Genomic DNA, 202,500 nt, shown 5'->3' with positions numbered 1-202,500 from the left:
CATTTCCTGCCAGCCAAATTCAATAAAAACAGGATAGAGGACATGTCGCTGTGATGAAAGACCCAGTGCAGGCAAAACAGGATAGAGGACATGTCGCTGTGATGAAAGACCCAGTGCAGGCAAAACAGGTTGAAATAATACTATGAAATTATGATAATGTCCTTTTAGAGCTGTTTGAAAAGACCGCCTGAAATTCCAGCCTGTTTTAGTAGGGTTGAGTTTTGGCCTGCCTGGTGACGTCTATTTACTATTGAGTTAACAGACCAATAAGAAAGAGTTCCAAACCTCTCTGCCAGTAACAGCTAGTTGGTCCAGCGTTGTCCGGGTTAGGGGAGGGTTTGGCCGGGGGGGCTTTACTTGCCTCATTTCGCTCTAGTTTTACACAAATAATTCTGCATTTTCAGTTCTAAAACTACCGATTTAGTTTAATTTTGATCAAAAGTATTGATGATGGGTTCATGTTGCTGTTGCTTCATGTGTTGTATGCGCGAGCTTACTGTGACAGTCACCCTGGTATTGGCTTCTAGGTAGCTACTTCCCACGCTGTGGTCAAGCGAGAGCGAAGGACACTGTTGTTGCCGTTCATGTCCTCCTCATTAAGTAGTAGACCACTGAATCTACTATATACAGTTGAAGTCGGAAGTTTACATACACTTAGGTTGGAGTCATTAAAACTCGTTTTTCAACCACTCCACAAATGTCTTGTTAACAAACTATAGTTTTGGCAAGTCGGTTAGGACATCTACTTTGTGCATGACACAAGTAATTTTTCAAACAATTGTTTACAGACAGATTATTTCATTTATAATTCACTGTATCACAATTCCAGTGGGTCAGATGTTTACATAAACTAAGTTGACTGTGCCTTTAAACAGCTTGGAAAATTCCAGAAAATGATGTCAGGGCTTTAGAAGCTTCTGATAGGCTAATTGACATCATTTGAGTCAATTGGAGGTGTACCTGTGGATGTATTTCAAGGCCTACCTTCAAACTCAGTGCCTCTTTGCTTGACATCATGGGAAAATCAAAAGAAATCAGCCAAGACCTCAGAAAAAAAATTGTAGACCTCCACAAGTTTGGTTCATCCTTGGGAGCAATTTCCAAATGCCTGAAGGTACCACGTTCATCTGTACAAACAATAGTACGCAAGTATAAACACCATGGGACCACACAGCCGTCATACCGCTCAGGAAGGAGACACGTTCTGTCTCCTAGAGATGAACGTACTTTGGTGCGAAAAGTGCAAATCAATCCCAGAACAACAGCAAAGGACCTTGTGAAGATGCCGGAGAAAACAGGTACAAAAGTTTCTATATCCACAGTAAAACGAGTCCTAAATCGACATAAACTGAAAAGCCGCTCAGCAAGGAAGAAGCCACTGCTCCAAAACCACCATAAAAAAGCCAGACTACGGTTTGCAACTGCACATGGGGACAAAGATCATACTTTTTGGAGAAATGTCCTCTGGTCTGATGAAACAAAAATAGAACTGTTTGGCCATAATGACCATCGTTATGTTTGGAGGAAAAAGGGGAAGGCTTGCAAGCCGAAGAACACCATCCCAACCGTGAAGCACGGGGGTGGCAGCATCATGCTGTGGGGGTGCTTTGCTGCAGGAGGGACTGGTGCACTTCACAAAATAGATGGCATCATGAGGAAGGAAAATTATGTGAATATATTGAAGCAACGTCTCAAGACATCAGTCAGGAAGTTAAAGCTTGGTCACAAATGGGTCTTCCAAATGGACAATGACCCCAAGCATACTTCCAAAGTTGTGGAAAAATGGCTTAAGGACAACAAAGTCAAGGTATTGGAGTGGCCATCACAAAGCCCTGACCTCAATCCTATAGAACATTTGTGGGCAGAACTGAAAAAGCGTGTGCGAGCAAGGAGGCCTACAAACCTGACTCAGTTACACCAGCTCTGTCAGGAGGAATGGGCCAAAATTCACCCAACTTATTGTGGGAAGCTTGTGGAAGGCTACCTGAAACGTTTGACCCAAGTTAAACAATTTAAAGGCAATGCTACCAAATACTAATTGAGTGTATGTAAACTTCTGACCCACTGGGAATGTGATGAAAGAAATAAAAGCTGAAATAAATCATTCTCTCTACTATTATTCTGTCATTTCACATTCTTAAAATAAAGTGGTGATCCTAACTGACCTAAAACAGGGAATTTTTACTAGGATTAAATGTCAGGAATTGTGAAAAACTGAGTTTAAATGTATTTGGCTAAGGTGTATGTAAACTTCCGACTTCAACTGTATGTATCAAGGTGACATCTAGATGGTTATCAATATTAGTTATTTCTTGAGTAGGCTGCTATCCTACTTGAAATAAAATCATGGGAGGGAAAACATTTGCCACGTTAGCTAGCGCCGGCGACATGCAGTGATACAGGTGCCCAGTTGGGAGCACGTTGATACAACCCCGGTGCCCTGGTAGCCGGCTTATCGACTCGTCGTGCGACCCAATCAGCCACGCAAAATGGTCTCGAGTGGCATCAAATCTGCCCAATTAGCTGATTCGCTTTCCATACACCCATTCCTTTCGACACACCCACTCGCCCATACTCCAGTCGCCATATTGGGCTGCAGCTACCCATTCCTTTCGACACACCCACTCGCCCATACTCCAGTCGCCATATTGGGCTGCAGCTACCCATTCCTTTCGACACACCCACTCGCCCATACTCCAGTCGCCATATTGGGCTGCAGCTACCCATTACTCGACTACAGTAGTGTTTGTTGTGAAGCTCACTCCTCTCTCCCTCCCTCCCTCTAGTGTCATGTCCCTACGTGGCTCCAGAACACTCACGTCTACAGCTGGCCTAGGGACAGAGATGACGTCCTGCGCCGCCTGATGAGAGTAGAGAAATACAACCCTCCTCCTATCGGGAAGCTACCCACCATCGTCTCTATCCCCATCTAACAGCACAGCGCCCCCACTGGACTGGAGGACAGACAGCAGATATAAACCATAAGGCTTCAGCCACACAAAGACCCATAAATATGGATTCAATCGTAATATCTGTTTTTGTCTGTCGTAAATTAAACTCAAGTCAACTATTTTCGGACGAGTTGCATCCATAAAAAGACAGACAAGTTGTGCATTTTCTGTCAGACTCTGTGGTCCTTCAGTCATTTTCTGTCAGACTCTGTGGTCCTTCAGTCATTTTCTGTCAGACTCTGTGGTCCTTCAGTCAAAGGATGACTCCTATTGTTGTTATTATTATCATTGTCTCCATCTGTGGCCTAACAGTCAGAATGGACCTCTGCTCTGAAGACATCCTCACCCTCCAGATTAGAACCTGTCGCTGATCTCGGACCAGTGAAATACTTTACCTGGATCTTTATAGGATCCAACCGGAAACAGATCTGTTGTTACCAACTGTTTTATCTGCTGTGTTGATCTACAGTCCTACTGTTTTATGTGCTGTGTTGATCTACAGTCCTACTGTTTTATGTGCTGTGTTGATCTACAGTCCTACTGTTTTATGTGCTGTGTTGATCTACAGTCCTACTGTTTTATGTGCTGTGTTGATCTACAGTCCTACTGTTTTATGTGCTGTGTTGATCTACAGTCCTACTGTTTTATCTGCTGTGTTGATCTACAGTCCTACTGTTTTATGTGCTGTGTTGATCTACAGTCCTACTGTTTTATGTGCTGTGTTGATCTACAGTCCTACTGTTTTATGTGCTGTGTTGATCTACAGTCCTACTGTTTTATGTGCTGTGTTGATCTACAGTCCTACTGTTTTATCTGCTGTGTTGATCTACAGTCCAACTGTTTTATGTGCTGTGTTGATCTACAGTCCTACTGTTTTATGTGCTGTGTTGATCTACAGTCCTACTGTTTTATGTGCTGTGTTGATCTACAGTCCTACTGTTTTATGTGCTGTGTTGATCTACAGTCCTACTGTTTTATCTGCTGTGTTGATCTACAGTCCTACTGTTTTATGTGCTGTGTTGATCTACAGTCCTACTGTTTTATGTGCTGTGTTGATCTACAGTCCTACTGTTTTATGTGCTGTGTTGATCTACAGTCCTACTGTTTTATGTGCTGTGTTGATCTACAGTCCTACTGTTTTATCTGCTGTGTTGATCTACAGTCCAACTGTTTTATGTGCTGTGTTGATCTACAGTCCTACTGTTTTATGTGCTGTGTTGATCTACAGTCCTACTGTTTTATGTGCTGTGTTGATCTACAGTCCTACTGTTTTATGTGCTGTGTTGATCTACAGTCCTACTGTTTTATGTGCTGTGTTGATCTACAGTCCTACTGTTTTATCTGCTGTGTTGATCTACAGTCCTACTGTTTTATGTGCTGTGTTGATCTACAGTCCTACTGTTTTATGTGCTGTGTTGATCTACAGTCCTACTGTTTTATGTGCTGTGTTGATCTACAGTCCTACTGTTTTATGTGCTGTGTTGATCTACAGTCCTACTGTTTTATGTGCTGTGTTGATCTACAGTCCTACTGTTTTATGTGCTGTGTTGATCTACAGTCCTACTGTTTTATGTGCTGTGTTGATCTACAGTCGTACTGTTTTATGTGCTGTGTTGATCTACAGTCCTACTGTTTTATCTGCTGTGTTGATCTACAGTCGTAGAGTACACAGAAGGACTGAACATGTGAGGCACAGACCTCAATCCTCTCTGCTTGTGACTGATCTGCCTGTTCAGCTGGATGTGGTTTAACTGTAGTCCAGGAGACTGCTCTGCCTGTTCAGCTGGATGTGGTTTAACTGTAGTCCAGGAGACTGCTCTGCCTGTTCAGCTGGATGTGGTTTAACTGTAGTCCAGGAGACTGCTCTGCCTGTTCAGCTGGATGTGGTTTAACTGTAGTCCAGGAGACTGCTCTGCCTGTTCAGCTGGATGTGGTTTAACTGTAGTCCTGGAGACTGCTCTGCCTGTTCAGCTGGATGTGGTTTAACTGTAGTCCTGGAGACTGCTCTGCCTGTTCAGCTGGATGTGGTTTAACTGTAGTCCAGGAGACTGCTCTGCCTGTTCAGCTGGATGTGGTTTAACTGTAGTCCTGGAGACTGCTCTGCCTGTTCAGCTGGATGTGGTTTAACTGTAGTCCAGGAGACTGCTCTGCCTGTTCAGATGGATGTGGTTTAACTGTAGTCCAGGAGACTGCTCTGCCTGTTCAGCTGGATGTGGTTTAACTGTAGTCCAGGAGACTGCTCTGCCTGTTCAGATGGATGTGGTTTAACTGTAGTCCTGGAGACTGCTCTGCCTGTTCAGCTGGATGTGGTTTAACTGTAGTCCAGGAGACTGCTCTGCCTGTTCAGCTGGATGTGGTTTAACTGTAGTCCTGGAGACTGCTCTGCCTGTTCAGCTGGATGTGGTTTAACTGTAGTCCAGGAGACTGCTCTGCCTGTTCAGCTGGATGTGGTTTAACTGTAGTCCAGGAGACTGCTCTGCCTGTTCAGATGGATGTGGTTTAACTGTAGTCCAGTGTGATAACTCATATCTGTCCCTCGCAGCACTGGACACAAACAAAGGGCCTTGTGGTGACATGTTTATACCTCCCTATACGTACTGTCTAAGGAGGACAGACACGTTCATTAATTGAGTCTTGGGTTAAGTCCCAAATGGCACCCTATTCCTTATATAGCGAATAGGTATTCTGCTATTTTAGTTATTTTTTATCGTTGTGAGAGGACACATGCCAGAGGCTTCTTCCCTCCATGATTCTAAAGCAGGGTTCCCCAACTGGCAGGCCGCGGGTCATTTTATTTGGGTCCTAGTGCACTATAAACAGAGTAGGGTGCCATTTGGGACGTAGCCAGAGTTATCCTGTACTCACCTGTACTGTGTGTTAAACAAGTTCAGGTGGATGTTGTACTGTGTGTTAAACAAGTTCAGGTGGATGTTGTACTGTGTGTTAAACAAGTTCAGGTGGATGTTGAACTGTGTGTTAAACAAGTTCAGGTGGATGTTGTACTGTGTGTTAAACAAGTTCAGGTGGATGTTGTACTATGTGTTAAACAAGTTCAGGTGGATGTTGAACTATGTGTTAAACAAGTTCAGGTGGATGTTGTACTATGTGTTAAACAAGTTCAGGTGGATGTTGTACTATGTGTTAAACAAGTTCAGGTGGATGTTGAACTGTGTGTTAAACAAGTTCAGGTGGATGTTGAACTGTGTGTTAAACAAGTTCAGGTGGATGTTGAACTGTGTGTTAAACAAGTTCAGGTGGATGTTGTACTATGTGTTAAACAAGTTCAGGTGGATGTTGAACTGTGTGTTAAACAAGTTCAGGTGGATGTTGTACTGTGTGTTAAACAAGTTCAGGTGGATGTTGAACTGTGTGTTAAACAAGTTCAGGTGGATGTTGAACTGTGTGTTAAACAAGTTCAGGTGGATGTTGTACTGTGTGTTAAACAAGTTCAGGTGGATGTTGAACTGTGTGTTAAACAAGTTCAGGTGGATGTTGTACTGTGTGTTAAACAAGTTCAGGTGGATGTTGTACTGTGTGTTAAACAAGTTCAGGTGGATGTTGAACTATGTGTTAAACAAGTTCAGGTGGATGTTGTACTGTGTGTTAAACAAGTTCAGGTGGATGTTGTACTGTGTGTTAAACAAGTTCAGGTGGATGTTGTACTGTGTGTTAAACAAGTTCAGGTGGATGTTGAACTATGTGTTAAACAAGTTCAGGTGGATGTTGTACTGTGTGTTAAACAAGTTCAGGTGGATGTTGAACTGTGTGTTAAACAAGTTCAGGTGGATGTTGTACTGTGTGTTAAACAAGTTCAGGTGGATGTTGTACTGTGTGTTAAACAAGTTCAGGTGGATGTTGAACTGTGTGTTAAACAAGTTCAGGTGGATGTTGTACTGTGTGTTAAACAAGTTCAGGTGGATGTTGTACTGTGTGTTAAACAAGTTCAGGTGGATGTTGTACTGTGTGTTAAACAAGTTCAGGTGGATGTTGAACTGTGTGTTAAACAAGTTCAGGTGGATGTTGTACTGTGTGTTAAACAAGTTCAGGTGGATGTTGTACTGTGTGTTAAACAAGTTCAGGTGGATGTTGTACTGTGTGTTAAACAAGTTCAGGTGGATGTTGTACTGTGTGTTAAACAAGTTCAGGTGGATGTTGTACTGTGTGTTAAACAAGTTCAGGTGGATGTTGTACTGTGTGTTAAACAAGTTCAGGTGGATGTTGAACTGTGTGTTAAACAAGTTCAGGTGGATGTTGAACTGTGTGTTAAACAAGTTCAGGTGGATGTTGTACTGTGTGTTAAACAAGTTCAGGTGGATGTTGTACTGTGTGTTAAACAAGTTCAGGTGGATGTTGTACTGTGTGTTAAACAAGTTCAGGTGGATGTTGTACTGTGTGTTAAACAAGTTCAGGTGGATGTTGTACTGTGTGTTAAACAAGTTCAGGTGGATGTTGTACTGTGTGTTAAACAAGTTCAGGTGGATGTTGTACTGTGTGTTAAACAAGTTCAGGTGGATGTTGAACTGTGTGTTAAACAAGTTCAGGTGGATGTTGTACTGTGTGTTAAACAAGTTCAGGTGGATGTTGTACTGTGTGTTAAACAAGTTCAGGTGGATGTTGTACTGTGTGTTAAACAAGTTCAGGTGGATGTTGAACTGTGTGTTAAACAAGTTCAGGTGGATGTTGTACTGTGTGTTAAACAAGTTCAGGTGGATGTTGTACTGTGTGTTAAACAAGTTCAGGTGGATGTTGTACTGTGTGTTAAACAAGTTCAGGTGGATGTTGTACTGTGTGTTAAACAAGTTCAGGTGGATGTTGTACTGTGTGTTAAACAAGTTCAGGTGGATGTTGAACTGTGTGTTAAACAAGTTCAGGTGGATGTTGAACTGTGTGTTAAACAAGTTCAGGTGGATGTTGAACTGTGTGTTAAACAAGTTCAGGTGGATGTTGTACTGTGTGTTAAACAAGTTCAGGTGGATGTTGTACTGTGTGTTAAACAAGTTCAGGTGGATGTTGTACTGTGTGTTAAACAAGTTCAGGTGGATGTTGAACTGTGTGTTAAACAAGTTCAGGTGGATGTTGTACTGTGTGTTAAACAAGTTCAGGTGGATGTTGTACTGTGTGTTAAACAAGTTCAGGTGGATGTTGTACTATGTGTTAAACAAGTTCAGGTGGATGTTGTACTGTGTGTTAAACAAGTTCAGGTGGATGTTGAACTATGTGTTAAACAAGTTCAGGTGGATGTTGTACTGTGTGTTAAACAAGTTCAGGTGGATGTTGTACTGTGTGTTAAACAAGTTCAGGTGGATGTTGTACTGTGTGTTAAACAAGTTCAGGTGGATGTTGTACTGTGTGTTAAACAAGTTCAGGTGGATGTTGTACTGTGTGTTAAACAAGTTCAGGTGGATGTTGTACTGTGTGTTAAACAAGTTCAGGTGGATGTTGAACTGTGTGTTAAACAAGTTCAGGTGGATGTTGTACTGTGTGTTAAACAAGTTCAGGTGGATGTTGAACTGTGTGTTAAACAAGTTCAGGTGGATGTTGTACTGTGTGTTAAACAAGTTCAGGTGGATGTTGTACTGTGTGTTAAACAAGTTCAGGTGGATGTTGTACTGTGTGTTAAACAAGTTCAGGTGGATGTTGTACTGTGTGTTAAACAAGTTCAGGTGGATGTTGAACTGTGTGTTAAACAAGTTCAGGTGGATGTTGTACTGTGTGTTAAACAAGTTCAGGTGGATGTTGAACTGTGTGTTAAACAAGTTCAGGTGGATGTTGTACTGTGTGTTAAACAAGTTCAGGTGGATGTTGTACTGTGTGTTAAACAAGTTCAGGTGGATGTTGTACTGTGTGTTAAACAAGTTCAGGTGGATGTTGTACTGTGTGTTAAACAAGTTCAGGTGGATGTTGTACTGTGTGTTAAACAAGTTCAGGTGGATGTTGTACTGTGTGTTAAACAAGTTCAGGTGGATGTTGTACTGTGTGTTAAACAAGTTCAGGTGGATGTTGTACTGTGTGTTAAACAAGTTCAGGTGGATGTTGTACTGTGTGTTAAACAAGTTCAGGTGGATGTTGTACTGTGTGTTAAACAAGTTCAGGTGGATGTTGTACTGTGTGTTAAACAAGTTCAGGTGGATGTTGTACTGTGTGTTAAACAAGTTCAGGTGGATGTTGTACTGTGTGTTAAACAAGTTCAGGTGGATGTTGAACTGTGTGTTAAACAAGTTCAGGTGGATGTTGAACTGTGTGTTAAACAAGTTCAGGTGGATGTTGTACTGTGTGTTAAACAAGTTCAGGTGGATGTTGAACTGTGTGTTAAACAAGTTCAGGTGGATGTTGTACTGTGTGTTAAACAAGTTCAGGTGGATGTTGTACTGTGTGTTAAACAAGTTCAGGTGGATGTTGTACTGTGTGTTAAACAAGTTCAGGTGGATGTTGTACTGTGTGTTAAACAAGTTCAGGTGGATGTTGTACTGTGTGTTAAACAAGTTCAGGTGGATGTTGTACTATGTGTTAAACAAGTTCAGGTGGATGTTGAACTGTGTGTTAAACAAGTTCAGGTGGATGTTGAACTGTGTGTTAAACAAGTTCAGGTGGATGTTGTACTGTGTGTTAAACAAGTTCAGGTGGATGTTGAACTGTGTGTTAAACAAGTTCAGGTGGATGTTGTACTATGTGTTAAACAAGTTCAGGTGGATGTTGAACTGTGTGTTAAACAAGTTCAGGTGGATGTTGAACTGTGTGTTAAACAAGTTCAGGTGGATGTTGAACTATGTGTTAAACAAGTTCAGGTGGATGTTGTACTATGTGTTAAACAAGTTCAGGTGGATGTTGAACTGTGTGTTAAACAAGTTCAGGTGGATGTTGTACTGTGTGTTAAACAAGTTCAGGTGGATGTTGAACTGTGTGTTAAACAAGTTCAGGTGGATGTTGTACTGTGTGTTAAACAAGTTCAGGTGGATGTTGTACTGTGTGTTAAACAAGTTCAGGTGGATGTTGTACTGTGTGTTAAACAAGTTCAGGTGGATGTTGAACTGTGTGATGACAGACTGAACCAGAAAATCCATCCTCAGGTAAAGAACAACGTTACTGACATCCGAATGTTTAACCTCAGGGGTTTACCTTCCCTTCAATGAAGTGTTCCAGTTTCAAAGGAAACGGTGTACACACCTCTTAATAACTATGTTTTGTAGGTACCAATAGTAGCTACCTTAATAATGTGTTTTCCCGAGTTGTCTTTCAGGACTGCCCTGCACTTGTGTGATCCAACCATAGAAATAAAACAAAAACACACATTTTAATCGTGTGTTAGATGTTTCATTTACATTTTTATTTTTGCCCACTGTCTTGCTTTGTAATTAATAATGTGAATATGTCAACGATGCATTGGGGAGCTTGGAAAATGTTTATGATGGATTCTATTGTATGTCAAACACCACATCTTCTCCAATAATCACAGTTATATCGTTATTAATTCATGTGCCTGTTTACTGTCGGTCATCATGGAATGTTATTGAATTTTATTTTGATGACAGAGTGTTTGTAATATTAGCTATCAGCTCAGAACTGTCGAATTCAGCATAAGCTTTAATAAAATTATACTTACTACAATCATTTCCATGTAGATTCCATTGCTTATTGTCAAGCCAAACAATTTGTCATAACAATGAGTGACAAGGAGTTGGCAAGAGAGCACAAACAGGCTGGCCCTCAGGCTATATGAGATGGCTAGAGAGCACAAACAGGCTGGCCCTCAGGCTATATGAGATGGCTAGAGAGCACAAACAGGCTGGCCCTCAGGCTATATGAGATGGCTAGAGAGCACAAACAGACTGGCCCTCAGGCTATATGAGATGGCAAGAGAGCACAAACAGACTGGCCCTCAGGCTATATGAGATGGCAAGAGAGCACAAACAGACTGGCCCTCAGGCTATATGAGATGGCAAGAGAGCACAAACAGACTGGCCCTCAGGCTATATGAGATGGCAAGAGAGCACAAACAGACTGGCCCTCAGGCTATATGAGATGGCAAGAGAGCACAAACAGACTGGCCCTCAGGCTATATGAGATGGCAAGAGAGCACAAACAGACTGGCCCTCAGGCTATATGAGATGGCAAGAGAGCACAAACAGACTGGCCCTCAGGCTATATGAGATGGCAAGAGAGCACAAACAGACTGGCCCTCAGGCTATATGAGATGGCAAGAGAGCACAAACAGACTGGCCCTCAGGCTATATGAGATGGCAAGAGAGCACAAACAGGCTGGCCCTCAGGCTATATGAGATGGCAAGAGAGCACAAACAGGCTGGCCCTCAGGCTATATGAGATGGCAAGAGAGCACAAACAGGCTGCCCCCAGCGACAACAGGGATTTTGGCCCACTCCTCCATACAGACCTTCTCCAGATCCTTCAGGTTTCGGGGCTGTCGCTGGGCAATACGGACTTTCAGCTCCCTCCAAAGATGTTCTATTGGGTTCAGGTCTGGAGACTGGCTAGGCCACTCCAGGACCTTGAGATGCTTCTTACGGAGCCACTCCTTAGTTGCCCTGGCTGTGTGTTTCGGGTCGTTGATGCATGCTTCACGGTTGGGATGGTGTTCTTGGGGTTGTACTCATCCTTCTTCTTCCTCTAAACACGGCGAGTGGAGTTTAGACCAAAAAGCTCTATTTTTGTCTCATCAGACCACATGACCTTCTCCCATTCCTCCTCTGGATCATCCAGATGGTCATTGGCAAACTTCAGACGGGCCTGGACATGTGCTGGCTTGAGCAGGGGGACCTTGCGTGCGCTGCAGGATTTTTAATCCATGACGGCGTAGTGTGTTACTAATGGTTTTCTTTGAGACTGTGGTCCCAGCTCTCTTCAGGTCATTGAACAGGTCCTGCCGTGTAGTTCTGGGCTGATCCCTCACCTTCCTCATGATCATTGATGCCCCACAAGTTGAGATCTTGCATGGAGCCCCAGACCGAGGGTGATTGACCATCATCTTGAACTTCTTCCATTTTCTAATAATTGCGCCAACAGTTGTTACCTTCTCTCCAAGCTGCTTGCCTATTGTCCTGTAGCCCATCTCAGCCTTGTGCAGGTCTACAATTTTATCCCTGATGTCCTTACACAGCTCTCTGGTCTTGGCCATTGTGGAGAGGTTGGAGTCTGTTTGATTGAGTGTGTGGACAGGTGTCTTTTATACAGGTAACGAGTTCAAACAGGTGCAGTTAATACAGGTAATGAGTGGAGAACAGGAGGGCTTCTTAAAGAAAAACTAACAGGTCTGTGAGAGCCGGAATTCTTACTGGTTGGTAGGTGATCAAATACTTATGTCATGCAATAAAATGCAAATTAATTACTTAAAAATAATACAATGTGATTTTCTGGATTTTTGTTTTAGATTCCGTCTCTCACAGTTGAAGTGTACCTATGATAAAAATTACAGACCTCTACATGTTTTGTAAGTAGGAAAACCTGCAAAATCGTCAGTGTATCAAATACTTGTTCTCCCCACTGTATATACATACACATACCCACATACATATCCTTTAAAAATATATATATATTCCCCTTTACTACTTTCCAACCCCACCACCCTTTCAGCACTTGGAGTAAACTAGTGAACAACAACGCCTAGGCCTCTACTTCCAGCCCATACCCACTATCTACATTTTATGGACACAGTCAATTTTACAATAATTACATTTTGTTTGTTCTTTCTCCTGAACTTCTTCTACTCTCAACCTCTCCGATCATTTTCATGATGTCCATCTGGTTTGCTTCTACAGTGGGGGAAAAAAGTATTTAGTCAGCCACCAATTGTGCAAGTTCTCCCACTTAAAAAGATGAGAGAGGCCTGTAATTTTCATCATAGGTACACGTCAACTATGACAGACAAATTGAGAAAAAAAATCCAGAAAATCACATTGTAGGATTTTTAATGAATTTATTTGCAAATTATGGTGGAAAATAAGTATTTGGTCACCTACAAACAAGCAAGATTTCTGGCTCTCACAGACCTGTAACAACTTCTTTAAGAGGCTCCTCTGTCCTCCACTCGTTACCTGTATTAATGGCACCTGTTTGAACTTGTTATCAGTATAAAAGACACCTGTCCACAACCTCAAACAGTCACACTCCAAACTCCACTATGGCCAAGACCAAAGAGCTGTCAAAGGACACCAGAAACAAAATTGTAGACCTGCACCAGGCTGGGAAGACTGAATCTGCAATAGGTAAGCAGCTTGGTTTGAAGAAATCAACTGTGGGAGCAATTATTAGGAAATGGAAGACATACAAGACCACTGATAATCTCCCTCGATCTGGGGCTCCACGCAAGATCTCACCCCGTGGGGTCAAAATGATCACAAGAACGGTGAGCAAAAATCCCAGAACCACACGGGGGGGACCTAGTGAATGACCTGCAGAGAGCTGGGACCAAAGTAACAAAGCCTACCATCAGTAACACACTACGCCGCCAGGGACTCAAATCCTGCAGTGCCAGACGTGTCCCCCTGCTTAAGCCAGTACATGTCCAGGCCCGTCTGAAGTTTGCTAGAGTGCATTTGGATGATCCAGAAGAGGATTGGGAGAATGTCATATGGTCAGATGAAACCAAAATATAACTTTTTGGTAAAAACTCAACTCGTCGTGTTTGGAGGACAAAGAATGCTGAGTTGCATCCAAAGAACACCATACCTACTGTGAAGCATGGGGGTGGAAACATCATGCTTTGGGGCTGTTTTTTTGCAAAGGGACCAGGACGACTGATCCGTGTAAAGGAAAGAATGAATGGGGCCATGTATCGTGAGATTTTGAATGAAAACCTCCTTCCATCAGCAAGGGCATTGAAGATGAAACGTGGCTGGGTCTTTCAGCATGACAATGATCCCAAACACACCGCCCGGGCAACAAAGGAGTGGCTTCGTAAGAAGCATTTCAAGGTCCTGGAGTGGCCTAGCCAGTCTCCAGATCTCAACCCCATAGAAAATCTTTGGAGGGAGTTGAAAGTCTGTGTTGCCCAGCGACAGCCCCAAAACATCACTGCTCTAGAGGAGATCTGCATGGAGCAATGGGCCAAAATACCAGCAACAGTGTGTGAAAACCTTGTGAAGACTTACAGAAAACGTTTGACCTGTGTCATTGCCAACAAAGGGTATATAACAAAGTATTGAGAAACTTTTGTTATTGACCAAATACTTATTTTCCACCATAATTTGCAAATAAATTCATAAAAAATCCTACAATGTGATTTTCTGGATTTTCTTTTCTCATTTTGTCTGTCATAGTTGACGTGTACCTATGATGAAAATTACAGGCCTCTCTCATCTTTTTAAGTGGGAGAACTTGCACAATTGGTGGCTGAATTAATACTTTTTTCCCCCACTGTATATGCCATATCTTTCTAACTGTGCTCCTTCACAAAAGCTCCCAACCTACAACCCATACACTTATTATGGACACAGCGTGCCTACATTATTAGTTATCTTGTCATTGTTAGTTGTTATTAGTCCCATCCTTCAGCTCCATTCAACACCTCCCATCTATCTTTTAACACCATCCATATAGGATTTCTATTTGCCATATATATTTCAACTGTACTGTGGTGTCTTACAAAAGTTCTGAATCTTTCTATTCTCATTGTTTCTACAGATTGTGAATTTAAAATAAAAAATTTTGCTAATAGTATTATTATGTTATTGATCGATTGACTATGACTTTTCAGATCACCCAGTAATGCTATCTGCAGGGTTAGTTCCAGGTAAATATTGCAATCCTTTACCCATTCCTGGACCTGTGTCCAAAAACAAGCTACAAATGGACAGTACCAAAACAAATGATCTAATGATTCTGTCTCTTCGCAGCAAAATCTGCAGAGCTGTGAAGATTGTATCCCCCATATAAATAACATTCTATTGGTAGCAAGAATTTTATATAATAATTTAAATTGAAAGATTCTAAGTTTTGAATCCGGTGTCGTTTTGCGTGTCAGTTCATAAACACTATGCCATGGGATCGGTACGTCAAAGATCTCTTCCCAACTATTTTGCAATCTATATGGGACGGCTGTCAATCCTTTGGTCCTTAAATGAAACTGATATACTTTTTTATTTATCACAGTTTTCCTTAACCAATGATGTTCTTTAATGCAAGGCCGACAGACAAGTTCCTTACTTTCTCCCCCTTCCACTTTCCTCTTCCATTTTTGCGGTAAGGCTGCAATTATTTGGTTGTAATTTTGGGTAGAGCAGACATTTTTGTTAGTTGCATGTGCGACATAACTCCACCAGTCCTACCGATGATATCATTTACAAAGATTATACCTTTTTTATACATTTTGTCAAAAAAAATAGTTTTTTTTGTCAATTAGTATATTTGAGTTTAACCACAATATTTGTTGCATTATTTGTTCTGTCGTTTCTGGAGGATTAAATTTAAATTGCAACCAACTTTCTATGGCTTGTTTTAGAAATAGTGATATCTGGGAGATGATTTCCTTTTCAAATAACTGAAAGTGAGAGGTTGTAATCTGAATAAAGGGAAAAAGGCCTTTCTTGAACATTGGGTGAGACAATCTTACTAATTTGCTTGAGAACCAGTTCGGATTTAAGTATAACTTTTGTATGACTGAAGCTTTTAGTGATAGGTCTAATGCTTTAATATTTAATTGTTTCTGTCCTCCGAATTCATATTCATTATATAAATAGGCCCGTTTAATTTTGTCTGGCTTGCCGTTCCAAATAAAATGGAATATTTTTTTCTCATATAATTTAAAAAACTGTTGCTAGGCGTAGGCAAGACCATAAGCAAATAGGTAAACTGGGATAATACTAAAGAGTTAATCAGGGTGATTTTTCTACAAATTGACAGGCACCCACCTTTCATTTACATTTACATTTACATTTTAGTCATTTAGCAGACGCTCTTATCCAGAGCGACTTACAGGAGCAATTAGGGTTAAGTGCCTTGCTCAAGGGCACATCGACAGATTTTTCACCTAGTCAACTTGGGGATTAGAACCAGCGACCTTTCGGTTACTGGCACAACGCTCTTAACCACTAAGCTACCTGCCGCCACATGGTAGCAAGATCTTATCTATTTTTGCTAACTTTCTATTATAATTTATTGAAGTGAGATCATTTATTTCCTTTGGATATGTATTCCGAGTGTATCCACATCACCATCAGACCATTTTATTGGTAAACTACATGGTAATGTAAAAATTGTATTTTTTATTGATCCAATACGTAATATAGTACATTTGTCATAATTTGGTTGTAATCCAGAGAGGTTAGAAAATGTATCTAGATCCTCTATGAGGCTGTGGAGGGATTCTAGTTGTGGATTTAAAAGAAAACATGAATCATCAGCGTACAATGACACCTTTATTTTTAAGCCCTGGATTTCTAATCCCCTGATATTATTGTTGGATCTGATTTTAATAGCTAACATCTCGATGGCCACAATAAATAGATATGCCGATAGTGGACAACCTTGTTTCACTCCTCTTGACAGTTTAAAACTTTCTGAGAAATAGCCATTATTTACTATTTTACACCTAGGGTTACTATACATGATTTTGACCCATTTTATAAGAGATTCACCAAAATTGAAATGCTCCAGGCATTTATATATAAACCCCAGTTATACTTTATCAAACGCCTTTTCAAAGTCTGCTATGAATAGCAGGCCTGGTTTCCCAGATTTTTCATAGTGTTCTATTGTTTCCAGTACTTGCCTTATATTATCTCCAATGTATCTTCCATGTAAAAAACCTGTCTGATTAGGATGAATAATATCCGACAATACCTTTTTAATTCTATGCACTATACATTTTGCTAGAATTACAGCCATACAGTTTATTGATCTGTAGCATTGAGTTCAGTCAGGCAGACAGACAGTTTATTGATCTGTAGCACTGAGTTCAGTCAGGCAGACTATTGATCTTTAGTATTGAGTTCAGTCAGCCATAGTTTATTGATCTGTAGCATTGAGTTCAGCCAGACAGACAGTGTATTGCTCTACATCATTGAGTTCAGTCCGACAGACAGACAGTCTATTGATCTGTAGTATTGAGTTCAGACAGACAGAGAGACAGTCTATTGATCTTTAGTATTGAGTTCAGTCAGACATACATCCTATTGCTATATACAGTGAGGGGAAAAAGTATTTGATCCCCTGCTGATTTTGTACGTTTTCCCACAAAGACATGATCAGTCTATAATTTTAATGGTAGGTTTATTTGAACAGTGAGAGACAGAATAACAACAACAAAATCCAGAAAAACGCATGTCAAAAATGTTATAAATTGATTTGCATTTTAATGAGGGAAATAAGTATTTGACCCCTCTGCAAAACATGACTTAGTACTTGGTGGCAAAACCCTTGTTGGCAATCACAGAGGTCAGACGTTTCTTGTAGTTGGCCACCAGGTTTGCACACATCTCAGGAGGGATTTTGTCCCACTCCTCTTTGCAGATCTTCTCCAAGTCATTAAGGTTTCGAGGCTGACGTTTGGCAACTCGAACCTTCAGCTCCCTCCACAGATGTTCTATGGGATTAAGGTATGGAGACTGGCTAGGCCACTCCAGGACCTTAATGTGCTTCTTCTTGAGCCACTCCTTTGTTGCCTTGGCCGTGTGTTTTGGGTCATTGTCATGCTGGAATACCCATCCATGACCCATTTTCAATGCCCTGGCTGAGGGAATGAGGTTCTCACCCAAGATTTGACGGTACATGGCCCCGTCCATCGTCCCTTTGATGCGGTGAAGTTGTCCTGTCCCCTTAGCAGAAAAACACCCCCAAAGCATAATGTTTCCACCTCCATGTTTGACGGTGGGGATGGTGTTCTTGGGGTCATAGGCAGCATTCCTCCTCCTCCAAACACGGCGAGTTGAGTTGATGCCAAAGAGCTCGATTTTGGTCTCATCTGACCACAACACTTTCACCCAGTTCTCCTCTGAATCATTCAGACGTTCATTGGCAAACTTCAGACGGGCCTGTATATGTGCTTTCTTGAGCAGGGGGACCTTGCAGGCGCTGCAGGATTTCAGTCCTTCACGGCGTAGTGTGTTACCAATTGTTTTCTTGGTGACTATGGTCCCAGCTGCCTTGAGATCATTGACAAGATCCTCCTGTGTAGTTCTGGGCTGATTCCTCACCGTTCTCATGATCATTGCAACTCCACGAGGTGAGATCTTGCATGGAGCCCCAGGCCGAGGGAGATTGACAGTTATTTTGTGTTTCTTCCATTTGCGAATAATCGCACCAACTGTTGTCACCTTCTCACCAAGCTGCTTGCCGATGGTCTTGTAGCCCATTCCAGCCTTGTGTAGGTCTACAATCTTGCCCCTGACATCCTTGGAGAGCTCTTTGGTCTTGGCCATGGTGGAGAGTTTGGAATCTGATTGATTGATTGCTTCTGTGGACAGGTGTCTTTTACACAGGTAACAAGCTGAGATTAGGAGCACTCCCTTTAAGAGTGTGCTTCTAATCTCAGCTCGTTACCTGTATAAAAGACACCTGGGAGCCAGAAATCTTTCTGATTAAGAGGGGGTCAAATACTTATTTCCCTCATTAAAATGCAAATCAATTTATAACATTTTTGACATGCGTTTTTCTGGATTTTTTTGTTGTTATTCTGTCTCTCACTGTTCAAATAAACCTACCATTAAAATTATAGACTGATAATTTCTTTGTCAGTGGGCAAATGTACAAAATCAGCAGGGGATCAAATACTTTTTTCCCTCATTGTATGTAGCATTGAGTTCAGTCAGACAGACAGACAGTCTATTGATCTGTAGCATTACATTTACATTTACGTCATTTAGCAGACACTCTTATCCAGAGCGACTTATTTTGTAGAAGGATTACTTTATCCTATCCCAGGTATTCCTTAAAGAGGTGGGGTTTCAAATGTCTCCGGAAGGTGGTGAGTGACTCCACTGTCCTGGCGTCGCGAGGGAGCCCGTTCCACCATTGGGGTGCCAGAGCAGCGAACAGTTTTGACTGGGCTGAGCGGGAACTATGCTTCCGCAGAGGAAGGGGAGCCAGCAGGCCAGAGGTGGATGAACGCAATGCCCTCGTTTGGGTGTAGGGACTGATCAGAGCCTGAAGGTACGGAGGTGCCGTTCCCCTCACAGCTCCATAGGCAAGCACCATGGTCTTGTAACAGATGCGAGCTTCAACTGGAAGCCAGTGGAGTGTGCGGAGGAGCGGGGTGACGTGAGAGAACTTGGGAAGGTTGAACACCAGACGGGCTGCGGCATTCTGGATGAGTTGTAGGGGTTTTAATGGCACAGGCAGGGAGCCCAGCCAACAGCGAGTTGCAGTAATCCAGACGGGAGATGACAAGTGCCTGGATTAGGACCTGTGCCGCTTCCTGTGTAAGGCAGGGTCGTACTCTCCGAATGTTGTAGAGCATGAACCTACAGGATCGGGTCACCGCCTTGATGTTAGCGGAGAACGACAGGGTGTTGTCCAGGTTCACGCCAAGGCTCTTCGCACTCTGGGAGGAGGACACAACGGAGTTGTCAACCGTGATGGCGAGATCATGGAACGGGCAGTCCTTCCCCGGGAGGAAGAGCAGCTCCGTCTTGCCAAGGTTCAGCTTGAGGTGGTGATCCGTCATCCATACTGATATGTCTGCCAGACATGCAGAGATGCGATTCGCCACCTGGTTATCAGAAGGGGGAAAGGAGAAGATTAGTTGTGTATCGTCAGCATAGCAATGATAGGAGAGGCCATGTGAGGATATGACAGAGCCAAGTGACTTGGTGTATAGCGAGAATAGGAGAGGGCCTAGAACTGAGCCCTGGGGGACACCAGTGGTGAGAGCACGTGGTGCGGAGACAGCTTCTCGCCACGCCACTTGGTAGGAGCGACCGGTCAGGTAGGACGCAATCCAAGAGTGAGCCGCGCCGGAGATGCCCAGCTCGGAGAGGGTGGAGAGGAGGATCTGATGGTTCACAGTATCAAAGGCAGCAGACAGGTCTAGAAGGACAAGAGCAGAGGAGAGAGAGTTAGCTTTAGAAGTGCGGAGAGCCTCCGTGACACAGAGAAGATAAGTCTCAGTTGAATGACCAGTCTTGAAACCTGACTGGTTTGGATCAAGAAGGTCATTCTGAGAGAGATAGCAAGAGAGTTGGCTAAAGACGGCACGCTCAATAGTTTTGGAAAGAAAAGAAAGAAGGGATACTGGTCTGTAGTTGTTGACATCAGAGGGATCGAGTGTTGGTTTTTTGAGAAGGGGTGCAACTCTCGCTCTCTTGAATTGGAAGGGACATAGCCAGCGGTCAAGGATGAGTTGATCAGCGAGGTGAGGTAGGGGAGAAGGTCTCCGGAGATGGTCTGGAGAAGAGAGGAGGGGATAGGGTCAAGCGGGCAGGTTGTTGGGCGGCCTGCAGTCACAAGTCGCAAGATTTTATCTGGAGAGAGAGGGGAGAAAGAAGTCAAAGCATAGGGTAGGGCAGTGTGAGCAGGACCAGCAGTGTCATTTGACTTAACAAACGAGGATCGGATGTCGTCAACCTTCTTTTCAAAGTGGTTGGACGAAGTCATCCACAGAGAGGGAGGGGGGAGGAGGAGGAGGATTCAGCAGGGAGGAGAATGTGGCAAAGAGCTTCCTAGGGTTAGAGGCAGATGCTTGGAATTTAGAGTGGTAGAAAGTGGCCTTAGCAGCAGAAACAGATGAAGAAAATGTAGAGAGGAGGGAGTGAAAAGATGCCAGGTCCGCAGGGAGTCTAGTTTTCTTCCATTTCCGCTCAGCTGCCCGGAGCTCTGTTCTGTGAGCTCGCAATGAGTCATCAAGCCACGGAGCTGGAGGGGAGGACCGAGCCGGCCGGGAGGATAGGGGACATAGAGAGTCAAAGGATGCAGAAAGGGAGGAGAGGAGGGTTGAGGAGGCAGAATCAGGAGATTGGAGGGAGAAGGATTGAGCAGAGGGAAGAGATGATAGGATGGAAGAGGAGAGAGTAGCGGGAGAGAGAGAGCGAAGGTTGCGGCGGCGCATTACCATCTGTGTAGGGGCAGAGTGAGTAGTGTTGGAGGAGAGCGAGAGAGAAAAGGATACAAAGTAGTGGTCGGAGACATGGAGGGGAGTTGCAGTGAGATTAGTAGAAGAACAGCATCTAGTAAAGATGAGGTCAAGCGTATTGCCTGCCTTGTGAGTAGGGGGGACGGTGAGAGGGTGAGGTCAAAAGAGGAGAGGAGTGGAAAGAAGGAGGCAGAGAGAAATGAGTCAAATGTAGACGTAGGGAGGTTGAAATCCCCCAGAACTGTGAGGGGTGAGCCATCCTCAGGAAAGGAACTTATCAAGGCGTCAAGCTCATTGATGAACTCTCCAAGGGAACCTGGAGGGCGATAGATGACAAGGATATTAAGCTTAAATGGGCTAGTGACTGTGACAGCATGGAATTCAAATGAGGAGATAGACAGATGGGTTAGGGGAAAAATTTAGAATGTCCACTTGGGAGAGATGAGGATTCCTGTGCCACCACCCCGCTGACCAGATGCTCTCGGGGTATGCGAGAACACATGGTCAGACGAGGAGAGAGCAGCAGGAGTAGCAGTGTTTTCAGTGGTAATCCATGTTTCCGTCAGCGCCAAGAAGTCGAGGGACTGGAGGGTAGCATAGGCTGGAATGAACTCTGCCTTGTTGGCAGCAGAACGGCAGTTCCAGAGGCTGCCTGAGACCTGGAACTCCAGGTGGGTGGTGCGTGCAGGGACCACCAGGTTAGAGAGGCAGCAGCCACGCGGTGTGAGGCGTTTGTGTAGCCTGTGCGGAGAGGAGAGAACAGGGATAGGCAGAGGCATAGTTGACAGGCTGCAGCAAATGGCTACAATAATGCAGAGGAGATCGGAATGAAATGAACTAAACATCTGGGAAAGGAGAGAGCGGGGCCTCCCTCACCACAACTCCCAAATATAACTCTCCCAACTTCCACCTCAGAAACTATAATTGTTTCACTGAAACACCCGAATATAACTCTCCCAACTTCCACTTTAGAAATTATAATTGTTGTAAACTACAGCGGTTCAATGTTTCTAGGAATAGACTCTAACTTACTTTATTCATTGAGTTCTGTCAGACATACAGACAGTCTATTGATCTGTAGCATTGTGTTCGGTCAGAGAGATAGATAGTCTATTGATCTGTATTATTGAGTTCAGTCTGACAGACAGATATTGTATTGATCTGTAGCATTACAGTTTTTTTCAATTGTTTAAGCACAATTTTGAAAACAGGGTCCGGTTTGTCAAAACACTACACCAAAGTAGCACAACACTTCAGATAATTTGCAAAATGGAACACTTTTGTCAAAATGTTAAGTGAATTATTTAACAAACTATTTCAGTGTCACTGTGCGTCTCCCAAAAGGTTGTAAGTATTTTGGGATTTAAGTAACGGACAGAGTCCCGGTCTGCATGGTCAGAGATTTATTCATTGAGAATTCTAAAACAAAATGGTGGTACAATCCTTTTATACACATAAGTCATACGAAAAATCCTGCCCCCCCCTCCCCCTCCCCCCCAGGCGGCCTGTATTTTTCCACTATACACACCTTGTAAGGACACACACACTTCGGTTCAGCTCATGTTTTCCTGACCATTAGGTCACACACTGTTGTTATCCTTTCCTACTCCTTGCTCGGCCAGGTGGCAAACTTCAGTAATCACCGTCCTCACAATATCCTGCACCATATTTCATACTCCTCAAAAAGCCTAACAGTTTCTCTCCTCCCTAAATTGGGAGGCCTCTTTATCTTGGTTTAGACAGTTCTCCTTTGTTGTCTGGTCGAACTCTTACTCCCATTGCTAAATAGTAGCTCAATGTCATAGTCTTTACTGGTCCTACACTCACACATTCTAACACATTTCACACAGTTTCAGGGTGTAATAATTAGTCATTAATAATGAATCTATCACAAAACTATACACGACTTCATAAAAACAATATTTTGTTACCATACGAAACACACACATTTCATATGACTTCAATCTTTTTGAACCAGTTACACACTGCTGTTGCTAACCTAAAACACTTTTAGCAAGTCTAATTCTCAGTGATTAGAGTACTGTAAATGAAGTACACAGAGAAAGTGCAACTATACAAACACTACACAAGACCAATGCTGCAGACTGAGGAAAATATCATTTATTTCTCTCCATATACCCAAATCAGTCAACATGTCAACATGGAGAATCACAACAAAACATGTCCCAGTTTTCATGCTACTACAGTAGTGTGCATAACACTGTTAGCTCAGCAAACAACAGACAAACGTAACATACTGTATCCAGTACAGGTTACAATTACAGTAAATAACAACAACAACAAACATAAAAAATTATCTGAAAAAAACTGACAATATTGTGCAGAAAATACTACAGTAAACATACTATACATTATCTCTTGGCCTAGCTGGATCTGGCCAGAGAATTTCATCAACATCACAAGCAATATCCTCATTAGCAAGACAACACGGGAAGAACCGTCTTGAATGTCGAATCCATCCTTGCACAGCTGCGGCGTCGACTTGGTCACAGGCGTCCTCCATGGCCTGAATGAGGGGTACCTGAGCCTGGGGCTGGAGATCGTAAACCTTCCACCGCCATGCAGAGAAAAACTCTTCGATAGGGTTTAGAAACTGAGAGTATGGTGGAAGGTATAGTACTGTCAACTATGGATGGTGTTGAAACCAGTTCTGGACCAAAGCAGAGCGGTGGAATGACACATTGTCCCAGATGACAGTGTATTGCATCTGGTGCATTTCATTACCTGCTGTGACGATGTGGTGCAATCAGTCCAAAAATGCGAGAATGTGAAGTGTGTTGTAAGGGCCCATTTTGGCATGACGGAGGAGAACCCCATGCTGTGAAATGGCAGCGCAAAGGGTGATGTTACCCCCACGTTGCCCTGGGACATTGATTATAGCCCTGTGGCCAATTATATTTCTGCCTCTCCTTCTTGCTTTTGTGAGGTTGAACCCTGCCTCATCAATATATATGAATTCATGCAGGATTTCCTCAGCATCCATCTGCAAAACTCTCTGGAATACAGTGAAAGACAAGATTGTGTGGTTCAGGATAGGTCTAGTATACAGTCAATGTAAAATAGTCATGTGTGCAACATCACAGTGCTAAAGTGAACAATACATACCTCCACATACTCGTGCCGCAGCCGTTTGACCCTCTCTGAATTCCGCTCAAAAGGCACTCGATAAAGTTGTTTCATTTGAACCTGATGTCTTTTCAGGATGCGTGCCAGTGTTGACTGAGAGACCTGATGGACATTATTGAAAATGGCATGGTCACCGATAATGTTGGCTTGTAGTTCTCTGAGCCTGATAGCATTATTGGCCAAAACCATGTTGATTATCTCTCTCTCTGGTTCTTGCGTGAATATGGATCCCCTTCCTCCTTGTCGTTCCCGACCCTCAATCCTATGTAGAGAATAATACATGTAACTTACTGTACAATGTTACAGGAAGGGGTATCACAAGTGCTGATATGGTGCATACAATAAGCGGCTGATTACTGTAACTGTAGACAGATCTTCTTTTACCTGTTTTCCTGTCGAAAAGTCCTTATGACAGATGCCACTGTATATCTGCTAAGATTTGGCTGAACTCTCAGTCCAGCCTTCCTCAGCGTCAATCCGTGGTTCACAACATGGTCCACTAGTGTTGCACCAATGTCATTTGATAAGTTTGGTCCTCTTCTTCTTTGTGCACGTTCTCTTCCTGCTTCAGGTCTTCCTCGACCTCTGGCTCGGCCTCTGCCTCTTCCTCTACCTCCTTCTCCTCCTCTGTGTACTCCTCCTCTCACCCTCACTCTTCTTCTGACTCCTTCCATTTTGGTTGAAGGCAGGTGAACCTACCTGCTGCATTTTTATAGTGCTTAAACCTGATTGGTGTGTCTACAATTTAGCAATCATGTGTTTGTGCACCTGATGGCTGTGTTTAACAGATTGGCTCATAGGTGTGGTAATTTGACAGTCAGTGCTTTGGAATTGCAAGGAAGTGACATCATGATATACTTCTGTGTCTGATGTATACAAGTGTGTTTAGTGTTTTGCAAATCACTGTGTGAAGCTGACAATGTGCTTACAGTTGTGCAAATCTAGCCTTGTGTTTTGCTCCTTGAGTGTAAGGTTTTGCTAATTGTGGGAAAAGTTTAATTTTAGTGTGTAAGCAATCGTAAAAAACTAAGTTAATCAGACAGACAGTCTATTGATCTGTAGCAGTGAGTTCAGACAGACAGACATACAGTGGGGGGAAAAAAGTATTTAGTCAGCCACCAATTGTGCAAGTTCTCCCACTTAAAAAGATGAGAGAGGCCTGTAATTTTCATCATAGGTACACGTCAACTATGACAGACAAAATGAGAAAAAAAAATCCAGAAAATCACATTGTAGGATTTTTAATGAATTTATTTGTAAATTATGGTGGAAAATAAGGATTTGGTCACCTACAAACAAGCAAGATTTCTGGCTCTCACAGACCTGTAACAACTTCTTTAGACATACAGTATATTGATCTGTAGCATTGAGTTCAGTCAGACAGAGAATTGATCGGTAGCAGTGTTCAGACAGACAGTCTATTGATCGGTAGGCGTGAGTTCAGGCAGACCTACAGTCTATTGATATGTACAGTGGCTTGCGAAAGTATTCACCCCATTTGCATTTGTCCTATTTTGTTGCCTTACAACCTGGAATTAAAATGGATTTTTTGGGATTTACACAACATGCCTACCACTTTGAAGATGCAAAATATATTTTTGTGAAACAAACAAGAAATTAAACAAAAAACAAAAGAAACTATGTATGTCCATTACATGAAATACAAATAAAAATCAATTTAAATTACAGGTTGTAATGCAACAAAATAGGAAAAACGCCAAGGGGGATGAATACTTTTGCAAGGCACTGTAGTCTTCCTGGGGTCCAGCAAAATTAAGGCAGTTATACAATTTTAAAAACATTACAATGCATTCATTACAGAGTTCGCAACACACTAAGCGTATGCCCTCAGGCCCATAATCCACTACCATATATCTACAACACAACATCCATGTGTACATGTGTGTATAGTGCGTATGTGATCGTGTGTGTGTGTGTGAATGTGGCTGTGTTTGTCTCTTCATAGTCCCTGCTGTTCCATAAGGTGTTCTGTTAGACAGGTAACTCTTTATCCACAATATAGCAGGGGGTGTAAAGCCATAACACATACATTTTTCCAGCAGCAGACTATGACCGATAATGTCAAAAGCCGCACTGAAGTCTAACAAAACAGCCCCCACAATCTTTTTATCATCAATTTCTCTCAGCCAATCATCAGTCATTTGTGTAAGTGCTGTGCTTGTTGAATGTCTTACATAAGGGGCATCTGTGGCATCGGCATATGACCGATGGAAAAGTTAATATGGCAAATGGACGGTTTCGGAGATCTACAGGATTTCTGTGATTTTCTGTATGAAGTTTGTCCATCGGCAATAAGTTAGGTGCATTGTCATTTTGGAAATGGACAATGTTTTTCCAAGACTTTACTAACAGGCTGATTGGTCGGCTGTTTGAGCCAGTAAAGGGGGCTTTACTATTCTTAGGTAGCGGAATTACTATTGCTTCCCTCCAGGCCTGAGGGCCCACACTTTCTAGTAGGCTTAAATTGAAGATATGGCAAATAGGAGTGGCAATATTGTCTGCTATTATCCTCAGTCATTTTCCATCCAAGATATCAGACCCCGGTGGCTTGTCATTGTTGATAGACAACAATCATTGTTTCACAACTTCCACACTCACTTTACGGAATTCAAAATTAAAATGCTTGTTATTCATAATTTGGTCAGATATACTTGGATGTATAGTGTCAGCGTTTGTTTCTGGCATATCATGCCTAAATTTGCTAATCTTGCCAATGAAAATATCATTAAAGTAGTTGGCAATATCAGTGGGTTTTGTGATGAATGAACCATCTGATTCAATGAATGGAGCTGAGTTTGCCTTTTTGCCCAAAATATAATTGAAGGTGATCCAAAGCTTTTTACTATCATTCTTTGTCATTTATCTTTGTTTCATAGTGTAGTTTCTTCTTCTTTTTATTCAGTTTAGTCACATGATTTCTCAATTTGCAGTATGTTTCCCAATCGGTTGTGCAGCCAGACTTATTTGCCATTCCTTTTGTCTCATCCCTCTCAACCATACCATTTTTTAATTCCTCATCAACCCAAAGGGATTCAACAGTTTTTACAGTCATTTTCTTGATGGGTGCATGCTTATTAGTAACTGGGATAAGCAATTTCATAAGTGTCAAGTGCAGCGTCTGTTTGCTCCTCATTACACACCACGGACCAACAAATTATTATTTACATCAACAACATAGGAATCACTACAAAACTTATTGTATGACCTCTTATACACTATATTAGGCCCAGCCTTTGGAACATTGGTTTTCCTAGATATGACTACTACATTATGATCACTACATCCGATGGATCTGGATACTGCTTTCAAACAAATCTCTGCAGCATTAGTAAAGATGTGATCAATACATGTTGATGATTTCATTCCTGTACTGTTTGTAACTATCCTGGTAGGTTGACTGATAACCTGAATCAGGTTGCAGGCAGTGGTTACAGTTTGAAGCTTTCTCTTGAGTGGGCAGCTTGATGAAAGCCAGTCAATATTTAAATCACCCAGAAAGTATACTGCTCTATTGATATCACATACATTATCAAGCATTTCACACATGTTATCCAGATACTGACTGTTAGCACTTGGTGGTCTATAGCAGCTTCCCACCAGAATGGGCTTTAGGTGAGGCAGATGAACCTGTAGCCATATTACTAAAACAGTATTTAACATGAGATCCTCTCTAAGCTTTACAGGAATGTGGTTCATATTATACAGTGCCTTCGGAAAGTATTCAGACACCTTGACATTTTCCACATGTTACGTTACAGCCTTATTCTAAAATGGATTAAATTGGGTTTTTTCCTCATCATTCTACACACAATACCCCATAATGACAAACCAAAAACTGGAAATATCAAAAGGAAATATCACATTTACATAAGTATTCAGACCCTTTACTCAGTACTTTGTTGAAGCACCTTTGGCAGCGATTACAGCCTCTAGTCTTCTTGGGTATGACGCTACAAGCTTGGCACACCTGTATTTGGGGAGTTTCTCCCATTCTTCTCTGCAGATCCTCTCGAGCTCTGTCAGGTTGGATGGGGAGCGTCGCTGCACAGCTATTTTCAGGTCTCTCCAGAGATGTTTGATCGGGTTCAAGTCCAGGCTGTGATTTATTTACTACACAACAAACATCAGAGGATTAAAAACAAATGTCTGAAATGTGCTATATAAATAAAGCTTGATTTGATGTCTTCCTCCTGTTATTAATATTATCAGTGGAAGGTTAAATATTACCCTTTGGGAAATGCCCTGAACCCTGATCGTGGCTATGCTGTCCTTTATATCACACTCCTTCCAACCTTGCGAGGTAGAAGCAGGAAGTAATGGTCACCTAATAAACAGCAGCCCCTGATCAACTACTACAGATGAGTAAAGGAAGTCTCAGGCACATCAGATGTGGACTAGTCCTAAACCAATTTATAACTGGACCGGAGAGGCCAACCCACCTCTCCAGTCTGTCCAGAAGGAAATCAAATCAAATTACATTTTATTGGTCACATGCGCCGAATACAACAGGTGCAGACATTACAGTGAAATGCTTACTTACAGCCCTTAACCAACAGTGCATTTATTTTTTAATAAAAAAGTAAAAATAAAACAACAACAAAAAAAGTGTTGAGAAAAAAAGAGCAGAAGTAAAATAAAATAACAGTAGGGAGGCTATATATACAGGGGGGTACCGTTGCAGAGTCAATGTGCGGGGGGGCACCGGCTAGTTGAGGTAATATGTACATGTGGGTAGAGTTAAAGTGACTATGCATAAATAATTAACAGAGTAGCAGCAGCGTAAAAAGGATGGGGTGGGGTGGGGGCAGTGCAAATAGTCCGGGTAGCCATGATTAGCTGTTCAGGAGTCTTATGGCTTGGGGGTAGAAGCTGTTGAGAAGCCTTTTGGACCTAGACTTGGCGCTCCGGTACCGCTTGCCGTGCGGTAGCAGAGAGAACAGTCTATGACTAGGGTGGCTGGAGTCTTTGACATTTTTGAGGGCCTTCCTCTGACACAGCCTGGTATAGAGGTCCTGGATGGCAGGAAGCTTGGCCCCAGTGATGTACTGGGCCGTACGCACTACCCTCTGTAGTGCCTTGCGGTCGGAGGCCGAGCAGTTGCCATACCAGGCGGTGATGCAACCAGTCGGGATGCTCTCGATGGTGCAGCTGTATAACTTTTTGAGGAGCTGAGGACCCATGCCAAATATGTTCAGTCTCAGCCTAATGTTGGTTATATTATCTCTGAAATATGCTGCAAACTCATCACATTTAGATGTGGAGGAAAGTTCACATAGGTTTGCGGGGGTAGGATTTATCAAGCCATCAATGGTCGAGACGAGCCCTCTTGTTATTAGTGATCAAGTTAGAAAGATTTGCCCGTCTGGCATTTCTAATTGCCTTGTTATATATATGTTATATGTAGGTGACCAAATACTTATTTTCCACCATAATTTGCAAATACATTCATTACAAATCCTACAATGTGATTTTCTGGATTTTTTTTCCTCAATTTGTCTGTCATAGTTGACGTGTACCTATGATGAAAATTACAGGCCTCTCATCTTTTTAAGTGGGAGAACTTGCACAATTGGTGGAACAGCGCCGGAGAAGATGGCTGCCGTTTTACAGCCCTCTAACCAATTGTACTATTATGTGTGTTTTTCCGCGTTATTTGTAATTTATTTTGTACATAATGTTTCTGCCATCGTCTCTTATAACCAAAAAGAGCTTCTGGATATCAGGACAGCGATTACTCACCTCGCATTGGACGAAGATTTTTTCTTCAACGAGGCGGTCGCGATGGATATCCTACAGACACCCGACAAGGCCCAGATCCCCGTCATTCGCGTGAGGAAGAGACGGAGATATCGCGGACGCAGATCCGGGTGCCTTGTAAGGATCCGACGGCGAGCGAGTAAACTGCCGCTCCCATCAATCCTATTAGCCAACGTTCAAGCTTTTGAGAATAAAATGGACGATTTAAGATTACGGTTATCCTACCAACGGGACATTAAAAACTGTAATATCTTATGTTTCACGGAGTCGTGGCTGAACGACAACAATGATAACATTCAGCTAGCAGGCTATACGCTACATCGGCAGGACAGAACGTCTGACTCTGGTAAGACAAGGGGTGGCGGTCTCTGTATATTTGTAAACAACAGCTGGTGCACAAAATCAAATACTAAGGAAGTCTCGAGGTTTTGCTCGCCTGAGGTAGAGTATCTTATGATAAGCTGTAGACCACACTATTTACCAAGAGAGTTTTCATCTATATTTTTCATAGCTGTCTATTTACCACCACAAACCAATGCTGGCATTAAGATTGCACTGAATGAGTTGTACAAGGCCATTAATCAACAGGAAAACGCTCATCCAGATGCAGCGCTCCTAGTGGCCGGGGACTTTAATGCAGGGAAACTTAAATCCGTTCTACCTAATTTCTACCAGCATGTTAAATGTGCAACCAGAGGGAAAAAAACTCTAGACCACCTTTACTCCACACACAGAGACGCATACAAAGCTCTCCCTCGCCCTCCATTTGGCAAATCTGACCATAACTCTATCCTCCTGATTCCTGCTTATAAGCAAAAACTGAAGCAGGAAGCACCAGTGATTCGGTTAATAAAAAAGTGGTCAGATGACGCAGATGCTAAGCTACAGGACTGTTTTGCTAGCACAGACTGGAACATGTTCCGGGATTCTTCAGACAGCATTGAGGAGTACACCACATCAGTCACTGGCTTCATCAATAAGTGCATCGATGATGTCGTCCCCACAGTGACCGTACGTACATACCCCAACCAGAAGCCATGGATTACAGGAAACATCCGCACTGAGCTAAAGGGTAGAGCTGCCGCTTTCAAGGAACGGGACTCTAACCCGGACGCTTATAAGAAATCCCGCTATGACCTCCGACGAACCATCAAACAGGCAAAGTGTCAATACAGGTCTAAGATTGAATCATACTACACTGGCTCTGACGCTCGTCGGATGTGGCATGGCTTGAAAACTATTACAGACTACAAAGGGAAGCACAGCCGCGAGCTGCCCAGTGACACAAGCCTACCAGACGAGCTAAACCACTTCTATGCTCGCTTCGAGGCAAGCAACACTGAAGCATGCATGAGAGCACCAGCTGTTCCGGATGACTATGTGATCACGCTCTCCGTAGCCGATGTGAGTAAGACTTTTAAGCAGGTCAACATTCACAAGGCCGCAGGGCCAGACGGATTACCAGGACGTGTACTCCGAGCATGTGCTGACCAACTGGCAAGTGTCTTCACTGACATTTTCAACATGTCCCTGACTGAGTCTGTAATACCAACATGTTTCAAGCAGACCACCATAGTCCCCGTGCCCAAGAACTCTAAGATAACCTGCCTAAATGACTACCGACCCGTAGCACTGACGTCTGTAGCCATGAAGTGCTTTGAAAGACTGGTCATGGCTCACATCAACAGCATAATCCCAGAAACCCTAGACCCACTCCAATTTGCATACCGCCCCAACAGATCCACAGATGATGCAATCTCTATCGCACTCCACACTGCCCTTTCCCACCTGGACAAGAGGAACGCCTACGTGAGAATGCTATTCATTGACTACAGCTCAGCATTCAACACCATAGTGCCCTCTAAGCTCATCACTAAGCTAAGGATCCTGGGACTAAACACCTCCCTCTGCAACTGGATCCTGGACTTCCTGACGGGCCGCCCCCAGGTGGTAAGGGTAGGTAACAACACATCTGCCACACTGATCCTCAACACGGGGGCCCCTCAGGGGTGCGTGCTCAGTCCCCTCCTGTACGCTCTGTTCACCCACGACTGCATGGCCAGGCACGACTCCAACACCATCATTAAGTTTGCCGACGACACAACAGTGGTAGGCCTGATCACCGACAACGATGAGACAGCCTATAGGGAGGAGGTCAGAGATCTGGCCGTGTGGTGCCAGGACAACAACCTCTCCCTCAACGTGACCAAGACAAAGGAGATGATTGTGGACTACAGGAAAAAAAAGAGGACTGAGCACGCCCCCATTCTCATCGACGGGGCTGTAGTGGAACAAGTTGAGAGCTTCAAGTTCCTTGGTGTCCACATCACCAACGAACTATCATGGTCCAAACACACCAAGACAGTCGTGAAGAGGGCACGACAAAGCCTATTCCCCCTCAGGAGACTAAAAAGATTTGGCATGGGTCCTCAGATCCTCAAAAATTCTACAGCTGCACCATCGAGAGCATCCTGACTGGTTGCATCACCGCCTGGTATGGCAACTGCTTGGCCTCTGACCGCAAGGCACTACAGAGGGTAGTGCGTACGGCCCAGTACATCACTGGGGCAAAGCTCCCTGCCATCCAGGACCTCTATACCAGGCGGTGTCAGAGGAAGGCCCTCAAAATTGTCAAAGACTCCAGCCACCCTAGTCATAGACTGTTCTCTCTGCTACCGCACGGCAAGCGGTACCGGAGTGTCAAGTCTAGGTCCAAAAGACTTCTCAACAGCTTCTACCCCCAAGCCATAAGACTCCTGAACAGCTAATCATGGCTACCCGGACTATTTGCACTGCCCCCACCCCATCCTTTTTACGCTGCTGCTACTCTGTTAAGTATTTATGCATAGTCACTTTAACTCTACCCACATGTACATATTACCTCAACTACCTCAACTAGCCGGTGCCCCCGCACATTGACTCTGCAACGGTACCCCCCTGTATATATAGCCTCCCTACTGTCACTTTATTTTACTTCTGCTCTTTTTTTCTCAACACTTTTTTTGTTGTTGTTTTATTCTTACTTTTTTTGTTTAAAATAAATGCACTGTTGGTTAAGGGCTGTAAGTAAGCATTTCACTGTAATGTCTGCACCTGTTGTATTCGGCGCATGTGACCAATAAAATTTGATTTGATTTGATTTGACTAAATACTTTTTTCCCCCACTGTATATGCCAAGTTGCTCTCTCAGAATATCATAATGGACCTGCAACTTTGACTTTCTCCACTTCTGCTCTGTCTTTCTCCAATTTCTCTTTAATTGATTAGTTTCCTCACTCATCCAAGGGGCTCTCTGTCTGGATGTGGCCTTTTTCAACCTAACTGGAGCTATGGCATCAGTGGTTGCCCTTAATTTGCTATGAAAGTTATCAACTAAATCATCACAAGAGGAAGGCAGAATAGGTGGTGGAGTATAGTTCATACACTCAATAAAATCTGTAGCAACTTCAGAGGTAAGACAGCGTTTCTTAATGCGTTCAGTGTTACCCTGTGTTGCTATGGGCAACAAGGTACTAAAACATCCACAGTGGTGATCAGATAAAGCAACATCAACAATAGAGGATATGTCAATAGAAAGCCCCTTGGTAATAACCAGGTCCAGAGTATGGCCGTAGAGGATATGTCAATAGAAAGCCCCTTGGTAATAACCAGGTCCAGAGTATGGCCGTAGAGGATATGTCAATAGAAAGCCCCTTGGTAATAACCAGGTCCAGAGTATGGCCGTAGAGGATATGTCAATAGAAAGCCCCTTGGTAATAACCAGGTCCAGAGTATGGCCGTAGAGGATATGTCAATAGAAAGCCCCTTGGTAATAACCAGGTCCAGAGTATGGCCGTAGAGGATATGTCAATAGAAAGCCCCTTGGTAATAACCAGGTCCAGAGTATGGCCGTAGAGGATATGTCAATAGAAAGCCCCTTGGTAATAACCAGGTCCAGAGTATGGCCGTAGAGGATATGTCAACAGAAAGCCCCTTGGTAATAACCAGGTCCAGAGTATGGCTGTGGTTATGGGTGGGCCCAGTAACATGTTGGATAAAGTCCATAGAGCTCAACAGATTCAGAAATTCAATGGCCTTGGAGTCAGTCTCTTTGTCAACATGAATATTAAAATCACCCAACATAATGATTTTATCATAGTTCTCAAGGACAATAGACAATAGTTCAGAGAAATCAGTAAAGAAAGTGGGGCAGAGCTTTGGTGGCCTATACAGGGTTATGACCAGCACTGGTGGCTGACATTTAAACAGTATAGCATGATGCTCAAAAGACACAAAGTCACCAAATGAAATGTCTTTACAGCTGAGGGCATTAGTAAAAATTGGGGCCCATTTTCCTTCCCTTTTCTGATAGAGTATGAAAAGCTGTGTTTCAGTGAGAAACATGCAATCAACTTTGCGCTCAGTAATGAGGTAAGGAGGGTTAAGAAAGGATAAGAATAAGAAAGGTTTTAAGAAAGGTTTTACTAGTGATTGCTCTAACATTTAGAAGCGCCATATTCAATGAGTCTGGGGCATCTGCCTAGAGGTAACCAATGGAATACCAACCAAATGATTAACGTTACAACCACGTTTTCTGACGGTCTCCCATCTTGTAGGAGATGACCCTTTGTATAAACTCACCAGAAGGCGAGTTAGAGGAACATAAATTAGGTTACACACAATGGCCATTTCTACGGGAGTTTACTTTTCAAGTTGTTGCTTATTCTGACAGGGAGAACTGGAGCATCAGTCTCATGAATGACTGATATCATGGATTTAAAGAAACGTCTGCCAGACAGTACAGACTCTTTCTCACATGACTACTAGGACTGAATGATGACGAATACCTTCAATCAATATCATCAACAGGTGGAACTACAGCAGGTAATTAACAAACACAGACTTTATTGACGGCTCGGCCCTTCCCAGTTGAGTTGAATGATTATGGCTGATCAATCATTTACCAGAACTGTATTTAGAAGGTATTTAGTCTGACTGGGGTTGGCAATGATTGAACCGCAGCAGTGAAGAGTTCTCATCTTTGCTCATTTGATTCAGGAGGACATAAAGGTCTGATAACTTCTACTGTTTCTTACTGTGGACTTACAGTATGTGGACACCCCATCAAATTAGTGGATTCGGCTATTTCAGCCACACCCGTTGCTGACAGGTGTATAAAATCGAGCACACAGCCATGCAATCTCCACAGACAAACAGTGGCAGTAGAATGGCCGTACTGAAGAACTCAGTGACTTTCAACGTGGCACCGTCATAGGATGCCACCTTTCCAACAAGTCAGTTCGTCAAATTTCTGCCCTGCTAGAGTTGCCCCGGTCAACTGTAAGTGCTGTTATTGTGAAGTGGAAACGTCTAGGAGCAACAATGGCTCACCCGCGAAGTGGTAGACCACACAAGCTAACAGAACGGGACCGCTGACGTGCGTAGCGCGTAAAAATCGTCTGTCCTCGGTTGCAACACTCACTACCGAGTTCCAAACTGTCTCTAGAAGCAACGCCAGCACAATAACTGTTCGTCGGGAGTTCATGAAATGGGTTTCCATAGCCGAGCAGCCGCACACAAGCCTAAGATCACCATGCGCAATGCCAAGCGTCGGCTGGAGTGATGTAAAACTCGCCACCATTGGACTCTGGAGCAGTGGAAACGTGTTCTCTGGAGTGATGAATCACGCTTCACCAGCTGGCAGTCCGATGGACACATCTGGGTTTGGCGGATGCCAGGAGAACGCTACCTGCCCAATGCATAGTGCCAACTGTAAAGATGGTGGAGGAGGAATAATGGTTCAGGCTCCTTAATTCCAGTGAAGGTAAATATTAACGCTACAGCATACAATGACATTGTAGACAATTCTGTGCTTCCAACTTTGTGGCAACAGTTTGGGGAAGGCCCTTTCCTGTTTCAGCATGACAATGCCCACGTGCACAAAGCGAGGTCCATACAGAAATGGTTTGTTGAGATCGGTGTGGAAGAACTTGACTGGCCTGCACAGAGCCCTGACACATGCATACACACGATAACATGGATTTTGTGTTGTAGATATGTGTTGTAGATAACACGATACACACACGTACACATGGATTTTGTGTTGTAGATATGTGGTAGTGGAGTAGGGGCCTGAGGGCAAACACTTAGTGTGTTGTGAAATCTGTTATAAATTTATTGACCCCAGGAAGAGTGGCTACTGCCTTGGCAGCAACTAATGGGATCCATAATAAATACAAATTCAAATACCTTTGGGATGAATTGGAACGCCGACTGCGAGCCAGGCCTAATCGCCCAACATCAGCGACGACCTCACTAATGCTCTTGTGGCTGAATGGAAGCAAGTCCCCGCAGCAATGTTCCAACATCTAGTGGAAAGCCTTCCCAGAAGAGTGGAGGCTGTTATAGCAGCAAAGGGGGGACCAACTCCATATTAATGCCCATGATGTTGGAATAAGATGTTGGACGAGCAGGTGTCCACATACTGTTGGTCATGTAGTGTATATCAGAGGTCAATCAGCTGTGTTGTTTACATGTCAGATACAATACAGTATACATGCTATCGAATGTGTCTCAATATTTAGATGTTTATCTCAATACTTAAACAGTGAGTCATATTTAGAGGCAGACTATGAGTGAATCTATGCTACTGGCAGCAACTGCTGTAGTTTATGTTTTCTACTCTTGTTTTAATGTGTTGTGAAATCAGCTGGATGCTGTTGACAGATTCATGTTATCCTTTAAAGAGCAGGGATCTCTAATAAAAGTACAGTGTTTTGCTTTGCTGGCAGAACTGTGTAATCTCTAGTTTCTAGTCTCACGTTGTTGTTGGAGCCTGCAGTTTTATCCTGACTCAACTTCCTCTAGAATCTACACTGAACAAAAATATAAATGCAACATGCAACAGACGCCCTCCCCCCCCCAGACGATCCTGTAGGTGTAGAAGCCTGATGTGGAGGTCCTGGGCTGGCGTGGTTACACGTGGTCTGGGGAGGTCCTGGGCTGGCGTGGTTACACGTGGTCTGGGGAGGTCCTGGGCTGGCGTGGTTACACGTGGTCTGGGGAGGTCCTGGGCTGGCGTGGTTACACGTGGTCTGGGAGGTCCTGGGCTGGCGTGGTTACACGTGGTCTGGGGAGGTCCTGGGCTGGCGTGGTTACACGTGGTCTGGGAGGTCCTGGGCTGGCGTGGTTACACGTGGTCTGGGGAGGTCCTGGGCTGGCGTGGTTACACGTGGTCTGGGGAGGTCCTGGGCTGGCGTGGTTACACGTGGTCTGGGGAGGTCCTGGGCTGGCGTGGTTACACGTGGTCTGGGGAGGTCCTGGGCTGGCGTGGTTACACGTGGTCTGGGGAGGTCCTGGGCTGGCGTGGTTACACGTGGTCTGGGGAGGTCCTGGGCTGGCGTGGTTACACGTGGTCTGGGGAGGTCCTGGGCTGGCGTGGTTACACGTGGTCTGGGGAGGTCCTGGGCTGGGCGTGGTTACACGTGGTCTGGGGAGGTCCTGGGCTGGCGTGGTTACACATGGTCTGGGGAGGTCCTGGGCTGGCGTGGTTACACGTGGTCTGGGGAGGTCCTGGGCTGGCGTGGTTACACGTGGTCTGGAGAGGTCCTGGGCTGGCGTGGTTACACGTGGTCTGGGGAGGTCCTGGGCTGGCGTGGTTACACGTGGTCTGGGGAGGTCCTGGGCTGGCGTGGTTACACGTGGTCTGGGGAGGTCCTGGGCTGGCGTGGTTACACGTGGTCTGGGGAGGTCCTGGGCTGGGCGTGGTTACACGTGGTCTGGGGAGGTCCTGGGCTGGCGTGGTTACACGTGGTCTGGGGAGGTCCTGGGCTGGCGTGGTTACACGTGGTCTGGGGAGGTCCTGGGCTGGCGTGGTTACACGTGGTCTGGGGAGGTCCTGGGCTGGCGTGGTTACACGTGGTCTGGGGAGGTCCTGGGCTGGCGTGGTTACACGTGGTCTGGGGAGGTCCTGGGCTGGCGTGGTTACACGTGGTCTGGGGAGGTCCTGGGCTGGCGTGGTTACACGTGGTCTGGGGAGGTCCTGGGCTGGCGTGGTTACACGTGGTCTGGGGAGGTCCTGGGCTGGCGTGGTTACACGTGGTCTGGGGAGGTCCTGGGCTGGCGTGGTTACACGTGGTCTGGGGAGGTCCTGGGCTGGCGTGGTTACACGTGGTCTGGGAGGTCCTGGGCTGGCGTGGTTACACGTGGTCTGGGGAGGTCCTGGGCTGGCGTGGTTACACGTGGTCTGGGGAGGTCCTGGGCTGGCGTGGTTACACGTGGTCTGGGGAGGTCCTGGGCTGGGCGTGGGTTACACGTGGTCTGGGGAGGTCCTGGGCTGGCGTGGTTACACGTGGTCTGGGGAGGTCCTGGGCTGGCGTGGTTACACGTGGTCTGGGAGGTCCTGGGCTGGCGTGGTTACACGTGGTCTGGGGAGGTCCTGGGCTGGCGTGGTTACACGTGGTCTGGGGAGGTCCTGGGCTGGCGTGGTTACACGTGGTCAGGGGAGGTCCTGGGCTGGCGTGGTTACACGTGGTCTGGGGAGGTCCTGGGCTGGCGTGGTTACACGTGGTCTGGGGAGGTCCTGGGCTGGCGTGGTTACACATGGTCTGGGGAGGTCCTGGGCTGGCGTGGTTACACGTGGTCTGGGGAGGTCCTGGGCTGGCGTGGTTACACGTGGTCTGGGGAGGTCCTGGGCTGGCGTGGTTACACGTGGTCTGGGGAGGTCCTGGGCTGGCGTGGTTACACGTGGTCTGGGGAGGTCCTGGGCTGGGCGTGGTTACACGTGGTCTGGGGAGGTCCTGGGCTGGCGTGGTTACACGTGGTCTGTGGAGGTCCTGGGCTGGCGTGGTTACACGTGGTCTGGGGAGGTCCTGGGCTGGCGTGGTTACACGTGGTCTGGGGAGGTCCTGGGCTGGCGTGGTTACACGTGGTCTGGGGAGGTCCTGGGCTGGGCGTGGTTACACGTGGTCTGGGGATGTCCTGGGCTGGCGTGGTTACACGTGGTCTGGGGAGGTCCTGGGCTGGCGTGGTTACACGTGGTCTGGGGAGGTCCTGGGCTGGCGTGGTTACACGTGGTCTGGGAGGTCCTGGGCTGGCGTGGTTACACGTGGTCTGGGGAGGTCCTGGGCTGGCGTGGTTACACGTGGTCTGGGGAGGTCCTGGGCTGGCGTGGTTACACGTGGTCTGGGGAGGTCCTGGGCTGGCGTGGTTACACGTGGTCTGCGGTTGTGAGGCCGGTTGGACGTACCTGTAATTATGCCAGCTAACTACCTACCATTCAGCTGTTTTTCTAACCTCATTATCTTAAGCGTTAACGTTAGGTAGTTAGTAGCTACTGTACTCGAAATTTAGCTAGCTTGTTGCTACCTGGATAGCTAACTAGACAATAGCTGGAAAGACCTAGCGAACAGACGCGAACTGGCTGAATCGATTCAGTGGCTAGCTTTGCACTTGGCTAGCTAACAGTAGCTACTAAGGGTAAGTTATAACCTACATTTATTTTTGTTTTGACATACTGGTAACCAGAGTCGTTCAAGGGAATTCGGGACATGGGTGACTAGTTAACGTTAGCTTGGCTCTCTGTGTGTTCGTGCCGTGGGAGGAGGGGTTAGCTCGTTGGCAGAGAGCAATGGCTAGCTAGTATGCTAACTATTCTAGCTAACTAACTGGCTGAATAAGTTGACGACGTACTCACTCAAACTGTCAAAACTAACCCAAAACTTTACACAACGTTAGACACGGACACAAATGATCTGCCCGGCATGTTAACACACTGGTGGTTTGTTGTAACTGAGTATTGGTGGTAAACCGTGTTATTGGAGGCTGGCATGCTAGTTGGCTTTGGTGTCATAGGATTCGGTGCCCTGGACGGTTTTCAAGGAAGAATACTGTACCAAGTTAGCTAGCTGAATAAACTAAGTTAGTCTATTCCTAGAAACATTGAATCGCTGTAGTTTACAACAATTATAATTTCTAAAGTGGAAGTTGGGAGAGTTATATTTGAGTGTTTCAGTGAAACGTAAGTGAGGGAGGCCCCGCTCTCTCGCTTTCCCAGACGTTTAGTTCATTTGATTCCGATCTCATTCGCATTATTGTAGCCTTTTAACTATGTGTCGGTCTATCCCTGTTCTCTCCTCTCTGCACAGGCCATACAAACGCCTCACACCGCATGGCTGCTGCCTCTCTAACCTGGTGGTCCCTGCACGCACGACACACGTGGAGTTCCAGGTCTCTGGCAGCCTCTGGAACTGCCGTTCTGCGGCTAACAAGGCAGAGTTCATCTCAGCCTATGCTACCCTCCAGTCCCTCGACTTCTTGGCGCTGACGGAAACATGGATTACCACAGAAAACACTGCTACTCCTACTGCTCTTTCCTCGTCTGACCATGTGTTCTCGCATACCCCGAGAGCATCTGGTCAGCGTGGCGGGGGCACAGGAATCCTCATCTCTCCCAAGTGGACATTCTCTCTTTATCCCCTGACCCATCTGTCTATCTCCTCATTTGAATTCCATGCTGTCACAGTCACTAGCCCATTCAAGCTTAACATCCTTGTCATTTAATCGCCCTCCAGGTTCCCTTGGAGAGTTCATCAATGAGCTTGACACCTTGATAAGTTCCTTTCCTGAGGATGGCTCACCCCTCACAGTTCTGGGTGACTTTAACCTCCCTACGTCTGCCTTTGACTCATTTCTCTCTGCCTCCTTCTTTCCACTCCTTTCCTCTTTTGACCTCACCCTCTCACCATCCCCCCCTACTCACAAGGCAGGCAATACGCTTGACCTCATCTTTACTAGATGCTGTTCTTCTACTAATCTCACTGCAACTCCCCTCCAAGTCTCCGACCACTACTTTGTATCCTTTTCTCTCTCGCTCTCCTCCAACACTACTCACTCTGCCCCTACTCAGATGGTAATGTGCCGTCGCAACCTTCGCTCTCTCTCTCCCGCTACTCTCTCCTCTTCCATCCTATCATCTCTTCCCTCTGCTAAATCCTTCTCCCTCCGATCTCCTGATTCTGCCTCCTCAACCCTCCTCTCCTCCCTTTCTGCATCTTTTGACTCTCTATGTCCCCTATCCTCCCGGCCGGCTCGGTCCTCCCCTCCTGCGCCGTGGCTTGACGACTCATTGCGAGCTCACAGAAGAGGGCTCCGGAAATGGAGGAAAACTAGACTCCCTGCCGACCTGTTCACTCCCTCCTCTCTACATTCTCTTCCTCTGTTTCCGCTGCTAAAGCCACTTTCTACCACTCTAAATTTCAAGCCTCTGAATCTAACCCTAGGAAGCTCTTTGCCACCTTCTCCTCCCTGCTGATTCCTACTCCTCCCCCTCCCTCTCTGTGGATGACTTCGTCAACCATTTTGAAAAGAAGGTTGACGACATCCGATCCTCATTTATTAAGTCAAATGACACCGCTGGTCCTGCTCACACTGCCCTACCCTATGCTTTGACTTCTTTCTCCCCTCTCTCTCCAGATGAAATCTTGCGACTTGTGACGGCCGGCCGCCCAACAACCTGCCCGCTTGACCCTATCCCCTCCTCTCTTCTCCAGACCATTTCCGGAGACCTTCTCCCTTACCTCACCTTGCTCATCAACTCATCCTTGACCGCTGGCCACGTCCCTTCCGTCTTCAAGAGAGCGAGAGTTGCACCCCTCCTCAAAAAACCTACACTCGATCCCTCCGATGTCAACAACTACAGACCAGTATCCCTTCTTTCTTTTCTCTCCAAAACTCTTGAGCGTGCCGTCTCTAGCCAACTCTCCTGCTATCTCTCTCAGAATTATCTTCTTGATCCAAACCAGTCAGGTTTCAAGACTGGTCATTCAACTGAGACTGCTCTTCTCTGTGTCACGGAGGCTCTCCGCACTGCTAAAGCTAACTCTCTCTCCTCTGCTCTTATCCTTCTAGACCTATCCGCTGCCTTTGATACTGTGAACCATCAGATCCTCCTCTCCACCCTCTCCGAGTTGGGCATCTCCGGCGCTGCTCACTCTTGGATTGCGTCCTACCTGACAGGTCGCTCCTACCAGGTGGCGTGGCGAGAATCCATGTGCTCTCACCACTGGTGTCCCCCAGGGCTCAGTTCTAGGCCCCCTCCTATTCTCTCTATACACCAAGTCACTTGGCTCTGTCATATCCTCACATGGTCTCTCCTATCATTGCTACGCTGACGACACACAATTTTCTCCTTTCCCCCTTCTGATAACCAGGTGGCGAATCGCATCTCTGCATGTCTGGCAGACATATCAGTTTGGATGTCGGATCACCACCTCAAGCTGAACCTCGGCAAGACGGAGCTGCTCTTCCTCCCGGGGAAGGACTGCCCGCTCCATGATCTCGCCATCACGGTTGACAACTCCATTGTGTCCTCCTCCCAGAGTGCAAAGAACATTGGCGTGACCCTGGACAACACCCTGTCGTTCTCCGCTAACATCAAAGCGGTGACCCGATCCTGCAGGTTCATGCTCTACAACATTTGCAGAGTACGACCCTACCTTACACAGAAAGCAGCACAGGTCCTAATCCAGGCACTTGTCATCTCCCGTCTGGATTACTGCAACTCGCTGTTGGCTGGGCTCCCTGCCTGTGCCATTAAACACCTACAACTTATCCAGAACGCCGCAGCCCGTCTGGTGTTCGACCTTCCCAAGTTCTTTCATGTCACCCCGCTCCTCCGCATACTCCACTGGCTTCCAGTTGAGGCTCGCATCTACTACAAGACCATGGTGCTTGCCTACGGAGCTGTGAGGGGAACGGCACCTCCTTCAGGCTCTGATCAGACCCTACACCCAAACGAGGGCACTGCGTTCATCCACCTCTGGCCTGCTAGCTCCCCTACCTCTACAGAAGCACAGTTCCCGCTCAGCCTAGTCAAAGCTATTTGCTGCTCTGGCACCCCAATGGTGGAACAAGCTCCCCCACGACGTCAGGACAGTGGAGTCACTGACCACCTTCCGGAGACACTTGAAACCCTACCTCTTTAAGGAATACCTGGAATAGTATAAAGTAATCCTTCTAGCAGCGAGGTCATCATGATGCTTTGACAGGGAGTGTATGTTAGTTAGGAGGATAATTGGGAGATGTTGGTGGCTTTTCCTGCCTTCCTCGTTTGCGTTTCCTTTTAATATAATCCGGTATGTCTGGAAAACACTCCCTCTCCCCGTTCGCAGGAGTAGCTCCTCCCTGTTGTAGTGGAGTACGTTTACGTTCCTCAGAGAGCTCCTGCACGCACCTGTCAATAAACCTCCAGGTGATCCCGACAGTGCACATTTGATAAGGAAGAAGGATGTTGCGATTGCCAGAAGTTTGATTCTGTTGTTTCTGAACATACTGTGATCATAGGAAGTAATAGGAAGTCAGAATTTCTTGGTGTTGATTTCAGCCTTCCCATTTTGTGATGGTAAATCCCTATTCAAACATATTGGCAATGGACTGTGTCTAATTGCAGTAAAACATGTTGAGATTGGCAAAATATTATATGTGTGATGGACACTGTCCATTAGCAATATATTACAATGGGCATTTACCATCACCTAATTGGACATACAGTTAAAGGGCTTAAACTAATAAAGTCCACTACTGGGACACTCTACTGTACAAAGACAATTCAAATGTGCTGTCCTTTGACTGTTCATGATGATTTTAAGCAATGAGATGGCTGACTTGATTGCTGTCCAATTGCAATATGTTACAATGGCATTGGCCATATGATATATTGTAAGTTCATACTTCCCTTTTAGGATATGAAGGGCACCTCGTACTCTCATCATATCGATATCTGGAGGGTACCGGTGGCCCTGAACACAAGGCAAAAGGAATTTTGCAAATCACGGAAGCAGAGTTAGAGCATAACCTGCAAACCAAAGTTATCCTATAGGATGTGTCAAACTACATGAACCGCCGAGTGCAGCTAGAATAACTGTTGCTTGTCCACCCCACCCTCCCCCCAATGACCCCAGTCAAAAACGGCGCATCTCTGTGTGACCCAGAGGCAGCAATATGTCAAAACCATGTTGAAATCACTAGTAGTCAGGATTCATTCCGGGCCAAATCTTTTGCACTATCGCTTCGGTCAGACCGAGCAAGCTACGGCCAAGTTGGGCACCTCGATGCACTCGGAACGGGCTAGAGACTATAGCGATGCCGTTTGTTTGCCATTCAGTGATGATTTCAGCCTGTCCATTTGGTGATGGTAACTCCCTGTTTAAACATACAGTGGGGAAAAAAAGTATTTCGTCAGCCACCAATTGTGCAAGTTCTTCCACTTAAAAAGATGAGAGAGGCCTGTAATTTTCATCATAGGTACACGTCAACTATGACAGACAAAATGAGAAAAGAAATTCTAGAAAATCACATTGTAGGATTTTTTATGAATTTATTTGCAAATTATGGTGGAAAATAAGTATTTGGTCAATAACAAAAGTTTCTCAATACTTTGTTATATACCCATTTGTTGGCAATGACACAGGTCAAACGTTTTCTGTAAGTCTTCACAAGGTTTTCACACACTGTTGCTGGTATTTTGGCCCATTCCTCCATGCAGATCTCCTCTAGAGCAGTGATGTTTTGGGGCTGTCGCTGGGCAACACAGACTTTCAACTCCCTCCAAAGATTTTCTATGGGGTTGAGATCTGGAGACTGGCTAGGCCACTCCAGGACCTTGAAATGCTTCTTACGAAGCCACTCCTTCGTTGCCCGGGCGGTGTGTTTGGGATCATTGTCATGCTGAAAGACCCAGCCACGTTTCATCTTCAATGCCCTTGCTGATGGAAGGAGGTTTTCACTCAAATTCTCACGATACATGGCCCCATTCATTCTTTCCTTTACACGGATCAGTCGTCCTGGTCCCTTTGCAGAAAACCCCCAAAGCATGATGTTTCCACCCCCATGCTTCACAGTAGGTATGGTATTCTTTGGATGCAACTCAGCATTCTTTGTCCTCCAAACACGACGAGTTGAGTTTTTACCAAAAAGTTCTATTTTGGTTTCATCTGACCATATGGCATTCTCCCAATCCTCTTCTGGATCATCCAAATGCACTCTAGCAAACTTCAGACAGGCCTGGACATGTACTGGCTTAAGCAGGGGGACACGTCTGGCACTGCAGAATTTGAGTCCCTGGCGGCGTAGTGTGTTAGTGATGGTAGGCTTTGTTACTTTGGTCCCAGCTCTCTGCAGGTCATTCACTAGGTCCCCCCGTGTGGTTCTGGGATTTTTGCTCACCGTTCTTGTGATCATTTTGACCCCACGGGGTGAGATCTTGCGTGGAGCCCCAGATCGAGGGAGATGATCAGTGGTCTTGTATGTCTTCCATTTCCTAATAATTGCTCCCACAGTTGATTTCTTCAAACCAAGCTGCTTACCTATTGCAGATTCAGTCTTCCCAGCCTGGTGCAGGTCTACAATTTAGTTTCTGGTGTCCTTTGACAGCTCTTTGGTCTTGGCCATAATGGAGTTTGGAGTGTGACTGTTTGAGGTTGTGGACAGGTGTCTTTTATACTGATAACAAGTTCAAACAGGTGCCATTAATACAGGTAACGAGTGGAGGACAGAGGAGCCTCTTAAAGAAGAAGTTACAGGTCTGTAAGAGCCAGAAATCTTGCTTGTTTGTAGGTGACCAAATACTTATTTTCCACCATAATTTGCAAATAAATTCATTAAAAATCCTACAATGTGATTTTCTGGAAAAAAAATTCTCAATTTATCTGTCATAGTTAACGTGTACCTATGATGAAAATTACAGGCCTCTCTCATCTTTTTAAGTGGGAGAACATGCACAATTGGTGGCTGACTAAATACTTTTTTCCCCCCACTGTATTGGCAATGTCCATTTCCAAAATGACAATGCACCTAACTTATTGCAGATGGACAATCTTCATACAGAAAATCACAGAAATCACGTAGAGCTCCGAAACCCGTCCATTTGCCATATTAACTTTTCCATCGGTCATATGCCGATGCCACAGATGCCACTTATGTAGGACATTCAACAAGCACAGCACTTACATAAATGACTGATGATTGGCTGAGAGAAATTGATGATAAAAAGATTGTGGGGGCTGTTTTGTCAGACTTCAGTGCAGCTTTTGACATTATCGATCATAGTCTGCTGCTGGAAAAATGTATGTGTTATGGCTTTACACCCCCTGCTATATTGTGGATAAAGAGTTACCTGTCTAACAGAACACCTTATGGAACAGCAGGGACTATGAAGAGACAAACACAGCCACATTCACACACACACACGATCACATACGCACTATACACACATGTACACATGGATGTTGTGTTGTAGATATATGGTAGTGGAGTATGGGCCTGAGGGCATACGCTTAGTGTGTTGCGAACTCTGTAATGAATGTATTGTAATGTTTTTAAAATTGTATAACTGCCTTAATATTGCTGGACCCCAGGAAGAGTAGCTGCTGCCTTGCCATAATAAATACAGTGCCTTGCAAAAGTATTCAGCCCCCTTGGCGTTTTTCCTATTTTGTTGCATTACAACCTGTAATTTAAATTGATTTTTATTTGTATTTCATGTAATGGACATACACAAAATAGTCCAAATTGGTGAAGTGAAAATAAATAAATAACGGAAAAGTGGTGCGTGCATATGTATTCACCCCCTTTGTTATGAAGCCCCTAAATAAGATATGGTGCAACCAATTACCTTCAGAAGTCACATAATTAGTTAAATAAAGTCCACCTGTGTGCAATCTAAGTGTCACATGATCTGTCACGTGATCTCAGTATATATACACCTGTTCTGAAAGGCCCCAGAGTCTGCAACACCACTGAGCAAGGGGCACCACCAAGCAAGCGGCACCATGAAGACCAAGGAGATCTCCAAAACAGGTCAGGGACAAAGTTGTGGAGAAGTACAGATCAGGGTTGGGTTATAAAAAAATATCAGAAACTTTGAACATCCCACGGAGCACCATTAAATCCATTATTAAAAAATTGAAAGAATATGGCACCACAACAAACCCACCAAAACTCACGGACCAGGCAAGGAGGGCATTAATCAGAGAGGCAACAAAGAGACCAAAGATAACCCTGAAGGAGCTGCAAAGCTCCACAGCGGAGATTAGAGTATCTGTCCATAGGACCACTTTAAGCCGTACACTCCACAGAGCTGGGCTTTACGGAAGAGTGGCCAGAAAAAAGCCATTGCTTAAAGAAAAAAATAAGCAAACACGTTTGGTGTTTGCCAAAAGGCATGTGGGAGACTCCCCAAACATATGGAAGAAGGTACTCTGGTCAGATGAGAATAAAATTGAGCTTTTTGGCCATCAAGGAAAACGCTATGTCTGGCGCAAACCCAACACCTCTCATCACCCTGAGAACACCATCCCCACAGTGAAGCATGGTGGTGGCAGCATCATGCTGTGGGGATGTTTTTCCATCGGCAGGGACTGGGAAACTGGCCAGAATTGAAGGAATGATGGATGGGGCTAAATACAGGGAAATTCTTGAGGGAAACCTGTTTCAGTCTTCCAGAGATTTGAGACTGGGACGGATGTTCACCTTCCAGCAGGACAATGACCCTAAGCATACTGCTAAAGCAACACTCGAGTGGTTTAAGGGGAAACATTTAAATGTCTTAGAATGGCCTAGTCAAAGCCCATACTTCAATCCAATTGAGAATCTGTGGTATGACAAAGATTGATGTACACCAGCGGAACCCATCCAATTTGAAGGAGCTGGAGCAGTTTTGCCTTGAAGAATGGCAGTGCGGTCGTGTTCTTTGTTGCGTGTCTGTGTAAATAGCCTGTTTTTTTGTATTTTTCGTACATATTTCCCTATCACACTTTTCATCCTTCTACAAAATATACTTTCCTGCAACCCGCCTCACTCAATGTGGAACGGATTCTATTATTGACTTACCTTTTATCTAGAATCTCCAGTTGAAACTAGCTAGCCAGCTAACTAGCTACTTGCTATTAGCTAGCCACCGTTAGCGGTTTTCACCCAGAACATCGGATTTTACAGCCGGAATAACTGAATCACTGGACATTAACACCGGATCGCAACTAGCTAGCCGCAACCGAATGGATGTTGCTGTTTGGCTGATCACCACTGCCCCCGAAGCAAGCACCAGTTAGCCTTGAGCTAGCCTCGAGCCAGGCCCATATCCCAGCTATCTACCTCTCTGTCTACTGGACGGGAGTAGCCAGCTAACTAGCTACTTGCTATTTGCCACCATTAGCGGTTTTTCACCATTGTCCGTGGCCTGCACTACCTACCAGCCAGCTCTAGCCTGGACTATTATTCGGCCAGTCTGCACTGTCTGTACAGCGCGTGACCCAGAACCTATCATTTTTTCTGCCGGAATCACTGAATCACTGGACCTTTAACACCGGATCATCACAGCTAGCTAGCTGCAACCAAATGGACGTTGTTGTGGCTAATCAGCCTTGAGCTAGCCTCGAGCCAGGCCCATCTCCCGGCTATGTGGGTCATTCTACAGATTCGGTGACATTTCAGTATTGTCAGTGTCCCAAGATGTACTAGTGTTATAACTTGTCAGAACCTTTATCAAACTACACTTAAATTACAACATTTCAAAGTTTTACATGTTTTTAATATGGAGTAGAGAATATGATTTTAAACAGAGATGAATTTCAATACTTATATGTTTGCTTTTCTTAGGAGTATTAAGAATTTCGCCTGTCCCTATTGACCATCATGCAAATGGCGTGACTCATTTTGAGTACACAGTGTTAAATAATAATGCTTTTTTTTTGTTAAATTAATTGTATATGCCCCCTTATTATGCATAATCCATTTTCTCAGCATAAGACATTTTATTTTCTGAGAAATTCAGGCTTTTACCCCTGTCCTTGTATTTCTTTCAACCCCGTAACGCAACAATACCCCCACTCACAATTAAATAATGGTTTGATCCTGTGGACATCATTTATGAGGAAGTGACATCATACAAGTCTTCAGAGAAGCCTGGTGTGACAAGTGGTAAGCTGCTCTCTCACTTTTTATAAATATTTCATGTTTTTTTAAGCACATATGGGCTTTGTCAATCTCAGGTATTCAACTCTGTTGGGGGGAATTCATAGTTAAGATTTTACCAATAATTGTTTTTATAGCTATGAAGTATAACAATGTCTTTTGTTGAATAAGGCCATGTGGCACACTGCTAGCTGCTAGCATCCCGAATTAGCAACAGATTAGCACAAACTCTTCAACCCTGTCACATTCAACCCCATCACATTTTTCAATGTTACGGGGTTGAATGGCTATTACAGGGTTGAATAGCTGTTAAATCTTAGCAATATTTAATGTATATTGCTTAATACCGATCATATTTTCTTGTTGAATGTTTGTTGTTTACGGTTTTACAGTATCAACTAAAAGTACGAGGAATTTTTGAAAATAATAACTTTAAAAAAGTGACAATTAATTTGTTCTCTCTCCTATATACATTGACATATTTAGGAGTATTATCTGCAAGTTCATGTTCATTTTACTACATAGTGATTAAAAGGATACAATATTTAGTCTTGAAGAGTAAGCAGGTCATCGACTTGACCTTGACCTACAATTTCAGATTCAACAATGGAAAAAACAGCAGCAGAAAGGAAACACACATAGAGAGGAAGGTGAGGGACACCCGCGCGCCGGTGGTCAGGTAATTCTCCTGGACATGGGAAGGGAGCACCAGATGGTGTTGGTGCAACCCTAAAAAGAACCGCAGACAGGCTGATAAGTCAAGGATGTGACATCCCAAATGCTCATACTCTGTACAGGGTCTTAGAGGAGAACAACACTGCCATCAAGCTTTACTTCATTGAAGACGAGGCCATCGAGAAAGCCGTCCAAGGTATGCCAGCCAATTTGCCAGTAGTTCCATCCACAATGCGGATCCACCAAGTTGTTTGTGTGGCTGCAAGGCAAATTGCCTACCGTGATGTAAGCTGTATGTGCACAGTCCACAACAAGAAACTGGAATGCCAGTGTTTCAATACACAACATTTCACATTTACCCCTAAAGTTACATCAGTCGTGTCACAGAGGGAGGTTGATTGGGCAAATCCAGACATATGCGGGAAATGGTGCGTGGCCAAATATGATGACGATTTCTATCCCGGAATAATTCTAGCCACAGATGAATCCCATGTGCAGGTCAAATGCATGTGCTGTGCTGGACCAAATAGGTACTTCTGGCCACTTCTTGATGATATCCTGTGGTATCCATTTGAGGACATCTTGGAACACATTGATCCCCCTAAACCGGTGACTTCTAGGCACATGGAAATACAGAAGGAAGTGTGGGCTAGGCTCTCTCAGTAAAAATGGTGAACATTCTGTAGGCTTACCTATAGGTTATTAATGTTAAGATGTTTGCTTAATGTTCAAACATTCAAACAACACAGACATTCCTGCCATTACTCTGGATATTTCTATGAAATCAATGAAAATGTTGTAACTGTTGTTAGTTTATTAATGTGTTTTAATCTGTCTAGATTTCATTTTGATTGTTTAAACGTTAAAAGCTATGTTGACAGTAGGTTTAAAAATGTTTAAAATGTTAAAAAAATGGCAACATGTTAGTGATCTCAAAAGATAAAACATATGACACGTGATGCTTTTCACTCAACCCTGTTACATGATTTTCAACCCTGTTGCGGTGCATTCATCCCTGTTACGAGATTATTTTTTTCCATTTTTGTATTAAATACACAAAATATAACATCAATAGTGTTTTTATTGTGTGTATTAAATCAGGGTAAATAAGGCTATTTCAATTTTGTCAGGAATTACGCAGCATTCTTGCGAAAATGTGGAGTTAGATTAGAAATTTCTTCATCGTAAACTGGAAAGGATGGTGCTGGTCAGTTTTTCTTGATTTTCTCTTTAATTACAATATGCCATTATTTACAAGGGACATCTAAACTGTGAGATTATGCCAGAAGCTGATCTCAAGCTTATTGGAAAAATGAATAGTTGAATAACAAAATGACTGTGACGGGGTTGAATTAAATTGGGACTTGTTTGAGAAAATAATACAGAATAATAACTTAATACTCTACATTGAGATGGGAAAAGGTATTTTCTATCAAGTACACACATTACTTTGTCACATCAAATAAAAAAAAGCTTAAGATTTTAATGTTCATTGTTTCATCCTCCTCAATCACAAAAGGCACCGAATCTGTAGAATGACCCATCTACCTCTCTGTCAACCGGATGGGACCTCCTAGTGTTGACACGGAGCCCTGCCGATCCAACACGACTGGTCTGCCGACGAAATCGTCTGATGTGGTTACAACAGGCTTCCTGTTACGACGTCGACCACGAAGATCCATCTGCTAGCCCTGGCCCGCTAGCACACGCTAGCCGTGGCCTCTTGCTCGCCAGTGCTGTAGCAACCCCCGAACTACCTCCTCCGAACTATCCTATTGCTGTTCACCGGACCTTATGATAACTCAGCTATACAGCTGATGCCTGCTGGACTGTTCCTTTATACGGTACCGCATCCTGTTTTTTTTAGCCTCAGCCCAAACTGTGTCGCCATTACCAGCTGTTGTCTTAGCTCTCTCAAATTACACCTGTGATTCCTTTATGCCGCTCTCCCATGTCAATATGCCTTGCTTATTGCTGTTTCGGTTATTTCTTATTGTACTATTTCACTGTAGATCCCCCAGCCCAGCTAAACCTGCCTTAGATAGCTCCTTTGTCCCACCCCCCATACACACGGAGACCGAATCAATCGGTGCCTCCAGTGATGCTCTCTCTTTCATCGTTACCCAACGCTTAGGTTTACCTCCACTGTACTCATATCCTTCCATATCCTTGTCTGTACATAATGCCCTGAATCTATTCTACAACGCACAGAAATCTGCCCCTTTTTTTCCTCTGTACCCAATGCACTAGAAGACCAGTTCTTAAAGCCTTTAGCCGTATCCTTATTCTACTCCTCCTCTGTTCCTCTGGTGATGTAGAGGTTAACCCAGGCCCTGTAGCCCCCAGTATCATTCCAACTCCCCAGGCGTTATCATTTGTTGACTTCTGTAACCGTAAAAGCCTTGGCTTCTTGCACGTTAACATCCGATGCCTCCTCCCTAAGTTTGAGTTATTCACTGCGTTAGCACACTCCGCCAACCCTGATGTTCTAGCAGTGTCTGAATCCTGGCTTAGGAAGGCCACCAAAAATTTAGAAATGTCCATCCCCAACTACAACATTTTCCGTCTAGATAGAACTACCAAAGGGGGTGGGGTTGCAATCTACTGTAGAGATAGCCTGCAGAGCTCTATCATACTATCCAGGTCTGTGCCCAAACAGTTTGAGCTTCTACTTCTAAAAATCCACCTTTCCAGAAATAAGTCTCTCACTGTTGCCACTTGCTACAGACCCCCCTCAGCCCCCAGCTGTGCCCTGAACACCATATGTAAACTGATCGCCCCCCATCTATCCTCAGAGTTCGTACTGCTTGGTGACCTAAACTGGGATATGCTTAACACCCCGGCCAACCTACAACTAAACTAGATGCCCTCAATTTCACACAAATTATCAACGAACCTACCAGGTACAACCCTAAATCTGTAAACATGGGCACCATCATAGATATAATCCTGACAAATTTACCCTCTAAATACACCTCCGCTGTCTTCAACCAGGATCTCAGCGATCACTGCCTTATTACCTGCGTCCGTAATGGGTCCGCGGTCAAACGACCACCCCTCATCACTGTCAAACGCTCCCTAAAACACTTTAGCGAGCAGGCCTTTCTAATTGACCTGGCCCGGGTATCCTGGATATTGACCTCATTCCATCAGTAGAGGACGCCTGGTTGTTCTTTAAAAGTGCTTTCCTCTCAATCTTAAATAAGCATGCCCCATTCAAAAAATTCAGAACTAAGAACAGATATAGCCCTGGTTCTCCTCTTGACTGCCCTTGTCCAGCACAAAAACATCCTGTGGCGTACTGCATTAGCATCGAACAGCCCCCGCGATATGCAACTTTTTAGGGAAGTCAGGAACCAATATACACAATCAGTTAGGAAAGCAAAGGCTAGCTTTTTCAAACAGAAATGTGCATCCTGTAGCACTAACTCCAAAAAGTTTTGGGACACTGTAAAGTCCATGGAGAATAAGAGCACCTCCTCCCAACTGCCCACTGCACTGAGGCTAGGAAACACTATCACCACTGATAAATCTACAATAATCGAGAATTTCAACAAGCATTTTGCTACGGCTGGCCCTGCTTTCCACCTGGCTACCACTACCCCGGCCACCAGCTCTGCACCCTCCGCTGCAACTTGCCCATGCCCCCCCCCGCGTCTCCTTCACACAAATTCAGACAGCTGATGTTCTGAAAGAGCTGAAATATCTGGACCCCTACAAATCAGCTGGGCTAGACAATCTGGACCCTTTCTTTCTAAAATTAGCAGCCGAAATTGTCGCAACCCCTATTACTAGTCTGTTCAACCTCTCTTTCGTAACGTCTGAGATCCCGAGATTGGAAAGCTGCCGCGGTCATCCCCCTATTCAAAGGGGGTGACACTCTAGATCCAAACTGTTACAGACCTATATCCATCCTGCCCTGCCTTTCGAAAGTATTTGAAAGCCAAGTTAACCCACTGGCTCCAGGTCATCTATAAATCACTGCTAGGCAAATCCCCATCTTATCTTAGCTCACTGGTCACCATTGCAACACCCACCCGTAGCCTGCGCTCCAGCAGGTATATCTCACTGGTCATCCCCAAAGCCAACACCTCCTTTGGCCGCCATTCCTTCCAGTTCTCTGCTGCCAATGACTGGAACGAACTGCAAAACATCTCGGAAGCTGGAGACTCTTATCTCCCTCACTAACTTTAAGCGTCAGTTGTCAGAGCAGCTTACCGATCACTGCACACTGCACCTGTACACAGCCCATCTGTAATTAGCCCACCAAACTACCTCATCCCCATATTGTTATTTATTTTGCACCCCAGTATCTCTATTTGCACATCATCTTTTGCACATCTATCATTCCAGTGTTAATACGAAATTGTAACTATTTTGCACTATGGCCTATTTATTGCCTTACCTCCATAACTTACTACATTTGCACACACTGTATATATATTTTCTATTGTGTTATTGACTGTACGTTTTGTTTATTCCATATGTAACTCTGTGTTGTTGTTTTTATTGCACTGCTTTGCTTTATCTTGGCCAGGTTGCAGTTGTAAATGAGAACTTGTTCTCAACTGGCTTACCTGGTTAAATAAAGGTGAAATAAAAATAAATAAATAAAAATAAAAAAACTTATAGAGACATACTGAGGAATGGCTTCCGTCTGGCCACTCTACCATAAAGGCCTGATTGGTGGAGTGCTGCAGAGATGGTTGTCCTTCTGGAAGGTTCTCCCATCTCCACAGAGAAACTCTGGAGCTCTGTCAGAGTGACTATTGGGTTCTTGGTCACCTCCCTGACCAAGGCCCTTCTCCCCCGATTGCTCAGTTTGGCCGGGCGGCCAGCTCTAAGAAGAGTCTTGGTGGTTCCAAACCTCTTCCACTGTGTTCTTGGGGACCTTCAATGCTGCAGAAATGTTTTGGTACCCTTCTCCAGATCTTATATAGACAGGTGTGTGCCTTTCCAAATCAATTGATGAGGGGGAAAAATAAGGCTGCAACGCAACAAAATGTGCAAAAAGTGAAGGGGTCTGAATACTTTCTGAATGCACTATAAATATAAATAAAGCTTGATTTGATCTTTCCTGTTATTAACATTATCAGTGGAGGGTTATATATACACAATATATAATATAATATTACCCTGTTGATGACACCCCCCACACACCCACGTTGTGTTCAGCAGCCTGTTTATTTGATATAAAGCATCTGATAGACAGACCATGTTCAGGTGTTGCAGTGTAGCAGTGTGTATAGAGCGATGTAACACTCCTTCAACAGTTTTGTTTACCTTTGGGAAATGCCCTGGACCCTGATCGTGGCTATGCTGTCCTTTATATCACACTCCTTCAAACCTTGCGAGGTAGAAGCAGGAAGTAATGGTCACCTAATAAACAGCAGCCCCTGATCAACTACTACAGATGAGTAAAGGAAGTCTCAGGCACATCAGATGTGGACTAGTCCTTTGAGGATTCTGGGATTTGAAGTGCTAAATCTGTCTTTATCATTGTTGAGCAAAGTGCTCCTTTATTATACCAGTAACCATTTAACCATTGCTTCCTTATACAGTGATGAAGCACTGTAGTGTTCTTCTGCCACTAAGCATACTGCTTCTCAATAGAAAAAGAAAGTCCGGCTACAGGACAGAGAATCTAGATGAGGAAACAGCACAACAAAAGGCTGCTAGTTTTAGAAAACAACATCACAACAAAAGGCTGCTAGTTTTAGAAAACAACATCACAACAAAAGGCTGCTAGTTTTAGAAAACAACATCACAACAAAAGGCTGCTAGTTTTAGAAAACAACATCACAACAAAAGGCTGCTAGTTTTAGAAAACAACATCACAACAAAAGGCTGCTAGTTTTAGAAAACAACATCACATCAAAAGGCTGCTAGTTTTAGAAAACAACATCACAACAAAAGGCTGCTAGTTTTAGAAAACAACATCACAACAAAAGGCTGCTAGTTTTAGAAAACAACATCACATCAAAAGGCTGCTAGTTTTAGAAAACAACATCACAACAAAAGGCTGCTAGTTTTAGAAAACAACATCACATCAAAAGGCTGCTAGTTTTAGAAAACAACATCACATCAAAAGGCTGCTAGTTTAAGGAAAGAGCAACACCCTTTTTTCACTGAAATATCAGGCCAGTCTTATTGACATGAATAGGATAAAATAATTACTGTTAATTAAATATTGCGCTTTGCAACGTGGAGATAAAAAGTGTAGTTGATAAATGCATTAGACTAAAGACAGTTAAACTTGGCTAAAATCAGTTGAGAATAAAACACTGTTCTACGCTACTCCTCTGTACATAATCAAAATGCTACAATAAATTACTAAATAAAACAGTAAATTATTCTTGAACATAATACACAGTGGTAGGTTGACGGTGCCATGGGAACAGAGCACCAGCCTCTCAGTACAGTCTACAGGTGGTTTATCCCAGACTGTGACATCATGGTTCATGGCAGTACAGTCCTGTGTAAAATACATGTGTTCACACACACACAAACACACATATATACAGTATGTATATATATATACACTACACTACCAGTCAAAAGTTTGGACACACCTACTCATTCAAGGGTTTTTCTTTATTTTTTACAGTTTTTGACATTGTGGAATAATAGTGAAGACATCAAAACTATGAAATAACACATATGGAATCATGTAGTAAACAAAAAAGTGTTAAACAAATCAAAATATATTTTATATATTTGAGATTCTTCAAAGTAGCCACCCTTTGCACACTCTTGGCATTCTCTCAACCAGCTTCACCTGGAATGATTTTCCAACAGCATTCCAGGTTGAAGGAGTTCCCACATATGCTGAGCACTTGTTGGCTGCTTTTCCTTCACGCTGTGGTCCGACTCATCCCAAACCATCTCAATTTGGTAGAGGTCGGGGGATTGTGGAGGCCAGGTCATCTGATGCAGCACTCCATCACTCTCCTTCTTGGTAAAATAGCCCTTACACAGCCTGGAGGTGTGTTGGGTCATTGTCCTGTTGAAAAACAAATTATAGTCCCACTAAGCCCAAACCAGATGGGATGGCGTATCTCTGCAGAATGCTGTGGTAGCCATGCTGGTTAAGTGTGCCTTCAATTCCAAATAAATCACAGCAAAGCACCCCCACACCATCACACCTCCTCCTCCATGTTTCACGGTGGGAACCACACATGCAGAGATCATCCGTTCACCTACTCTGCGTCTCACAAAGACACGGAGGTTGGAACCAAAAATCTCAAATTTGGACTCCTGACCAAAGGACACATTTCCACCGGTCTAATGTCCATTGCTTGTGTTTCTTGGCCCAAGCAGGTCTCTTCTTCTTATTGGTGTCCTTTAGTAGTGGTTTCTTTGCAGCAATTCGACCATGAAGGCCTGATTCACAGTCTCCTCTGAACAGTTGATGTTGAGATGTGTCTGTTACTTCAACTCTGTGAAGCATTTATTTGGCCTGCAATTTCTGAGGCTGGTAACTCTAATGAACTTATCCTCTGCAGCAGAGGTAACTCTGGGTCTTCCATTCCTGTGGCGGTCCTCGTGAGAGCCAGTTTCATCATAGCGCTTTATGGTTTTTGCGACTGCAGTTGAAGAAACGTTCAAAGTTCTTGAAATGTTCCGTATTGACTGACCTTCATGTCTTAAAGTAATGATGGACTGTCGTTTCTCTTTGCTTATTTGAGCTGTTCTTGCCATAATATGGACTTGGTCTTTTACCAAATAGGGCTATCTTCTGTATACCACCACTACCTTGTCACAACTCAACTGATTGGATCAAACGCATTAAGAAGGAAAGAAATACCACATATTAACTTTTAAGAAGGCACACCTGTTAATTGAAATGTATTCCAAGTGACTACCTGGTGAAGCTGGTTGAGAGAATGCCAAGAGTGTGCAAAGCTGTCATCAAGGCAAAGGGTGGCTATTTGAAGAATCTCAAATATAAAATATATTTTGATTTGTTTAACACTTTTTTGGTTACTACACGATTCCATATGTGTTATTTCATAGTTTTGATGTCTTCCTTGAGTGGCCCAGCCAGAGCCCGGATTTGAACCCGATCGAACATCTCTGGAGTGACCTGAAAATAGCTATGCAGTGATGCTCCCATCCTGACAGAGCTTGAGAGGATCTGCAAAAATTTATAAAAACCTGTTTTTGCTTTGTTATTATGGGGTATTGTGTGTAGATTGATGACAGGGAAAAAAACAATTGAATCAATTTTAGAATAAGGCTGTAACGTAACAAAATGTGGAAAAAGTCAAGGGGTCTGAATACATTCCGAATGCACTGTATACAGCTCTGGAAAAAATTAAAAGAGACAACTGCAAAATTATCAGTTTCTCAGTTTACTATTTATAGTATGTGTTTGGGTAAAAATAACATTTTTGTTTTATTCTATAAACTACTGACAACATTTCTCTCAAATTCCAAATATTGTCATTTAGAGCATTTATTTGCAGAAAATGACAACTGGTCAAAATAACAAAAAATATGCAGTGTTGTCAGACCTCGAATAATGCAAAGAAAATAAGTTAATGTTCATTTTTAAACAACACAACACTAATGTTTTAAATTAGGAAAAGTTCTGAAATCTATATTTGGTGGAATAACCCTGATTTTCAATCACAGCTTTCATGCGTCTTGGCATGCTCTCCACCAGTCTTTCACGTTGATGTTGGGTGACTTTATGCCACTCCTGGCGCAAATATTCAAGCAGCTCGGCTTTGTTTGATGGCTTGTGACCATCCATCTTCCTCTTGATCACATTCCAGAAGTTTTCAATGGGGTTCAGGTCTGGAGATTGGGCTGGCCATGACAGGGTCTTGATCTGGTGGTCCCTCCATCCACACCTTGATTGACCTGGCTGTGTGGCATGGCGCATTGTCCTGCTGGAAAAACCAATCCTCAGAGTTGGGGAACAATGTCAGAGCAAAAGGAAACAAGTTTTCTTCCAGGACAACCTTGTACGTGGCTTGATTCATGCGTCCTTCACAAAGACAAATCTGCCCGATTCCAGCCTTGCTGAAGCACCCCCAGATCATCACCGATCCTCCACCAAATTTCACAGTGGGTGCGAGACACTGTGGCTTGTAGGCCTCTCCAGGTCTCCGTCTAACCATTAGACGACCAGGTGTTGGGCAAAGCTGAAAATTGGACTCATCAGAGAAGATGACCTTACTCCAGTCCTGTTTTTGTATTAATATTACTGTTGAGGTACTATTAGCACTGTTTTTGCCATCCAGCTGGTCCTATTGCAAGAGGATAGTGATGACCACAGCAGTGGTTTTTATACTTTTCCTCGTTAAATAAGATTTGGTTCATGTGATCACCTAATCAGTACCTAATTCAGTAGAATGAGGTGTGCCTGTGTTGGAATTCAACAGATACTGGAATGGAACGGCTGTCATACATGTAGAGATGCTGATTTAAGAAACATTTGCAGTGGTCTCTTAAATTTTTCCAGAGCTGTATATCTCTCTATATATATATATATATATATATATATATATATATATATATATATATATATACACACACACACACACTGAACAAAAATATAAACGCAACATATAAAGTGTTGATCCCATGTTTCATGAGCTGAAATAAAAGATCCCAGAAATGATCCATACGCACAAAAAGCTTATTTCGCTCCAATTTTGTGCACAAATTTGTTTACATCCCTGTTAGTGAGCATTTATCATTTGCCAAGATAATCCATCCACTTGACAGGTGTGGCATATCAAGAAGCTGATTAAACAGCATGATCATTACACAGGTGCACCTTGTGCTGGGGACAATAAAAGGCCACTATACAATGTGCAGTTTTGTCACACGACACAATGCCACAGAGTGTGCAATTGCCATGCTGACTGCAGGAATGTCCACCAGAGCTGTTGCCAGAGAATTGAATGTTCATTTCTCTACCATAAGCCGCTTCCAATGTCGTTTTAAAGAATTTGGCAGTATGTCCAACCGGCCTCACAACCGCAGACCAGCCCAGGACCTCCACATCCGGCTTCTTCACCTGCGGGATCGTCTGAGACCAGCCACACAGACAGTTGATGAAACTGAGGAGTATTTCTGCCTGTAATAATGCCCTTTTGTGGGGAAAAACTCATTCTGATTGGCTGGTCTTGGCTCCCCAGTGGGTGGGCCTATGCCCTCCCAGGCCCAACCATGGCTGTGCCCCTGCCCAGTCATGTGAAATCCATAGATTAGGGCCTAAATAATTTATTTCAATTGACTGATTTCCCTATATGAACTGTAACTCAGTAAAATTGTTAAAATTGTTGCATGTTGCATTTATTATTTTTGCTCAGTGTATATGTGTGATCTGGTGGGGCTCCATTAGGCTCAGATCAGTGTTGGGATCCTGAGGAGGAAACATCAGCTAAACATTACAACCCCTCCAGTCTGGAGCTCTGCTCTCTGCTGCCACCTAGTGGGATACTGTTGCCCCTCTCTGCATAGTGGCCATAGGGCTCCACTGCAGCGAGGCCAGAGAGTGGTCAGGTCAGGAGGCCAGAGAGTGGTCAGGTCAGGAGGCCAGAGAGTGGTCAGGTCAGGAGGCCAGAGAGTGGTCAGGTCAGGAGGCCAGAGAGTGGTCAGGTCAGGAGGCCAGAGAGTGGTCAGGTCAGGAGGCCAGAGAGTGGTCAGGTCAAGATGCCAGAGAGTGGTCAGGTCAGGAGCCTTCAGAGAGCTCAGGTCCATCATACACAGTTTGAGAAGTCTGTTAGCCTTGTGCGTTCAGATCCCATCTCTGCTTCCCCTAAGTGGCCACTAGTGTCAGGCCAGAGTGTGGTCAATAATAAACTGTTAAACAGTCAAATGTATGTTTAGAGCTCCATGCCCTCCAAGGGTCAGGGGTTACAAGCTCATCCTCTGCTCTAGTGGCAGACTGTCCATCAGACACTTGAGCTGCTCCTCTCCCAGTTTAATCTTGTCCTCTAGTTTGCGCTGCTCGATAATGAGGGCAGACTTCATCTTGACAAAGTGCTGGTAGTCGGCCAGGCTGTCCTCAGGGAGGTAGGAGGCCAGGATGTTGTAGACCACTCTCTCCCGGCGGTCCAGATTCTCCTTCAGCTCCTTGGCATCCTCATGCTGCTGGATCAACAGCTTCCTCTTGTCTGTCAGGGTTCTCTGTGGAAGGGGGAATAACATTATCTGTTAATGAAGTAGAGATAACATGTACACTATCTATACAGCAGTATGTGGACACCCCTTCAAATTAGTGGATTCGGCTATTTCAGCCACACCCGTTGCTGACAGGTGTAGAAAATCGAGCACACAGCCATGCAATCTCCATAGACAAGCATTGGCAGTAGAATGGCCTTACTGAAGAGCTCAGTGACTTTCAACGTGGCACCGTCATAGGATGCCACCTTTCCAACAAGTCAGTTCGTCACATTTCTGCCCTGCTAGAGCTGCCCCGGTCAACTGTAAGTGCTGTTATTGTAAAGTGGAAATGTCTGCTGGAGTGGTGTAAAGCTCGCCGCCATTGGACTCTGGAGCAGTGGAAACGCGTTCTCTGGAGTGATGAGTCACGCTTCACCATCTGGCAGTCCAACGGACTAATCTGGGTTTGGCAGATGCCAGGAGAATGCTACCTGCCCAATGCATAGTGCCAACTGTAAAGTTTGGTGGAGGAGGAATAATGGTCTGGTGCTGTTTTTCATGGTTCGGGCTAAGCCCCTTAGTTCCAGTGAAGTGAAATCTTAACGCTACATCATACAATTAAATTGTAGACAATTCTGTGCTTCCAACTTTGTGGTAACAGTTTGGGGAAGGCCCTTTCCTGTTTCAGCATGACAATGACCCCGTGCACAAAGCGAGGTCCATACAGAAATGGTTTGTTGAGATCGGTGTGGAAGAACTTGACTGGCCTGCACAGAGCCCTGACCTCAACTGGGAGGAAGGGGGGAGGAGAGGGCTGTGAGGGGAGATAACATGTATCTGTTAATGAAGTAGAGCTGGGAGGGGAGATAACATGTATCTGTTAATGAAGTAGAGCTGGGAGGGGAGATAACATGTATCTGTTAATGAAGTAGAGCTGGGAGGGGAGATAACATGTACAGTGGGGAAAAAAAGTATTTAGTCAGCCACCAATTGTGCAAGTTCTCCCACTTAAAAAGATTAGAGAGGCCTGTAATTTTCATCATAGGTACACGTCAACTATGACAGACAAATTTAGATTTTTTTTCTCCAGAAAATCACATTGTAAGATTTTAATGAATTTATTTGCAAATTTTTCTGGCTCTCACAGACCTGTAACTTCTTCTTTAAGAGGCTCCTCTGTCCTCCACTCGTTACCTGTATTAATGGCACCTGTTTGAATTTGTTATCAGTATAAAAGACACCTGTCCACAACCTCAAACAGTCACACTCCAAACTCCACTATGGCCAAGACCAAAGAGCTGTCAAAGGACACCAGAAACAAAATTGTAGACCTGCACCAGGCTGGGAAGACTGAATCTGCAATAGGTAAGCAGCTTGGTTTGAAGAAATCAACTGTGGGAGCAATTATTAGGAAATGGAAGACATACAAGACCACTGATAATCTCCCTCGATCTGGGGGCTCCACGCAAGATCTCACCCCGTGGGGGTCAAAATGATCACAAGAACGGTGAGCAAAAATCCCAGAACCACACGGGGGACCTAGTGAATGACCTGCAGAGAGCTGGGACCAAAGTAACAAAGCCTACCATCAGTAACACACTACGCCACCAGGGACTCAAATCCTGCAGTGCCAGACGTGTCCCCTGCTTAAGCCAGTACATGTCCAGGCCCGTCTGAAGTTTGCTAGAGTGCATTTGGATGATCCAGAAGAGGATTGGGAGAATGTCATATGGTCAGATGAAACCAAAATATAACTTTTTGGTAAAAACTCAACTCGTCGTGTTTGGAGGACAAAGAATGCTGAGTTGCATCCAAAGAACACCATACCTACTGTGAAGCATGGGGGGTGGAAACATCATGCTTTGGGGCTGTTTTTCTGCAAAGGGACCAGGACGACTGATCCGTGTAAAGGAAAGAATGAATGGGGCCATGTATCGTGAGATTTTGAGTGAAAACCTCCTTCCATCAGCAAGGGCATTGAAGATGAAACGTGGCTGGGTCTTTCAGCATGACAATGATCCCAAACACACCGCCCGGGCAATGAAGGAGTGGCTTCGTAAGAAGCATTTCAAGGTCCTGGAGTGGCCTAGCCAGTCTCCAGATCTCAACCCCATAGAAAATCTTTGGAGGGAGTTGAAAGTCTGTGTTGCCCAGCGACAGCCCCAAAACATCACTGCTCTAGAGGAGATCTGCATGGAGGAATGGGCCAAAATACCAGCAACAGTGTGTGAAAACCTTGTGAAGACTTACAGAAAACGTTTGACCTGTGTCATTGCCAACAAAGGGTATATAACAAAGTATTGAGAAACTTTTGTTATTGACCAAATACTTATTTTCCACCACAATTTGCAAATAAATTCATTAAAAATCCTACAATGTGATTTTCAGGAAAAAAAAATCTCATTTTGTCTGTCATAGTTGCTTGCCTATTGTCCTGTAGCCCATCCCAGCATTGTGCAGGTCTACAATTTTATCCCTGATGTCCTTACACAGCTCTCTGGTCTTGGCCATTGTGGAGAGGTTGGAGTCTGTTTGATTGAGTGTGTGGACAGGTGTCTTTTATACAGGTAACGAGTTCAAACAGGTGCAGTTAATACAAGTAATGAGTGGAGAACAGGAGGGCTTCTTAAAGAAAAACTAACAGGTCTGTGAGAGCCGGAATTCTTACTGGTTGGTAGGTGATCAAATACTTATGTCATGCAATAAAATGCAAATTCATTACTTAAAAATCATACAATGTGATTTTCTGGATTTTTGTTTTAGATTCCGTCTCTCGCAGTTGAAGTGTACCTATGATAAAAATTACAGACCTCTGCATGCTTTGTAAGTAGGAAAACCTGCAAAATCGGCAGTGTATCAAATACTTGTTCTCCCCACTGTATATACACACACACACACACACACACTTTTACAAAAGTTCTGAAACGTTCTATTCTCATTGTTTCTACAGATCGTAAATTGTAAAAAAAATTTTTTGCTAAAAGTATTATTATATTATTGATCGATTGACTATGACTTTTCAGATCACCCAGTAATGCTATCTGCAGGGTTAGCTCCAGGTAAATATTGCAATCCTTTACCCATTCCTGGACCTGTGTCCAAAAACAAGCTACAAATGGACAGTACCAAAACAAATGATCTAATGATTATGTCTGGTACTGTATCTTAATTTAGTAGAGCTGGGAGGGGAGATAACATGTATCTTAATTTAGTAGAGCTGGGAGGGGAGATAACATGTATCTTAATTTAGTAGAGCTGGGAGGGGAGATAACATGTATCTTAATTTAGTAGAGCTGGGAGGGGAGATAACATGTATCTTAATTTAGTAGAGCTGGGAGGGGAGATAACATGTATCTTAATTTAGTAGAGCTGGGAGGGGAGATAACATGTATCTTAATTTAGTAGAGCTGGGAGGGAGATAACATGTATCTTAATTTAGTAGAGCTGGGAGGGGAGATAACATGTATCTTAATTTAGTAGAGCTGGGAGGGGGAGGTAACATGTATCTTAATTTAGTAGAGCTGGGAGGGGGAGGTAACATGTATCTTAATTTAGTAGAGCTGGGAGGGGAGGTAACATGTATCTTAATTTAGTAGAGCTGGGAGGGAGGTAACATGTATCTTAATTTAGTAGAGCTGGGAGGGGAGATAACATGTATCTTAATTTAGTAGAGCTGGGAGGGGAGATAACATGTATCTTAATTTAGTAGAGCTGGGAGGAGATAACATGTATCTTAATTTAGTAGAGCTGGGAGGGGAGATAACATGTATCTTAATTTAGTAGAGCTGGGAGGGGAGATAACATGTATCTTAATTTAGTAGAGCTGGGAGGGGAGATAACATGTATCTTAATTTAGTAGAGCTGGGAGGGGAGATAACATGTATCTTAATTTAGTAGAGCTGGGAGGGGAGATAACATGTATCTTAATTTAGTAGAGCTGGGAGGGGAGATAACATGTATCTTAATTTAGTAGAGCTGGGAGGGGAGATAACATGTATCTTAATTTAGTAGAGCTGGGAGGGGAGATAACATGTATCTTAATTTAGTAGAGCTGGGAGGGGAGATAACATGTATCTTAATTTAGTAGAGCTGGGAGGGGAGGTAACATGTATCTTAATTTAGTAGAGCTGGGAGGGGAGGTAACATGTATCTTAATTTAGTAGAGCTGGGAGGGGAGGTAACATGTATCTTAATTTAGTAGAGCTGGGAGGGGAGGTAACATGTATCTTAATTTAGTAGAGCTGGGAGGGGAGATAACATGTATCTTAATTTAGTAGAGCTGGGAGGGGAGATAACATGTATCTTAATTTAGTAGAGCTGGGAGGGGAGATAACATGTATCTTAATTTAGTAGAGCTGGGAGGGGAGATAACATGTATCTTAATTTAGTAGAGCTGGGAGGGGAGATAACATGTATCTTAATTTAGTAGAGCTGGGAGGGGAGATAACATGTATCTTAATTTAGTAGAGCTGGGAGGGGAGATAACATGTATCTTAATTTAGTAGAGCTGGGAGGGGAGATAACATGTATCTTAATTTAGTAGAGCTGTGGGAAGGAACAGTAATGAGAGGCCTGCACACAGAATATTACACAGCCATTCATTGTCTCCCTTCTCCCCCCTTCCCCCCAGGGTAACTCACTCTCTACTCCCCCCTTCCCCCCAGGGTAACTCACTCTCTACTCCCCCTTTCCCCCAGGGTAACTCACTCTCTACTCCCCCCTTCCCCCCAGGGTAACTCACTCTCTACTCCCCCCTTCCCCCCAGGGTAACTCACTCTCTACTCCCCCTTCCCCCAGGGTAACTCACTCTCTACTCCCCCTTTCCCCCAGGGTAACTCATCTCTCACTCCCCCTTCCCCCAGGGTAACCCACCCCTCTCCACCCCCTCTCCTCCCCACTCTCCAACCCACCCTTCCCAACTCCTAACCCACCCTCTCCTCTCCAACTCACCCTCCCCAACTCTAACCCACCCTCCCCACTCTCCAACCCACCCTCTCCTCCCCACTCTCCAACTCACCCTCCCCCTCTCCAACTCACCCTCTCCTCCAGTGATGTACCCTCCTCCAGGCTGTTGAGGGCGTTCTCCACTCTGGCCAGGCGTCCGGACAGGGACAGTAGCAGGCTGACTACCTTGTCCAGATCTCCTATGAACATCCTGAACTTGTCCAGCTGGTTTGGCTTACAGACCTGCTGCACCGTGGCCTCCACCTCCTCCCCTAGGGCGTTGTTATCATGGACATCCTCCTGAAGACTCTCTCTGGCCTCACGCAGCACCTGCAGCTTCCTGCTGAGAGAGTCCACCAGCTCCTGCTGCAGGGAGAGAGGGAGAGGTCAGAGGTTAGGGTCACGCAGCACCTGCAGCTTCCTGCTGAGAGTCCACCAGCTCCTAATGCAGGAGGAGAGGGTTAGAGTTCAGGATCAGAGGAAGGAGAGGATGGTTAGGGACAAAGTGGCAATCAAGGCGGAAATTATCTCTAAAATCATTCAGAACCACTGCACTATAATTATTGCTGTTCAATAGTGGCATGTTTGGGGTCTTAGGTAACCTAACCATGACTCACCAACTGTTCCCTGCCCCACTGTAAATGAGTTCAGCAGTTACAGAGAGGTCTAGTTACAGTAGAACACAGAGTCTAGTTACAGAGAGGTCTAGTTACAGTAGAACACAGAGTCTAGTTACAGTAGAACACAGAGTCTAGTTACAGAGAGGTCTAGTTACAGTAGAACACAGAGTCTAGTTACAGAGAGGTCTAGTTACAGTAGAACACAGAGTCTAGTTACAGTAGAACACAGAGTCTAGTTACAGTAGAACACAGAGTCTAGTTACAGTAGAACACAGAGTCTAGTTACAGTAGAACACAGAGTCTAGTTACAGTAGAACACAGAGTCTAGTTACAGTAGAACACAGAGTCTAGTTACAGTAGAACACAGAGTCTAGTTACAGTAGAACACAGAGTCTAGTTACAGTAGAACACAGAGTCTAGTTACAGTAGAACACAGAGTCTAGTTACAGTAGAACACAGAGTCTAGTTACAGTAGAACACAGAGTCTAGTTACAGTAGAACACAGAGTCTAGTTACAGTAGAACACAGAGTCTAGTTACAGTAGAACACAGAGTCTAGTTACAGTAGAACACAGAGTCTAGTTACAGTAGAACACAGAGTCTAGTTACAGTAGAACACAGAGTCTAGTTACAGTAGAACAGAGTCTAGTTACAGTAGAACACAGAGTCTAGTTACAGTAGAACACAGAGTCTAGTTACAGTAGAACACAGAGTCTAGTTACAGTAGAACACAGAGTCTAGTTACAGTAGAACACAGAGTCTAGTTACAGTAGAACACAGAGTCTAGTTACAGTAGAACACAGAGTCTAGTTACAGTAGAACACAGAGTCTAGTTACAGTAGAACACAGAGTCTAGTTACAGTAGAACACAGAGTCTAGTTACAGTAGAACACAGAGTCTAGTTACAGTAGAACACAGAGTCTAGTTACAGTAGAACACAGAGTCTAGTTACAGTAGAACACAGAGTCTAGTTACAGTAGAACAGAGAGTCTAGTTACAGTAGAACACAGAGTCTAGTTACAGTAGAACACAGAGTCTAGTTACAGTAGAACACAGAGTCTAGTTACAGTAGAACACAGAGTCTAGTTACAGTAGAACACAGAGTCTAGTTACAGTAGAACACAGAGTCTAGTTACAGTAGAACACAGAGTCTAGTTACAGTAGAACACAGAGTCTAGTTACAGTAGAACACAGAGTCTAGTTACAGTAGAACACAGAGTCTAGTTACAGTAGAACACAGAGTCTAGTTACAGTAGAACACAGAGTCTAGTTACAGTAGAACACAGAGTCTAGTTACAGTAGAACACAGAGTCTAGTTACAGTAGAACACAGAGTCTAGTTACAGTAGAACACAGTCTAGTTACAGTAGAACACAGAGTCTAGTTACAGTAGAACACAGAGTCTAGTTACAGTAGAACACAGAGTCTAGTTACAGTAGAACACAGAGTCTAGTTACAGTAGAACACAGAGTCTAGTTACAGTAGAACAAGAGTCTAGTTACAGTAGAACACAGAGTCTAGTTACAGTAGAACACAGAGTCTAGTTACAGTAGAACACAGAGTCTAGTTACAGTAGAACACAGAGTCTAGTTACAGTAGAACACAGAGTCTAGTTACAGTAGAACACAGAGTCTAGTTACAGAGAGGTCTAGTTACAGTAGAACACAGAGTCTAGTTACAGTAGAACACAGAGTCTAGTTACAGTAGAACACAGAGTCTAGTTACAGTAGAACACGGAGTCTAGTTACAGTAGAACACAGAGTCTAGTTACAGTAGAACACAGAGTCTAGTTACAGTAGAACACAGAGTCTAGTTACAGTAGAACACAGAGTCTAGTTACAGTAGAACACAGAGTCTAGTTACAGTAGAACACAGAGTCTAGTTACAGTAGAACAGAGTCTAGTTACAGTAGAACACAGAGTCTAGTTACAGTAGAACACAGAGTCTAGTTACAGTAGAACACAGAGTCTAGTTACAGTAGAACACAGAGTCTAGTTACAGTAGAACACAGAGTCTAGTTACAGTAGAACACAGAGTCTAGTTACAGTAGAACACAGAGTCTAGTTACAGTAGAACACAGAGTCTAGTTACAGTAGAACACAGAGTCTAGTTACAGTAGAACACAGAGTCTAGTTACAGTAGAACACAGAGTCTAGTTACAGTAGAACACAGAGTCTAGTTACAGTAGAACACAGAGTCTAGTTACAGTAGAACACAGAGTCTAGTTACAGTAGACACAGAGTCTAGTTACAGTAGAACACAGAGTCTAGTTACAGTAGAACACAGAGTCTAGTTACAGAGCAGGTCTAGTTACAGTAGAACACAGAGTCTAGTTACAGTAGAACACAGAGTCTAGTTACAGTAGAACACAGAGTCTAGTTACAGTAGAACACAGAGTCTAGTTACAGTAGAACACAGAGTCTAGTTACAGTAGAACACAGAGTCTAGTTACAGTAGAACACAGAGTCTAGTTACAGTAGAACACAGAGTCTAGTTACAGTAGAACACAGAGTCTAGTTACAGTAGAACACAGAGTCTAGTTACAGTAGAACACAGAGTCTAGTTACAGTAGAACACAGAGTCTAGTTACAGAGAGGTCTAGTTACAGTAGAACACAGAGTCTAGTTACAGTAGAACACAGAGTCTAGTTACAGTAGAACACAGAGTCTAGTTACAGTAGAACACAGAGTCTAGTTACAGATCTGTTACAGAACACAGAGTCTAGTTACAGTAGAACACAGAGTCTAGTTACAGTAGAACACAGAGTCTAGTTACAGTAGAACACAGAGTCTAGTTACAGTAGAACACAGAGTCTAGTTACAGTAGAACACAGAGTCTAGTTACAGTAGAACACAGAGTCTAGTTACAGTAGAAACAGGTCTTTATCCAGAAGTTACAGTAGAACACAGAGTCTAGTTACAGAGAGGTCTAGTTACAGTAGAACACAGAGTCTAGTTACAGTAGAACACAGAGTCTAGTTACAGTAGAACACAGAGTCTAGTTACAGTAGAACACAGAGTCTAGTTACAGTAGAACACAGAGTCTAGTTACAGTAGAACACAGAGTCTAGTTACAGTAGAACACAGAGTCTAGTTACAGTAGAACACAGAGTCTAGTTACAGTAGAACACAGAGTCTAGTTACAGTAGAACACAGAGTTTAGTTACAGTAGAACAGAGTTTAGTTACAGTAGAACACAGAGTCTAGTTACAGTAGAACACAGTCTAGTTACAGTAGAACACAGAGTCTAGTTACAGTAGAACACAGAGTTTAGTTACAGTAGAACACAGAGTCTAGTTACAGTAGAACAGAGTCTAGTTACAGTAGAACACAGAGTCTAGTTACAGTAGAACAGAGTCTAGTTACAGTAGAACACAGAGTCTAGTTACAGTAGAACACAGAGTCTAGTTACAGTAGAACACAGAGTCTAGTTACAGTAGAACACAGAGTCTAGTTACAGTAGAACACAGAGTCTAGTTACAGTAGAACACAGAGTCTAGTTACAGTAGAACACAGAGTCTAGTTACAGTAGAACACAGAGTCTAGTTACAGTAGAACAGAGTCTAGTTACAGTAGAACACAGAGTCTAGTTACAGTAGAACACAGAGTCTAGTTACAGTAGAACACAGAGTCTAGTTACAGTAGAACACAGAGTTTAGTTACAGTAGAACACAGAGTTTAGTTACAGTAGAACACAGTCTAGTTACAGTAGAACACAGAGTTTAGTTACAGTAGAACACAGAGTCTAGTTACAGTAGAACACAGAGTCTAGTTACAGTAGAACACAGAGTCTAGTTACAGAGAGGTCTAGTTACAGTAGAACACAGAGTCTAGTTACAGTAGAACACAGAGTCTAGTTACAGTAGAACACAGTCTAGTTACAGTAGAACACAGAGTCTAGTTACAGTAGAACACAGAGTCTAGTTACAGTAGGACACAGAGTCTAGTTACAGTAGAACACAGAGTCTAGTTACAGTAGAACACAGAGTCTAGTTACAGTAGAACAGAGTCTAGTTACAGTAGAACACAGAGCCTAGTTACAGTAGAACACAGAGTCTAGTTACAGTAGAACACAGAGTCTAGTTACAGTAGAACACAGAGTCTAGTTACAGAGAGGTCTAGTTACAGTAGAACACAGAGTTTGGTTACAGTAGAACACAGAGTCTAGTTACAGAGAGGTCTAGTTACAGTAGAACACAGAGTCTAGTTACAGAGAGGTCTAGTTACAGTAGAACACAGAGTCTAGTTACAGTAGAACACAGAGTCTAGTTACAGAGAGGTCTAGTTACAGTAGAACACAGAGTCTAGTTACAGTAGAACACAGAGTCTAGTTACAGTAGAACACAGAGTCTAGTTACAGTAGAACACAGAGTCTAGTTACAGAGAGGTCTAGTTACAGTAGAACACAGAGTCTAGTTACAGTAGAACACAGAGTCTAGTTACAGTAGAACCCAGAGTCTAGTTACAGTAGAACACAGAGTCTAGTTACAGTAGAACACAGAGTCTAGTTACAGTAGAACACAGAGTCTAGTTACAGAGAGGTCTAGTTACAGTAGAACACAGAGTCTAGTTACAGTAGAACACATAGTCTAGTTACAGTAGAACAGAGTCTAGTTACAGTAGAACAGAGTCTAGTTACAGTAGAACACAGAGTCTAGTTACAGTAGAACCCAGAGTCTAGTTACAGTAGAACACAGAGTCTAGTTACAGTAGAACACAGAGTCTAGTTACAGTAGAACACAGAGTCTAGTTACAGTAGAACCCAGAGTCTAGTTACAGTAGAACACAGAGTCTAGTTACAGTAGAACACAGAGTCTAGTTACAGTAGAACACAGAGTCTAGTTACAGTAGAACACAGAGTCTAGTTACAGTAGAACACAGAGTCTAGTTACAGTAGAACCCAGAGTCTAGTTACAGTAGAACACAGAGTCTAGTTACAGTAGAACCCAGAGTCTAGTTACAGTAGAACACAGAGTCTAGTTACAGTAGAACCCAGAGTCTAGTTACAGTAGAACCCAGAGTCTAGTTACAGTAGAACCCAGAGTCTAGTTACAGTAGAACCCAGAGTCTAGTTACAGTAGAACACAGAGTCTAGTTACAGTAGAACACAGAGTCTAGTTACAGTAGAACCCAGAGTCTAGTTACAGTAGAACCCAGAGTCTAGTTACAGTAGAACACAGAGTCTAGTTACAGTAGAACCCAGAGTCTAGTTACAGTAGAACCCAGAGTCTAGTTACAGTAGAACACAGAGTCTAGTTACAGTAGAACCCAGAGTCTAGTTACAGTAGAACACAGAGTCTAGTTACAGTAGAACACAGAGTCTAGTTACAGTAGAACACAGAGTCTAGTTACAGTAGAACACAGAGTCTAGTTACAGTAGAACACAGAGTCTAGTTACAGTAGAACCCAGAGTCTAGTTACAGTAGAACCCAGAGTCTAGTTACAGTAGAACCCAGAGTCTAGTTACAGTAGAACACAGAGTCTAGTTACAGTAGAACACAGAGTCTAGTTACAGTAGAACACAGAGTCTAGTTACAGTAGAACCCAGAGTCTAGTTACAGTAGAACCCAGAGTCTAGTTACAGTAGAACCCAGAGTCTAGTTACAGTAGAACACAGAGCCTAGTTACAGTAGAACCCAGAGTCTAGTTACAGTAGAACCCAGAGTCTAGTTACAGTAGAACACAGAGTCTAGTTACAGAGAGGTCTAGTTACAGTAGAACACAGAGTCTAGTTACAGTAGAACACAGAGTCTAGTTACAGTAGAACACAGAGTCTAGTTACAGAGAGGTCTAGTTACAGTAGAACACAGAGTCTAGTTACAGTAGAACCCAGAGTCTAGTTACAGTAGAACCCAGAGTCTAGTTACAGTAGAACCCAGAGTCTAGTTACAGTAGAACACAGAGCCTAGTTACAGTAGAACCCAGAGTCTAGTTACAGTAGAACCCAGAGTCTAGTTACAGTAGAACACAGAGTCTAGTTACAGAGAGGTCTAGTTACAGTAGAACACAGAGTCTAGTTACAGTAGAACCCAGAGTCTAGTTACAGTAGAACACAGAGTCTAGTTACAGAGAGGTCTAGTTACAGTAGAACACAGAGTCTAGTTACAGTAGAACACAGAGTCTAGTTACAGTAGAACCCAGAGTCTAGTTACAGTAGAACCCAGAGTCTAGTTACAGTAGAACCCAGAGTCTAGTTACAGTAGAACACAGAGTCTAGTTACAGTAGAACCCAGAGTCTAGTTACAGTAGAACACAGAGTCTAGTTACAGTAGAACACAGAGTCTAGTTACAGTAGAACCCAGAGTCTAGTTACAGTAGAACACAGAGTCTAGTTACAGTAGAACACAGAGTCTAGTTACAGTAGAACCCAGAGTCTAGTTACAGTAGAACCCAGAGTCTAGTTACAGTAGAACACAGAGTCTAGTTACAGTAGAACCCAGAGTCTAGTTACAGTAGAACACAGAGTCTAGTTACAGTAGAACACAGAGTCTAGTTACAGTAGAACACAGAGTCTAGTTACAGTAGAACCCAGAGTCTAGTTACAGTAGAACACAGAGTCTAGTTACAGTAGAACCCAGAGTCTAGTTACAGTAGAACACAGAGTCTAGTTACAGTAGAACCCAGAGTCTAGTTACAGTAGAACACAGAGTCTAGTTACAGAGAGGTCTAGTTACAGTAGAACCCAGAGTCTAGTTACAGTAGAACACAGAGTCTAGTTACAGTAGAACACAGAGTCTAGTTACAGTAGAACACAGAGTCTAGTTACAGTAGAACACAGAGTCTAGTTACAGTAGAACCCAGAGTCTAGTTACAGTAGAACACAGAGTCTAGTTACAGTAGAACCCAGAGTCTAGTTACAGTAGAACACAGAGTCTAGTTACAGTAGAACCCAGAGTCTAGTTACAGTAGAACACAGAGTCTAGTTACAGAGAGGTCTAGTTACAGTAGAACCCAGAGTCTAGTTACAGTAGAACACAGAGTCTAGTTACAGTAGAACCCAGAGTCTAGTTACAGTAGAACACAGAGTCTAGTTACAGTAGAACCCAGAGTCTAGTTACAGTAGAACACAGAGTCTAGTTACAGTAGAACCCAGAGTCTAGTTACAGTAGAACACAGAGTCTAGTTACAGAGAGGTCTAATTACAGTAGAACCCAGAGTCTAGTTACAGTAGAACACAGAGTCTAGTTACAGTAGAACACAGAGTCTAGTTACAGTAGAACACAGAGTCTAGTTACAGTAGAACCCAGAGTCTAGTTACAGTAGAACACAGAGTCTAGTTACAGTAGAACCCAGAGTCTAGTTACAGTAGAACACAGAGTTTAGTTACAGTAGAACACAGAGTCTAGTTACAGTAGAACACAGAGTCTAGTTACAGTAGAACACAGAGTCTAGTTACAGTAGAACCCAGAGTCTAGTTACAGTAGAACACAGAGTCTAGTTACAGTAGAACCCAGAGTCTAGTTACAGTAGAACACAGAGTCTAGTTACAGTAGAACCCAGAGTCTAGTTACAGTAGAACACAGAGTCTAGTTACAGAGAGGTCTAGTTACAGTAGAACCCAGAGTCTAGTTACAGTAGAACACAGAGTCTAGTTACAGTAGAACACAGAGTCTAGTTACAGTAGAACACAGAGTCTAGTTACAGTAGAACACAGAGTCTAGTTACAGTAGAACACAGAGTCTAGTTACAGTAGAACCCAGAGTCTAGTTACAGTAGAACACAGAGTCTAGTTACAGTAGAACCCAGAGTCTAGTTACAGTAGAACACAGAGTCTAGTTACAGTAGAACCCAGAGTCTAGTTACAGTAGAACACAGAGTCTAGTTACAGAGAGGTCTAGTTACAGTAGAACCCAGAGTCTAGTTACAGTAGAACACAGAGTCTAGTTACAGTAGAACCCAGAGTCTAGTTACAGTAGAACACAGAGTCTAGTTACAGTAGAACACAGAGTCTAGTTACAGTAGAACACATAGTCTAGTTACAGTAGAACCCAGAGTCTAGTTACAGTAGAACCCAGAGTCTAGTTACAGTAGAACACAGAGTCTAGTTACAGTAGAACACAGAGTCTAGTTACAGTAGGACACAGAGTCTAGTTACAGTAGAACACAGAGTCTAGTTACAGTAGAACACAGAGTCTAGTTACAGAGAGGTCTAGTTACAGTAGAACCCAGAGTCTAGTTACAGTAGAACACAGAGTCTAGTTACAGTAGAACCCAGAGTCTAGTTACAGTAGAACACAGAGTCTAGTTACAGAGAGGTCTAGTTACAGTAGAACCCAGAGTCTAGTTACAGTAGAACACAGAGTCTAGTTACAGTAGAACACAGAGTCTAGTTACAGTAGAACACAGAGTCTAGTTACAGTAGAACACAGAGTCTAGTTACAGTAGAACACAGAGTCTAGTTACAGTAGAACCCAGAGTCTAGTTACAGTAGAACACAGAGTCTAGTTACAGTAGAACCCAGAGTCTAGTTACAGTAGAACACAGAGTCTAGTTACAGTAGAACCCAGAGTCTAGTTACAGTAGAACACAGAGTCTAGTTACAGTAGAACCCAGAGTCTAGTTACAGTAGAACACAGAGTCTAGTTACAGTAGAACCCAGAGTCTAGTTACAGTAGAACACAGAGTCTAGTTACAGAGAGGTCTAGTTACAGTAGAACCCAGAGTCTAGTTACAGTAGAACACAGAGTCTAGTTACAGTAGAACCCAGAGTCTAGTTACAGTAGAACACAGAGTCTAGTTACAGTAGAACACATAGTCTAGTTACAGTAGAACCCAGAGTCTAGTTACAGTAGAACACAGAGTCTAGTTACAGTAGAACCCAGAGTCTAGTTACAGTAGAACACAGAGTCTAGTTACAGTAGAACACAGAGTCTAGTTACAGTAGGACACAGAGTCTAGTTACAGTAGAACACAGAGTCTAGTTACAGTAGAACACAGAGTCTAGTTACAGAGAGGTCTAGTTACAGTAGAACTCAGAGTCTAGTTACAGTAGAACACAGAGTCTAGTTACAGTAGAACCCAGAGTCTAGTTACAGTAGAACACAGAGTCTAGTTACAGTAGAACCCAGAGTCTAGTTACAGTAGAACACAGAGTCTAGTTACAGTAGAACACAGAGTCTAGTTACAGTAGAACACAGAGTCTAGTTACAGTAGAACACAGAGTCTAGTTACAGTAGAACACAGAGTCTAGTTACAGTAGAACACAGAGTCTAGTTACAGTAGAACCCAGAGTCTAGTTACAGTAGAACCCAGAGTCTAGTTACAGTAGAACACAGAGTCTAGTTACAGTAGAACCCAGAGTCTAGTTACAGTAGAACACAGAGTTTAGTTACAGTAGAACCCAGAGTCTAGTTACAGTAGAACACAGAGTCTAGTTACAGTAGAACCCAGAGTCTAGTTACAGTAGAACACAGAGTCTAGTTACAGTAGAACCCAGAGTCTAGTTACAGTAGAACACAGAGTCTAGTTACAGTAGAACACAGAGTCTAGTTACAGTAGAACCCAGAGTCTAGTTACAGTAGAACCCAGAGTCAGGGTCAGAGGTCTGTTGCAGTAAAGAGGGCTACAGAGAGACTCCTGGTACCTTTTTATTGGCCAGGTCGAGGTCCAGCTCATCCGCTGACTCCTCCTCCGGCTCCTCCTCTAGCTCCTCCCTCTCCTGCATGTCTTTCAGCTTGATCAGAAGCTCCGCCTTTGGCGCCGACGTGCTGTAGTAGGTGGAGCTGGTCACCAAAGCAACTGCTGCCGCTATACTGTTCTCTTCAGTCCTGGAATAAGAGATGGATCATTTAGAACACAACACACACAAAGTTGAAATTAGATCTGTGGGACTGAAGCTGCAATTCAAAACTTCACCATCAGGTGGCTAAATTCACCCTTTCCTTTGAATGATTTCATTCTCATGAGATCTTTCTTATCACTAATCCAAATCAAACCTCTTAATCATTTGAATATTATAATACAGCTCCCACTATGAGAAGGAAGACTATTATAATACAGCCCCACTATGAGAAGGAAGACTATTATAATACAGCTCCCACTATGAGAAGGAAGACTATTATAATACAGCTCCCACTATGAGAAGGAAGACTATTATAATACAGCCCCACTATGAGAAGGAAGACTATTATAATACAGCTCCCACTATGAGAAGGAAGACTATTATAATACAGCTCCCACTATGAGAAGGAAGACTATTATAATACAGCCCCACTATGAGAAGGAAGACTATTATAATACAGCTCCCACTATGAGAAGGAAGACTATTATAATACAGCCCCACTATGAGAAGGAAGACTATTATAATACAGCCCCACTATGAGAAGGAAGACTATTATAATACAGCTCCCACTATGAGAAGGAAGACTATTATAATACAGCTCCCACTATGAGAAGGAAGACTATTATAATACAGCTCCCACTATGAGAAGGAAGACTATTATAATACAGCCCCACTATGAGAAGGAAGACTATTATAATACAGCTCCCACTATGAGAAGGAAGACTATTATAATACAGCCCCACTATGAGAAGGAAGACTATTATAATACAGCCCCACTATGAGAAGGAAGACTATTATAATACAGCTCCCACTATGAGAAGGAAGACTATTATAATACAGCTCCCACTATGAGAAGGAAGACTATTATAATACAGCCCCACTATGAGAAGGAAGACTATTATAATACAGCTCCCACTATGAGAAGGAAGACTATTATAATACAGATCCCACTACGAGAAGGAAGACTATTATAATACAGCTCCCACTACGAGAAGGAAGACTATTATAATACAGCTCCCACTATGAGAAGGAAGACTATTATAATACAGCTCCCACTATGAGAAGGAAGACTATTATAATACAGCTTCCACTATGAGAAGGAAGACTATTATAATACAGCTCCCACTATGAGAAGGAAGACTATTATAATACAGCTCCCACTATGAGAAGGAAGACTATTATAATACAGCTCCCACTATGAGAAGGAAGACTATTATAATACAGCCCCCACTATGAGAAGGAAGACTATTATAATACAGCTCCCACTATGAGAAGGAAGACTATTATAATACAGCCCCCACTATGAGAAGGAAGACTATTATAATACAGCTCCCACTATGAGAAGGAAGACTATTATAATACAGCTCCCACTATGAGAAGGAAGACTATTATAATACAGCTCCCACTATGAGAAGGAATACTATTATAATACAGCTCCCACTATGAGAAGGAAGACTATTATAATACAGCTCCCACTATGAGAAGGAATACTATTATAATACAGCTCCCACTATGAGAAGGAAGACTATTATAATACAGCTCCCACTATGAGAAGGAAGACTATTATAATACAGCTCCCACTATGAGAAGGAAGACTATTATAATACAGCTCCCACTATGAGAAGGAAGACTATTATAATACAGCTCCCACTATGAGAAGGAAGACTATTATAATACAGCTCCCACTATGAGAAGGAAGACTATTATAATACAGCTCCCACTATGAGAAGGAAGACTATTATAATACAGCTCCCACTATGAGAAGGAAGACTATTATAATACAGCTCCCACTATGAGAAGGAAGACTATTATAATACAGCCCCACTATGAGAAGGAAGACTATTATAATACAGCTCCCATTATGAGAAGGAAGACTATTATAATACAGCCCCACCATGAGAAGGAAGACTATTATAATACAGCTCCCACTATGAGAAGGAAGACTATTATAATACAGCCCCACCATGAGAAGGAAGACTATTATAATACAACTCCCACTATGAGAAGGAAGACTATTATAATACAGCTCCCACTATGAGAAGGAAGACTATTATAATACAGCCCCACTATGAGAAGGAAGACTATTATAATACAGCCCCACTATGAGAAGGAAGACTATTATAATACAGCTCCCACTATGAGAAGGAAGACTATTATAATACAGCTCCCACTATGAGAAGGAAGACTATTATAATACAGCTCCCACTATGAGAAGGAAGACTATTATAATACAGCTCCCACTATGAGAAGGAAGACTATTATAATACAGCTCCCACTATGAGAAGGAAGACTATTATAATACAGCCCCACTATGAGAAGGAAGACTATTATAATACAGCCCCACTATGAGAAGGAAGACTATTATAATACAGCCCCACTATGAGAAGGAAGACTATTATAATACAGCCCCACTATGAGAAGGAAGACTATTATAATACAGCTCCCACTATGAGAAGGAAGACTATTATAATACAGCTCCCACTATGAGAAGGAAGACTATTATAATACAGCTCCCACTATGAGAAGGAAGACTATTATAATACAGCTCCCACTATGAGAAGGAAGACTATTATAATACAGCCCCACTATGAGAAGGAAGACTATTATAATACAGCTCCCACTATGAGAAGGAAGACTATTATAATACAGCTCCCACTATGAGAAGGAAGACTATTATAATACAGCTCCCACTATGAGAAGGAAGACTATTATAATACAGCCCCACTATGAGAAGGAAGACTATTATAATACAGCTCCCACTATGAGAAGGAAGACTATAAGGGTTAGTTAAGGATTAGGTTAGGGTTAGTTAAGGGTTAGGTTAGGGTTAGGTAAGGGTTATGGTTAGGTAAGGGGTAGGTGTTTAGAGCAGTCACTGACCTGTCCTCTGAAGGCAGTGGTGAGGAGTGTTTGGGGGACACCTTCCTCCTCTCCTTCCCCTCCAGCAGCACTGCTCCCTGGGGGAAGAGTCCCTCCATCAGGTCCATGGTGGTCCTCCTCCGGTTCTTGTCCAAGATGTCAGCTAGGGACCGGTCCTTATTCATGATGTCTCTGGCCAGCTGCTCTCGCTTCACATCCTCCTCAGAGTGGGGGAGAGGGACGGGTGGGGACACGCCGTTACTGCTGGGGGGGTCTGGGGCTGAGGGGGTCTGCTGGCTGGGTGGGGGTGTAGCCAGTACTGGGGCTGGGGCTGGGTAAGGGGGTGGGGGTGGGGGTGTAGCCAGTACTGGGGCTGGGTAAGGGGGTGGGGGTGGGGGTGTAGCCAGTACTGGGGCTGGGGCTGGGTAAGGGGGTGGGGGGTGTAGCCAGTACTGGGGCTGGAGCTTGGTAAGGGGGTGGGGGTGTAGCCAGTACTGGGGCTGGGGCTGGGTAGCTGGGTGGGGCCGGTGCCTTCTCTCTCTCTGGCCCCTGGTTCCTCTGCTGGCTGTAGGCACAGAACAGAGAGTAGGACTGTTCTGGGGCCCCTGAGGTCCCCAGGCTGCTGAGGGGGACCAGGCCGGGCCCCTGGGCTTCTTCCCCTGTGGAGTCACTGTGACGCAGCAGGTACTGTCGGCTCTCCTTCTCCTTCTCACTCTCTGAGTGAACGATCTTTATAGGAACCTTCCTCACAGAGTTACTGGTTGGCTCCATCACATTCTCCATCCTAGAATCATCACAGACACACACGGATGGAGAAAGGAGGGGGGGAGTGGGGGAGAGGGAGAGTGAAAGCAGTTAGAGAACCCAGAGAGAACACTCAGACCATGGAACAGGACAGCAGTTAGAGAACCCAGAGAGAACACTCAGACCATGGAACAGGACAGCAGTTAGAGAACCCAGAGAGAACACTCAGACCATGGAACAGGACAGCAGTTAGAGAACCCAGAGAGAACACTCAGACCATGGAACAGGACAGCAGTTAGAGAACCCAGAGAGAACACTCAGACCATGGAACAGGACAGCAGTTAGAGAACCCAGAGAGAACACTCAGACCATGGAACAGGACAATCCAGGCAAACGCCTTAAAAAGTCAAAAAGCTGAACTACAGTTATTCTACCATCCAGGGGCTGATTGTCACATGACATGATGATGACATGACAGGCTTTTTTCCCCTCTGTGCCCAACATCCTGGCAATGCTGAGAGACTCTGGGCTCCTCCCCTCACCCCTAACCCAGCATGGCTGGAATGTCCAGTAAGCCACAGAGCTCTGTTCTCTTCTCTACAGATGATATCAATTATGTTTCAATTCAGAGCCGCAACAAACGGCCTCTGTAACAGATCACGTCCGTCTGCTCTGGAAATGCATCGGAGCTGTTAAACTATGCTGCTACTGCGTTGGTTGAGTTATTCACATGGTAATGCTGCTGGATGGAGACAGAAACTCAATAAGAGTCTTTGTACAGAGAGACTGAGGAGAAGAGGAGCAGACCAGTCACTACAGACCACTACAGACCACTACAGACCACTACAGACCACTACAGACCACTACAGCTATGCAATGGATAAGAAATAGATAACTCCAAGTCTATACATCATAGTTCCAACTAGATCAGAGAGTGAAGTCTAATCTTACCTGTTGTTTTGGTCATGGTGCAGACGGACCGAGACAGAGACAGGGTTGTCATGGTTCTGCTGAAGAAAGACAGGAGGCTTGTCTGTCAGCTGAGGAGGAGCAAACTGGGGAGAGGGAGACCGCTGGCACTTCATACTGGGCAGGGCAGGAAGGGCTGGACCAGGATTGGATGGCACTACCTGGTGTACCGCCTCCTGCTCCCTCTCCACCAATCCTCTGCTTTGCTCAGAATCCCTCCTTGGGGAGTGGATGGGACCAGAGGCAGAGTGGGAGGAGACCGGGGCATGGGAGGTGGAGGTTCCGCCCTGAGAGCTAGACAGACACTCCTGGGAGAGTGTGTTCTCAGGATGTCTAGAAGGGTCTTGTCTGGGCGGGGGGACAGGACCCTTCCTCCTGGTACCAGTCTGGAGCTGGGTATAAAGCTGGGGTATAGAGGTCTGGGGCTGGGGTTCAGGATCGCTGTAGGACTCATCTGGGGGTGGGTGGTCAGTGTCTAGGGGCTGGTAAGAGATGGATGTGGGTCTGTGGTAGGCAGGGCAGGGGGCAGAAGTTACCGGGAGGGGGTCGTAGGGGGCAGCCGTGGGTCTGATGTCAGGGCTCTCCTCGTTGGTCACGGGTGGAGGGGGTTCTGGGAAGTCTTTCAGCTCCAGAGGTTCCAGAGCCTTCTCTCTCTTCACCCTCCCTCTGAATTCTCCACCACGACATCTGTCAGATAACCTGGGAGACAGCAGAGTCAAATACTGTACACATGAAGACAGACACACACAACAGAGAATGTCATGTTGACACCAGCTAAATGAACTAATAATGATTGTAACTAATAACTAGGACATGACAGGACACACTCCCTCCTTCCTGCTAACTGTGGGCTGCCAGTCTTATGACATATTTGTGTTCCCACAGCCCCGTCAAAGAGGAGAATAAATGATCCTCCAACGCCCCTCTTGCTCAGATGACTCTTGTTCTTTCTCAATAATTTCACATCTTTAACCCTTGGATGTCAAAGCCTCTGGATTTATGGTTCAAGGCTGTGTGACAAAATGCTCCTGTGTGATGGCTGCTGAGAGGTCAGGCCTATAACAGACCACTGGGAGATTTACATCAGAGATATATTATAGTAGCAGCACTAAGTCCCTGCTCCCCCCAGCCCCTCCCTAAAAAAATAAAATTTGGAGAGAATCTGGACACTTTTTTTTTATGGGATAAGTTTGGCCGACGGGACAAGTCAGCCACATAGGATAAGTTCGGCCAATAGGATAAGGCCCGCCTGTCAGACAGGGCAAGTCGACCAGATAGCATAGATTCGCATAGGTAACCACATTCTTGTCAAATGTACACCTAATCTAGGAATCATACCTGTCGCAAGCGCATGAGGGGGTACTTCAGTCAGGTCAACGTGTTTAAGGGGTACAGTACCCCAAAAAGGTTGGGAACCACTGAGATAGGACAAGTCAGACAGGTTGCATAAGTTCGGCCAACAGGAAAAGGCGGCCAGATGGGACAACTTTGGCCAGATGAGACAAGTATGGCCGGTCAGACAGATGGGACAAGTCCGGCCAGGTGGGACAAATCTGCCAGATATGATAAGTCGACAACACAACTGTAACCTGCTGTAAGGTTCAACAGCCTAGCTGATAGCTGCTGTAAGGTTCAACAGCACAACTGAAACCTGCTGTAAGGTTCAACAACACAACTGTAACCCGCTGTAAGGTTCAACAACACAACTGTAACCCGCTGTAAGGTTCAACAACACAACTGTAACCCGCTGTAAGGTTCAACAGCACAAATGTAACCTGCTGTAAGGTTCAACAGCACAACTGTAACCTGCTGTAAGGTTCAACAGCCTAGCTGATAGCTGCTGTAAGGTTCAACAACACAACTGTAACCTGCAGTAAGGTTCAACAACACAACTGTAACCTGCTGTAAGGTTCAACAACACAACTGTAACCTGCTGTAAGGTTCAACAACACAACTGTAACCTGCTGTAAGGTTCAACAACACAACTGTAACCTGCTGTAAGGTTCAACAACACAACTGTAACCTGCTGTAAGGTTCAACAACACAGCTGATAGCTGCTGTAAGGTTCAACAACACAACTGTAACCTGCTGTAAGGTTCAACAACACAACTGTAACCTGCTGTAAGGTTCAACAACACAACTGTAACCTGCTGTAAGGTTCAACAACACAACTGTAACCTGCTGTAAGGTTCAACAACACAACTGTAACCTGCTGTAAGGTTCAACAACACAACTGTAACCTGCTGTAAGGTTCAACAGCACAACTGTAACCTGCTGTAAGGTTCAACAACACAACTGTAACCTGCTGTAAGGTTCAACAGCACAACTGTAACCTGCTGTAAGGTTCAACAACGGTTCAACAGCCTAGCTGATAGCTGCTGTAAGGTTCAACAACACAACTGTAACCTGCAGTAAGGTTCAACAACACAACTGTAACCTGCTGTAAGGTTCAACAACACAACTGTAACCTGCTGTAAGGTTCAACAGCCTAGCTGATAGCTGCTGTAAGGTTCAACAACACAACTGTAACCTGCTGTAAGGTTCAACAACACAACTGTAACCTGCTGTAAGGTTCAACAACACAACTGTAACCTGCTGTAAGGTTCAACAACACAACTGTAACCTGCTGTAAGGTTCAACAACACAACTGTAACCTGCTGTAAGGTTCAACAGCACAAATGTAACCTGCTGTAAGGTTCAACACAACTGTAACCTGCTGTAAGGTTCAACAACACAACTGTAACCTGCTGTAAGGTTCAACAACACAACTGTAACCTGCTGTAAGGTTCAACAACACAACTGTAACCTGCTGTAAGGTTCAACAGCACAAATGTAACCTGCTGTAAGGTTCAACAACACAACTGTAACCTGCTGTAAGGTTCAACAACACAACTGTAACCTGCTGTAAGGTTCAACAACACAACTGTAACCTGCTGTAGGTTCAACAACACAGCTGATAGCTGCTGTAAGGTTCAACAACACAACTGTAACCTGCTGTAAGGTTCAACAACACAACTGTAACCTGCTGTAAGGTTCAACAACACAACTGTAACCTGCTGTAAGGTTCAACAACACAACTGTAACCTGCTGTAAGGTTCAACAACACAACTGTAACCTGCTGTAAGGTTCAACAGCACAACTGTAACCTGCTGTAAGGTTCAACAACACAACTGTAACCTGCTGTAAGGTTCAACAGCACAACTGTAACCTGCTGTAAGGTTCAACAACGGTTCAACAGCCTAGCTGATAGCTGCTGTAAGCTTCAACAACACAACTGTAACCTGCAGTAAGGTTCAACAACACAACTGTAACCTGCTGTAAGGTTCAACAACACAACTGTAACCTGCTGTAAGGTTCAACAACACAACTGTAACCTGCTGTAAGGTTCAACAACACAACTGTAACCTGCTGTAAGGTTCAACAGCACAAATGTAACCTGCTGTAAGGTTCAACAACACAACTGTAACCTGCTGTAAGGTTCAACAACACAACTGTAACCTGCTGTAAGGTTCAACAACACAGCTGATAGCTGCTGTAAGGTTCAACAACACAGCTGATAGCTGCTGTAAGGTTCAACAACACAACTGTAACCTGCTGTAAGGTTCAACAACACAACTGTAACCTGCTGTAAGGTTCAACAACACAACTGTAACCTGCTGTAAGGTTCAACAACACAACTGTAACCTGCTGTAAGGTTCAACAACACAACTGTAACCTGCTGTAAGGTTCAACAACACAACTGTAACCTGCTGTAAGGTTCAACAGCACAACTGTAACCTGCTGTAAGGTTCAACAACACAACTGTAACCTGCTGTAAGGTTCAACAACACAACTGTAACCTGCTGTAAGGTTCAACAACACAACTGTAACCTGCTGTAAGGTTCAACAGCCTAGCTGATAGCTGCTGTAAGGTTCAACAACACAACTGTAAGCTGCTGTAAGGTTCAACAACACAACTGTAACCTGCTGTAAGGTTCAACAACACAACTGTAACCTGCTGTAAGGTTCAACAGCCTAGCTGATAGCTGCTGTAAGGTTCAACAACACAACTGTAACCTGCTGTAAGGTTCAACAACACAACTGTAACCTGCTGTAAGGTTCAACAACACAACTGTAACCTGCTGTAAGGTTCAACAGCCTAGCTGATAGCTGCTGTAAGGTTCAACAACACAACTGTAACCTGCTGTAAGGTTCAACAACACAACTGTAACCTGCTGTAAGGTTCAACAACACAACTGTAACCTGCTGTAAGGTTCAACAACACAACTGTAACCTGATGTAAGGTTCAACAGCACAAATGTAACCTGCTGTAAGGTTCAACAACACAACTGTAACCTGCTGTAAGGTTCAACAACACAACTGTAACCCGCTGTAAGGTTCAACAGCACAAATGTAATCTGCTGTAAGGTTCAACAACACAACTGTAACCTGCTGTAAGGTTCAACAACACAACTGTAACCTGCTGTAAGGTTCAACAGCCTAGCTGATAGCTGCTGTAAGGTTCAACAACACAACTGTAACCTGCTGTAAGGTTCAACAACACAACTGTAACCTGCTGTAAGGTTCAACAACACAACTGAAACCTGCTGTAAGGTTCAACAACACAACTGTAACCTGCTGTAAGGTTCAACAGCACAACTGTAACCTGCTGTAAGGTTCAACAGCACAACTGTAACCTGCTGTAAGGTTCAACAACACAACTGTAACCTGCTGTAAGGTTCAACAACACAACTGTAACCTGCTGTAAGGTTCAACAACACAACTGTAACCTGCTGTAAGGTTCAACAACACAACTGTAACCTGCTGTAAGGTTCAACAGCCTAGCTGATAGCTGCTGTAAGGTTCAACAACACAACTGTAACCTGCTGTAAGGTTCAACAACACAACTGTAACCTGCTGTAAGGTTCAACAACACAACTGTAACCTGCTGTAAGGTTCAACAGCACAACTGTAACCTGCTGTAAGGTTCAACAACACAACTGTAACCTGCTGTAAGGTTCAACAGCACAACTGTAACCTGCTGTAAGGTTCAACAACACAACTGTAACCTGCTGTAAGGTTCAACAACACAACTGAAACCTGCTGTAAGGTTCAACAACACAACTGTAACCTGCTGTAAGGTTCAACAACACAACTGTAACCTGCTGTAAGGTTCAACAACACAACTGTAACCTGCTGTAAGGTTCAACAGCACAAATGTAACCTGCTGTAAGGTTCAACAACACAACTGTAACCTGCTGTAAGGTTCAACAACACAACTGTAACCTGCTGTAAGGTTCAACAGCACAAATGTAACCTGCTGTAAGGTTCAACAACACAACTGTAACCTGCTGTAAGGTTCAACAACACAACTGTAACCCGCTGTAAGGTTCAACAGCACAAATGTAACCTGCTGTAAGGTTCAACAACACAACTGTAACCTGCTGTAAGGTTCAACAACACAACTGTAACCTGCTGTAAGGTTCAACAGCCTAGCTGATAGCTGCTGTAAGGTTCAACAACACAACTGTAACCTGCTGTAAGGTTCAACAACACAACTGTAACCTGCTGTAAGGTTCAACAACACAACTGAAACCTGCTGTAAGGTTCAACAACACAACTGTAACCTGCTGTAAGGTTCAACAGCACAACTGTAACCTGCTGTAAGGTTCAACAGCACAACTGTAACCTGCTGTAAGGTTCAACAACACAACTGTAACCTGCTGTAAGGTTCAACAACACAACTGAAACCCTGCTGTAAGGTTCAACAACACAACTGTAACCTGCTGTAAGGTTCAACAACACAACTGTAACCTGCTTCAACCACAACTGTAACCTGCTGAAGGTTCAACAACACAACTGTAACCTGCTGTAAGGTTCAACAGCACAAATGTAACCTGCTGTAAGGTTCAACAACACAACTGTAACCTGCTGTAAGGTTCAACAACACAACTGTAACCTGCTGTAAGGTTCAACAGCACAAATGTAACCTGCTGTAAGGTTCAACAACACAACTGTAACCTGCTGTAAGGTTCAACAACACAACTGTAACCCGCTGTAAGGTTCAACAGCACAAATGTAACCCGCTGTAAGGTTCAACAACACAACTGTAACCTGCTGTAAGGTTCAACAACACAACTGTAACCTGCTGTAAGGTTCAACAAGACAACTGTAACCTGCTGTAAGGTTCAACAACACAACTGTAACCTGCTGTAAGGTTCAACAGCCTAGCTGATAGCTGCTGTAAGGTTCAACAACACAACTGTAACCTGCTGTAAGGTTCAACAACACAACTGTAACCTGCTGTAAGGTTCAACAACACAACTGTAACCTGCTGTAAGGTTCAACAACACAACTGTAACCTGCTGTAAGGTTCAACAGCACAAATGTAACCTGCTGTAAGGTTCAACAACACAACTGTAACCTGCTGTAAGGTTCAACAACACAACTGTAACCTGCTGTAAGGTTCAACAACACAACTGTAACCTGCTGTAAGGTTCAACAGCACAAATGTAACCTGCTGTAAGGTTCAACAACACAACTGTAACCTGCTGTAAGGTTCAACAACACAACTGTAACCTGCTGTAAGGTTCAACAACACAACTGTAACCTGCTGTAAGGTTCAACAACACAACTGTAACCCGCTGTAAAGTTCAACAGCACAAATGTAACCTGCTGTAAGGTTCAACAACACAACTGTAATCTGCTGTAAGGTTCAACAGCACAACTGTAACCTGCTGTAAGGTTCAACAACACAACTGTAACCTGCTGTAAGGTTCAACAACACAACTGTAACCTGCTGTAAGGTTCAACAGCCTAGCTGATAGCTGCTGTAAGGTTCAACAACACAACTGTAACCTGCTGTAAGGTTCAACAACACAACTGAAACCTGCTGTAAGGTTCAACAGCACAACTGTAACCTGCTGTAAGGTTCAACAGCCTAGCTGATAGCTGCTGTAAGGTTCAACAACACAACTGTAACCTGCTGTAAGGTTCAACAACACAACTGTAACCTGCTGTAAGGTTCAACAGCACAACTGTAACCTGCTGTAAGGTTCAACAGCACAACTGTAACCTGCTGTAAGGTTCAACAACACAACTGTAACCTGCTGTAAGGTTCAACAGCACAACTGTAACCTGCTGTAAGGTTCAACAGCCTAGCTGATAGCTGCTGTGAGGTTCAACAGCCTAGCTGATAGCTGCTGTGAGGTTCATCAGCCTAGCTGATAGCTGCCTGGGGTAGATCAGTCTGATACATAGGAGCCCGCTTCGTCAAATACAGTTGAAGTCGGAAGTTTACATACACCTTAGCAAAATACATTTAAACTCAGTTTTTCACAATTCCTGACATTTAATCCTTGAAAAAATTCCCTGTTTTAGGTCAGTTAGGATCACCACTTTATTTTAAGAATGTGAAATGTCAGAATAATAGTAGAGAGAATGATTTATTTCAGCTTTTATTTCCTTCATCACATTCCCAGTGCTTCAGAAGTTTACATACACTCAATTAGTGTTTGGTAGCATTGCCTTTAAATTGTTTAACTTGGGTCAAACGTTTCAGGTAGCCTTCCACAAGCTTCCCACAATAAGTTGGGTGAATTTTGGCCCATTCCTCCTGACAGAGCTGGTGTAACTGAGTCAGGTTTGTAGGCCTCCTTGCTCGCACACGCTTTTTCAGTTCTGCCCACAAATGTTCTATAGGATTGAGGTCAGGGCTTTGTGATGGCCACTCCAATACCTTGACTTTGTTGTTCTTAAGCCATTTTGCCACAACTTTGGAAGTATGATTGGGGTCACTGTCCATTTGGAAGACCCATTTGCGACCAAGCTTTAACTTCCTGACTGATGTCATGATTCAATATATCCACATAATTTTCCTTCCTCATGATGCCATCTATTTTGTGAAGTGCACCAGTCCCTCCTGCAGCAAAGCACCCCCACAGCATGATGCTGCCACCCCCGTGCTTCATGGTTGGGATGGTGTTCGTAGTCTGGCTTTTTTATGGCGGTTTTGGAGCAGTGGCTTCTTCCTTGCTGAGCGGCCTTTCACATTATGTTGATATAGGACTCGTTTTACTGTGGATATAGATACTTTTGTATTTGTTTCCTCCAGCATCTTCACAAGGTCCTTTGCTGTTGTTCTGGGATTGATTTGCACTTTTCGCACCAAAGTACGTTCATCTCTAGGAGACAGAACGAGTCTCCTTCCTGAGCGGTATGACGGCTGCATGGTCCCATGGTGTTTATACTTGCGTACTATTGTTTGTACAGATGAACGCGGTACCTTCAGGCGTTTGGAAATTGCTCCCAAGGATGAACCAGACTAGTGGAGGTCTACCAATTTTTTTCTGAGGTCTTGGCTGATTTCTTTTGATTTTCCCATGATGTCAAGCAATGAGGCACTGAGTTTGAAGGTAGGCCATGAAATACATCCACATGTACACCTCCAATTGACTCAAATGATGTCAATTAGCCTATCAGAAGCTTCTAAAGCCATGACATCATTTTCTGGAATTTTCCAAGCTGTTTAAATGCACAGTCAACTTAGTTTATGTAAACTTATGACCCACTGGAATTGTGATACAGTGAAATTTAAGTGAAATAATCTGTCTGTAAACAATTGTTGGAATATATATATATATATATTTTTTTTATTATAATTTTTTTTGCTCCTGAACTTCTTCTACTCTCAACCTCTCCGATCATTTTCATGATGTCCATCCGGTTTGCTTCTATATGCCATATCTTTCTAACTGTGCTCTTTCCCAAAAGCTCCCAACATACAACCTATATACTTATTATGGACACAGCGTGCTTACATTATTAGTTATCTTGTTATTATTTGTTGTTATTTGTTATTAGTCCCATCCTTCAACTCCATTCAATACCTCCCATCTATCTCTTAACACCATCCATATAGGATTTCAATTTGCCATATATATTTCAACCGTACTGTGATGTTTTACAAAAGTTCTGAACCTTTCTATTCTCATTGCTTCTACAGATTGTGAATTAAAAATAAACATTTTTGTCATGTGCCTTTTACTGAGGTGTGGCTTCCGTCCGGTCACTATCATAAAGGCCTGATTGGTGGAGTGCTGCAGAGATGGTTGTCCTTCTGGAAGATTCTCCCATCTCCACAGAGGAACTCTGGAGCTCTGTCAGAGTGACCATCGGGTTCTTGGTCATCTCCCTGACCAAGGCCCTTCTCCCCCGATTGCTCAGTTTGGCCGGGCGGCCAGCTCTAGGAAGAGTCTTGGTGGTTCCAAACTTCTTCCATTTAAGAATGATGGAGGCCACTGTGTTCTTGGGGACCTTCATTGCTACAGAAATGTTTTGGTACCCTTCCCCAGATCTGTGCCTCGACACAATCCTGTCTCAGAGCGCTACAAACAATTCCTTCGACCTCATGGCTTGGGTTTTGCTCTGAAATGAACTGTCAACTGTGAGACCTTATATAGACAGGTGGGTGCCTTTCCAACTCATGTCCAATCAATTGAATTTACCACAGGTGGACTCCAATCAAGTTGCAGAAACATCTCAAGGATGATCAATTGAAACAGAATGCACCTGAGCTCAATTTCGAGTCTAAGAGCAAAGGGTCTGAATACTTATGAAAATAAGGTATCTGTATTTTATTTTTAATACATATGCATTAATTTCAAAAACCTGTTTTCACTTTGTCATTATGGGGTATTGTGTGTAGATTGATGAGGAAAAAATGTAATTTAATACATTTTAGAATAAGGCTGTAATGTAACAAAATGTGGAAAAGGTCAAGGGGTCTGAATACTTTCCGAAGGCACTGTACATTGCACCTACCCCAAATGTTCATGTTGCTGAATGTATCCAGGGTCATTTCAAATACCGTTATCAACAAATGCTGTGAAAAGTACAGCAAATGTAAAATGTAAATAAAGTCAACAGTGTAATGTTTGGACTCTGACTTGTGTCAGGTGAACTGATGTGTCCTCACCTTTAGTCTAATCATTCACCCATCATCTCCTCACCTTTAGTCTAATCATTCACCCATCATCTCCTCACCTTTAGTCTAATCATTCACCCATCATCTCCTCACCTTTAGTCTAATCATTCAGCCATCATCTCCTCACCTTTAGTCTAATCATTCACCCATCATCTCCTCACCTTTAGTCTAATCATTCACCCATCATCTCCTCACCTTTAGTCTAATCATTCACCCATCATCTCCTCACCTTTAGTCTAATCATTCACCCATCATCTCCTCACCTTTAGTCTAATCATTCACCCATCATCTCCTCACCTTTAGTCTAATCATTCAGCCATCATCTCCTCACCTTTAGTCTAATCATTCACCCATCATCTCCTCACCTTTAGTCTAATCATTCACCCATCATCTCCTCACCTTTAGTCTAATCATTCACCCATCATCTCCTCACCTTTAGTCTAATCATTCACCCATCATCTCCTCACCTTTAGTCTAATCATTCACCCATCATCTCCTCACCTTTAGTCTAATCATTCACCCATCATCTCCTCACCTTTAGTCTAATCATTCACCCATCATCTCCTCACCTTTAGTCTAATCATTCACCCATCATCTCCTCACCTTTAGTCTAATCATTCACCCATCATCTCCTCACCTTTAGTCTAATCATTCACCCATCATCTCCTCACCTTTAGTCTAATCATTCACCCATCATCTCCTCACCTTTAGTCTAATCATTCACCCATCATCTCCTCACCTTTAGTCTAATCATTCAGCCATCATCTCCTCACCTTTAGTCTAATCATTCAGCCATCATCTCCTCACCTTTAGTCTAATCATTCAGCCATCATCTCCTCACCTTTAGTCTAATCATTCAGCCATCATCTCCTCACCTTTAGTCTAATCATTCAGCCATCATCTCTCCTCACCTTTAGTCTAATCATTCACCCATCATCTCCTCACCTTTAGTCTAATCATTCACCCATCATCTCCTCACCTTTAGTCTAATCATTCACCCATCATCTCCTCACCTTTAGTCTAATCATTCACCCATCATCTCCTCACCTTTAGTCTAATCATTCACCCATCATCTCCCTCACCTTTAGTCTAATCATTCAGCCATCATCTCCTCACCTTTAGTCTAATCATTCACCCATCATCTCCTCACCTTTAGTCTAATCATTCACCCATCATCTCTCCTCACCTTTAGTCTAATCATTCACCCATCATCTCCTCACCTTTAGTCTAATCATTCACCCATCATCTCCTCACCTTTAGTCTAATCATTCACCCATCATCTCCTCACCTTTAGTCTAATCATTCACCCATCATCTCCTCACCTTTAGTCTAATCATTCACCCATCATCTCCTCACCTTTAGTTTAATCATTCACCCATCATCTCCTCACCTTTAGTCTAATCATTCACCCATCATCTCCTCACCTTTAGTCTAATCATTCACCCATCATCTCCTCACCTTTAGTCTAATCATTCACCCATCATCTCCTCACCTTTAGTCTAATCATTCACCCATCATCTCCTCACCTTTAGTCTAATCATTCAGCCATCATCTCCTCACCTTTAGTCTAATCATTCACCCATCATCTCCTCACCTTTAGTCTAATCATTCACCCATCATCTCCTCACCTTTAGTCTAATCATTCAGCCATCATCTCCTCACCTTTAGTCTAATCATTCAGCCATCATCTCCTCACCTTTAGTCTAATCATTCAGCCATCATCTCCTCACCTTTAGTCTAATCATTCAGCCATCATCTCCTCACCTTTAGTCTAATCATTCACCCATCATCTCCTCACCTTTAGTCTAATCATTCACCCATCATCTCCTCACCTTTAGTCTAATCATTCACCCATCATCTCCTCACCTTTAGTCTAATCATCATCTCCAAACGGTTCCCTTTTAATTGCTACCATAGTTATGCATTTGCTTCCCATATTTTTTCTGGAAGAACATTTCAATCTAGCCCTATCAATATAGGCCAATTCCCACGAGCGTAAGTGGTTAAAAAATAATCTCACTTGTGGTTTCAAAATCTTTATCAAACCAGACTGGCTGATATATTTCAGATTCCCACTGAACTGGTCTAGTAGAGAGCTGATGAGCCAGACGGACGGACTGGTCTGGCAGGTCTGATGACGACATAAGAGCAGCCGGCCGGCCAGAGAGTGAATGCGTGTGTTGTCACAGCTGGATTACAGCCATGCTACATTACGTACCACTGGTCTACTGCTATGTCTGGCCATGCTTTCCACCTGGCTACCCCTACCCCGGCCACCAGCTCTGCACCCTCCCTACCCCTACCCCTACCCCGGCCACCAGCTCTGCACCCTCCCTACCCCTACCCCTACCCCCGGCCACCAGCTCTGCACCCTCCCTACCCCCTACCCTACCCCGGCCACCAGCTCTGCACCCTCCCTACCCTACCCCCTACCCCGGCCACCAGCTCTGCACCCTCCCTACCCCTACCCCTACCCCGCCACCAGCTCTGCACCCTCCCTACCCCTACCCCCTACCCCGGCCACCAGCTCTGCACCCTCCCTACCCCTACCCCTACCCCGGCCACCAGCTCTGCACCCTCCCTACCCCTACCCCTACCCCGGCCACCAGCTCTGCACCCTCCCTACCCCTACCCCTACCCCGGCCACCAGCTCTGCACCCTCCCTACCCCTACCCCCTACCCCGGCCACCAGCTCTGCACCCTCCCTACCCCTACCCCTACCCCGGCCACCAGCTCTGCACCCTCCGCTGCAACTAACCCATATTGTTATTTATTTTGCTCATTTGTACCCCAGTATCTCTATTTGCACATCATCTCTTGCACATCTATCACTCCAGTGTTAATACTAATTGTAATTATTTTGCACTATGGCCTATTTATTGCCTTACCTCCATAACTTACTACATTTGCACACACTGTATATATATTTTCTATTGTGTTATTGACTTTATGTTTTGTTTTACCCCATATGTAACTCTGTGTTGTTGTTTTTATCGCACTGCTTTGCTTTATCTTGGCCAGGTCGCAGTTGTAAATGAGAACTTGTTCTCAACTGGCTTACCTGGTTAAATAAAGGTGAAATAAAAATAAAATAAAATAAATTAAAAAACAAACATCCGTTTCACAGGGCGAGACAAAACTCTTGAACACTCCAGTTGAAACTTCTTCTCCTTGGAGGATGAGAACAGTAATGTAGTGTAACTGTATAACTGCAGGGATACTAATGAGAGACGCTCACCTTGCAGTGGTGTTGTTGTCCAGTTGGGCAGGTTGGCTCTCCAGTTGGGCAGGTTGGCTCTCCTGTTGGGCAGGTTGGCTCTCCTGTTGGGCAGGTTGGCTCTCCTGTTGGGCAGGTTGGCTCTCCTGTTGGGCAGGTTGGCTCTCCTGTTGGGCAGGTTGGCTCTCCAGTTGGGCAGGTTGGCTCTCCAGTTGGGCAGGTTGGCTCTCCAGTTGGGCAGGTTGGCTCTCCTGTTGGGCAGGTTGGCTCTCCAGTTGGGCAGGTTGGCTCTCCAGTTGGGCAGGTTGGCTCTCCAGTTGGGCAGGTTGGCTCTCCAGTTGGGCAGGTTGGCTCTCCAGTTGGGCAGGTTGGCTCTCCTGTTGGGCAGGTTGGCTCTCCTGTTGGGCAGGTTGGCTCTCCAGTTGGGCAGGTTGGCTCTGAGAGTAAGATAGAACATAAACGTTGTAAACTCATCATCCATCAGACGACAACCCTCACCATAGACTACAACCCTCACCATAGACGACAACCCTCACCATAGACTGCAACCCTCACCATAGACTGCAACCCTCACCATAGACTGCAACCCTCACCATAGACTACAACCCTCACCATAGACTACAACCTTCACCATAGACTACAACCCTCACCATAGACTACAACCTTCACCATAGACTACAACCCTCACCATAGACTACAACCCTCACCATAGACTACAACCCTCACCATAGACGACAACCCTCACCATAGACGACAACCCTCACCATAGACGACAACCCTCACCATAGACGACAACCCTCACCATACCCTCACCATAGACTACAACCCTCACCATAGACTACAACCCTCACCATAGACTACAACCCTCACCATAGACTACAACCCTCACCATAGACGACAACCCTCACCATAGACGACAACCCTCACCATAGACGACAACCCTCACCATACCCTCACCATAGACTACAACCCTCACCATAGACTACAACCCTCACCATAGACTACAACCCTCACCATAGACTACAACCCTCACCATAGACGCCAACCCTCACCACTGCAGCTTTAGATTCTCTACCACATTACCAACCTGAATGGTATGGCTACTGGGCTTCTACAGTTACTAAACAAGATTACTGACCGGTTTCAGTTTTGTGATATCTCTCTCTCTCTCTCCCTCTCCTTCCCTCTTTTGTCTGAGGGTGTCTTTATGTGCTAACCTGGATTAATATTTAATTACTCACTCAGTCTACTTGTCCTAACAAGGTGAGGTCACACAGTGCCTTCAGAAAGTACTTTACCCGTGACTTTTTCCAAATGTTGTGCTACAGCCTGAAAAAATGGATTAAATGTAGATGTTGTGTCACTGGCCTACACACAATACACCATCATGTCAAAGTGGATTTATTTTGTAGAAATTAAGAAAAGATGTAAAGCTGAAATGTCTTGAGTCAATGAGTTTTCAGCCCCTTTGGCCTAAATAAGTTCAGGGGTAAAAATGTGCTTAACAAATCGCATAATAAGTCGCATGGACTCATTCAGTGTTCAATACTTTTTGAATGACTACCTCATTTCTGTACCCCACACATACAATTATCTGTAAGGCCCCTCAGTCGAGCAGTGAATTTCAAGCACAGATTCAACCACAAAGACCAGGGAGGTTTTCCAATACCTCACAATGAAGGGCACCTATTGGTAGATAGTTTTTTTTTTAAAGCAAACAATGAATATCCCTTTGAGCAGGTGAAGTTATTAATTACACTATGGATGGTGTATCAATACACCCAGTCACTACAAAGATACAGGCGTCCTTCCTAACTCAGTTGCCGGAGAAGAAGGAAACCACTCAGGGATTTCACCATGAGGCCAATGGTGATTTTAAAACAGAGTTTAATGGTTGCAAGGTTTGAAATGATTATGTTTTAGTCAAACATATCTGTTTGGCCTTCTTGCGGTCAATTTGCAGTCTACAAATTATTTGTAATTATGTTCTGGCTCCCCGACCTTCCACTCCAGAAAAGAAATCGGCCCGCGGCTGAATCTAGTTGATGATCCCTACTGTACAGAATACAAATATTCCAAAACAAGCATACTAAAGTAAAACTGCTAAATAAAAATGTGCCAATTTTTTTTTTTACTTTACGTCCTAAATACAAAGTGTTACGTTTGGGGCAAATCCAACATAACACTGAGTCAATCTTCATATTTTCAAGCATGGTGGGTAAGCTTGTCAAGGACTAGGGAGTTTTTTAGGATAAAAAGTAACGGAATAGAGCTAAGCACAGGCAAAATCTCAGAGGAAACCCTGGTTCAGTCTGCTTTCCACCAGACACTGGGAGACACATTCACCTTTCAGCAAAACAATAACTTAAAACACTAGGCCATATATACACTGGAGTTGCTTCCAAGACTACATTGAATGTTCCCCAGTTACAGTTTTGACTTAAATCTACTTGAAATTCTATGGCAAGACTTGAAAATGGCTGTCTAGCAATGACCAGCAACCAACTTAACAGAGATTGAAACATTTTAAAAATAGTAATAAATGGGGAAATATTGTACAATCCAGGTGTGCAAAGCTCTTAGAGACTTACCCAAAATGACTCACAGCTGTAAATCGCTGCCAAAGGAGCTTCTACAAAGTATTGACTCAGGGGTGTGAATACTTATGTAAATAAGATATTTCTGTATTTCATTTTCAATAGATTTGCTAAAATTTCTAAGACCATGTTTTCACTTTGTCATTATGAGGTATCATCCATTTTGAATTCAGGCTGTAACACTACAAAATGTGAAATAAGTCAAGGGGTATAAATAATTTCTGAAGGCCCTGTTTGTCCAGGGGTATGAATACAGTCTGAAGTTTGTGGAAATGTGACATTATTGTAGGAGAATGTAACACATTAGATCTGGTAAAAGATAATACAAACAAAAAAACATGCGTTTTCTGTTTTACATTTTTCCCCATCATCTTTGAAATGCAAGAGAAAGGCCACAATATAATATTGCAGTTTAGGCGCAATTTAGATTTTGCCCACTAGATGGTAGCAGTGTGTGTGCAACGTTTCAGATTGATCTAGTGAAGCATTGCAATACTGGACTATTTTGTATCAAGTCTGTCCAAATATGCCGAATTGGTCAATTGATACATTTTCAAGTACATAACTATAGAGAACATACAAAAATGATATGGTAATACAAAATGTAAGTTTACACACTCCCAGGAATGTCATACATGATGGATCATTAGCTTATACACTAACTTTCACATATCTAGATGGCTGGGTGGGGTGGGTGTGGAGCCAGAGACAGCAGGGGTTCAAACTGTAGAACCCAGTTCCTACATTTGAATATAAAAATTGATTTTATCAGACAAAACTATGCTACATTTTATCTCTGGGACCCTTAGGATGAAAAATCAGAGCAAGATTACTGAATGTAAGTACATTATTTACCTTCAGAGGTGAATGTATCAAACCAGTTTTTTGTTGTTGTGCACTCTCCTCAAACAATAGCATGGTATTTTTTCACTGTAATAGCTACTGTAAATTGGACAGTGCAGTTAGATTAACAAGAATGTAAGCTTTCTGCCCATATAAGACATGTCTATGTCCTGGAAAGTTTACTGTTACTTACAACAGTCATGCTAATCACATTAGCACATGTTAGCTCAACCGTCTAAGACGGACGTAGTCGATATAACTGTTTGTTCAGCACTTTTGAAATGCACAGCGACATAATTCAGAACCTGGGCCGTTCTTACAGTGTTCTCCCTGTACACCAAGTCAGAACCGTAGGATAAATAAAGGGGGCATATAAGCAGACAATGAAAGCTCTTACAATATTCCATGATTACATTTCTCTAAAACAGGTTATAGGGTACACGTGCACCACCAAGTCAGAACAGTAGGCTAAGTTATGAGGGGGATAGGGACCACATTATTAGGGTGAGGCACATGGGCTACTAACAGCTTACTACACAACAGCTCTAGAAAGAGGCCAGAGTTCCCGACTTACAATTCAGAGTTGCATGACCGTTCAAAACGTATTTTTGAGCTCATTTTTCCCAGAGTTCCCAGTTGTCTTGAACTCACTGAAGTCAGATTTCCCAGTTCCGAGTTGTTTTGAATGCGGCAGAAGTCATGCTGGATTGACATCATGGCCAATGTTGAATGTTTATCCTTTTAAGCTTGGAAAAGAGACCCTTAAACCCAGACTTGGACCACACATCCTCTCCACTGAATAACAGGCTAGTGTTTGCTTTGCAACGCTTGCAGTTAGCCACTGATTCCTTCCAAAACACTCATTGTGGAATTTGCGATTTCCAACTTGTTGTGTAATGTTTATGTCCAATGGCCGATGAGCACCGATACATTTTATCTATAATTTCTCTTCACTATTTCTCTTCATATGACAAGAATTAAAAAGGATTTGCCAGTAGATTGTCGACTTGATTCATGTTAATGACTGCTAGCTAAGATTTTGAAAGTATGATGTTGACACGATCAGTCCAATCAAAGATACTGTAGATATAACGTGATTTGACGTCATTTTATCTGTGGCCAATGACCTTGAGCCTTCTTGGATGGGCACTTCTAATGTAACTCTATGGCAGCACATTTTACATTTGACATTTTAGTCATTTAGCAGACGCTCTTATCCAGAGCGACTTACAGTTAGTGAGTGCATACATTTTCATACTGGTCCCCCGTGGGAATCGAACCCACAACCCTGGCGTTGCAAGCGCCATGCTCTACCAACTGAGCTACACGGGACTACCCAAGGGAAGCACCCAAGGGGCTTGAATTTTTTAGCTCTACCCTTAGATTTGGCAGTGACATAGTGTCCCCATGAGTGACAGAACACTGAGCCAATCATGGCGCAACTAGAGAACATTACCAACCCCTACGCTCCGTATGTTCCGCTGGCTGCCCCACCACCACAGAGAGCACTGAGCTAGGATGAAGCACCTACATTTTGGAGGTGCCTTAAATTAAAATAAAATAGGTGCCTTACTCAAGAAAGCAAAAAAGAGACCATGTTTGTATGGAGGCTTTATTAACTTTCTTTTTTTTTTTGCAACCCTCCAAAAACAAAAAATAACAAAGATGTGGGGCTCAATAGAGGTGGGGCTCTGCCCTGAATGACGGGCCGCCACTGCATACTTCACCTCTATACTTCAGAACGTAGGATTATGACTAAAACTACCGTTCCCTGACGGGCCCAAGGCAGACCACCATGATCACACTGTTCCCTGACGGGCCCAAGGCAGACCACCATGACCACACTGTTCCCTGACGGGCCCAAGGCAGACCACCATGACCACACTGTTCCCTGACGGGCCCAAGGCAGACCACCATGATCACACTGTTCCCTGACGGGCCCAAGGCAGACCACCATGACCACACTGTTCCCTGAAGGGCCCAAGGCAGACCACCATGATCACACTGTTCCCTGACGGGCCCAAGGCAGACCACCATGATCACACTTTATTCTTTAGTTGACCCAAGGAGATTCCAATAAACTAAACCAGTGGTCACCAACCTTTTCTGAGTCAAGATCACTTTTGTAGCAAGCTGAGATCTACTGCTCAGATTATTTTAAACATGACTTAAAAAATGTAACATGAACCTAACAAAAACAATGAGGTTTGTGCAGTAGACCTAATACATTATCACAGCATATTGGCTATATGCCTGGCCGGTCAGTATAGTTATTCTCAGACCATATTATATTTAAAAACTCCAGCTTTGATAACTAAATAGATCAGTCGGTGTTGCACTTGCGAGGCACAGCTGAGCATAAATTGAAATAACTTTATTTTTACTGGACTGATGGTACCTGCATCTGATGGTCATGATGCTGGGAACGCTGGAGAAAAAAAAAAGAGTTCAAATCATGATGTCAGTGATCTTCAGGTGGGAAAGTCTGCTCTCTCCTTCCTTTCCTCCGGTGACCAGAGAGAGGGGACACCGTCTTCCACCTGATGGCGAACCTTGAGTCGCACCGCATCTGCCTCATGCATATATTCATGTTGTTCTTATGACCAGAGAAAGTTAAATATTCCTTGATATTAAAATAGACAGGACGAGCTGCTAATAATATTAAAAACGCAGGGCTGTCTGTTTAAAACGCAGGGCTGTCTGTTTAAAACGCAGGGCTGTCTGTTTAAAACGCAGGGCTGTCTGTTTAAAACGCAGGGCTGTCTGTTTAAAACGCAGGGCTGTCTGTTTAAAACGCAGGGCTGTCTGTTTAAAACGCAGGGCTGTCTGTTTAAAACGCAGGGCTGTCTGTACACTCGGCTCCTCATTCATTGCAGCTGCGAGCGCTAGTGGAAGTAGAGAGAAGCACGTTTTATGTTTTGTAATATTGTTGAATAAAAACGTAGACATGAACTCTCATAAAAACAGCAGCTCTTTGCTGTATTCTTTGACAGTCTCTCTGTGGTCATGGTTTATGAAATCTCACGTAGGCTAGTATCAAACTTTGCTGTGGCCGGGGAAGCTGTAGGAACTGTGATTTGAGCTATCCGATTGGGCAGCGCAGTAGGCGAACTCTATTTACCCACAGATCTCCTGGTCAAATGAAATGGTTCAAAATGGGAACACTTTGTCTACCCGGTGTGCAGGGCTTCTGAATCAAGTGCACCTCCTGCCAACAGGGCTTCTGAATCAAGTGCACCTCCCGCCAACAGGGCTTCTGAATGAACTGCACCTACCGCCAACAGGGCTTCTGAATCAACTGCCAACAGGGCTTCTGAATCAACTGCACCTTCAGCCAACAGGGCTTCTGAATCAACTGCACCTACCGCCAACAGGGCTTCTGAATCAACTGCACCTACCGCCAACAGGGCTTCTGAATCAACTGCACCTACCGCCAACAGGGCTTCTGAATCAACTGCACCTACCGCCAACAGGGCTTCTGAATCAACTGCACCTACCGCCAACAGGGCTTCTGAATCAACTGCACCTACCGCCAACAGAGCAACACCAATGATATAAAGAGCTCAAGGCTTTATCGTCGGCTTTCCTCCAGAAATGTTTGTTGATCGACTAGGAATACCTTGAGCTCTGCCTAACGACCCTCTCCACTGAGCTCTGCCTAACGACCCTCTATACTGAGCTCTGCCTAACGACCCTCTCCACTGAGCTCTGCCTAACGACCCTCTCCACTGAGCTCTGCCTAACGACCCTCTCCACTGAGCTCTGCCTAACGACCCTCTCCACTGATCTCTGCCTAACGACCCTCTACACTGAGCTCTGCCTAACGACCCTCTATACTGATCTCTGCCTAACGACCCTCTATACTGAGCTCTGCCTAACGACCCTCTATACTGAGCTCTGCCTAACGACCCTCTCCACTGAGCTCTGCCTAACGACCCTCTCCACTGAGCTCTGCCTAACGACCCTCTATACTGAGCTCTGCCCTAACGACCCTCTATACTGAGCTCTGCCTAACGACCCTCTATACTGAGCTCTGCCTAACGACCCTCTCCACTGAGCTCTGCCTAACGACCCTCTCCACTGAGCTCTGCCTAACGACCCTCTATACTGAGCTCTGCCTAACGACCCTCTATACTGAGCTCTGCCTAACGACCCTCTATACTGAGCTCTGCCTAACGACCCTCTCCACTGAGCTCTGCCTAACGACCCTCTATACTGAGCTCTGCCTAACGACCCTCTCCACTGAGCTCTGCCCTAACTGACCCTCTATACTGAGCTCTGCCTAACTGACCCTCTCCACTGATCTCTGCCCTAACGACCCTCTCCACTGATCTCTGCCTACGACCCTCTATACTGAGCTCTGCCTAACGACCCTCTATACTGAGCTCTGCCTCACTGACCCTCTCCACTGAGCTCTGCCCTATCGACCCTCTCCACTGAGCTCTGCCTAACGACCCTCTATACTGAGCTCTGCCTAACGACCCTCTATACTCAGCTCTGCCTAACGACCCTCTATACTGATCTCTGCCTAACGACCCTCTCCACTGAGCTCTGCCTAACGACCCTCTATACTGAGCTCTGCCTAACGACCCTCTATACTGAGCTCTGCCTAACGACCCTCTATACTGAGCTCTGCCTAACGACCCTCTCCACTGAGCTCTGCCTAACGACCCTCTCCACTGATCTCTGCCTAACGACCCTCTCCACTGATCTCTGCCTAACGACCCTCTCCACTGAGCTCTGCCTAACGACCCTCTATACTGAGCTCTGCCTAACGACCCTCTCCACTGATCTCTGCCTAACGACCCTCTCCACTGATCTCTGCCTAACGACCCTCTCCACTGATCTCTGCCTAACGACCCTCTCCACTGAGCTCTGCCTAACGACCCTCTCCACTGAGCTCTGCCTAACGACCCTCTATACTGAGCTCTGCCTAACGACCCTCTATACTGAGCTCTGCCCTAACGACCCTCTATACTGAGCTCTGCCTATCGACCCTCTATACTAAGCTCTGCCCTAACGACCCTCTCCACTGAGCTCTGCCTAACGACCCTCCCCACTGAGCTCTGCCTAACGACCCTCTATACTGAGCTCTGCCTAACGACCCTCTATACTGAGCTCTGCCTAACGACCCTCTCCACTGAGCTCTGCCTAACGACCCTCTCCACTGAGCTCTGCCTAACGACCCTCTCCACTGAGCTCTGCCTAACGACCCTCTACACTGAGCTCTGCCCAACGACCCTCTCCACTGAGCTCTGCCCAACGACCCTCTCCACTGAGCTCTGCCTAACGACCCTCTCCACTGAGCTCTGCCTAACGACCCTCTCCACTGAGCTCTGCCCAACGACCCTCTCCACTGAGCTCTGCCTAACGACCCTCTCCACTGAGCTCTGCCTAACGACCCTCTCCACTGAGCTCTGCCTAACGACCCTCTCCACTGAGCTCTGCCTAACGACCCTCTCCACTGAGCTCTGCCTAACTGACCCTCTCCACTGAGCTCTGCCCTACGACCCTCTCCACTGAGCTCTGCCTAACGACCCTCTACACTGAGCTCTGCCTTACGACCCTCTCCTCTGAGCTCTGCCCCTACGACCCTCTCCACTGAGCTCTGCCTAACGACCCTCTCCACTGAGCTCTGCCTAACGACCCTCTCCACTGAGCTCTGCCTAACGACCCTCTCCACTGAGCTCTGCCTAACGACCCTCTCCACTGAGCTCTGCCTACGACCCTCTCCACTGAGCTCTGCCCTAACGACCCTCTCCACTGAGCTCTGCCTACCGACCCTCTCCACTGAGCTCTGCCTAACGACCCTCTATACTGAGCTCTGCCTAACGACCCTCTCCACTGAGCTCTGCCTAACGACCCTCTCCACTGATCTCTGCCTAACGACCCTCTCCACTGATCTCTGCCTAACGACCCTCTATACTGAGCTCTGCCTAACGACCCTCTACTCTGAGCTCTGCCTAACGACCCTCTCCAACGACCCTCTACACTGAGCTCTGCCTAACGACCCTCTACACTGAGCTCTGCCTAACGACCCTCTACACTGAGCTCTGCCTAACGACCCTCTCCTGTCCCTGCAACACTGACACCCAGAGTAACCTGCCTATTACTATGTTAAATACTGTAGGCCTACACAACGCAAGAGAGGAACTACTATTATTATTATTATTATTATTATTATTATTATTATTATTATTAGAGAGGAATGTAGGCTAGAGAGAGCGGAGAATTCCACCAAAGCAGTGCAAAATGTCCAATCAGAACTCCCTCACAACAACAAACTCTCCAGGTCCACCCTCCTCAGTGGAGGCTGAGTCAGGAGGGAGCACCCTGCCGTCCAACAGGAGGGAGCACCCTGCCGTCCAACAGGAGGGAGCACCCTGCCGTCCAACAGGAGGGAGCACCCTGCCGTCCAACAGGAGGGAGCACCCTGCCGTCCAACAGGAGGGAGCACCCTGCCGTCCAACAGGAGGGAGCAAGCCAATGCCAGGAGAGACCCTCGTTGTCATCTGAGCGCCAAGAACACCACCTGGCGTTCCAGGTATTAGATATGGACCAACCCACCGACTTACTGAACCGCCCTCGTACAACGCTCCCCACTGGAGGGGTGCGTCCAACGTTATAGCGGGATACAACCCCGCCCATGGGAGCACCCTGTGCCAATCACAAAGGGTCTTGCCACAGAGCCAGGGTCCGTAGGCATGAAGGAAAGAACTGAAGAACTCTATTTAGGTAGTAAGATGCGTCCAGGCGACTGGCTAACACCCAGCACTGGAACACACCCATTAGAAATAGACCCCAGGGAAAACCTTTACTGTGGAGACTCATCTCCAACAGAACAGGGATAGATAGACCTGAATCATCAGACAGGTGCGATTCATAACTGAATCTAATTCCCACCGGAATGAAATGCGTTGAGACGGAGACAGACTGCTAGACAACAAAATGTCTGGGGGTATGGAGGGAAACTCTCACACATATATGGGAGATAACACATTCACCACCGTGAACACGTGGAACTTGGGGTTGAAACAACTGTGTTTATGTGCCAAGGTATGGCCTACCCTGGCCTACTCTGGGCCCCGGCGACCAGTAACGTACCCTGATTGGCCTTGTTGTCACAACAAGCTTCACTCGCTTAGGTGGTAAGATGTAGCCGTCTGGCACCCAGCACTGGAACGCACAAATTCAACAAATAGACTCCGGGGACCCCGTGATCATGGAGGTTATCACCCGGGGACCCCGTGATCATGGAGGTTATCACCCGGGGAACCCGTGATCATGGAGGTTATCACCCGGGGAACCCGTGATCATGGAGGTTATCACCCGAGGACCCCGTGATCATGGAGATTATCACCCGGGGACCCCGTGATCATGGAGGTTATCACCCGGGGACCCCGTGATCATGGAGGTTATCACCCGGGGACCCCGTGATCATGGAGGTTATCACCGGAGGAAGCGTCATAGGTAGCGGTGCCACAGCACCTAGTTGGAGATGGACCCCATCTGGGTTCTTTATGAACTACAGACTGCATCAGCAACGAATCCCAGTAATGTCCCAGTTATGGGGGAGTGGTGCCCCCTTGTGGACAGAGAGTGAGTTGCTCGTATTATTACTCCCACCCTGGGGAGAAATACCCCTTTAAACCTGTGAACACATTTACATTACATTTACGTCATTTAGCAGACGCTCTTATCCAGAGCGACTTACAGTTAGTGCATACGTTATTTTATATTTATCATACTGGCCCCCCGTGGGAATCTAACCCACCAAGGAATTGGGGTAATAGAGACTGGTACAGGGAGCTCATGTAACGGCTGAAGTACTCAGTTTGGCTTTACCGTGTCCGCCCTAAAGTACTCAGTTTGGCTTACCGTGTCCGCCCTAAAGTACTCAGTTTGGCTTTACCGTGTCCGCCCTAAAGTACTCAGTTTGGCTTTACCGTGTCCGCCCTAAAGTACTCAGTTTGGCTTACCGTGTCCGCCCTAAAGTACTCAGTTTGGCTTTACCGTGTCCGCCCTAAAGTACTCAGTTTGGCTTACCGTGTCCGCCCTAAAGTACTCAGTTTGGCTTTACCGTGTCCGCCCTAAAGTACTCAGTTTGGCTTACCGTGTCCGCCCTAAAGTACTCAGTTTGGCTTTACCGTGTCCGCTCTAAAGTACTCAGTTTGGCTTACCGTGTCCGCCCTAAAGTACTCAGTTTGGCTTTACCGTGTCCGCCCTAAAGTACTCAGTTTGGCTTACCGTGTCCGCCCTAAAGTACTCAGTTTGGCTTTACCGTGTCCGCCCTAAAGTACTCAGTTTGGCTTTACCGTGTCCGCCCTAAAGTACTCAGTTTGGCTTACCGTGTCCGCCCTCAAGTACTCAGTTTGGCTTACCGTGTCCGCCCTAAAGTACTCAGTTTGGCTTACCGTGTCCGCCCTAAAGTACTCAGTTTGGCTTTACCGTGTCCGCCTACTCAGTTTGGCTTACCGTGTCCGCCCTAAAGTACTCAGTTTGGCTTTACCGTGTCCGCCCTAAAGTACTCAGTTTGGCTTTACCGTGTCCGCCCTAAAGTACTCCGTTTGGCTTACCGTGTCCGCCCTAAAGTACTCCGTTTGGCTTACCGTGTCCGCCCTAAAGTACTCAGTTTGGCTTACCGTGTCCGCCCTAAAGTACTCAGTTTGGCTTACCGTGTCCGCCCTAAAGTACTCAGTTTGGCTTTACCGTGTCCGCCCTAAAGTACTCAGTTTGGCTTACCGTGTCCGCCCTAAAGTACTCAGTTTGGCTTTACCGTGTCCGCCCTAAAGTACTCCGTTTGGCTTTACCGTGTCCGCCCTAAAGTACTCAGTTTGGCTTTACCGTGTCCGCCCTAAAGTACTCAGTTTGGCTTACCGTGTCCGCCCTCAAGTACTCAGTTTGGCTTACCGTGTCCGCCCCTAAAGTACTCAGTTTGGCTTACCGTGTCCGCCCTAAAGTACTCAGTTTGGCTTTACCGTGTCCGCCCTAAAGTACTCAGTTTGGCTTACCGTGTCCGCCCTCAAGTACTCAGTTTGGCTTACCGTGTCCGCCCTAAAGTACTCAGTTTGGCTTACCGTGTCCGCCCTAAAGTACTCAGTTTGGCTTTACCGTGTCCGCCCTAAAGTACTCAGTTTGGCTTTACCGTGTCCGCCTACTCAGTTTGGCTTACCGTGTCCGCCCTAAAGTACTCAGTTTGGCTTTACCGTGTCCGCCCTAAAGTACTCAGTTTGGCTTTACCGTGTCCGCCCTAAAGTACTCAAGTTTGGCTTTACCGTGTCCGCCCTAAACTCAGGACCTACAGTATGGGTGCGTTCCAGTGGATCTCTTTTGTCAAGTCCTCATCACCTTTCAAAGTGTGTTGCATTCTGGGGATAAAAATTGTCAGAACTTGCGCCTACATGTCAACTGCATGAACTTTACAAAAATCATGTGATCAAAGGTGATGAAGTTTTAACTGCAGTTGACTGCTTGGGAGAATCTCAATAGCATATTCCTTACGTCCTCTTTCTCCTCCCCTCTCTTTTACATTTACATTTTAGTCATTTAGCAGACGCTCTTATCCAGAGCGACTTACAGGTAGTGAGTGCATACATTTTCATACTGGCCCCCCGTGGGAAACGAACCCACAACCCTGCCGTTGCAAGCGCCATGCTCTACCAACTGGGATACAGGGGACCCTCTCTTTTCTCCTCCCCCCTCTCTATTATCCTCCCCCTCTCTTTTCTCCTCCCCGTTGGGGTCAGTGTTGTGACAGTAAAGTTTCTTTGGAAGGGAACAGAGGCGACTCAGACCTGTGCCACAAGCTCCAGGGGTTATCCAAGGTAGATGCCCGGGGGCTCTGCTTCCTCACTGGGGGTGCTACCGGGGGCTGCTTCCTCACTGGGGGTGCTACCGGGGCTGCTTCCTCACTGGGGGTGCTACCGGGGGCTGCTTCCTCACTGGGGGTGCTGCTTCCTCACTGGGGGTGCTGCTTCCTCACTGGGGGTGCTGCTTCCTCACTGGGGGGGCTGCTTCCTCACTGGGGGTGCTACCGGGGGCTGCTTCCTCACTGGGGGGGCTGCTTCCTCACTGGGCGTGCTACCGGGGGCTGCTTCCTCACTGGGGGTGCTACCGGGGCTGCTTCCTCACTGGGGTGCTGCTTCCTCACTGGGGTGCTGCTTCCTCACTGGGGGCTGCTTCCTCACTGGGGGTGCTACCGGGGGCTGCTTCCTCACTGGGGGGGCTACTTCCTCACTGGGGGTGCTACCGGGGGCTGCTTCCTCACTGGGGGTGCTACCGGGGCTGCTTCCTCACTGGGGGTGCTACCGGGGCTGCTTCCTCACTGGGGGTGCTACCGGGGGCTGCTTCCTCACTGGGGGTGCTGCTTCCTCACTGGGGGTGCTACCGGGGGCTGCTTCCTCACTGGGGGTGCTACCGGGGGCTGCTTCCTCACTGGGGGTGCTGCTTCCTCACTGGGGGTGCTACCGGGGCTGCTTCCTCACTGGGGGGTGCTACCGGGGGCTGCTTCCTCACTGGGGGTGCTACCGGGGCTGCTTCCTCACTGGGGGCTGCTTCCTCACTGGGGGTGCTACGGGGGCTGCTTCCTCACTGGGGGTGCTACCGGGGCTGCTTCCTCACTGGGGGGCTGCTTCCTCACTGGGGGTGCTACCGGGGGCTGCTTCCTCACTGGGGGTGCTACCGGGGCTGCTTCCTCACTGGGGGTGCTACCGGGGGCTGCTTCCTCACTGGGGGTGCTACCGGGGGCTGCTTCCTCACTGGGGGTGCTACCGGGGGCTGCTTCCTCACTGGGGGTGCTGCTTCCTCACTGGGGGGGCTGCTTCCTCACTGGGGGTGCTACCGGGGGCTGCTTCCTCACTGGGGGTGCTACCGGGGCTGCTTCCTCACTGGGGGTGCTGCTTCCTCACTGGGGGGCTGCTTCCTCACTGGGGGTGCTACCGGGGGCTGCTTCCTCACTGGGGGTGCTACCGGGGCTGCTTCCTCACTGGGGGTGCTGCTTCCTCACTGGGGGCTGCTTCCTCACTGGGGGGTGCTACCGGGGGCTGCTTCCTCACTGGGGGTGCTACCGGGGGCTGCTTCCTCACTGGGGGGCTGCTTCTTCCTCACTGGGGGGCTGCTTCCTCACTGGGGGTGCTACCGGGGCTGCTTCCTCACTGGGGGTGCTACCGGGGCTGCTTCCTCACTGGGGGTGCTACCGGGGCTGCTTCCTCACTGGGGGTGCTACCGGGGGCTGCTTCCTCACTGGGGTGCTACTCCGGGGCTGCTTCCTCACTGGGGGGCTGCTTCCTCACTGGGGGTGCTACCGGGGGCTGCTTCCTCACTGGGGGTGCTACCGGGGGCTGCTTCCTCACTGGGGGTGCTACCGGGGGCTGCTTCCTCACTGGGGGGGCTGCTTCCTCACTGGGGGTGCTGCTTCCTCACTGGGGGTGCTACCGGGGCTGCTTCCTCACTGGGGGGTGCTACCGGGGCTGCTTCCTCACTGGGGGGTGCTACCGGGGCTGCTTCCTCACTGGGGGGCTACCGGGGCTGCTTCCTCACTGGGGGTGCTACGGGGGCTGCTTCCTCACTGGGGGTGCTACCGGGGCTGCTTCCTCACTGGGGGTGCTACCGGGGCTGCTTCCTCACTGGGGGTGCTACCGGGGCTGCTTCCTCACTGGGGGTGCTACCGGGGCTGCTTCCTCACTGGGGGTGCTACCGGGGCTGCTTCCTCACTGGGGGTGCTACCGGGGCTGCTTCCTCACTGGGAGTGCTGCTTCCTCACTGGGGGGCTGCTTCCTCACTGGGGGTGCTACCGGGGGCTGCTTCCTCACTGGGGGTGCTACCGGGGCTGCTTCCTCACTGGGGTGCTACCGGGGGCTGCTTCCTCACTGGGAGTGCTACCGGGGGCTGCTTCCTCACTGGGGGTGCTACCGGGGGCTGCTTCCTCACTGGGGGTGCTGCTTCCTCACTGGGGGTGCTACCGGGGGCTGCTTCCTCACTGGGGGGTGCTAACGGGGGCTGCTTCCTCACTGGGGGGTGCTACCGGGGCTGCTTCCTCACTGGGGGTGCTACCGGGGCTGCTTCCTCACTGGGGGTGCTACCGGGGCTGCTTCCTCACTGGGGGTGCTACCGGGGGCTGCTTCCTCACTGGGGGGCTGCTTCCTCACTGGGGGTGCTACCGGGGGCTGCTTCCTCACTGGGGGTGCTACCGGGGGCTGCTTCCTCACTGGGGGGCTGCTTCCTCACTGGGGGTGCTACCGGGGGCTGCTTCCTCACTGGGGGTGCTACCGGGGCTGCTTCCTCACTGGGGGGCTGCTTCCTCACTGGGGGGCTGCTTCCTCACTGGGGGGGCTGCTTCCTCACTGGGGGTGCTACCGGGGGCTACTTCCTCACTGGGGGTGCTACCGGGGGCTGCTTCCTCACTGGGGGGGCTGCTTCCTCACTGGGGGTGCTACCGGGGGCTGCTTCCTCACTGGGGGTGCTACCGGGGGCTGCTTCCTCACTGGGGGTGCTACCGGGGGCTGCTTCCTCACTGGGGGTGCTACCGGGGGCTGCTTCCTCACTGGGGGTGCTACCGGGGGCTGCTTCCTCACTGGGGGTGCTACCGGGGGCTGCTTCCTCACTGGGGGTGCTACCGGGGGCTGCTTCCTCACTGGGGTGCTACCGGGGGCTGCTTCCTCACTGGGGGTGCTACCGGGGGCTGCTTCCTCACTGGGGTGCTACCGGGGCTGCTTCCTCACTGGGGGTGCTACCGGGCTGCTTCCTCACTGGGGGTGCTACCGGGGCTGCTTCCTCACTGGGGTGCTACCGGGGCTGCTTCCTCACTGGGGGTGCTACCGGGGCTGCTTCCTCACTGGGGTGCTACCGGGGCTGCTTCCTCACTGGGGGTGCTACCGGGGGCTGCTTCCTCACTGGGGGTGCTACCGGGGGCTGCTTCCTCACTGGGGGTGCTACCACACACACACGACCCGCTTCATCCACTCCCTACAACTCCAAGAGAATGGAAATAGGGGTGGGGTTGCCACAACACCGGGGGAAAGCTAGTAGCTTCATTTGCTGGTAGTTATGTATGCTAGCTGACGTTAGCCATGAGGTCTACGCTAAGCTAGTAGCCAAGCTTGATCAGCACATAGCCAGCCGAAGAAAGTCTATCTAACAGGTAGCACCGCTTCAAAGCCAAGGCTAAACGAGACATTTGAGCAAAGACCTAAATCCCCGCGTTCTGCAACTCCGACTTAGCTGGGGTACAGGCCTCCCGGAGAGGATGGTCACTATTGGAAACACCAAGCAGCCGGTGACAATGCACACGCCAACTGGTTGGAGTGATGGCAGCCTGAGCACACACCAAGCAAGACATACAAGACAACAAACATGAGTATCTTTGGGTGATATGGTGGAACAGCATGACCGGTTGTATCTTTGGGTGATATGGTGGAACAGCATGACCGGGGGCACGGTTGCGTTAGCCATCTTACTCATTACTATAGCCAGGTTAAGCCGGCTGTACACTACATGATTTTGGCCCCGATTTAGCTGTCCCTGACAAGTTTTTGAGATCGGCAACAAAATCCCCATGTCGTTGCCTACTCTGGGTGCGCGGCCGTCACCGAAGCTCGTTTAATGTGAGAGGGTCAGAGACGCAATCTGAGGGCTAGCGATCCAGTCTTTGAGCAGACCCAGACGTCCTGATATTTTCAAACCTTTGATTTTATCGGCACAAAATCTGCAATGGTCTTGTAGTGTGAGATGTGCAACGACAAGTTTTGAGAACGGTGATCAGCAATAGCCAATGAGAGCTTGCCAGAAAAGAAGCCAGTGAGATGATGACGTTGTTTCAACAGTATGGCAAGCGTGAATGTCTGATTGAAAACGTTTATGAGGCTGCTTTGAGCCACATCTCATTCTAGCTACGTTAACAATCTAATCACACCATCACATTATTTTGCGAGACAGCGTGTGACCCCCACATCTCGTTCTAGCTACGTTAACAACCTAATCATGTGACCGCCACATCTGTGCCAGATCGTTCTTCACTACGTTGGAAAGACGGTTGTTTAATGTGAGGCTCAGCGATGTCAGGTTTTTAAAGTTGTGTAGTGTACACCCGGCATTAAGCAACAACACAAAGAATAACGAATTGGTTTGTAGGTAAAAAACGAAGAAAACAGAAACTGGACGTCCAAAGGGGAGAGCAACGTCCACCACAATGGGACAGTTTGATAGTCTCGCGTTTTTCTGAAGGGTCAGGCCATCTCACCCATTCCCTAATTACCCTCTGGACAAGCCCCTCTCGTCCCAACTCACCACACCTGACCTCTGATAATCCCCATTTCTCTTCCTTCCTATTTAAGCAGCTTGTTTTACCTCATTGTTTGTTCAGCGTTTATAGTGGCATGGGGCGTTGTGTTGTGCTGACTAGAGTAAGAGCCTTCATTGTAATATTGTAACCTGTCCAAGTAGTTGTTTGCACTGGCTTAGTGCAGCTCCTGTGGCATTATATCCTCTTATCCTATCCTTATCCTAGCTTGTGTATTGTTGTCTAGCTACATAGTATAACCTACTTCATGTACTCCTGTTACTAGTTATGGTCAGTCAGGTTTGCTCCAGAACCACAACACACACAACCTTATCAGCTTTATAAGCCATTCCATATCTTCATCTGACCCACCCCATGTGCTCCTGAGTCCTTGTGCTCTGACCTTTTAGTTGGTTAATAAATAACCAGAACTGGAAACCTCGTCTTCAACCATCATTCCTGCATTCTTACAGATGCACCAGTGTCACTCCTCAGCCTAAGATATCACTCCTCAACCTAGCCTAAGATGTCACTCCTCAACCTAGCCTATGATATCACTCCTCAACCTAGCCTATGATATCACTCCTCAACCTAGCCTAAGATATCACTCCTCAACCTAGCCTATGATATCACTCCTCAACCTAGCCTATGATATCACTCCTCAACCTAGCCTAAGATATCACTCCTCAACCTAGCCTAAGATATCACTCCTCAACCTAGCCTAAGATATCACTCCTCAACCTAGCCTAAGATATCACTCCTCAACCTAGCCTAAGATGTCACTCCTAAACCTAGCCTATGATATCGCTCCTCAACCTAGCCTATGATATCACTCTTCAACCTAGCCTAAGATGTCACTCCTCAACCTAGCCTAAGATGTCACTCCTCAACCTAGCCTAAGATATCACTCCTAAACCTAGCCTATGATAACACTCCTCAACCTAGCCTATGATATCACTCTTCAACCTAGCCTAAGATATCACTCTTCAACCTAGCCTAAGATATCACTCCTCAACCTAGCCTATGATATCACTCCTCAACCTAGCCTATGATATCACTCTTCAACCTAGCCTAAGATATCACTCTTCAACCTAGCCTAAGATATCACTCCTCAACCTAGCCTATGATATCACTCCTCAACCTAGCCTAAGATATCACTCCTCAACCTAGCCTAAGATGTCACTCCTCAACCTAGCCTATGATATCACTCCTCAACCTAGGCTATGATATCACTCCTCAACCTAGCCTAAGATGTCACTCCTCAACCTAGCCTATGATGTCACTCCTCAACCTAGCCTATGATGTCACTCCTCAACCTAGCCTATGATGTCACTCCTCAACCTAGCCTAAGATGTCACTCCTCAACCTAGCCTAAGATGTCACTCCTCAACCTAGCCTAAGATATCACTCCTCAACCTAGCCTAAGATATCACTCCTCAACCTAGCCTAAGATATCACTCCTCAACCTAGCCTAAGATATCACTCCTCAACCTAGCCTAAGATATCACTCCTCAACCTAGCCTAAGATATCACTCCTCAACCTAGCCTAAGATATCACTCCTCAACCTAGCCTAAGATATCACTCCTCAACCTAGCCTAAGATATCACTCCTCAACCTAGCCTAAGATATCACTCCTCAACCTAGCCTAAGATATCATTCTTCAACCTAGCCTAAGATGTCACTCCTCAACCTAGCCTAAGATGTAACTCCTCAACCTAGCCTATGATATCACTCCTCAACCTAGCCTAAGATATCACTCTTCAACCTAGCCTATGATATCACTCATCAACCTAGCCTATGATATCACTCCAACCTAGCCTATGATATCACTCCTCATCAACCTAGCCTAAGATATCACTCCTCAACCTAGCCTAAGATATCACTCCTCAACCTAGCCTAAGATATCACTCCTCAACCTAGCCTAAGATATCACTCCTCAACCTAGCCTAAGATATCATTCTTCAACCTAGCCTAAGATGTCACTCCTCAACCTAGCCTAAGATGTAACTCCTCAACCTAGCCTAAGATGTAACTCCTCAACCTAGCCTATGATATCACTCCTCAACCTAGCCTAAGATATCACTCTTCAACCTAGCCTATGATATCACTCATCAACCTAGCCTATGATATCACTCCAACCTAGCCTATGATATCACTCCTCATCAACCTAGCCTAAGATATCACTCCTCAACCTAGCCTAAGATGTCATTCTTCAACCTAGCCTAAGATGTCACTCCTCAACCTAGCCTAAGATATCACTCCTCAACCTAGCCTAAGATGTCACTCCTCAACCTAGCCTAAGATGTCACTCCTCAACCTAGCCTAAGATGTCACTCCTCAACCTAGCCTAAGATATCACTCTTCAACCTAGCCTATGATATCACTCTTCAACCTAGCCTAAGATATCACTCCTCATCAACCTAGCCTAAGATATCACTCCTCATCAACCTAGCCTAAGATATCACTCCTCATCAACCTAGCCTATGATATCACTCTTCAACCTAGCATATGATATCACTCCTCAACCTAGCCTAAGATATCACTCTTCAACCTAGCCTATGATATCACTCTTCAACCTAGCATATGATATCACTCCTCAACCTAGCCTAAGATATCACTCTTCAACCTAGCCTATGATATCACTCTTCAACCTAGCATATGATATCACTCCTCAACCTAGCCTAAGATATCACTCTTCAACCTAGCCTATGATATCACTCTTCAACCTAGCCTATGATATCACTCCTCAATCTAGCCTAAGATGTCACTCTTCAACCTAGCCTATGATATCACTCCTCAATCTAGCCTAAGATATCACTCCTTAACCTAGCCTATGATATCACTCCTCAACCTAGCCTAAGATATCATTCTTCAACCTAGCCTATGATGTCACTCCTCAACCTAGCCTAAGATATCACTCTTCAACCTGTGATATCACTCCTCAACCTAGCCTAAGATATCACTCTTCAACCTAGCCTGTGATATCACTCCTCAACCTAGCATAAGATATCATTCTTCAACCTAGCCTAAGATATCACTCCTCAACCTAGCCTATGATATCACTCCTCAACCTAGCCTAAGATATCACTCTTCAATCTAGCCTATGATATCACTCCTCAACCTAGCCTAAGATATCACTCCTCAACCTAGCCTAAGATATCACTCCTCAACCTAGCCTATGATATCACTCTTCAACCTAGCCTAAGATATCACTCCTCAACCTAGCCTAAGATATCACTCCTCAACCTAGCCTATGATATCACTCTTCAACCTAGCCTAAGATATCATTCTTCAACCTAGCCTAAGATATCACTCTTCAACCTAGCCTAAGATATCATTCTTCAACCTAGCCTATGATAGTCCACCCTAGTCCTTTTCTTATCACGTTCCAAATGTATTTTTAGTAGTGCGAATCGTTCTGCTTAGCTCAAGGTGAAGAGCGAAAAATCTAAGGAATGAATCCGAGCCTCAGCGTTACCACCTGTGGAAGGCAGAGCTTCCAGCGAGGCATGTTTTTCATTGGCCTTGTCAGGTGTGATTGTAAGTTCTTCAGTGGAGCAGAGAGCTCCTCCTCATAGAGATGTTGTACTGAGAGTAAAGTCATAACACGCAGGAACATTTGAACCAGCACAATGACTCAGTTTAGAGATCTACGGGCCCTTGTCAAAAGCAGTGCACTACAAAGACAATAGGATGCCATGTCAGACACTGCCAGGATCTCACCTTGTCATAGAAGTCAGCGGAGGGTGAGGATCGGGACCTCTCGTGGACTGGGGCTGGTTTGGTCCGGTCATCTCCTCCAGGATCCAGGAAGTTATCAGCAGAGAGAGGGCGTCCTGAGCCTCTGGTCCCAGCTGCTTTCTTCTGGGTGTTCCAGGTGGCCTCGTACTCAGCGAAGGTCCCCAGTCTCTGGAGCTCCAGGAGGGCCTGCTGTCTGTGGTCCTGTCCCTGACCCCCCTCTGGGGTAGCTCTAGTCCTGGTCTCCCTCGGTTCCTTCCTGCTGCTGGACATGTTAGAATCACCCCTGGATCTCTCCTTGCCCTCTCCACAGTCCTCGACAGGGCCTGGCAGGGCAGTTTTCGGGAGTGATCTGGTGAAGGCAGGTCTGGCGGTGGAGCGTCGGTTCAGCAAGGAGCCCGCAGCCTCAGGGAGGGTCAGCTCCTCCTCCACCCCCACCTCGTTGATTTTGTCTGGCTCAGAGAAACACCGGACCTTCTTCTCCGTGGTGAAACGCTTCCTACCTCCGATACGGGTCACCTGACTCTGGGCAGAGCCAGACCTGGCTGGGAGGCCCTCAGAGAGGCTGGACAGGGGGTTAAAGTTGTCTCTCCTCCCCAGGCCAGAGGAGGGGTAGACAGGCAGGGACCCTGCCTCCGCCCCAGGGTGCTCCAGAAGGACAGGCTCCAGGTCTCTCCTCCTAAAGGAGGTGGCCTTCAGCACGCGGGCCTGCGCCTCCTTCAGATGGTCCTTATAGGTGGAAGTGAAGGAGCCATCTGAAGAAGAGGTGGTATTTTTGGGCCGCCAGACCTCCGGCACCTCATGGTCCTCCTCCGCCTCACAGGGTCCACTCAGGGAGGCAGCGCTCTCACTCTTCTGCAGCTGGGCGCGTCTCATCTGGATCTCATTCCTCAGGGTGGTGGCGAACCGGTCGTTCCTCCTGCACTGTTTACTGGAGAGATCTACAGTCTCCTGACTGGAACAGTCTCTGGGTCTGAGGCCTGAGTTGCTGAGGCCGCTGGTGGTCTGAGGGCAGATTTGACTGGGTCTGGTGGTAGAGCGGTCTGGCAGCATCTCTTGACGGTGTATGGTGTCCTGCTGGAGGGGCTGCAGAGACTGCCTTCTAGGGGGGTAACTCATATCGTGGGGCTCTGCAGTCTGGCTGCCGTTCCTCTTCAGGCCTGGCTGCTCCTCAGCGCTGGGCTGGGCTCTACAGGAGTCCAATACAGCAGAGGGAGAAATGGTAGCTGGCTGTTTGAGGCGGAAGCCGTCATCCTGTTTGCTATATCCCTTACTGTCGTTGTTGAGCGGTGGAGGTGGCTGGTACTTAGCCTTGGTAACCCCTGACCCCTGGGGAGTGAGTGACTTCCTATCTCCTCCACCCTCCACACCCTCCTCTCTGCCCACTCCACCCCTCCATTCGTCAGTCTTGACCAGCTGGGCCTGAGTGACCGGTTGACCAGGCTGTCTGGCCGTCACACAGTAGTACCGGCTGTCTCCAGTGCTGTCTGGGCACAGGCTGTAGAGCTGGGTGTTCTGGGTATTGTAGTTGGTGGGTAGCTCTTGCATGCTGCTGTAGAAGCCGCTGGCGTTCTGCTGTTTGGGGACAGATGAGGTCCTGGGGTGGGAGTAGAGAGAGCTCTCATTACTGTGCTGTCTCTGGTGGCAGGGCAGGTCGGTAGGCTGCCCCAACCTGACATCACTACTGGATAGAGAGTACAGCTTGTTACAGTTCACCTGGTTCTGATGACAGTTCTCTGGTGAAATGTAAGGAGGGACCATGTTGTTCTTGGAGGCTAGGTTGTGATGGCTACGCCGAGCGTCATTGGTGCGCTGTGAGTTATCAGAGTCCATCCCTTTGTTCAGTCCTTTACCATGGGCCATGGGCTGGGTGTGAGCACCAGGTCCATCTGGATAGGCTAGAACCAGACCCTTCTCATGGGACTTGGGCTGGGTGTGAGCACCAGGTCCATCTGGATAGGCTAGAACCAGACCCTTTTCATGGGACTTGGTAGCAGCGAAGCTGTCACTGCGTACGGGCGGTGGGGGAGGAGGAGAGGGAGCGGAGGTCTTCTTCTTGTCAGGAACGTGCCAGACAGGACCGCAGCTAGCCCTAGCAGAGCTGGAGGAGTGGGAAGAGCCTGGCCCTGTCTGCTCCTCTGTCCTGGGGCTGTCACGTGATTCCCACTGGCTCACCTCATACAGCATGTTCTCTGTGGAGGCAGCATTGCTCTTAGAGAGGATGTAGTCGGGGGTACCAGAGCTGGTGGAAAAGGAGCTGTATGCTGAGTCTCTCTTGCCCCCTCCCAGGTGCTCTGTGCTGGTGTTGGACTTGACCGGGGTGAGGTGTCCTGGGGACAGGTGTCCAGGGGGGTAGGGGTGGTGGGAGACGTCTAGACTGTCCATGCTGCCCAGAGAGCTGAACTGGTCTGATACTCGCCGTAGGTTGGTCTGGTTCTGGTCCCAGCCGGACGAGGAGAGGTTCGTAGATGAGCTGGGGAGGAGGGCTGTTAGCTTGGAGATATGGCTTCTGTCCCAAATCACACCCTATTCACCATACAGTGCACTACTGTTAACCAGAGTCTGGTCGAAAGTGGTGCACTATATGTAAGGAATAGGGTACCATTTGGGACAGAACCTGAAAGGCCCGTTGCCCTACATTATGCTATAGAGGTTAGAGGTCTTCACGGGTCCACCCCAACCCCAATACCCAAGACCCGACCCGTCCAAAATTCGAACTTTTCTCTCTGGTCCGGGTCAGGTCCTGTTGGATGGTCATCAGGTCTTTGTAACTACAGTTGATAGACCTGATTGGACCTGATTGGACCTGATTGGACCTGACCACGGCTCTGCATAGCCTATAGCATATTTTATGCTAATAAGGTGCATTTATTGACTTATAGAAGGCCTAGCCAACATATAAAGATATATTTGTTAACCAGAAGAGCAACTTCGCTGATAAACATTCATTTTTTTGTCCCTCGAGCCCAATTGGATCTTGTCTAGACCCTGACCCGTTATGGTACGGGTCGGGTCTAGGTCTGGTTGTCATCGGGTCCATTCAGGTTTGGGTCTGATTGTTCTCGGGTCCTGATCGGGTCCAACTTTTTAGACCCAAGAAAACCTCTACAAGCCAGCTCAACATTCTACTATCTACACCAGGGTCCTTCAATTCCGGTCCTGGAGGGCCGAAACACTTCTGATTTTTATTTCTACCTGGTAGTTAATTGCACTCACCTGGTGTCCCAGGTCTGAATTAGCCCCTGATTAGAAGGAGAGGATGAAAAACAGAGGTGTTTCGGAACCTCCAGGACCGGAATTGAAGAACCCTGATCTACACAAACTGACAATATTTGATGCACTTTGTATGGACAACTCAGTATAATAACGGTGAAAAAGGTCCATAGTGCATTGACCTACAGAATAACTATTGGCCTCATTGTGAAACAACAGCCTGAAGTTGTGGGCCAGTGGAAAGTAGTCCCAGTAAAACGTATCAGATCACGGAGCCTGATTAGAGCTCTGCTCCCCGACCGAGCCCGACGGGCCCCGACATTATACATCGGGGTTAGGGCCGGGTAGGGCCGGTTTTATTTTTCATCCATAACTAGGGTACGGCAGGGCTCGGGTATCACTAACATTTTGAAGCTGAGCCATTTGCTCGTGCTCTGCTGCACAGTACAGTCATATCTGACTAAGATCATAACATGGTGTCAGAAGTGCTTCAACCTGGTCAAATATAAGACAGGAGAGATTGTTTAACAGAAAATAATAATGTTCCTTGGGTTTTGTCTGAGTTTAGAGAGATGAAAAGTAGTTCACAGCTAACTTCTCTCTCTAATGGTCTTCATTGAGCAGAGCAGCCCAAGCGGAGCCGTTGCTATGGATACTCACAGACCCAGAGCCGCCATGAGCAGACTGCATGCAGAGCGAGCTGCGCGAAGGAAGAAAGTGACAGACAGAAGCAGCTAATAGATTTTCTGATTTCGGCCTTAAATTTGGCAGAAACAATCGGGCCTGGGTAGAGTAGGGCCTGAATGTCGCGGGCATGTGTAGGGCCTGAATGTCGCGGGCATGTGTAGGGCCTGAATGTCGCGGGCATGTGTAGGGCCTGAATGTCGCGGGCATGTGTAGGGCCTGAATGTCGCGGGCATGTGTAGGGCCTGAATGTCGCGGGCATGTGTAGGGCCTGAATGTCGCGGGCATGTGTAGGGCCTGAATGTCGCGGGCATGTGTAGGGCCTGAATGTCGCGGGCATGTGTAGGGCCTGAATGTCGCGGGCATGTGTAGGGCCTGAATGTCGCGGGCATGTGTAGGGCCTGAATGTCGCGGGCATGTGTGGGGCCTGAATGTCGCGGGCATGTGTAGGGCCTGAATGTCGCGGGCATGTGTAGGGCCTGAATGTCGCGGGCATGTGTAGGGGCCTGAATGTCGCGGGCATGTGTAGGGCCTGAATGTCGCGGGCATGTGTAGGGCCTGAATGTCGCGGGCATGTGTAGGGCCTGAATGTCGCGGGCATGTGTAGGGCCTGAATGTCGCGGGCATGTGTAGGGCCTGAATGTCGCGGGCATGTGTAGGGCCTGAATGTCGCGGGCATGTGTAGGGCCTGAATGTTGCGGGCATGTGTAGGGCCTGAATGGGTTACCTTGCATCATATCTGCTCTGCCAGACTGGTAGGGGTGGAGACTGAGTTTTGGTAGTCTCTGATTGGCTTTCGTTGAACTTGGTGGCATGCCAGGAGTGAGGCCTGCTTACGGCTTCATTCCTCCTAGAGATGAGATAGAGGGGGTGAGAGAGCGAGGGGGAGAGAGAGAGGGGGGAGAGAGGGAGGGAGAGCGGGAGAGAGGGGGAGGGAGAGAGAGGGAGGAGAGAGCGGGAGAGAGGGGGAGGGAGAGAGAGAGGGAGGGAGAGAGCGGGAGAGAGGGGGAGGGAGAGAGAGAGCGGAGAGAGAGGGGGAGGGAGGGAGAGCGGGAGAGGGGGGAGGGAGGGAGAGCGGGAGAGGGGGAGGGAGGGAGAGCGGAGAGGGGGAGGGAGGGAGAGCGGGAGGAGGGAGAGCGGGAGAGAGGGGGAGGGAGGGAGAGGGGGAGGGAGGGAGAGGGAGGGAGAGGGAGGGAGGGGGAGGGAGGGAGAGGGAGGGAGAGCGGGAGAGAGGGGGAGGGAGAGGGGGAGGGAGGGAGAGCGGGAGAGAGGGGGAGGGAGAGAGAGAGAGGGGGGAGGGAGAGCGGGAGAGAGGGGAGGGAGAGAGAGAGAGAGGGGAGGGAGGGAGAGGGGAGGGAGGGAGAGGGAGGGAGAGGGGGAGGGAGGGAGAGCGGGAGAGGGGGAGGGAGGGAGAGAGAGGGGAGGGAGGGAGAGAGAGGGGGAGGGAGGGGGAGAGAGGGAGAGGGAGGGGGAGAGAGAGAGAGGGGGAGGGAGGGAGAGAGAGAGAGGGGGAGGGAGGGGGGGAGAGAGAGAGGGGGAGGGAGGGGGAGAGAGAGAGAGGGGGAGGGAGGGGGAGAGAGGGAGAGGGAGGGGGAGAGAGGGAGAGGGAGGGGGTGAGAGAGCGAGGGGAGAGAGAGAGGGGGAGAGAGAGAGAGGGAGAGAGAGGGAGGGAGAGCGGGAGAGAGGGGGAGGGAGAGAGAGAGAGGGAGGGAGAGAGCGGGAGAGAGGGGGAGGGAGAGAGAGAGCGGGAGAGAGAGGGGGAGGAGGAGAGCGAGAGAGGGGGAGGGAGAGAGAGAGAGAGGGGAGGGAGGGAGAGAGAGCGAGGGAAGAGAGGGAGAGGGAGGGGGTGAGAGAGCGAGGGGGAGAGAGAGATGGGGGAGAGAGAGAGAGGGAGAGAGAGGGAGGGAGAGGGGGAGGGAGGGGGAGGGAGAGAGAGAGAGGGAGGGAGAGAGACAGGAGAGAGGGGGAGGGAGAGAGAGAGCGGGAGAGAGAGGGGGAGGGAGGGAGAGCGGGAGAGAGGGGGGAGAGGGAGGGAGAGCGAGAGAGAGGGAGAGAGGGGGAGGGAGAGCGGGAGAGAGGGGGAGGGAGAGAGAGAGAGGGAGGGCGAGAGAGAGAGAGGGGGAGGGGGGGGAGAGAGGGAGAGGGAGGGGGAGAGAGAGAGAGGGAGAGAGAGCGGGAGAGAGAGAGAAGGGAAGAGAGAGGGGGAGGGAGAGAGCGAGAGGGAGAGAGCGAGAGAGGGGGAGGGAGAGAGCGAGAGGGAGAGAGCGAGAGAGAGGGAGAGAGCGAGAGAGAGGGAGAGAGCGAGAGAGAGGGGGAGAGAGAGAGAGAGGGGGAGGGAGAGAGCAAGAGCGAGTGGGAGAGAGAGAGAGAGAGGGGGAGGGAGAGAGCGAGAGCGAGCGGGAGAGAGGGGGAGGGAGAGAGCGAGAGAGAGAGAACAGGGAGAAAAGCACTGGATTAGACCAAGTCCTCTTGGGAAGCAGAAATGAACAGGCCTCCATTACTGTGACTGGCTGACTGACTACACAACACAGAGTTACAGTAACACAACACAGAGTTACAGTAACACAACACAGAGTTACAGTAACACAACACAGAGTTACAGTAACACAACACAGAGTTACAGTAACACAACACAGAGTTACAGTAACACAACACAGAGTTACAGTAACACAACACAGAGTTACAGTAACACAACACAGAGTTACAGTAACACAACACAGAGTTACAGTAACACAACACAGAGTTACAGTAACACAACACAGAGTTACAGTAACACAACACAGAGTTACAGTAACACAACACAGAGTTACAGTAACACAACACAGAGTTACAGTAACACAAAACAGAGTTACAGTAACACAACACAGAGTTACAGTAACACAACACAGATTAGAGTTACAGGCAGTACAAAGACAACGTGACAAAGTCTGAAAACCACACACACAATATGGCCATTACAACATGATCAATATAGCCAATACAACATGATCAATATGGCCATCACAACATGATCAATATGGCCAATACAACATGATCAATATAGCCAATACAACATGATCAATATAGCCAATACAACATGATCAATATGGCCATTACAACATGATCAATATAGCATAATACAACATGATCAATGCGGCCATTACAACATGATCAATATGACCATTACAACATGATCAAGGCACAGGAAATACAAAGAATGTGGAACATTTAAGACATTACACACCATATTAACTATGAAAACACCAGAAAAGTGCTGGCTCACAAACCTTGAACCTTGACTATCACACAACGAACAGATACACTTATGCAGTGAAACATCAAAACATACCCTTTAAAACGGTTCATTCTGTGATGCATGTGATGAGGACACAACACAACAGGCAGCATCAACAGGCAGTATCAACAGGCAGTATCAACAGGCAGTATCAACACAACAGGGCAGTATCAACACAACAACACAACAGGCAGTATTTAACAAGACATGAGGTCAGTGTAGATGGGCTGATAATGTTTATGATAACCATGGAAAGCCCTCAACATGAACGAGTCTATAAAACTCATGATTAAAAAGAACATTGGCTCCCTATTTCACAGCATGATCCATGACACTACTTGATGAAGGACAGAAAATGGTCACTAATCACGAAACAAAATGGTGACTAATCATGGGAGATGCTGAGCTAGGAAGGAACACTGATGGTTGGAATGATGATATTACCACACAGCAGTAGAATGGCATTATGGGTAGAGGTCTGAGTGGATGATAGCTAGCGGAGGAGGAAGGGGGATGGATGCTATTGGCTAACTAGCTAATGGAAGCATACCTCATGGAAGTTCGTAATATCTTGGTGAGAAAGCTCCTGGCCACATGGACATCAGTCTCTGGGGGTATTTTTCCTGTAGCTACTATATCCACCATTCTCATATTCCTGCCAACAGGGGAGGAACACAGGCTGAAACTACATGTAGGGCTCTATTTTAACAAACCTAACAAATGATAAATCTAAGCGCGGGAGGGACTAGGCCTGGCACAATAACCGTATAATCGTGGAACCAACTATTATGGATTAAGACCGTCATGAAAATAAAATAAATGTTTTGTTTGTTTTTGTAGAAGGAACAGCTGACCGAAGCCGGGACGGCCGCTGGGCATTTGGTCTGTTTCCGCGGTAACATGGACTCTTTACAATGTGATTAAACTTTGTTGCTCCTTTCAGAAACAAACCCGTTTTTGGTTGCTTAGGCAACGCCCCCCTCCCTGCAGCACAGGCAGTCAGGAGGAGAGGAGAACATGTGCATCGTGTCACAAATTAAAAATATAATGTTTGGTGTTCAAAGGATAATAACGGTGACCGCGGTCATTTGGCTGACCAATAACCATCATCCAAAATTCCATGACGTCCCTACCGGGGACCCCTTTTGTGATAGCAACTTCATCCCCCTGAAAATCTGAACTCAATTCCAACATTGGAGTGTGATAGAAATAGCATACAAGGAGTTGTACTATTACTGCTGGAGTGCATGGCCAGACGACTCAAGTCTCGGTCCCTGCGAAAGAACACTTTAAAGGCCCCCCTCTTCACATAGGACAGAAAACTTTGCCATTTTAAAGCTAATTTCCTGCAACTCTACACATTTTCCCTCGAGGCAGAGACAATTTTGCAGTTTAAACTTAAATTACAGTGGCCTTTCGAGAGGCATAGCGATCTAAGGCACTGCATCGCACTGCTAGAGGCGTCACTACAGACCCAGGTTCAATCCCAGTCTAAGGCACTGCATCGCACTGCTAGAGGCGTCACTACAGACCCAGGTTCAATCCCAGGCTGAGTCGCAGCCGGGCGACCCATGAGGCGGCGCACATATTGGCCCAGCGTCGTCTGGGTCAGGGGATGTCCTTGTCCCATCGCGCTCTAGTGACTTCTTGTGGCGGGCCGGGCGCATGCGCGCTGACTTCGGTCACCAGTTGTACAGTGTTTCTTCTGACACATTGGTGTGGCTGGCTTCCGGGTTAAGCGGGCAGTGTGTCAAGAAGCAGTGTGGCTTGGCAGGGTCGTGTTTAGGAGGACGCATGGCTCTCGACCTTCGCCTCTCCCGAGTCCGTACGGGAGTTGCAGCGATAGGACAATTGAATATCACGAAATTGGGGAGAAAAAGGGGTAAAAGGTACCCTCAAAAAATAAAACTTAAATTAGTGCATTTATGTTCAAAACAATGTTTTGGGGAAAACTGGATCATTGACAGAGTACTGTGGATCCCAGGCCCTGTTGTGCATCTAAGGGTATATTGTAGATGAATAATATTATATTGTATTGCACCCGCTAAACTTCTTCCACAGACCTATTGGCCAAATTTGTTCATGCTAGCAATACTTATACAATTAAAAATTAAAATAAAAAAAGATCTGGCCGTGTACCCACTGCAGAACCCAGTTTGGGAACCACTGATCTAGGTGACATCATGAACAAGTTATAACACGTAGGCTCTAAGGTTCCCCAACTGGCGCACCGTACGAACCATCCTGGTCTTGGGAGCTAACATTCTGTTCAGCTACACGGACACAGTCTGGCCACGACGACCAGATTCACAACTGCTCGAGCCCCTCCCTTCCATCCACCATATGGCTGGACCAATCAGCGTCCTCTGATAATCTGTGGATGTGGTTTGGTTCACGTCAACGAGAAGCACCTACCGTGCATTCAAGTATTAATTTTTCCACATTTTGTTACGTTACAGCCGTATTCTAAAATGGATTAAATAAAATAATTCCTCAATCTACACACAATACCCCATAATGACATAGCAAATACAGGTTTTTAGAAATTTTGGCAAATAGGAATACCTTAATTACGTAAGTATTCAGACCCTTTGATATGAGACTTGAAATTGAACTCAGGTGCATCCTGTTTCCATTGATCATCCTTCAGATGATTCTACTACTTGATTGGAGTCCACCTGTGGTAAATTAAATTGATTGGACATAATTTGGAAAGGCACACCCCTGTCTATATAAGGTCCCACAGCATTGAAGGTCCCCAAGAACACAGTGGAAGAAGTTTGGAACCACCAAGACTCTTCCTAGAGCTGGCCGCTCAGCCAAACTGAGCAATCGGGGGAGAAGGGCCTTGGTCAGGGAGGTGACCAAGAACGCGATGGTCACTCTGACAGAGCTCCAGAGTTCCTCTGTGGAGATGGGAGAACCTTCCAGAAGGACAACTATTTCTGCAGCACTCCACCAATCAGGCCTTTATGGTAGAGTGGGCAGACGGAAGCCACTCCTCAGTAAAAGGCACATGACAGCCCACTTGGAGGTTGCCAAAAGGCACCTAAAGGACTCTGACCATGAGAAACAAGATTATCTGGTCTGATGAAACCAAGATTTAACTCTTTAACCTGAATGCCAAGTGTCAAGTCTGGAGGAAACCTGGAGCATGGTGATGGCAGCATCATGCTGTGGGGATGTTTTTCAGCGGCAGGGACTGGGAGACTAGTCAGGATCGAGGGAAAGATGAACGGAGCAAAGTACAGAGAGATCCTTGATGAAAACCTGCTCCAGAGCGCTCATGACCTCAGACTGGGGCAAAGGTTCACCTTCCAACAGGACAACGACCCTAAGCACACAGCCAAGACAACGCAGGAGTGGCTTCGGGACAAGTCTCTGAATGTCCTTGATTGGCCCAGCCAGAGCCCAGACTTGAACCCAATCGAACATCTGGAGAGACCCCATCCGACCTGACAGAGCTTGAGAGGATCTGCAGAGAAGAATGGGAGAAACTCCCCAAATACAGGTGTGCCAAGCTTGTAGCGTCATACCAAAGAAGACTAGAGGCTGTAATCGCTGCCAAAGGTGCTTCAACAAAGTACTGAGTAAAGGGTCTGAATACTTATGTAAATTTGATATCAGTTTATTTTTTATATATATATACACATTTGCAAACATTTCTAAAAACCTGTTTTTGCTTTGTCATTATGGGGTATTGTGTGCGGGGAAAAAAACGATTGAATCAATTTTAGAATAAGGCTGTTACGTAACAAAATGTGGAAAAAGTAAAGGGGTCTGAATACTTTCCGAAGGCACTGAAGCGGCTGCTGAAGGAGGTGTTGATGCTTCTATAGTACGTCAGAACTGGAGGGCAGAACTTCATTGGAAGAACAGCAAATAACTGCATTGAAGGCTTTTCTCGGGGGAGAAGATGATTTCGCTCTTCTCCCGACTGGATTCAGCAAAAGCTTGATTTACCAGCTATCTCCGCTGGTAGTCAAGAAAATGGGACGGGTCGAGAGCCCAATTCCCGTTGTTGTTCCCCCTCCAGGATCAGGAGGACCAGATCTGAGAACAATGACATGATACCTTCACCATGTAATTATACAGAACAAAAATATAAACGCAACATGTTCCAAGATCCCAGAAATGTTCCATACGCACAAAAAGCTTATTTATCGCAAATGTTGTGCACAAATTTGTTTACATCCCTGTTAGTGAGCATTTCTCCTTTGCCAAGATAATCCATCCACCTGACAGGTTTGGCATATCAAGAAGCAGATTAAAAAGCATAATCATTTCACAGGTGCATCTTGTGCTGGGGACAATAAAAGGCCACTCTAAAATGTGCAGTTTTGTCACACAACACAATGCCACAGATGTCTCAAGTTTTGAGGGAGCGTGCAATTGGCATGCTGGCTGCAGGAATGTCCACCAGAGCTGTTGCCAGATAATTTAATGTTCATTTATCTACCATAAGCCGCCTCCAAACATCGTTTGAGAGAATTTGGCAGTACGTCTAACTGGCCTCACAACCGCAGACCATGTGTGACCCGGCCAGGCCCTCCCAAGTGGGTGGGCCTATGCCCTCCAAAACCCACCCATGGCTGTGTCCCTGCACAGTCATGTGAAATCCATAGATTAGGGTCTAATTTATTTATTTCAATTGACTGATTTCCTTCTATGAATTCTATTCGATTTCCTTCCCGACCAGTAGCGGTTCACTTCACTTGACATAAAGAGGAGCTGGCTACATGCCTGTCACAGATTCGTTATGTTTGGTGACATCACTGACATTACAACCGATGTCAGAAATACGTCCAGATGCCAACCTCTCCCAGCCAAGTTGCAGAAATGTCTACACATACAGGAAAGCAAGGAGAACCATGAGAAAAAACATAATGACTTGGTAGTAGATTCAATGCCAGATGCAACCAGGGGAGTATTCATTACGCCGATTCTGTTGCAAAACGTTTCTTAAACGAAAGCAAACGGAACGGGGAGGGACTTACCGGAATTAGTCATTTTTACATTTTATTCATTTAGCAGACGCTCTTATCCAGAGTGACTTCCAGTTAGTGAGTGCATAAATTTTTCATACTGGCCCCCCGTGGGAAACGAACCCACAACCCTGGCGTTGCAAGCGCCATGCTCTACCAACTGGCCCCCCGTGGGAAACGAACCCACAACCCTGGCGTTGCAAGCGCCATGCTCTACCAACTGGCCCCCCATGGGAAACGAACCCACAACCCTGGCGTTGCAAGCACCATGCTCTACCAACTGGCCCCCCGTGGGAAACGAACCCACAACCCTGGCGTTGCAAACGCCATGCTCTACCAACTGGCCCCCCGTGGGAAACGAACCCACAACCCTGGCGTTGCAAGCGCCATGCTCTACCAACTGAGCTACAGTTAGTCCAATACAACACTCTCGTTTTACTGTTTGCTTACGTTTGGTTCTTAAACGGTAAATGGTTTCCATAATGAATACATCCCAGGGGTGTAATCATTACGCCAATTCTGTTTCAAAATGTTTTGTCTGTTGCAAAATGTTTTACAACAGAAACCGTTTACTCCAAACGGAGAGTTTCTATTGAACACATTGAGGTAGGTCCCTCCCCGTTTCGCTCCATTTGCATCCTTTTGGTTCTTAAACGGTAAACGGTTTCCTTAATGAATACGCCCTGGGTCTAGTGACGGGGACCACGAAAAACAACATAACGAGGCAAGACTCAGCTTCGGCTTCTTCCTGTCCAACATGCAGAATGCAATGAAGGAGGGAGATGTTGAGGTTATACACTGTAACTCTGTTCTACAAGGCATATGGTCACAGCCAAAGTCTCTTTTTCAAGTGAGCTCTGCACAATACAAACACACATCTTCACTTAGAGCATCAAAGTCTAGTGGCGTCCATCATGACGCTCGTCAGACCACGGACATTCTAGCCCTTGGAGGTTGTCAGGGAGGCAGAGCTGTTTAAAACCCAACCAGGCAGACAGTTCACAGCATTCCCTGGTTTTAACAGAAACATTCTCTCAAAAGTGAAGTACAGTGAGTTATGTGGGTGGATGAGGTCCAAATGGAGTAATGTTCCAGTTTGATTTGAAACAACAAGCTAGCTGGGAATGTGGTTGGCTTAGTCTGAGCATCAAACCCTGTGAGGTAGACAGTGATTGGGAGTTAAGGAGCAGGAGAAGGCTAAATCAACTAATGGTAGAATGGCTGTTTTATGGACTCTTAACCAACCGTGCTATTTTGTGTGTTTTTTCACATTGTTTGTAACTTATTTTGTACATAATGTTGCTGCTACCGTCTCTTATGACCGAAAAGAGCTTCTGGACATCAGAACAGAGATTACTCACCTTGAACTGGACGAATAATTTTGATTTAATGAGTCGGACGAGAGGGATTTTCTCCAGATACCCGACAGGGCCCTCATCCCCGTCATTCGCATTAGAAAGAAAAGGAGATATCGCAGAAGGAGATCGGGGTGCCTGGTAAGGAGCCGGCGATGAGTGGCTAATCTGCCTTTGCCATCGATACTATTGGCCAATTTACAATCGCTTGATAATAAAGTGGACGAACTACAAGCACGTATATCCTACCAACGGGACATTAAAAACTGTAATATCTTATGTTTCACCGAGTCGTGGCTGAACGAAGACATGAATAACATACAGCTGGCGGGTTATACACTGTATCGGCAGGACAGAATAGCAGCCTCTGGTAAGACTCCAGTCACCCTAGTCATAGGCTGTTCTCTCTGCTACCGCACGGCAAGCGGTACTGGAGTGCCAAGTCTAGGTCCAAAAGACTTCTCAACAGCTTCTACCCCCAAGCCATAAGACTCCTGAACAGCTAATCATGGCTACCCGGACTATTTGCACTGCCCCCCCACCCCATCCTTTTTACGCTGCTGCTACTCTGTTAATTATTTATGCATAGTCACTTTAACTCCACCCACATGTACATATTACTTCAACTACCTCAACTAGCCGGTGCCCCCGCACATTGACTCTGCACCGGTACCCCCCTGTATATATAGCCTCCCTACTGTTATTTTATTTTACTTCTGCTCTTTTTTTCTCAACACTTTCTTTGTTGTTGTTTTATTTTTTACTTTTTTTGTTAAAAATAAATGCACTGTTGGTTAAGGGCTGTAAGTAAGCATTTCACTGTAATGTCTGCACTTGTTGTATTCGGCGCATGTGACCAATACAATTTCTGGACATATACACCGACTTTGAGAAGGGATTGCGTGACTATCTTAGCAACCGCGTGACGCACCATGACAACGTGAACGCGATTGGTCGACAGTCTGCTGGGTGGGGCGTTATTTATTTATCTTAATTGTCTTACACCGACTCTACCCACACACTCACTGGACTCTACCCCCACACTCACTGGACTCTACCCACACACTCCCTGGACTCTACCCACACACTCACTGGACTCTACCCACACTCACTGGACTCTACCCACTCACTGGACTCTACCCACTCACTGGACTCTACCCACCCACTCACTGGACTCTACACACACACACTACGTTACTGTACGCTCACACACAAAACACACACACGCATATTGACGCCACACACACATACTTTCACTCTTCACATACGCTGCTGCTACTCTGGTGATTATCCAGTTGTGGAAAAAGTACCCAATTGTCATACTTGAGTAAAAGTAAAGATACCTTAATAGAAAATTACTCAAGTAAAGGTGAAAGTACTATAAAGTATTTTTCCTTAAGTACTTTACACCACTGTGATGATCTATCCTGATTGCCTAGTGTCTATTACCCCTACCTACCCCAGCACATTGACTCGGTACCGGCTACTCCTTGTATATAGCCTCATTATTATCTATTGGGTTACAATTTTATTTGACAATCTTCTTACTTTTTAACTCTGCACTGTTGGGAAAGGGCTCATAGCATTTCCCTTAAAATATACACCTTTTGTTTATGTGACCAGTACAATTTGATTTGTTGTGGAAATTGACCCACTATGCTGTTTACTTTCTGCATCTAAGTCATATCGCTGAGTCTACGTTTAACACGGAGACTTCCACGGCCCCCAGTCAGTCAGTCAGTCAGTCAGTGTGTTTCAGCCCAGCCAGGATAGATCTCCTGGGGATTATGGGGCTTTACCCCTGAAAGGAGAAGGAGGGTGGAGAGAAAGAGGAGGGTGACGGGAGCTGTTTTCAGAGCCAGCCCCCTTTCAGTAATCCGGCACCTTGGGTCTTCTGATTGGCTCTCGGGGTCTGTATGCTTATGGGGGGTTTAAACGCTGGACTCTAATGTTGGGAGGCAGACATGCATTTCTCCCATTACTATGGCAACAGGTTGCTCTGTGTGGGTGCACCAGGCCACTGTGGTTCCTCAAGCCATATGAATAGAACAGGAATCCGCATTCAAGTCAATGATGGCATAATGGGCAGCCATTTTGAGTGTACCCATGCCAGGAAGTAAAAGCAGGAAGTGTACCCTTCAATCTGTGCTGTGATTTGTTGAGTCAACTCAACTGATATATAAAAGAAAATACATTCCATTGCATGAGCCACATCAGTTAGCATCATTTGAATGAACATTCTACATCAATGGTTCCAAAACTGTGGGGCGTCCCCCCCAAAAAACTAAAAAATTTATATATATATTTTTTGAAGTAACTCAGCCCGGATTTAAACTTACTGTTGAAAGTTGTAATAGTAGAATGCACAAGGTGCCATTTCTATATTGGGTCGTGCATCAGCAGTTCCTCTTGTCATGTCAGTCATTACAGACCTTAGAGAGATATTTATAACTGGTCAGAAATGTCCAGATCAACTAGCCCATAGAAATAGAAGTTGTTCCCCCCCCCCCCCCGAGTGAAAGAGTTTGGGAACCCCTGTTCCACATTACCATGGCAATCCAGCATCAGTTGATTGAACATTCCACATTACCGTGGAAATTATTGCATCAGAATACCAGGCAGCCATTGTGAGTGTGCCCATGAGTTTAATGTCTGTGCTATCTTGGATCCTTTGGACGTCCTTATCCCATTGAAGTTGAAATATAAAAAGGGTTAGAGCTTCCAAGCCAGTGGGTTAGGGTTAGGGTTGCCAGGGTTAGGGTTGCCAGGGTTAGAGCTTCCAAGCCAGTGGGTTAGGGTTAGGGTTGCCAGGGTTAGGGTTAGGGTTGCCAGGGTTAGAGCTTCCAAGCCAGTGGGTTAGGGTTAGGGTTGCCAGGGTTAGAGCTTCCAAGCCAGTGCTATTCATTATATTTATATGCCTCAAGCACTCTCTGGGGAACTAGGGAGGCAGGGAGCACGGTAACTATGGTAACTAGGGAACACAATCAGCATTAGGACCTCCCCCAGGAGTGAGAGCAGCACATGACTTCAGGTCTCAGATACTAGCCTACAATAAGATGGCACCGGCAGAGAAGGGCGGCATCTTACGAGTTCCAACCCATCTTTGTTATTTAGTGACTTCTATCATGTTTATCTTGACTTTATTTGTACAGAAAGTTCATACTATTATCATGTGACCACCAAGCACTTCTGGACATCAGATCGACAGTTACTAACCTCGATTTAGACTTCAAATAAGACTTCAACTCCGACTCAGCTGTTCCACTGATCATACCTTCCCCTATGCCTCTGTTCCATGGGCCAAAACGCCGCAGGCGTAGACACGGGGGACGAGGTGGAGTCCTGGTGAAATTGAGGCGAAGAGAAAACCGAACGGCGCTCCCCTCCATTCTACTGGCAAATGTCCAGTCACTCGAGAATAAGATGGATGAGCTTCATTCGAGATTCTCCTATCAGAGAGACTTGAAAAGCTGCAATATTATACGTCTTACTGAAACGTGGCTGGGTGGTGATGGTATGCACATAGTACTTGGTGGATTCTCCAGAGGCTTCGGAGAAGTCGAAAGGAGGTGGGGTGTATTTTTTCATAAATAACAACTGGTGTGCTGCTTCAAGTGTGAAGGAAATCTCAAGCTTTTGTTCACCTTATATAGAATACCTCATGGTAAGCTGCAGACCCTGTTATCTACCAAGAGAGTTCTCGTCTGTAATCATCACGGCTGTCTACATCCCTCCCCAAGCCAACACCACTCTGGCACTCAACAAACCGTATGGGGTCATAAACAAACAAGAGGCAGTGTTTCTGGCAGGCGGAGACTAACTCGGGGAGACTTAAAACCGTCTAACTCACTTCTACCACTAGGGGCGCTAAAACTATTATTCTACCCACAGAAACGCATAAAAGGCCCTCCCTCATCCTCCCTTCGGCAAATCTGACAATGACTCCATTCTCCTCCTTCCTGTTTATAAACAAAAGCTCAAACAGGAAGTACCAATGATGCGCTCAACACGGAAGTGGTTGGATGAAGCAGACGCGAGGCTATAGGACTGTTTTGCTGGTAAAGACTGGGATATGTTCCGGGATTCAACTGATAGCATTGTGTAGTTTACCACATCAGTCACGGGCTTCATAGACAACGTCGTCCCCCACAGTGACGAACTTATCCAAACCAAAAACCATGGATTACAGGCAATATCCACGCTGGGCTAAAGGCTAGAGTTACCGCTTACAGGGAACGGGACAATATAGGAGGTGAAGGTGGAATCCTATTTCACTGGCTCCGACACTCGTCGTTTGTGGTTCGCAGCCGATAACGGACTACAAAAAGAAACCCAGCCATGACTTGTTCCCAAGATCTCCAAGGTAACCTGCCTAAATGACAATCGCCCCGTAGCACTCACATCTGGAATTATGAAGTGCTCTGAAAGGCTGGTCATGACAAACATCAACACCATCAGCCCAGACACCCTAGACCCAATACATTCACATACCGTCCCAACAGATGACGCAATCTCAATCCCACTTCACACTGCCCTTTCCCACCTGGACAAGATGGGGATATAACTATGTGAGAATGCTGTTCATAGACTACAGCTCAGCGTTCAACACCAGAGTCCCTTCCAAGGGACCCTGGGACTTAACACCTCCCTCTCCAACTGGATCCTGGACTTCCTGACGGGCCGACCCCAGGTGGTGAGGGTAGGCAACAACACCTCCGCCACACTGATCCTCAACACGGGGGCCCCAAAGGCATGTGTTAGTCCCCTCCTGTACTCCCTGTTCACCCATGACTCCAATTCCATCATCAAGTTTGCTGACAACCCGACGGTAGTAGGCCTGATAACCTACAGCGATGAGTCAGCCTATAGGGAGGAGGTCAGAGACCTGGCCGTGTGGTGCCAGGACAACAACCTCTCCCTCAACGTGATCAAGACAAAGGAGCTGATCGTAGACTATAGGAAAAAGAGGGGAGGGCACGCCCCTATCCACATCGACGGGGCTGTAGTGGAGCAGGTTGAAAGGTTCAAGTTCCTTGGTGTCCACATCACCAACAAACTATCATGGTCCAAACACACCAAGACAATCGTGAAGAGGGCACGACAAAGCCTATTCCCTCTCAGGAGACTGAAAAGATGAGTGGATAGTGGAGCGGGTTGAGAACTCCACGTCAATAAGAACCTTAACAAGGTCCACACCTCAGGAGGCTGAAAAGATTTGGCCCTCGGATCCTCAAAAACATTCTACAGTTGCACCATTGACAGGCTGCATCACTGCTTGGTATGGCAAATGCACCGCCCTTGACCGCAAAGCGCTACAATCAATTTTCAATCAATCAATTTTATTTTATATAGCCCTTCGTACATCAGCTAATATCTCGAAGTGCTGTACAGAAACCCAGCCTAAAACCCCAAACAGCTAGTAATGCAGGTGTAGAAGCACGGTGGCTAGGAAAAACTCCCTAGAAAGGCCAAAACCTAGGAAGAAACCTAGAGAGGAACCAGGCTATGAGGGGTGGCCAGTCCTCTTCTGGCTGTGCCGGGTGGAGATTATAACAGAACCATGCCAAGATGTTCAAAAATGTTCATAAGTGACAAGCATGGTCAAATAATAATCAGGAATAAATCTCAGTTGGCTTTTCATAGCCGATCATTAAGAGTTGAAAACAGCAGGTCTGGGACAGGTAGGGGTTCCATAACCGCAGGCAGAACAGTTGAAACTGGAATAGCAGCAAGGCCAGGCGGACTGGGGACAGCAAGGAGTCACCACGGCCGGTAGTCCCGACGTATGGTCCTAGGGCTCAGGTCTCTCAGTTGGCTTTTCATAGCCGATCATTAAGAGTTGAAAACAGCAGGTCTGGGACAGGTAGGGGTTTCGGAACCGCAGGCAGAACAGTTGAAACTGGAATAGCAGCAAGGCCAGGCGGACTGGGGACAGCAAGGTGTCAGCATGCCCGGTAGTCCTGACGTATGGTCCTAGGGCTCAGGTTCTCAGAGAGAAAGAGAGAACGAGAGAATTAGAGAGAGCATACTTAAATTCACACAGGACACTGGATAAGACAGGAGAAGTACTCCAGGTATAACCAACTAACCCCAGCCCCCGACACATAAACTACTGCAGCATAAATACTGGAGGCTGAGACAGGAGCGGTCCGGAGACACTGTGGCCCCATCCGAAGAAACCCCGGACAGGGCCAAACAGGAAGGATATAACCCCACCCACTCTGCCAAAGCACAGCCCCCGCACCACTAGAGGGATATCCTCAACCACCAACTTACAATCCTGAGACAAGGCCGAGTATAGCCCACAGAGGTCTCCACCACAGCACAAACCAAGGGGGGCGCCAACCCAGACAGGAAGATCACGTCAGTAACTCAACCCACTCAAGTGACGCACCCCTCCTAGGGACGGCATGAAAGAGCACCAGCAAGCCAGTGACTCAGCCCCTGTAACAGGGTTAGAGGCAGAGAACCCCAGTGGAGAGAGGGGAACCGGCCTGGCAGAGACAGCAAGGGCTGTTCGTTGCTCCAGAGCCTTTCCGTTCACCTTCACACTCCTGGGCCAGACTACACTCAATCATATGACCTACTGAAGAGATAAGTCTTCAGTAAAGACTTAAAGGTTGAGACCGAGTCTGCGTCTCTCACATGGGTAGACTGTTCCATAAAAATGGAGATCTATAGGAGAAAGCCCTGCCTCCCGCTGTTTGCTTAGAAATTCTAGGGACAATTAGGAGGCCTGCGTCTTGTGACCGTAGCGTACGTATTGGTATGTACGGCAGGACCAACTCGGAAAGATAGGTAGGAGCAAGCCCATGTAACGCTTTATAGGTTAACAGTAAAACCTTGAAATCAGCCCTTGCCTTAACAGGAAGCCAGTGTAGGGAAGCTAGCACTGGAGTAATATGATCAAATTTCTTGGTTCTAGTCAGGATTCTAGCAGCCGTATTTAGCACTAACTGAAGTTTATTTAGTGCTTTATCCGGTAGCCGGAAAAATTAGAGCATTGCAGTAGTCTAACCTAGAAGTAACAAATGCATGGATTAATTTTTCTGCATCATTTTTGGACAGAAAATTTCTGATTTTTGCAATGTTACGTAGATGGAAAAAAGCTGTCCTTGAAACAGTCTTAATATGTTCGCCAAAAGAGAGATCAGGGTCAAGAGTAACGCCGAGGTCCTTCACAGTTTTATTTGAGACGACTTTACAACCATCAAGATGAATTGTCAGATTTAACAGAAGATCTCTTTGTTTCTTGGGACCTAGAACAAGCATCTCTGTTTTGTCCGAGTTTAAAAGTAGAAAGTTTTCAGCCATCCACTTCCTTATGTCTGAAACACAGGCTTCTAGCGAGGGCAATTTTGGGGCTTCACCATGTTTCATTGAAATGTACAGCTGTGTGTCATCCGCATAGCAGTGAAAGTTAACATTATGTTTTCGAATAACATCCCCAAGAGGTAAAATATATAGTGAAAACAATAGTGGTCCTAAAACGGAACCTTGAGGAACACCGAAATGTACAGTTGATTTGTCGGAGGACAGACCATTCACAGAGACAAACTGATATCTTTCCGACAGGTAAGATCTAAACCAGGCCAGAACTTGTCCGTGTAGACCAATTTGGGTTTCCAGTCTCTCCAAAAGAATGTGGTGATCGATGGTGTCAAAGGCAGCACTAAGGTCTAGTAGCACGAGGACAGATGCAGAGCCTCGGTCTGACGCCATTAAAAGGTCATTTACCACCTTCACAAGTGCAGTCTCAGTGCTATGATGGGGTCTAAAACCAGACTGAAGCATTTCGTATACATTGTTTGTCTTCAGAAAGGCAGTGAAGTTGCTGCGCAACAGCTTTTTCTAAAATTTTTGAGAGGAATGGAAGATTCGATATAGGCCGATAGTTTTTTATATTTTCCGGGTCAAGGTTTGGCTTTTTCAAGAGAGGCTTTATCACTGCCACTTTTAGTGAGTTTGGTACACATCCGGTGGATAGAGAGCTGTTTATTATGTTCAACATAGGAGGGCCAAGCACAGGAAGCAGCTCCTTCAGCAGTTTAGTAGGAATAGGATCCAGTATGCAGCTTGAAGGTTTAGAGGCCATGATTATTTTCATCATTGTGTCAAGAGATATAGTACTAAAACACTTAAGTGTCTCTCCCGATCCCAGGCCCTCGCAGAGCTGTGCAGATCCAGGACAGCTAAGCCCTGGAGGAATACGCAGATTCAAAGAGGAGTCCGTAATTTGCTTTCTAATGGTCATGATCTTTTCCTCAAAGAAGTTCATGAATTTATTACTGCTGAAGTGAAAGCCATCCTCTCTTGGGGAATGGTGCTTTTAGTTAGCTTTGCAACAGTATCAAAAAGAAATTTTGGATTGTTCTTATTTTCCTCGATTAAGTTGGAAAAGTAGGATGATCGAGCAGCAGTGAGGGCTCTTCGGTACTGCACGGTACTGTCTTTCCAAGCTAGTCGGAAGACTTCCAGTTTGGTGTGGCGCCATTTCCGTTCCAATTTCCTGGAAGCTTGCTTCAAAGCTCGGGTATTTTCTGTATACCAGGGAGCTAGTTTCTTATGACAAATGTTTTTCGTTTTTAGGGGTGCAACTGCATCTAGGGTATTGCGCAAGGTTAAATTGAGTTCCTCAGTTAAGTGGTTAACTGATTTTTGTCCTCTGACGTCCTTGGGTAGGCAGAAGGAGTCTGGAAGGGCATCAAGGAATTTTTGTGTTGTCTGAGAATTTATAGCACGACTTTTGATGCTCCTTGGTTGGGGTCTGAGCAGATTATTTGTTGCGATTGCAAACGTAATAAAATGGTGGTCCGATAGTCCAGGATTTTGTGGAAAAACATTAAGATCTACAACATTTATTCCATGGGACAAAACTAGGTCCAGAGTATGACTGTGGCAGTGAGTAGGTCCAGAGACATGTTGGACAAAACCCACTGAGTCGATGATGGCTCCGAAAGACTTTTGGAGTGGGTGTGGATATGTACTCGTCCCAGTACATCACTTGGGACGAGCTCTCTGCTACCCAGGACCTCTATACCAGGCGGTGTCAGAGGAAGGCCCTAAAAATTGCCAAAGACTCAAGCCACCCAAGCCACAGACTGTTCCCTTTGCTACCGTCCAGCAAACAGTAACGGAAAATCGTCTCTCAGACCAACAGGCTCAGAGACAGCTTTTACCCCCAAGCTATAAGACTGCTAAATAGCCAGACTGCTCAACCATACACGCGGAGACCGGCTCAATCGGTACCTCCAGTGATGTTATCTCTTTCATAGTTACCCAATGCTTAGGTGTACCTCCACTGTACTCATATCCTTCCATATCCTTGTCTGTACATAATGCCCTGAATCTATTCTACAACGCCCAGAAATCTGCCCCTTTTCTCTGTACCCAACGCACTAGAAGACCAGTTCTTAAAGCCTTTAGCCGTATCCTTATTCTACTCCTCCTCTGTTCCTCTGGTGATGTAGAGGTTAACCCAGGCCCTGTAGCCCCCAGTATCACTCCTACTCCCCAGGCGTTATCATTTGTTGACTTCTGTAACCGTAAAAGTCTTGGTTTCTTGCACGTTAACATCAGAAGCCTCCTCCCTAAGTTTGAGTTATTCACTGCGTTAGCACACTCCGCCAACCCTGATGTTCTAGCAGTGTCTGAATCCTGGCTCAGGAAGGCCACCAAAAATTCTGAAATTTCCATCCCCAACTATAACATTTTCCGTCTAGATAGAACTGCCAAAGGGGGCGGAGTTGCAATCTACTGTAGCGAGAGCCTGCAGAGCTCTATCATACTATCCAGGTCTGTGCCCAAACAGTTTGAGCTTCTACTTCTAAAAATCCACCTTTCCAGAAATAAGTCTCTCACTGTTGCCGCTTGCTACAGACCCCCCTCAGCCCAGAGCTGTGCCCTGGACACCATATGTGAATTGATTGCTCCCCATCTATCCTCAGAGTTCGTATTGCTTGGTGACCTAAATTGGGATATGCTTAACACCCCGGCCATCCTACAATCCAAACTAGATGCCCTCAATCTCACACAAATTATCAAGGAACCTACCAGGTACAACCCTAAATCCGTAAACATGGGCACCCTCATTTCGAAAGTATTTCGAAAGGCAGAATAAGAGCACCTTCTCCCAGCTACCCACTGCACTGAGGCTAGGAAACACTGCCACCACCGATAAATCTACGATAATCGAGAATTTCAATAAGCATTTTGCTACGGCTGGCCAGGCTTTTCACCTGGCTACCCCTACCCCAGCCACCAGCTCTGCACCAACCAAAAGACAGTACTGTGCAGCCGTCTTCATCGACCTGGCCAAGGCTTTTGACTCTGTCAATCACCGCATTCTTATCGGCAGACTAAATAGCCTTGGTTTCTCAAATGACTGCCTCGCCTGGTTCACCAACTACTTCTCTGATAGAGTTCAATGTGTCAAATCGGAGGGCCTGTTGTCTGGACCTCTGGCAGTCTCTATGGGGGTGCCACAAGGTTAAATTCTTGGGCCGACACTTTTCTCCGTGTATATCAATGACGTCGCTCTTGCTGCTGGTGAAGCTCGGATCCACCTCTATGCAGACGACACCATTTTGTATACATCTGGCCCTTCATTGGACACTGTGTTAACAAACCTCCATATGAGCTTCAATGCCATGCAACACTCCTTCCGTGGCCTCCAACTGCTCTTAAACGCTAGTAAAACTAAATGCATGCTTTTCAATAGAACGCTGCTTGCACCCGCCCGCCCGACTAGAATCACTACTCTCGGCGGGTCTGACTTAGAATATGTGGACAACTACAAATACCTAGGTGTCTGGTTAGACCGTAAACTCTCCTTCCAGACTCACATTAAGAATCTCCAATCCAAAGTTAAATCTAGAATCGGCTTCCTATTTTGCAACAAAGCCTCCTTCACTCATGCTGCCAAACATGCCCTCGTAAAACTGACTATCCTACCGATCCTTGACTTCGGCGATGTCATTTACAAAATAGCTTCCAACACTCTACTCAGCAAATTGGATGTAGTCTATCACAGTGCCATCCGTTTTGTCTCCAAAGCCCCATATACTACCCACCATTGTGACCCGTACGCTCTCGTTGGCTGGCCCTCACTACATATTCGTCGCCAAATCCACCGGCTCCAGGTCATCTATAAATCACTTATAGGCAAATCCCCAACTTATCTTAGATCATTGGTCACCATAGCAACACCCACCCGTAGTATGCGTTCCAGCAGGTATCTCTCACTGGTCATCCCCAAAGCCAACACCTCCTTTGGCCGCCATTCCTTCCAGTTCTCTGCTGCCAATGACTGGAACGAACTGCAAAAATCTCTGAAGCTGGAGACTCTTATCTCCCTCACTAACTTTAAGCATCAGTTGTCAGAGCAGCTTACCGATCACTGCACCTGTACACAGCCCATCTGTAATTAGCCCACCCAACTACCTCATCCCCATATTGTTATTTACGATGTTATTTATTTTGCTCATTTGCACCCCAGTATCTCTATTTGCACATCATCTTCTGCACATCTATCACTCCAGTGTTAATACTAAATTGTAATTATTTTGCACTATGGCCTATTTATTGCCTTACCTCCATAACTTACTACATTTGCACACACTGTATATAGATTTTCTGTTGTATTTTTGACTTTATGTTTTTTTACCCCATATGTAACTCTGTGTTGTTGTTTTTATCGCACTGCTTTGCTTTATCGTGGCCAGGTCGCAGTTGAAAATGAGAAGTTGTTCTCAACTGGCTTCTTACCTGGTTAAATAAAGGTGAAATAAAAAATAAAATAAAACATACGCTGTGGCGTACAGCAGATCAGCCACCAGGGGGAGACTCGTCGAGGCCTGGTAACAGATGGAGTATACATCACGAGGCCGTGGCTCCATCTGCTGGACGGGCCAGGTCTCGCCGGGCTCCCCGGACAGGACTAACTGGGGCTGATTGGGAGCTGGGGAGTAATTAAGGGCGGATTGCTCACCAGCTGTGCAAGGCCCATAAAGCTGCCAGAAGGGCAGCACACGAGGGAGGTCTGGGGGAAGTAAGGTGTAGTTGGAGACGGTATCCTGGAGAGGATCTCGTGGGGGAGGACTGGGGGAAGTAGTTGGAGACGGTATCCTGGAGAGGATCTCGTGGGAGAGGACTGGGGGAAATAAGGTAACTTCTGTGTAGTTGGAGACGGTATCCTGGAGAGGATCTCATGGGGGAGACCTAACCGTTTCTTTTGATTATTTTATTAATAAACAACCTTGAAACCGAGCTAATCATTCTGTCTGTGTCTGATCTGTGTAACCGTCTTGACCCAACCCCCTGATCTGCACAGGCCCCAACAGGCCCCAACAGGTCCAACAGGCCCAACAAGTCCAACAGGTCCAACAGGCCCCAACAGGCCCAACAGGCCCCAACAGGCGGTTCAGGAACGAACGCTGGAGGAACAGCGACTACAAAACGTCAGGAAGCTACAAGGAGGAGCGTCCGCCACATGGAGGAAGTCAGGAAGCTGCAAGGAGGAGCGTCCGCCTCGTGGAGGAAGTCAGGAAGCTGCAAGGAGGAGCGTCCGCCTCGTGGAGGAAGTCAGGAAGCTGCAAGGAGGAGCGTCCGCCTCGTGGAGGAAGTCAGGAAGCTGCAAGGAGGAGCGTCCGCCTCGTGGAGGAAGTCAGGAAGCTGCAAGGAGGAGCGTCCGCCTCGTGGAGGAAGTCAGGAAGCTGCAAGGAGGAGCGTCCGCCACATGGAGGAAGTCAGGAAGCTGCAAGGAGGAGCGTCCGCCTCGTGGAGGAAGTCAGGAAGCTGCAAGGAGGAGCGTCCGCCACATGGAGGAAGTCAGGAAGCTGCAAGGAGGAGCGTCCGCCTCGTGGAGGAAGTCAGGAAGCTGCAAGGAGGAGCGTCCACCTCGTGGAGGAAGTCAGGAATGCAAGGAGGAGCGTCCGCCTCGTGGAGGAAGTCAGGAAGCTGCAAGGAGGAGCGTCCGCCACATGGAGGAAGTCAGGAAGCTGCAAGGAGGAGCGTCCGCCTCGTGGAGGAAGTCAGGAAGCTGCAAGGAGGAGCGTCCGCCTCGTGGAGGAAGTCAGGAAGCTGCAAGGAGGAGCGTCCGCCACATGGAGGAAGTCAGGAAGCTGCAAGGAGGAGCGTCCGCCTCGTGGAGGAAGTCAGGAAGCTGCAAGGAGGAGCGTCCGCCGTGGAGGAAGTCAGGAAGCTGCAAGGAGGAGCGTCCGCCTCGTGGAGGAAGTCAGGAAGCTGCAAGGAGGAGCGTCCGCCTCGTGGAGGAAGTCAGGAAGCTGCAAGGAGGAGCGTCCGCCTCGTGGAGGAAGTCAGGAAGCTGCAAGGAGGAGCGTCCGCCTCGTGGAGGAAGTCAGGAAGCTGCAAGGAGGAGCGTCCGCCTCGTGGAGGAAGTCAGGAAGCTGCAAGGAGGAGCGTCCGCCTCGTGGAGGAAGTCAGGAAGCTGCAAGGAGGAGCGTCCGCCTCGTGGAAGAAGTCAGGAAGCTGCAAGGAGGAGCGTCCGCCTCGTGGAGGAAGTCAGGAAGCTGCAAGGAGGAGCGTCCGCCTCGGAGGAAGTCAGGAAGCTGCAAGGAGGAGCGTCCGCCTCGTGGAGGAAGTCAGGAAGCTGCAAGGAGGAGCGTCCGCCACATGGAGGTAGTCAGGAAGCTGCAAGGAGGAGCGTCCGCCTCGTGGAGGAAGTCAGGAAGCTGCAAGGAGGAGCGTCCGCCTCGTGGAGGAAGTCAGGAAGCTGCAAGGAGGAGCGTCCGCCTCGTGGAGGAAGTCAGGAAGCTGCAAGGAGGAGCGTCCGCCTCGTGGAGGAAGTCAGGAAGCTGCAAGGAGGAGCGTCCGCCACATGGAGGAAGTCAGGAAGCTGCAAGGAGGAGCGTCCGCCTCGTGGAGGAAGTCAGGAAGCTGCAAGGAGGAGCGTCCGCCTCGTGGAGGAAGTCAGGAAGCTGCAAGGAGGAGCGTCCGCCTCGTGGAGGAAGTCAGGAATGCAAGGAGGAGCGTCCGCCTCGTGGAGGAAGTCAGGAAGCTGCAAGGAGGAGCGTCCGCCTCGTGGAGGAAGTCAGGAAGCTGCAAGGAGGAGCGTCTCCTGAAATCCCATCCCAACCAGTTTTATGCCAATACTGCTCTACTCTGGTTCTGTTCCCAGTCAAACAACCAATAATACTGCTCTACTCTGGTTCTGTTCCCAGTCAAACAACCAATAATACTGCTCTACTCTGGCTCTGTTCCTGTGTTTGGTCCGGACTTCCTTCTCACCTGCAGCGAACCGCAATTGAATCAGACCGAAACTACCCTTTTTGAGCAAACCACGGTGCGTTGTTTAGTGTGCTCCTGAGTGCGGATAGTGTTCACACCAGTCCAAACGGACTGAACTAAGGGAAGAAATGCAACAGAGTTCTGAAAAACCGCTCCAAACCAATTCAGTGTGAAAGACCCCTAAGAGAAGGGCAAGTGCAGTCTGGGTAAAACCTCTTCAGGCCATCTGGAGAATATATATACTGACCTATCTTTAACAACAGAAACTGTTAGGAGAAAAAACGAACTTATCTTACACTGGCTTGACCTACTGGGCTTTGATTAAAACTCTCCCTGGCACCCAAACAAGAGGTCTGGTGACAGGCTAGAAGATTAGTGTTGACCTACAGTTGATGGGAGGGCTTTAATACAAAACAACCTTTACTGAGTCCTCAAGCCTGCATTACAGACAGGGAAGAATGCACACCAGACAGCATGTGTTCAACCTATGAAACAAGCAATAGGCTACCTACCTAAGGCCATATGACATGAGGGGGGTAAAGGGCTGGGGTTGGGTCTGGGGGGCTGAGGGGGGTAAAGGGCTGGGGTTGGGTCTGGGGGGCTGAGGGGGGTAAAGGGCTGGGGTTGGGTCTGGGGGGCTGGGGGGTAAAGGGCTGGGGTTGGGTCTGGGGGTAAAGGGCTGGGGTTGGGTCTGGGGGGCTGAGGGGGGTAAAGGGCTGGGGTTGGGTCTGGGGGGGCTGAGGGGGGTAAAGGGCTGGGGTTGGGTCTGGGGGGCTGGGGGGTAAAGGGCTGGGGTTGGGTCTGGGGGGCTGAGGGGGTAAAGGGCTGGGGTTGGGTCTGGGGGGTAAAGGGCTGGGGTTGGGTCTGGGGGGCTGAGGGGGTAAAGGGCTGGGGTTGGGTCTGGGGGCTGGGGGGTAAAGGGGCTGGGGTTGGGTCTGGGGGCTGGGGGGTAAAGGGCTGGGGTTGGGTCTGGGGGGCTGAGGGGGTAAAGGGCTGGGGTTGGGTCTGGGGGGCTGAGGGGGGTAAAGGGCTGGGGTTGGGTCTGGGGGGCTGAGGGGGTAAAGGGCTGGGGTTGGGTCTGGGGGCTGGGGGGTAAAGGGCTGGGGTTGGGTCTGGGGGGCTGAGGGGGTAAAGGACTGGGGTTGGGTCTGGGGGGCTGGGGGGGTAAAGGGCTGGGGTTGGGTCTGGGGGGGTAAAGGGCTGGGGTTGGGTCTGGGGGGCTGAGGGGGTAAAGGGCTGGGGTTGGGTCTGGGGGGCTGGGGGGGGTTAAAGGGCTGGGGTTGGGTCTGGGGGGTAAAGGGCTGGGGGTTGGGTCTGGGGGGCTGGGGGGCTGAGGGGGGTAAAGGGCTGGGGTTGGGTCTGGGGGGCTGAGGGGGGTAAAGGGCTGGGGTTGGGTCTGGGGGCTGAGGGGGTAAAGGGCTGGGGTTGGGTCTGGGGGCTGGGTAAAGGGCTGGGGCTGGGGTTGGGTCTGGGGGGCTGAGGGGGGTAAGGGCTGGGGTTGGGTCTGGGGGCTGAGGGGGGTAAAGGGCTGGGGTTGGGTCTGGGGGTAAAGGGCTGGGGTTGGGTCTGGGGGGCTGGGGGTAAAGGGCTGGGGTTGGGTCTGGGGGGCTGAGGGGGGTAAAGGGCTGGGGTTGGGTCTGGGGGGCTGAGGGGGGTAAAGGGCTGGGGTTGGGTCTGGGGGTAAAGGGCTGGGGTTGGGTCTGGGGGGCTGGGGGGTAAAGGGCTGGGGGGCTGAGGGGCTGGGGGGTAAAGGGCTGGGGTTGGGTCTGGGGGCTGAGGGGGTAAAGGGCTGGGGTTGGGTCTGGGGGCTGAGGGGGTAAAGGGCTGGGCGTTGGGTCTGGGGGGCTGAGGGGGGTAAAGGGCTGGGGTTGGGTCTGGGGGGCTGGGTGGGGTAAAGGGCTGGGGTTGGGTCTGGGGGGCTGAGGGGGGTTAAAGGGCTGGGGTTGGGTCTGGGGGCTGGGGGTAAAGGACTGGGGTCTGGGGGGCTGGGGGGTAAAGGGCTGGGGTTGGGTCTGGGGGGCTGGGGGGTAAAGGGCTGGGGTTGGGTCTGGGGGCTGGGGGGTAAAGGGCTGGGGTTGGGTCTGGGGGGCTGAGGGGGGTAAAGGGCTGGGGTTGGGTCTGGGGGGCTGGGGGGTAAAGGGCTGGGGTTGGGTCTGGGGGGCTGAGGGGGGTAAAGGGCTGGGGTTGGGTCTGGGGGGCTGAGGGGGGTAAAGGGCTGGGGTTGGGTCTGGGGGGCTGGGGGGGGTAAAGCGTGATGGCCACAACAACATTCCTGGTCTGAGTAACATACCAACCAGCCAGCAAGTCACTGAGCACCCGCCGAACCAAAGCCCCTCACACCTGGGCCTCCTTTGTCCGCGGCATCAGCCTGACAGTGTGCAGGGACCTGACTCTGCTAAACACAGTAATATATAGTGTGGTAGCTTGGGCTGCCTACTCCCTAAATAGTGCACTACTTATGACCGGCCATTTGGGACACAACCCAAACTACAACAGACAGCCAGGTAACTCCTCCCCTAGTCTCTCCCCTGTGGACTGGACCAACAGACAGCCAGGTAACTCCTCCCCTAGTCTCTCCCTGTGGACTGGACCAACAGACAGCCAGGTAACTCCTCCCCTAGTCTCTCCCTGTGGACTGGACCAACAGACAGCCAGGTAACTCCTCTGCCCTAGTCTCTCCCCTGTGGACTGGACCAACAGACAGCCAGGTAACTCCTCCCCTAGTCTCTCCCTGTGGGCTGGACCAACAGACAGCCAGGTAACTCCTCCCCTAGTCTCTCCCTGTGGACTGGACCAACAGACAGCCAGGTAACTCCTCCCCTAGTCTCTCCCTGTGGGCTGGACCAACAGACAGCCAGGTAACTCCTCCCCTAGTCTCTCCCCTGTGGACTGGACCAACAGACAGCCAGGTAACTCCTCCCCTAGTCTCTCCCCTGTGGGCTGGACCAACAGACAGCCAGGTAACTCCTCCCTAGTCTCTCCCTGTGGACTGGACCAACAGACAGCCAGGTAACTCCTCCCCTAGTCTCTCCCCTGTGGGCTGGACCAACAGACAGCCAGGTAACTCCTCCCCTAGTCTCTCCCCTGTGGACTGGACCAACAGACAGCCAGGTAACTCCTCCCTAGTCTCTCCCTGTGGACTGGACGAACAGACAGCCAGGTAACTCCTCCCCTAGTCTCTCCCTGTGGGCTGGACCAACAGACAGCCAGGTAACTCCTCCCCTAGTCTCTCCCTGTGGGCTGGACCAACAGACAGCCAGGTAACTCCTCCCCTAGTCTCTCCCTGTGGGCTGGACCAACAGACAGCCAGGTAACTCCTCCCCTAGTCTCTCCCTGTGGACTGGACCAACAGACAGCCAGGTAACTCCTCCCTAGTCTCTCCCCTGTGGACTGGACCAACAGACAGCCAGGTAACTCCTCCCTAGTCTCTCCCTGTGGACTGGACCAACAGACAGCCAGGTAACTCCTCCCCTAGTCTCTCCCTGTGGACTGGACCAACAGACAGCCAGGTAACTCCTCCCTAGTCTCTCCCTGTGGGCTGGACCAACAGACAGCCAGGTAACTCCTCCCCTAGTCTCTCCCCTGTGGACTGGACCAACAGACAGCCAGGTAACTCCTCCCCTAGTCTCTCCCTGTGGGCTGGACCAACAGACAGCCAGGTAACTCCTCCCCTAGTCTCTCCCTGTGGACTGGACCAACAGACAGCCAGGTAACTCCTCCCCTAGTCTCTCCCTGTGGGCTGGACCAACAGACAGCCAGGTAACTCCTCCCCTAGTCTCTCCCTGTGGGCTGGACCAACAGACAGCCAGGTAACTCCTCCCCTAGTCTCTCCCCTGTGGGCTGGACCAACAGACAGCCAGGTAACTCCTCCCCTAGTCTCTCCCTGTGGGCTGGACCAACAGACAGCCAGGTAACTCCTCCCCTAGTCTCTCCCTGTGGGCTGGACCAACAGACAGCCAGGTAACTCCTCCCCTAGTCTCTCCCTATGGGCTGGACCAACAGACAGCCAGGTAACTCCTCCCCTAGTCTCTCCCCTGTGGGCTGGACCAACAGACAGCCAGGTAACTCCTCCCCTAGTCTCTCCCTGTGGGCTGGACCAACAGACAGCCAGGTAACTCCTCCCCCTAGTCTCTCCCTGTGGGCTGGACCAACAGACAGCCAGGTAACTCCTCCCCTAGTCTCTCCCTGTGGGCTGGACCAACAGACAGCCAGGTAACTCCTCCCCTAGTCTCTCCCCTGTGGACTGGACCAACAGACAGCCAGGTAACTCCTCCCCTAGTCTCTCCCTGTGGACTGGACCAACAGACAGCCAGGTAACTCCTCCCCCTAGTCTCTCCCTGTGGACTGGACCAACAGACAGCCAGGTAACTCCTCCCCTAGTCTCTCCCCTGTGGACTGGACCAACAGACAGCCAGGTAACTCCTCCCCTAGTCTCTCCCTGTGGACTGGACCAACAGACAGCCAGGTAACTCCTCCCCTAGTCTCTCCCCTGTGGACTGGACCAACAGACAGCCAGGTAACTCCTCCCCTAGTCTCTCCCTGTGGACTGGACCAACAGACAGCCAGGTAACTCCTCCCCTAGTCTCTCCCTGTGGACTGGACCAACAGACAGCCAGGTAACTCCTCCCCTAGTCTCTCCCCTGTGGACTGGACCAACAGACAGCCAGGTAACTCCTCCCCTAGTCTCTCCCTGTGGACTGGACCAACAGACAGCCAGGTAACTCCTCCCCTAGTCTCTCCCTGTGGACTGGACCAACAGACAGCCAGGTAACTCCTCCCCTAGTCTCTCCCTGTGGACTGGACCAACAGACAGCCAGGTAACTCCTCCCCTAGTCTCTCCCCTGTGGCTGGACCAACAGACAGCCAGGTAACTCCTCCCCTAGTCTCTCCCTGTGGACTGGACCAACAGACAGCCAGGTAACTCCTCCCCTAGTCTCTCCCCTGTGGGCTGGACCAACAGACAGCCAGGTAACTCCTCCCCTAGTCTCTCCCCTGTGGACTGGACCAACAGACAGCCAGGTAACTCCTCTGCCCTAGTCTCTCCCCTGTGGACTGGACCAACAGACAGCCAGGTAACTCCTCCCCTAGTCTCTCCCCTGTGGACTGGACCAACAGACAGCCAGGTAACTCCTCCCCTAGTCTCTCCCCTGTGGACTGGACCAACAGACAGCCAGGTAACTCCTCCCCTAGTCTCTCCCTGTGGACTGGACCAACAGACAGCCAGGTAACTCCTCCCCTAGTCTCTCCCTGTGGACTGGACCAACAGACAGCCAGGTAACTCCTCCCCTAGTCTCTCCCTGTGGACTGGACCAACAGACAGCCAGGTAACTCCTCCCCTAGTCTCTCCCCTGTGGACTGGACCAACAGACAGCCAGGTAACTCCTCTGCCCTAGTCTCTCCCTGTGGACTGGACCAACAGACAGCCAGGTAACTCCTCCCCTAGTCTCTCCCTGTGGGCTGGACCAACAGACAGCCAGGTAACTCCTCCCCTAGTCTCTCCCTGTGGACTGGACCAACAGACAGCCAGGTAACTCCTCCCCTAGTCTCTCCCTGTGGACTGGACCAACAGACAGCCAGGTAACTCCTCCCCTAGTCTCTCCCTGTGGACTGGACCAACAGACAGCCAGGTAACTCCTCCCCTAGTCTCTCCCCTGTGGACTGGACCAACAGACAGCCAGGTAACTCCTCTGCCCTAGTCTCTCCCTGTGGGCTGGACCAACAGACAGCCAGGTAACTCCTCTGCCCTAGTCTCTCCCCTGTGGACTGGACCAACAGACAGCCAGGTAACTCCTCCCCTAGTCTCTCCCCTGTGGACTGGACCAACAGACAGCCAGGTAACTCCTCTGCCCTAGTCTCTCCCCTGTGGACTGGACCAACAGACAGCCAGGTAACTCCTCCCCTAGTCTCTCCCCTGTGGACTGGACCAACAGACAGCCAGGTAACTCCTCTGCCCTAGTCTCTCCCTGTGGACTGGACCAACAGACAGCCAGGTAACTCCTCTGCCCTAGTCTCTCCCCTGTGGACTGGACCAACAGACAGCCAGGTAACTCCTCCCCTAGTCTCTCCCCTGTGGACTGGACCAACAGACAGCCAGGTAACTCCTCTGCCCTAGTCTCTCCCTGTGGACTGGACCAACAGACAGCCAGGTAACTCCTCCCTAGTCTCTCCCTGTGGACTGGACCAACAGACAGCCAGGTAACTCCTCCCCTAGTCTCTCCCTGTGGACTGGACCAACAGACAGCCAGGTAACTCCTCCCCCCTAGTCTCTCCCCTGTGGACTGGACCAACAGACAGCCAGGTAACTCCTCCCCCTAGTCTCTCCCCTGTGGACTGGACCAACAGACAGCCAGGTAACTCCTCCCTAGTCTCTCCCCTGTGGACTGGACCAACAGACAGCCAGGTAACTCCTCCCCTAGTCTCTCCCTGTGGACTGGACCAACAGACAGCCAGGTAACTCCTCCCCTAGTCTCTGCCTGTGGACTGGACCAACAGACAGCCAGGTAACTCCTCCCCTAGTCTCTCCCTGTGGACTGGACCAACAGACAGCCAGGTAACTCCTCCCCTAGTCTCTCCCCTGTGGACTGGACCAACAGACAGCCAGGTAACTCCTCCCCTAGTCTCTCCCCTGTGGACTGGACCAACAGACAGCCAGGTAACTCCTCCCCTAGTCTCTCCCTGTGGACTGGACCAACAGACAGCCAGGTAACTCCTCCCCTAGTCTCTCCCTGTGGACTGGACCAACAGACAGCCAGGTAACTCCTCCCCTAGTCTCTCCCTGTGGGCTGGACCAACAGACAGCCAGGTAACTCCTCCCCTAGTCTCTCCCTGTGGACTGGACCAACAGACAGCCAGGTAACTCCTCCCCTAGTCTCTCCCTGTGGACTGGACCAACAGACAGCCAGGTAACTCCTCCCCTAGTCTCTCCCCTGTGGACTGGACCAACAGACAGCCAGGTAACTCCTCCCCTAGTCTCTCCCTGTGGACTGGACCAACAGACAGCCAGGTAACTCCTCCCTAGTCTCTCCCTGTGGACTGGACCAACAGACAGCCAGGTAACTCCTCTGCCCTAGTCTCTCCCCTGTGGACTGGACCAACAGACAGCCAGGTAACTCCTCCCCTAGTCTCTCCCTGTGGACTGGACCAACAGACAGCCAGGTAACTCCTCCCCTAGTCTCTCCCCTGTGGACTGGACCAACAGACAGCCAGGTAACTCCTCCCCTAGTCTCTCCCTGTGGACTGGACCAACAGACAGCCAGGTAACTCCTCCCTAGTCTCTCCCTGTGGACTGGACCAACAGACAGCCAGGTAACTCCTCCCCTAGTCTCTCCCCTGTGGACTGGACCAACAGACAGCCAGGTAACTCCTCCCCTAGTCTCTCCCCTGTGGACTGGACCAACAGACAGCCAGGTAACTCCTCCCCTAGTCTCTCCCCTGTAGGCTGGACCAGTCAGGAGCTTTACCAGGTCTAATTGGATTCAGCACCAGGCATCATGTAACTCACTGCAATAAAGCCACACAACTCCATGATTCTATTGGACACTTGGTTTGATGTTGCAAGTAAATAAAGCAATATAATATATATTTAAAAAAAAATATGTAGCAACTTACATCAAGTGACATATGACTTCTCCTTGTATCATAGTTAAAACAACTCTTATCCACTAATCTACAGATGATGGCTAGTGGCCAACTGAACAGATGTCTGTCATATAACGAGTCTGAACCGAGTAGAGAAACCTGATGAGGCATCATGGGAAATTATTTATTCATTCTCCGGTTGGCTGGCTGGTTGTATGGCGCCCTGCCACTTCTCTGCTCCTCAAGAGCCACAGGAGGATGACGTGACCACCCAGCCGTGAGCCACAGGAGGATGACGTGACCACCCAGCCATGAGCCACAGGAGGATGACGTGACCACCCAGCCGTGAGCCACAGGAGGATGACGTGACCACCCAGCCATGAGCCACAGGAGGATGACGTGACCACCCAGCCATGAGCCACAGGAGGATGACGTGATGAGCCACAGGAGGATGACGTGACCACCCAGCCATGAGCCACAGGAGGATGATCTGACCACCCAGCCGTGAGCCACAGGAGGATGACGTGACCACCCAGCCCTGAGCCACAGGAGGATGACGTGACCACCCAGCCATGAGCCACAGGAGGATGACGTGACCACCCAGCCATGAGCCACAGGAGGATGACGTGACCACCCAGCCGTGAGCCACAGGAGGATGACGTGACCACCAAGCCATGAGCCACAGGAGGATGACGTGACCACCCAGCCATGAGCCACAGGAGGATGACGTGACCACCCAGCCGTGAGCCACAGGAGGATGACGTGACCAGCCAGCCGTGAGCCACAGAAAGATGATCGGCAGGTATAACGGGACCCATGTCGTCCAAAAGTTCTGTCCATAGAACATTCTTCCAAGAGTCTTGAAGATCATCCAGGTGCTTTTAGGTAAACTCCCAAGGATGAACCAGACTTAAGGAGGTCTACAATTTTTTTTCTGAGGTCTTGGCTGATTTCTTTTGATTTTCCCATGATGTCAAGCAAAGAGGCACTGAGTTTGAAGGTAGGCCTTGAAATACATCCACAGGTACACCTCCAATTGACTCAAATTATGTTAATTAGCCTATCAGAAGCTTCTAAAGCCATGACATCATTTTCTGGAATTTTCCAAGCTGTTTAAAGGCACAGTCAACTTAGTGTATGTAAACTTCTGACCCACTGGAATTGTGATAGATTATTTCACTTATAATTCACTGTCTGTAAACAATTGTTGGAAAAATGACTTGTGTCAGACTTGGGTCTGATGGCCTTGAGATAGCAGCTGTTTTTCATTCTCTCGGTCCCAGCTTTGATGCACCTGTACTGACCTCGCCTTCTGGATGATTGCAGGGTGAACAGGTGTATTGACAGATGTACCGAAAGTAACAAAAACCAGTCAGGATGCTCTCGTTGGTGCAGCTGTAGAACTTCTTGAGGATCTGAGGACCCCATGCCAAATCCTTTCAGCCTCCTGAAGGGGGAATAAGCGTTGTCGTGCCCTCTTCACCACTGTCTTGGTGTGTTTGGACCATGATAGGTCCTTAGTGATGTGGACACCAAGGAACTTGAACCGTCGATGTGAATGGCCCTCCTTTTCCTGTAGTCCACAATCAGCTCCTTTGTCTTGCTCACATTGAGGGAGAGGTTGTTGTCCTGGCACCACACGGCCAGGTCTCTGACCTCCTCCCTATAGGCTGACTCATCGCTGTAGGTTATCAGGCCTACTACCGTCGGGTTGTCAGCAAACTTGATGATGGAATTGGAGTCATGGGTGAACAGGGAGTACAGGAGGGGACTAACACATGCCTTTGGGGCCCCCGTGTTGAGGATCAGTGTGGCGGAGGTGTTGTTGCCTACCCTTACCACCTGGGGGCGGCCCGTCAGGAAGTCCAGGATCCAGTTGCAGAGGGAGGTGTTTAGTCCCAGGGCCCTGAGCTTAATGATGAGCTTTGAGGACACTATGGTGTTGAACGCTGAGCTGTAGTCAATAAACAGCATTCTCACGTCTTACCTTTTTGTAGTTAATAAATCCAATGTGACACGTGATAACTATAGTATCCTTAACTAGCATTGAAAAAGTAAATCCATTATTTTCTAATTAATCATCTCTCCCTCATTTCTGAGTTCCGTTTGTAACGTGGTCAGCAGGCTCCAGTTAGCTTCAGAGGGGAGGGGCAGGAAGTCTACACACACTGGTAAAGACTTCCAGCTGGAAGGCAGACGCTGGAATCCGTGACAGGGTGAGGGAAGGCAGACGCTGGAATCCGTGACAGGGTGATGGAAGGCAGACGCTGGAATACGTGACAGGGTGAGGGAAGGCAGACGCTGGAATACGTGACAGGGTGAGGGAAGGCAGACGCTGGAATACGTGACAGGGTGAGGGCTTTGCATAGGCGCTTTGTTTAGTTTTTTTGTGGGACTGGAAAAAAATGGCCGTAATTGAAATAACTTTATTAACCAGTTCCCATGTTTTTAACATAACGGTTCTATTCCGGAACAGTATAGATGACTTTCGTTTCCCGTTCGGGTTCTGTTCCCAAAATAATTTCATTTTTTTTCCTGTTTTGTTCCCCCGGAACCGGTTCCTACCCTTGGTTAGAACGGTTTGTGATGTGTGCGTGTGAGAAAGAGAACAGGAGGGAGTGTGTTTTTGAATAAACTCTGCTTCCAGTGGAGCCATGCAAATGGAGATGCTCTAATCAGGAAGAGACAGAGAGAAAGGGGATGTGAGAGTCGTTCAGAGCAGATTACCATCAGACAGGTCAAATCTCTCTCTCTCTCTCCCCCGCCCACCCGACTAGAATCACTACTCTCGGCGGGTCTGACTTAGAGTATGTGGACAACTACAAATACCTAGGTGTCTGGTTAGACTGTAAACTCTCCTTCCAGACTCACATTAAGCATCTCCAATCCAAAGTTAAATCTAGAATCGGCTTCCTATTTCGCAACAAAGCCTCCTTCACTCATGCTGCCAAACATGCCCCGTAAAACTGACTATCCTACCGATCCTTGACTTCGGCGATGTCATTTACAAATCCCCGCCTTAGCTCATTGGTCACCATAGCAACACCCACCCCTAGTATGCGCTCCAGCAGGTATATCTCACTGGTCATCCCCAAAGCCAACACCTCCTTTGGCCGCCATTCCTTCCAGTTCTCTGCTGCCAATGACTGGAACGAACTGCAAAAATCTCTGAAGCTGGAGATACTTATCTCCCTCACTAACTTTAAGCATCAGTTGTCAGAGCACCTTACCGATCACTGCACCTGTACACAGCCCATCTGTAATTAGCCCACCCAACTACCTCATCCCTATATTGTTATTTATTTTGCTCTTTTGCACCCCAGTATCTCTATTTGCACATCATCTTCTGCACATCTATCACTCCAGTGTTGAACGCTGAGCTGTAGTCAATAAACAGCATTCTCACGTCTTACCTTTTTGTAGTTAATAAATCCAATGTGACACGTGATAACTATAGTATCCTTAACTAGCATTGAAAAAGTAAATCCATTATTTTCTAATTAATCATCTCTCCCTCATTTCTGAGTTCCGTTTGTAACGTGGTCAGCAGGCTCCAGTTAGCTTCAGAGGGGAGGGGCAGGAAGTCTACACACACTGGTAAAGACTTCCAGCTGGAAGGCAGACGCTGGAATCCGTGACAGGGTGAGGGAAGGCAGACGCTGGAATACGTGACAGGGTGAGGGAAGGCAGACGCTGGAATCCGTGACAGGGTGAGGGAAGGCAGACGCTGGAATCCGTGACAGGGTGATGGAAGGCAGACGCTGGAATACGTGACAGGGTGAGGGAAGGCAGACGCTGGAATACGTGACAGGGTGATGGAAGGCAGACGCTGGAATACGTGACAGGGTGAGGGAAGGCAGACGCTGGAATCCGTGACAGGGTGAGGGAAGGCAGACGCTGGAATCCGTGACAGGGTGATGGAAGGCAGACGCTGGAATACGTGACAGGGTGATGGAAGGCAGACGCTGGAATACGTGACAGGGTGAGGGAAGGCAGACGCTGGAATACGTGACAGGGTGATGGAAGGCAGACGCTGGAATACGTGACAGGGTGAGGGAAGGCAGACGCTGGAATCCGTGACAGGGTGAGGGAAGGCAGACGCTGGAATACGTGACAGGGTGAGGGAAGGCAGACGCTGGAATACGTGACAGGGTGAGGGAAGGCAGATGCTGGAATACGTGACAGGGTGAGGGCTTTGCATAGGCGCTTTGTTTAGTTTTTTTGTGGGACTGGAAAAAAATGGCCGTAATTGAAATAACTTTATTAACCAGTTCCCATGTTTTTAACATAACGGTTCTATTCCGGAACAGTATAGATGACTTTCGTTTCCCGTTCGGGTTCTGTTCCCAAAATAATTTCATTTTTTTCCTGTTTTGTTCCCCGGAACCGGTTCCTACCCTTGGTTAGAACGGTTTGTGATGTGTGCGTGTGAGAAAGAGAACAGGAGGGAGTGTGTTTTTGAATAAACTCTGCTTCCAGTGGAGCCATGCAAATGGAGATGCTCTAATCAGGAAGAGACAGAGAGAAAGGGGATGTGAGAGTCGTTCAGAGCAGATTACCATCAGACAGGTCAAATCTCTCTCTCTCTCTCTCCCCGCCCACCCGACTAGAATCACTACTCTCGGCGGGTCTGACTTAGAGTATGTGGACAACTACAAATACCTAGGTGTCTGGTTAGACTGTAAACTCTCCTTCCAGACTCACATTAAGCATCTCCAATCCAAAGTTAAATCTAGAATCGGCTTCCTATTTCGCAACAAAGCCTCCTTCACTCATGCTGCCAAACATGCCCCCGTAAAACTGACTATCCTACCGATCCTTGACTTCGGCGTTGTCATTTACAAATCCCCGCCTTAGCTCATTGGTCACCATAGCAACACCCACCCCTAGTATGCGCTCCAGCAGGTATATCTCACTGGTCATCCCCAAAGCCAACACCTCCTTTGGCCGCCATTCCTTCCAGTTCTCTGCTGCCAATGACTGGAACGAACTGCAAAAATCTCTGAAGCTGGAGACACTTATCTCCCTCACTAACTTTAAGCATCAGTTGTCAGAGCACCTTACCGATCACTGCACCTGTACACAGCTCATCTGTAATTAGCCCACCCAACTACCTCATCCCTATATTGTTATTTATTTTGCTCTTTTGCACCCCAGTATCTCTATTTGCACATCATCTTCTGCACATCTATCACTCCAGTGTTAATACTAAATTGTAATTATTTTGCACTATGACCTATTTATTGCCTTACCTCCATAACTTGCTACATTTGCACACACTGTATATATATTTTCTGTTGTATTTTTGACTTTATGTTTTGTTTACCCCATATGTAACTCTGTGTTGTTGTTTTTATCGCACTGTTTTGCTCCATCTTGGTCAGGTCGCAGTTGTAAATGAGAACTTGTTCTCAACTGTCTTACCTGGTTAAATAAAGGTGAAATAAAATAAATAAATAGAGAATGCCAATTATGATTTTCATATACACATTTACATTAAATAGTTTCATTTATATTAAAGTCTTCATAGCTCAACATCAATGTCATGTGGTTAATCAAAATTACTCAAGATTGACAGGAGCGCTCCAAACAAAAGACAATTAATTAATTGACAACTTGTAAATTTAATGAAATAAACCAAAACTAGTTTCTCACAAGTGTAGCCTAGGTTGTGGCTCTGCAAACAACATGTCCACTCCTACAATGACAACGGTCAGACTGGAATAATAATATATTGAATGCATCAACAGAAATTACCGTAACCAAACAAACATCGTAGATGATTAACGATGGTAATTAAGGGTAAATATACTACTGGTGATACTGGTTGTCGTCCCCTCTGCCTCCGCAATGGATTAGTTGATTTTTTTTGCCACTGCTCGACTAAAATAAATATTGGTCGACCAACAGCCTATCAACCAAACAATCGACCCTTTCCCAAACCTGGCAGGGTGGGGCCTTTCCCAAACCTGGCAGGGTGGGGCCTTTCCCAAACATGGCAGGGTGGGGCCTTTCCCAAACATGGCAGGGTGGGGCCTTTCCCAAACCTGGCAGGGTGGGGCCTTTCCCAAACCTGGCAGGGTGGGGCCTTTCCCAAACCTGGCAGGGTGGGGCCTTTCCCAAACCTGGCAGGGTGGGGCCTTTCCCAAACCTGGCAGGGTGGGGCCTTTCCCAAACCTGGCAGGGTGGGGCCTTAACCATACCTGGCAGGGTGGGGCCTTAACCATACCTGGCAGGGTGGAGCCTTAACCATACCTGGCAGGGTGGAGCCTTTCCCAAACCTGGCAGGGTGGGGCCCGGTCAGGTATACTATACTGAAGATTGAACAGCGCCAGAGAAGATGGCTGCCGTTTTACAGCCCTCTAACCAATTGTACTATTATGTGTGTTTTTCCGCGTTATTTGTAATTTATTCTGTACATAATGTTTCTGCCATCGTCTCTTATAACCAAAAAGAGCTTCTGGATATCAGGACAGCGATAACTCACCTCGTATTGGACGAAGATTTTTTCTTCAACGAGGCGGCCGCGAAGGATATCATACAGACACCCGACAAGGCCCAAATCTCCGTCATTCGCATGAGGAAGAGACGGAGATATCGTGGACGTAGGTCGGGTTGCCTTGTAAGGATCCGACGGTGAGCGAGTAAACTGCCTCTTCCATCAATCCTATTAGCCAATCTTCAATCATTGGAGAACAAATTGGATGACCTAAGATTACGGTTATCCTACCAACGGGACATTAAAAACTGTAATATCTTATGTTTCACCGAGTCGTGGCTGAACGACGACATGGATAACATACAGCTAGCGGGCTATACGCTACATCGGCAGGATAGAACGGCTGACTCCGGTAAGACAAAGGGTGGCGGTCTGTGTATATTTGTAAACAACAGCTGGTGCACAAAATCAAATACTAAGGAAGTCTCGAGGTTTTGCTCGCCTGAGGTAGAGTATCTCATGATAAGCTGTAGACCACAATATTTACCAAGAGAGTTTTCATCTATATTTTTCATAGCTGTCTATCTACCACCACAAACCGATGCTGGCATTAAGATTGCACTGAATGAGCTGTATAAGGCCATAAATCAACAGGAAAACGCTCATCCAGATGCAGCGCTCCTAGTGGCCGGGGACTTTAATGCAGGGAAACTTAAATCCGTTCTACCTAATTTCTACCAGCATGTTAAATGTGCAACCAGAGGAAAAAAAACTCTAGACCACCTTTACTCCACACACAGAGACGCGTACAAAGCTCTCCCTCGCCCTCCATTTGGCAAATCTGACCATAACTCTATCCTCCTGATTCCTGCTTATAAGCAAAAACGAAAGCAGGAAGCACCAGTGACTCGGTCAATAAAAAGTGGTCAGATGACGCAGATGCTAAGCTACAGGACTGTTTTGCTAGCACAGACTGGAACATGTTCCGGGATTCTTCAGATAGCATTGAGGAGTACACCACATCAGTCACTGGTTTCATCAATAAGTGCATCGATGATGTCGTCCCCACAGTGACCGTACGTACATACCCCAACCAGAAGCCATGGATTACAGGAAACATCCGCACTGAGCTAAAGGGTAGAGCTGCCGCTTTCAAGGAGTGGGACTCTAACCCGGACGCTTATAAGAAATCCCGCTATGCCCTCCGACGAACCATCAAACAGGCAAAGAGTCAATACAGGACTAAGATTGAATCGTACTACACTGGCTCTGACGCTCATCGGATGTGGCAGGGCTTGAAAACTATTACAGACTACAAAGGGAAGCACAGCCGCGAGCTGCCCAGTGACACAAGCCTACCAGACGAGCTAAACCACTTCTATGCTCGCTTCGAGGCAAGCAACACTGAAGCATGCATGAGAGCACCAGCTGTTCCGGATGACTATGTGATCACGCTCTCCGTAGCTGATGTGAGTAAGACCTTTATACAGGTCAACATTCACAAGGCCGCAGGGCCAGACGGATTACCAGGACGTGTACTCCGAGCATGTGCTGACCAACTGGCAAGTGTCTTCACTGACATTTTCAACATGTCCCTGACTGAGTCTGTAATACCAACATGTTTCAAGCAGACCACCATAGTCCCTGTGCCCAAGAACACTAAGATTAGCTTCCAAAATAACTACCAACCCGTAGCACTCACGTCTGTAGCCATGAAGTGCTTTGAAAGGCTGGTCATGGCTCACATCAACAGCATTATCCCAGAAACCCTAGACCCACTCCAATTTGCATACCGCCCCAACAGATCCACAGATGACGCAATCTCTATTGCACTCCACACTGCCCTTTCCCACCTGGACAAGAGGAACACCTACGTGAGAATGCTATTCATTGACTACAGCTCAACATTCAACACCATAGTGCCCTCAAAGCTCATCACTAAGCTAAGGATCCTGGGACTAAACACCTCCCTCTGCAACTGGATCCTGGACTTCCTGACGGGCCGCCCCCAGGTGGTAAGGGTAGGTAACAACACATCTGCCACACTGATCCTCAACACGGGGGCCCCTCAGGGGTGCGTGCTCAGTCCCCTCCTGTACTCCCTGTTCACCCATGACTGCATGGCCAGGCACGACTCCAACACCATCATTAAGTTTGCCGACGACACAACAGTGGTAGGCCTGATCACCGACAACGATGAGACAGCCTATAGAGAGGAGGTCAGAGACCTGGCCGTATGGTGCCAGGACAACAACCTCTCCCTCAACGTGACCAAGACAAAGGAGATGATTGTGGACTACAGGAAAAAAAAAGAGGACTGAGCACGCCCCCATTCTCATCGACGGGGCTGTAGTGGAACAGGTTGAGAGCTTCAAGTTCCTTGGTGTCCACATCACCAACAAACTATCATGGTCCAAACACACCAAGACAGTCGTGAAGAGGGCACGACAAAGCCTATTCCCCCTCAGGAGACTGAAAAGATTTGGCATGGGTCCTCAGATCCTCAACAAATTCTACAGCTGCACCATCGAGAGCATCCTGACTGGTATGGCAACTGCTTGGCCTCCGACCGCAAGGCACTACAGAGGGTAGTGCGTACGGCCCAGTACATCACTGGGGCCAAGCTTCCTGCCATCCAGGACCTCTATACCAGGTGGTGTCAGAGGAAGGCCCTCAAAATTGTCAAAGACCCCAGCCACCCTAGTCATAGACTGTTCTCTCTGCTACCGCACGGCAAGCGGTACCGGAGTGCCAAGTCTAGGTCCAAAAGACTTCTCAACAGCTTCTACCCCCAAGCCATAAGACTCCTGAACAGCTAATCATGGCTACCCGGACTATTTGCACTGCCCCCCCACCCCATCCTTTTACGCTACTGCTACTCTGTTAATTATGTATGCATAGTCACTTTAACTCTACCACATGTACATATTACTTCAACTACCTCAACTAGCCGGTGCCCCCGCACATTGACTCTGCACTCTGCATTTTTTGTTAAAAATAAATGCTCTGTTGTTTAAGGGCTGTAAGTAAGCATTTCACTGTAATGTCTGCACCTGTTGTATTCGGCGCATGTGACCAATAAAATTTGATTTGATTTTACATCAAAATGTCCTCTCACTTCCTTCTTTCATCTTGATCAATGCTGCTGGAAACTGTGTCAACAACCCTGAACTCTCCACACCAGCCTGCTAGCACAGCCCTGTAGCAGACTGAGCCTCAGCCCTAGCCATAGTCCCCGATCCAGACAGACCCACACTGTGCAGAGCAGGCTCAGTGATAGTCCAGGGACCGGTTACCTGGAGGGGCAGCCAGGGGGTAAGAGCAGCTTTCCTACCTCTTGACCACCAAATTGAGGGTCTTGTATGATCCCTTGACCAGGCAGATGGCCTCCTGCCTGTAACCGCTCAGAGGGACCTGGTTGATGTTCACCATCTCGTCTCCAACCTGGAGGCTGACCGCTGCTGCCCTGCTGCCCTCCTCCACCTGCAACACACAGCACATTTAGGGTTAACAGAGTAGATTTAGGGTTGGGGTCAACACAGCAGATTTAGGGTTAACAGAGTAGATTTAGGGTTGGGGTTAACAGAGTAGATTTAGGGTTAGGGTTAACAGAGTAGATTTAGGGTTGGGGTTAACAGAGTAGATTTAGGGTTGGGGTTAACAGAGTAGATTTAGGGTTGGGGTCAACACAGCAGATTTAGGGTTGGGGTCAACACACCAGATTTAGGGTTAACAGAGTAGATTTAGGGTTGGGGTTAACAGAGTAGATTTAGGGTTAGGGTCAACACAGCAGATTTAGGGTTGGGGTCAACACAGCAGATTTAGGGTTAGTGTTGACACACCAGATCTGGTATTTATTAGGATGAAACATGACATAACACACAACATTATTATTTAAGGACTGAAATACATAAATGTAAAACATCACACATAGCCTACATGTCAGTACATACACACACTATCTAGGTCTAATACATAACAGTGTAAATTACAATACGAGATATATCAAATGGCTGTGTCTCTTCAGTGCCCTTTGTGCAGTCAGGTGTTATTTTATCTGGTTTTTGGTTTTATTGCTGGCTTGAGTTACCTGGGGTGGCAGAGAGGTCCATGTAGTCATGGCTCTACTGGGGTGGCAGAGAGGTCCATGTAGTCATGGCTCTATTTCTTTCAGCCAATCATCAGTCATTTGTGTCAGTCATGTTGAGCATGTTAAGCATGCTGAAAGTCTGTTGTTAATTTGTTTTCTGTAAAATAACTTTGTATTTGATCAAACACATTTGTTTCCAGAAGTTTGCTAAGCACTTGTTACAGGCTGATTGGTCAGCTGTTTGAACCATTAAAGGGTGCTCTGCTATTCTTGGGTAGTGGAATGACCTTTGGGTAGTGGAATGACCTTTGGGTAGTGGAATGACCTTTGGGTAGTGGAATGACCTTTGGGTAGTGGAATGACCTTTGGGTAGTGGAATGACCTTTGGGTAGTGGAATGACCTTTGGGTGGTGGAATGACCTTTGGGTAGTGGAATGACCTTTGGGTAGTGGAATGACCTTTGGGTGGTGGAATGACCTTTGGGTAGTGGAATGACCTTTGGGTAGTGGAATGACCTTTGGGTGGTGGAATGACCTTTGGGTAGTGGAATGACCTTTGGGTAGTGGAATGACCTTTGGGTAGTGGAATGACCTTTGCCTCCCTCCATGTCTGAGGGCACACACCGTCTTCTAGGCTTAAATTGAAGATGTGGAAGACAGGAGTCACAATGTATTCCGCTACCAACCTCAGCAATTTACCATCCAGGTTGTCGGTACCAGGTGGCTTGTCCTGATTTATAGATAGCAACAAGTTTCTCCCCTCTTTCACACCCACTTTGTGGAACTCAAAACTACAGTGCTTGTCTTTCATTATTTGGTCCATTATGTATGAATATGAAGGCTCAGTGTTTGTTGTTTGCATGTTATGCTTAAATTTGCTAATCTTTTCAACAAAAAAGTTATTAAAGTGGTTGGCAATATCAAAGGGTTTTGTTATGAACAATTTAGGGTTAACACACAGCAGATTTAGGGTTAACAGCAGATTTAAGGGTTAACAGCAGATGAAGGTTAGCAGACCATGTATAATGTGATAGCATTAACAGTATGTCTGAAGGCCTCCAAACACACAGCAGAGATTAGAAAGTGATAGTAGGGTAACAGAGTATTCATTGATGATCCTTTCCAGGTTGAATGGAAACAAAACAATCCCCATTGAAACATTTAGCTCAATATACTTCTATACTGAACAAAAACAGAAACACAACATGTAAAGTGTTGGTCCCGGTTTACATACGAACAAAAAACGTATCTCTCAAATTTTGTGCACAAACTTGTTTACATCCCAGTTAGTGAGCATTTCTCCTTTGCAAAAATAATCCATCCACCTGACAGGTGTGGCATATCAAGAAGCTGATTAAACAGCATGATCATTACACAGGTGCACCTTGTGCTGGGGACAATAAAAGGCCACTCTAAAATGTGCAGTTTTGTCACACAACACAATGCCAGATGTTTCAAGTTTTGAGGGAGCGTGCAATTGGCATGCTGACTGCAGGAATGTCCACCAGAGCTGTTGCCAGAGAAAGTAATGTTCATTTCTCTAACATAAGCCATCTCCAACGTCGTTTTAGAGAATTTGGCAGTTCGTCCAACCGGCCTCACAACCGCAGACCACGTGTAACCACGCCAGCCCAGGACCTCCCCAGACCACGTGTAACCACGCCAGCCCAGGACCTCCCCAGACCACGTGTAACCACGCCAGCCCAGGACCTCCCCAGACCACGTGTAACCACGCCAGCCCAGGACCTCCACATCCGGCTTCTTCACCTGCGGGGTCATCTGAGACCAGCCACCCGGACAGCTGATGAAACTGTGGGTTTGCACAACCGAAGTCTGCACAAACTGTCAGAAACCGTCTCAGGGAAGCTCATCTGCATGCTCGTCGTCCTCACCAGGGTCTTGACCTGACTGCAGTTCGGCGTTGTAACCGACCTCAGCGAGCAAATGCTCACCTTCTATGGCCACTGGCAAGTTTGCTCTTCATGGATGAATCCCGGGCAGATGGCAGACCGTGTATGGCGTCGTGTGGGTGAGCAGTTTGCTGAACGTTGTGAACAGAGTGCCCCATGGTCGCAGTGGGGTTATGGTATGGGCAGGCATAAGCTACGGACAAAGAGATACCATGATGAGATCCTGAGGCCCATTGTCGTGTCATTCATCTGCCGCCATCACCTCATGTTTCAGCATGATAACGCACGGCCCCATGTCGCATGGATCTGTACACAATTCCTGGAAGCTGAAAATGTCCCAGTTCTTCCATGGCCTGCATACTCAGACATGTCAACAATTGAGCATGTTTGGGATGCTCTGGATCGATGCGTACGACAGCGTGTTCCAGTTCCCGCCAACATCCAGCAACTTCGCACAGCCATTGAAGAGGAGTGGGACAACATTCCACAGGCCACAATCAACAGCCTGATCAACTCTATGTGAAGGAGATGTTGTGCTGCATGAGGCAAATGGTGGTCACACCAGATACTGACTGGTTTTCTGATCCACGCCCCTACCTTTTTTTTAAAGGTATCTGTGACCAACAGATGCATATCTGGATTCCCATTCATGTGAAATCCAGATTAGGGCCTAATGAATTTATTTCAATTGACTGATTTCCCTTATAAGAACTGTAACTCAGTACAATCTTTGAAATTGCTGCATGTTGCATTTATATTTTTGTTCAGTGTATTTACACTATAATAGATTATAAAGAGCATGAATTGATGTAAACATTTTTGGTAAGGGCTTCTCATTACCGTAATGCCCAATTCTCATTACCATGCCATATGGTTGTCTGATACGGTAATTAGAAGGTCAGTTACGGTAATGCAATGTAACTCCATCACATACACCGCCAACCAAACAACATGGTGCATGCTGAATTACAGTGAGGGGAAAAAAGTATTTGATCCCCTGCTGATTTTGTATGTTTGCCCACTGACAAAGACATGATCAGTCTATAATTTTAATGGTAGGTTTATTTGAACAGTGAGAGACAGAATAACTACAAAAAAAATCCAGAAAAATGCATGTCAAAAATGTTATAAATTGATTTGCATTTTAATACTTTTTTCCCTCACTGTACATGACAGCGGTTCCACACGTTCCCGTGACACAAGTTGTGTGGAAATAATATTTGTTATATTTTATTCTGTTATAGTCCGTTATATTCTTACTATAAAATATGTGTGTTGACTGATCGGGTAGGTGTGTCCTGTCTGTTTAATGAACAAAATAACTAACTATTGATTTCATTTGGATGGTGCAGCAATGGCTGCATAGACCCTAACATAGGCCTTATTCAACTCAAAATATTCTGTTCTAGTCTTTTGAAAATACATTTTATTAGTCTTTATAATATTTCTTGCCTAAATGAATTAATAATGGATTTGTTTTTGATGGTGTATATTCGCGATATAGCAAAACTGATAGAATGTAGCCCAAATCAAATGGAGGTCTATAATTTTTGCTAGATCGCGTAAAGGCAACTCCAGAAACCCACAGAGGTTGGGAAAGATGAATACTCAAAATATGCCTATTAATATAATACGTCTATTCTTTTGAAAATACATTTTATTAGTCTTATGTTTCTTTCTAAACAAATTAATAATGGATTTCTTTGTGATGGTGTATATTGAATGGATTTATTAAAATAGACGTCCACCCACATCGGCCCATGCCTACTCCTAAACCACCATCGGCCCATGCCTACTCCTAAACCACCATCGGCCCATGCCTACTCCTAAACCACCATCGGCCCATGTCTACTCCTAAACCACCATCGGCCCATGCCTACTCCTAAACCGCCATCGGCCCATGCCTACTCCTAAACCGCCATCGGCCCATGTCTACTCCTAAACCGCCATCGGCCCATGTCTACTCCTAAACCACCATCGGCCCATGTCTACTCCTAAACCACCATCGGCCCATGTCTACTCCTAAACCACCATCGGCCCATGTCTACTCCTAAACCACCATCGGCCCATGTCTACTCCTAAACCACCATCGGCCCATGTCTACTCCTAAACCACCATCGGCCCATGCCTACTCCTAAACCACCATCGGCCCATGTCTACTCCTAAACCACCATCGGCCCATGTCTACTCCTAAACCACCATCGGCCCATGTCTACTCCTAAACCACCATCGGCCCATGCCTACTCCTAAAAAGTTGGTAAAATGGGACTGTATGATTGTTGTTTTCCTGGCAGCATACTGTAAAGTCTGTATGATTGTTGTTTTACAGGCAGCATACCGTAAAGGATGTATTATTTTTGTTTTACAGGCAGCATACCGAAAAGGATGTTACAGGCAGCATACTGTAGTCTGTATGATTGTTGTTTTACAGGCAGCATACTGTAGTTTGTATGATTGTTGTTTTACAGGCAGCATACTGTAGTTTGTATGATTGTTGTTTTACAGGCAGCATACTGTAGTTTGTATGATTGTTGTTTTACAGGCAGCATACTGTAAAGTCTGTATGCTTGTTGTTTTACAGGCAGCATACTGTAAAGTCTGTATGATTGTTGTTTTACAGGTAGCATACTGTAAAGTCTGTATGATTGTTGTTTTACAGGCAGCATACTGTAGTCTGTATGATTATTGTTTTACAGGCAGCATACTGTAAAGTCTGTATGATTGTTGTTTTACAGGCAGCATACTGTAGTTTGTATGATTGTTGTTTTACAGGCAGCATACTGTAGTCTGTATGATTGTTGTTTTACAGGTAGCATACTGTAAAGTCTGTATGATTGTTGTTTTACAGGCAGCATACTGTAGTCTGTATGATTATTGTTTTACAGGCAGCATACTGTAAAGTCTGTATGATTGTTGTTTTACAGGCAGCATACTGTAGTCTGTATGATTGTTGTTTTACAGGCAGCATACTGTAGTCTGTATGATTGTTGTTTTACAGGCAGCATACTGTAGTTTCTATGATTGTTGTTTTACAGGCAGCATACTGTAGTTTGTATGCTTGTTGTTTTACAGGCAGCATACTGTAGTTTCTATGATTGTTGTTTTACAGGTAGCATACTGTAGTCTGTATGATTGTTGTTTTACAGGCAGCATACTGTAGTTTGTATGATTGTTGTTTTACAGGCAGCATACTGTAGTTTCTATGATTGTTGTTTTACAGGTAGCATACTGTAGTCTGTATGATTGTTGTTTTACAGGCAGCATACTGTAAAGTCTATGATTGTTGTTTTACAGGTAGCATACTGTAAAGTCTGTATGATTGTTGTTTTACAGGCAGCATACTGTAGTTTGTATGATTGTTGTTTTACAGGTAGCATACTGTAAAGTCTGTATGATTGTTGTTTTACAGGCAGCATACTGTAAAGTCTGTATGATTGTTGTTTTACAGGTAGCATACTGTAAAGTCTGTATGATTGTTGTTTTACAGGCAGCATACTGTAGTCTGTATGATTGTTGCTTTACAGGTAGCATACTGTAAAGTCTGTATGATTGTTGTTTTACAGGCAGCATACTGTAGTCTGTATGATTGTTGCTTTACAGGTAGTATACTGTAGTCTGTATGATTGTTGTTTTACAGGCAGCATACTGTAGTCTGTATGATTGTTGTTTTACAGGCAGCATACTGTAAAGTCTGTATGATTGTTGTTTTACAGGCAGCATACTGTAAAGTCTGTATGATTGTTGTTTTACAGGTAGCATACTGTAAAGTCTGTATGATTGTTGTTTTACAGGCAGCATACTGTAAAGTCTGTATGATTGTTGTTTTACAGGCAGCATACTGTAGTCTGTATGATTGTTGCTTTACAGGCAGCATACTGTAGTCTGTATGATTGTTGCTTTACAGGCAGCATACTGTAAAGTCTGTATGATTGTTGCTTTACAGGCAGCATACTGTAGTCTGTATGATTGTTGTTTTACAGGCAGCATACTGTAGTCTGTATGATTGTTGCTTTACAGGCAGCATACTGTAGTCTGTATGATTGTTGTTTTACAGGCAGCATACTGTAGTCTGTATGATTGTTGTTTTACAGGCAGCATACTGTAGTTTGTATGATTGTTGCTTTACAGGCAGCATACTGTAGTTTGTATGATTGTTGTTTTACAGGCAGCATACTGTAGTTTGTATGATTGTTGTTTTACAGGCAGCATACTGTAGTCTGTATGATTGTTGCTTTACAGGCAGCATACTGTAGTTTGTATGATTGTTGTTTTACAGGCAGCATACTGTAGTCTGTATGATTGTTGCTTTACAGGCAGCATACTGTAGTTTATATGATTGTTGTTTTACAGGCAGCATACTGTAGTCTGTATGATTGTTGCTTTACAGGCAGCATACTGTAGTCTGTATGATTGTTGTTTTACAGGCAGCATACTGTAAAGTCTGTCTAAAGGGTATAACACACACAGACAGACTCCTCTCAAGTTACCGTGCTGACAGTCAGCTCTGCTTTGATGGAGTCTAAACCGTCTGTGTGTGTTCCCATCTTTCTGTATGTCTCTCTGCCATTGACCACTCCTTCAGATTGATCATTTAAAACCCTTCTAAACAGTATCATAAACAGTCTTTCATCACATTCTGTTTTAAATCATCTATTAGTCATCAACAGCGTAATCAGAAGAAGCAGGGATGATAAGAGCTTTATTTAATCTACCAAGACAACACACTGATGTTCCATTCAGACACGCTGCATCCTCTTTACATCAGAAGTTGGTGAAATCACAGAGTAATAGATCAAGGTACAAGCAGAACCAGATGTATAAGCATGTCTGTTCTGTTAATGAGCAGAACCGGATGTATAAGCATGTCTGTTCTGTTAATGAGCAGAACCTGATGTATAAGCATGTCTGTTCTGTTAATGAGCAGAACCTGATGTATAAACATGTCTGTTCTGTTAATGAGCAGAACCAGATGTATAAGCATGTCTGTTCTGTTTAGCTAAAGGTTTCCACTGCCAGCAGAGCTAAAGGTTTCCACTGCCAGCAGAGCTAAAGACTTCCACTGCCAGCAGAGCATTTTCAAGAATGAAAAACCTTGTTTGTTTTTGTGTTTGTAGACAGCTGCCTGTGTATGAGGTGCTGCCATGCAGAACAGGATGATGTAGCTTCATTGAGACCGAGGACTTAAAATCCACCAAGACCTTTGGCAAAACTTAACGGTATGGGAGGAATGTTAAGAATTTTAATTAGAAGCAGATTATTTTACATTACTGATAAGCAACCTACCTTGGTTGCTGGGTGGGATTGGGGGCATGCTTTCTTCAGGTCAGGGAGGTGGGGGAAGCATGGTTTCTGGGTGGGGTGTGAGGGAGGGTGGGGACTGAGGGGGGTGGGGGGGGGTTATCTTTGTATGCATTTATCTTTGTACCCCCCTGAAAAATAAAAAGGACAAAACCAAATAAAAAGTTGGTCACAAAAAAAAAACCTTATTTTTCAGCTTGAAACAATGCTGCTCTCTGACTGGCTGTCTGGTTGACACAATGCTGCTCTCTGACTGGCTGTCTGGTTGAAACAATGCTGCTCTCTGACTGGCTGTCTGGTTGACACAATGCTGCTCTCTGACTGGCTGTCTGGTTGACACAATGCTGCTCTCTGACTGGCTGTCTGGTTGACACAATGCTGCTCTCTGACTGGCTGTCTGGTTGACACAATGCTGCTCTCTGACTGGCTGTCTGGTTGACACAATGCTATATTGCTCTGACTGACGGTCTTTAATCAGCCAGGCTGCAGTCTGTATAGCAGCACAGTGAGGGAACACATAGGAGCTCTACCAAGGGAACGATCTGTACTTCACACAAAGTAAACTAATACAATTCATGTCAACACATTCCAAAATATTACACAAGTCATTTCAAAATCCCATACTCAACAAGAACATGTTTGTTATCATAACAAGAACCCCTGATGACAAACTGACCAGGTCAACTGGGTTCATGCTCTAGTAGGGCCCTACTTTAGGGACTCACCGAAGGAGGCCTCAACCTCCAGAATCAGACTGCTGGAGGCCTCAACCTCCAGAATCAGACTGCTGGAGGCCCCAACCTCCAGAATCAGACTGCTGGAGGCCTCAACCTCCAGAATTAGACTGCTGGAGGCCTCAACCTCCAGAATCAGACTGCTGGAGGCCTCAACCTCCAGAATCAGACTGCTGGAGGCCCCAACCTCCAGAATCAAAGACTGCTGGAGACCTCAACCTCCAGAATCAGACTGCTGGAGGCCTCAACCTCCAGAATCAGACTGCTGGAGGCCCCAACCTCCAGAATCAGACTGCTGGAGGCCTCAACCTCCAGAATCAGACTGCTGGAGGCCCCAACCTCCAGAATCAGACTGCTGGAGGCCTCAACCTCCAGAATCAGACTGCTGGAGGCCCCAACCTCCAGAATCAGACTGCTGGAGGCCTCAACCTCCAGAATCAGACTGCTGGAGGCCTCAACCTCCAGAATCAGACTGCTGGAGGCCTCAACCTCCAGAATCAGACTGCTGGAGGCCCCAACCTCCAGAATCAGACTGCTGGAGGCCTCAACCTCCAGAATCAGACTGCTGGAGGCCCCAACCTCCAGAATCAAAGACTGCTGGAGACCTCAACCTCCAGAATCAGACTGCTGGAGGCCTCAACCTCCAGAATCAGACTGCTGGAGGCCCCAACCTCCAGAATCAGACTGCTGGAGGCCTCAACCTCCAGAATCAGACTGCTGGAGGCCCCAACCTCCAGAATCAAAGACTGCTGGAGGCCTCAACCTCCAGAATCAGACTGCTGGAGGCCCCAACCTCCAGAATCAGACTGCTGGAGGCCCCAACCTCCAGAATCAGACTGCTGGAGGCCTCAACCTCCAGAATCAAAGACTGCTGGAGGCCTCAACCTCCAGAATCAGACTGCTGGAGGCCTCAACCTCCAGAATCAGACTGCTGGAGGCCCCAACCTCCAGAATCAAAGCCTGCTGTAGAGGTCTAGAGGTAAATGACCTGGTACCTCTGCACATGGACTCGGTACTGGTACTCTGTGCATATAGCCACGTAATCGTTACTGATTGTGGATTTATTCCTCATCTTATGATTTCTCTATTTTCCTCTCTGCGTTGTGGGGAAGGTCTTATGATTTCTCTATTTTCCTCTCTGCGTTGTGGGGAAGGTCTTATGATTTCTCTATTTTCCTCTCTGCGTTGTGGGGAAGGTCTTATGATTTCTCTATTTTCCTCTCTGCGTTGTGGGGAAGGTCTTATGATTTCTCTATTTTCCTCTCTGCGTTGTGGGGAAGGTCTTATGATTTCTCTATTTTCCTCTCTGCGTTGTGGGGAAGGTCTGTAAGTAAACGATTAGGCTACACCTGTTATTTACCAAGCATGTGACAAATAACATTTCATACAGGAGACAAGGAGAGCTAAACTGTTGTGCATACTGAAACTGTCCCTGAGTACATTTACATGAACACTAATAATTCAATATTAAACGGATTTTGGCAATAGGCAGAGTACGGCATCAGTCATGTTAACACCATACTCCATCTTATTCAGGCAGAGTACGGCATCGGTCATGTTAACACCATACTCCATCTTATTCAGGCAGAGTACGGCATCAGTCATGTTAACACCATACTCCATCTTATTCAGGCAGAGTACGGCATCGGTCATGTTAACACCATACTCCATCTTATTCAGGCAGAGTACGGCATCAGTCATGTTAACACCATACTCCATCTTATTCAGGCAGAGTACGGCATCGGTCATGTTAACACCATACTCCATCTTATTCAGGCAGAGTACGGCATCAGTCATGTTAACACCATACTCCATCTTATTCAGGCAGAGTACGGCATCAGTCATGTTAACACCATACTCCATCTTATTCAGGCAGAGTACGGCATCAGTCATGTTAACACCATACTCCATCTTATTCAGGCAGAGTACGGCATCGGTCATGTTAACACCATACTCCATCTTATTCAGGCAGAGTACGGCATCAGTCATGTTAACACCATACTCCATCTTATTCAGGCAGAGTACGGCATCGGTCATGTTAACACCATACTCCATCTTATTCAGGCAGAGTACGGCATCGGTCATGTTAACACCATACTCCATCTTATTCAGGCAGAGTACGGCATCAGTCATGTTAACACCATACTCCATCTTATTCAGGCAGAGTACGGCATCAGTCATGTTAACACCATACTCCATCTTATTCAGGCAGAGTACGGCATCAGTCATGTTAACACCATACTCCATCTTATTCAGGCAGAGTACGGCATCAGTCATGTTAACACCATACTCCATCTTATTCAGGCAGAGTACGGCATCGGTCATGTTAACACCATACTCCATCTTATTCAGGCAGAGTACGGCATCGGTCATGTTAACACCATACTCCATCTTATTCAGGCAGAGTACGGCATCAGTCATGTTAACACCATACTCCATCTTATTCAGGCAGAGTACGGCATCAGTCATGTTAACACCATACTCCATCTTATTCAGGCAGAGTACGGCATCAGTCATGTTAACACCATACTCCATCTTATTCAGTGTAAGGTCATAATAGAAGTAAGCATAAACTGGCTAAAACACCCAATCTTTAGAATTATTAGGACACCTTAAATCGGAGTTCCAACAGTGTATCTGATCTATGAACCGGGTCCAGTGCCTCCCGAGTGGCGCAGTGGTCTAAGGCACTGCATCGCAGTGCTAGCTGTGCCACTAGAGATCCTGGTTCAAATCCAGGCTCTGTCGTAGCTGGCCGCGACCGGGAGACCCATGGGGCGGCGCACAATTGGCCTAGCGTCGTCCATGGAAGGGGAGGGAATGGCCGGCGGGGATGTAGCTCAGTTGGTAGAGCATGGCGTTTGCAACGCCAGGGTTGTGGGTTCAATTCCCACGGGGGGTATGAAAAATTAAAAAATTATGTATGCACTAACTGTAAGTCGCTCTGGATAAGAGCATCTGCTAAATGACTAAAAATGTAAATGTAAGTCAGTAAAATCTTTGAAATTGTTGCATGTTGCGTTTATATTTTTGTTCAGTATAAATAATTTAGATACAATAGTAGAAACAGATAGAGTTCTACAACTGAATATTGTAGAATCAACAGAGTGCCACAAAAGGCTGAGTGATGCAGCTTATTTATAATTAGAGTTCAGGACTCTAACGCTGACATACAGAAGTTGACATTTAGGAGCACACAAATACATTTAGGAGCACAATAAAAGTATGAGTGTTTTAAAGAAATTACTAAAAGTTCAATGATAAGAGTTTCGGAGTGTTCAAGCTTAATCAAGCACAATGTACCGCCAAATATTTTAGTCTTTAGGTGAGACACATTTTCAGCTTCCCCTTTAAGGGGCGGGCCATGACCGTGGTTATCGGCCACGTTCCAAAATGAGCTTCGAAGAACACCTGAGAGGGCCCTCTGGAGAGGAAGGTGGACGTCTTTGGAACACTCAAGTGCACTAGCCGGAGAACGACGCTCAATTGAATGACATGTACAGTTAGTAAACAAGGAAAGACAGAAAGTTGTTGTAGAAGAAAAGACCAGGAATAAAGCTAGCTGGGGGAGAGAGGGTTGGAGGTCAGAAATGGCGGCAAGTAGTGCAGACGAAATGGAGGAAATTGAGAAAAAGTTGGTGAAGCAACAGCTGTGCTGGAATGCGAAAAATATGGCTGTCAGTTCTGTTGGTATGGAGCGGGAGGATGAGGGTCAAGGACCGGAATGGTCGGTAGTGGAAAGACACAGGAAGAAGAGAGATCATGATACAGAAAGCAGTGGAGCGTCTAGTAGAGAAAGGATAGAGGGCCATGGTAGGAAGCAAGAGTAGTGATGTGTTGGAGTGGAAAGGGGTGATGGTGTTGGATGAGACCACAGGGCCTCACTTACACCCTGACTAATGCCATAGAGAAAGAGGTAGGGGAAGTGAAATTAGCTCGGTTCATTGGAAATGGTAGATTGTTAATATTCAGATGTTACTGTTGAAATGGGTGTTGACATGCTGAACAATCCTACGGGTGGATCAAGTTTAATGGAGTTGGGGAGGAGGGAGGTTGTGGTAGAAGTTTGGGATTTATTTGGTTTAGAACGATTCTTCAATTCTGTACTACCATGAAAAAAATTAGACAGATCATGATTGATTGAACATTCCAGTAGTCGCTGGCGGCGTGCACTTAAATGTTTAGTTTGCGGACCGCCATGATGTCATCGAAGAAGAACACCTGAGAGAGAGACTGTCTAGTGTGGAACGCACTTCGACGTGACCTCTAACCTAAAACAGGAAACTGCATCGTCACGCTGCCAGCGTCAACAAAGCTAGCTTTCATGCTAGCTAGCTAAGTCAGTTCACATTATACCCAATGTAGCAGCATGAGCAACTACTGCTAGCAATTCAATGAAGAACTATCCCAGAATGGTAATATATAACACAAATAAGTAAACAAGTAACAGAATCGATTTTCTCAGTACCTGTTAGTGAATTAACCTGACACCGACCAGAATAATCTCCTCTTGCTAATTGCTTGGTCTGCGGCTACATCGTTGTGGACGTATGACAGGTAAGCTTTCATGCATTGCACAGAGGCTGAACCAAAAAAGAATAATGTTACTGTTTAAGAATGATAAATAGCCAGAATAGTGGTGTTTCACTGTGAAGATAATATTGCATTGCATTAGGACTGCTGGTGTTTTATTTCCAATGAGCAGGCTTGCATGGTGACACATTCATACAACTATAGCATCCATGCATATTATTAATATGACACTGACGTTCACGATAGCTTGGTTTTATATTCACCTTATGCATTGATAAATAATTGATAGACGATATGACACAATACTAGACTACTTCCTCCTAATGGAAGCTACAGTGGGGGAAAAAAGTATTTAGTCAGCCACCAATTGTGCAAGTTCTCCCACTTAAAAAGATGAGAGGCCTGTAATTTTCATCATAGGTACACGTCAACTATGACAGACAAATTGAGAAAAAAAATCCTGAAAATCACATTGTAGGATTTTTTATGAATTTATTTGCAAATTATGGTGGAAAATAAGTATTTGGTCACCTACAAACAAGCAAGATTTCTGGCTCTCACAGACCTGTAACTTCTTCTTTAAGAGGCTCCTCTGTCCTCCACTCGTTACCTGTATTAATGGCACCTGTTTGAACTTGTTATCAGTATAAAAGACACCTGTCCACAACCTCAAACAGTCACACTCCAAACTCCACTATGGCCAAGACCAAAGAGCTGTCAAAGGACACCAGAAACAAAATTGTAGACCTGCACCAGGCTGGGAAGACTGAATCTGCAATAGGTAAGCAGCTTGGTTTGAAGAAATCAACTGTGGGAGCAATTATTAGGAAATGGAAGACATACAAGACCACTGATAATCTCCCTCGATCTGGGGCTCCACGCAAGATCTCACCCCGTGGGGTCAAAATGATCACAAGAACGGTGAGCAAAAATCCCAGAACCACACGGGGGGACCTAGTGAATGACCTGCAGAGAGCTGGGACCAAAGTAACAAAGCCTACCATCAGTAACACACTACGCCGCCAGGGACTCAAATCCTGCAGTGCCAGACGTGTCCCCCTGCTTAAGCCAGTACATGTCCAGGCCCGTCTGAACTTTGCTAGAGTGCATTTGGATGATCCAGAAGAGGATTGGGAGAATGTCATATGGTCAGATGAAACCAAAATATAACTTTTTGGTAAAAACTCAACTCGTCGTGTTTGGAGGACAAAGAATGCTGAGTTGCATCCAAAGAACACCATACCTACTGTGAAGCATGGGGGTGGAAACATCATGCTTTGGGGCTGTTTTTCTGCAAAGGGACCAGGACGACTGATCCGTGTAAAGGAAAGAATGAATGGGGCCATGTATCGTGAGATTTTGAGTGAAAACCTCCTTCCATCAGCAAGGGCATTGAAGATGAAATGTGGCTGGGTCTTTCAGCATGACAATGATCCCAAACACACCGCCCGGGCAACGAAGGAGTGGCTTCGTAAGAAGCATTTCAAGGTCCTGGAGTGGCCTAGCCAGTCTCCAGATCTCAACCCCATAGAAAATCTTGTGAAGACTTACAGAAAACGTTTGACCTGTGTCATTGCCAACAAAGGGTATATATCAAAGTATTGAGAAACTTTTGTTATTGACCAAATACTTATTTTCCACCATAATTTGCAAATAAATTCATTAAAAATCCTACAATGTGATTTTCTGGATTTATTTTTCTCATTTTGTCTGTCATAGTTGACGTGTACCTATGATGAAAATTACAGGCCTCTCTCATTTTTTTAAGTGGGAGAACTTGCACAATTGGTGGCTGACTAAATACTTTTTTCCCCCACTGTAAATGCATTGATACAAAACCAACAATAGCATATTCTAAAAGGAGAACATGTCCAATGTAATTATATGTATGCATATCAAAACAGGAATATATATTAATTTAAATCATTGAAATATTAAATGCCTTTCACGCTCCTTGCAGGGGATTAGACAGATGAACTGCAGCCCCCAGATGCCCAAACCATGGGGAGACGTCAGCAGCCCCCAGATGCCCAAGCCTCAAACCATGGGGAGACGTCAGCAGCCCCCAGATGCCCAAACCATGGGGAGACGTCAGCAGCCCCCAGATGCCCAAACCATGGGGAGACATCAACACTAAATAAATAAATATGAACCCTTTTATTAGTTTTACTTTATCAGTACATGAATCCTTACAACCTCATCCAATGTACAGAAGAAGTCAAGTTTCAATTAGTCGTATGTACAGGATACACATGGTCCAACGAAATGCTTACTTGCAGGCTCCTTCGACAACGCAACAATAAGAAATAATAAAATAAGAATACAAACCGAGTAAATGTCTCAGTAGAACAAACCTTTTAGCCTCCCCAAGTGAGGGACATGGAGATTAACATTCAACAGCTTGTTCAGTACATGAGATGACGTTCAACATCTTGTTCAGTACATGAGATGACGTTCAACATCTTGTTCAGTACATGAGATGACGTTCAACAGCTCGTTCAGTACATGAGATGACGTTCAGCATCTTGTTCAGTACATGAGATGACGTTCAACATCTTGTTCAGTACATGAGATGACGTTCAACATCTTGTTCAGTACATGAGATGACGTTCAGCATCTTGTTCAGTACATGAGATGACGTTCAGCATCTTGTTCAGTACGAGATGACGTTCAACATCTTGTTCAGTACATGAGATGACGTTCAACAGCTTGTTCAGTACATGAGATGACGTTCAGCATCTTGTTCAGTACATGAGATGACGTTCAGCATCTTGTTCAGTACGAGATGACGTTCAACATCTTGTTCAGTACATGAGATGACGTTCAACAGCTTGTTCAGTACATGAGATGACGTTCAACAGCTTGTTCAGTACATGAGATGACGTTCAACAGCTTGTTCAGTACATGAGATGACGTTCAACAGCTTGTTCAGTACATGAGATGATGTTCAACAGCTTGTTCAGTACATGAGATGACGTTCAACAGCTTGTTCAGTACATGAGATGACGTTCAACATCTTGTTCAGTACATGAGGGCAACATTTTGGCATGGCAGCCACAGGTTATTTTATACACACGTGGCAGGAATCAAAAATTACCCTGGGGCAGAAATCACCCACATCTGGCTTTTAGAATGAGCTTCATATGTTGTTACAATGAGCTGACAATTCTGCATGATAGAGAAGAACATGTGGATTTACTTCTAACATAGTGATGTTGCACACAGCTGATTTAGCTCCTGTATAAACTCCTGGGATAGGGGGATTTCCCTGGTGGACAGGAGGTTCCCAAGTTCTTTCCATCGGTCTGGGTGATGGAGTGGGATGAGCTCCATCGGTCTGGGGGATGGAGTGGGATGAGCTCCATCGGTCTGGGTGATGGAGTGGGATGAGCTCCATCGGTCTGGGTGATTAAGCTCCATCGGTCTGGGTGATGAGCTCCATCGGTCTGGGTGATGAGCTCCATCGGTCTGGGTGATGAGCTCCATCGGTCTGGGTGATGAGCTCCATCGGTCTGGGTGATGAGCTCCATCGGTCTGGGTGATTAGCTCCATCGGTCTGGGTGATTAGTTCCATCGGTCTGGGTGATTAGTTCCATCGGTCTGGGTGATGAGCTCCATCGGTCTGGGTGATTAGCTCCATCGGTCTGGGTGATTAGTTCCATCGGTCTGGGTGATTAGCTCCATCGGTCTGGGTGATTAGCTCCATCGGTCTGGGTGATTAGCTCCATCGGTCTGGGTGATTAGCTCCATCGGTCTGGGTGATTAGCTCCATCGGTCTGGGTGATTAGCTCCATCGGTCTGGGTGATTAGCTCCATCGGTCTGGGTGATTAGCTCCATCGGTCTGGGTGATTAGCTCCATCGGTCTGGGTGATTAGCTCCATCGGTCTGGGTGATTAAGCTCCATCGGTCTGGGTGATTAGCTACATCGGTCTGGGTGATTAGCTCCATCGGTCTGGGTGATTAGCTCCATCGGTCTGGGTGATTAGCTCCATCGGTCTGGGTGATTAGCTCCATCGGTCTGGGTGATTAGTTCCATCGGTCTGGGTGATTAGCTCCATCGGTCTGGGTGATTAGCTCCATCGTTCTGGGTGATTAGCTCCATCGGTCTGGGTGATTAGTTCCATCGGTCTGGGTGATTAGCTCCATCAGTCTGGGTGATGAGCTCCATCGTTCTGGGTGATTAGCTCCATCGGTCTTCACCCGGAGGAGAACAGAGCAGAAACCAAGGGAGGTGAAATGAACCTAACTGCTCTAATGTCAAATCAAATCAAAACCAGTGCTGGTTCAAGTTGCTGTAAACAGTTTTACATATTCATAAGCTTGATGAAGTTGTCACAGATTTACTTTTAATTGATCATTTCATTATTCAAAACATTTTCTTTATATGCAATGGTAAAACAAGAGGGGAGGGGAACGTGACAAGAAGAAAGTTCATTAACGTAAACAGACACCGCATGCATGTATTGACTGATCATGTTAGAATGCACAAATAACTTGTCTGGCTAGCAAGCCTAGATTGAACAGAACACAGCTAGCTGCATTTCCTACGTTTTTACATCCGATGTTAAAATGTTTGCCTCTAAACCTGCCAAGCCAATGCCATTGAGTGAAATTAACGCATCAGTTGCCATCTGTCCCTGAAAACAAATTGAAAAAAACTGATTTGCTACAAGTCATTAGCTGGCAAGCAATTTCACGAATTCAGGATAAAAAAAATTAAAAAACTGTTCTGTGTCTTCAGAATTGACGCTGCTGATTTTACGATTTGTTTGTTTAGATGTTCATCCCTAAGCAGCTGATAACCAGGACGAGATCGCCTGCTAGCTAGCCATCATGTCCAATGAGCTAACTAAGCTTGGCTAGCGGGCTGATAAAACAGCAGTGACTCAACATTTGAATTCAGAATTCATATGAAAGTAATTTGTTACAATTTTTAACAACATTTGTTGAAAAAAAGTAATGTACTTACATTTTACAGTCATTCCTTATTCCTCTGGAACATTTTCTCCCAAGCAGTGACTTCAGTCCGCCGTTAATTCAGAACTTTGGGAAATGTTCGATGCGTCGCAACGTGTTATGGGATAGCCTCCCTGCCAAAGGGAACGAAAGGTATGCTCCTATGCGTGCTTCGTTTTCTAGACCTCCCAAGTGCCCTTGTAGAAACTTCCGGTAAACTTAGTACATACATGCCTTTTCGCGTTCTTATGTTTGGAATCACACTTCAAAAATGACAGTTGACTTCCGTACTCGCTATACGCTCTAGATAGTACGTCAGTATGCAGTTTGGAACACACCCAGGGTGTCTGTTAGAGATGAGAATCCCAGTGTCTCTTCGCAAGCAGCAGACAATTGTAGCAAACTCAAACTATACTGAACAACAACAAAAAAACGCATCATGCGACAATTTCTAAGGTTTTACTGAGTTACAGTTCATAAAGGAAATCAGTCAATTTAAATAAATTCATTAGGCCCTAATCTATTGATTTCACATGACTGGGCAGGGGCGCAGCCATGGGTGGACCTTGGAGGGCATAGGCCCACCCACTTGGGAGCCAGGCTCAGCCAATCAGAATTTGTTTTTCTCCACAAAAGGGCTTTATTACAGACAGAAATACTCCTCAGCTTCATCAGCTGTCCGGGTGCCTGGTCGCAGACGATCCCGCAGGTGAAGAAGCTGGATATGGAGGTCCTGGGCTCGCATGGTTATACGTGGTCTGCAGTTGTGAGGCCGGTTGGACGCACTGCCAAATTCTCTAATACAACGTTGCAGGTGGCTTATGGTAGAGAAATGAACATACAATTCTCTGGAAACAGCTCTGGTGGACATTGCTGCTGTCAGCATGCAAATTGCACGCTCCCTCAAAACTTGAAACATTTGTGGCATTGTGTTGGGTGACAAAACTGCACATTTTAGAGTGGCCTTTTATTGTCCCCAGCACAAGGTGCACCTGTGCAATGTTCATGCTGTTTAATCAGCTTCTTGATATGCCACACCTGTCAGTTGGATGGATTATTTTGACAAAGGAGAAATGCTCACTAACAGGGATGTAAAAACATTTGTGCACAAAATGTGAGAGAGATAAGCTTTGTTCGTATGGAACATTTCTGGGATCTTTTATTTCAGCTCATGAAACATGGAACCAACACTTTACATGTTGCGTTTATATTTTTGTTCAGTATAATATTGAAAAACAACCTAGTGTGTGAGCCAAGAAACATGAGGACAAAGTCACACTTTAGTATCCTTTCGGGTCAATTCGACCAACTTCTACATATGGCCTTTGGCTTGGAACAAAAACTGTTCCCAAATGCTCTGTGACCACCAGCCAACGTAGTTGTTGAAATAGACATTCTTACCCACCAATGCCAAAATCTACTCGCATTTGGCAGGTGTTAATTTCCCACCCTGTTCACAATAATCGTTAGTGTCAACGGTACATTGTGAAAGCCCATCTATAGCAAAACATTGAGTCGTAAAACTGTCTGCTTCTGCCCCTACACACTGCTACGGTTTAGCATGGAGTTGTGATTCAAAGTAGAAAACTTTCCATAACAAGTTACCCCCCATCTGTTCAAACTAAACTTTTCATAAGACAGACTTTGATCCTCAGACTGACACATTAACATCCTCTCACCAGGCAGGCGGTCGTTGAGGTGTGACGGCCGTGATCTCAGCTGGTCCCCTGGAGCGCTGGCTGGCTGTTCTAGAACACTAGGGTAGGATTGAGCAATATCCAGCTTTCCAAACCTTCATACCGTTCCTCTACTAGAACATGGTATACTGTATTACCGGCAGTGCACACAGTGGGCGCTATTTCATTCCAAACAAAGTATTTTTGACGCACAAAACAAATTTAGGCAGCAGGGATCTTTATCCAGGAGGGGATTGATAGTCTGTTGTAACCAAGAAGATTGATTTTGACATCTAGCCACTTAGCTAGCACGTTAGCAAACCAGATGCATACCTGGAGCCCTGAGCTGGAGACAATTTATCTAAGATGGTTAACTTAGTTATAACCCCTCCCCAACTTTAGGGCGCCCCAAAACAACAACAAAAACTAAGAGAGGTATTTAAAATCATACCGTGGGTATATCAAAATACCCTGCTATCCACGGTATACTGCCCAAGCTTACCCTAGGGTACTGCTGACTGTTCTAGAACTCCGTGACAAAGCCAACTCACAGTCCAGTACGCTACGCTTGGTTGGTGGCTTAAACACTAATCATTCAGCAGACGGACCCACCTGACCATAAGCTTCTCAGGAATTCTGCTGGTGTGGATCACGTCCCTAACCTTACGGAGAGAAGGAAGGTGATGTGAGCTGCTGTGCTGTGTTCTGACTGAGCCCTGTATTCTGAGCTGCTGAACTTCACACCTGTTTGGGTCAATACAGAATGCCACACAAAGCAGAACAGGCTCAAAGCAACAGAATGCCACACAAAGCAGAACAGGCTCATAGCAACAGAATGCCACACTAAGCAGAACAGGCTCATAGCAACAGAATGCCACACAGAGCAGAACAGGCTCATAGCAACAGAATGCCACACAAAGCAGAACAGGCTCATAGCAACAGAATGCCACACAAAGCAGAACAGGCTCATAGCAACAGAATGCCACACTAAGCAGAACAGGCTCATAGCAACAGAATGCCACACAGAGCAGAACAGGCTCATAGCAACAGAATGCCACACAAAGCAGAACAGGCTCATAGCAACAGAATGCCACACAAAGCAGAACAGGCTCATAGCAACACAAAGCAGAACAGGCTCATAGCAACAGAATGCCACACAAAGCAGAACAGGCTCATAGCAACAGAATGACACACAAAGCAGAACAGGCTCATAGCAACAGAATGCCACACAAAGCAGAACAGGCTCATAGCAACAGAATGCCACACAAAGCAGAACAGGCTCATAGCAACAGAATGCCACACAAAGCAGAACAGGCTCATAGCAACAGAATGCCACACAAAGCAGAACAGGCTCATAGCAACAGAATGCCACACAGAGCAGAACAGGCTCATAGCAACAGAATGCCACACAAAGCAGAACAGGCTCATAGCAACAAAATGCCACACAAAGCAGAACAGGCTCATAGCAACAGAATGCCACACAAAGCAGAACAGGCTCATAGCAACAGAAAGCAGAACAGGCTCATAGCAACAGAATGCCACACAAAGCAGAACAGGCTCATAGCAACAGAATGCCACACAAAGCAGAACAGGCTCATAGCAACAGAATGCCACACAGAGCAGAACAGGCTCATAGCAACAGAATGCCACACAAAGCAGAACAGGCTCATAGCAACAAAATGCCACACAAAGCAGAACAGGCTCATAGCAACAGAATGCCACACAAAGCAGAACAGGCTCATAGCAACAGAAAGCAGAACAGGCTCATAGCAACAGAATGCCACACAAAGCAGAACAGGCTCATAGCAACAGAATGCCACACAAAGCAGAACAGGCTCATAGCAACAGAATGCCACACAAAGCAGAACAGACTCATAGCAACAGAATGCCACACAAAGCAGAACAGGCTCATAGCAACAGAATGCCACACAAAGCAGAACAGGCTCATAGCAACACAAAGCAGAACAGACTCATAGCAACAGAATGCCACACAGAGCAGAACAGGCTCATAGCAACACAAAGCAGAACAGGCTCATAGCAACAAAATGCCACACAGAGCAGAACAGGCTCATAGCAACAGAAAGCAGAACAGGCTCATAGCAACAGAATGCCACACAAAGCAGAACAGGCTCATAGCAACAGAATGCCACACAAAGCAGAACAGGCTCATAGCAACAGAATGCCACACAAAGCAGAACAGACTCATAGCAACAGAATGCCACACAAAGCAGAACAGGCTCATAGCAACAGAATGCCACACAAAGCAGAACAGGCTCATAGCAACACAAAGCAGAACAGACTCATAGCAACAGAATGCCACACAGAGCAGAACAGGCTCATAGCAACAGAATGCCACACAAAGCAGAACAGGCTCATAGCAACAGAATGCCACACAAAGCAGAACAGGCTCATAGCAACAGAATGCCACACAGAGCAGAACAGGCTCATAGCAACAGAATGCCACACAAAGCAGAACAGGCTCATAGCAACAGAATGCCACACAGAGCAGAACAGGCTCATAGCAACAGAATGCCACACAAAGCAGAACAGGCTCATAGCAACAGAATGCCACACAAAGCAGAACAGGCTCATAGCAACAGAATGCCACACAAAGCAGAACAGGCTCATAGCAACAGAATGCAACACAAAGCAGAACAGGCTCATAGCAACAAAATGCCACACAAAGCAGAACAGGCTCATAGCAACACAAAGCAGAACAGGCTCATAGCAACAGAATGCCACACAAAGCAGAACAGGCTCATAGCAACAGAATGCCACACAGAGCAGAACAGGCTCATAGCAACAGAATGCCACACAGAGCAGAACAGGCTCATAGCAACAGAATGCCACACAAAGCAGAACAGGCTCATAGCAACAGAATGCCACACAAAGCAGAACAGGCTCATAGCAACAGAATGCCACACAAAGCAGAACAGGCTCATAGCAACAGAATGCCACACAGAGCAGAACAGGCTCATAGCAACATAATGCCACACAAAGCAGAACAGGCTCATAGCAACACAAAGCAGAACAGGCTCATAGCAACAGAATGCCACACAAAGCAGAACAGGCTCATAGCAACAGAATGCCACACAAAGCAGAACAGGCTCATAGCAACAGAATGCCACACAAAGCAGAACAGGCTCATAGCATAAGAAAGCAGAACAGGCTCATAGCAACAGAAAGCAGAACAGGCTCATAGCAACAGAAAGCAGAACAGGCTCATAGCAACAGAAAGCAGAACAGGCTCATAGCATAAGAAAGCAGAACAGGCTCATAGCAACAGAAAGCAGAACAGGCTCATAGCAACAGAATTCCACACAAAGCAGAACAGGCTCATAGCAACAGAAAGCAGAACAGGCTCATAGCAACAGGCTCATAGCAACAGGCTCATAGCAACCAGACTACAGGAGCTGCCTGTTGTTATACCCCCTGGAACTAACTAACTAACTAACCAACCAGCAAGGTCTTTACTGGACAATCATTAACCAACAGCCTGAGCTAACAAACAAGTTAGTGTGATTTTAGAACGATTGTCTGATTCTCTGTCTGTCTACGGCCAGATGGACTTGGTACCATGATGGCGCCTCTCCCAATTAAACTAACTTACCACACATACAGTTCCTTAAAGTATTCACACCCCTTGACTTTTCCCACATTCTGTTGTGTTACAGCCTGAATTTAAAATGGATTCAATTGAGATTGTGTGACTTGTTATGGCAAGCCTAAATAAGTCCAGGAGCAAGGCCTGATGGGTAGGAATGTCTCGTTCACCAGCCACGTTAGCGTGGTAACACTCTGGGCTCTACAGTGTATGGTAACACTCTGGGCTCTACAGTGTATCTGGTATGGTAACACTCTGGGCTCTACAGTGTATCTGGTATGGTAACACTCTGGGCTCTACAGTGTATCTGGTATGGTAACACTCTGGGCTCTACAGTGTATCTGGTATGGTAACACTATGGGCTCTACAGTGTATCTGGTATGGTAACACTCTGGGCTCTACAGTGTATCTGGTATGGTAACACTCTGGGCTCTACAGTGTATCTGGTATGGTAACACTCTGGGCTCTACAGTGTATCTGGTAACACTCTGGGCTCTACAGTGTATCTGGTAACACTCTGGGCTCTACAGTGTATCTGGTAACACTCTGGGCTCTACAGTGTATCTGGTAACAATCTGAATCCTAACGTTATAGCTATACCACCTCGCATAGCAACACTGACTTTCTGGGGGGCTGTGAGCACTGAGAGATTCGTATTTAGAAGCAATGGGCACAGGCATAAAAGTAATTTACTCCAAAGTAAATTGAGACTTTGTCCTCGTTTCATTGTTTTGTTCACAAGCTAGGTTTCTTTTCAATGTTTGAGTTTCTCCCACTGCAATCAAAAAGAGCCAGTGGCCTTTACTGTACACGTGATGACTGGCGTGACCCTGTACCAGGCTAACCTTAAAGGGGCAGCTAAACATTGTCTCTGATATTTGTTAAAATACTCAGGTCAAACTATTAAAATCGAGCAATTACTTCTTACTAGTAATACATTTCTTGTTTTAGAAACATTGCTAAGCATGCTGGACCTATGGCAGTCTCTATGGGGGTGCCACAGGGTTCAATTCTTGGGCCGACACTTTTCTCAGTGTATATCAATGATGTCGCTCTTGCTGCTGGTGACTCTCAGATCCACCTCTACGCAGACGACACCATTTTGTATACATCTGGCCCTTCATTGGACACTGTGTTAACAAACCTCCAAACGAGCTTCAATGCCATACAACAATCCTTCAGTAGCCTCCAACTGCTCTTAAACACTAGTAAAACTAAATGCATGCTTTTCAATCGAACGCTGCTGGCACCCGCCCACCCGACTAGAATCACCACTCTCGACGGGTCTGACCTAGAGTATGTGGACAACTACAAATACCTAGGTGTCTGGTTAGACTGTAAACTCTCCTTCCAGACTCACATTAAGCATCTCCAATCCAAAGTTAAATCTAGAATCGGCTTCCTATTTCGCAACAAAGCCTCCTTCACTCATGCTGCCAAACATGCCCTCGTAAAACTGACTATCCTACCGATCCTTGACTTCGGCGATGTCATTTACAAAATAGCCTCCAACACTCTACTCATCAAATTGGATGTAGTCTATCACAGTGCCATCCGTTTTGTCACCAAAGCCCCATATACTACCCACCACTGTGACCTGTACGCTCTTGTTGGCTGGTCCTCACTACATGTTCGTCGTCAAACCCACTGGCTCCAGGTCATCTATAAATCCTTTCTAGGCAAATCCCCGCCTTATCTTAGCTCACTGGTCACCATTGCAACACCCACCCGTAGTCTGCGCTCCAGCAGGTATATCTCACTGGTCATCCCCAAAGCCAACACCTCCTTTGGCCGCCATTCCTTCCAGTTCTCTGCTGCCAATGACTGGAACGAACTGCAAAAATCTTTGAAGCTGGAGATACTTATCTCCCTCACTAACTTTAAGCATCAGTTGTCAGAGCAGCTTACCGATCACTGTACCTGTACACAGCCCATCTGAAATTAGCCCACCCAACTACCTCATCCCTATATTGTTATTTATTTTGCTCTTTTGCACCCCAGTATCTCTATTTGCACATAATCTCTTGCACATCTAGCATTCCAGTGTTAATACTATTGTAATTATTTTGCACTATAGCCTATTTATTGCCTTACCTCCATAACTTGCTACATTTGCACACACTGTATATATATTTTCTGTTGTATTTTTTGACTTTATGTTTTTTACCCCATATGTAACTCTGTGTTGTTTTTATTGCACTGCTTTGCTTTATCTTGGCCAGGTCGCAGTTGTAAATGAGAACCTGTTCTCAACTGGCTTACCTGGTTAAATAAAGGTGAAATAAAAAAATAAAAAAATAAATTTTTGTGCTTCTTTGTGTAATTATGGCAAAAATAAATAAAAAAAACTGGTAAAAGAGAAAATCGGAGTGATGGTTGATTTTTTTGTATCTACAGTGCATTCGGAAAGTATTCAGACCCCTTCACTTTTCCCACATTTTGTTACGTTACAGCCTTATTCTAAAATTGATTAAATAAAAACAATTCCTCATCTACACACAATACCCCATAATGCCAAAGTAAAAAAACAGGTTTTTAGAAATGTTTGCAAATGTATTTCAAATACAAAACATAAATACCTTATTTACTTAAGTATTCAGACCTTTTGCTATGCGACTCGAATTTGAGCTCAAGTGCATCCTGTTTCCATTGATCATCCTTGATGTTTCTACAACTTGATTGGAGTCCATCGGTTGTACATTCAATTGATTGGACATGATTTGAAAAGGCACACACCTGTCTATATAAGGCCCCACAGTTGACAGTGCATGTCAGAGCAAAAACCAAGCCATGAGGTTGAAGGAATTGTCCGTAGAGCTCCGAGAAAGGATTGTGTCGAGGCACAGATCTGGGGAAGGGTACCAAAATATTTCTGCAGCATTGAAGGTCCCCAAGAACACAGTGGCCTCCATCATTCTTAAATGGAAGACGTTTGGAACCACCAAGACTCTTCCTAGAGCTGGCCGCCCGGCCAAACTGAGCAATCGGGGGAGAAGGGCCTTGGTCAGGGAGGTGACCAAGAACCCGATGGTCACTCTGACAGAACTCCAGAGTTCCTCTGTGGAAATGGGAGAACCTTCCAGAAGCACAACCATCTCTGCAGCACTCCACCAAATCAGGCCTTTATGGTAGAGTGGCCAGACGGAAGCCACTCCTCAGTAAAAGGCACATGACAGCTCGCTTGGAGTTTGCCAAAAGCCACCTAAAGGACTCTCAGACCATGAGAAACAAGATTCTCTGGTCTGATGAAACCAAGATTGAACTCGTTGGCCTGAATGCCAAGCATCACATCTGGAAGAAACCTGGCACCATCCCTATGGTGAAGCATGGTGGTGGAAGCATCATGCTGTAGGGATGTTTTTCAGCGGCAGGGACTGGGAGACTAGTCAGGATCGAGGGAAAGATGAATGGCGCAAAGTACAGAGAGATCCTTGATGAAAACCTGCTCCAGAGTGCTCAGGACCTCAGACTGGGGCAAAGGTTCACCTTCCAACAGGACAACGACCCAAAGCACACAGCCAAGACAACGCAGGAGTGGCTTCGGGACAAGTCTCTGAATGTCCTTGAGTGGCCCAGCCAGAGCCTGGACTTGAACCCAATCTAACATCTCTGGAGAGACCTGAAAATAGCTGTGCAGCAACGCTCCCCATCCAACCTGACAGAGCTTGAGAGGATCTGCAGAGAAGAATGGGAGTAACTCCCCAAATACAGGTGTGCCAAGCTTGTAGCGTCATACCCAAGAAGACTCGAGGCTGTAATCGCTGCCAAAGGTGCTTCAACAAAGTACTGAGTAAAGGGTCTGAATACTTATGTAAATGTGATTTCAGTGTATTTTTAATACATTTGCAAAAATTAAATAAAAACTGTTTTTGCTTTGTCATTATGGGGTATTGTGTGTAGATTGATGAGAGAAAAAAAAAATGTAATCAATTTTAGAATAAGGCTGTCACGTAACAAAATGTGGAAAAAGTCAAGGGGTCTGAATACTTTCCGAATGCATTGTACCTGCCATTGTGGCTGGTATATAAAAAAGTTGGTTTTAGTTCAGGAGTAAAAATGTACTTAAGTCACATAATAAGTTGCATGGATAGTGTTTAACATGATTTTTGAACGGCTACCTCATCTCTGTAACTAAGGTTCCTCAATCAAGCAGTGAATTTCAAACACAGATTCAACCACAAAGACCAGGGAGGTTGTCCAATGCCTCACAAAAAAGGGCACCTATTGGTAGATGGGTAAAAATGTAAATAGCAGACATTGAATATCCCTTTGAACAAGGTGAAGTTATTAATTATGCTTTGGATGGTGTATCAATACACCCAGTCACTACAAAGATACAGGCGTCCTTCCTAACTCAGTTGCCGGAGAGGAAGGAAACCGCTCAGGGATTTCATCATGAGGCCAATGGTGACTTCAAAACAGTTACAGAGTTTAATGGCTGTGATAGCAGAAAACTGAGGCTGGATTAACAGCATTGTAGTTACTCCACAATACTAACCTAAATGACAGAGTGAAAAGAAGGAAGCCTGTACAGAATAAAAATACTCCAAAACATGCATCCTGTTTGAAATAAGGCACTAAAGTAAAACTGCGGCAAAGAAATTAACTTATGTCCTGAATACAAAGTGTTATGTTTGGGGTATTGAACAGAACACATCACTGAGTACCACTTCATATTTTCAAGGATAGTGGTGGCTGCATCATGTTATGGGTTTGCTTGTCATCGGCAAGGACTAGGGAGTTTGTAAGCATTAAAATAAACGTTATAGAGCTAAGCACAGGCAAAATCCTAGAAGAAACCCAGGCTCAGTCTGCTTTCCAACACACTGGGAGACAAATTCACCTTTCAGCAGGACAATAACCTAAAACACAAGGCCAAATCTACACTGGAGTTGCTCACCAAGAAGACAGTGGATGTTCCTGAGTGGCCGAGTTACAGTTCACTTAAATCTACTTGAAAACCTACGGCAAGAGTTGAAAATGGCTGTCTAGCAATGATCAACAACCAACTTGACAGAGCATGAAGAATTTTTAAAATAATAATGTCCAAATATTGTCCAATCCAGGTGTGGAAAGCTCTTAAGAGACTAACCCAGAAAGACTCACAGCTGTAATCGCTGCCAAAAGTGATTCTAACATGTATTGACTCAGGGGTGTGAATACTTACGTAAATAAGATTTCTGTATTTCATTTTCAATAAATTAGCTAAAAATTTATAAAAACATGCTTTCACTTTGTTATTATGGGGTAGTGTGTGTAGATGGGTGAGAAATAATCTATTTCATCCATTTTGAATTCAGGCTGTAACAACAAAATGTGGAATAAGTCAAGAGGTATGAATACTTTCTGAAGGCTTTGTAGAAAGTAGCCACCGAATGTCATTTTTGGGGAGACATTTACAAGCGAATGTGAACGAGAGACATTGTCAAATGAACATAGTTTTAAAGCTTCTCTGAAGGAAGAAGAGCACTCTGCGTCTGTGTGAAGTCTGGAGTCACTAGGGCGCTGTGCTCGGAGAAGAGGAGCGTGGAAGGCAAGATGTCTGTCCAGCTGTCAACTCATCCAAAGCGCTTTGACTTCTCAAACACGGCAGAAAGCTGACACTATTTGATGCCCCGTCTCCTTATTAATTCAGCCACTTACTGAGATAACTAGCAAGTTACACCAAATACACAGCTCGACTCGTTCTCCTGTTGTGTAATTTACAAAGAAACACGTGACTGGCTCAACTGTTCTGGGGAACTACGGTAAGCTTCAGAATGCATTATACCGTGACAGGTGAAACAAAGAACGCGATCTGCTTCATCTCCTAACGTATTGCCCAAGTTGACTGCAGGTTTTTACTTAAAGTAGCTGTTAGGGTTGTGGCGGTCACGACATTTCGTCAACCGGTGATTGTCAAGCAAATAACTGCCAGTCTCACAGTAATTGACCGTTAATGAACATAAACACATTTAGCATCTCCTGGCTTCCACACACAGCCTGCAAGCCACTGATGCAGACCTTTGGAACATCTACATTTTAAAAAGTCTAATAAATCCATGTAATATAGCCTACACCTTCACAATAAATCCATTATTTATTTTAGACAGGTCTAAAGAAACATGATATGAAGAAAACGTAGTCTATTTCAGAAGAACAGAATAGCATACTCTGAGTTGTCCTTATGTTAGCAGACAAGATTTGCTTAGAATTCCGTGGCGGTATTTATAGTATTTTATAGTATGAAGAATACAACTGAACAAAGCTGAATAAAATAGAAAGGATATTTTCTCCAAACGATTTGAGGGAGTGTGCACGTGGCTATTCTGTGTTGAGCGGTTAACAAAGAAACAAGTCCTCCTATATGCTTAATTAAGAGTTATTAATGTAACTTTAGTTGTGATAATGTTGGGCTATATGTTTTGATTTAGAATACATTCTAATGCTGCATTATGAGATTAATGATGATTTGAAAAAAGTCTCATGAAAGGCATGAGCTCTGCTTTGATTTTTTCTGCAGGCTGTACACACTTCATCAGTCTCTCATTCATAATTTGACAAGCACTTGATAATGCCTCGAATGTCCCGGCGGCATCCACTTTCCCGGCAATTTAGTCTCCTCAACTTGCTCAATTTCCACATTATTCATTACGAGATTTAGTTGAGGTTTAGGGTTTAGTAAATGATTTGCCCCAAATACAATGCTTTTAGTTTTTGAAATATTTAGGACTAACTTATTCCTTGCCACCCACTCTGAAACTAACTGCAGGTCTTTGTTAAGTGTTGCTGTCATTTCAGTCGCTGTGGTAGATTCAGGAAGTGCGAAGCGCAGGTTCCAGTGAGGGGCAACAGAGGGTACGTCCCAAATTACATGTAGTGCAAAAGTAGTGCACTATAAAGGGAATAAGGTTCAGTACTATTTGGGACACAGCCAGAGGGAAGGGTTACAGTCGGAGGAACAACAGAGGGAAGGGTTACAGTCGGAGGAACCACAGAGGGAAGGGTTACAGTCGGAGGAACCACAGAGGGACGGGTTACAGTCGGAGGAACCAGAGGGACGGGTTACAGTCGGAGGAACCACAGAGGGACTGGTTACAGTCGGAGGAACCACAGAGGGACGGGTGACAGTCGGAGGAACCACAGAGGGACGGGTTACAGTCGGAGGAACCACAGAGGGACTGGTTACAGTCGGAGGAACCACAGAGGGACGGGTGACAGTCGGAGGAACCACAGAGGGACGGGTTACAGTCGGAGGAACCACAGAGGGACTGGTTACAGTCGGAGGAACCACAGAGGGAAGGGTTACAGTCGGAGGAACCACAGAGGGACTGGTTACAGTCGGAGGAACCACAGAGGGACTGGTTACAGTCGGAGGAACCACAGAGGGAAGGGTTACAGTCGGAGGAACCACAGAGGGACTGGTTACAGTCGGAGGAACCACAGAGGGACGGGTGACAGTCGGAGGAACCACAGAGGGACTGGTTACAGTCGGAGGAACCACAGAGGGAAGGGTTACAGTCGGAGGAACCACAGAGGGACGGGTTACAGTCGGAGGAACCACAGAGGGAAGGGTTACAGTCGGAGGAACCACAGAGGGAAGGGTTACAGTCGGAGGAACCAGAGGGACGGGTTACAGTCGGAGTACCGACTGGTTAGGCATTCCGGTTTATAGATTTGACTTTGGTGACGGGAAGTTTCTCAGAAATGGGTCAAACAGAGGGCTGTTAAATATGTTTTTGGAGTACGGGATGTTGCCTTCAGCGACAGGAGACCAAGTACAGGTCTCCTGGAGCAAAGAGGCTAGCCTACATATGAACTACTGAATAAACTCCTTCAGACAGCGGCAAATCCATCAACCCTGGTAGGACGAGCACACTTCCTTCTACACCAGGAAACATTGGTCAAAGTTATCAGGAACATAAAACAGCAAAGAAAGAGTGTACAGTTCAGTATATTAATGTCCTCTGATAGTTCACAAGTCAGACTTGGAAGAGGGCCTTCTTTCTCACAGCATGGTATTAAATGTTTCCATTAGAACAGACTGTCTCCTGCATTACCTTGGTGATGAGCAGTGGTTCTCGGTGTTCTCTGCCTCCTTTGAGTGTGAACCCCCATGGAGCCCCCCCGGAGAGCAGGACATCTACCAGCCGCCACCCCTCCACCCCATCCCGGTTCCTCTGATCCATGTCTTCCGTTCTCTCCATCAGCCATGGGGTGTGATCGCCATCAGAATACCGGGGGTCACTCCTACTATCCAAGGTGTCCATTGCGCTTAGAAAAACAGCTCACTTGATAAAAGACAGAGGGGTCCGTTTTCAATAAAATAAAATAAAAGCTTTTTCTTGATAGCTGAAAAAAAAAACATTTTACTACACCACTTCTATGCCTACTCCTGTGTCAGCACATGTTCACACTCCAGACTGTGTAACGCCCGATGTCCACCAGATATATATGCGTTTTGTTTTGCCAGATGTCTAGCCCACATTTTTCGTACTTGATGCACCTGCTTCGCTTTTAAACTAGCTAAATGCTAGCTACTTGGACTATGTGTGTACTTCCGTGTGTACCACCGCACGGCAAAGCAAAGCAGGAGTGGATCATATTGAAGTCGCACCCCAGCCCAGTGCGGCATCCCCAATGTAGGGTTGCGGACTGCTCCATTGCCAATGAATGACTTCCGCCGGAACGCAAAGAGTTTAATGAATCTGGTGGACATGAGGCGTAATGCTCTTAGTTGAGACTTAAACATGTTGTCGGCATGCAGGGTTGAACTAACGTTAGCTAAATAACCCATCCAAATACATTGGGAGTGGGACCCCTGCTTTGTGGGTTACTGTAATAAGTTATCACATGAACAGGCAAAGTTGTATCTAGCTGGTTAACTAAAATACGTTCAATGTCATATTTAACTTGCCAGCTAAAATTATTGTTCAACAACAAACTCGCAAAGTCTCACGCACGTCAAGCTAGTTAATGTTAGCTAGGCTAGCTCCAAACTAGCAGTAGATTAGCTATTTTCCCAAACACATGGAGATACCGCGGACGGGCTGAAAACCGGAATATAAATTCAATAAAGCATAACACTAGACTTGAAAATAAATTACAAACATTCAGGCATAACAAACTGTTTGCTACAGTAATTCATTTTAGAGGCTTAAACTCGATAGTGTTCAATGTTGTTTCCGCCGACGTTAGCTACCTGGGAATTCAATCTGTTGAAGGTGACCAATCTCGCCCGGTTCGCTATGTCGACGAGCACAGCATTACAAGTTATGCATTCTTCATAATATTCGTCACTTGTCTTCTGCCAATTAACGAAATAAGTGGAATTATCTAGTTAACAAATCGTTTTCAAGCGAACCACCTTTTATAAAACAAGAGACTAGCTAGCATGCTAGTTTATTAACCTGTGGATTGAGTCGCCTGCCAATGTAATGGATTACACAGCAGCCTGGGATTTGGCCAGTTGCAGCCTGGTGTCATGGACTACACATAACATAGTAAACGTATATCCAGGACACTCCCTGAGGATGATATGTTAAAGGTATACTTCGGGATTTTGGCAATGAGGCCCTTTATCTACTTCCCCAGGGTCAGATGAACTCGTGGATACCATTTTAAGTCTCTGTCCTGTATGAAGGAAGTTAGAGGTAGTTTTGTGAGCCAATGCTAACTAGCGTTAGCGCAATGGCTGGAAGTCTATGGGTATCTGCTAGCATGCTAGCACATATAATACGAATTGTATTTCGTAACATATCATATGAAATGTATGATGGACAACCACAAATTAATACATACCCTACGAAATGTAACATTTAGCATTTGTGTTGTTACAAATGTACTTTTAGTATGTTACATCTACCCGTGAGTCTAGGTTGATCTACCAAATTGCCAGAGAGCGTCTGATATATACTACAACAGCACCACCTGGTGTTGTAGACATGTTCCTTTACCTCAAATATGATGACAGTAGTTTTGGGGTAGAGACTAGACTAATCTATAGAGCTCGCCAGTTTGAAGTAGGCAGGGAAACCCGTTTTGGTGATTTCTGGTATATCATCAAAATAAATAAATCACATCACGTTTTTGGACTCATTTAGACTTTACAGTGAAACGCTACGAGCCCTTTCCAGACAGTTAAAAAGTAAGGAAATTGTCAAATAAAAAATAAAAAATTGTAACCCAATAGATAATAATGAGGCTATATACAAGGAGTAGCCGGTACCGAGTCAATGTGCTGGGGTAGGTAGGGGTAATAGTCACTAGGCAACCAGGATAGATCATCACAGTGGTGTAAAGTACTTAAGGAAAAATACTTTAAAGTACTACTTAAGTCGTTTTTTGGGGGTATCTGTACTTTACTTTACTATTTATATTTTTGACAACTTTTACTTCACTACATTCCTAAAGAAAATAATGTACTTTTTACTACATACATTTTCCCTGACACCCAAAAGTACTCGTTACATTTTGCATGCTTAGCAGGACAGAAAATAGTTCAATTCACACACTTAAGAGGAGGTCGTCGGGTAAGCTTGGCGTCGGGTAAGTTTGGCTTTATACATAGCTTGGGCTTTGTCGAGTAAGGCTTAAACTATGTATTTAGATTGTAGTTAGGTATTGTAGGTAGGTATCGTGGGTTGTTGTATGTAATTATTGTAGGTTAGTACTGTATTCGGCGGTGCCGGGTGTAGCACGAAGCTAGCTAGCTAGCTAACTCACCACCTGGACTAGCTGGCGAGTAGCTATTAGCAACGGTATAGTTGTCTCACGCCTGAGAGTGCTTGTAATTACGCCAGCTGGCTGCCTACAAAAATTACATACAAGAACTGCCTACCATTCAGCTGTTTTCTAACCTCATTGTCTGAACCGTTAACGTTAGGTAGCAAGTGGCTACTGTGCTTGAAATTTAGCTAGCTTGTTGCTACCTGGATAGCGACTAGTAAACAATAGCTGGAACGACCGAGCGAACAGATGCGAACTGGCTGAGTCAATTCAGTGGCTAGCTTTGCACTTGGCTAGCTAATAGTAGCTGCTAGGGGTAAGTCATAACCTACACTTGTGTTTTGTTCTTTACATATTGATAGCCCGAGTCGTTCAAGGAATTCGGGACATGGGTGACTAGTTAACGTTAGTTTGGCTCTCTTTGTGTTCGTGCCGTGAAAGGAGGGGTTCTTTGTCTGAAAGCAATGGCTAGCTAGTTTGCTAACTAACTGGCTGAATAAGTTGACGACGGACTCGCTCAAGCTGTCGGGACTAACCCACAACGTTAGACACGGACACGAACGATCTGCTTGCGTGTTGATACACTGGTGGTTTGTTGTGGCCGAGTATTGGCGCTAAACCGTGTTGTTGGAGTCCGGCATGCTAGCTGGCTGTGGCGTCTTATGACGAGGTGCCCGGACGTTTTTCACTGAATAATACTGCACCTAGTTAGCTAGCTGAATAAACTAAGTTAGTCTATTCCTAGAAAACATTGAGCCACTGTAGTTTACAACAATTATAGTTTCTGAGGTGGAAGTTGGGAGAGTTATATTTGGGAGTTGTGGTGAGGGAGGCCCCGCTCTCTCCTTTCCCAGATGTTTAGTTCATTTCATTCCGATCTCCTCTGCATTATTGTAGCCATCTGCTGCAGCCTGTCAACTATGCCTCTGCCTATCCCTGTTCTCTCCTCTCCGCACAAGCTACACAAACGCCTCACACCGCGTGGCTGCTGCCTCTCTAACCTGGTGGTCCCTGCACGCACGACCCACGTGGAGTTCCAGGTCTCAGGCAGCCTCTGGAACTGCCGTTCTGCTGCCAACAAGGCAGAGTTCATCTCAGCCTATGCTACCCTCCAGTCCCTCGACTTCTTGGCGCTGACGGAAACATGGATTACCACTGAAAACACTGCTACTCCTGCTGCTCTCTCCTCGTCTGACCATGTGTTCTCGCATACCCCGAGAGCATCTGGTCAGCGGGGTGGTGGCACAGGAATCCTCATCTCTCCCAAGTGGACATTCTCAATTTTTCCCTTAACCCATCTGTCTATCTCCTCATTTGAATTCCATGCTGTCACAGTCACTAGCCCATTTAAGCTTAATATCCTTGTCATCTATCGCCCTCCAGGTTCCCTTGGAGAGTTCATCAATGAGCTTGACGCCTTGATAAGTTCCTTTCCTGAGGATGGCTCACCCCTCACAGTTTTGGGGGATTTCAACCTCCCTATGTCCACATTTGACTCATTTCTCTCTGCCTCCTTCTTTCCACTCCTCTCCTCTTTTGACCTCACCCTCTCACCGTCCCCCTACTCACAAGGCAGGCAATACGCTTGACCTCATCTTTACTAGATGCTGCTCTTCTACTAATCTCACTGCAACTCCCCTCCATGTCTCCGACCACTACTTTGTTTCCTTTTCTCTCTCGCTCTCCTCCCACACTACTCACTCTGCCCCTACACAGATGGTAATGCGCCGCTGCAACCTTCGCTCTCTCTCTCCCACTACTCTCTCCTCTTCCATCCTATCATCTCTTCCCTCTGCTCAATCCTTCTCCCTCCAATCTCCTGATTCTGCCTCCTCAACCCTCCTCTCCTCCCTTTCTGCATCCTTTGACTCTCTGTGTCCCCTATCCTCCCGGCCGGCTCGGTCCTCCCCTCCAGCTCCGTGGCTTGATGACTCATTGCGAGCTCACAGAACAGAGCTCCGGGCAGCGGAGCGGAAATGGAAGAAAACTAAACTCCCTGCCGACCTGGCATTTTTTCACTCCCTCCTCTCTACATTTTCTTCATCTGTTTCTGCTGCTAAGGCCACTTTCTACCACTCTAAATTCCAAGAATCTGCCTCTAACCCTAGGAAGCTCTTTGCCACATTTTCCTCCCTGCTGAATCCTCCCCCTTCTCTCTCTGTGGATGACTTTGTCAACCACTTTGAAAAGAAGGTTGACGACATCCGATCCTCGTTTGTTAAGTCTAATGACACTGCTGGTCCTACTCACACTGCCCTACCCTATGCTTTGACTTCTTTCTCCCCTCTCTCTCCAGATAAAATCCTGCGACTTGTGACTGCAGGCCGCCCAACAACCTGCCCGCTTGACCCCATCCCCTCCTCTCTTCTCCAGACCATCTCCGGTGACCTTCTCCCCTACCTCACCTCGCTGATCAACTCATCCTTGACCGCTGGCCATGTCCCTTCCGTCTTCAAGAGAGCGAGAGTTGCTCCCCTTCTCAAAAAACCAACACTCGATCCCACTGATGTCAACAACTACAGACCAGTATCCCTTCTTTCTTTTCTTTCCAAAACTATTGAGCGTGCCGTCTTTAGCCAACTCTCTTGCTATCTCTCTCAGAATGACCTTCTTGATCCAAACCAGTCAGGTTTCAGGACTGGTCATTCAACTGAGACTGCTCTTCTCTGTGTCACGGAGGCTCTCCGCACTGCTAAAGCTAACTCTCTCTCCTCTGCTCTTGTCCTTCTAGACCTGTCTGCTGCCTTTGATACTGTGAACCATCAGATCCTCCTCTCCACCCTCTCCGAGCTGGGCATCTCCGGCGCGGCTCACTCCTGGATTGCGTCCTACCTGACCGGTCGCTCCTACCAAGTGGCGTGGCGAGAAGCTGTCTCCGCACCACGTGCTCTCACCACTGGTGTCCCCCAGGGCTCAGTTCTAGGCCCTCTCCTTTTCTCCCCTATACACCAAGTCACTTGGCTCTGTCATATCCTCACATGGCCTCTCCTATCATTGCTACGCTGACGATACACAACTAATCTTCTCCTTTCCCCCTTCTGATAACCAGGTGGCGAATCGCATCTCTGCATGTCTGGCCGACATATCAGTATGGATGACGGATCACCACCTCAAGCTGAACCCTGGCAAGACGGAGCTGCTCTTCCTCCCGGGGAAGGACTGCCCGTTCCATGATCTCGCCATCACGGTTGACAACTCCGTTGTGTCCTCCTCCCAGAGTGCGAAGAGCCTTGGCGTGACCCTGGACAACACCCTGTCGTTCTCCGCTAACATCAAGGCGGTGACCCGCTCCTGCAGGTTCATGCTCTACAACATTCGGAGAGTACGACCCTGCCTTACACAGGAAGCGGCACAGGTCCTAATCCAGGCACTTGTCATCTCCCGTCTGGATTACTGCAACTCGCTGTTGGCTGGCCTCCCTGCCTGTGCCATTAAACCCCTGCAACTCATCCAGAGTGCCGCAGCCCGTCTGGTGTTCAGCCTTCCCAGGTTCTCTCACGTCACCCCCCTCCTCCGCACACTCCACTGGCTTCCAGTTGAGGCTCGCATCCGTTACAAGACCATGGTGCTTGCCTATGGAGCAGTGAGGGGAACGGCACCTCTGTACCTTCGGGCTCTGATCAGTCCCTACACCCAAACGAGGGCATTGCGTTCATCCACCTCTGGCCTGCTGGCTCCCCTTCCTCTGCGGAAGCATAGTTCCCGCTCAGCCCAGTCAAAACTGTTCGCTGCTCTGGCACCCCAATGGTGGAACAAGCTCCCTCACGACGCCAGGACAGCGGAGTCACTCACCACCTTCCGGAGACATTTGAAACCCCACCTCTTTAAGGAATACCTGGGATAGGATAAAGTAATCCTTCTACCCCCCCAAAAAAAAATTTGTAAAGTGGTTATCCCACTGGCTATAGGGTGAATGCACCAATTTGTGAGTCGCTCTGGATAAGAGCGTCTGCTAAATGACGTAAATGTGCCCTTGAGCAAGGCACTTAACCCTAATTGCTCCTGTAAGTCGCTCTGGATAAGAGCGTCTGCTAAATGACTAAAATGTAAATGTAATAAAGAAATGTGTGAGTAAGATATGACTAAAATGTCACACCCTCAGTTAAACTAATAATGTCTGACTAATTAGTAGACTAGAGAGTTAATCAAATGTGTTTATAGCAGACCACCATAGTCCCTGTGCCCAAGGACACTAAGATAACCTGCCTAAATGACTACCGACCCGTAGCACTGACATCTGTAGCCATGAAGTGCTTTGAAAGGCTGGTCATGGCTCACATCAACACCATTATCCCAGAAACCCTAGACCCACTCTAATTTGCATACCGCCCCAACAGATCCACAGATGATGCAATCTCTATTGCACTCCACACTGCCCTTTCCCACCTGGACAAGAGGAACACCTACGTGAGAATGCTATTCATTGACTACAGCTCAGCGTTCAACACCATAGTGCCCTCAAAGCTCATCACTAAGCTAAGGATCCTGGGACTAAACACCTCCCTCTGCAACTGGATCCTGGACTTCCTGACGGGCCGCCCCCAGGTGGTAAGGGTAGGTAACAACACATCTGCCACGCTGATCCTCAACACGGAGGCCCCTCAGGAGTGCGTGCTCAGTCCCCTCCTGTACTCCCTGTTCACCCATGACTGCATGGCCAGGCACGACTCCAACACCATCATTAAGTTTGCCGACGACACAACAGTGGTAGGCCTGATCACTGACAACGATGAGACAGCCTATAAGGAGGAGGTCAGAGACCTGGCCGTGTGGTGCCAGGATAACAACCTCTCCCTCAACGTGACCAAGACAAAGGAGATGATTGTGGACTACAGGAAAAAAAAGAAGACTGAGCACACCCCCATTCTCATCGACGGGGCTGTAGTGGAACAGGTTGAGAGCTTCAAGTTCCTCGGTGTCCACATCACCAACAAACTATCATGGTCAAACACATCAAAACAGTCGTGAAGAGGGCACGACAAAGCCTATTCCCCCCCAGGAGACTGAAAAGATTAGGCATGGGTCATCAGATCCTCAAAAAGTTCTACATCTGCACCATCGAGAGCATCCTGACTGGTTGCATCACCGCCTGGTATGGCAACTGCTCGGCCTCCGACCGCAAGGCACTACAACTGCTCGGCCTCCTGAGTGGCGCAGTGGTCTAAGGCACTGCATCGCAGTGCTAACTGTGCCACTAGAGATCCTGGTTCGAATCCAGGCTCTGTCGCAGCCGGCCGCGACCGGGAGACTCATGGGCGGCGCACAATTGGCCCAGCGTTGTCCAGGGTAGGGGAGGGAATGGCCGGCAGGGATGTAGCTCAGTTGATAGAGCATGGCGTTTGCAACGCCAGGGTTGTGGGTTCGATTCCCACGGGGGGCCAGTATAAAAAAAAAAAAAATGTATTCACTGACTGTAAGTCGCTCTGGATAAGAGCGTCTGCTAAATGACTAAAATGTAAATGTAAATGTAGTGCGTACGGCCCAGTACATAACTGGGGCCAAGCTTCCTGCCATCCAGGACCTCTATTCCAGGCGGTGTCAGAGGAAGGCCCTCAAAATTGTCAAAGACTCCAGCCACCCTAGTCATAGACTGTTCTCTCTGCTACCGCACGGCAAGCGGTACCGGAGCGCCAAGTCTAGGTCCAAAAGACTTCTCAACAGCTTCTACCACCAAGCCATAAGACTCCTGAACAGCTAATCATGGCTACCTGGACTATTTGCACTGCCCCCCCCACCCCCACCCCATCTTTTTACGCTGCTGCTACTCTGTTAATTATTTATGAATAGTCACTAACTCTACCCACATGTATATATTACCTCAACTAGCCGGTGTCCCCGTACATTGACTCTGTACCGGTACCCCCCTGTATATATAGCCTCCCTACTGTTATTTCCCATTGACTCTGCACCGGTACCCCCCTGTATATATAGCCTCCCTACTGTTATTTCCCATTGACTCTGCACCGGTACCCCCCTGTATATATAGCCTCCCTACTGTTATTTCCCATTGACTCTGCCCCGGTACCCCCCTGTATATATAGCCTCCCTATTGTTATTTCCCATTGACTCTGTACCGGTACCCCCCTGTATATATAGCCTCCCTACTGTTATTTCCCATTGACTCTGCCCCGGTACCCCCCTGTATATAGCCTCCCTACTATTTTATTTTACTGCTGCTCTTTTTTCTCAACACTTTTTTGTTGTTTTTGTTTTATTTTACTTTTTTATTAATCAATAAATGCATTGTTGGTTAAGGGCTGTAAGTAAGCATTTCACGGTAATGTGCATGTGGCAAATTTAATTTGATTTGAAGGTATAGGGTGTCCTTTGTAGTCACGGATCATAGTAGTGGACTAGACTGGAACCGATCTGGAGCCTCAGCTCACATCCAAATCATGCGTCATGGCCGTACTCCTCACAGTTGTTTCCTAAACCAGGGTTTCTTGAAGGTAGACTCAGTGATATGACTTAGATGCAGAAAGGAAACATCATACTGGGTAAATTTCTGCAACAACTAAGAGTGTTGCTTCGCGATGCTCAACTTCTCAGCTGTTTTGATCCCGTGGCTATCACACTGCAACAGCGGGAAGTGAACCCGGGCACATGCAGCAGATACTGTGTGTGACTGTGAGAACAAAGTCTTGCATCTCGCCCATCTCAATATCTGCGGTGCTGCCCGTAGCAATGTCAATTCACTCAGTCTACCTTTAAGGGTTAAAGGTTAATGTTAGGGTCAGTTTTAGGTTTTGACTAGTCGGGCTGTCAGTGGGATGTTGGTCAGAAAAGTCAATTTAGTCTTTGGCTTCTCAAACCTGTCCTCCCCTTAACCAATTCATATAATGTATTCCACCACCAGCACACCTGATTCACTAATCAGAGGTTTTGATGATTACTTGACCAGTGGCACAAAGTGGGCTCAATCTAGGTCAACTATGTGGAGTGTCTCCAGGGACAGTACAGTACAGACTGAGAACAACAGTGGAGTTTACTCAACTCATTCAAACTATCATGACTATTGCTTAGAGAGAAGATCTGCACAAGCGCATCATAAAGTGTAAGATATTGCAAGAGAGGACAATATGGTGGAAGGTAGCCAAAGTGGAATCAAAAGTCATAGGCCTAATCATCAATCAAATGTGAAATATAAAACCAAAATCTAAATCTGGACTTTCATTATCCTCCCTCCTCACAGAGGAAATTAAAATACCTTAAAGTTATGTGGGTGTTTGGTAACGTAATTACAAGGCACAAGGCAATATTTCTTAAACTTACAGAAGGATAACGCTTTCTCCAAAACCAAGTATAACTGTTGATATTGGTAGGCAGGGGTCTGTATATAAATATAAAATATAAAACCAAAATCTAAATCTACACATAAAGGCAATATGTCATCTACATGTGTTATAGAATAGCTCCCTTCTCACATTCCAGGTCATGCTTGGACTGGAACGTGCCAACTCAACGGTCTATGCGCAGCTACCCAATAGCCTCCAGACAGACTTTCCTGAGTGCCATGTCATTAATGTGACAGATATGTACGGTATAATAAGAACAGGGAAGAGGAATAGAACCAACCTCTGACGCACAGCAGAGACATCGCTGCTGAGATTTTACCATGGAGCAAGAGTCCCCCTTGAATTTAAAAACAGTCATTCCGTTTCAATGAATGTACTCCCCAAACGCTTGTCGCGTCGCAAACTATCCTTTCAGCGGATGGATGATGCGCCGCTGCCATTCACTTCGATGAGGTGTTGGACGAACGCTCCTCCAGCTCACGATATGCAACGATGGCGCACGACAATCAACAGGCAACCATCAGGAGGTTACGAATGACTGTCACAGGGACAAACCAATAAGAGTTTATAATTAATTGGAATAGGCGGGTCTTGAGGTAACGGTGGCCAATTGAAAACTGATCAAATGGAATCTGGTGCCCCAGGGAACATTAATATTTTAATATATAAATGTATATATATAAAAACATTTTCTTTTGTGGTACTTTTACCCCTTTTTTCTCCCCAATTTCGTGATA

General features: G+C 46.3%; 2 protein-coding genes across 3 annotated transcripts in view; one reads left to right on the top strand and one right to left on the bottom strand.

The window, feature by feature from the left end:
• LOC121534203 (E3 ubiquitin ligase TRAF3IP2) overlaps nucleotides 1-2,934 on the top strand; it is a 79,710-nt gene extending 76,776 nt beyond the window's left edge. For both annotated transcript variants that reach the window (XM_041840766.2, XM_041840765.2), the window contains exon 10: nucleotides 2,787-2,934. In XM_041840766.2, the coding sequence (XP_041696700.1) occupies nucleotides 2,787-2,933 (147 nt within the window). In that variant the 3' untranslated portion in view covers nucleotide 2,934. The remainder of the gene's footprint in view (nucleotides 1-2,786) is intronic.
• A 56,819-nt stretch (nucleotides 2,935-59,753) lies between these two features.
• On the bottom strand, nucleotides 59,754-193,156 carry LOC121534196 (protein Shroom2-like). The gene is made up of 13 exons (XM_041840748.2): nucleotides 192,943-193,156; nucleotides 191,801-192,031; nucleotides 160,295-160,443; nucleotides 122,907-123,011; nucleotides 119,810-119,932; nucleotides 115,171-117,658; nucleotides 93,753-94,168; nucleotides 80,533-81,249; nucleotides 79,260-79,621; nucleotides 78,859-79,168; nucleotides 75,781-75,964; nucleotides 65,674-65,946; nucleotides 59,754-60,660 (listed from the first exon to the last, which is right to left on the bottom strand). The coding sequence occupies exons 2-13, from the start codon at nucleotides 192,008-192,010 to the stop codon at nucleotides 60,388-60,390; spliced, it is 5,610 nt and encodes a 1,869-aa protein (XP_041696682.2). The 5' UTR covers nucleotides 192,011-192,031; nucleotides 192,943-193,156; the 3' UTR covers nucleotides 59,754-60,387.
• Between the last annotated feature and the right edge of the window lie 9,344 nt (nucleotides 193,157-202,500).

This window comes from Coregonus clupeaformis, unplaced genomic scaffold (genome assembly GCF_020615455.1).
Source record: "Coregonus clupeaformis isolate EN_2021a unplaced genomic scaffold, ASM2061545v1 scaf0295, whole genome shotgun sequence".
Taxonomy (NCBI): domain Eukaryota; kingdom Metazoa; phylum Chordata; class Actinopteri; order Salmoniformes; family Salmonidae; genus Coregonus; species Coregonus clupeaformis.
Note: the sequence above shows the minus strand (reverse complement) of the source record. Positions and strands in the feature narration are given on the sequence as shown.

Excerpts from the sequence above, each read along its gene's own strand:
- LOC121534196 (XM_041840748.2), bottom strand. The coding sequence starts at position 192,010 with ATGGACACCTTGGATAGTAGGAGTGACCCCCGGTATTCTGATGGCGAT. Across the intron at positions 75,965-78,858 it reads CCACTGCCTTCAGAGGACAG|GACTGAAGAGAACAGTATAG; the intron begins GTCAGTGACTGC and ends CTCTTATTCCAG. Across the intron at positions 65,947-75,780 it reads TCGACCTGGCCAATAAAAAG|CAGGAGCTGGTGGACTCTCT; the intron begins GTACCAGGAGTC and ends CTCTCCCTGCAG.